General features: G+C 47.7%; 6 protein-coding genes and 2 long non-coding RNA genes across 19 annotated transcripts; 2 read left to right on the forward strand and 6 right to left on the reverse strand.

Moving 5' to 3' along the window:
• Positions 1-1337: 1337 nt before the first annotated feature.
• On the reverse strand, positions 1338-25794 carry Spock2 (SPARC (osteonectin), cwcv and kazal like domains proteoglycan 2). Its single transcript, XM_041655526.1, has 11 exons — positions 25338-25794; positions 13123-13131; positions 12818-12863; positions 12496-12610; positions 11242-11356; positions 9826-9940; positions 9310-9426; positions 8584-8802; positions 5879-5941; positions 5409-5546; positions 1338-5273 (listed from the first exon to the last, which is right to left on the reverse strand). The coding sequence occupies exons 1-11, from the start codon at positions 25524-25526 to the stop codon at positions 5128-5130; spliced, it is 1272 nt and encodes a 423-aa protein (XP_041511460.1). The 5' UTR covers positions 25527-25794; the 3' UTR covers positions 1338-5127.
• Positions 25795-32105: 6311 nt separating this feature from the next.
• On the reverse strand, positions 32106-123742 carry Ascc1 (activating signal cointegrator 1 complex subunit 1). Of its 8 annotated transcripts, none has more exons than XM_041655693.1 (12): positions 123621-123741; positions 121606-121747; positions 119424-119523; positions 118066-118089; positions 115808-115905; positions 114263-114441; positions 86408-86544; positions 77641-77760; positions 67139-67263; positions 65292-65377; positions 34074-34195; positions 32106-32395 (listed from the first exon to the last, which is right to left on the reverse strand). In XM_041655693.1, exons 2-11 carry the CDS (start codon positions 121712-121714, stop codon positions 34079-34081), a joined length of 1095 nt encoding a protein of 364 aa, XP_041511627.1. In that variant the 5' UTR covers positions 121715-121747; positions 123621-123741; the 3' UTR covers positions 32106-32395; positions 34074-34078. The 8 variants fall into 8 exon arrangements, with proteins under 8 accessions (XP_041511627.1, XP_041511629.1, XP_041511628.1 ...); XM_041655695.1 differs by lacking the exon at positions 123621-123741 and adding an exon at positions 123258-123362; XM_041655694.1 differs by lacking the exon at positions 123621-123741 and adding an exon at positions 123081-123221.
• Positions 50297-50849, reverse strand: LOC121450584 (peptidyl-prolyl cis-trans isomerase A-like). Its single transcript, XM_041655703.1, has one exon. The coding sequence runs from the start codon at positions 50835-50837 to the stop codon at positions 50343-50345; it is 495 nt and encodes a 164-aa protein (XP_041511637.1). The 5' UTR covers positions 50838-50849; the 3' UTR covers positions 50297-50342.
• On the forward strand, positions 123306-137832 carry Anapc16 (anaphase promoting complex subunit 16). The gene is made up of 4 exons (XM_041655702.1): positions 123306-123557; positions 130057-130223; positions 135205-135279; positions 137399-137832. Exons 2-4 carry the CDS (start codon positions 130082-130084, stop codon positions 137512-137514), a joined length of 333 nt encoding a protein of 110 aa, XP_041511636.1. The 5' UTR covers positions 123306-123557; positions 130057-130081; the 3' UTR covers positions 137515-137832.
• A 33950-nt stretch (positions 137833-171782) lies between these two features.
• Positions 171783-173940, forward strand: Ddit4 (DNA damage inducible transcript 4). Its single transcript, XM_041656552.1, has 3 exons — positions 171783-171941; positions 172066-172322; positions 172581-173940. Exons 2-3 carry the CDS (start codon positions 172127-172129, stop codon positions 173072-173074), a joined length of 690 nt encoding a protein of 229 aa, XP_041512486.1. The 5' UTR covers positions 171783-171941; positions 172066-172126; the 3' UTR covers positions 173075-173940.
• A 3449-nt stretch (positions 173941-177389) lies between these two features.
• Positions 177390-188472, reverse strand: LOC121450923. Of its 2 annotated transcripts, XR_005974650.1 has the most exons (4): positions 188335-188472; positions 184590-184739; positions 183907-184066; positions 177390-177592 (listed from the first exon to the last, which is right to left on the reverse strand). It is a non-coding gene; the product is annotated as an uncharacterized LOC121450923 (long non-coding RNA). The 2 variants fall into 2 exon arrangements; XR_005974649.1 differs by lacking the exon at positions 177390-177592 and having other exon boundaries at positions 183845-184066.
• Positions 188473-189649: 1177 nt separating this feature from the next.
• On the reverse strand, positions 189650-206106 carry LOC121450924. 2 transcript variants are annotated; one of them, XR_005974652.1, is made up of 3 exons: positions 206001-206106; positions 204512-204613; positions 189650-189753 (listed from the first exon to the last, which is right to left on the reverse strand). It is a non-coding gene; the product is annotated as an uncharacterized LOC121450924 (long non-coding RNA). The 2 variants fall into 2 exon arrangements; XR_005974651.1 differs by lacking the exon at positions 189650-189753 and adding an exon at positions 201879-202494.
• Positions 206107-212970: 6864 nt separating this feature from the next.
• Positions 212971-235553, reverse strand: Dnajb12 (DnaJ heat shock protein family (Hsp40) member B12). 3 transcript variants are annotated; one of them, XM_041656060.1, is made up of 9 exons: positions 235322-235553; positions 222903-223086; positions 221710-221855; positions 219830-220015; positions 219664-219743; positions 218186-218295; positions 216704-216876; positions 215797-215894; positions 212971-214735 (listed from the first exon to the last, which is right to left on the reverse strand). In XM_041656060.1, the coding sequence occupies exons 1-9, from the start codon at positions 235452-235454 to the stop codon at positions 214706-214708; spliced, it is 1140 nt and encodes a 379-aa protein (XP_041511994.1). In that variant the 5' UTR covers positions 235455-235553; the 3' UTR covers positions 212971-214705. The 3 variants fall into 3 exon arrangements, with proteins under 3 accessions (XP_041511994.1, XP_041511997.1, XP_041511996.1); XM_041656063.1 differs by having other exon boundaries at positions 215751-215894; XM_041656062.1 differs by having other exon boundaries at positions 215745-215894.
• Between the last annotated feature and the right edge of the window lie 6891 nt (positions 235554-242444).

The following is a 242444-nucleotide window of genomic DNA, read 5'->3' on the forward strand; positions in this document are numbered from 1 at the left end:
CACAAGCCCAGGCTGGGAAGCCCTTCTAGGGTCTGCATTCTCATCTCTGCCCACTTCCTCCTTCCTGCTGGGAGCACAGTCTCCCCAACATATCCATCCTCAGGCTTCCTTCCAGAAAGGTGCCTATGACTCTGAGTTTGGCCTTCAGGATGGCGACGAGACAGAGGAACTAAGTACCTGCAGGGGTCCCTTCACCTTCACACACACACACACACACACACACACACACACACACACGCACGTGTTGTGGCCCCAAAATAACCCAAGATGGGTCCCATCACAATACTGTTTGTATTAGCAGAGCGGAAACAACACCAGTATCCAAAAATAGGGACAGTATTAAATCATCAGAGTAGATCCATATGGGCAATATTATGAACCTATTAAGTCATTTTCATATATATATATATATTTGGATTTTTGAGACAGGATTTCTCCGTAGCTCTTTTGGTTCCTGTCCTGGAACTAGCTCTTGTAGACCAGGCTGGCCTCGAACTCACAGAGATCCACCTGCCTCTGCCTCCTGAGTGCTGAGATTAAAGGCGTGCGCCACCACCGCCCAGCTCCTTTTTATATTTTTATTTCCTTTGTGTGTATGAGAATGAGGGTGTCATGTGTGCCACAACACATATGTGTGTGTGTGTGTGTGTGTGTGTGTGTGTGTGTGTGTGTGTAGGTCAGAAGACAGCTTGCAAGAGTCAAGTGTCTCCTTCCACCAAAATGGGTCTCGGGATCAAACTTAGATCGTCTGATTTTACCCGCTGAATCATCTCCCACACCCTTAATAGAGATTTTTTTTTTTTTTATAACACGGATTAGGGCCAGCAGACCCGATTCAGTAGGTGCAAAAAGCTCTTACCACCAAACCTGGAAACCGGAATCATCCTCAGGACCCGCACACGCTGGTAGGACAGAGCCCGCTCCCTCAAGCTGTCCTCTGAAACTTCACACATGCATGGGTCACGTGCGCTGCGTCCGTGTGCGCATGCGTACACACATGCCTCAAATCAATGTGTAACTTTTTTGAATTAAAGGAAAAACCACAGGAGAGGTCCATAACGTGTTCACACACATACACACAATTTTATCTCTGCTTTTAGCAGAGCCACAGGAGCGTGCTTACTAGGAGAGGAGCTAATTTGCATGGGCAGCATTCTTTGCAATAATGCAGAGCCTGGTCCTCTGCAGATGAAGGGGGCCCTGGCCTCTCCAAGGTCTCACTTGCAACAGTAACAACAAAGAGCCAACTGGGGTAGTCTGGGCCACAGGGTCTCATCTGCAAAGGTCAGCTTTATGAAAACACTATGAGGCAGAATAACCAGATATCTCTCGGCAGGTGGTGTTTATAAAGTTTTTATTTTCCGTTTTCTTAAAAATAACATTTGCTTTCCTTTATGCATGTGTAGAGTGAACTTGTTTCCCTAGGCTGAGTAATAGGCAGATAAAGACCACGGGAAGGTGCGGGGCCCCAGGTGGAGGCAGGTGGGTATGGGCGGGGCATGAGGGGATGTGGCGCAGAGGAAGGGGAGAGAGCGGGATCACCCACAGGACGCTTGAGTGCCCATCAACGCACACACGGGTCTAACACTTGTTCAATTTTTTTTAAAAGACATCTAAAATTACTGAGAGATACAATGTCAGCACTTAAATCTACAGACAGAACCCAAGCACTGGACCACAATTCTTAACTCTAAGCTCGGTTATTGCACATTAGACGGTTTAAGATGGACGCGGGCTGTGAAGCGGGATGCTCTGCCTGGGACTTGTGAGGGATTTCTTGAATCTCCTTTTGCAATCCCTGGTCCTCCTCTGGGACAACGGCAGGCCAGGAGGCCCAATATGACCCAGGTGTCAAAGATGGGCCCCTGGTTTTCTCCAAGGGCTGTGGGCTCAGGCTTTTGGTGCGATGATACCAAAAGACACCGCCCACCTACTTAGTGGTGAAGCCGGAAGCAGAGTTCAAGACAGGCCGAATAGGTGCCAACCCAAAGCAGGGGGGCTGGAGGAAGGAAGAACCTGTGCCCACCCATCACGTGTGGTCACAACCCCTGTGGGACACTGGGGGGATGTCAAGATGTCCCACGTCTCTCTCACCAACATTCTCCCTTGCAGAGCTCCCCAGGCTAAGCTCCATCCCCATCACTCCTGGGACCTCTGAGTGGTCTCTCAAGGCACGTTTATTCCCTCCGATCCCAACCTGCCCCACCCTGAACATCCTTCCCAGCACCCAGGGGCCCAAGGAGGCCCCAGCTGGGCAGTTTCGGGGAACCTGCAAGATGTGGCTCTGCGATAATTTGGTTGAACTCTTGTCAACATAGCCCTAACTCCCCTGCCTGCACCAAGGGAGTGAGAGCAGGGACTGAACCAGGAGGGGCTGGGCAGGCAGCTTAGTCAATGATGAGGTCACAGGACTAACAGCCACCTAACTTGTGACCTTGTTCCTGAGGAAACCTGAAGCTTGCTTAACCAGAAGCCACCTGGGGATCATCAGCCCCATCGGGAACAGCTGCTCTGCCTACCTCTGTGGGGCTCCGTCTCAAAGGGGTGAAAAGCAGTATGGGGGCAATGGAGAAGGACAAGCTTCAGGACCCCGGCAAGCCTGCAGTAGGCGAGTTTGACCCCTTCTGCTTTCTTCTGAACATATTTACAAAGTCAGATACACAGCCAGAAGACCCAGGGACACACAGAGCACAGCAAGCCCACCCCCCAGGAGGAGGGGGCAGAATGAAAGTAGAGGGTGCTTCTTCCTCTGTAACCCCATCCCCATCCCAGAGAGCCTAAAATCCTTCACAGCAACCCAGGAACATTCTGGAAATCCAGATGGGGCAGAGGAAGAATCAGACTCCAGCCTAGCGAGAGCGGGAAGTTTCAAGTAACTCCAGCCAGAGGAGGAGGAGAGGTGGGGTGTAGGAGGAGGATGGGGAGGAGGAGGAGAAGGAGGATGGGGAGAAGGAGAAGGAGGAAGAAGAGAAGAAGGAAGAGCAGAGACTGCTTCTGGAATGCAGAGGGCTGATGTGACTGAGCCAGGGACCAGAGGAAGGTGGCAGAGGCCTGAGGAAGGAAAGGAGGAGGAAGCGGGGGATGGGGTCAGGCGACACTGGTAGAGTCAGAACTGTGCTGTGGAAAGAGAAGCACTTTGCCGAACTTAGTGGCATTTCCGTATTTCTCCCAGGAGATGACAAAGAAGGTGGCCATTCCAAGGGTGGCAGAAAGGGATGGGAAGGATGAGGAGGAGGCTCTTCCCTAGTGTCCAACCAACACTCAGTGAATGCATCCAGCCAGTGCCCCAGGATGCTAGGGAGAACCAGACTGGGGCCTTGTCCTAGAAGCCTCGGCACAAGAGCCCCAGGAGCTGCCCAGCCTCCCAGCACCCCAGCATACAGGTGGTCTCATCCTTAGCCATCAGAGTGGCCCCCAGATGTTCTCTCTCTCTCTCTCTCTCTCTCTCTCTCTCTCTCTCTCTCCCACACACACACACACACACACACACACACGCATACACACATGTGCATGTACCAGAAGGTATCAGAGGCCCAAGTACAGGTAAGAAATTCTTCATCAATATATAGTAAGAAATTTCCATTGAAAAGGGAGAAATGGGAAACAATAAGCATGCAGAACCCCGTAGGGCATCTGGGTAAGAGGACCTCCCACTGGGCCTAGAGGTTTGGGGACATGGTGAGATACCGCCTCAAAGCCTAGCTGCCCAATGTTGTCCCCTCTATGCATATATGCTGAAAGGCTTTAAATAGAGCGGGGAGTGTAGTTCTGCTAGGGTGTCTTGGCTGTCTTGGGGACACTTGAGGCAGAGGAGACTCCGTGGTTGAGAGGACAGGGGCTTTGATGCCTTTCCTCCAGGACTATCTCAGGGTACAGGAAGTGGTGGCTTCCCACTACTTCCTCACATAGGGTCTCAGGGACATGTCTTTCTATTGGTCTGGGCAAGAAGGGACCATTTCCTTCAAGGGTCGAGGAGGAGGTGGGCATACATATGCTGCTTTCTGGTCCTCTACTCCTTAGACAAGGGGAACCCTACCCGGGGCACAGAGACAGCAGCAGAAAGACCTCAGAGCAGGCCGCGTCAAAGCTCGGCTGCATGATGACAGCCCCCGTTTGTCAAGAAAGCATCCTAGATCCCCACAGGGCAACAGGTGCTGAGTGGGTTAATCTGAAGTCAGGCATAGAGGGTCCTCCCCTCCCTTCCTCACTGTCTCTGCCTGTTCTCCTGGGCTATCTGTGGTTTCTCGGGAATAGGTTAAGAGATGATCTACTAGGTGTATCCAGCCTTTGGACACTGACCATTGTCATCTACAAAGTTGACACTCAAGAACTCCTCAGTCGAGTTACCAAAAAAACCGAACCAAACCAAACAAACAAAACAACAAAGAAATTATGTCTTAGGTAGGTTTACAGTTTTGTGTTGGACCACACTGATAACTATCTTTAACCATACGCAGCCTAAGGACCATGGCTGGACATACCCGCAGCTAGACCTTCAAGATATCAGACAGGTCTGCCTTGCTGTGTGTGGCGTCTTGCCTATTGTCACCAGAAGATGGCTGGGCTTTCGCACCAAATCAGCCTGATTTGGGGAGGGTGCCCAGCTTCCAGCTTCCCTCCCTTCCTCTCTTTGACTCTAGAAGATGGGGGAATAAAGGCAGAAAGGAGCAGGGGGAGGTAACACTTGACTGAGCAGGGAGGAATACCGGGTGCTGGGCTGAGGGACAGAATCAGGGGTGTCTCATTTCATTGCTTTTGGCCCATTACTGTGTACATATGTGTGGACCTGTGCGTTTAGAAATCAATAGTAAAGGAAAAGAAAAGACCTACAGGAAGGAAGGGGCCTTTGGGTGACTCACTGCCAGGAGCAGCATGGATCAAGGGCACACGTCAGCACATCACACACACACATGACATACATGCACACTCGTACACACACACACACACACACACACACACACCAGTCACACATGCCTCACTCTTCCCTCCAGTCCTCCCCGCTGGAGCCAGGGTCCTTCACACTGACTTCCGGATCCATTTGCTAAGTTGCCTGCTGTCGTCCAGGTTTCTTCTGGCCCGTCTCTCCGGCCGTCGGCACCCTGGCCTGCCGAGGCCCTTGAGGGCCATCTACCAGATGTAGCCTCCATCGTCTGCCTCACCGGCCTCACCCTCCTCCTCCTCGGCCTCCTCTCCTGCCTCTTCTGTCTCCTTTTCCTCCTCATCCTCCCAGCCGACGCCGCTTCCAAAGTCCCCTGAGAAACCCACAATGTCATCTGTTGGGGGAACAAGTGGAAGGTTGGTAAGGAGCCCATTGTATCTTCTCTTCTCTCAGCTCGGGGTCCTGCCCCCATGTACACAAACCCCCAGGAGCAGGTTCTCAGGAGGCTTCCAGTGCTGCCAGCTCTTACCACAGTCAGGGTTCCCATGCATGCGTGTGCCCGTCAGCTCCAGGCCCAGCTGATCCACGCACCAACAGTCACCACTGCTCTGGTCGCACTGCATCTTCCGGTAATAGCCGTCCTCATCACAGCTCGGGATGAAGACACCTGAGCGTTTGAACAGGAACCCTGAGGGGTCTTGTGTGTGTGCGGGGGCCCAGAGAACCTCAGAACCTGGCCAGCCTGGTACTGACACCCCGCCCCCAAGAAACCAGACACACGGGGCTTGTTTCTTCCAGTACTACTGACACTCCCTGAGGGGCAGTTGAGGAGACTCTTGCCTACCAAGCCCATAAAACCCAGAAGGGTGCTTTCCTGTGTGGTCCTAGGCCTGGTCCTCCTATAGGTTCATCGTATGCTATAAAGGGCAACTGGAATCTCTGGGCCTCAAGGGAGCTCAGGGAAGCACCCCTGGCCTCTTCCTCTGTACCCCTCCTCACCTGGCTTCTTCTTGGCTGCCTCCTGGATCTGTATGCGCTCCAGTTCTGCCAGGCAGGGGGGCTCTGTAGAGAGAAGCAGTCTTAGGGTTGACCCATGGTGCTGAAAGCACCCCTAAACTTAGAAGCCTTTGTGAGGGGTCTGCAAAATAAAACACCTGGACTCTCGGGTTTTATCTGACCACACCAGGGTGGTGGTGGTATGTAGGGGTCCCACTAAGATCCTCAAGCCAGCGTAGGGCTCTGCTGGGTGACAACTCCCAGTGCCTGTAAGGGTGACCACTAGAGCTTAAGACAAGCTAACGATCCTAAGAATCCCAGGGTTCTTTCTCTAGGGATGTTGGCACTCATAGGATGAGTTTTTTTAAAAATTCAGAAAAAAACTTGTTGTGGTGGCACCTGCCTTTAACCACAACACTCTGGAGGCAGAAGCAGGCAGATCTCTGTAAGTTCGAGGCCAGCCTGGTCTACATAGATAGGTCCAGGACAGCCAAGGCCAGATAGTGAAACCTTGTTTCAAAAACAAAACAACAAGCCGGGCGGTGGTAGCACACGCCTTTAATCCCAGCACTCGGGAGGCAGAGGCAGGTGGATCTCTGTGAGTTCGAGACCAGCCTGGTCTACGAGAGCTAGTTCCAGGACAGGCTCCAAAACCACAGAGAAACCCTGTCTCGAAAAACCAAAAAAAAAAAAAACAAAACAACAACAAAAAAACAAAAACAAAAACCCAAACCAAAAATCCTGTGGGGGTTTGAATAGGAATGGCCCCCAGAGACTCATGTATTTGAATGGTTGGTCCATAGGGAGTGGCACTATTAGGAGGTGTGGCCTCGTTGGAGTAGGTGTGGCCTTGTTGAAGGACGTGTGTCACCTTGGAGGTGGACTTTGAGGTCTTAATGTGCTCAAGCTATGCTCAATGTGACTCACAGTCTCCTTCTGTTGCCTGTGGATTAGCCCTTCCACACATGCAGAAGGAAGGGGTGAACATCAAGAGCCTGGGAGAGGATGTGCTACAGCGGCACAGGCAGCAGGGGGGCTGGTCAGCACACTGAAGACAGAAAAACTGCTCTTGGGGCCTTGCATCACCAAGGGATGCATGACTCCCACAACAGTGTGCACCCCGACTTCCTCAGTGTATGCTCGCCACAGCCTCTGAGTTAGATATGGTTATCTCCCAGAGCAGATGCAGGAAGTGAATCCACAAAGAAGTGGTCGTGTATTTGGGACCCCAAAGTAGCACATGATGGAGCCCTAGCCAAGTCTCGGCCTTCAGTGGCAGGTGCTTCTCATACAGCAATCATCAGGGAGGCAAGTACTGGGCCTCCTCCAGCGGCTGGCCAGGCAGCAAACTTGACCCTTTGGGACCAGTTTTTCTATCATTTGCCTCTTGGCCTAGGTGATTTCTTTTTCTTTTTTCTTTTTTTTATTTATTTATTTATTAAGGATTTCTGCCTCCTCCCCGCAACCGCTTCCCATTTCCCTCCCCCTCCTCCGATCAAGTCCCCCTCCCTCATCTGCTCGAAGAGCAATCAGGGTTCCCTGACCTGTGGGAAGCCCAAGGACCGCCCAACTCTATCCAGGTCTCCTAAGGTGAGCTGAACATAGCAGACAGTGAGGAATACTGAGAACTCAAGAACAATCGCAGTTGGTTTTTGATCCTACTGCACGTACTGGCTTTGGGGGAGCCTAGGCAGTTTGGAGGCTCACCTTAGACCTAGGTGATTTCTAAACACACCTCTGGCTCTGGCTCTGAGCATCCACCGCTAACAAATGTCACGCAGCAGGCGTGATGGTGTGCCCTGTACTCCCAGCACTCAGGAGGCTAAGGCAAACAACAGGATGCCAAGTTCAAGGCCAGCCTGGGATAGAGAGTGATTTCTAAGCCAGCTTGGACCATATGATACACTGTCTCAAAAAGGATAAAGAAACACAAATAAAAGCCAAAGCAGGGTGTGGTGGTGTGTGCCTGAAATCCCAGCACTGGGGACTACAGGAAAGGTTGGTTTCAGATACATGGTGAATTTCAGAACGTTTACACAAGCAATAGCTTACGTAATCATTTGTTTGGGGCAAAGAGATGTGTCCATCAGAAGGGGAATTGCCGAAAAGCTGATGTGTCTTTGGCTCTGAGCCCTCACTGGCACCCTCTCCTCTCAGATTCTCCAAGGGGTCCCAAGGGCTTCACATTCATAACTGTGTGTTTATCACGTGTATGTGAAGCATGTGTATATGTGTGTGTGTGTGTTCGTATATTTGAGAGGGCAGGCGTGTGCATGCTGCATCACGCGTGTGAAGGTGAGAGGACGACCCTGTGCAGATAATTCCTTCCTCCACCTTTACATACGTCCTGGGGCTGGAGCTCGGTCATCAGAGCAAATGCTTTACCCCTGAACCAGCCCTTAGCCCCCACATTCATTTTTCTTTTCATGCTCTTATTTAAAGGTATCCAAAAGTGCACAAGCTTCAGGATCCACAAAATCCAATCCACCCAGGAGCCTGCCCAGGGAGCGAGCTGAGTGTCGGCTGCCCTGGGTTCTAGTTGATGAGGGAAGCCCAGATAGATACAGCAAGGAGGTAGGCTGGGAAGGCTCTGGGCCTAAGCATGTGACCAAGAGGCAACTATTATGACTGCCGAAGAGAGGCTGGATCTGGGGCTCAACACCCCCCAAAAGGAAGTCAGTCCCAGAGGACCACAGGACCAGACTCACTCTCCCTCCAGAAGCAGAAGCACCACTCGGCGGTCGAGACACGGCCATCTTTGTAGGTATCGCAGGAGTTGAAGAAGGGGCGGATGCAGACCTCGTATTTGTCCAGGTTGATGGCAGCCAGTTCTGTCTGGTCCAAGAAGAGGTCTCCACTGGTGTCCAGCTTGGAGAACATCCAACCGATGGAGTCCTTGCAGCTGGCCCCCAGGTTCTTGTCCAGCCCTGGGAAGGAGACTGGAGTTTAGGTATGCGCTGCTGCCTGTCCATCCATCTTGCTACATCTTTCTCAGCCCCAGACCTCTGTTCAGACTCAGGTTAACCTGAAACCTAAGCTTGGGGTACAGAAAATAAAGAACAACCAAAGGTCTTTGCCTCTTACCCCTACATACTGAACTGTACCTGAACCATGTAAGTCCATTTTACAAGTCTGTCAGAATACATTTCTTCAGTACTGGGGATCAAATCCAAGGCTGCAACCATGCTCAGCAGGTCCAGAAAAATCTTCCCTTTCCCTTGGCTATCCCACTGTCAGGAACTAAACTCCTGCACCCACATCTTATCATGGCTGAAGCCAACTTCGCTTCTTCCAGGTGAAGCTCTTTGGGGGGTCACACCATAGGCTCGGGATCTGATGAGAAGGGGCACACCTGTTCACACCCGTCTGCAGGGCCCCTTCCTGTCTCCCTGACACCACCCCACCCCAGACAGAGCATTGGTCCCCCATGCTACCTGCGGGGCTGGCTGCATTGTTGGCTGAGCCGTTCTGCTTGGAGTTCTCACGAAGGAGCTGGAACCAGTCACGGAGTCGATCCCCGAGGTCGGCCAGGTCCTGCCCTGTGCAGGTCTCTGCGGTGTGGAACAGAGCAGAGGGTTCAAGGAGGGACAGGGTGAAAGCAGCAGCCCTGGAGGCTGGGCAGTGTTCAGGGGAGCAGGAGAAGGGGAAGGGGCTTCCTCTCCTCCCATCTCCCAGCCCCCTCCCCTTCCTGTTTCCCCTCCCTCCCATTCAAAGTCTAACCAGACTCCTCTCCTACTTCCCAGAGACCCTAGGAAGAGAAAAGGGACAAAGTCCCAGTGTCCTGCTCTATGTTACCAGGACCCCAAATCCCACAGGTTCCAACGCCTTTCCCTGTTATGACCAATTGTTCCTTCCCAATCTGCAGACTATCCTCCAGTCCTGAAGGGCGTCTAGGTCACCTAGCTAGGCCCAATGCCCTGGGCCTGGCTATGGCCATCGACCCTGATTACCTGACTTGCCATCAGTGGTAGACGTAGTAGCCTGCTCCGTGGGGCAGGGACAGGGCCCCTCACATTTCACTGCCAGCTGCTTGCTGCTCAGGCATGCCTGCTGCTCCAGTTTACACTGCACAAGAGAACACAGGCTAGGAGATGGGGGCTCAGCTGTGGGTCCTGCAGCCAGGGGCCCTGAGGGTTTCTATCACTGCAGAAGGAAGGACGGTGGGTTTTGTGCTTCATGCAAGGCCGAGGGAGGCTCAGGGCTGTGCCCAGGGCCAAGAACTTTAGGTGGAAGCCAGACCTCCTAGACCCTTTCTGGCAGCTTCCTGTCCACAAGGCACCTTGTCCTCTCATGTGGGATACAGCTTCTTCCGCATCCCCATCTGCCCCCCTCTTTTTCTCCTTCCCGTCTTCCTCCCACTCCTCTCTCCTGTCTGCTTCTAGCTTCTCTGTGAGCTCCATGGTTCCTACACACAGTCTCATACCTATTCTCTCTCCTCGTCCTTCCCCACCCCACCCTGTGACCACAATCCCCTCGGCAAGGAACTCTTACCTCTACACCTTATGCCAACCCAAAGGCTCTCCCCAGGCCTGGGGAGAGGATAGGGTTAAAGCATTTGTCACATAAGCATGGATGCCTGAATTTAGATCCCCAGAAATCACGTAGGCATGGGAACCCATCTGTAAGTCCAGCCTCAGAAGGCAGAAACAGGGAATTCCACCGGGACGATCTGGCTAACAAGACTAGCAGTCATGGGACTTTCGTTTAACTGAGAAACCCTAACCCAATGACTGAGAACCATTGAAAAGAAATCCCAACATCAACTTGAGCATACACACACACACACACACACACACACACACACACACAGTGGGGGGGGGATATAAAAAGGAAAAAGGGGGGATCTCAAGTCAACGCCAGCTAAGCAGCCCTAGCTTCTCACTTCTAGAAACTAGCCAGTGCCTATGCTTCCCTGGAACTCTTAAGTTTGTAAAAGTGCCTCCACAAATATTGTCTCATAATTCCAAAAATTCTCAAAATTCTCTGTTTGCTCCCAAGGTTCTTCCCTATGCCTTCTGATGGAGCCTTTGCCCTGCCCATATTGCCTCCTGCTGGCTGGTGAGCATCAAGCTCTCAGCATGGAAGTCCTTTCTCCCCCAAAAACAGACCCTCTGAGCTCCCTAAGTCTGTCCAGTGGCTTACTCCACGTGTGTTACCTGCCCAAACATCCCTTCATGGCTCTTCCCTGCCCTCCAGCTGCCCAAAGTCAGATCACCGTGGCCAGGGCTGAAGGGCTGCCCTGAACACACTGACCCAGCCCTATAGCAATCCTCGGAACTCCTCAGGAGGTCAGTCAGTGGTCCTTCTGTTCCTTGTGGCACTGGGGACACCCCACCTCCACCTCACACACGACCAAGGCTCCTCACCACCGAACTGTAGGTATGGCCATCAGAGCCACAGACTGACGCGAGCTGGGCCATGTGACAGGGCTTGCAGGTGGAGTCTTTGTTTCCATGGAGTTTCAGAGCCGGCTGTTTGATTCTGTGAGAATGAGTGGGGAAGATGTGGGGATGGAGGTAGAGAGAAGAGAGCTGGCAGAAGGTGCACGAGACCCTTTCTGACAAGACTCCAGCCCTGCGACCTACAGGAGATCACTCGCCCACCCTGCCCATCCTCTCCCATCACCCCTCCATCAGAGCCATCTCCTAAGAATGGACCAACTGGGCAGAACATGGACCCTAGCTTGGCCTTTTTCAGAGAGCAGAAAGAGGTCTGATTGCACGAGGGAGCAACAAGTGGAGGTCATGGGCCACATCTGGCCCATCCAGTCATTTTGTCTAACCACCAAATGGTTACTGTTGTGTTTCTCATTAACATTTGCAAAATGGGAGAGTTGGCATAGCCCCACAAAAGGTCCCTCAACATCTCCCCCATAGGCCTCAGAAACTAGTCTTCAGTACGTCGTGAAATCCCCATGTGTCCAAACGGGATTTTGGGTTGTCTGGTCTACTTTGTCTTAGACATAGGACACCTTGGTCAGGGAGGAGCTGTGACTCCCTAGGTCCTGTGTTTGGTGAGATGTGGCTCTCTCTTCCTCTCATTCTCTCTTTCTTTCTCTCTCCTCTCTTTCCTTCCCTTCTCCCCATTTCAATTAATTTATGGAAAGCCAGTTGCCCTAAGGTGAGGCTGAAGGTGGCCAAACCTCCCTATGGGTTTTCCAGTGACTATGAACTCCCACCTCCCAACAACAGCCAGGAGACAAGAGGGAGGGGGACACTCCAACTCCAGCTTTTCCTGCATTGTCATGGAACTCCGAAGTTCAAACTCTCTCAAATATCCTCCCTCCCCTCTCTCCTCTGACACCAAAACAAAACCAAAGAATCTTTCAAGGTGAGAATCTGTTTCCTCCCGGGTTTTTTCATCTTCTCCCAGAGACCATGTCTTCCTGCCCAAATTGTCCCCTGCTTGCTGGTGACCGTCAAGGCCTCAGAGGGAATTGTCATCATCTTTGACCACAGACCCTGAGCCAGAGCCAACCAAACCAATAGAACCAAACTTGGGTGGAAGTCCTGACCCTGAGAAACAATCTGATCATGTGATCTTGTGAGCCACTAAATGGTGTTTTCCAGCAGTAGCTGCCTACTATGTCAGGAGGGGGGCTCTTGGCTCGGGTCACTCACCTGTGCTCCAGTTTCTTGCGGCTGATGCACATGGCCCGCTGGTAGCCTTGGGCGACGCACACCTTGTGCCGACTGCACTTGACCTTCTGGCAGGGGTCCTTGGTGGTGTCCAGGGCTGTGGGGACACAAGGTCGGGACACTGACCACCTAGGAGAACCCAGGACTCCCAGCCCCACTGCAAACCCCAGAGGTCCCTCTCTCCAGCAGCCCTCGGTAACTTCGAGTCCTGTGCCCCAGGTGCCTGGCTGTTGGAAGAAGTCCAAGGCAGAGAGTCCCACGGGTGTCAGACTCCTCCCACACACAGCTGGGAAGGACATGCTACCTTCATCTCCTTGCTGATTGTCCTCCCAGCTCTTGATGTAGTCATCCTAGGAAAAGATAGAGGGATGGGGAGAAAGGAAGGGCCCGATCACATTTCAGGGCTAAGGCTCAACTGCAGGGAGCAGGATGAGAGAGGCCTGGGCCACTATTTCCACATGATAACTCCACTTGCCCACCCAGATGCTTCCCAGAGCTTCCCCACACTCGATACCCTAGAACCCCTTCCAGTCTCTCCCACACCTCTCTCCTCCCCACATGGGAGCTGGCAGGGGAAAAGAGTCGGGGTGAAGCCTGGGTTATACTCACTTCTACTTCCTGGAGACAGGATGCCACGGAATCCACAGGAAATGAGCAGGGGAGAGAGAGAAAGGAAGGACTTCACTGTGAGGCCCACCCTCAGACCGTGAGCCCCAAGACATCCCTGGCCTCCTTTGGTTGTGTCTCTAGGCCCAATCCCCCAGCAACATCATTTGGAGGCCAGTATTCCCATATCTTCACCCCAGGAAACTTGCGCAACGGAAGCTGTAAGGTCAGGCCCGTGGTTTTGAAAGGGTGCCGCAAACCCCAGTCCAACCCTGGTCCTGCCATCAAGGCAGATGTCTAAGAGGGCTGTGCTGCCTGGGAATGGTGTTGCTCGTGCCTCTGCCCTGGGTGTCTGGGAGACATCACCCAGTTTCTCCCGTCAGCCCCTTCTTTGGCAGGCACCCTGTTGCCACCTGCCCACCCTATGAGGGAGGTGTGAGGAAGAGGCCTCTCTTCCAAGCCGTAGGAAAGCTGGCAGAACCCAGATGGTGCACACTGGGAAGGGGACAACAGCACTGGTGGTGATGGCTTCCCTGATTATCAGGGACCAGGGACCCTGAAAAGTCCTTCCAGGTCACGTGAGTCGGCCCTTCCTGGACAGAAGGAACAAGGACATTCAGAGACTGGCAATTAGTGGATTCAGATCACATGTTCACTGAACCAGAGATTGCCCAGGATAGCCCCCTCTTCCCAGTACATCAAGGGGTCTCTGAGACCATAGGCCCTTGGAGACCTTCCAATTCTGTTCTAGCCCATGACCTGAGGACCCCCACCCAGCCAGCGGCAGAAAGCTTCCCATCCACCTCCCTTAGCTTCCTCCCTTTGCTCTTTGGGATAGAGACACTTATTGAAAGCCATCAAATTGCTTCCAGGGTATCTGGAAGAAACTCTGCCAGGCAGGTAGGAGCAGCTTTAGGAGGACATTAGTATTAAGAGCCAGCCACCAGCCTCCTGCATGGCACACTGGTGAGAAACCACATAGAGCCACCTGCAAACTGTCTTTATCTTTGCCATGCCTCTGTCGGAGATGTGCGAAGATGGCAGTGACATGGGCTGGCGTGTAGCTGTTATGGCCAGAAGAAGAAGGCATGGGACTCTGGTATCAGAGGGACCACAATGAAGTGATATTCATGAGGGCTTTGGAAGCCTCCTCTGGAAACTGGCAGGCAGCTGGACCGCAGGGATAAAGGCTCCCAAGGCAGAGCCCAGACAGCAACGGTCAAAATGGGAATGGGCCATTCATTCAGTCCTACCTAGATGCATATGTGTATGCCTAGGGGCGTGGTGGTGTGTGTGTGTGTGTGTGTGTGTGTGTGTGTGTGTGTGTGTGCAGTCATGTGTGCACATGCATGCTCCTCACTTGTATGGCTTTGCACGTAAGCATACAGATGTGCAGCACATGATCATGGGGCACTTAAGGCCATCCTCCTCCAGTGCCAGATGGCCTATACCAGAAATGAAGTAGCAGACTCCACTTCTGAGAACAGCCTCCAGTTTTCACACTCAGCCTTCCTGCCTCTTCCGTAGATAGGGAAGGTATTAAGAGATGGGTGGGAGAGGCGGGAGGGGCCTGAGAGGAACAGGCTCCCTAGGAGAAAGGGTCTGGCTCTTAGGATGCCTCTACCTGCCTCTCTAGCTCTCTGTGTCTCTCCCACCTGGCCTCTCCGCTACCCCTTAGCTCTCCTCACCCTGGGCCCCATAACATGCCCGATCTGTCAAGTGCCTTGGCTCAGGGTCAGCACTTGGGCTCAGGGTCAGACAGGAGAAAGGTCAGCAGGGCCCACTGCTTAGGGCTTGCTCTGGAGGCCACAGGACAAATGCCACCTGGCCTTTTGCTGGGGCCAAAGGAGGACAATTCGTTCAGTTCTAGCCTTTTTCCAACAGCATCTCGGGGGCAGGAATCCTCTACCAGATCCTCCTTTATTAAAGATGGAAAATGGGATGAGAATGGCCAAGTAACTGAGGCCAGCAGGATTACCAGGCCTGAGGCAGAAGTAGGAACCAGCCTCTTTCAGAGGGAGGGAGTGTCTCCTGTCGCTCTCATTCTGTCCTGGGAAGGGAGTGGGGATCTGGTTATGATGTGGGAGAGGGGAGGCATGGTGTCTCACATCTATAATTCCAGCAGTCAGGAGCTGAGGCAGGAGGATAGCCAGTTCAAGGGTAGCCTGGCTACATACTGAGATCCTGTTTCAAACGCAGAGGATGCTATGATTGCCTGGGATTTGGGAAGCAGGTGTGAGAAGGCTGTCCTTAACCGTCAAGATCTGTGCTTTCAACCCCCACCCGCTCCAGTGCTGGAGTGGGCAGAGCCTGAGGTAATCTATGTTATCCTATGACCCTTCCACTTGGGGACACCCCCTGAAGGCTTTGGAGCCCATTCATAGTCTTCCGCTGAAACCCACTACAGCTAGACTATAGGTAGAATCCTTGGGCCTCCGTACAAAGTGACTTTTTAAAGCTTAAGGCCAAAAAGGTCTGATTTGAAACTCAAGTGATGGTGGGGAGGGCTTTTAAGAATCCACCGATGCCATGCCCCACCCCAAGGAGAGGGTAGCCTCCATGCTGACAGAGGACAGAGAGGAACAGAGGAGGCCCTTCTGGATAGGGGTGACATTCCAGAATCCAACTAAGTCCTGTAGCCCCCGCTGCCATGCATAGCTGGGGAGGGGCTGGATCCCTTGCATCTCAGCCCCTCACTCCTGCGAGAGTAGAAGCAAGCAGCCAGGGTGAGGTGAACAGGAGGCCCTGCAGTTACCCAGGGTCCCAGCTTTCCCTTGCTGGTGCCCAAGGCACACTCCTGGCCTCTCTCAGAGGAACAGCCCTCACATCAACAAGAAACTCAGATTTAGGTGAGGACAGAGCTGAAAGATGAGGGCCCTTGAAAGCCGAGGAGAGAGGAGGCATTGATGGAGAACAGAGTTCAGTGGGAATGGGAGAAGAATCGCTCACCATAGGGGTCACAGGGAGAGGTGACAAAGGCATTTTGCCGGCAGCATGTAAATGGTCGTTCTAGGGTAGGTAGGACTGGGGAAACACTGAGGTCAGATGGGGGTGGCCAGCACCATCTACAAGCTGATGAAGGTGATGATGGTTCACTGGGAATTTACACCCTTCCCGCCGTGTATCTATTTATGGTACCCAAGTGGGCTTATTAGAGGCTGTGAGAAATGATCAGATGAGAGCACCTGGGGAAAGGATGCCCTATGGCTCTGCCTCAATCCATCCTCACTTGACAGGGTTTTGTGAGCCTCCAGAAGGTTCATCTTTTCGTCTATGTCTGGCCACCTAGTCCAGCATCCATCTCTCGGCTGACCATGGCTTTGCACAGCTGCCCCTCCCACTTGGCACATGTGTTTATGTCTGACCCCGGACCAGCTAGCTGTCTGCTGCAACCCAGCCTCGGCATCATCTCCCCCATCTTTGTCTTATCCTACCTGGGAGAATCAAGTGTTGCTCCGGTGACACCCAGCAGGGTTACTGTTTCTGCTTCCCTGGTTTATTTACACAGCCAATTCCTTAAGGGGAAACACCACATAAAGTTCAACATTCCCTGACCAGCACCCAGTACACGGTAGTAGCGCTCCTAACAATAGCTAATGTCTTCACATCGAGTACCACTGGGGAAGCATTATGCTAACGACTTTCTACTCGCTGCCTTGTTTATTCTTCATGGAAACCCTAAGAGAAACTTACTGTTGCTATCTCAGTTTCTCAAGTGACAGAACTGAAATTCAGTGAGGTTAAGTGACTTATAAAGGATCTCACAGCAATTGCATGACAGAATACTGGTCCCAAATCCCACATCCCTAAACAGCACACCATAAATGTGAACGGATAAAGGCCTAGGTCGGGTAGAACCAGGAAGTCCCATCACAGGACTTATGTAGTTTCTCCTACAGTGTCAACAGACTTTAAGAAGTATGGAAGCCAGGAGGGGAGGACTGGCATTGGAGGAGGGGAGATTTCGGGAAGTGGGAGACTCTCTACTCCAGGCTCTTTCCAGAAATCCCTTCATCCGCCCCTGGTTTTGCAGGTTTGGAGCTAACCCATCTCCTGCTTTGATCTCTGCAGCTCAGCTCGGTTGCCATGGAGACAGGCCCACTGCGCCAAGCTGGGGGAGCGATGAAGTACGCAGGCCTAGTGGGCTTAGGGGGCACATGCTGGGTATTTTGGAAGCTGTTTACTTCCTGTCATTTTAATTAGCACCCGAATCGCCAGCTCACTTCACAGCTTGAATTAACCCAATCACTTCCGTTTGCTGGGGGTAGCGGAAGAGGGAGGGAATCCAACCGAGAATCGCCCTCCAAGACCCCGACTCTTTAGCAGCGTGGTGAGGAAACTGACCCCTTACCCATACGCCAAGCCTGGAGTCAGGGTGCTGGCTTCCTGCTCGGCCTTACCCCTGGACGACAGGCAAGGGTCTCACCTACCCAAGACAACAGACTTGACTTCCTTATTCAGGAAACAGGGATGAGCCCTCGCCCCTCGCTGCAATGCTCAGAGCCAAGATGGAGGGAACCAGGGATAAATGTCACGCTTTGCAGGTGAGGTACCGACTAGGACCACAGAAGCCAGGCTCTCTGCATGCGCCTGGCAGCATGAGGACAGAGGTGGCTACAAGGGGCCACAGATTCAGACTTCTGCCATCATTTGTCAATGAGGAAACTGTCAGCACATCCACAGGGGAGAAGCATACCGTTAAGAGACTGTCACTAACCTCAGCTTCTGTAATTCTGCTTTGGCATTTTTTTTTCTTCTGAATAATCAAGACTCTCTAAAAATTTCAGTGAGCCAGGTCTCACCTAAACTCCAAGAGGTCTAGTATCTGGCAACCATTTCAGTTCATTCCAGAATACACATAACTGGGGCAGGAATGTCCTACTCCCCTGGGAAAGGCCCGGAGTTGGGGAGCCTTATACGGTACCTTCTCTTGTCATTCCCAAGATACACCCACAGCCACAGCCACAAAAACTGACCCCTTATCCCGGCACCAAGCCTGGAGTCAAGGTGCTGGCTTCCAGTTGAGGAAGTGACAGGTTGGAATGCCTGGCACGGCCTCTGTCTCAGTGAAAGGGAGGGCTGGCCAGGGTGAGGCCATCAATAAACACCTGCTTTTCTCTCACAGGGCTGTGCCCACTGTGTGAGGCCTGGACAAACAGACAGAGACAGGAATCTGGGAGACACCGCCCCCCCACCTCTTTTCCCCTCTCAGGAATTTCCTCTAAAGGTAAAAATGTGCTTCTCATTGCTCCCTGCATGCCAGGAGCCTGGCTCGGACTCAGGTATGCTTGCACCAACGCCCCTGCCAATGCCAGACCAGGCCAGAGCGACCAGGCCACAGCATGACCTTCCGTGACTCTGAGGATCTGTGTTACCACCCTAGTCCTTGGATCCTATACCCGGCAGTGGTGATGGGCATGGGCTCTCTTCTGAACGGTCTCAGGGCCTTGGTTTCCCTACTGGACCCCCGAGGATGAATCAAGGTGGTGGTGTCAAGACCGCTGAGGAGGACTCCAGCCATGAGCTGAGGAACATGGGCGAGTGTGGAAGAACATTAGACCACAAGAGCACAGAGAGTCTTGGGTACCTAGCCTTTGGGGCCGCTTTCTTCATAGATAATCTGTAGGGACTGAGCACTGGTTGAGGCCCCGGCGATCTGTCTTCCCAATCTTTCAAATAAAGAAAGGAGAACAGAAAGGAGTGGAGGGAGGCAGAGTAATCCCAGCCTCTCCACCATGTCCCCAGGCCAGTGCCAAGGAGCCCGGGGGCAGGAAAGGTGGGCACCTGCCTTCAGCCAGGCACAGACACGAAGGCCCCCTTTCCTCACATCCTCATCACTGAAAAATAAACCACCCAGCCCAGGGCCCTTCCCTCGCCTCACCCTCTGGCCTGAGCCCACGGAGCTGGAGCTGGCAAGTCAGTAGGGATTTAGAGGTTGGCGGGAAGGGGTGGGACCCTTCCTGGCCAGCACACTTTCCACTGTGGGAACACATCTGTGGGGCATCTACAGCACTGAACAGTACTGGGGGGTTGGGTGTGCCCAAGGCAATCTCCAGATCCTGCCCCGAGGGGCTTATGGTTACGGGAGGAAAGTGACAAACAGATTAACTGCTCCAGCTGGAGGGCCCTTGAGATCCAAAGCAATAGTGCTTCCCCGAGGCAGCGCCCACAAGTGCCAAATGAACCTGCAGCCAATGAACAGTGAGGCGGGGGATGGGGGGTGGGGGGTGTCTAGTCCTGCAATAGGAGGGCTGATGGTATTCTTGGGTGGGGAGGGGGTGCTGCCAGACCCTAGCTCACCCCAGAACCACAGCTGAACCCACATCTGCTCAGCAAAGTTGGGCACGGTGACATTTAAACTCTGCATCCTAACTGCGCTCCTATAATCCCATCCCTCAGGAGGATGAGGTAGAAGGATCAGTTCAAGGTCAGCTTTGGCTGTGTGGCGAGTTTGAATCTAACCTAGCATGCGCCATACACTGACTTCAAAAAAACAAACTAACTAAACTAGGCATCCAGGCCTAGGCCTACACCTACGTGTTTCCCCATCCACAGTCCCTCGTGGCTCCAGGAAAGAGAAAAAAAGACTATGTTACAGGCTACATGTCTGGGGTCTGCCCCCACTCCAAACTCATATACATGTGGGGAGGTATCAGATCAGGTGACAACCTTAGGAAGTAACTAGGTTTAGATGGGGTCATCAGGACAGAACACTTAACGGCGCGATCAGAGTCCACATAGGGAAAGAACAAAAGGGCCAAGGGAGAGAGCACGGACTGTTCTTCCAGAGGACCTCGGTTCCATTTCCCACACCCCCATGAGGGCTCATGGCTATCTGGAACTCCAGTTCCAAGCACACACATGAGACATTTATATCTTAAATGCAGGTAAAACACCCGCACCCTTAAGATAGCATAAACGTTTTTTTAAAGAAGAGGAAAGGACTGGTGCTCAGTCTCATGAGGACAGGACCAGGAGGCCACCAGCTCCACAAGGAAGCCCTTGCCAGACAGTGCACACGACATCTTCATCTCGGACCTCCTGCCTTCCGGACTATACGAGGTAAAGCCTTGCTGCTGGTGTGTGCCCATCTATGACACTTGCAGCAGACAGCAGAGAAGCTGGGCATCTTTAATCCCAGCACTTGGGAGGCAGAGGCAAGAGGATCTCTGTGAGTTCAAGGCCAGCCTGGTCTACAAAGTGAGCTCCTGGACAACCAGAGCTGCATAGGAAGAAATAATGGAGAGGGCTGGTGTGCTGAACTGCCAGAAAGCCTATTCCTCGGGAGGAAAAGTCTTTCCTTGAACTCAAAGACTCTCCACCCCATCAGGGGCCAGGGGTAGGAATGCTCCCGTGCCCCATGCCTGGGTCGTGGAATGTTCAGAGATTAGTGGATCATTCCCATTAGTCTGTGCATTAAACCAATGAGAAGATCAAGGTTCAAAAAAGGAAAATAGTTGTCTCAGGGCCACATAGATAATCCATCTACCCAGCAGGAAGATAAAGAGAGCGAGCACTCTGCCTGGGCCCTTGGGACCTGAGGCAGGACAGACTCTCCTGTTCTCCAGACGGCTCTGACCTCATGAAGAGAGAGGTGGCATGGGCTATCTGTCTCCCTGACAACGGCTGGGAGTCAAGAGGAGCAGCATGCAGCTTCATGGAGCAGCAAGCCTTTTCTCTTCCTCTTTTCCCAGGTCCGGCGTCCTGCTGGCCTCTCAAACCCATCAACATGCTGCGCTGTTCTAGAGATGCCAACCGGTGAGAGGAGAGTCAGAAATCAGAGTGGAGGAGGAAGCCGGTGAAGGACCAAATTATAGAATCCCTTCTGACCCACTTTTGGGTTCTCACAAACCCACACCTCCTCACAACGTATGCACAGATTGTCCCTACGCTCACATTGGAGGTTGGAAGCAGAAGGGGACAGTCATCCGGGAACCCTTTGCAGGTTTTCCATGTTACTAGCCTATCGGCATACACAAAGACACCAGAGTAGGACACGGTCACCAGATAAAAGCCCCGAACCCCTGCTCTGCATCATCACGGAACCCCAGATGCACACACCCAGATTCATAGCAGATAAGGGAACTAATCAAGCCCCTGTACCGCTCCTGACATGAAGAATGAGGCAGGTTGTGGACCAGCTCCAAAGACAGTTTCTGTATGGCCAGGGGTGGCCTGCAGGGGATGCCCTCCCTCCTGGGGCAAGAAGTGCACGTTCATGCCAGCCTCCCAATCTGAAACCGAGGTTCAGAAGGCTGGTATGATAAGCTTGGTGTCCTGTGGGAGGAACCTGAACCCAGGCCAAACTGTCCTCAAACTCTGCACTCCCTGTTGGTGGTTGGCTGCTGACAACACCAGGTCTTTGTCATTCTTCCAAGGAGATGCTGTTCCTTCCTGGGACAGCCTTGGAAGCTGATAAGACACTAGCTGGGGGACTCTTGGTTCATTATAGCTGACCCTCCCTCCCCCATTCAGTGAAGATGAGGCGTCAGTCATCCCCGAAGCAAGGCTGAATTACATGACCTGGATCCAACTGGAACTGGGGATGTGGTTCAGCCGATACAGCGCTCGCCTCGTGTGCACATAGCCCTGAGTTCAATTCCCAGCACTAAAGAAACTGGGCGTGGTGGGTAGTGTGTGCCTGTACTCCCTTACCTGGGATACTGAGCCTGTCTCAAGGGAAAAATAAAATCCCAGGCCTGCCATTTCCTAGCCGTGGATCCCCAAATAAGCCACTCAATGTCTCTGTGCCTCAGTTTCTTTGACCACACAAGGGTAGATGACCAAGGGACAACTGTCTCCTGGGTTGCGGAGAGGCGCGAGAGACAATGCATATCAGGAAGGCTCACTGCCATTGTCAGCTCAACATGGATTAGCAGTGTGCCTCTGGGTGCCAAGCACTACGTTCAGCCCTCACAAATATAATTAAAAATTAATGGAAGTGGAGTGCAAAGCAGAAAAGAGCCAAGAAGAAAGAGAACAGTCCGTTCTTCCCAGCCAGGCTCTTTGGAGCCAGCCCTGGAGAGGCCCTGTAATGGCCTTCTCCTCTCAAGTGCCCGTATCCACGAGACCCATAGACAAGTCTGACCCAGCTCTGCAGGGAGTGAATTTGGACATGGGAACACTGACGAGCAGGGCTCATGAGAAGCATAAGACAGCACCGGGCAGAGGACTTTCGAGCCATGGAGTAAAGCTTAGCCCACTAGCTTTCTAGCTATTCCCTCATGAGTCCACTCTTCCCCAGAAGAAGAGCAGTGGCATTAGAAAAGACCTACAGGCCCAGGATAGGAGAGCCCTGTGCCCATTGGAAGGGAGGAAGATTACTCTGCTAACAAAGCCTGCCTCTCTGATTGTCTTAGTGCTCGCACAGAGAGCAATAATCTAAAGGCCCTCCTCGACCGAGTCAATTCTGGACATCCAAGCAACACCCCAGAGCCTCACCCTCTTCTGGCCTCTCTGACATGATCTCCTCCATCTTCCCAGTTCGTCTGTCAACTGTTCAATGAGACAGCCCCTCATCGGTGTTACTGACGTTTCCTGAGAGGGGTCTTGTTCTCTGAGAACAGCCCTCTTTCTTGCTTGCCTCTCTCTCAGCCAAAACCAGTGGCCCTGGGCCATCTGTGATCACTTATGAACCAGGGTCAAGCTCAACCTGGCAATCTCTTAGGGACTCCCCCCAACCACCAAAAAAAAAAAAAATCCCTTTTCTCTCATGAAGAGCTGATGTTTTCATATTTTTCAGAGGAGCCAACCCGATGAAGATGGATATAAAGATCTGGGTTACAGTGTCTCTCTCACTGGGGGCTCCAGCCCTTACGGTGGGATGGGAAGTGTGTGCAGGCAGGGCTGGCAAAGTCTCTGAGTGCAGTCTGTGCGCCACCTAACTCCAGGAGGCGCCATTCACAAGGTGGCATGGCTACAGTTATGCAAGGCAGTGACTCCGAGCTAGCAGCCTCCTTTTTGCCTTTCAGTGGAAGCTGCCAACGGATTCCCACAAGGCCACGCCCTCTCCCTCATCCTTTCTGTCCTATTTCTTTCTCTGACCCCATCCTCCGGCAGCCAGGGCTCCCCAGAATGGGGCTTTAGAGAAAAACCCGCGTTTCCAAAGCACAAACACCCCCTCTCCACCAGCAATGCAGGCTCTAGGAATCCTGCAGGGGCTGGTCCTGCAATTTTAATGCTAGTGCCTTTCTTCTGATGGGGGAGGTGGCACCAATACAGGCAGACAGGTGGGCAGCCCTGAGCTGGGGGTCAAGCTAGTCAAGCATTTATTGGCAGCCACTGTGTTGGCTGCTGGAAGCAGGCGGGTGGAGAGAAGGGAAAGGACTCTTTTTATTTTTAAACCCTCACTGTTCTGATTAAGCGTTTCTTTTTCTCTCTGACCTTCACTAGTCCCAGGCAGATCAAAGAGCCAGAGAGTCAGAGGGAGGCTTGGACCAGTGACACATGGATTCCTTCCGGAAGGACCAGCTTGCTGCTACCCCCTCATTGCTGGACTGCAGACCGTGACAGGAGACTGCGCTAATCTGGGCTGGTCCTGCAGGTGCCTGGAGAAGGCTTTGCTGGGCCACAGGCTCTCTAAAATGGTGGGGGAAAGATGGAGATCATGGCCCACTATGTGGTCCAGGAGCCAGCACAGCCTGGGGACCCGGATGCAGGTGGTTGTTCCTTCCCTCTACAAATGAAAACATGTCAGTTTGACTTTGAAAACAAAAAGCATCCGAATCTCTGCCTCTTCTCGTAGTGTGGCTGGGTGCCCTACGTGTGTTTAAAAAATAATGTCTAGACAGATACTCCAGGCCGGTTCCAAGAAGAAAAACTGTAAATACCAGTTCTACATGCTCTGACGGAATGAATTCCCGGGCTCCCCCAGGCTTCTGGGTCACTGGGCATCTGTTTTCTCGGTAAGGACCCACAGCATGCCGTATCAGTAACGCACCTTACAATATTAAAATAAAATCTTTATTCTGAACCAGGATTAAATTGCTGAATAGAAAAATAAATTATCTAAGGAACTTGTGGATGTTCGAAGTTTAAGAAGTGAGGGCAGTCATGGTGTGACTTGTCTTGTACTGTGAGGGTAGGATGAGAGAATCTGGGGAATGCTTTAGGAGGTCGGGGAGTCAGCTAGCGCCACATCGAGGGGCGCTCTACATCTCCCCCTCCCCTCATCGGCTTCTGAGGTGCCCAGGGAGCAGCCACGCCCTCCCTTCCTCACCCCTGCCCACGCCACCATCTGCGAGGCGCGGCTGCGGCCGCCCTGCCGGAAGGAACGCGCCTCCTATTCCTTCCCTGATCTACAGGTGCGGATAAACAGAGCTGCGGCGCCGGCCGGTCCGCAGCCTCCTCCCCACCCCCACCCGCAAAGCTCGGCCCAAGGTTAAGTCTAAATGTGGTGGGCGCCCTCCAAGGCCCCCCAACCCAGCACCTGAGGCTCTTGTTTCTGCTTCTCAAGCCCTCTGGACTAAGGATGGGTCCCCTGGGTTTCTAGCCTTGCTCCCTCTCCAAGCGTGGTCAAGGAAAACCATGCCTAGGTTGTTACGTTCAAGGACCGTAGCCTGAGGGGGCCTTGGGCATTTTCACTGTGCCGCTCTCACCCCATTATGGACACGCCTTCCACCATCTCTTATGAGGGTTCGGGAACCCTTCTCCAAACTCAAAGCCTTGGCCACCGCTCAGTCCTTGCGCCTTAGGTACCCTTCTTCCCAAGCCCAAGGCGGGAACCGAGGACACCCAAGCGGCCGCTACCTTCCCTGCTGGCCCCACCCAGACCTGCTGCCTTTGCCAAGGCCCGTGTGTTTAGCCTGCAGCATCCACCCGGCAGAGGCCTGGCCCCGGGACCGATGGCAATAAGGGGACAGGCGGGGCCCAGCAGCAGCCCGGACCCGGGTCCCCACATCCCGTACCCTTGTTCCGCGTCAAGCCACAGGGCAGACCCTGTCGCGAGCGTGCGCCCTCCAAGCATGTCCCTCGCCTGGGACTCTTTGAGAGGCTGCGGGACTGAAGGTCCCAATGTCGATGGCCAAGCGAACACGAGAGGGGCGCAGGGTTGGGACTCTCGGTGTTGTTTACTCTTGGCGCAGTTAGCTCGGCAGGCCGGAGAGGCTCTGGCTCCAACACGCGGTGGTTGCTACCAGCGCGCTCGGGGTCCCTGCTCCCCGCCTCCCTCCCGGAACCCGCGCCCGGCCCGGCCCGGCCCTCCCTGCCCCGCCGCTCACGTCTCGGAAGCGGTTCCAGTGCTTAATCTTGCCGCTGTACTGTGAGATGGACGACAGCCATTGCTCGTCCTCCATGAAATTGCCGGGGGTCTCGCCCTCCTTGAGCCCCTTGGCGTCGCCTTCAGCCAAGGCGACCACTGCGAGGAACAGCAGCGGCAACGCCAGCCACCCGTAGCCCGGAGCGCTCATCGTGGTCTGGGCTTGGACCTGGGGGGGGGGGGGGTGTCTCGACTTCTGCAGGATTTGATGTCCTTTCCTCCAACGCGCCGCTGGCAAGGCGCTGCGGTCCTCTTCAGCCCTCCTCCTGCGGTCTGACTTCAGTGACTGACGGAGGGTGGGTCGTGGCTGAAATGTGACCTGGTTAGCAGATGCACTTGTCTGAAAAAGCCCAGCGCTGGACGCGGAGAGGGAGAGAGAATCAGAGAGGCTGCGCCAGCGGGGGCTGTGTCTGTAACTGTAGCATCAGCATCACGTTTGACATCATCATACCTGGTATTAAAAAAAAAAAAAAAAAAAAAAAAAACAAGGAGGGGGTAGATTTCAAAGCAAAGCGCTGGATCAGAGCAGCCAAGCTGCAGCGCAGGGCTGCGCAACCCAGTCCAGCTCTCAGGGAGTTGGAAACCAAGGAAGCAGAACCCTGAGATGTCCCTGCTGTCTATCCAAGGGTAGACAGCAAAGAAGGGCCCCGGGGTCTTTCACTGGGCCGAAAAGAAAATGAGAACTCTCGGGTTACCAAGCCAGTCAGGCTCAGGTGTCTAAAAGAGAATCTGGCCATCGACAGCTTCTTCCTCCCTTGCCTCCCACCCCCCAACCCCTAGTGGCCCGTGCCACAGCTCTGACAGCTGGCTCCCTACGAGTTATGGCGCTACGGTAATGGGTGGCTTCCTTAAGACAAAGGCGGTCTAACAACTGGCTGCCTCTGAACTATTGCTCCCCAGACCCACCGCTCTTTTCAAAGCATGGCCTGGGCTCTGAATGGCTGGTGAAACAAGGGCAGATGTCCTTCTCCCCAAGCAGCTGTTTAGGGGCTGGCACCGTTTTGTTTGCTTTTCCTAGGGCAACCCGAAAGGACGCTTGTCTAGCCGTCTCATCTGCCTGGATTCTGCAAATCTAGACAGGCCCATTTGCTTGTGATTTGACTTTATATTGAGTTTGATAAGCCACTGGGAAAGGCGACAAGGTGGGAGGAGGTTGGTTTCATTTGAGGTTGTTTAGGTTTTTGTTAAAACTGTGACCCTAGTCATTGCCTATAGACATGTGTTGACTCACCAGCTGGGAAGGCTGGCAGCTGGGCACAGACCTATGATCAGAGTAGAAATGGGATTTACATTACAAATAAATTGAAGAGTATGACAGGAGAAAACATATTGAACTTTTGGGCCCCAAGCCCTAGAGTGTGTTTTTATGAAAAAGGCTTGGCTGCTATGAGGTTAAAATAAAAAAAAAATAAATAAATAAATTAAAGACAATGGAAAACCATGATCTTAATCAGCAGGAAAAAAACACAGGGTATGAGGTTTATGGGGGCCTGGCATGCCTGAGAGCTGCATGCCTCAGTGGTCTGGCCCGGGGGCGGAGGGGGGGCACCCTGGGGAAAATACAAAGCAATAGCTCCCCTTTGTGCTTCTTGGATTTCCTGTGGTGTTGCTGCGAGGTCCAGATACTGAAGTCTGCATCCCACGGTGGTGCCGTGGCGCTTCACAGCCCAGAGCTCCGCTTGTCATGTGGACTGGAGGGAACTGAGGATCCCATTTCCTACCTCGAATTAAGGTTAATGCTACACATACCATACAATGGCTGTGAAACATGAGCAAAATGATCCCAGGCTTTTAAAAAACAAAACAGTCCGTCCCTCGGGTTGGAAAGAGGTGATAACCATTCATTGTTCTGAAGATTTACCAAATCTTACCATCTTTCCTCCATCATCTTTTATTATTATTAATTTTTATTGAGCTCTACATTTTTCTCTGCTCCCCTCTTTCCCCCATCTTCTTAGTCCTGGTCTTTTTATTTCAGACAGGGTGTCCCGTAGCCTGGTCTGGCTTCCAACTTGATTTGTAGGTTGAAGGTAACCTTTCAACTTCTGATACTCCTGTATCCACTTCCCAGGTGCCTTCTGGTGCACGTGGTGCTAGAGATAGAACCCAGGGCTTCACTCGTGCTAGGAGAGCACTCTACCAATGGAGCCACATGCCCCTCAACCCTAGCCTTTTAGTAAAGTTATCTACACACCGACAATGCTCTTAGCAGACAGCTCAGACCAAGGGTTCTAGTGGTCTAGTTACCAGAGCTGCTTAACAAGGAATATGGAAACTAACCCAATGCCTTTCAGGAAGTCATAGCTGCCTTCAGACCCATGAAGGTCAGAACATTTTCCACACACGGGCAGTTCATTCAAGGGGACCCGCCTCCTGTAGTACACAGCCCAACACACTTAGCTAAAGCCAAAGAAGAAGCTATTTAGGAAGAAGAGTGCAAATTTTTAGATGGCAGTTCTAAGAGTTGTGCAAAATAACTAATAACCTTGTTTATAAAGAAGAAAAAGGGTTTATTCTAGAGAATTATTAGCAGGTCAGCCTTTCCAAACCACAGGGCCCCAAATATGAGGTGATGCCAAACATGTTTATTAAATTGTGTATGTGTCTTTTACATTTTTCTGTTGTATTTAGTATTTAGCAATACAAAATGGAGAACCTCAGTTTTCTACAAAAAAAATGCCAAATCTGTCCCTAAAAAAATTGCTCTCATTTCTAGATGCTATCTATAAGTTCAAAAAGATAATTGAACAAAAATACTTCAAACTTTTTCTTAACAACCATATCTAAAAACCAATCCATGCAATTGTGATGGCTATTCTTCATTGTCAACTTGACTACATCTGGAATTAACTAAAATCCAAGCAGCTGGGTACACCTGTGAGGGCTTTCTTTTCTTAAATCATTTGAAGTGGGAAGACCCACTCTTAATCTGGATCTTTTAAAATTATTATTTTCCTTTCCAAATTAACATTTTCTTTGCTTCTCTTATCTTTTTTTAAAATTTTATTGGTTTTTATTAAGCTCTACATTTTTCTCTGTTCCCCTTCAACCCTCTCCCAAGGTTCCCATGCTCCCAATTTACTCAGGAGATCTTTCTTGTCTTTTTCTCCTTCCCATGCAGATTAGATCCATGTCTGTCTCTCTTAGGGTCCTCTAGGTTCTCTGGGTTAATCTGGATCTTCTGAGGCAGGAAGACCCACCTTTAATTGGGGCCATATCTTCTGGCGGCAGTCTGGGTAAAGGACATGGGAGAAGGAAGCTCTTGCTCTTTTCCTGTTCACTCTCCCTCTCACCGACAAGTCCACTTCTTTACTGGCATCAGAGCCTACTCCTTGGGATTCTGGTGTATACTGAGACATCTAGTCTTACGGACTGAACTACTGGATCCTTGGACTTTCCATTGCTAGACAGCCATTGTTGGATTTGCTAGACCATAGCCTGTAAGTCATTCTAACAAATTTTCACACATATATGTAGAATTTATATATGTGTGTGTGTGTGTGCGCGTGTGTGTATCCTATAAGTTCTGTTCCTCTAGAGAACCCGAATAAACAACTATAAATCAATAACCAACTTGTTAAACTTAAAACTGTACCAAGAGCTAGTCCCAGCAGTGTGCATCTGTAGTTGCAGAATTTGGGAGGCAGAAACAGGAGGGTCACTTCAGCACAGGGAATTTAAGTCCTGCCTGGGTAACACAGCGAGAGTCAAAGAAAACACCTATCTAGAAAAACTACTATAGAGACATAAAAACTGATGCAGATCTCTACCTATTGAAAGATGACTATGGATGGGAAGAGCTCATCTGGTTTATGCTTTATGGGCTGGGGATGCAGGCCAGTGGTAGATCTCTTACGTGGCATGACTCCCGGTGCTGCAAACACTCCCCAAATGGTCCTTGTGCCATTTCACTTTGTGTCACTGTCACAAAGCACCTGAGAGAACTTCTAAGATGTTTACTGTGTCATGTGCTTTTGGAGGGCCCTGCTTCTTTGGTTTGGTGGCAGCATTGGAGCAAGAAGGGCAGAGGGAGCCTGCTCATCTCGTGGTGACTGGAAAGCAAAGAGAAAACAGAGGCTGGGGTTCCACTAACCCCTTTAAGGTCACTTCCCCCAAATGGTCCAGCTTCCTTCCACAAGGACTCACTCACTCCTCAATGTTCCACTTCCACTTAATAATGCCACCAATTAGTGACTAAGCTTTTAACCTTGTGGGAGGAGCTTCCAAACCACAGCACTCTCATCGAATGACCCCATAGGGAAGACAGCACAGCAGCAGTGTTTAACCTTCTGGTCTCAGGCGCCTTGTGCACCAAAGTACTACTGAGGACTTTCAAGAACTTCCGTTTGTGTGAAATACACATTAGTATATTTGAAAACAAAATTAAAATCTTAACAATACACTTTAAACTTTCATATTATCAGAACAATAATGCATTATATGAGAAACACAAATCCCTCCCAATTCGGGGAGAGAAAGTGGCATTGTTTTCTATTTTTACACATCCCTTTAATGTCTGGTTCAAAGGAAGACAGGTAGCCTGTGAGCCTGTGCCCTCGCAGCTGTCTGTGAGAACTGCCATAACAAAGAGCCACAGACCAAAGGCGTTCATAGAGCCAGTTTATTCTCACAGTTCCTGAGGCCAGAAGTTCAAGATCAAAGTGTTGGGGTTTGGTCTCTCCAGAGGCCACTGTTCTTGGCTGGTAGATTACCACCTTCTCACGGGGTCTTCGTGGGTCCTTTCTCTGGGTGAGTGCTAGTCCTGTATCTTCATGAGTGATCCCAAACTCCTCTTAAGGACTCCAGGCCAGAGGGACTTGGATCCACTCTAATGGCCTCATTTTCACTTAACTGCCTCTTTAAAGGCCCTGTCTCCAAAAACAGTAACATGGAGGTACGAGGTCTGGGCAGGACATGATCCTAATAACAAGTGGGAAAGAAAATCACTAGTAAGAGTCCAGAAGGACTGAGGACAAAATGAGTTAGTTAACCTCTAAAAACACACGATGAGAAACATAAAACCCTCCCAATTTGGGGAAAAAGTGGCATGCTGTGCAGGCCAGAAGAAGGCACTGATCCCATTACAGATGGTTGTGAACCGCCATATGGTTGATGGGAATTGAACTCGACCTCTGGAAGAACAGCGCGTGCTCTTAACTGTCGAACCCTCATAATGACTTTTAATAGCCCAGAGAACACAAAACACACAACAAGTATATACTACATTTAACTACCAGAGTGACATCATTGTATTAAAGGTGTCTTGGAGAGTAAAAAGGCAAAAAACCACCTTGTTACTTTTATAATTCTAGTCTGGATCTCACAAACTTCTCCTAGAAGATTCTTGGGGATTTCTGGCAGTCCAAAAACTATACTTGGAGACCAAAGGTCTCAGGTAAAATTTTAAATCTTTTAAAAAAATTTATGTAAGGGGCTGGAAAGATGGCTCAGAGGTTAAGAGCATTGCCTGCTCTTCCAAAGGTCCTGAGTTCAATTCCCAGCAACTACATGGTGGCTCACAACCATCTGTAATGGGGTCTGGTACCCCCTTCTGGCCTACAGGCATACACACAGACAGACTATTGTAAACATAATATATAAATAAATATTTTTTAAAAATTATGTATTTTTTAAATGTGTGTATGTGTGTCTGTGTGGGCGTGTCTGTGAGACATGTGTAAGAAGCCGGAAGAGGGCACTGTATCTCCTGGAGCAGGAGTTACAGGCAGTTGGGAGCTACCCGACAGGTGTGCTAGAAACCAAAGTCAGGTCCTGTGCAAGAACAGCAAGCACTCTTGGCCACTGAACCATTTCTCTAGCTCTAGATTTCTTACTTTTGTTACTTCTCAATTTGAAAAACAGGGATAATAATAACACCGAGTCTGGAGGATTGCTGTGAAGGCTGAGTCAACTGCAAATAAATAATAAGAGGGTGTGTTCTGTTAATATTGGCTATTACTGCTCACAAAATTTTTTTCCCTCAAATTTGGCCAGGTGTAGTGGGCATGCCTTTAATTCCAACACTTGGAAGACAGGGGCAAAAGGATTTCTACTAGTTTAAGGCAAGCTTGGTCTACATACCAAGTTCCAGGCCAGCCGGCCAGGGCTACATAGAGACATTATTTTAAAAAACGAAAAGTAGCTTTTTAAAAATCCCATTAATATACAAGATACTACAAAAGATGAGAGTCTACACATGCATCCCATTGGTCGTCATCCTGCCATCAATGCATTCCGCCTCTGGAAAACTTCCCTCCTCACCTGAGAAATCAGCAAACAATACAGTCTCTGCTTACACGTGTAGGGGCAGGAACCCTGAGATTTGATAACGGGATTCCTAGTTCTGTTAAGAATGAAGTATCTGACATATCACACTGCAATTTCCAAAACCAAACTCTTACGGGTTCCTACAAGTCATTAATCCCTGACACCCAAGAGATGGTATCTGCAGCCAAGTGGACAAGGCTACCTGACAGCTGGGGAGCTGCGCTCTGGGGAGGCAAGTGGGGTCAGTCGAGTCCTGCGCTGTGCAGCACCCTGAGGAGAGATATAAACTGACTATCACTAGAACAAAGTGGAAGCCTTTTGGGAAACCGGACCTTGATGCACAAACAAGTGAGTCCTTGGTAAACAAAACAGCTAAGTCAGTAAGTACTGAAGCCTGTAGCCCAACACACTGGCAATGGCCATAGACCATGACTGTCTGACATATTAAAGAGAATACGGCAACTTGGGAATATCATTTATTTGTGGATGTTCTGTCCCACCCCATAGAGAAGCCAATCTCCACAGCATGGTGATCTTGACACAGAGCTCAGTAACAGACTTCACAGAAAGGAGGGGTCTTGAAGATAAGGAACGAAGAACAAGAAAGAAAACAATGAGGAGGAGAAGCGAAGGTCAGAGGGGAGAAGTGTGGGTTGCAGCTCCCTTCTCTGCTGGTCAGCTGGAGGCCAGAGTGCCTGCTGCCTCCATACTTCTAGGCTCCCGATGCTGCAGCCACGGTTCTCTGCTCTTCTCCTGAGGAGGAAACGGAAAAGAGCTATCACAACTCCATTGGGGATGTGGGAGGGTGACGTGAGATGTGGCAGAGCAGGATTCTAACAAATTTGTTACTTGCTTGTTTTAATATTTATTTTTATTTTATGTGTATGGGTGTTTTGCTTGCATATATGTGTGGATACCATTTAAATGTCTGGTGTCTATGGAGGCCCGAAGAGGGCACTGGATCCCCTAGAAGTGGAGTTACAGATGGTTGTAAGTCTCTATGTGGGTACTGGTAATCTAGAAGTGGGTGTCATGTGCTCTAGAAGAGCAGCCAGTGCTCTTAATCACTGGTCCAGGACTCCAATTCCTTCGGGTTTGTGTTGTTGTTGCTGCTCTGCTACTGCTGCTGTTGCGGGGAGGGGGGCTTGGTCTCAAATATCCCAGACAGGCCCTGAACTCTACGTAGCCAAGGATGCCTTTGAACTTCTGATCCTCCTCCTCCCAAGTGCTGAGACTACAGGCATGGGCCACTACACACTGATATACATGGTGCTGGCACCTAACCCACAGTTTTGTGAAAGCTAGCCAAGCACTCTACCAGCTGACGTATATCTCCAGCATCCCAAAATAATATTTTTAGGAATTAATTTTAGGATGAAAATAAAGGAATCAAGGAACACAAATGTAATCATGACTGCTAAAGTCTCTGACTAGTGAGGGAATGAAGCGGGATGTGGAAGGGACGTCTGTGCACCCAGGTCTGAACCAGCTCCATCCACAGCAACCTAAGGGTCAGCTGTGGATGGATGGGTAAACAAAATGCGGTACGCATACAATGGAATATTGTTCATCCTTAAAAAGGAAGGCAGGACTGTCACAAGATATGATACGGTGAATTCTGAGGACGTTATGCTAGGACAAACACTGTGTGCTTCTACTTACATGAGGTATTCAGCTATCACAATCATGGACAGAAAGTTAAACGGTTGCCAGGGGTTGGAGGGAACAAATGAGGAAACCACTTAAAGGTACAGTTACAAATTTTAGAAAATGAAAAGTTATGGATGATGGTAACGACAGTACAATGTCACATATGTATTTAATAAACCAAATCCTATACTTAAGGTGGTCAAGATAATAAATTTTACATTGTTTATAGTTTTTCCTAACATACAAAATAGAACAAGCCAAAGGTTTAATGGCTCAAGCTCTCCTTGTACCCACAAGCATCTTGGCAGACATGGCACGACTGTGGGCAACCGTCAAAGGCAACATGGAGTTGGGAATTTGGAGGGGCCACTCAGGACAATCAGCATCTGCCTCACTCTTGTTTTCTATTGCTGAGATGAAGACCATGACCAAAACTAACTTGGGTAGGAAAGGCTTGGCTTACTGGCTTATTCCTCATGGCTTACTTGCCCTGCTTTCTTAAACACCCTTGGACCACCTGCCCACTTGCAGTGGGCCGGGCCCTCCCACATCAATCATTAATCAAGAAAATGCCCCACAGGCCTGCCACAGACCAGTCTCTTAGATGCATTCCCGGCATTGAAGTTCCCTCTTCCCAGATAACTAAAGCTTGTACCGAGCTGACAAAACATGTACCAGCAGATCCTCCAAACTCCCACCCCACCCCCAACCCCCCAGGGACTGAGATGAAGCCCTTCTTTACCACCTTAGGAAGACATTCCATTTCTAGAGTTTTCCATACCCACTTCAGGAGAAGTCAACCTGTCCGCAGGAGGCATAGTTCCCAAAGCTGTCCACTGTGAACCTCTGGGAGATGTGAATGGAATTGAGCTTCAGGGAACCAAAGTAGAAGTTCTCAAATGTCTGCAAAGGAAGAATTCAGAGGAGCTGGAAATGCGAATGCTCACTATCCCATCTGCCTTCAAACACGACAATTCCAACCTTTCCCTGCATGTTTCTCTCCTCAGTGTTTATTCTGAATAATGATCCTAGAGAGGAGGGATGGGGGTGGAGTGAGAAGGAACAGCCGGCTCTTCTTCTCATTAATCCTGAAGTCTCCCCTGAGAAAATACACTAGAAAGGAGAGCTGCAAAGTCAGAGCCGAGATGTGTCTACTGAGCAGAGATGACCAAGAATTTGTAAAAAAACATGCTAGGGATGCAATCAGACTCACAGGGCTTGGCAAAATGCTTTTGACTCAGTGACTAACCAAGACCCGTTAGTATTGGATTTTCTTAGGGCAACATAAAAGTCCACAGGGCACATTCCTCTACCTTGTCAACAGCTTTTACTAGGAGCACTGACAGAAGATGAAGCTCAGTGCTGCACACATGATGGGGACAACTCAATAAGAGGCACTCAATACTCAAGCGCACACTACCACCAGAGGAACGCTGGATGCTTATGAAGGCCCTTTAATTAGATGGGGATTCAGGCCAGCATCCTCCAGGAAATGTTCCATACTGCACTCTTCCATTCTGAGTGCTTTCAAGAGCATCAGGGGGAGGGAAGGACCTGACCTTGTGAAGATACATTCAGAAGGCGGAACCTGAAATGCCACTGGAATTCATCCCAGGGAACCGAGGAAGGGCAGCCAAAGAGGAGTCTGTGGCCGTACCACCCTGAACATACCCAATCTAATCTCAGAAGCTGAGCAAGGTCAGGCCTGGAAAGTCCTGGGATGTGAGGAGTATCTGACCTTCTGCCAGGAAGCAAGAATTGCTCTGTTTACAGTCAGAAATAACCCAAGAAATCCTCCCTTTCTCCCTATTTTTTTTTTTTTTTTGGTTCTGGGGTTTGTAATCAGGATTTCTCTCTGCCTGTGTTCCACCTACAAGCAACCTTTCAATGCAAGTACCTAAAAATGCTGAAAAGAATCTAAGGGTGTAAGGATGCTTGGCACTCTGGCAACTATCTCTTCACTGACTTTAAATCAGCTCCCATACCCATGAACTCCAGACATTGCCACCTTTCTTCTTCCTGCAATTAGTGACCTAGAAAGATGTTTGAGGTTCATTAAAAGCTAACTTTACATAGTCCAGTAAATATTGATTCTTCAACACGACATCAGTTTGACCCCAAAGATCTCTGTGGAGGCTGTAAGCTGCACTGTCTTGTCTTTCTGAAATGAGACCAGCTCTCTCCAGTGCTGACTACACAATTAACTCTGCTTCCTAGCTCAGGCAGCCTGTGCAAACCATATCCACTCTCCTTGAACAGAAATTCAGGCTGAAATAGTTATCTGCTAATCCCTTTGTCGAACATTAATTTGAAGTGAAAACCACATAAACAAGACTGACAGATTTACAGCTTTGCAAACTGAAGCACTCTAGGCAGAGAAAATACATAATAACCAAGAGGCAAGAGGAGGGACAAAACAAAGCCAACAGGGGTGCTTACATCCTTACTGTGGAAGGACTGGTGGTCTTTGTGTCCTCTACCTCATCTGTGTCCACAGTCCCAAGTAAAGAAGGCATCGCAGCATGGAGCTGGAAGTGACCCACCTACGATTGTGCTTTTCCTCGTGCAGAACCCCCCAGAGACATGATCTGCCCAGGAGAATCCTCACTATATTCAGGTTGATGAATGCAAACAGTGAACATGGTGGTAATGAAGTCAGCTAGATGCGATTTCAGTGAAGTACTTAAGAAGATCAGGAGAAGAAGGAGCGGAAAGTCTTACACTTTATTAGGCCAGAGCAGGCTGGGAAGAAAAGGTTGCATTAACACCACTCATTGCACCAACCCATATGGGATAAATGATCACAACGGGCAGAGATTCAGTAAGACATACAAGCAAAAATGCCTTCTAAATTGCAAACTGTTACTGAGAATCAGGAGTCTCTTATGACGCTTCTAAAATCTCTCTACTCTGCATTTTACACTCATTTTTCTTTCCTAAGTTTCTGCCTTCTCTCACGCTTTTTGGTAACATCCCCTCAAAAGGATTTCAAACATAGAAATCTCTAGCTCAGGCTAACCTGTATAGCCTTTCCTACCTCCATGTTCCTGTTCTTTCTGAATGCTTGTAAGGACTTCGGAACAGATGACTCTGCAGCAATTTCTCAGTGATTTTACTCTTTAGTCACTGTTATATTTTTAGCGAGAAGCCTTGCTGTTAGTCTATCAATTATTTCTAGTGACTCATCAGAATATAAGCCTTGTGGAAGGAGGAAATGAACCACATTATATTCTGTAACAGTGTCTAGTAGTCTATAGGGGACCAACAAATATTTGATGGGCAAAATGACAACAAAAATTCAGGCTATAGATCTCTCCCTGTGCCTACAAGTTCAAGAAAGGAGAAAAAGATGACATGTCATGTGTAGGCTGGAATTAATTTATATGTTACCATCAAGAAATCCCTGAAGAGGACTTAACAAAAATTGTATTACCTCTAATTAAGCTGGAAGTGGGAAGCATATCTCAATTCTAATTGGCTGTCAAGAAAGAACCTAGTCGGTAACGGAAACTTACAGACTGTCGGCTTTTGCTCTGATTCTTGTCTACTGGAACTGGATTCTGCTCTTGGCTCAGTTCCTGACGTGGGGTATCACTCAGCACTGATGATGGACATTCTTACGCAGACACACATGGCAGGGCTCTGTCTCCCAAGTCTTAGGAGCCAGGAAGCAGATCAGAAGAAAGGAATGTGGAGGCTGTGGCTGTGATCTTACGCAAAGTCCCTGTGTTCTTTCATCCAGATCTGAACATGTTTTCATGTGCATGTAGATATACATTCTCTACTTCAATGAAAACGTCTACCTGAAGTCAGGATGGGGGGAATGCCTGTAATCCTAGTACTCAGGAGTCTGGGTCTGGAGGATTGAAAATTTGAGGCTAGCGTAGGCAACAGGGTGAGTTCCTGTCTGAACAACACAAATACAAAAATAATATATATAAAAGCAAAAACAAACAAACAAACAAACAAAAAAACTCTACAGCAAATGTTAAATGTATGAGAGAACACACATTGTTATCTCTGAATCTACAACACACAACTCCAAAAGCATGTTTTTGAACAATGCTTCCCAGCTGGTGGCACATTCTGGAAGACCTGCTGCCAACAGGAGCCAGGGTCTGGCTGGCAGAACTGCTGAGCAGAGTGGGCCTTTGAAGGCTGCAGCCCAGCTTCTAGTTCTGGTCACTCAGCTTTCTGGTCTGTGATATGAAGACGCTCCACCCCACATTCCTACAGCCATGAATACCACCATGCTTGCACCAATATGGTGACTGTCACTCTCTGAAACTGCAGCCAACAAAAACCTTTCTGACCTTAAATGACCCTGTCAGATATTCTGGCCTCAGAAATGCAATGGTGCCTGAGGAAACACTGGGCTGTCAGTCTGAATGGAGGCAAAGTCACCTGGTGGAGACCAGAACATGTACAAGACAAGGTATGGGGCTCAGAGGCAGAAATCAGCACGGTGAGCAGGGCCAGGCAGTTAGATGATGGTAGGGGTCCTGAAAGTTACAGCAAGAAAACTAGGAGGGAAGACTAGGTTACAGAGGCCCTGGGGTCAGGTTCACAAGTTAGACCTCCTGCTAGCCAGAGGAAAGCACTGAGGAGGCTGTCAAAGTACATCTCGGGGATATTAGCCTAGGAGCAGAAGGTCATCTCAGCTGAAACAGCAGCCATGGGAAGGCTGGAACAGATGGGAAGCAGCAGGGGGAGGGACAGAGAGACACTCTGGGTGTGGAGAAGATGCACGTAGAAATCAGAGCAGGTAGGCACAGGAGGGTGTCAGAGCATTGCTGAGAGGGAGCCACTTCTACCTGGCCTCCTCAGGCACCTGCACACTGCACATAGGCATACACGGGCATATTCTACACAGCCGTCTGTAACCGTGGCTATACCTCCAGCTATGTCGTGTCAGGCCCTTCTCAGTCTCCTGACGGTTGTGATTATGCATGAGACACCACACTGAAGCACAAGCATGTCACAATAAAAGGCCTCACAGTCATCCACTCTTTACTGAACTGTGAAGTCTTCACACATCAGGGAAACGACCCTTTGTCATGAATTACAAGTATGCCTTCGTAATTTGTTTATAAGAAGTTGTCACTTTTTTCTTTTGACTTTAAGATGGTGCTCACTTATCAATTTAAATTTTTATGAGCTCACACTTATCATAACAAGAGATTTTTAAAAGAGTATCCTGACACCAATACGCTAAAAGATGAAGGTGAACATAAACTGCATTAGTAGTGACAACAATACCAACAAAGATGGCAAAAGCCAACACTTACTGAGCAGGTACTGTGACTGGCTGATGCATCCTCACAACCCCAGGAAGTAGAAGCTACACTGAGCCCTCATCTTACTGCTTAGTGTGAAGATGGAGGGAGGCTGTGGTCACTGGCACACAGAAGGTGGGGCTCAGGACAGGCCACCCCACAAATGGCACTAGACCATTACATTAAAGAAAGATGGGAACAGGACCATTTCTCTTGCCTTCTATGGTCCCTTTCCCCTGAAGTAGGCTCTAAGATACTCCCTGGAAGAGACTCTCTTCCTATGTCAGAGACAAAGAATATTCTTTGTGAAGATATGACACACATTGCAACTGCCCATGTTCAGAAGACCATGACTGCAGAAAGCAGAGGAAGCCCTGAGTGAATGTGTTGACATAGGCACAGCCATGTTAAGAATCCCACAGCCTCAGCTCAGAAGAAGGCAGAGACTTCTTGGGGATTGTGAGTATTGATAGTGCATGCAGAAAATGTCTACTATGCCTTTCTCCCCCAACCCTCCCAACCCCAGATATTTATAGCCTAAAGACTACTCCCCTCCAAAGATCCCCTTAATCAAGCTACACCATAAGCCCTGCCTCCTTGTTTATCTGTATGCAATAACCCTACTCCTGTTCAGCTCTATATAATCAACATGCTGAGCTTCCTACATGTTGAGGCTTCTTCATCTGAGAGCGCAGCCCGTCCAGCCCCAGCTTTCTGTGTGTCTGCCTTTCTGTCTTTTGTTTCTTGTTTTTGAGACAGGGTCTCATGGTATAGCCCTAGCTGTCCTTCACTCTTTATGTAGAGCAGGCTGGCCTTGGACTCCCAGAGACCCACCTGCCCCTGTCTCCCCAGAGCTGAGATTAAAGACATACCCCACTATCTATCTTTTCTTCATCCCTTGCCTTCAGTCAGAATCAAGTCCCACGGATTCACATCATGCTGCAATCACATCCTATTGCCAAGAGGAAGAGACTAAAAGTCCTCACTGTGCCCAGACAGACTTTATCATGTTCTGAGGGCAGCTAGGGGACTGGTGGCCTGCTGGACTTGACCTGCACTTAACTGAGGACAGAGTTCTTGCCGTCTCTTTTCCCTTCGCCTGGCCTTGAGGATTTTGTACCAGTTACTGTTGTTATTCAGCCCTCTGGGTGTGCAAGCTCTTCTTTGAGTTTCATATTTTCTGGGACTCCCATGATGTGTGCATGTAATAGACCTATGTGCTCTTTCCCCAGTAACCCAACTAATGTTAAGCTTAACGATTAAACTCTTGAGAGAGAGGGGGGAAATTCTCTTTGTCCTCCATTATGTCTTTCCAGTTCACTGCTATCCCATCAAATTCTTTTTTTCTTCTCTTTTTCTTTTTTAGACAGAGTCTCTCTGTGTAGCTTTGTCTTGGAATTTACTCTGTAGACCAGGTTGACCTCAAACTCACAGAGATCCACGTGCCTCTGCTTCCCGAGTGCTGGGATTAAAGGTGTGCATCACCACTGTCCAGTCCTATCATACTCTTTTATACTCCAATTATTTTATTTTATAAAATATTTATTTTATACTCCAATTTATAATCCAATCTCTCCATGAACTTCTACTCTTTATCAAGCTTAAGAATATACTTCAAGCCAGGCGATGGTGGCGCACGCCTTTAATCCCAGCACTCGGGAGGCAGAGGCAGGCGGATCTCTGTGAGTTCGAGACCAGCCTGGTCTATAGAGCTAGTTCCAGGACAGGCTCCAAAGCCACAGAGAAACCCTGTCTCGAAAAAAAAAAAAAAAAAGAAAAAGAATATACTTCATTCTGGAGGCTCATGTGTTACATACGACTTAAATGGATGTGTGTGCTTCCCTCATTAATCTGCCTTTTGTTGAAGGGGCCTGGGCCTTGAACTAGCACCATGCCCTAGTCTTAGACTGCTTGTCTGACCATGCTGAATTTCCTGCCTTATCTCGTTTATCCCTAAGACATCACCTCCAGTCCAGAAGCTGCTCTTCAGCTGGCTACCAACTGGGAGGGTCTTAAGATGGCTGCCAGAGTGAGCATCTCTGACTTTCTGATGCCACCTGCATGCTGTCTGACACATTCCACAGCACTGTTAGGTGATAGACTCCATGACAGCAACAGGAAGGAACCGCAGAAGAAAACATTGTTCCCAGATGCTTGGGAGAACCCGAGGGATTCCCAGAGTATTTCTCCCCTTTGTCAGCGTATCTACCCCCTCACTTCTGTAACCTCCTGGTCCGTAAGGGGTGTGTGTGTGTGTGGGGGGGTGGATTTGTAAGTTGATCCTCCAATTCTCCCATTTTTGGTCAACAATTTGTCTCCCTCACTGCTGGATACAGTCCTGTTACTGGTTCTGAAGTTCCCAGTCGAAATGGGTTCCAGTTTTGTAAGAGAACCTAGTGAGAGAGAAGAAATCTTTTCCTATCATGTGAGGGATAAAACTGAGATTCCCCTCAGGAAGGCTGACTCTAGAATTTGAGCCATTTAACCCCTCACTGTGGGCAGCTCCCTGAAGGAGAGGTCTCTTAAAGGCCGCCAAAAGTCAATACATGGCTTGCACAGAAATCTGTTTCCCTGAACCTGGCTTATAGGTCAGGTGACTGGAGCTCAGCTGAAAAATTTAATTAGATTTTGGGTGAAAATAAGTACAAATCAATTAAATTGCTCTATTGAATTAGCTACCTAAATGAAAAGGGGAGACAGAAGAAAAGCTTAAACTACAAGTTCAAAAACAGCAGAAAAAAAACAAAAGCAAAAACCTCAATTTCTCTTTTGAACTTAAGGTAGAAGAGTATTTTGTTGTTTAGAAAATAATAGATCTCATGGGAAAATTTAAATCTAGTCAAAGAATGTCCTCCTCCTGTTTCCTAACAACTCCCCCAGGGACTCGGAAGCTCGGCATCTCTGTGCACTTTTCTGACACACACAGCTCTGCGCCTGTGAATCCGGAGTTTAAAAACTTACTGTAGAGGAACATAACAGACAGCTACGCAAAACTACTGATTATGTAGTAAGAACTGAAAATGGGATTTAAGACTGTCAGTGTTTGTGCTCTCCCTGGCCAACAAGAAGGAAGAACGAGGTAGTCTAAGGGGAGGATCTAACTCCTAAGTCTGAGGCATATGAAAACCGGGATGTACATTCTGCTATCCTGCACTGTGCACTCAAAGAAACTGAATTCTTGCAGGGCAACATGGCACATGTGTCTAATCCCAGCACTTGGGAGACAGGCAGGTGAACATCTGTGAGTCTGAGGCCAGATTGGTCTATCTAGGGAGCTCTGGGTCAGCCAAGGCTAAGACCCTATCTAAAACTACACAAAAAAGAAAGGAAGGAAGGAAAGAAGGAAGGAAGGAAGGAAGGAAGGAAGGAAGGATCCTTTAATGTGTATTCATGTGCATGGGGACGCAGGTGTGTGGGTACATGTGCACATATATGCACGTGAATGTGCAGGCCAGAAGACAGTCTCTGCTTTGTTCCTCAGACAGCATCAGTTTTTCATTTTTTGAAACTGGTCTCACTAGGACCTTTGATTTGAAGACTAGGCTAGAATGACTGGCCAGAATGCCCCAGGGATCTACCTGTTGCTGCCTCCCCAGTACTGGGGTAGAAAGCACACTTTCTCATGCTTGGCGTTTTCGATGGGACTACACCCAGGACCTCATATATGCTAGGTAAGCCACTCTACTACCACACTAGACCCCAATTCAATCATCTATTTTAAATTTCCATTACAAATGTAATGAAAGTAACCCAGAAAATTGAACTTTTCTGTTACCAAGTAAAGACGGAATTGAGAGCAACGGGAATGAAATGGTTTAAGATCAAAGCCAAGGACTCATGATGGGTATGGTGGCACACGCCTTTAATCCTAGCACTTGGGAGGAAGAAGCAAATGGATCTCTGTGAGGTCAAGACCAGCCTGGTCTACAGACTGAAGTCCAGGACAGTCAGGACTACAAAGCGAGACCCTATCTCAACACCTCCCCTCCAAAAAAAAAAGTAAAGTGCAGTAGTGTTGGTACACACCTTTAATCCTAGCACTTGGGAGGCAGAGGCACATGGATCTCTGAATCCAATGCTAGCCTGGTCTACAGAGTGAGTTCCAGAACAGTCAGGGATACTACAGAGAAATCCTGTCTTGATAAAACGAAAATCAAACAAAACAAAAAGGGTTCCCCAAAAGAGAATTAAAAGTTAAAATTGAATCCAGTATCCCTGATAGCCAGCATTGTCACACACACACACACACACACACACACACACACACACTTGTATTCCAGCACTAGGGAGAAGATGTAAGAGACTACAGGTTTGAAATGAGTCTGGGCTACATATAGCCCTGTCTCAGAAAACAAACAAGCCCAACCAAGCATCCTGCTGCCCCCCACCCCCTGCGCGCTCACATGGTCTGTGGAGTCCACCATGTTTAGTTGGTACATGTTTGTTTCCTCTGGAGAGCACAGAGGGAGTTATTGATTTCTGGGAACGTAGTGCTATACACTAAAAAAAAAAAAAAAAAAAAAAAAAAAAAAAAAAAAAAAAAAAAAAAAAGGCAGGATTGAAGCGCTAACTGTGGTCATTTTTCCTGGCATTCATTCGTCTTGGACCTTCAACTCTTTCCTCTCAGCCTTGTGGCATACCCATCAAACACCAGAAAGAACTCCAGATGCAAAGAGCATGCAAAAATGAGAGTGGAAATCTCAGAGTGGAGGAAGATGGAGAGGAGCCTCTCACGTCTGTGACCTCAAGGTACAGAACTAAAAAAGGCCAGACCCCAGCAGAGAACAACAAACCTGCCAGGCTTCCTGTCTTCTTTGTCTCAGACAAAGCAGTGCTCATAGTCCTCAAAGATCCCTCTTTTGAAAACCAAGTTTATTTATGGGAGAGTGCGCTGGCTCAGCTGGTAGTGGCACCTGATGCTTAGAATCGACCACCTTGGTTCAATCCCTAGAACATAGAAAAGGGGAGGAGAGAATTGACTCCTCAGGAATGTCTCTGACCTCCACATGATCTATACACACACACATACAATGATAAATAAAAGGGTTTAATTTATTTACTATTAGTGTTGTGTGGGTGTGTGCTGGGCGGGTGAGAGGGCATGCTTGTACCAAAGCCATGTGTGGGTCAGTGGATAAGGATAACTCATGGGAGCCAGCTCTCTCCCATTGTGGGTTTCAGGGACTGAACATCAGGCTTTTGTGGCAAGTGCTTTTACTGGCTGGCCCAAAAATCCCTCTTCTAAGAAAACATACCTCTCATGCTGGACAGACTTAGATAACTTGACTTCAATAAGAGAAAATTCAGTTTTAAGTTCATAATGGAAATTTAAAGTGTGTGATGGGATTGAGGTTGTAACTTAGTGGTTGAACAGCTTACCTAGAATATGTGAGACTCTGGGTTCAATCCCCAGCACCAAGGAAGGAAGAAAGGAAGAAGGAAGGAAGGAAGAAAAGGGAAGGGAAGGGAAGGGAAGGGAAGGGGAGGAAGGAAGCAAAGAACGAAGGAACAAAAGAAGGAAGAAAGAAAGAGAAGGCAGGCAGGCGGGCAGGCAACACACACCATATAAGGCCTACACAATTTAAGTAGTTCTTGGTACCCATACGTTAAGTTAACCTTTATGTTATACTTGGTGCAACTGTAGATGAACTAGATGGTTGACAGTTAGATTGAGTGGGCAGTTAAGATTGTGCTGATCTCTCCCTAACAAAGGGTGCTGTCTCATCTTCACACATGTGTTTAGACTTTGGAAGCCCATGGTGAAGGGGACATGCTAAGGAATACCAATGCATGCTAGTCTGAAGTTTCCCCAGTGTTTGTCTTTCATACTGTTTTACCAACTTCTATTTTTACACAATCGCCTTGTTTACAGATAAAAGTAACAGTAATGGTACTATCTGATACTTAATGACAGCGCTTACCCACCCACCTCCCTACATGGGATGGCAGGTAAAAGGGCAACTGAAGACAGCCTGACCAGCACGGTGAGCTCCTTGGGAGGGTACTCCCAGGACAAAGCTTTGCTGTGGTTAAATAACACTGTTCATCTAAGGATCTAGAAGTCTTACAAATCCCAGCTCATTAACCCTTTAAACACTTGTTGTGATGAGAAACAGAGCTGAACTTAATTATTCTTACTTAAAAGATAAGAAACAGAGACGGGCTAGGACCACTAACTCTGAGATCAACTTAACAGCTCCTAGTACCAGGCCTAGCACACTGGCCAGCAGAAGGCTGTGACCCTGAGGCAGTGTGCACGCTGTGGAGTAGATTAACAAATCTGTATCCAAGAATGCCAACCTGGGAGAAAATCCCACCTTTCGGCTATATGCATATGCTCACAGGCAAGCGTTCACTCATTTTGGGGCTGCTAGGGCTTGACTACAGAATGCCCCACAATACTTAGTCCTGAGCTGGTGGTGTCATTTTGGCAGGTCCTGGAAGCATCAAGAATATAGGGCCTAACAGGAAGACATTATTTGTGGTCCCTGGCCTCTTCATTCTGGTTCCTGCTCACCATGAAGTGAACATCTCAGTGACACGCCTCTGCTGCCATGATGCCTCACCATGGCCCAGAGTACAAAGCCAAGTACTGAACTGGGAACCAATGACATCATCATCAGAGTAATCATAAATTCCTCCCACAAGTTGTTTCTGTCAGGTACTGGACCGAAGTGATGATTAAAAAGCAAAAATCCCAACACCAAAAGTTGACATTGGAGAAGTGAAAGTCCTCTTCTGGAACTCACACTGTGGTTTGGAAACCTTTGGGACTGTTTGGGAGCCAAGTGGATTTGGAAGTGTTTGAAGAAGCAGGTACAAAAAGCTCAGAATGCTAGAAGCCCAGTATTATGGCTAATTCTGGTAGAAAAGTCAGCAGCCAAGGTTGAACTCAGGAGGTGTCAGACAGGAAGACCTTCAATAGGAACTGGAAGCCATTTGTGCTACATTCTGGCAAAGAACAACAACCTATGTCCTACAAGTTCATCAAAGGCTGAGTTTAAAAGCGGCAGGCTAACAAACCCAGCAGACATTTCAAGACAGTCTTGCATCCAGGTATGGCTGCTGGGTGCTTCTGACCAAGTTCATAGCCAGAATCAGAAGCGGAAAGAAGGGTCATTCATCACAGGGTAAGCCATATTCCCACACAGACACTCCTCTTCACCAAAAAAGAGAACATGGAAACTTCTTCAGGGTGGCGCTCAGTGATACAGAGTGCCTGGAGTGTTGGAGGCTGAGTGAGATCCCTTGCATGGAAAAATTCCTCGGAAGAGGACCTAGAAGGTTCTTAGGCAAACAAGGTCTTAATGCTTCCCCACCAATGAGCATGGAGCTAGTCTCTGTCACACATAACTACTTTTAAACAGAAAGATATTTTATAAAGACACCCTATAGCTACGATAGGAAAAAAATGTTAAGCTACAGCTCCGAGTGCTGTGTGACTCAGTTTTCTGTTGCTGCGACACAAATCAACTTAAAGGCTGAAAGGCTTACTTGGCTCTTGGTCTCAGAGGTCTCGCAGCCTCAATGCGCTGAGCCTGTGGCAGCACACTGCACCTCATCTGATTGTGTGGCCGAAGTGAAGGAAGGCAAGAAGGGATCAGGATCCCCAAATTCTTCTCTAAGCGTGCACCCCAATGACCCACTTCCTCTAAGTAGCCCCACCTCCTGAAGGCTCTATTTCCTCAATAGCACCACAGCTGAAAGACCAAGAATTTAACATACAGGAATCTGGGGGACATTCCAGACCCAAACTACAGCACACTCTGACTTACTATTACTCCCTGACAACAATCTCCATTAGATCGTTCCAGAAACAAATGAATGAGAGAACAAACAAACCCAGTTTCCTTGAAAGGAGAAAAAGAAAGTTTACTAGGAATCTTTACAGCTACTATCTGTCCACACGGAGCCGCAATACTTCTCAAGACTGGAGCAGTAACATCTTCAGAATAAAAGGTCTTACTGTTGGCAAGTTTCTGTCATCTTTGAGTCATCTTCAAATACAGCCCTAACTCTGGGCAGCCAGGCTACTTTTAATCTGAAACCCGACTGCAGTGATCAGTGGTGAGAGTCGATAACAACAGCTAATAATAGCCGATAAAAAGAGGACGTGATGCTCTCACAGAAAGCCTGGGCACCTCAGCGCCAAGGAGCAAGGCCAAGGACATGGAAGAAGTGAATCCTAGCAGCAGGAGCCTCCATGAGCAAGTGCAAAAGTCTGTGTGCATGTTAGGGACGACCACACCCCTTCACCCTGTCAACATGCCCCTCCTGCTTTCTGTTCACCCAGGCAAACTACACCAAGGTGCTTCACGCCACTGACAGAATCCCCACCTCTACTGACAAGAAAGGCTTTCCTTGCAAGAAGAGAAGAGGGACTTCCCTGCCATTCTGTTCCCCAGCCACCTGCAGGGCTCTGCTGGAATGTGCAAGAGGTTTGTTTATATATAGCCTGGCCCAGCCTAGGGAGGTGGCAAACAAGAGCAAGGGAGTGGAGACCATAAAACCTGCGAGTAATCGCTCAGGGTTGCACTTTTGGACGTCTGGCCTGCACCTCACTGCTGATGCAAGTATTATCAAGTTTAAGACTGCTGGTAAAGCCAAATGACCTATTAGAGAGTGAATTAAAACTGCTATATACAAACAGGATGCCAGACAGTTCTGCTGAGTACCTCAATATGCAAAATGCTAAGGGAGGGGGGGGGGGGGGAGGCAGAGACAGGAGGCTGTGCTGACAGGGCTGGAAAGCTGTGCTTGACTTCAGTGCAGGCCGCACGTGGTGCCATTCGAGAACCAGCATCTGAGCGGGCCGATGGCAGCTCGATCTGTTGCCAAGTTTCCTTCCCAGAAAGCCCTGCCTTTAGGCATGGGTATTACTGCTTTACCACAGTAACCTGTCTGGTGGCTGCTGGCTGAGAGACTTCTCAGGCCTTAAGTCTACATACAACGCGCCAATCCCGAGAGTGGCTGCTCCCTCAGAGCCGACCCAGGTGATGTTCTGCAGACAGCTGCCCTGGGAAGAACTAGTGCTCCTTAAGTTTTGTCACCACTCTCATTTTTTACTTCCTGTGTGGTCACCTTCCCGCAAACAGTACCTGTAGCTCACCGTGCAGCAAGAGAAGGCCGACAGAAAGGAAGAGAGGTCAGCAGAAGAGAAGCCCTAGCTCTTGTCTCACGGGAGTTGGCAGCCTCAGTCATTTCTTAGTCTGGGGCTTTAGGGAGGTTAGGTATTCAAGCACTGACTGTTGGCTGTGTCAAACTGAGAAAAAGGAGATGAGAGAGGGGGAAAGAAGTCAGACCCAGCCTACCTCCACTCCAACTTCTCCAACGTGGGGATGGTGTCCAAAAGTTAAAAGCAAATCAGATATCCTCAGGCAACAGAGTGTCTACATATGCACGAACAATAGCTGTCCAAATAATAGCTAGGCTAGGAACAGCTCCTCGCAAGATAGAAGGCAGACTGCCACATGCTATCAACTACGTTATTTTCACCTCGTTAGACAAGACAGACGCCTCAGCCAGAGCTGCAGGAAACATGCCTTCAGTAGCATCACCCCTGCCTCACACATTGTGACACGCACTCATGTCTCCACGGTCCAGCTCAGACGGCCGCCTTCCCTCTGTGAAGGCGTGGCTGGATATCAGACAAGCAAAAGGCTTTTTGGAAGAAAGAACATTATCATGCCCAAGCATGCCTTGAGAGTTGAAAGCCATGACAATCTAAAAAACGGAGTAATTGGACTTCTGCTGGATTCCTAACCAGACTCTTTCTCCCTAGCTTTGAATTTCTGACAATAATGCTCAGCCCTGATTCTATATAGTTCGTGGCTGGGAGTCTGTCCTTTTTAAAGCCGTCACAGCCTCACAGTGCTATCCACCTTACCTGTTTTACTGTCAGTTCTCTAACATTTGGAACGATAATCAGATACCATCACCACAAGGCACCTACCCACTATTGCTTTCCTTCAGTCGAGAGAGAGAGAGAGAGAGAGAGAGAGAGAGAGAGAGAGAGGGGTATGTGATGGGATGTGTGTCTGTGTATGTGGTGATGTGGTATGCATGTGCATGTGTGTGCAGTGGGTGTGCATTTTAGGCTTGCAGGCCATGCCCAGGTGGAGTCCAGAGGTCAAAACTGGTTGTCATCTTTATCATTCTGTTTTCTCATTCCCCAGCACTATGAGTACAGGCACACACTACCATGCCCAGGTTTTATATGGGTGTTGAGGAATTGAACCCAGAGTCCTCCTACTAACACAGTGTGGTGGTTTGAAGAAAAAATGTCCCCTAGTGGCTCATATATTTGAACACTTGGTACCCAGCTGAGGCACTATTCTGGTTAGGGAACTCTTAGGACATCTGGAACCTTGGTGTAAGAAGCACATCACTAGGCTTTGACAACTAGTAGTCTTGCCTCACTTCCAGCTTGCTCACTGTTTCCTGTGTGCACATGAAGTGTGACCAGCCGGCTTCCTACATGTATCCTCCACCACTATAGACTTCAGTCCTCCAGAACTGTGAGCCAAAACAGACGTTCTTTTTTAAGTTTCTTCTGGACATGGCATTTCATCACAGCAGCAGGAGAGAACTAATAAACACCGCTAGCATCCAACCCACTGGGCCATCTCCCCAGTCTGTGCCCACATAGTAGTCTACTTCAAAGAGGATGTGTCCCATCATCGTCTCTGGGTCCGGATTTACATTCTGCTACAATGTCTCTCTCACATTGTAATTAAAACCACACAACTAATAACATTCAGTCATATAATAAGGAATGAAATTCTGGTACACGTCACATAGTGGATGAACCCCAAAACACACTCAATGAAATGAGCCACACAAAAGGACAAACCTGTAATTCCATCTATGAGGTACCTAGAATGGCCAGAATCATGCGAACGGGAAGAAAGCAGGTTTTACCTGCAACTGCAAGGATGGGAATACACAGCTGCTGTCTACACAGTTTCAGCTTCTGGAAACAGACAGTGGTCGGTTTCACAATCATGCCAGTTACACATATGCTGTTTATATTTTACAATGACTACAAAAACTACAGTGGAAGCTGAAGAGATGGCTCAGTGGGCAATGCTGTTTATGCTTGAGGACTGAGTTTGGATCCCCAGAACTTACATAAAGAAGCCAGATATGATAGGACACATCTGTAACCTCAGTGGTAGAGGAGGAAACAGGAGGATCCCTGTGGCTCACTGGCCAGCCAGTCTAGCAATTTGGTGAACTCTCAGTTTGGTAAAAGACCCTGTCTCAAAAAATGTTCTGCTCTTGCAGTGAACCAAGTTTTGGTTCCCAGCACCCACATGGTAGCTCATAACCATCTGTAACTCCAGTTCCAGGGAATCTGATGCCCTCTTCTGACCTCCACGGGTGTAATGAGGACGCGAGCAGGCCTGCTTTTTGAAGGAACAGCAGGCTGCGTTCCTGCCACCCAGCTCCCAGCCTTCTGGCTAGCTTATGCCCAGAAATAACAACACACAAACTGTATTCATTTAAACACTGCCTGGCCCATTAGTTCTAGCCTCTTATTGGCTAACTCTCACATCTTTTTTTTTTAACAGTTCTTACTTAGTTTTTATTCATAATCATAAACTTAACTCTGCAATCCAGCTAGACTTGAAGGGGAATGAGGAAAATATGGAACCCAAAGAACTTCAGTGAGAGCAGAGATTACAGGGTACTGCGAGCAGATGGGGCTGGGGTGCTCTCCTGAGCTACAGAAGGAATGGTCTGGTGGGTAAGAAGCCCGCAAGTCAAAAGAATTAGAGTTGTCCACAGTCGGAAATGGTGATCTTCTTGCTGGTCTTGCCATTCCTGGACCCAAAACGCTCCATGGCTTCCACAATGTTCATGCCTTCTTTCACCTTCCCAAAGACCACATGTTTGCCATCCAGCCACTCAGTCTTGGTGGTGCAGATAAAAAACTGGGAACCGTTTGTGTTTGGTACAGCATTTGCCATGGACAAGATGCCAGGACCTGTATGCTTCAGGATGAAGTTCTCATCCTCAAATTTTTCTCCATAGATGGATCTGCTGCCAGTGCCATTATGGCGTGTGAAGTCACCACCCTGGCACATGAATCCTGGAATAATCCTGTGAAAGGAAGAACCCTTATATCCAAATCCTTTCTCTCCAGTGCTCAGAGCACGAAAGTTTTCTGCTGTCTTTGGAACTTTGTCTGCAAACAGCTCAAAGGAGACGCAGCCCAAGGGCTCGCCATCAGTCGCGATGTTGAAGAACACGGTGGGGTTGACCATGGCTGCAGCAAGTGGTGAAAGGGGGCAAAGCCTAACTCTCACACCTTGATTAACCCATTTTTATAATCTGTGTAACACCACGAGATGGTGGCTTACCGGGAAAATTCTAACCTGCATCCATCTCAGAGAGGAGAGTTATGGCATCTGACTCACTTCCTTTCTTTCCAGCATTCTGTTCTGTCTATTCCACCCACCTATGTTCTGACCTATCAGGCCAAGCAGTTTTCTTTATTAATTAACCAATGAAAGCAACAGATAGATAGAAGACACTCCTACGTCACACGGGCATCAGGCACTTAGCGGGTACACATATGTATAGGTTTGCCAGCTTCTGCCTCCTGAGTGCTAGGATTAAAGGCGTGCACCACTGCTGCCCAGCAAAATCCTTTTAAAAATAAATGAGGTGTAGCAGCTATCAAGTAAGATATTCAACATGAAATCTGACCTCCATATGCACATGTATCTACCCACCCACACAAGAATAAGTATGTATGTATACACAAACACTAACTACAATGATCTAAAGAGAGCCAAAACCAGACTCATTTCTTCAGCGAATAACACACAAAGGAAAATGAACAGATCCCTAGGCATGAATGCAGATGAGCATTTCCTCAGTAAGAACAGGTGCCCATTCAAAGAGCTCATGGGAATAAGCTCAGAGGACTGAATATTCATCCCCTTTCCTCGAATGCACCAAATAGGGACCCTGCTTAGCGCTGTACACTTAGAAGACGTTCATGAAACATTACCACAGCAATGAGTCCAGGGACAGCAATGCCTACCTCTTGGTTTTGGTTTTGCACTTGCTGCCTTTGCCAAACTGTGGCCTATGTCCTGTTATTGTGGTAGCTAGACCCTACAAAACCTTGTCATCATCCCCTCGGGCCAAGAAAACACGGGGAAGGATTCCAACACCATTGCAAAGAGAAGTCACCAGTGACTGTGGAAAAGAGCCAAGGCAGGAGCAGCATCATGTGAGGAAAGACAGCCACAGAACAGTGAGGAGTATCTTTCCATCAAAAATCAGCTGCTGCTTGAATTTAGTTTCATTTCAATAACGGCTTCCCTCACTGACAGCTGCAGCTTCAGGTACCCTCATTAGTGTCTTCAGACTTCACTTTCCAGGCAACAGAACACACAGATTTAGAGATTTTTTTTTTTTTTTTTTTGTGAAATGCTGTTGGATTTGGATGTTCCTCCTGTAAACAGCACACAGTAAGAGACCACACTAGAGTGCTTCAAGCTGCTATACAGTTCTCCCTCAAGCCCTGTCAGGAGCCCTCAGACCCTCTAACATGAAGTGTACTTTTCTAGCATTGGGAAAAAGGCAACCCCCACAATCATCCCCCACAGTCCTATTTTAATCATCAAGAATCGAGGTAGAGGGCCAGCAAGATGGCTCAGTGGGTAGACGCTTGCTGCCAAGCCCATGACCACGTTTATCATTAGCACAGCAAAGTAACCCCACCCATAGCTTGACAAGTCATCCTGTCACAATCTCCTCCTCACACTCCACATTTTTCTGCTGTTTGTGCTAACTGTAAACTTGGCAGCCACTTGTAATTCCAGCACTCAGGAGGAAAGAAGGTGGGTTCAATCGCCAGTTTCCCAGTACCCTCCAAACAAACATGCTTAGTAGAAATGAATCAAGTAAACGGAAATTCAATAGTACTCATTCACTGAATGTTTTTTATCAAATATTTATTAATTCATTACTATATCTTGAGGATCTGTTAAATATTCACATCAATAGCACTAATGAGGCAGAGGAAGGAGAATCGCAAGTTTGAGGCCAGCAAACTGCAAGGTAAGATTCTGTTTTGTTTTTTAAAAAAGTGTGATATATCTAATAAATCAGAGTTGTATTGGGTGAGATGAAATATAATTAAACTAGGGGCTGCGAAGATAAGTTCATAAATTGCATACCACACAAGCAGCGTCTGACTTCAGATCCCCAACACACACTCACACACGTGTACACAATAACAAATTTTTTAAAACCCAAAACCAGTTGTACAAAAGTTTTAACATATTGTGAAGAACGACTGAGAAAGAGACCTGATATTGACCTCTGGCCTCCACACAAGCACACACACATACTTATGTACACACACACACACACACACACACACACACACACACACAGATAATTAACTAAACTCTAAATCCTAAGTCGGGATCAGCAAACTTCTGTGAATGGCCAGATGGCCACACACCCTTGGTCACAACAGTGCCACTGGTACACGTGACCGTGCTGTGCTCCAGGACAGCTCTGCGAGGCCCACAGAAAGAGGCTCTGCTTTACAGTGCTGGAGACTGAGTCAAGGGCTCCCATACACAGCCGAGGGCTCTATCACTGTGCCACACCCCTGCCCTCACAGGTTTGAGTTCCACATGATTTCCTCACATCCTTCAAGTCTTCCAATGTGTTCCACTTCCAGTTCTACACTGAAAACCACAGAGTCCATTCTTGGTCCAAGGACCCAACAACAGGTGGTGGGTCACACAGGGTTCTCAGACTCACTGCTGACTGCTGTCCCAAGTTCATGGCCCTAAGCACTTTTCAAAAGGTGCACACGCTTGCAGACTTGCCCAAGCATAGAAAATTATTTTTCTTTCTTTTTTTTTTTTTCTTTCCATTTTTGGTTATTGAGGTAAGGTCTTCTTATGTAGCCCTAGTCAGCCTCTGGAGTGCTGAGATTACACACATATGTTTGCACCTTGAGCTGATGCTGACTCTCTCTCTTCCTCCTCTTCCATCCCTTCCTCCGTGTGTGTGTGTGTGTGTGTGTGTGTGTGTGTGTGTGTGTGTGTCGTGCACGTATACCTGAGCCATGATACATGTACGACATGGTGGCTAGTGAACAACTGTGGAGCACGGTCTCCTCCCACCTTCTCCTGGGTTCTGGGGATTAAACTCAGGTCACCAGGCCTATACTACAAACGCTTTTCCTAAGGAGCCATATGCTGGCCCTGCTTCCAGTTCTTAAAAGAAAATGAAATATTTGAATGAAAGGTAGTGCTATCTTCTTGATAGCTCACTCTAATATGACACACTTTGTTGCACAATTTGTTCATTGTTTTGTTGATATATAGTCTTGCTGTGTAGCTCAGGCTGGCTAAGAACTTTCAGTTGTCTTGCCTTGCCTCCCAAGTGCTGAGATTGCGGACATGTTCTACCATACCTGGCCCTGGTTAATTTCTTCTGGCAATTCCTTTATTATTTTTTTTTTAATTTTGGATTTTTGAGACAGGGTCTCACTATATAGCTTTGGCTGGCCTGGAGCTCACTATGTATCCCTATGTAGACCAGGCTGGCCTTGAACTCACAGAGATCCAGCTACATCTGGGACTAAAGGTGAGCATCCCCATGCCGGAAGTACTTATTTATTAAAGGTTCCCAATTCCTGGATACATTCTAAGATTTCCTTTTGCTTTTGTTTCTTTGAGTACAATCCAAAGTTGCCACTCTGCTGTGTCATGTCTTCATGAGTTGCTAGATATCTGGTTATTAGGAGTGGTTCCTTAATGCCTAGTTTGTATTGACTGCTTACTGGCCATGCTGGGGAGAAAAGTTCATTGAGAGAAGAGACGGTCCATTTTTCCAGACAGGAATTTCATTTGCTATTGCTGTAGATCTGGGGACACTACTGTCCAAAATCCCCTGACATGAGCTGAAGACCTCGAGGTCTCCATGTCTTCTTTTAGAACCAAATAACAAATTCATTACATTTTTTGCTTTGTATTTTGAGATGGCGCCTCACTATGTAGCCCAGGCTAGCCCTGACCTCATGATAGGGCCCAAGGGGACCTTAAACTGATACAATTTTCCTGCCTTAGTCTCTCGGCTGCTGAGATAGCAAGACCAACTCAAATAATTTTTGCACTTTCTAAGGATCTTTGTTGCCAATTTTCACTCATTTTCTTTCCCTTTTGCTCTGATTTTCTTGATTTCTCTTCCAACCCCTGATGGAACATAGTGTATACGCTCTCTCTTTCTCTTTTCAATAACATCTTATTTTTATACACAAGAAAATCCTCCAGAGAGTCATTTCTCTCACGCCTAGGTCATGTGACTGTCATGTGGCTGCTTGAGATAGCACAGACAGAAGCTATTCCAAAGCAGCAGTGTGTCCAGTGAGCTGCATTTGGTGTGGAAGCGGGAAGAGCCTGCTGTGTGAGCTCCAAGTCCGACAGACGGGAACTCTGGAACTACTCAACAAAGGTCGGAAAGTTGTGAGTCACAACAGGGACAGCTATGGGGCCTTAGCATTGAAGATAGGAAACAACCACCAGCCAGGGAGAACCTTCAGAACTCATCAACATGTCCACTGCAGTTTCAAAGGGCGTTTGCTTTATCACAGTGATCTTCCTTTTCCTAGCAGAATTTAGTCATAATGTGTGAAATCAATAAAGACAATTTACAAAAAAAAAAAAAAAATAGATGACAGAAGTGACATCTGCTTTGAGACTTTACTAAGATAAAAAATGTCACCTCCGGGGGCTGGAGAGATGGCTCAGAGGTTAAGAGCATTGCCTGCTCTTCCAAAGGTCCTGAGTTCAATTCCCAGCAACCACATGGTGGCTGACAACCATCTGTAATGAGATCTGGCACCCTCTTCTGGTGTGCAGGCATACATGGAAGCAGAATGTTGTATACTTAATAAATAAATAAATCTTTAAAAAAAAAAATGTCACCTCCGAGGGGCTGGAGACGCAGCTCAGGTTGTAGAGTTCTAGTCTAACTGGCAAACAGCTGTGCATTCCACCCCAGCACGTTACCAAGGGTAGGGGCGCACACCTGTAATCCCAGCACGTTACCAAGGGTAGGGGTGCACACCTTAATCACAGCACTTGGAAGGTAGAGGCCAGAGGATCTTGGCTACATACTGGAGTTTAAGGCCAGTCTGGTCTAAATCAAACTCTGTTTCGAAACAACAATGAAGTCACAGGCAGCAAAGATGATGCCATATGCAGCATGAATCTGGAGACTGTGACTTAGCCCAAGTGCAGCTGGCAGCTGCTCATCCTCCTCTACTGCAATGGATTTAGTGATTAGTCAAGGGTTAGTCAAGCTTTCAGAAAAGTTTGAGGTTTGTGGGGGAAAAAATTAAAAAGCCAAATAACAACAACAAAAAAAAAAACCAAAACAGTTTTCAGGGGCAGTAATACTAGAGCTGAGAATTCAATTGTACAAAACTATATAATAAATACAATTCTTCAAGTAAGAGAATATACTTTCTAGTGCTTTTTTGCAATCAACATTTTATGTATTTATGTTTATTTATGTGAGACAGGGTCTCACAAGCTGGCCTCACACTTGTTCATCCTGTCTCTGCCTCACAAGTGCTAAAATTACTGGCATGCCTCGCCACACCTGGCTCATAGGGTACCGGGGAGCAAATCTAGCAAGGTCAGGCAAGCATCTACCAACTGAGATATAGCTCTAGCCCTCAATAAACATTTTTCCCCCAGACAGGGTTTCTCCATGTGTCCCTGGCTGTCCTATAGACCAGGCTGACCTCGAACTCACAGAGATCCACCTGTCTCTGCCTCCTGAATGCTGGGATTAAAGGTATATGTCACAGCACAGCAAACTTTTAAAAACAAAAAAAAAAAAAAAAAACTTTGAAACTTCTGGGTTTTGGTCCACCACCAAAGAGTTAAGCAGTCAACCTTCCATACTAAAGACAAGTAAGAGCCAGCAAGACAGCTCAGCAGATAATAAAAGTTCTTGCCTTGCGAGCCTGAAAACCCGAGTTCAACAGCTGGCTCCCAGTCAGTGAAGGAAACCAATTCTGGAAAGATGTCCATGGACTGCCACATGCACACCATGACTCATGTTACCTATACTCACCTTTCTCTCTCTGTCTGTCTCTGTCTCTATCTGTCTGTCTCTGTCTCTCTCTCACACACACACAAATACACAAATAAGTAAAATTAATTAAAAACAAGTAGAACTCTCAATAGACCCAAAAGTCAGTAACTCTCCTTAGACCTACTATGGATGTGCGATTGCAAAGAATTACAACTTAGTCACAATATCAAGGAGGAAAAGCTCAGGAAAATGAGCTGTAACTGACAGCCTGTTGGAGGTGCTGTGTGGAGTCTGGGAGCTGAAGAACAGGGGCAAACAATGCTGTGTGTGGTGGCTGGGGCACGATCAAGAGTTCAAGGTCAGCCTGAGCTACTTAGGGAGCTACTATCTCATAAAACACTGAAGCCCAGAACAAATGGACTTTACAGCTAACATACTTAATAGTGAGAAACGTGATGTTCTCCTGCTAAGTCAGGAACAAGGCAAAGATGTCCCTGTCACCCCTGCTTCTCAGACCCATACACAAAGTCTCAGCTAAGAAATAAGAGAGAAAATAAAAGAAATACATATTTGGAAGGAAGCAATATAACTGTCTTTTGTCACAGACGACATGATGGTCTAGGACCTAGACTCTAGGTAAAAAATCCAAAAGCTGGACATGGTAGTGCATGCCTCAATCCCAGCATTCAGGAGGCAGGTGAGTCCAACCTGGTCTACATAGCAAGCACAGTGGTGCCACACACCTTTAACCCAGGAGACAGAGGCAGGCAGATTTCTGAATTTGAGGTCAGCCTGGTCTATACAATGAGATGTAGGACAGCTACATAAATCAGGTCTCAAAAAGAAAAAAAAAAAACCTCTCTTAGACTTAGTAATAATCTATCAAGATAGAAGAGTAATAAACAAAACTCATTTTTATCAATGAACAATCAGAATTTGACATTAAAAATAGAGGCTGGAAACTGGGTGGCAGTGGTGGAAGTCTTTAATCCCAGCAGTTGGGAGGCAGAGGCAAGGGGATCTCTATGAGTTCCAGGATAGCCTGGTCTGCAGAGCTAGTTCCAGGCTAGCCAGGGCTACACAGAGAAACCCTGCCTTGAAAAAACAAAAAGGGGAGAAGTAGGGAAATGCGGCTGGAGAGATGGCTCATCAGTTAAGAGCTTGGCTATTCTTCCAGAAGACCGGGTTTCAATTCCCAGCAACTACATGGCACCTCGCAACCACCCATAATTCCAGTTCTGTGGGATCCAACACCCTCTTCTGGCTTCCCAGGGCACCAGGAATGCATGTAGTACACAGACATACATGCTGAAAAAATATTCACAAAAATAAAATATATATAAGTCTTTTTAAAGTTAAAAAATTAAAAGTGTAGCATCATCTATACTCATACCCTAAAAGGAAAGATATAAAACTAACAATGAAGTAATATCTTCCTGAGGAGAACCACAAAACTCTATTTAAAAAAAAAATAAAACAACTAAAGAATTCATGAATACATCCAACTTAATCTATTGATTTAAAACAACCTCAATCAAACCCCCAGGATGGTATGGGAGGTCATTCTATATATGTGTTGCTTTTATTGGTTAATAAATAAAGAACACTGCCTTGGCCTGTGATAGGGTGTTGGGGGTGGACAGGGATGGGAGACTATACTGAATGCTGGGAAAATGAAGGCACAGTCAGGGAGATGCCATGGAGCCGCCAGAGGAGAAAGACGCAAGCCACCAGCCATAACCTTGCTAGTAGGCCATGAGCCTTGTGGAAAAATATAAAATAATGGAAATGGGTAAACTAAATATATAAGAGCTAGCTAGCAATACGCGTAAGCTATTAGCCAAGGAGTGATTTAATTAATATAGTTTCTGTATGATTATTCAGGAGTTTGGGTGGCCGGGAAATGAACAAGCAGCCTTCTACTACACCAGGAAAAAAAATGAACCTATGGGCTATCAACAGATTTTAAAGTTTATTTAGAAAGAAAAACAAAATAAAATAGCCAAATCAATACCAAAATCACTCAAAGGACTGATACTATCTAACCTTAAAACCTATTATAAAAGTAGAATAATTAGACAGTGGGGTCTTGGGTGAAAAAAAAAAACAGTAAATGGACCAGCACATCTGGCATAGCTTGGTCCTGGAAACCTACCTGGGGCAATGAAGAAACAGAGGAAGGACAACACACAGATGCACCTACAGGAAAGCTGGGATGAGTGGGCTGTGGTTTATTACCTGCAGTGTGAGAAGAAAGGCTAGTCTCTACAGGGGAGTCTCTACAGGGGAGCAGGCTATGTTGTGGTCATCTGGGAAGCGGAAATAGTGGATGCTAGTTTTTTAATATACTGCCAACATCCATACACAGGAGGAAAGGTTTGCTGATTCCCAAGGGTCTGAGGCACTGGTCCTTGTTAATAATATACATTCACACTGGGTGGTGGTGGCGCACGCCTTTAATCCCAGCACTCGGGAAGCAGAGACAAGCAGATCTCTGTGAGCTCGAGACCAGCCTGGTTTACAGAGTGAATTCCAAGACAAGACTCCAAAGCTATACAGAGAAACCCTGTCTCAAAAACAAACAACCCAAACAAACAACCAAGCTAACAAAATACACATTCACTCAGGCTTCAGCTCCACACATGGAATAGAACAGAGGACTCAGAAATAAACCCACATAAATACAATCAACTCACCTTTAATAAGGGAGCAACAGCGAAACCCTGTCTTGAAAACAAACAGATAAGGGAACGACAGCCACAATACGGAGCAAAACTCAATTTGAGCAACCAGACATCCATTGGCAAGACATTCCATCACAAATGAGTCAAAAGAGCTGAACAGAAACCACGAAAGAGGATATGCATGGCCAGGAAGTACCTGAAAAGATGTTCAACACTGTGTGGTGCAGCGAACTGAAAATTAAGATAACTGGGTACTGCTATGTTCCCGTCAGAAGGGCCAAACGCAGGCAGGCAAGAGGGCTTAGTGGGCAAAGGTACGAGCTGGGGAAGCCTGAGGTACACCTGGGTCCCACAGCAGATGAGAACTGACCCCTGGATGTTGCCAATGCCCTCAATATGTGCACTGTGATATATGCTCGCTCACTCGCGCCCCCTCTCTCTCTCTCTCTCTCTCTCTCTCCTCTCTCAATAAAATTTGAAAAGAAAAATATAAATAAAAAAAAGGAATGGGCTAAGTTCCAAACACTGAAAATACCAAATGTAACAAGGACACAGAATCACAGGAACTCTCAGTCACTGCTGTGGGAAAGCTCAATGGTACAGCCACCATGAAAGACAAATAGGTATTAAAAAAAAAATTAAGCATACTCTTTCCACATGATCCAGCCACTGTGCTCTTTGCTATTTATCCAAACAAGATAAGAACTTAAATTCCCACCTGAACTAGCACACAGACACTCATAGCTTTATTTATAACTGCCAAAACTTGGAAGCAACCAAGAAGTCCTTCAGCAAGGTGACTGAGAAAAATGGGCACCCAGACAACAGCACCATTTAGTACTAAAAAATGCGCTCTAGGCCACAATGAGGCATGAATGAAGAAGGGCTAGAGAGACGGCTGAGTGGTTGAGCACTACTTGCTCTTTCAGAGGAGCCGAATTTGATTTCCAACACCCACACGAGAGCTCACAACTGTCTGTAACTCCAGTTCCAGGCAAGACAATGCTCTTTTCTGACATCTGAGGGCACCAGGCATGCATATAGAACTCAGACATATATGCAGGGAAAATACTCATACACAAAATTTTAAAAAACATGAAAAAGAAATGGCATGAAGGAAGCACATGAAAGCACCTTGCTGTGCGAAGCAAGCTAATATGGTCAGGCTGTGATTTCTACTGCAGGATGGTCTGGAGATAGTCGGGGGGCTGGGGAGCCGAGGGATGAAAAGGAAGGACAGTGCCAGTGAAGCCTCTTTCCTGGAAATACTAAAAACTAAATTATGTCTATCCCCTCAAGACACACTAACCAAAGAGCCAGTCAGGGAGTGTGGCATGGTGGCATGTTCTACTTCCTGACTTGTCCAGTAGCTATACTGTTTCTATGATTCTGTCAAATCATACATATATACTTTGTCCCATGTACATTTTCAGGAAAAAAAATTAGAACAAACTGTCTTTATGAAAAGCTCTCTAAGTAAAGCTGACTGACTACCTCATTGAAACACTCAGTCTGCAGTCTGAACACACGGGTGAGCAGTCAGTCTGTGCCCTCAGTCTCTGAGCGGAGGGCCTTACAGACTGATTCCACTGCGCCAGGATCCGTCCCAAGTCCCTCAAGCACAAGGCCATTTGCCTCACTGTCAGGGGCTGGCCACTGATGACCAATCATTTCCCTTAGCGCCTGCTATGTCTTCAGATTGGCCGTGTTTCTCCGGCTACACAGCACTCACAGCCAATGGCTACATGAACGGCATCTTTCCTGCTACCTCTCAGAAGTGGAAACTCTCAGGGAACATCAGCCTACTAATTTGGCCTGGGCCATTTTCACTAATGCATCTCCTTTTGGAACTGTCAGCCTGCCATAAAAACACCATAATTGACTGTGTTTGCTCCTTTTCTGCTTTGAATAACACAGCAGAATAATCCTTTGTCAATCCCTCCTTCAAAGTCTTTCTTAGGGAAATCTTATTTTAACCATGAAAAACCAGACACTAGTCTATTATAGTTGCTTCAACTCTTATAAGAGCTATACAAAAGAAAAAAGTGCCTTCCACCTCCAAAAGCCATTAGCGACTTTCTTCTTACTAATAAGGCACCCAGAACACATCCTATTCCACAGAACCAAAAGGACCAATTTCCTCCTGGAGCGGAGCAGTAATCGTCGGGCACTCATTAAATTACAGCAATGAGAGATGGCTTTTTCCTGATACGTTTCCTGATGAATAGCTGAGAAGCTTGGCTTTTCCCAAGGCTGCCTCCCACAGACACTCCAGATCCTGTCTGCACAGGTAAGCCTGGGCTCCTCAGTATCCAACATGGCAAACCTTTCTGTTTACTCCAGTCAGTGCCTCTTTAACTTTGGAGCCTGTCCTGGAACTAGCTCTTGTAGACCAGGCTGGCCTCGAACTCACAGAGATCCACCTGCCTCTGCTTCCCGAGTGCTGGGATTAAAGGCATTTTTAAAAAAATATTAATCTTGAAATCCATGAGATAGCTCATTCCACAAAAGCACCTGCCACCAAGTCTGACTACCTGAGTCTGGTCCCTGGGACCTACATGGTAGAAGGAAGGAATCAACTCACACAAGATGTCCTCTGGTCTCCACATGCTTATATGCATGTAATATAAAATCCAAAATAAGCCCATGCCTTTAATGCAGTACTTGGGAGGCAGAGGCAGGCTAATCTCCATTAGTTCAAGACCAGCCTGGACTACACATAGAGTTCCAAGCGAGTCAAGTTTACATAATGAGACCCCCATCTCAAAAAACAAAAATTAAAAGAATAATTTCATCATTAAAATATAAAATCAACTGATTTTCTAAATATTTTCTTTCATTTCAAGGGCTTCAGAGAACATGGGTTCTCATATTCTAGTTGGCACAGCAATTCTAAAAGGTAGCCTACCACAGTTACATAGGGTTATGCTGAGGTTGTGACAATTACACCCACAGTTGCCTTGGTTTTAAAAGAGATTTAATTCCCTTGATTGACCCACAGATCAAAGATTCTATTTTCTGGAACTAATGATTAAGGAGTAAAATAAGAGAAATTACAGATATTAGCAGATACTCTGCCCCCTGTTCAAAGGTACTTACTTTTCTTCAGCACATCAGCCTACGATGTCATGTTGGAACTGTCCACTAACCTCTGGCCCCTCAGAGGCAGGAGCTCCCGAGGGCAGGGACTGAATGCTACCTGCTGTCTCACCTTCATAGTCAAGAAGTGTTTCTCTTAATGCTGGTACACTCAACACGGAAGTCTGATTGTTATTCTTATTCTGGTGCTGGCGCTTGAACACATACATCATACATCAGGCTTACACTAAGCATGCATTCTACCACTTGAGCTACACCCCGAGCCCCAAAAATCTGGCTCTTAGTTACAGTTTTAGATCAGCTGGTGAACCTGCTGCCTTGCCATCTGTGAGTTTTACTCAGGCATTACTCTGATTCTGAGCAGATATAACCTCGAATATCTCATGAAGTCCACCTAAATACAGATTTCCCTTGCACAAAACTGCAGAAAAATGATAAACCTGAGAGTTCTGAGTGTTTCTGTGGATTCTAGTTTATACCACAAACCAAAATTCTTTTTGGCAAGTCTAACCACAGTGGGTCCTGTGTTAGAGATTCAAATGAGGAATGACACTAAATGGCCTCCAATCACTCACTCACTGGCCCCCTCTCTAAAACTGATGAGGCATGAATAAGGGTACTGTGGCAGAGTGGCACAAGTTAACGCTAGAGGGCGCTACACTCGTATTAGTACAGGGGGTTCAGGTCAGGAAATCTCAAGAAAAACATCTCTCTCTTCCCAGGTTTAAGGTACTGGAGACAGAACCTGGGGCCGTGAGTGTGCTAGACAAGCATTCTACCACAGGAATGCACCACCACCCCTCACTAGAAGCTTCTCATTCATGATGTAGCTTTGCAGGCGAGAGACAAGCTGATGAATTCAGCTATGATTAGCATTACCATTCTTCTACAGGACTCAAATGTTTCTCTTCCTCCATTTCTTTGGTTTGGGAATTTTCCATTCATTGCTCTTATTTGCTTCTTTGGTTTTTTGAGACAGGGTCTATGTAGCCCAGGCAGATCTCAGACTCACTATATGGGAATGGGCATTCTGAGGCCCTGAGGTTTCTCCCTTCATCTCATAAACGGGGAAATTACAGGCTTAACTCACTTTGTTACTTTGCTTTTTGTTGTTGTTAGCTTGATTTATTTTTATTGTCATTGCTTTTTGAGACAGTTAGCCTTGGCTGTCCTGGAGCTAGCTCTGTAAACCAGGCTGGCCTTGAAATCATAGAGAACCTCCTACCTCTGCCTCCAGAGTACCAGGATTAAAGGCATGTACCACCACTTCCCACTGAAGTTTTTTCTTTTAAAAGAAGAATGGAGGGCTGGAGAGATGGCTCAGTGGTTAAGAGCATTGCCTGCTCTTCCAAAGGTCCTGAGTTCAATTCCCAGCAACCACATGGTGGCTCACAACCATCTGTAAAGAGGTCTGGCGCCCTCTTCTGGCCTTCAGGCATACAGACAGAATATTGTATACATTATATATATATATATTTGAAGAATGGAGAGAGCAATCTTTAGGAAAGGCTTAATGCCAACTTGGTATTCACGGAATTAAAAGGAAACCCAAACAGCCTATGATATAAGCCAATGAGAGGAGCTTTTTGGGAAGAACCCTTGGGCTGCTCAGTCTGTCCAGGGGTAAGGTAAAGATATCAGAGAAAGAGGGGAAGAACGAGCACACTGAAGATGAAGCGGCTTTGACCACTGTTACACGCTATGGTGGCTAATCTCGACTACATCTGCAATCAACTAAAACCAAAGCAACCGGGGCACCGGTGAGGGGTTTTTCTTGACTGGCTCATCTGAGATGGGAATACCCACTGTAAATCCAGACCATTTAAAGTGATAAAACCCACCCTAAATCTGGGCCACAGCTTCCTGAGTCAGGCTATATAAAGAAATGGAGAAGGAAGTGCTGTTCTTTGCCTGCTTGCCCCTCACTTTTGATGGCAAGTTCATCCCTTCTCTACTGTCAGAGCCTACCTCTCTGGGGTTCCAGTGTATACTGAAGACCAGCTGAGATGTTTGAGCTTTATAGACTTTCCATCAAGAGACAGCAAGCTGGACTAGCTGGACCACAGCCTGTAAGCAATTCTAATAAACGCCCCTTTTAATATACACATTCATTTTATCAATTCTGTTCCTCTAGAGAACCCTGACTAACACTCTAACTCTGGAAAACATTCTTGGCCATGAAATTGTATGAACTAAACCATCCATAACAAAGGAATCATCGAAAGCTGTTTCTCTTTGCCCAGAGGAACAATGGTATGCTAACCTAACAGAGCGACTATACAGATAGCGTGCAGGAGACAGAGAGCTGCAGGACAGAACTCCTTGCATTTCTATTTCCTGGGTTAATGTGATTCAGAAGAGTAGGGCTTAGCAGTTGGACACTGACTCTCTACTTTTAGGACACAGACGCTCCTGAGTAAAAATAGACAGACAGTAACCTTGGAGAGCAACTTTGTGAGTGAAGAGAAAAAATGTACTAGATCAAAACAAATTTTTTCACGTTTAAAAAAAAAATGCAAACTCAAACCTCTAGAGAATAAAGTAAAACTCACTAGCTTCAAATCCAGTATCAAAGTAGCTGGGAAATGTTACTTTCTTAAATCATGAATTTCAAGTACTCTAGAGGCACCAAGAGGAAGCGTGGATGGATGGATGGATGGATGGATGGATGGATGGATGGATGGATGATGTATGGATCTCCCCCTACATCTCTCTCTCTCTCTCTCTGACATTAAAACATTTAGTCATCCTTTCAGGAAAAGTAGGAAAAGTGTTAAAAGGTGCATCTTGCTTCCTCCCTCACTCAGGTGTGCACCAAAAGACTTCCACGGCACTGTGTGCCATACTGACCTTTAAGATGTTTCGGCCATCAAATGATTCTCTTTCCTTGAAGATGTATTTGCCATCTGGTGTGTAGAGATTGTATCTGCCTTCAGCTGTAAATAATCCAAAGAGAATATGAGAGGAACATGAGAAGTGTGTCTGTGCCCACCCCCTTGAGTATCCACAGGCCACAGGCCGACTAGGAAACTCCCACCTCCTGCTAGACGGCAGCACAAGGTGGGAGGAAAAGCAGCTAACAGTCAAGAAATGAGGCTTCCTGGGCTGCAGACACCAACTCCTTCCCTGTATTTTCATTCATTCGGCATTCTCCAAGCCCTACCTGTATGCACTGGGCAACTAACGAGCTCTTCCTGAATCTCAGTTCTCCACCAATAAAGTCAGAGGTTGAGACGAAGTCACGCCAGACTTCTACAACTCCAAAATAAATGTCATGTGATTTTAATTACGTTAAAACACACAAAAATTCGCATATAAACTATTCAAAGTTGAACATGTCCAGGATTTGGGTATACTTAAGGACTATCTCCAAATGGGGTACCAATAAAGATATCCTTACATTCTACATGGGAAGGCAGCAAGCCCATGACCTTGGCCTAAACAAAACTGTGCTCTAGCTGACTAAGTTAATTTAGGCTGCATGTCCCAAAAGATGTCCTTAAAGGACAGCCAGAAAAATATCAAAAGAAAAGAGACAGAAAAGAAAAAGTAACATATCTTTTCATGTCCTTTTCAAGTAAAAAAATTCAATACAGAGAAGAGCACAAGGAAGAGAAAATTCAAAGGACCCTCAAGAATTATTTAAGTTTCAGATGCTTTCTGGCTGACAACTCATTCCTGCCTTCTCACAGACCTTTACAAGCATTTGGACTTCTACTGTCCAGTGTGCTCTCTCGTTGTCCAGGTCTGCAGAGTCCCAGGTCAGAACTGAAGGACTCATCCAGAGTTCTAATAACTCCATGAATATAACAAATTTTAACTATGTGTGTGGGAACTCCGGACCTAGCTGGAATGAGAAGTGTTCTAAACAAGACTACAGCCTCAGGCAAACTCCACAGCTTAAAGAGCAAGTTCTGAAAGCCAGACTCAGTGGCGTACACCTAGAAAGACAACCCCTGGAATATGGAAGCAGGAGATGAAGAGTTTAAGACCACACCCTCAGGACAACAAGTTCTAGGCCAGCCTGGACCTGTGATCCTATCTCAAAAATACAATCAAAGTAAACACAAACAGCTTCCCTGCTAAGAAAAAAGAACACAAGCAGTTTGGAAAGAAATAAATCATTACTAAAAACAAAACAAAACAAAAATCTAACTATTAAAAAGTAGAAATTGTGGGTAGGGAAACAGCTCAGTCAGTAAAGTGCTTACCTTGCACCTGAGCTCAATCCCCAGCACCCATGGGAAAAAAAAACAAAAACAAAAAAAACGGCATAGTGGCACACATACAACCTTAGCCAGAAGGAGGCAGAGACAGGAGGACCTCGAGCTCTTTGGACAGTCAGACCACCTTACTTAGTGAATTTCAGGCATATGAGAGACCCTGTCTCAAGAAATAAGGTGAATGGTGCCGAGAGGCTGAGATTCTCCATTGTTTAAGTTAAATTTTCCTGGGCATCTGAAATCCTTCTTGGGGAGACATGCTAAGGATGCAGGACCTCATGGATACTAGGCACTGCACCCCAACCCTCATGACATATTTATGTTTGCAAAATCTGACAAGCCAATGTGAGACAGAACTGAGTGCCATGCTAAGTATGCCCCTGCCATGTCCACTGGGCTCATCAGAGCAAAAAGACGAATCAGAGATTCAGAACGGCAGCTCATTTAAAGCTCTAGCTAATCTCAGAGACTTACCACTGGGGTCTTTCCTGAGGAGGGTGTTCATGACCGTGGCGTGCAGTTTCACACTGGACCAATCCTTCACGATCAGTCCCAGTGCCTGGAAGCGCTCCAGCATGCGATCAACTAGTTCCTGCAGCCTGGAGAGGTTGAGACACCGAAATCTTAGTGAACTCAATCCAGCCACCAACTGAACACATATACAGCTTGTTTGTTTGTGAGTCAGGTCTCACTGTGTAGCCCTGGCTAGCCTAGAACTCACTATGTGGACCAGACTGGCCTCAGACTCAAGAGATCAGTCTGCCTTTGCTGGGATTTAAATATGTGCACCACCACACCTGGCAGGATCATGAGTGTGAGGCAAACATGAGACACACTCGACTTCCAAGGCAGCCCAGGTCACAAAACAAGACCTTGGGGAATGGCATATGGAGGAAAAGAGATATCTCTACAATGCAATATGGTTTTACGGTGATCGACTCTGCATGGAAACAGATTTCAGCATGTTTTTGAAGGATTAATAAAGATTCACAGACAAAACCAGGAAAAGAAGGGTACTCCAAGCAAAAAAAATGCAGAACATGCAAGACCCTAACGATGTGGGGTCACAGCAGACGGCAGCCTGCTGGTTTCTGGACACACCCTGGAGAGAGTAAGAAGGGCTGGCTATGAAGCAGTAAGGTCAAACCAAAGAGAGTCAAACTTTTAACAGGGAATACTATGACCCAATGTAGGGATAAGTCCCGCCCCTTAGGGGGCGTGTTCGCCTCGGGCTAATGTTTGCCTATAAATTTGGCGAGCGTGCTCCCAGCTGTGTCTTCTTCTGCTTTCCTGGTCTCCGTGGGAACGGTGGTTCTGTAAGTCTATTTCGACATTAAAGCTGTATATATATTTTTACAATCTGTCTACATTCGTTTACGCCGTTACAACCCAATTCCATTTCTGACCCCTGACTCTGGCAAGGAGAAAGTGTTTCCAAAGTGGAGATCAGAAGGAAAAAGGGCAGTGGCACAGGACAGACTAGGTGGCTTCTTCCCTGGAGAAAGACTAACAGACAATGCCTTGGCCATTGCACTGAGCATTCTGTATCTACTAAGCTACTTCATCCTCAGTACACATTATTACCCTAATTTACCAATGAAGGAGCTAAGCGAAAGGAAGTTATGGGACCTGGGAAAGTTATGCAGCTACTGAGTGGCAGATCCAAACTTTCTTGCTCCCACTATTGCTCAGGGGTATAGTGGTGTGCTCAGTGTGCTAGGCCCAAGACTGAATTCCAGCGCTCACACAGTTTTCTATTAATTTAAATGTCTTTCCTTTTCTTATCTTTGTGTGTGTGTGTGTGTGTGTGTGTGTGTGTGTGTGAGAGAGAGAGAGAGAGAGAGAGAGAGAGAGAGAGACTGAGTAAACAAGCCAAGTGTGCCCACGTGCGACAGTGCAGATGTGCATGGGGGTCGGAGGTCAGCTTGTGCAAGTCAGTTCTCTCCTACCGCCACATTGCTTCTGGGGACTGACCCCAGGCTGTCAGACTTGGCCCCAAGCACCTTTACCCACTGAACCATCGCACAAGCCCTTTTTCTAATTTTTTAGTTAGTTTGCAGAATAAAGGGTTTCCTTATGACATTTTCCTATGCACATATCCTCCTCTTTGTAATAGTCATCCTCCTGCTACCTTCCCTTACCTCTCTCCCCCAATCCATTTTAACTAATAAAAATTTTAAAATGAGTTTTCAAAAATCAGAGCAGGTCAGTGTGCCTTCAGAGACCACTCTCTTCAGGACCCCACTATGAATGAGGAAATGATGAGGCCCACACTCTGGAGGCAACAAGCAGGAACTCTGAAGAGCTCAATGAGAAAGCGGTGCCCATTTTGACACACATGACAGCGGTAAGGAGAGGAGGCAAGTGAAGATGGCCCCCCAGACCTGGAGATGGTGACCAGCCAGGTCACTAACCCAACAGGCAGCTATGAAGAATCCTCTGCTCACTATCGTCAGGGGATAGAGCTGGTGCTGTGCCACTTAAATTGAGTGGCATGAGATTTCAGGTCTGAAAGACAGTTCAGGCATGTATGTCCAAGAAGAGACAGAAATACAAGTCTGAAGTTCAACCTAGGACTGTAGGACTATTCAGCGTCCTTTAGCCAGATATGGAGACAAATGCACTTGGAAGATAAAGGCAGGAGGTCAAGGTCCTCCTGAGCTACATACAGCACTACTAGCCAGTACAGAGCTAGACACTAGCCAGCCTGGGTGACACAGACCCTAAGAGAGTTGTGAAAGCACAGCACAGGTGCGGCATGGAAGGGGTATAAAGAGCATACCAAGAGAAAGCTATGGACAGCCTTCTGGGACACTTCCCTATGGAAATGGTGGAGAAGGAACTGGAAGACAGCTAATTGGAACTGTACAATTAGCACAGGCAGAACCGGGGGCACCTGTAGCAAAGCAGTTTTGGTGGCACACCAGAGACAGAAGAAGTCTTATGACAAAGAACAAAGGAAGAATCAGACAGGGAGGAAGCAAGGCACACCAGTCTCTTAAGGCACTGGGAGGAAAGGAAGGAGAAGGGCTAGTCTTCGGCAGGCCGCAAGAAGCAGGGCAGGCTTCTAAGAAGCCAGGAACTGAGGAACTAAAAGCATGCCACCCAAAACAGATAAATGTGAAGTCTCGGGGTTTAGTTGCTACTACTGAGGTGGGAGTGGGGGAAGATGTGCCTCCATAATTGTTCTCTTAAACTCTTTCCTTTTTACAAAAATAACATGCGCATTAAGAAACTAGGAAAATGCAGAAAAGCATAAAAAGAAAAAAAAGCCTCACAAACACTTCCGTGTCTATCTGTGGATGGTTAGGTGACAGCATCAGACAAAGAAGAGAGACACCCTGGGCTACAGAGTAAGCCGCAAAGGGCCTTGGGTGACTCCCAGGGAGAAGAGGTAAGAGCTGGGACTGAAGTAGGGGACGAGGACAAAAAGCTGAGAGTCCTCAGTGCCTCTGGCTTTCAGCTGAATAAATAAATGACCTACATAAGTATCCAATGTTTAGGGAGCATATACTATAAGCCACAAATTATTCAAGAAAATGCTACATCTAGAAAACTGAGTGGCACATGCTCTCCAGCATCACCTGACCACTTCTTTGAGGGAAAGGATGGAGGACAAGAAACACAGACAGACAATTGACACAGACAAGGAATCAAGCTCATGTCCAGGAAAGGTACACAGGATTGCAGGACACAAGGTAGAAGTGTTAACTTGGTGTCAGGATGGAAGAACCTGAATACCAGACTGAGAGTTATTAATTCAAAGATTCGAGATGATAGGCAATTTTACTGCAGAGAGGCCCTATGGCACATAGTATTTCTGAGTATCTGGGCACACTGACATGACAGTGGGGATCTCAGGCCACCATATCAGAAGAGCTGCAGAAAAAGCTCAGTTGGCAGTACGTTGGGTTCAATGCCAACAGAAACAAAACAAAACAAACAAACAAAACCACAACTAAATTTGGTAGTTTCTGCCTTTACTCTCAGCACTCAGGAAGTGGAGATAGGTAGGAGGTCAGAAGTTCAAGGCCAGCCCTGGACTATATGAGAACCTGGCTGAAAAAAGAACTGCAGGATAGTGTAATGCAATTCTATTTGTTTAAAATAATAGACACAGACAATGACTCTTGGCAATTTTTACTCTGGGAAGGAAAACAAAGGTGGCAAGTTAATTTTTACTTAATTCATCTGTTTAAAAAGAAAAGTTTGGCTGTGAAAGGAGAGGGCAACTTATATGCAATGATACCGAGATGCGTAGTTTTAAATTTTAACCTCACAACATATAAATACAACTCTCCCATTTGCCAATTCTCAATAACTAGACTATATCCACTTCTTTTTTGTTTTACTTTTATTTTAAAATTGCATTAATTTATTTAATTATAAACATGAACATACACAGGTGTGAGTTCAGAGAATAACTCGAGAAGCTGGTTCTCTTCTTTCCCCACATAGGTCTTAGGGATCAAACTCAGGTCCTTCAGTTGGTGGCAGGACCTAGAACCCACAGTGTAGCTGAGAATGACCCTGAATTCCACCTTGGCCTTCCTCCTGCATGCAGTTACTACAGAATGCACCACGGTGCCCAGCAAATCCTTTCAAGCATGTATTTGGACACTGTTTTTAAATCTGACAGGAATATTACAGATTTTCTACTCTGAGTTCACTGCTGTATTCCGATATAAACTAGCTTAGTCATCTCTCTACCCTCCACTCTAAGAGAAATGCCAAATCAAGCAGATTTTACTTTTTGCATCCAATTATTGATTCCCACTGCCACTGCTCTAATTTGGGCCATCTTGCTTCTCCCAGACTATTTTAATGGCTTCAAACACCCTGCTACTGCTCCTACTGTAACGGCCCTTAAGTATCCTGCTCCTATTCCTATTATAATGGCTCCTGCCCCTGGCTCTCCCTTTCAGTTATGCAGTAAATGACCGACTTGTTTTAAATTCATACAGAACCACATGTGACAATGTGGCATCTATAAAGAATACTGTCTGTACATGACTGATGTGGGATGCCCTTCTGTATGCTGAGAATATATCTTATTACCATTGGTTAATAAAGAAGCTGAATTGGCCAATAGTCAGACAGAATAGAGCCAGGTGGGAAATCCAAGCAGAAAGACAGGGAGAATGGCGGAGTCAGGGAAATGCCAGCAGCCACCAGGGGAACAAGATGTGAGGTAACAAGCCACAAGCCTCATGTAAAATATAGAATAATAGTAATGGATTAATTTAAGTTGTAAGAGCTATTTAATAATAAGCCTGAGCTAATAGGCCAAACAGTTTGCAATTAATATTAAACCTCAGAGTGGTTATTTTGGAACTGGAGGGTGGGAGAGAAAGCTCTAGTTACACAAGACCCACACAAGACCCAGTCAGCCCCATTCTAGCTTAAAGGGTAAGGTTTCAGGAGTCCCAACTCTAACTGAGGAGCCTTGGACAGATGATGGCCACTAGGGAAGGAAGAGTCAGAGTTCTTTAAGAGTATAACTAACAATAGGTTGACCATGGTTCAGTGGATGGCCCTACACCCAGGAGTCTATGGGCAGCATAAACTGGACTATTGGGTTATTTTTAAGAAAAGGGATGAAAGAGAGAAGGCTCACTAGTTAAGAGCACTGGCTGCTTTTTCAGAGGACCCAGGTTCAATTTCCAGCTCCTACATGGAGACGTACAACCATCTCTAACTCCAGTTCTATGGGCTCTGACTCTTTCTTCAGGTATCTGAGGGCACCAGGCACACATGTAGTATATAGACATACATGCAGGCAAAACACCCACATGCATTAGTTATAAAAAAAAAATTTAAGCATTTAAAAAGTGCACATGAAGTAGGGGGAGGGGAGTACCTGGAAGGAATAAAGGGGAGAGATGGGGGATGGATATGATCCAAATACACTGTACAAAATTCTCAAAGGACTAATAATAAAAATTTTTAAGGTTTATTTATTTATTATCTATACAGTGTTCTTTCTGCATGTATGCCTACAGGCCAGAAGAGGGCACCAGACCTCATTACAGATGGTTGTGAGTCACCATGTGGTTGCTGGGAATTGAACTCAGGACCTTTGGAAGAGCAGCCAGTGCTCTTAACCGATGAGCCCTCTCTCCAGCCCCATAATAAAAATGTTTTTAAATGCTATCTGTGGTGGTTTGAATAGGAATGGCTCCCATAGACTCACAGATTTCAATGTTTGTCATTAGGGAAGGGCATTACTTGAGAGGGATTGGAAGGTATGGCCCTGATGGAGGAAGACTGTCACTGGTGGGCTTGAGGTTTCAGAAGTCCACGCCAGGCCCAGCGGCTCTATCTTCCTGCTGCCATCTGATCTGGATGTTGAACTCTCAGCTACCATGTTCACTGTGTGCTGCCATGCTCCCCATGAGGATAGTGGACTAAACCTCTGAAAATCTAAGCAAACTCCAATTAAATGCTTTCCTTTATGAGAGCTGCTGTGCTCATGGTGTCTCTTCACAGCAACAGAACACGGATTAAGACAATATCTATTATTGAATACACAAGTATTTTACAGTTTATGATTTCCTACCAAAAGCTCTTGCACATGTTTTGTCACATATTCCTAATTATCTTATAATTTGTTGAATAATGAGTACACAGTTTTTTAACTTTTAAATGATGTTTTCTGTTGGCTAACAACTGCAATTATTACATTGACTTTATACAAAAATAAAACAAACAAACAAAATCTCACTATGTAGCCCTAACCAGCCCAAGGATTCCTTAATATGCTTAAGTTTTAGTGAGAGACCCTGTCTCAAAAGTTAATTAATTAATTAATGAGTAGAGAACAATAGAGAAAGAAACCTTCTGTGCAAATGCAGACACACACACACACTTTGCTTCTGTATCAATTAGATTAGAAACCCTCTGTGCAAGTGCAGACACACACACACACTACTTCTGTATCAATTAGATTAGAAACCCTCTGTGCAAGTGCAGACACACACACACACTTTACTTCTGTATCAATTAGATTAGAAACCCTCTGTGCAAGTGCAGACACACACACACTTTACTTCTGTATCAATTAGATTAGAAACCCTCTGTGCAAGTGCAGACACACACACACACACTTTACTTCTGTATCAATTAGCACAGCCCTCCAAACTTCCTTGCACAAAGGAGACATTCCAGAGAATTTATAAGTTGACTTAAACAAGAGCTTTAGAATACATATGTCTCTTTAAAAGTGTACATTTGGGAAGGGGGAATTTATAAATCCTGAAATAACACACTCACTCTTATTGTGATGAGAAATAGACAATGAAAGGTCAATATTGAGCAGTAAAAGAGATGGGAATGACTCAAAAACGTTCTCGATTGATCATGTCAGTGAACTCAATGACAGTTCACCTTCAATTCACAACTTTGACAAAGGAAGTGCACCAAACGTGTAAGAGCCAGCTTTGTGGGGAAGTTATGATGAACTGGCCTCTGAGACCTGAGCTCTCCATTAGTGAGCGGACAGATCGAATGTGAGAACTGCTTCAAAAGAAATTCAGTTCAATGGGACTTATTTCTTCCATTCTTAAACCTGTTATCCTTTGCACGTGAAAACCTACAGCACTCAGGGTCTCAGCAGCAGGACAAAGGGCAAACACCAGGGAAAACACTCAAGGCTCTCAGTAACTCCATCATCCTTTCTTAGCTCTTCTCTGCTGCTCTCTGAGCCACCAAGAACACAGTAAACCAAACTGTCTCTGTCACGTGTGCCTTAAAACAGAGCTGAAGCACAGATGAGGAAATTTTCATTACTGTGTAGAATCACACATTATAATCTCAAGTAATTCTCCATCTGCCTCCTTGTTACCTGCGTACCTACCAGTCAGCATAGATTTGTCTCAAAGCAGTGAGCTGCAAGTGTGTGTCTGCACACCACCCTCTACTCCGTACAAATATTGCAAAGAGCACACGAAGGAAATATGAGCATATGTGTGTAGCGCTGGGGACCAAACCCACGCCTCGAGCATATTACGTGTGAGCTGTGCCACAGTTCCACCCTGGCCTGACACATTAATGCTAACCAAAACTTAAATATACTTTCCCCAGAAAGGATGGTCTTGAGTGACAAGTCTGAAGAGATAAGAATCTAGACTACAGATTCTCCTGGTGGGTGTATTCTGTGAAGTCAGTCCTGAGACATTGGGAGGGGGTCATGACATCAAAACTATTTTTTAAATTTAATTTTTTTTTTTTTCGAGATAGGGTTTCTCTGTAGCTTTTGGTTCCTGTCCTGGAACTAGCTCTTCTAGACCAGGCTGGCCTCGAACTCACAGAGATCCACCTGCCTCTGCCTCCCAAGTGCTGGGATTAAAGGCGTGTGCCACCACTGCCCGGCTTTAAATTTAATTTTTATGCGTGTGCCACCACTGCCCGGCTTTAAATTTAATTTTTATCAGTGTGGGGAGTTGTGTGTGGCACACATGTGGCGGTCACCTGACAACTCTCTCTGAAGTCATCCTCCTTCCACCTTTACATGAACTCAGGTTGCCAGGCTTAAACATCAAGCACCTGGACCAACCGAGCCACTGGGCTGCCCTCAAGACCAGTCCTTTTTTTTTTAATATTTATTTATTTATTATGTATACAATATTCTGTCTGTGTGTGTGCCTGCAGGCCAGAAGAGGGCACCAAACGTGTAAGAGCCAGCTTTGTGGGGAAAATGGTTGTGAGCCACCATGTAGTTGCTGGGAATTGAACTCAGGACCTTTGGAAGAGCAGGCAGTGCTCTTAACCGCTGAGCCATCTCTCCAGCCCTCAAGACCAGTCTTGAAGCACTAGCTGGAGCACAGCTGTAGCGGAACATATGCCGAGCATGGCATACAGCATACGCTGCTGTTTTTACCAGATGACGTTTGTAATCATGGTGCAAAAGCAGTGGTGTAGCCCAGAACAGACACATGACCCTAAAATCCTAGCACTTAGCAGGCTGAGGCAGGAGGATTGAAAGCTGAGGGCCAGCCTGGGCTAAGCAGTGAACCACTGTCTCTAACTAGTGAAGAAAGCAACAGCATGTAGAACTGCTGCCCCCTCAGCCGGGGACGGTGGTGGCATCTGAGTGGAACCAGTAACAGTCTTCATTAAACATTTGAAAACTGCAACTCAGCTATCCTTGATGAAGCAGAAAATGATAAAGCTTTATTGTCTGCTCCTTGAGCACACAGCCTTTTAAAACACTTGTCGTGAAATTGACATTACATATGAAGCACTTGGCCTGCACACCTAAGCAGACAGCTGTCTGGAAGAACTGGGCACTACGCCAGTTTCTGTTTACTTGCAAGAACACTTAAGAGAACAGTGACAGGCAAATTGTAGCTGATCAGACTTGGCCATGTGGTAGATATTTCCTTTTTATTTTATCTTTTCTGTTATTGCTTTTGTCTTCTGAGACAGGACCTCATTATGTATGCTTGCCTGTCCTGGAACTCATTATGTAGACCAGGCTGGCCTCAAAATCTCAAAGATCTGCCTGCCTCTGCCTCCTGAGTGTTAGGATTAAGGAAGTGTGTCACCACAACTGACTTTGGAGGTATTAGTCTTTACAAAGAACTTACAGGAAAACAACTGTCAGCACTTTCTGCCAGAAACAAGATTTACGTTTTCAGACGAAAGGTAGAAATTTTAAGAATGCATAGATAGCCGGGCGGTGGTGGCGCACGCCTTTAATCCCAGCACTTGGGAGGCAGAGGCAGGTGGATCTCTGTGAGTTCGAGACCAGCCTGGTCTACAGAGCTAGTTCCAGGACAGGCTCCAAAACCACAGAGAAACCCTGTCTCGAAAAACCAAAAAAAAAAAAAAAAAAAAAAAAAGAATGTATAGATAGCAGCTATCATGGGCTTCACGACTTCACAGGGCTTAAATATTTTGATAACATTGGCAGTGGCATTAGCACATATTTTAAAAACAGTAGCATAATAAAATGTAACAGCCTTTAGAAGACTTTTATAATTCAACAAAACACTATTCAAAAGGAGGTAGAATTTTTATTTGTTTTGCTAAGACAAGGTTTCATGTAGCCCAGGCTAACCTGACATTCACAAAATAAAAATATTAAAAAGATGACTCCGTGAGTAGAGGAGCCTGTTGTTGGCTGCCACGCCTGAACCCCTTGGGTTTGATCCCTGGGACCCACACAGTAGACAGAGAGAACTGACTCCTGCAAACCCTATCTCAAAAAAACAAACAAAAATGCTAACAACAGTACTTGGTATGTGTTAACATCATCCAAATATCAGAGACTGGTTACTGTTTTAATTTTTATGATTAATACAGCTACAACCCTCTTAGAAATTCTCCACTTATAATTCAGGCTATTTCTTTTATCTTTCTTTTTTTAAAGTATTTTTTACATTTATTTATGGGGGGGAGCATGTGTGTGGAGGTCTGAGAACGAATTTGCAGGAGTCAGTTCCCGGCTGGCCTCGAACTCAGAGATCCACTTGTCTCTGCCTCCCAAGTGCTGGAATTACAGGCCTGTGTCATCATGACTGTCTTGTTCCTAACATTTTATGTAGTTTAATCTTAATAATTCCATGACAGTAAGATTTTTTTATCCCCATTTTTGTCTTGGTATTCACCAAATCACTATCACATCACCTGTGAAACCCATCCTACAAACCTTCCTTCCTGCCTCCTGATACACTGAAAAACACACAATCCATTTCCATTTAAAAAATTGGCTGATATAATCAACATCCACTATTCAAAGAGTCTTTTAGGTGAACAATCTGACACTTCTTCCCACAACCAACTCTTCTCTGAATGTGTTAGCGTACTTGCTTTAATGAACAAAGAGCCAGGCATGTTGGTATACACACGTAATCCTAGTACTTGGAAGGCTGAGACAGAAAGGTTATGAGTTTGAGATGATGCCCTGAAAGCCTAGAAGGCCTCCAAACTTTTAGAAGCTTCTTAATTTAAATATGTACACATTAAAAACTTGCCTGTTGGAGCCATCTTTCATGTGGACTTTGGCATAAAGAACATCCACCATACCAGGATCATCGTTCATGTACTCAATCCCCTCCATCTCTACTTCTAGGGGTTTGCCACCAGTAATGTCGCTGCCAAAGAAGACAACATTAGATTTTCACAGCTGTGTAAGCAAAAAAGACTGCAGTGTTGTGAACAATGGTTAATATGCATAGTCAAACAGCACAAGAACAGACCTGTGGGTTCTAGCTGTCCTTCTAATTTCGAGTTACTAAATGTTCAATGCCCTCAACTGCAAAATACAGGAGAGTGTTTTCAGCACCACACCATGTTCCAGTTCTCACTGACAAGCTCTAAGACAGAGCCAAGGGATGACATGATTGCAACAACATCCTACTGTGCTGGCCCTTCTCTCTTCATTATTTCGACAAGAGGCGAGTGCTCACTAGATGTGCACACCAATAACACCCCTCAGGACCACCTGTCCACATGATGAAAAGCCTCCACACTCACCTGTGCTAGCAGGTCCCTTTCTAGGCAATGGCAGTACAGCCAATCATAGCTGCTGAACCAAGTCACTGTTTGGGGGTTTTATTTTTAGGTGTTTGTTCGGTGTGTGTTTTTAAAGCAATGCTTGAGAAATGTTTAAGAAAGAGTTTTAGTATAGAGTGAGGCACAGGCATTAAAGGAGAAAGGGAGAAAGAGGGGCAGGCAGGCCTAGAAAACAATCGCATATCATGTTTATATCAGGTTTTTGTTTTTTTTTTTTTTTTTTTTTTTTTGGTTTTTCGAGACAGGGTTTCTCTGTAGCTTTGGAAGCTCTTCTGGAACTTGCTCTGTAGACCAGGCTGACCTCAAACTCACAGAGATCTGATGTGGGATTCCCCTCTGTATGCTGTGATTACCATTGATTGAGAAATAAACTGCTTTGGACCTATAGCAGGGCATAACAGAGGTAGGTGGGGAAAACTAAACTGAGTTCTGGGAGAATGAAGGCAGAGTCAGAGAGACGCCATGTAGCCCCACTGAAGACAGATGCTGGAATCTTTACCCGGTAAGCCACGGCCTCGTGTTAATACACAGATTAATGGAGATAGGCTAGTTTAAGATGTAAGAGTTAGCCAGAAATACACTTAAGTTATTGGACAAAGAGTATTGCAAATAATATAGTTTCTTTGTGATTATTTTGGGGCTGAGCAGCCAGGAACAAACAACAGTTCTCCTACAACAGAGATCCACCTGCCTCTGCCTCCCGAGTGCTGGGATTAAAGGTGTGTGTCACCACTGCCCAGCTTCAACCCCTTAATCTTAAAGGTGGATGATGACTGAAGATCTGTTCTTCACAGATTCTCTCCTGCTGAGCTGGGATGCAGACCCTGCCTCTCCAGGGACTTAGAGTCTCAACTTATTTGACCTAAGGGAGCATGAGAAGGTCCAGCTTTGGAAACTGAAAAACTGTCATTTAATGGAAACCAGAATATTCCCACTATTGTGTTTTCATCCCAGATCCCTCTCACAGACATATACGCCACCTAGAAAGAGCTTCCTGCCCATCGAAAGCCAGGAAAGCTCCACTCACTATATAGTGTTCCCTAAGTATCATATGGCTAGGCCCCATCTCTCTCCTTTTATATCTCTAGCCTTATATAAAACATGTTATCTCTAGTCAACACCGAATAAATACCCCACCCTCTGGAGAAAGCTGCTCTGGACAACGCTGGGAGGAATGTAGTCATGGGCTCTTCTGGGCTCTATTGGGAGCCCTGAGACCTGCTCCTTAAGTCGGCTTTGCACCTTAACTCTCCATGGTAAACTACTTGACTGTCAAGCTACTTCACAACTTCCTCCATTTGCCGCTTACAAGCTCCGCATGTTATGATTATCAAGCTGGATTTAGCTGGGATGACCTTCCTCCTTTAGGAGTTTATCCAAGTGTCCCACCAAGGCCTCCAACATTCAGAAGATCCTTAGGTGGGAACTTTCCTACAGAATTACCTTCCAAGTGAGAGATGTTAGAGATCAGGAGAGTTACCACCACTGGGGTACTCTTTACACCTGCCAGACAGGCAGACTAGGTTTGTGGTACAGTCTCTGCAAAGACTGGGAGGCTGGAGGAGGCCAGCATGAGGTGCAGTCTCTGCAGAGACTGGGTGTCTAGACAGAGGAGGCCAGCATGGGGCACTGAGGACAGCTGAGGTGCCACCTTCACCCATGTGCCAGGCTGCAGGCTGTGGACAGGATGGGCTTGCAGCCATGCTCCAAGCACCATGAGATCATCCTAAATAAGAAGGTAGCTTGTACAGGCAAGAAAAGATGGTGAGCTGAGACTATACTCAACCACCCAACCAACATTTATGGCCCTGCTTAGAAGTCTCCCTGGGGGCAGTGCTTAAGATAAAGTAGAACATTTCAAAACATCCCAGCTCACAGTAAGCCTGAAACCTAATCAGATATAGTATGTCTCCATTCCAAGTACTGATCAGGAAATTCAGTACTGATTAGGAATATGAAGGTGGCCATTCTATTCAGTCCAAGTACATGCAAGACAATTTGTTTCAACAATCATCTTTATACTAACTGCACCACACACACTATTTTTTTAGGAGATACGGTTTCAATGGGCAGAGAAAGAACGCACTTTTAATCCCAGCACTTAAGAGGCAAAGGTAGGCAGATTTCTTTGAGCTGGAGGCTAGCCTGGTCTAGATAGCAAGTCCTAGGTCAGTCGGAGTTACATGGTGAGACCCTGTCTCAAAAACAAAAACATAAAAGAAAGGGTATTATCAAGTTGCCCAGGCTGACCCAATTTCTGGACTAAAACAATCTTCTTGCTTTAATCTTCCAGTTGGAACCAGAAGTATATGCTGTTCCTAGTTTTCCTTATGCTTTTAAAATTAACCCTGGTGAGTTGGTTTAGCAGGTGTACATGCAAGTCTAATGTCTTCAGTTTGATCCCTGGAACTCATGTAAAAAAAGCCAGATGCACTGGCCTACATCTGTAATCCCAGCATTCTTATGGCAAGATGGGAGAGGGAGCAGGAGAATCACCCAAAAGCTCCACTCACTGGCCCTGGCCTGAAGTACTGGCATAACAGAAGCGACCCTAATAAGACTCCCGCAAGCTGCCATCTGACCTCCACAAGCATGCCATGGGACACAGACCCCATAGTCACACACACACACACACAGAGAGAGAGAGAGAGAGAGAGAGAGAGAGAGAGTCATAAACAATAAAAAAGCTGAAAAAAATTTAAAACTAACCCTGCATGGCTAGATCAGCACTACCATGTTTTAACTAGGTTATATTTAATGCCACATGTAAGAGCCACGTGGACCTTTTTACCCCATGCAGAGTTTGTTAGATATGCTGCTCATCATCATTATATTAATATTGACATGATTAAGTTTGCATGGACTGGGAGCCCAAATTCTCTCCTAAAACCTATCACACTGTGTTTTGTTGTCTTGTGAGACAGCTCACAAGAGTATGTGGCTCTGGATGCAGTCCACGCTGTCTTAGGAGTATGTAGCTCAGGCTGGCTTGAACCTGAGGCAAACTTAATCTCCCAAGAACCGACATTACAGGCGTGAGTCACTATGCAGACTGTTCTACTGGTTTTTATCAGATAATAACTAAGTTTCTCCCTCTCACTGTCTTTTCCTTAGTGTTGAGGACTTGAAATCCTTGGAATGAGATGGGGTACCAAGAACAAGAGCTAGATCAATGTAACAGGCTCCCAAGCTTACTTATGAGCAGAAATGGAAGAAGCACCTGCAAACTACCCACAGATTTATCAAGAAAGAGATTAAAGAGCTTAAAAGAAAAATCCAATGGCTTGCCTGATAAATGTCTTTGTCTTGGTAGCTTAAAGGTGACCTCAGGTGCAATAATTAGAAATTAGCATCTGTCCACAGCTCAGTTCTCTTCCCCAGCCCTGTCCCTCTTAGGTTTACTTGTTGAAGCCCTCATCTGTGAGGGACTCTCCGGCTTCAGGAGACAGATGCTGGCACTGACGGGGGGCCACTGCTCTGTTTCTGTCCTACATCCCACAGAGAAAAGTCACAAGGGACACATTTGAGCATCAACGTTTCCTCAGCATTGAATAATTCATTCAAAATCTACTGAGTTGAGTTGCATGAGCCTTAAGTTTAAGAATTTCAACATATCTGGGTTCAGGGTAGACAACACCCTTTAGTGTCAAAGGACCTCCAGATCTCAACTCCCCACATCCTTCAAATACCCACACAGCACTACATTTTTATCAAATCCCAAAATAATTCAAGTTTGTTTTAATATTCCAACTTGAAATGTCAGCACATTAAGCTATGGCACAGTCTACATGGCTCCTCTTAGTTCCAGTGTTTCCCTTTGCACATCTTATTTCGGGATCTTTACAGCAGAGCAGGCCCAGGTTAGAAATTCCATTACACACTGGCACACTTCCTAAGGGTACCACTGCTTTTTTTTTTTTTTTTACCACTTTTTCTGAGGGCAAAAGGTAAACCTAAGTGAAAAGCAAAAGACAATTTCCTCACCAGAGTTGAATACGATTTTTTGAAGTGACATCTCATCATTAGGGGAAACACTCTAGACACCTGACCCTCATCTGACACCGCAGAAGTAAGCTTGCACTGTAGATGTTTTAAACAAGCACACACAGCACAGAGGGGCAGGAGAAGAGGGCTGGGAGTACAGGGGAGGGGAGCTTGCTTTATTTGACTTGCTGGTCTCCAATCTTCCCAGCTTTTTGAAAAGAGCATCTTCAAACATCTTTCTGCATGCACTGCAGATTTCTGGCAGGGCAACTTTGCCCTATTTCAAAAGCTTTGCTGAATTTGAAAAACTACAATTACCATTTCCATCCTGTCATGTCGGAGTCTTAGAACTATTAGGATTGTTCTTTATTCCCAGTGCACACTGATTCTGACAGGCTTCCAGGCTCCGATTTAAACTAAATACACAAAAGGGATGAACTCGGCTAGGTCTGCCCATAGCTTAGGATTAAACCTCAGCGATGAAAACCTGTGACCTGATTTTCTTAAGGCAAGAAGAACAAATACTTGGCTACATAATATTTTATCTAACTCTAATATTTTTTTCTTCTTAGCAGGATTATCCCACTGTCAGCCAGGAAAATGTAGATACTTTCAGTTTAGTTTAGCAAAAAGAGAATTGAGAATATAATGAAGAGTAAGACCGTTAAATATTTTTTTACCAAGAAAACTGCATCTATCTAATGATGAACACCAAACTATTTTGAGTTTTAAGTAAGATTAAAAAAAAAAAGCAAAAAAACAGAAAAGGCAAAGGATGTCTGTGAGTTCAAGGCCAGCCTGTTCTACATAGTGAGTTCCAGGTTAGCCAGGGCTACATAGTGAGGCCCTGTTTCAAATAAATAAATAAATAAATAAGAAGAAGGAAACAGATAACTGGCCCCTGAACAAAGCAATGTAGAGACCTATATATAACACAGAGAAAACCTTCAGATCTTTTTGTCCTATTCTGCCCAGTGAGTCAGGTGACCCATTTCCTTTTTTTGGGACAGGGTTGTTTCTCTATGTAGTTCTGGCTGTCTGGAACTCACTCTTAAGATGTTGGCCTCAAATTCAGAAATCTGCCTGCCTCTGCCTCCAGAGGTGTACGCCACCACGCCCAGCTTAGGTGACCCATTTCTACAGAGCCATGTTAGAGTAGCACGGCACCTGTACATAATAAGGGGATTTTTAAATAAAGATTGTGTGTGTGTGTGTGTGTGTGTGTGTGTGTGTAGAGGAAGCCCTGAGTAAATGAAGTCCTGAGTAAGTGTGTGCTATTGACATGTCAGGGACCCCAGTGTTTCAATGTCATGGTGAAATTCCCTGGGCAAGGCTGAGAGGGATGCTAAGCCTTCTTTTGGTCTGAATGCTGTGTGTAGAAAAGGACTACCGGGCCCCCCTTCCCCCCCCTCCCCAGATGTTTATGGTCTGAAGACTGCTCCCTTATAGAGACTGCTCCTACCAAGACAGGGTAAACCTGCTTCCTTGTTAAGTTGTACACAATAGCCCTGCCTTCTTGTTTATTGGTATGTAATAACCCCTCTTCAGCTGTACGCAATACCTCACCATTTAACTACATATAATGAATGTGCTGAGCTTCAAGGTACTATGGCTTCTCCGCCAGGGAGCCCAGCCCACACAATCCCAGTTTTTCTGTATGCATGGATGGCTTATTGTCTATCATTTCTTCATTTCCTCGTCATTCCCGGGCAGGGTTCCCAGATCAAAGCTGTGCAAAGGTTCAGGACCTATCTCCCTGGAATTCTCTAAAATCTAGTGAGTGAGTTAGTTTCCTAATTTCTCTTTATCCATCTTAAGGAAAAAGAGAGGAAAGGATACTTTTGGGTCCTGACTTCAAGATGACAAAACACAGAAGAAACAATGGCTGTGCCAAAAAATGTCATAGCCATCTCCTCGCAATGCATGCTCAAGGGCATTAAGAACTTCCTGATTCAGAACACTGTCGCGGCCACTGCATCAGGACACTTCCGAAGCAAGTGTCTCCCATGTTTTTGTGCTTCTCTATGCCAAGCTATATTACTCTGTGAGCTGTGCTATTCGTAGCAAGGTGGTCAGGGATTGATCTCACAAAGCCTGGAAGGACAGAATACCCAACCTCAACTTAGACCTGCTGGTGCTACCTCACCACCCCCACAAACCCCATGAAAAGAGCTGGCTTCAAAGGGGAGGAGAAAAACGTCTGAGAAAGATAAAGTAGAGACTATAAAGAGAGAGGAGAGGAGGCTCTTTGAAGTGATGCTTCGATGTTAGATATATGTGTAAATTAAATTTTTACAGTTAAAAAAAATAAGTAACAACTCAGCCTGGCCTGAGAAAGTCCCTGAGTTGATTTTTTTTTTGGGGGCGGGGGGTGAATGGGGTCTTATTATGTAACTCTTGCTGGCCTGGAACTTGCTATATACTTGCTATATAAACCAGGCTAGTCTCAAACCTCACCTCCCGAGTGCTGGGATGAAAGGAGTACACCACCAAGCCTGGCTTGATATTCTTATTGACTAAAATAAAAAATAAATATTTACTTCTTTATTGTTTTTATTTTTTTATTTGAGGGAAGTAGGACTGTTTGATTGTTCAAGACAAGGTCTCATGAAGCCCACACTTTCTTTCAACTAGCTTATGTAGTCAGGGATAACCTTGAACTCCTTATACCCATCTCCATCCCCAAATCTTGACCTCATAGACGCATGCCACCATACCACATTAGGCGGATCTTGGCATTCCTGAGGTAGTCTTGTGAGTGAGGTGGGCTCAGATTTAGGGTTTTCTGCCTGAGCCTCCTGGAACTACATGTGTACATCAACACAGTCGCCTTCCTCCTCTTATTTTAACTTTAGCCAGGTGCAGTGGTTACGCCTATAATCCCAGTACTCAGGAAGCTAAGGCTGGATTTGCTTGAGCCTCAGAGTCTGAGACTATCCTAGGCAACATAAAATCCCAGCTACTCAAGAGGCTGAGGCAGGCGACTGAGGTAATACAGTAAGACCATATTATTTAAGTAAATAAAAGAAGACATGGAGGAAGAGGAGGAGAGGGAGAAGAAACGGGAAAGGGGGGAGAAGGGAGGAGAGGAACATTACATCCTTTCCTAAGGGATGCTGCAGTTCTGTCTGAGCAACTGTGATAGGCCCTCTAAAAGAACCAGGTCCCACTATCTTTCATGTCTTGGTTAAGGGGCTTGATAATAGGGAACCAATCTGATTAGAGATGGATTCGATCAAGTCGGAGGCCTTAGAAGCCAACTGCTTGTCCTACTGTGGTCACAGACAGAGGTGACAACTGAAGGTCAGAGAAGTGCAGCATTAGAATTAATGTGGAAAAGGGGCCATAAACACTACAAAGGATTACAGCTCTGCCCAGACTGACTTCAGTCCAGTGAAACCATATATGTCTCCTGACAGACCAGTGAGATGGCTCAGCAGATAAAGGTACTGACAGCCAAGTCTGAACCTGGGTTTGATCCCTGGAACTGCATGGCGGAAGGAAAGAACTGACTTCTGCAAGCTGTCCTCAGACATCCACATGTGTGTCATGGCATGTGTATATATTCTCCTTATAAATAAACAAATGAATAAACAAACAACAAAATTCCCAGGTCATCCAGCTCTCTCATCTAAAAACAAGTCTGTGGTACTGAAGACCCCAGCCTAGGCTGCCCTCCCTCCCCTTTCCTGACCCACAGATGGCAAACCACAATGGTTGTGTGTTGTCTGAAGCCACTGAAGTTGTAGTAATATGCTACTCTGGATCAAACAATGGGCTATTCTGCTTAAGAACAAAATTTGCCTATCAATTAGTACAATTTAAAAACTATAAATGCATACTTTAAGTCAATTTTCAAACTTTCAGTTGATAGTCCAATGTTAAGTACTACAAATAAACGAGTCAGCGCTGGAGAGATGACTCAGCAGCTAAGAACACTGTGCTTGCAGAGGACCAAGCTTTGTCTCCTAGCACCTACATGGTGGCTCACAATCATCTGTCACTCCAGGTCCAGGGTCTCTGATACCTTCTGACTTTTGTAGGTACTAGGCACATACAAAGTGCACATACGCACATGTAAGCAAAACACTCACACCCATAAAACAGACAGATCTCACATGTGCTTTAACAAGTGAGTCACGATTTGATTCCCATGTCACCTAGCGCCCTCATCTGAAAACAAGCCTGTGATAAGGAAGACACCAGCATGGCTGCCTCCCTCCCGTGGCTGCCCTTACGTACTTGATGAACTCCTCTTTACAACGCTGCAGGATCTCACACGTCTGCTGGATCTCTTGCTCACTTAAAAGCACCAACATTCCAATAGTTAGATGAAGCTTTTTGGGATTCTGAAAAATGGAGCTGTCAACCCCACGATCCTGTTGTTAGCAGAAGAGAAACAAGAAACTTAGCTCATATTGAAACAAATGGCAAGAATAATCATGGCAAAGCCAGTGTGGTAGAGCGCCCCTTTAATCCCAGCATTCAGGAGATGTGTAAGCAGGTGGATCTCTGTACTACAAGACAGCCTGGTCTACATAGGAAGTTCTGGGCCAGCTAGAGTTACATAGAGACTCATCTCAAAAACAAACAAAAATATATAACCAGGGTAAGTGGGTTTAACCTGTAATCTCAGCAATGAGAAGGCTGAGGCAGGAGGATATCTGCAAATGCTAGGACAGACTGACTACATAGTGAAACATATCTCAAAAAGAATGGCTGGAGAGATGGCTTAGTGGTTAACAACACCTGGCTGCTCCTCCAGAAGGCCCAGTTTCAATCCCCAGCATACACAACTTGCTCACACCAGCTATAACTCCAGTCCCAGGGGATCTAATACCCTCTTCTGGTCTCCATGGGCAATGAACACATGTGATACACAGCTATACATGCAGGCAAAACACCCATATATATAAATAAGTAAATAAAATGTTCAAATATATAGTAGTATATATACATTCATATATATTCCTATATAATCACATACACACAAGCTAGGCATGGGGAGGCAGAAACAGGCAGATCTCAATGAGTTCAAGGCCAACCTGGTCTACATAGCAAATGCCAGGTCAGCCAAGGCTATAGAGTGAGACTGTCTCAAAACACAAAACAAAACCCAGAAATAAGTGGCATAAATATAAATGAGAACATGAAAATAAACCCATATACACAGGGAATGTCTACAGACAGGAAGAGCAAAGGTGGAGCCTAATCATATTAACTTAAAATGGCTCAGTGACTTACACATAAAGTTAAGCCACAAGCAGGGCAGTGGGTGTGCACATCTTTAATCCCAGTACTCAGGAGGCAGAGGCAGGCTGATCTCTGCAAGTTTGAGGCCAGCCTGGTCTACACAGTGAGCTCCAGGACAGGTCCCAAAGTTACAGAGAAACCCTGTCTCAAAAAAACCAAAAAAGTTAAGCCATAAATCTTTGAGATGATAAATAAAATGATTTTCCTATGACCCCAAGTTTGGCAATGGGTTCTTAGATATGACAGTAAAAACATAAACAAAGAAACAGGTAAACAGAACCAATTTACTGCATTAGTAGTAAGGAAGAGAAAGAAAGACAAGCGTGGTGGTGCACCTGTAACCCAGTGCTGAGGAGGCTAAGGCAAGAGGATCATGAGTTCAAAGACAACCTAGGCTACACAGCGAGGCAAAAGAAGCAACGAAAGAAACAAAGGGGAGATGGAGAGAAAAGGAGAGGAGAGGGAAATAACAGAAAGAAGAGAGGGAAGAGGAGAGAAGGAGAAGCAAAGGGAGAAGAGGGGAAAGGAGGGAAAAAAGGGGAGAGAAGAGAGGCAGAGAGGGAGGGGGAGGAGATAAGAAGAAAAGAGAGGCAGAGGAAGGAGGGGAGGAAAAAAGAGCAGAGAAGAAGGGGAGGGAGGAGAGAAGAGGGAGAGGGGAGCAAAGGAGAAGAGAAAGTGGAAGAAAGAGGAGAGTTTATAGAATGGGAGAGATATCTGCATTATTTGTTAAAGATAAAAATATCTAAAATAGGGGCTGGGTAGATGACTCAGAGGTTAAGAGCACAGCCTGTTCTTCCAGTGGTCCTGAGTCCAATTCTCAGCAACCACATGGTGGCTCACAACCATCTATAATGAGATCTGGCGCCCTCTTCTGGTGACATACATGCAGACAGAACACTGTATATGAAACAAATAAATCTTTTTTTAAAATCTAAAATATATAACTCTTGAAATAAAAAAAAGTACAATCTAATCTTTAAAATAGAGAAGACCGTTAGATAGTGGTGGCATACACCTTCAATTCCAGCACTCAGAAGGCAAAGGCAGGCAGGATCTCTGAATTCAAAGCCAGTCTGGTCTACAGAGCAAATTCCAGAACAGCCAAGGCTGCACAGAGAAACTCTGTCTCAAAAAAACAAAACATAACATAAAAACAAGAAGTTAAAAAAACAAGAGACTATTTAGATGGGTGTCTTCCCAAAGAGCTGTAATAACAATACACAAAGATCTTCACCATCATTAATAATTTAGGTAAATGAAGAGCGAGCCACAATGAGGTACTGACTCTCAAAATAATGGAGAAGTAAAAAAAAAAAAAAAAAAAAAAAAAAAGATACTGACAAGGTTGCCAGAAATTGCAACCTCAGACAATGCCAGGAAAGTAAAATAATTCAGTTCAGCCACTGTTAAAAGCATGCTGCAAAGTTAAAGACAGAATTACCATGTAACCAACACTTCTACTCCCAGGTACATGCCCAAGAAAATGAAAAAGGACCCAATCAGAAACATTCCTAAAAGTGCCACTCACATAGCCAAGAAATGAAACTGGCCCAAATGTGTAAGAACAAATAAACGATAAACAAGCTATGGCAGCCCACCTGGAGAAGCAAGTAGCAGTGTAAACAGGAGCGAAGTACCAACACGCTGCAAGATGGATAAGCTCGGGAAACACGGTGTTGATTAGAGAAACCAAGGGCCATACAGTTTATTAGTCCATTTATATGAAGTGTTCAGAGTATGGAGAACAGAATAAAATGAGAGGCTGCTGGGAATAAGGGTGATAGTGAGGAACTGTTAATAGGTATGAGATTTTCTTTTGGAAGAATAAAATGTTATAAAGCAACATACTGCTGATAGTTGTGCATTGTCAGTATAGTTAACACTATAACTGTTCCCTTTAAAATGGTTAATTTGATGGGATTAAGACAGGGATTTAGAGAAGGCTTTTGCTACAAAGCACTGACTCTTCACTTGGCCCTGGCACATGTCTAGTTAGGGGTTAAACCAGGACAAACAACCCACAGCTCTGGTTCATGTTGCACCTGTTTCCTGTATGCTTGAAAATTTTGGGTCAGATTCTCGCTCAATTCTGCATGTTAATCACTTAAGGAATGTTCATCCAAAGCTGGTAATCCTCCTCTACCCTGGCTGAAGCCACCAAGATAAGAGGAACAAAAGTATTTTTCAGAGTCGCTGAGACAATTGCAGATCCCTGCAATGGCGAAGTCTCCAGGCAAAGCCCTAAACCTGCCAGAACAGTGACACACACAGATCACTCCAAGACGAGTGAGAATAGTCATCTCAGGGAAATAAAACTGCCTGCCCAAGCAATAAAACTTCCCAGAGTCCAGGAGCCTGAGAGAACCAGACACGGTTTGGCCAAGACTGTTTAGTTATGCACACCTCACGCCCTACCTAAGTTCTTCCCCTGAAACCTGTGAAGCTGAGGCTCCTGTTGGCACCTGCAAAGGCGGGCTGAGGAGGCTTGAGCCCCGTCTTCCCATGTAGTTACAGTGGATAAACTCTTTTTTGGCCTTTCATCATTACATTTTCTAGAGTGGCAGGACACGACTTGTTGGGACTCCCAGAAGCCAGGCCTCTATAGCTGAAATCTCCTATGTTATGGGATTTTCACATATTGTGTAGGGACTTGGAGGCCACACTTGGTAGTAGGGCCCAAGCAGGTGGTCCTGGTTGTAATCACTTGTACCCTAAAGAAATAAACAGTAGCCCAAAAGAACAACAATTCGCAGGAAAAAGAGAATGCAATGTTCTAAAGCTTTTTGTGGATGTATGTGTCTGAGTTCATGTGCACTGAATGTACACAGGTATCTGCACAGAGCAGAGGGTATCAGATTCTAGGGAACTGGAGTTGGAAGGATGTTGAATCCCTTAAGCTCAAGTTACAAGTGGTTGTGCACCATCTGATGTGAGTGCAGGGAACTGAACCCTGGGCTTCTGCATGAACAGTGCATTTTTAGTCACTGAGCCATCTCTCCAGCCCTAGGGCACAATATTTTAAATGTAGGTTTAAGAAGATCGAGGACACCAGAACACAGCCCACAGTCATCAGCTAAACAGGAGCTCATAGGGACGCACAGAGACTGAAGCAGCGATCATGGGTCTGTGCTAGGTCCTCTGAATACATGCTACAGCTGTTTTGCTCAGGGTTTTGTGGAACTCTTAACAGTGGGAGTGGGGCTGTCTCTGACTTTTTTCCCTGCTCTCAGGACCCTTTTCCTCCTATTGGGTTGCCTTGCCCAGCCTTAATGAGGGTTGTCTTATTGCATCTTGCTATGCCATGTTCGGCTGACATACCTGGGAGGCTTGCTCTTTTCTGAAGGAAAACAGAGGAGCAGTGGGATGGGGGACAGATGGGATGGGACTGAGAGGAGGAGAGGGAGGGAATGCTGTGGTCAGGATGTATTATATGAGAGAAGAATACATAAAAAGAAAACAAAAGAATATTTTTTAAGCTAGGTGTGGTGGCACTTGTCTTTAATTCCTGAACTGGGGAGGTGAAGACAGAAAGATGAGGAGTTCAAGCCAGCCCAAGTTAAATGACATCCTTTTCCAAATATAAGAATATCTCTTTTTGGTCTGCCATCAACTTTGTCAATTTCATGGCAACTGATTCTCTTCTGAGCTCCCCAAAGAATAACTTACCCTGTGGCCTTCCCTCTAAAATAAGACTCTATAAATTGTAGCGGGCTTACAATGGATGTGGTGAGGCACAGCGCAACCATAGAGCTTGGAAAGCTCAAGTAGGATGATTTTGAGTTTGGGGCCAACCTTCGTTATGTGGTAATCTCTAATCAGTATGGACTAGAGAATGAGACCCTGCCTCGAACAAGATAAAGCAAAGCCTACAGGTCTTTTTCTGTCTTAGCAGATACTGCAACATACCCAGATACAGACTTTGCATTAAACTAAATTCTGAGGGCTGAACATGAGGCTCAGTGGTACAGCGCTTGCTAGGCAAAGCTCTAGATTCCTCCCCAGAACTGCAAGCAAATAAACTCTGCCAAGCACCAGGACGAGTGAACAGTGAGTATGGGGGAAGCATGCGCCACATCCAGGCAGTCACCCGTCACTGGCTTTGGCTCTACACACTTCTTCATACCTCCGCCTCTGGGAAACACGTAAGACCAATATGCTTTCTGAGTTCTGAGCCCTTTTTTAATTAAAGCACAACTCACTTCACATACAATTGGCTACTTTACCATGTAAAATTTGGTGCTATTTAGCATATTCATGTTGTGTAACCAATAGGCTCTCCTTACTTTCAATACCTTTTCATCTCCTCAAAACACTCCATATACATTAAGCAACCACTTCCTGTCCTTGAAGGTAAGCTCTAATGTGACTTCTGTCTCTTTGGATTTGCTTATGGACTTACCTAGTCTGCATAAAGCTCATAAAATAAATCATTCAAGGGCTGGAGAGATGGCTCAGCAGTTAAGAGCATTACCTGCTCTTCCAAAGGTCCTGAGTTCAATTCCCAGCAACCACATTGTGGCTCACAACCATCTACAGTGAGGTCTGGTGCACTCTTCTGGCCTGTAGGCATATAAGAAATCAGAATACTATATACATAATAAATAAATATTATTTTTAAAAAGAAATCATTCAAAAGAAAACTTCAGTGACTGGCTTTCTTCATTTAGCATAATGTCTTCAAAGCTGACCATGTCCAGTGTATCATAAAGGCAATTTATACCACTAACTATTGGTAATTGTCATATTTCACTAACCTTATTCTGTAAATGAAAAACAAAAATGAGACTCTCTTCTACGTAGGAGCCAAGCATGAGGATTTCTAGCTTTGAATTTTAAGATCCATAATTGGATCCCTCACCTAATAAGGCACCCAAAAGAAACACATTTACCACACATAGCTTGTACCCAGTTCTTGGTTTGCTAGCACACACTGCCTCATTTTTGCCTTGGAAATAGTAGTTAATAGATTACCCATTTTCTAGGTGTTAATGGAGCCTGAGCTATTTTTGTATCTGATGAAGGAGTTTTATTATTCTACCCATCAACCTGAATTGCCTCATTTAATTTAAGGAGGTGATTCTAAGGAACAAACAGCTTTAAAAGAGGGTGTGGTGACATTGCCTGCAGAGCTAGCACTCACTGGAGATGCTGAGGCAAGAGGGCTGTGAGTTTAAGGTCAGCCTGGGCTTCACAGTAAAAATGTCTCAAAGTAAAAGCAACAATTATCTCTAAACTGTCAAGGAAGGCTAAGTGCAGGACATGCCATGCCAATTGTTTTAACCCAGAGAGACACCTGCTATATTAGGAAAGGCATGTGATGCTCCCTTTGTGACTGCAGTGTGCACAACTCTACCACAAATATAATTGGGGACTCTCCCTAGTAACAAGTCAGGCATTTCCTACAAACATTTGCAACCAACCCCAATTTCAAGGGAGAAAGAAACAGGAGGATCGCTGAGATTTACTTTTAGCCTAGCAAAGAATCAAGTGCCAGGTTCAGAAAAAGATCCTGTTTCAGGCCGGGAAGTGGTGGCTTACTCCTTTAATCCCAGCAATTGGGAGGCAGAGGCAGGCGGATCTCAGTGAGTTCAACACTGGCCTGGCCTACAAAGCAAATTCCAGGTCTGTTACACAGAGAAATCCTGTCTTGGAAAACCAGAAAGAAAAGAAAAAAGGTCCCGTTCAGAGGCACTGATCCTGTTCAGAGGCATAGGCAGAGAGGATGCAAAGGGACACCCAACACCCTCTTTAGGACTCCACATGAATGCACGTGCACACACAGACATGTATATATTCACCAATAAATAAAAATGAATCTTCAAAAACCTTAGAGAAGCATCCCATTGGATAGACAAAAGGCAGATACTATGTGCACCTACACAAACACACAAACCCACTCCCAAATAGACAATGGCATGCAATTGCACTCATTAAAATAAGAGGAGCAGTATGAAGACGCGAGAACCACCCCTGACAACCCGGCACCCCCACATTCAGGGCATACATCCCACCACTGTTGTGCTATAACCAAAAGAAACATCAAAAAGGATGCTAGAGGAGAGAAGCCAGGGCAATGACAATCTGCAAAGTTGTCTGTAAACCTGCTCCCCAAACCAGAAGCAAGCCTGGAATGCCCTGCAAAAAAAAATGGAGCAGAAAGCCAGAGGGAAAGGGGGAAAAGCAGATGCTAGCAAGATGTGAACAGCCCTACTGACAATGGAGATGAAAAAGCAGACCAGGCACAGGAGGATAAAAATGTCAGAAAACTAATAGTGCGTGCGTGCGTGCGTGCGTGCGTGCATGTGTGTGTGTGTGTGTACACATCTGACTATTTTTATCAAGTGTTATAAAAATGCATAATTTTGTTTTACTTTTTTTTAAAGCTATGTTGCTAGCACATGTAACATTTAGTTATATTTAGGGGGAAGGAGCATGTGTCACTAACAGAATGCTTCCCAGCTGGATTGATACTGAGAAAACATCTTTCCGTTGGCTTTCAGACTCCTCTTGGCTCCCAGGAGGATTTCCCTGTCCCTGATAAATGAAGCCACCTAAGCAGAAACCTTGTGGGAAGGGAAAATTCAAACTTTATGCCCTCCCATCCATCCCCACTCCTTTAAAACAAGAAACCCTGTGGTGGTTTAAATAGGAACGGTCCCCACAGACTTATGTGTTTGAATACTTGGCCCATAGAGAGTAGCACTACTAGGAGATGTGGCCTTGTTAGAGGAAGTATGTCACTGTGGAGACAGGCTTTGAGGTCTCATGTACGCTCAAGCCATGCCCAGTGTGGGCACAGCTGCTTCTGCTGCCTGAGGATCAAGATGTAGAAATCTTAGCTTCTTCTTCAGCACCATGTCTGCCTACACACTGCCTGCCATGAAGATAATGGACTAAACCTCTGAAGTGTAAGCCAGACCCAACTAAATGACGTCCTTGTAAGAGTTGCCACGGTCATGGTGTCTCTTCACAGCAATAGAAACCCTAACTAAGACTACCACATTGGGACCTGATCACCCAGAACTGCCAGTATGTTGGGTGATCTGAACTTGGCAGTGACATCATTGAGGAGGTGTCCCTGAAAAGAACAGTGGTTCCTTTCCCAGACCTTTGGACTTCAGGGTAGCAGTTTTACTCTCACCACCTCATAACTGAAAGCCACAATCAGCTCATGAAAAACTATTAAACAACATCATTAATGAAACTGTCAACTGTCCCTCTAACTCTCCCTATTCAGATCATCAGAGCATCAGATAATAAAGATCACAGATTTTATCCAGCGGTTCTGATTTTGATAGTCCATACTGTATAGACTGATGACATGACCACTCCGTGGTGTAGTTAGGGGAAGGGCTTTATTGTAGATATGAGAGAGAGAACAGCCAGAGGCATCTGGAAGAGTCCAGAGCAGAGAGAGAAAGTAGTAGACTAAACATGACCAGCAGGTTGGACCTGGCCAGTGCTATCTGTGAGAGAGGGGAGCATAGCAGGGGCAGAGAATAGAGAAAACATAGTCAGAGAAGCAGGAGCAGGGCACAGAAAGCAGCCAACATTATCAAGAATAGCAGGATAATAAGAAGAATGCGTAGCTAGGGGCTGGGAATCCTGTGATCTGGAAGGAGTTTAGGGTAGAGGCGGAAGTGAGAAGGGCAGGATACAAGCATAGATTTGAAATGTGTAACAGGTACTTGTGATGTTGAGGGAGTCTGGAGAGCAGCGTGGGTTTTGGCGGTGTTGATACTTGCCACAGGCAGTCATATGTCCCTCTGACAGAGGGAAGAGAAATTACTCCTTCTGGTAGATAAGAACCAGTTTCGCAAGTTGCTGAGGAATGCTGACTTTTATCTAATGGACAGAAATCCCCCTAGAGTTCAGGTTGAGCTCACTGAACTATCTTTTCAAGTTTCAGGAACGGGAGTTTCCTTTTAACCTAAACACACACGAAGAAGTTTCAAGTTTGACAGCTGTACACTGTAAACCACTGTCTGTCCATTCCTGAGTGATTTAAATACCCTGGTTGCATATGGAAAGTCAAACACAATTTGACTTGGGGAAAGAAAGGGGTGGAGGGAGGCAGAAACTGATGTAAGAGAGTTGGCTTCTGGAGAAAGGGAACTGAGGAGGAGGTGGTGGCTCTAGCAAGGGGAGGGTCAGGCCTTTGCAACAGGGCAGCAACAAATAGCCTGCCCTCCAGCCGTCTCACCTTTCTCCAGTCTCCTCCCTGGCAGGAGCAACACCCATTCCAGCAACACAGGGCATCACTGTTGTGCTTAAAACAAAGGGGAAAGTTAAAACTATGAGGCCAGGGGCACTGAGGAAGATAAGTAAGATTTATATATGGGTAGAGACCCAAGCTAAACAGATAAAAAAAAAAAAAAAAAACTGGGCTCTGAGAAAAACAAAGCCGGCCTCAGTGGGCTCTAAGCCAGCTCCCACCATGCCCTATCCACCCGCAAAGGAGCATACAAATGCACCAGTATCCTTCCACTTCCCCCAGGAAATGGCCCAGCTTTATGAGCAGGTTCACCTTTTCACATATCCCTGCATCTAGCTGTAGCCGACTATAATGGCAGCTTCTAAAACAGACCATTCCAGGACTAAGGAGGATACTATATGCAGCCTCTGGTAATGGAAATTTGTTTCTGCCTACTAGCCTGCTAAAAATAAAACCTGCCTGACGATCACTCTACTGGTACCTGGTATGAATTTTTCTCCTTCAAGAGCTCAAGAGCCAAGACTTTTGCCAAACTGGGATGGAAGGGAATCTAAGAGGAGGTATAGTCTCCCTGCCCACAAAAGCACCGCCGTCTGGCAGTCACATGTCGCCCCAGGGTCTTGGCAGAGTTCAGGGCTGGAGGCTCTTCCCTGGGGAAGCTTCTGTCCATCCATACATTTCATTCCATTTCTTCTATCTTTGGGGCAGGGGGGCACTCAGGCAGCAGCTCTGCGCCGGGGACAGGGGAGGGCACCTACGGTTGTTTGTAGTATCATTGCAAGTATCTCTCAGTGATGTTCATGGGTGATCCCCAGGCCCCATCCCTGTGTCAGACTAGTTTCCATGGAGATAGGATACTGAGTCCCTTGAGACTAGAACTGCCAGCATGAGAATCCTTCAGTCACACATAGCCTCTGCCCAGGTTGGCAGCAGAGCCACTGATGCCCTGTATTTCCATTCCATCTGGCTATACCAGCATGTCTTACAGAATTTCAGGTCATTAATGACAAACAGATTTTTGTCGTTATAAACTGAGAAAAACAAATGCCAATTAAAACTATACTGAATACTTCCTCTCACCCATCAAGTGACAGTTCAAAAGCCCGACCACACACGTGTAGGACAGGCTGTGGGGACGTGAGCGCTTCCACGGCGTGAGTGAAACGCAAACGCCCTATAACCCCGCACTTGGGGGCAAAGACAGCAGGATCAAGAGTTCAGTGGCAGCCTCGATGCCCAGGCTTGAAAAGGTGGGGGGGGGGGGGGTCAAGGTTTTAGACTGAAATGTATCAGCCCCACCCAGTCCACCCCCATCCTTGTGTCAAAATGTTCACTCCCAGTGGAACTATGTTTAGAGAAGGGGCCTTGAAGCAGAGAAAATGAACTCATGTCACTGGGTGGAGTTCAAATCCAATACAGCTGGTATCCTTATACAAGAAAGGAAAATAAGGAAGACACAGAGAGAAAATCATCTGCCATCTTAGTAAGACATTGCGCCAGGCTCAGCTCTGCTCGCACCTGGGTTTTCATCATCCAGATTCCACAGCTGTGAGAAAAGAAAACTCTCTGTCTGCGTCTGCTGTACCCTGTGACACTGGCCCAAGCAGAGCAATACACCCAGGGATTCTAGTCCTGGAAATGGATACTTAAAACATAGTTTTTGCTTGTTTGGGTGGTTTTGGTTTTGGTTTATTGAGAAAGGGTTTCTCTGTGTAAACAGTCCTGGCATCGCTAGACCAGGCTGGCCTTGAACTCAGAGATCCACCTGCCTCTGCCTCTCAAGTGCTGGGATTACAGGTGTGTGCCACCACACCTGGCATGATTCTTTATATAGTTTTGACTTTTGGAAGTATCTTGATGGCATACATACTAAAGAACAAATTAACGAGAATTTAAAAGGGAAAAAACTAAAGCTGAAGATGAATGAAAGGGGCCAGGGGTGCACCTCAGTAGTATAATGTATCCTTAACATGCACCAAACTGTAGCTTGTCTCACAACAACACCACATACTGGGGTGGGGGAAAATGAACACAAGTTCAAACCAACTAAAAAATACATATCTGTTTTTTTTATTACACTTTTGGGTGGGGTTGAGGGAAGATTTACAAATTCTGAATACTTTTTCTCTTATCTTTTTTGAGACAGGGCTTCAGGACAGTCCAGGCTGCCTGAGACTACGCAGCCCAGCGTTCAGTAGCATTGTTGTCGTCATCCCACATACCCCAGCCCAGCCTCCCCCCTCAAGCCCACAAGGATGGGCAAGACTACCAGGGGCTGATACCTCTGAAAAAAACAAAAGAAATCCTCCCCTTCCTGTTCATTTTTAAAAATTTTACTTATTATTTAAGTTATTACAGTCTCTCTGTGTATGTATATACATACATGCACACATGTTCAAGCCACAGCACACATGTGGAGGGGTCAGAGGGCAACCTCTGGGAAAACAGCTGTTTCCTTCCACCATGTGGGTTCCAGGGCTTGAACTCGATTTGGCAGACTTGAGAGCAAGTGCCCTGACCCACTGAGCCATCTCAACAGCCCCATTACATTGTTTTCATCAAATACTGTGTCATGGCAACAAAAGCCAACCGACTAACCTCACCTTCCCCTCTAAGAGACCACCCCTTTATCAGCTCAGGTTTACTTGCTAAGGAAACACTGACTACTGGAAACTAAATAGATGAAGTGAAGAGAACATAGAACAATGGAATATCTCAAGGTTACACGAACCCAAGTCTTTAGGGGATTTTGAGTCATGAGGTCATCCTGTCTTTAACTCTACTGGAAATCCATAAAGACTTACTGGGAAGTCTTTTAATGAGCAGAGAAACATCAAATTTTACCCTGCTTAACACTGTCATCTACCAAAATAAATATACAAATAAATTAAAATAACCCAACCATATTTTTACAGAATTGTCCAAATTAAATATAAGATCAAACAACCTTAAAGACAGTGGTATAAATCTCTAGGGCCATTGCTTCTCTTTGCTCGGAATATATACTCCTACCTCAAGTCTGTTCATTGAAACAAATCAAGACCAACATCAAGTCCTTTACTCCAGGGTTTAATTACGCCGGGCTCTGCTCCAAGTCTGCCATTATTTGGAGCTGGAACTGTTCTGCTCCATTAGGTTGGCCACCCAGGCTGGCGCCTGACAATTCTAACGGTATTGACCTTCCACCCAAGAGAGGCAAGCAGAGGGTGAAGTAACAGGAATTTCCTGGGGCAGTTTTGTCTGGATGACAATATGGCAAAGTCATATCTCTGAGCCTCAGTTTCTTTATGTATTAAGCAGAGTCTCACAAAGCAAATCTAAAGCAGCCTTCTGTTAAGGCTGAGTCGGGTTCAGAGCCCCAGGCCACAGCCTTAACTCTGCCCGCAGCTGCTGCTGTAGTTTACCACTGGCCGTCACACCATCGTCACAGGGTTTCACCAACTTCGCTTTATCTTTTAGATCCTAGGAACTGACTTTAAGGTCTCTCACAAGCTAGGCAACTGTTCAACCACTGAACTATATCCCCGGGCCTTTTTTATTTTGAGGCAGAATCTTGCTAAGTTACTCAGGCTGTCCTTCAGTCCACACACAGTCCTGCTAGGCCGTGCACTTGCCACCATCCTGCCTCAGCGTTGCAAGTCATTCAGACAACAGGTGCGCAGATCACACCTCAGGCCCATCTCATTTTTCGTCTAGCACTCCAGGAAATGCTGGCAATGTAACTCTCAAGCTGGCAAGCTTGGGGGGGAAGGCCTGAAAAGGGTACAATGGATTAGCCCCGCCCCTCCATGGAGCATTCTTTCTTAACATTCAAATCACACAAGCTATTCCCCAGGTGCATCCAGGAGAGAGCCAGCAAGCAGGCAGGAAGCCTCTCTTGGGCCTGCAAGGCCATGCTCATTACAAGATGACTAAGAAATGAACTCAGGAGAATCTGAACACTGTTCTACCTTGACAGTAGATGCTGATTATCAGGAACAAAAGCAAATCATCAAATCACACATGTCCACCATGTGCTAGCAGCTCCAGGAGTTACAAAGGCTTGTGCCTTGGTCCACAATATTGTCTCAGGTTCTAACTCTACTCTGTTAGCAACCCACTGTTGCCAGACAAGTCATGTCACTTTCCTAAGCTTCAGCTTCCCCTTCTATAAAATAGGAGAGATCGCCTACCTTACCGCTAAGTCAAAGGTCATATACCTTATTTCACACGGAACCCATAACTAAGAACCTGCTAAGAAATCAGGCATCTGTGAAGGCCTCACCAATTCACTTCCTGGTGCTCAGTGCAAATGAAAAGGGAAACATGGAGGCTGTCCTTCTGCTCACAGGTATTATTCTATGGCAAAATCCCATCGAAGCACTTCTGGGCAAAAGATAGAAACTTCATTAACATGTGAAGTTATCCAAAAAAGGCGGAGTGATGAGTGTTTGGCTCTGCAACCAAACAAACCAGACTCAGGTTCTAACTCTGCCCGCTATCACCTCCGTCTCAGGTCATTTATATGGAGTCTCTGGCACACAGCAGCATGGAACAAACACAGGCTGCCTTCTGCGTCCTACACGAGTAGGAAACACTACACAAGCCATCTACGTCCTCTGTTCTAGCAGCGCTGGGAGCTAAATGAGGCTCTGCTGAGTCATTCCCTTTATTCCTTTAGAGTGTTCGGGAAAAATGACTTTCATTTGAGAGCCTCTATGTGTTATTAATGAAATAACCTTGTTAAGTCGTATACACTGATTCTTCTGGCTTATAAATTCTCTCTATTCAGACACAATGAAAAAGTAAAGCAATTCTTATAACGAAAGAACAGCCAAGCAGCAGCCTTCATGCGGCCTTTCCCGTGCACTGTTTAGATTTTCTCCCGCTACAGAGAAGAGCCTCTCCCTTCCTCACTTAGCTTCTGTGAGAGCCATTACGACAAGCTTATGTTCCTCAGGGCTTAACTGTGTCTCCAAAAGCTGCTTACAAGCACTGGTGAGCAATGATTCTAGAGCCAACACCAATTCCCAAAGTCAGACACTGATGACGAGTGACAGGGCAGCCTGGTCCAAGGCAGATCTCAGCTTCTGCTTTGCTTCTCCTCCCATACACTCCCTTCAGCAGAGCCAGGGAGCACTAGGCCAACGAACTACACTCCCAGCCCCTTAGTAGCCACCTGAGGCCACTCTTTCCTTCACCTCTACCCTTTTAACTAGCGCCAAGTCCTATTTGCTGTATTAATTTGATAAGGCACCACCTGACACGCAGCACTATCTACAAGCCGTAGTTCGCTCTAAAATGAAGGCATTTACTCGTCCCATCAACACTGTGACTCCAGTACTATCTCCACTTTGGAGAAAGCCTATGAAACATCGCTGGAATATATCCACACATGCTGGAAACCCTAGCTTCCTTCAAGAGCCTGTATTAACAGACTCCTGACTGGTACTGAACTCTTAGTTCTCACGGCATCCTCCATACCACCTTCACAATTATTTTTCTACAATGCAAATGCACCACACTAGTTCTTTACAGGAGAAATACAAACTAAGATGCTTCAGAACCTGAAAGCTACTTATCTTCCCTTTGGACCCTACGTCATTCCTGCCTACGCACTTTCCAGTCTCAAGAAACGCTTCATCCTCCCCTTACACCTCAAAAGGGCCAAATCTTCTCCAGATTGGCCTGGCAGAAACCCTGCCCTCCCTTCAAAATTCTGTGTCACTGACCTTAGCAAGCCTTCTCTGATTGCTACAGAATGCCCCTTTGGATACCCACTAAAAGTCTTATTTCCCCCCAGTAGGGTGTGGGATCTTTAAGGGCAGAGTCCACTATTACTATGAAATGCAGATTTACAATGTGGTGTGTCTATAATGCACGCGGTAAGCATTTAATAGAGTCTATGAACTGAAACACAGCTTCACAACTGCCGCCCTCCGTCCAAACTGTGATATATGTGACAGCTGCAAGGACCTCCCTTTCCCACTTTCCTAAACAACATCTTCTTATAGACGGACATCATCATTCTAAATCATCTCATAAAATAAATGCAAATTTTCCAACCTCCCTAATATATAAAGAATTCTAAATTATATGTTAAAGTTTTCTTATATAATTTTCTTCTTCAGTGAATAACCCTACTAGAAAAAAATAATAACCCTAACTGGGGGAGTAGTAGGAGAACCCAGACACAACAGCCATTTCAGCCCAACGGCAGCTTCAAACAGTATGAAAATCGTGTCTCGGGAGCTATAACCGACTCAGGTTATCTAGGCAGCCTGAAAACTCCCTGGTTGCTGCAGGCAGATCTATAAGCCTTCAGAATGCTCCACCACACACAGTCTGAATTACTGTTTTTCATTACTGATGTGCTTTCTACCAGACCCTGCTGTGAGATAAAGTGGAATTACAGCGGCATCACTAGCTACCGATGACTGAGAGACACACAGGGTTGTAATATACTTCTTCAACTTCCAGACAGTAAGACATTTACGATTCATAATGTGAGCAAGGAAAGACTGAAAAAATAAGGTGCCGTTTACCTGCAGATCACAGAGATGAAAAATGCCTTATCGATGTCTGTGAGCAGCTAAATCCCACATTAAAAACTCGGGCTTAGGGAGCTGAAGTACAGGGGACCATGGCGATAATGTCTATAGTCAAAATAACATTTCTTATATAACTGAGAGTACAAAGGAGGTAATTTCAGGAAACACTCTGCTAAAAGTAAATTTCACTTCCTTGGAGAGTGAAGGGTGAGGTCAAGGACAAGCATGCCATCAAACAAAGAGACAGAAGTAGTTCAAGGAAGGGTGATGAAAGGACAGAAAGAGGCTTCTCAAGCTCAGAATGGTAGCACACGCCTATTATTCCAGGACTCAGGAGGTGGAGTCAGGAGGAACATGAGTTCATGATTATCCTCAGCTGTGTATCAAGCTCAAGCCCAGCCTGAGCTTCATGAGAACCTTAGTATGAATATATTTGGTAACAGATCCTCTGCTGAGATATTAAGGCAAAAATGAAGTCATATGGATGGGCTCCAACCTGCTATCTGAGCCCACGAGAGAGATAATCAGGACCCAGAAGCACAAAGAGTGAGGATGCCAGAAGACGGCCATCTACAAACCCAAGAGATTGGTTTTGAAGAAGTCGATCCCACCAACTTATTTAGTTCAGATTTCCACGCTCCAGTTCTAGAGAAATGAATTGGTGTTGTGTAAGCCCTCCAGGCTTTAGTGCTTTGTTCTTGTAGTCCTCCACAATAATACAATGTCAACAAACAAAAATCAATTATCCCTATAATAGTGACAAACTGAAACAAAAAGAAAACTGTAATTTTCAAAAAGGCTACTTTTTGAAATGCCATCACAAACAGGAAAAAATAAGGATAATTTTAATATAAATAGAAAACTAATGTCAGACACGTTAGTTCACACCTTCAATCTAAGCACCTGGGAGGCTGAAGCAGAGGATCACTTTAAATTTAAGGCCAATCTAAGATATATAATGGGTTTATATAATCTGCAGAATAAGACCCTATCAAAAAGCCATTTTCCTATGTCTTAAACAACGGGATGCCTATACCATCCCACCACACCTTTTTCCCCAGGTAAGAGTCTCATCATTGAGCCCTGGCTGGCCTGTAACTTACCACATAGATCAGGTTGGCCTTAAGCTCAGAGATCCACCTGCCTCGGGCTCCCTAGGGCAGGGATTAAAGATGTGGATACCACACTACTGATTCCACCCCGACCCCTTTTAATAACAATGAAACTCTATCAGAGATCTCAGGTGAGTTTAAGAGGAACCAAAATAAACCACAGGTCTGCAGGTCGTTTAGCCTCTGAGGAGACGCTGTTACCTGAGTGAACAAGTACAAGGTCCTCAAGGCTCCTCGGACAGAATTCTCCTGACCTGGGATCACACGTGCAGACTGCCACTAGAAAATGACTGCATTCTAACGCCAGAATGGAGAGCACCAGAAAGCCTCTCCCACATAACGGGGATGATAGTCCCTCACTTATTTCCTCTTTTATGCTGTGCTCTTCCCCTGCTGCTCCCAGAGAATGGTTTAAAAGCAGGAAGGCGGCTATGTCGGTATGAAGTCTCCCTGAAAGCAGGACGGAAGTAATTCAGGCTGATTAAGGCCAGCATGATGCTCATAGCAGACAATCTCATTCTGGTAGAATTAAAGTGATCTTTCCAGTATTTGCTCCCTATCAGCCTATGCCAGTAGCCAAAAAAAAAAAAGCAAGAAGATGAAAAGGTATGCAGACACACACAGACAGACTAGTCCCAATGCACTTGTCTCACGGGAGGCAGGCATAACACTGAAAACAACACGGACTGAGCTTCAGTTACATTTGTATTTACAAAACATAGCATTTCAAAACTGACCAAACTCGCTGCCAGTAAAAATTGATGCTTGGGCACTTTGTGTTTCTGGATTTGCTTCTTTTGTGTCTCGTACTGCCAGGCCAACTCAGTGTCCTGCCTTTGAACCACATCTCTCAGGTCAGTGCGTTTGAACTTCTAGCCCATCTTCCATTCACAGGCAAAAAGAAATCACCTTGCTTTGAAATGTTAAATGAAAACTATGCTCTAATGTAGTAATAGAGGCGGCGGGGCTGCGTGCCCAGCACCCCAGCCGCCTGGCTAGCTTATGCCCCGAAATAATTACACGGACACTGTATTCTTTTAAACACTGCTTGGCCCATTTCTATCTAGCCTCTTCTAGGCTAATTCTCACATATTAATTTAGCCCATTTCTAATCATCTGTGTGTAGCACCCCAAGGTGCGCTTACCGGGAAGATTCTAGCCTACGTCCATCCTGGGTCTGAGCTTCATCGCGTGCGTCCGCCCGGGAGAGGGCAGCATGTCGTCTCTCTGAGGCGTCTCTGCTTCCGAGAGGAGAGCTGTCGAGTCTGAGCTCACTTCCTCTTCCTCCCAGCATTCTGTTCTGTTTTCTCCACCCACCTGTGTTCTAACCTATGATGGCCAGCCAAGCAGTTTCTTTATTTTTTTAACCAATGACCTTCCTCCATCACTCTAACACATATGTGAGTGTCTGACATACACATAAACCTTGTTTAAGCCCTTAAAGCCAATTTTGTCATTAACAAAGAGTTGGATAATCTCTATGATGTCCAGGCTGTCCCTCACAGTTGTACAGTGTGAATCTATTCACCCTCATAGTCTCATTGTTAAGTAATCAATTTTATAACTCTCAGCACTGATGCACAAAGCACCTGATGTCCAATACTCTATACACACATATCTATCTCACCACACTTTAGTACCCTGAATCCAGCTTTAACGGGACATGCCTAGAAGTGGTGGCACACACCTATTGTGATCCAGCACTTACAAGGCAGGAGACTTAAGGGGCCAAAGCCAGCCGATGCTATACATGAGACCATCTAAAAAGCCAAAATAAGGGGACTGATGGTGCTGGAGAGATGGCACAGAAGTTAAGAGCACTGGCTGCTCTTCCAAAGGATCCAGGTTTGATCTCAAGCATCCACAAGGCAGTTCACAACCCTCCGTATCCCCAGTTCTAGGGAATCCAATGCTCTCTTCTGGCCTTTGCTGGTACCAGATTCATATATGGTATATACACATACATGTAGACAAAACACCCATACACATAAAATAACATAAAATTTTAAATAAATAAATGGATTAGGAGAGAAGGCCCAGTAGTTAAAAGAGAATTTCTGGCACAAGTAAATACACGGTGCATACACATGTTCTCACTCTCCCCTTCCCTCCCTTTCTTCCTCTCTCTCACACATACACTAAATAAATCTTTTTGAAAAATAACATAAAACAATAAACAGGGCAGCAGAAGCAAAAGGAAAAGGGGAAAAAGAGGAAAGGTGGGAAGGGAGAAGGGCGGAATAAAGAAAAGATTTTGTCAGGCATGGTGGTATCTGCCTGTGAGCCCCACAAAATGACACCTGCCTGTGAGCCCCGCATAGTGGCACCTGCCTGTGAGCCCCGCATGGTGGAACCTAACTGTGACCAGGTATGGTGGCACAGATGGTACACGCCTGTGAGCCCGTCATGGTGGTACAGGTGGTACACGCCTGTGAGCCCGTCATGGTGGTACAGGTGGTACACGCCTGTGAGCCCGTCATGGTGGTACAGGTGGTACACGCCTGTGAGCCCGTCATGGTGGTACAGGTGGTACACGCCTGTGAGCCCGTCATGGTGGTACAGGTGGTACACGCCTGTGAGCCCGTCATGGTGGTACAGGTGGTACACGCCTGTGAGCCCGTCATGGTGGTACAGGTGGTACACGCCTGTGAGCCCGTCATGGTGGTACAGGTGGTACAAGCCTGTTAGCCCAGCATTTGAGAAGCAAAGGCAGAACAATCAAAGCTCAGTTGCATGTTGAACTCAAGGTCAGGCCTAAGCTAATGAGATCCTGTCTTAGAAAACTAGAAATACATTTTTTAAAAAGAGCTTAAAAAGCTGGGCATGGAAGCACATGCTTTTGAATCCTAGTACTTAGAGGTAGATCTCTGTGAGTTTGAGGCCAGTCTGGTCTACATGAGTTGCAGGACAGCCAGAGCTAGATAGAAAAACTCTGTCTCAAGGGGCGGGGGGGTGGGGGATGGGAGAACTTAGAAAAAAAGATTTATACTATCAAAACTGCCTTCACCTAATCTGTTCTGTTTTCCAGAGAGCGTCTCACGTTTCCCAGGCTGGACCATAGTCTCTGTGCACCTGCGAATAACCTGGGCCCTTACATCCTAATGCCAGGATTACAGGCATACACTGTATCCTGTTGATATAGTATCAGGCGCTGACCCCAAGGCTTCCAGCATGCTAGGCAAGCACAACACCATCTGATCTTAACTCTAAATGACAAACTTTAACCTAGCCAACAGGAAATATGGAAGCGCAGCTAACACTCATTAAACATTCACCATGGCCCAGGCACCACGCTGCTCTTTCACTCACCCCCCTCTTCCTACAGCTCCCAACCAGGCCGTTAGACACGTTCATTTGCACAAGTGTAAGCAAGGACTCCAGGATCAGAGAGCAGCCCGCCTCTCTGAAACTACGGACACTAACCACAGTTGCATTTTATCTTCCCCTCCCCCCCCCCCTTTTTTTGTTTTGTTTTGTTTTTCGAGACAGGGTTCTCTGTGTAACAGTCCTGGCTGGTTTGGAGCTCGATTTGCAGACCAGTTTGGCCTCAAACTCACTAAGCTCCACCTCCCTCCGTCTTCCAAGTGCTGGGATCAAAGGTGTGTGCCACTACCGCCAGGCCCAGATGTTTTTATTACTCTCTTCATTACACAATTAAGAAAACATAGCATGGACATCCATATAAAAAGGGAGCAGCCTGGAGAGGTAGCTCAGTGGTTAAGAGACTGCTGATCTTGCAGAGCAGCCAGGTTTGGTTACAGAACCCACATGATGACTAACAACTGTCTTCAACTCCAGTTCTAGGGAATGCCCTCTTCTGACCTCTACAGGCACTTCAGGAACATGGCACACAGACCAACACATAAAATAAATATAAATAAATCTTTTAAAAAAATAATTTGCCTTCATTTAGTGGGTGGGGGTAGGCAATAAAATGAAAATCGGGGCCTTGCACATACAAGGCAAACCCTTAGTACCTAGTCACAGCTACAGCCCAGCTTCACACCTTATACTAAAATTAATTGAACTAAATAGCTAAAAATAAAAAAGCAAACAAATAAAACCATATAAAATCTTTAAAAAGACACAGTAGTTTCACATTTTACAACTATGTGAAAAGTCGTTAACTGTGATATCAGAAGATCTACAATACAAAAAAATTATAAACTGGACCATCAAAATATATTTATTCCATAAAAAACAATTGATAATAGAATAAAAAGACAAACTCCATACTGGAAGAAAACATCTGCAAATCATACATTCTTAAAAGGACTAGCATCCAGGATGAAAAAGAAGCAAGTGTGTGTATGTGTGTTTATACAACAGTTTTTAAAAAAGATAATTTTTCTTTTTCTTTTTTTGAGACACAGTCTCACTACAAAGCCCTAGATAGCCTGCACCTTGCTATTAGACCAGGCTGGCCTCGAACCCAGAGATGCACCACCTATCTCTGCCTTCTGAATGGTGCATGTCACTACACCCAGCAACAATCCAGTTTTAAAGACTTCTAAAAATCTCTTATTTTATTTTATGCGTATCTGGGTGTAGAAGTTAGCTTGATTTGGGAAATATCATCTGGGTATGTATATTATGCATATGTGCAGCACAAGTATACAGGTGCCCTGAGAGGTCAGAACAGGTGTCAGATCCCCTGGCACTGCAGTTACAGATGATTGCGAGTCACCATGTGAATGTGGGGACCTGAATTCAGGTTCTCTGTAAGAGCTCCAAGTGCTTTTATTAACTTCTGAGCCATCTTTCTAGTCCTGAAAACAACCAATTTTAAAATGGGCAAAAACATGAAAAGGTAACTCACCAAAGAAAATATAACAATGAATGAAAACACAAAGTTGAGTATAATTAAATATCGTTCAGTCATTAGAGAAATGGAAATTAAAACTATATTGAAACGCTACCCCATAACTATTAAAATGGCTAAAAGATAGTGAAAAGAGGGCTGGGAATATAGCTCAGCAGTAGAGTGCTTACATAAGACCCCATGTTTCTTTCCCAGCACCACAAAATAAGAAAACAGCGGCAATACAAACGCTGACACAGACACAGAACAACTAGAATTACCATATGTGGCGTGTGGAAATGCAAACTGGCACAGGCACCCTAAGAACTGCTTGGCAATCTCCAAATTAAAAAAAATTATTAGGAGAAGGAGAAGAAGTATGTGTGTGTGTGTGTGTGTGTGTGTGTGTGTGTGTGTGGTAAGGGGTATGTGTGAGTGTGTGCAGTGTGTGAGTGTGTGCAGTGTGTGAGTGTGTGTGTCTGGTAAGGAGTGTATAAGTGTGTGCAGTATGTGGGTCTGGTGAGGGGTGTATGAGTGTGTGCAGTGTGTGTGCCTGGTGAGGTGTGTGTGTGCAGTGTGGGTCTGGTGAGGGATGTATAATTGTGTGCAGTGTGTGGGTCTGGTGAGGGATGTGTGAGTGTGTGCAGTGTGTGGGTCTGGTGAGGTATGAGTGTGTGCAGTGTAGGTCTGGTGAGGGGTGTATAATTGTGTGCAATGTGGGTGTGGTGAGGGGTGTATAATTGTGTGCATTGTGTGGGGCTGGTGAGGGGTATGTGAGTATGTCTGGTGAGAGGTGTGTGTGTGTGTAGTGTGGGTCTGATGAGGGGTGTATGAGTGTGTGCAGTGTGTGTGTCTGGTGAGGTGTGTGTGTGCAGTGTGGGTCTTGTGAGGGGTGTATAATTGTGTGCAGTGTGTGGGTCTGGTGAGGTGAGTGTATGCAGTATGTGGGTCTGGTGAGGGGTGTGTGTGCACAGTGTGTGGGTGTGTGTCTGGTGAGGGGTGTGTGAGTGTGTATGTGACTTTGAGTAGGTGGGGCATGTGTGCTAGCTACAGCACTCATGCGGGGGTGAAAAGACAATTCTGTGAACGCAGTTTGCTCCTCCCAGTTCACATGGGCTCCAGAAACCAAACTGAGGTTGTCGGCATGCACAGCAAACGCTTTACCGGCTGAGCCATCTCACCAGTCCTGGTAACATTTTTTTTTGTTTTCGTTTTTGTTTTGGTTTTGGTTTTTCTAGACAGGATTTCTCTGTAGCTTTGGAGCCTGTCCTGGAACTAGCTCTTGTAGACCAGGATGGCCTCGAACACACAGAGACCCACCTGTCTCTGCCTCCTGAGTGCTGGGATTAAAGGCAGGCACCACCACCACCCGGCCCTGGTAACATTTTTATAAAGTTAAAACATATGACTACAACACATACTAGGAATCTCCCTCCTGGGTATTTATTGTAAGAAAATGAAAACTTATGTTTATATAAAAACTACTACAAAATTGTCCATAGCATTCCATTCATAATTGCCAGAAACTGGAAAAGTCCAAAGGACGTGCAGTAACGAACAGACAAGTAAAGAAAACTGTACCGCACCCATGAAGCAGAACCCAGCTCAGGAAAAATGAGAAGTGGACTATAAATATATACTACAGTGATATTTTACTATAAAGCACAAATATTCTGAAGATTGGAGTGCAAAGCCAACCACACTAGTCAGCTTTACAGGCCAGGCAGTGGTGGCCACACCTTTAATCCCAGCAGCCACACTAGCTAGCCATAGAGGCGGGGCAGTGATGGTGCATGCCTTTAATCCCAGCACTGGAGAGAAACATAAAGCGGGATGAGACAGGGACTCGACCTCTTTCATTCTGAAGATTTTGTTGAGGTAAAAGCTCTCTAGTGGTTGACTGCTTTGCTTTTCTGATCTTCAGATTAAACCCAATATCTGTCTCTGGATTTTTATTACTCATGCTACAATACATAGCATGGGTGAAGCTCAAACATTACCCTAAGTGAAAGAGGCCTGTGCAAACAGCCTATCAGTGTGAGTCCATGAATATGACATGCCCAGGAAGACAGAAATGAACACCGCTAGGATAGGAAGGGCAGCTCTGAAAAGGCTGCCTGCGGTCATGAGCCTGCTCTAGATCTGAACAGTGATGACAGTCACAGGAACCTGCATTTTAGAGACCAGAGCTCCAAAATAAACAATTTAAGCTCCAAAGCTAATTTCACTGTAAGATAGTTCTGAGTATAATTATAATTTTTAATCCTTCCATCCTGACAAACTATGTAAAGAACATTTTATTTTTTTTAAATATTTATTTATTATGTATACAATATTCTGTCTGTATGTCTGCAGGCCAGAAGAGGGCAACAGACCCCATTACAGATGGTTGTGAGCCACCATGTGGTTGCTGGGAATTGAACTCAGGACCTTTAGAAGAGCAGGCAATGCTCTTAACCTCTGAGCCATCTCTCCAGCCCCCGTAAAGAACATTTTAAACTTGGAACTTTTAAGTAGACAGTCTACGTTAAAAAAAAAAAAAATCTCTCAAGAACAAAAGAAAGAAAAAAAAACTATGCTGGATGGTGGTGGCACACACCTTTAATTCCAGCACTTGGAAGGCAGGGGCAAGCAGATCTCTGAATTCGAGGCCAGCCTGGTCTACAAAACAAGTTCCAGGATAACCAGAGCTGTTACACAGAGAAACCCTGTCTTGAAAACTAAAACCAAACAAACAAAAATCTCTCAAGCTCAGAAAAGAGAAAGAAGGAGGGGAAGATTCAAAGAGCTAAAGGTCCAGGGGCTGGAAAGATAGCTCAGCAATTAAGAGCATTGGCTACACTTGCAGAAGATTCAAGTTCAGTTCTAAGCACCCACATGGTGGCTAGCGATATCCAATAATAACTCCAGTCCCTAGGGATCCATCCTCCTCCTCTGGCCTCCACAGGCACTGCACACGTGGTACACTTACATACAGGCAAAACCCTCATACACATAAAATTAGAAATAGATAAATCTTTCAAAAGAAAAGAGACGAAAAGGTCCAGAGGCAAACAGCATCTCTGAACATAGATAGCTAATCACTCATTAGCCCACAGCAGCTAAGGCTGCCTGCAAAAGACCTGCACAAGGTCAAGCAGGGAACAGTCCAACAAAGAGGAAGCTTAGAGGTTACTGACTGCTGCTGGCTGCCAGGGGAGGGAGAGTCAGTTTTCTTTAGGGGGTATGGTCCATTCTTATCTGCCCTCCTGCAACCCACCACACCCTGTTTAGTGCGTGTGCGTAGGCCCCAGGCCACAGCACACATGTGGAAGACAGAGGACTACTGTGCTAGTAAGTCATCTCATTCCATCATTTAAGCAAGCATTTGACTATGAGTTTGTCAGGCTGGTTTATCGTGCACCTTTCCCCCACCCTCTCCCTCACCAGCCTCTGGGAGATGTTTCAGAAAACCTGGTTGAGAGAATTACTGCTACGGTGAGTGTTAGGCTACACCATCTGGTGTATGGAACACATTCGGTATCTCTTTAAGCTTCTTTATAGCTGTGCTTATACCTTGCCCTGACAAAGCTATTTAAAATGTGACCTATATGCAGAACCTGCAAGTGCTTAAGAGACAAGCGACCTGAAAATACTACAACCTAACAAAGCCCTTCCTGCACAGCATCACACTCCATCACACGGCCTGGGTGTCCTCTGGAGCACACTCTATAAAGAAGAGGCTGGAAGCGGAACTTCTGCCTCTTTTATCCCTCCCTATGACAAAAACAACACAGAAGAACATCTAGGATTAGCAAAAGCAGGGAAACCACCTAAAGAAAATTTTGCTTTCGAATACATAAATTTCTTGAAGATGATTTGGATAACTACATGAAAAGACTCAAATACACACACTCCTTTTCCACTTCTAAGAATTCAAGTAAGAAACAAATCAGACTACTCACTTCAGCATCATTACGATAATGAAAAACAGGAAAATAAAGACTGTGTTAGATGGAATACTAAGTAGCATTCAAAAAACTAAGTTATCTGAGCCAAGTATGATGTCACATCTTGTCATCTCAACTGCACAACAGGCTGAAGCAGGAGACTGCGAGTTTCAGAATAGCCTGGCCTGGGCAACAGAGACAAAGCTCCTATCATAGAAGAAAGGAAGGACATGGGGGAAGGCAGAGAAAACAGAAAACATCATTTGAAATCTGTTATGTCACTTTAGCCTTGACTGTTGTCATTTCATATTTGATCTCCAAAGAACAGTAGAAAATTTGAGGGCTTTGTCCAATGACAATATGTATAGACTGCTGTTCCAAACAAAGCAGAATATAAAATCACACATACACCAACGTGGCTTGGTTTTTTTATTTGTTTTTTTTGGACAGGGTCTTGCTCTTTAGCTCAGCCAGCCTCAAACTCAAGCTCCTCCCACTCTCAGCCTCCTGAGTGCTATGGGATCTGTAATTGCTTCATGACTTTATTCCTTTTGTTTTCTAACTCTGCTTTTGCTTTTGTTTTTTAAAAAGTCTCACTACTGGGGGCTGGACAGATTGCTCAGCAGTTAAGAGCTCTGGTTGCTCTTCCAGAGGTCCTGGTTCAATTCCCAGCTGCAATATGGTGGCTCACAACCATCTATAATGAGATCTGGTGCCCTCTTCTGGCCTGGAGACAGAACACTGTGTACATAATAAGTAAATCTTTAAAAAAAAAAAAAGTGGGGGGGAGGCAGAGTCAGGCGGATCTCTGTGAGTTCAAGGCCAGCTGGTCTACAAGAGCTAGATCCAGGACTGGATCCATAGCTACAGAGAAATTCTGTCTTGAAAAACCGGAAAAAAAAAAAAGTGTTGTGGGAACTCCTGTGTTGTAATAATAAATGACTGTTTATCCTAGACTGACCTTGAACTCTAGATTCTCTTGCCTCAGCCTGGAATGCTCAGATTTCAAGCGTGCACCACCATGCCTGGCTAAAGTTTATTCATCTGTTATCCTAGTCACAAGAATTTCACTGTTACTACCGGGCGGTGGTGGTGCATGCCTTTAATCCCAGCACTCGAGAGGCAGAGGAAGATAGATCTCTGAGGCTGGCATGGTCTACAAGAGCTAGTTCCAGGACAGGCTCCAAAACTATAGAGAGACCCTGTCTCAAAAAAACAAACAAAAAAAAATTCACTGTTATATAACCATTATGGAGGCAGATTTATTTTCTTTTTTTATGTGTATAAGTGTGTGGGTACTGCATGTATACCTGTTGCCCACAGAGGTCAGAAGAGGACATTACATCCCTTGGAACTGGAGTTATTGGATATCAAAGGTACTCTTCACCTTTGAGTCATCTCTCCAGCCCTACAATTCTACACACCAATTTGTCTTTACCACACAACTGCCTAGAGGCAGAAGATCAGAAGATAATGGTACTTCCTTCATCCTGCCACCCAAAAGGCACGGTGGTATGGAACACTGTACACACAGGAACAGCCTTCTCTGCAGGCATGATGGTACACATCTGCAATTCTAGCACCTGGGAAGTGCTGGCAGAAAGAATCAGAGTTCAAAGTCATCCTCAGCTGCATAGCAATCCAATCCCAGAAGATCCCATGTCCTTTTCTGGCCTCTTCAGACACCAAGCAACACACAGCACACAGACTACATGTAGGCAAAACTCGTGTATACACAAAATAACTGGAAATTAAAAAGACTAGAGGACTGGGGAGATGGCTCAGTAGGTAAAGTGCTTACTGCACAAGCAAGAGGATCCAGTTTCAGATTCCCAGCACCCACATAAAAGCTAGGTGCTGTGGCAGATATCTATATCTTCAGTATGGGGGGGTGGGTGCAGCGACAGAAGGATCCCAGGAGGTAGCTGACCAGCCAGCACTGCCAAATGGCAAGCTGTAGGTTCAATGACAGACCATGTCTCAAAATAGAAGGTGGAGAACAGGAGAGAGGGAAGACATCTACCTCTACATGGGCGGGTAGACCACACACACACACACTCATGCATGCACACACACACACATACATATAAATAAATAGACAGATAGACAGACAAACAGACAGACAGAGAAAGATAAATCTTTAGAGCAATGCTCCACATCTTATATCAAAACCTATGGGGAGGTATGTCTATATTCCTGTTTGAATTATGAACCATTTCGTGCTGTTTAAGAAAATTTGATTTTGTTTTCTACTTACCATGGAGCACTTCTCCAGCACTTCCTCCTGGAACTTTAGAAATCTTTCCTGCACTTCAACTTCATTGAGGAAAAAGGACAGGAAGTGAGTGAAGGGCTGCTTCCTTCTAAACGTGTCCAGAAGAACGTCAATCCGAGTTCGGGCTGAAATCACGCCATTTCGATGCTGACCAGTAATCACTGCAAGCAAAGGAAAGAAAACATTAAGAGGCTCAAGAACCCACAAGTGCTTGACAGGTAGACGTCATCTGATATTACTATCTCTAGGGATCACCAAGGCGAAGAAAACTGCTAGTGAAATCGATGTCAACAGAATAAATTTGAAAATAAAGTATCTGGGGGTGGGAAGGTCAGAAACGGGCTTACAGCACAAACACTAAGACCTGAGTTTGGCTCCCAGATGTGGAGAGCACATCTGTAACTCCAGTGTTTAGGAGGTGGAAATAGACAGACCCTGGGGCTCGTTGGCCAGGGTTTAGCCAAATCAGCAAGTTCCAGGATCAGTGAGAGACCCTATCTCTAAAATAAACACACAGATAAATAATTAAGATGGAAATCAGCTGAGAAAGAAAGACACTTAATAACAACCTCTGGTTTCCACATGCAGAGATGCATGCATAGCTAAAGGAACGTGTGAACAACACGCACACATATGAACACGCTCACTTCTCTGTCTCTCTGTCTCTGTCTCTGTCTCTCTCTCTCTCTTGCTCAAGTATCTGAGCCAGGACTGCAACCCAAGCATTTGGGAGATAGTGACGTAAGGATCAGGAGTTCAAGGCCAGCCTCACCTACGTAATGAATTTAAGGCCAGTCTGGGTACCCTGACTAAAAAGAGAGGGGATTGGGGAGTGATCAGTGAGATGGTTCAATGGATAAAGGCACTTACTGTTGTCAAGCCTGACAACCTAAGTTCAATCCCCAGAACCCACCTACTGGAAGGAGAGAACCAACTCCTGTACAATGTCCTCTGACCTCCATACATGTGTCATGGCACTATGTACCCACACACAGACACACACACACACACACACACACACACACACTAAATAAATATAATTTAAAAAATGTGAAGGCTGGGTGTGTTTCTGCACATCTGTAAAAAATAAATAAGTAAGAAGAACTAAGCGTGCCGTGTGGTGGAGGTGCATGCCTTTAATCCCAGCACTCAGGAGGCAGAGACAGGCAGATCTTTGTGAGTTTGAGGCCAGCCTGGTCTACAGAGTGAGCTCCAGGACAGGCTCCAAAGCTATATAGAGACCCTGTCTCAAAAAAGCAAAAACAGGGGCTGGAGAGATGGCTCAGAGGTTAAGAGCACTGTCTGCTCTTCCAAAGATCATGAGTTCAATTCCCAGCAACCACATGGTGGCTCACAACCATCTATAATGGGATCTGGCACCCTCTTCTGGCCTGCAGACACATATACAGACAGAATATTGTATACATAATAAATAAAATCTAAAAAAAAAAGCAAAAACAAAACAAAAAACAAACAAACAAAACAAAAAAAAACTAAGTGCAAATATAAATGGTGTCTAAGTCTCACCAATTTTTCCTTGTTGTCCGGGTTTAGGAATGTTAATAGATGTTTTCGTCTCCATTTCTATTTTCTTCTTGGTATCCCCTCTCTTTCCAACTATGTGCCTATAATATGAAAAAAAAAATACATGTTTAAGTTGCATACAGCCAGAGACACTCCCTAAGAGAAAGACACTTCAATAAAAGTGCAGTATTAGTAGAGAAAAGAGTAAGTCACCAGGCTTCACAGAGCAAGCTCTCTTCACTCACAGGCAAAGGGGATCACTGACTCAGTGTGTAAACAGAAGACCCACGGCAGCAGGCAGGCGGGGCACTATCTGACAGCAGTGGCTAAGAGCTCACAACTTGTCCACAAATACAAGGCAAAGTGTAAGTCAGACTGGGCCTGATGTGGATTTTGAAATCCCAAAGCCCACACCCAGTGACACACCTCCTCAACAAGGTCACACCTCCTAATCCTTCCTAAACAATCCACTGACTGAGATCCAGACATTCAAATACAGGAGTCTATGGGGACTATTCTCATTCAAAACACCACAAAGGGTAAAGGGCTTGGAAAAGAGACAGGAATACCATTCAGATAGTCTGTAGAACACAGAAGAGCCATGCTTGGTGAGATCTGGAATCAGAATTCAGGAGGCTGAGGAAGGAAGATCACTAGTTCAAGACTAGCCTGTGGGGCTGGAGAGTTGGCTCAGAGGGTAAGAGCATTGCCTGCTCTTCCAAAGGTCCTGAGTTCAATTCCCAGCAACCACATGGTGGCTCACAACCATCTATAATGAGGTCTGGTGCCCTCTTCTGGCCTGCAGGCATACACACAGGCAGAACATTGTATACATAATAAATAAATATTAAAAAAAAAGACTAGCCTGTGATACACACACACACACACACGGGGGGGGGGGGGAGTAAGGGAAGAAAAGAGGAAAAAAAGGAAGTAAACATGTAACCCTAAATTAAGCACAGCACAATTGTTGTTTAAGAGATTTCACCACAAATATATAATATTATATTATCGCATTATCACTATACATATTATACACTGCATGTGTTTGTGAATGGCCAGGTTCTGAGATACTGACAATCTGATGACTCACAGCAACCAGAGTAGAGACAACTTTCAACACTCCCCTGCAAATGAGACTAACTCATCACAACCCTACCATTCCCTCCCAGCTTCAGCCATCTACTACCGACTAATCTCCCAGCAGGTATGTGGTGCACACCTGTAATCTCAGCAGTTGGGAAACTGAAGCAGGCAGACTGCAAGTTCCAGGTCGGGGGAAGAAGAAAGGAAAGAAAGAAAAGGGTAGGGGCTCAGGGGGAGATTTCTCAGCCAATGGTATCTACTAATTAGGACTAATTAGGACCAACATCTAATCTAGTACCCATATGTTCATCAGGAACACAAGAACTTAGGAGTCTACAGAATTCAAAAGTCCATCATCAGAATTAGACATTTAAGGAATTTTACATACATCAGCAGTAGACCTATGTACACTAACACATGTTACACTCATTTTGTTTTTCAGGAAGCTGAGTCACGTCATTCTGAAATCATATCTCCTAGGAGAAAATGTCATCAGAGCCTAGGAACAGAGTAAGTAAGCTGTCAGGGTTAGCTTTGGCTTCCCATTGGCTACACTCAAAGAGAATTTTATCCACAGTAGGTATTTCAGAATGTTCTCAAGGATGAAACTATTAGCCTTCAAACGCATTTGAGTTCATATTTGTAGCTCTCCTCCCTGAGTGGACCTAACTCATCCAGTATAACAAAAAACAGCAAGGACTCATGGACTTTTTAGACCACTTGATCTTCCGAGGCAGTGAGCTTCTGACGACATTCTATTAGTGGTTAACGTGGGGGAGACCATGAGAGAGCATGCACATAAGCACATGCAGAAGTCACCGCAGAGTGCATAAGCAATTCACAACAGTGATCCTCGAAAAAGCATGGCAGTCTTGGCAGGCACTGGAGATTAACAGAACAGACAAATCCCTGCCTTCTAGAAGTGTCCCATACAAACACAGTCTATGATAAACACCACAAACCACACGCAGAGGCATTATAAAAACATACAACAGGATAATCAGTGATTGGTAGGGATGGCTGGGATCAAAGCAAGCTTCTCTAGGAAGGAGAATATAACCAGGTGAGAAAGAGAAAAAGACGGAGGCAAAGGGCATAGCACACACATGAACTCAAAGGATGAAAAAAACCACAGCACATATGAGGAACTAAAAATACCAGGTGGGTGTTCTAACCTTAAGAACAAGGCAGAGAAAGACCTAAAGCAAAAGGAAAAGAAAACAAAATGCAGAATCAGCTAAGGCATATTCATGACTTTGGCCACTGCTTTAATGAACCAGAATTCCATCTGACAGTTTTTTAAATGTATTACTAGTGTGTCATGTGTATACATAGCACATATGTGGGGTCGCCCACCACAGCACGTTGCATGGAGATCAGAGAAGAACTTTGTGAGGTTGGTTACCACCTTCCATCTCTACAAAGGTTCCAGGGATGAAACTCAGGTTGCCAGGCTTGCACAGTGAGTGCCCTTACCTGCTGAGCCATCTCGCAAGCCCCCACAGGTGGATTTTAAGCAGAAGTGGTAAAATAATCAGATTTTCCTTTTAAAAAGATCATTCCAGGCCAGGCGGTGGTGACGCACACCTTTAATCCCAGCACTTGGGAGGCAGAGGCAGGTGGATCTGTGTGAGTTCGAGACCAGCCTGGTCTACAAGAGCTAGTTCCAGGACAGGCTCCAAAACCACAGAGAAACCCTGTCTCGAAAAACCAAAAAAAAAAAAAAAGATCATTCCAAGCCAGGTGAGGTGATGGACATCTGTCATCTCAGTAAATGAAAGGCTGAGGCAGGAGTTCCATGACAGCCTTAACAATAAAGCACGACCATGTCTCAAAAAAGAAAAAAATTAAAGGGGAGGTGGGGAGCTGGAGAAATTGCTCAGTGGTTAATAGCACTGACTGCTCTTCCAGAGGACTGGGCTTAGAATTTCTAGCCCTCACTGGGAGGCTAAGAACGCCAGTTCAAGGGAATACAGTGACCTCTTGTGGCCTCCACAGGCACTGCATACACATGGTGAACAGACATACATGCAGGCAAGACAACAACTCACACAAAAACAAATCTCAAAAACATAGTTTTAAATCATTCCACTTTCAGCGTGAAGGACTACGCAGAGAGCTGGCATGTGGAGAGACTGTTGCAGTTATTTTAAGAACTCCACAACAAATTCCTCTATGTTCCTTGGGCACCAGACACATAGGCAGTGTACATACATACATGTAAACATTCACACAGACATATTAGATAAATATTTCTTTTAAAAAAAGAAATCCATAGGATAAAAGAGGTAGCCGTGAAGATAAACGGTAGGTCCAAAGGACATTTAAAAGTGAAAGTCAACAGGATGTGGCAATAAACAGAGAATGATTAGATTAATCTGTAATCAGTCCTCTGACATTTCAGGACTCAAAATACTAAACTCTTTCATCATCAGGAATCAAGCAGCACAGTAAGTGTGAAAGACTCAAGAGCTGGCTTCCTGCTGGGTTCCCTGGAAGTACTGTCCCCTGAAGCTGATGGGAACTCACTCACTTGTAGAGCAGGCTAGGGGCACTGACGGTGGCCCGGAATCCTTGAGGGGTCTGCTCCACCTCATAGGCATCACAGGGCTCATCAGAATATTCCATGGAGTCTGCAAAGAAACCATAACATCTCTGAATGCTGCCGCTCAACGGAAAGCAGCCTCCTCCCCTCTGCCAATCACTCTCGGGGTTTAACACAAGAACAGGTGCGAGGAGCAGCTTGACTACTGCTTTAGTGTCCCCCCTCGTCCACTCATAGAAGAAATAAAGAATAAAAAGAACAAGGTGGCTATTGTAAATCCTTCATCTCAAAACCTTGGGAAGGCAGTACATACATATCAATATTTAGCTGTTTCCTCTTAGAGAGTCAAGATGCCAACTGGGCAGTGGTTGTGCACTCCTTTAATCCCAGCACTCGGGAGGCAGATGCAGGGGGATCTCTGTGAGTTCGAGGCCAGCCTGGTCTACAAGAGCTAGTTCCAGGACAGACTCCAAAGCTACAGAGAAACCCTGTCTCGAAAAAACCAAAAAAAAAAAAAAAAAAAGAGTCAGGATGCCTAAACAACATGTTTTACTATTATTCTATTCAGATGAAGTTCACATAATATAAACTCAGCCTTTTAAAATCTAATACTTTTTAGTATTAGAGCACAGAATTACTTTAATAAATTATTAATAAATAAGGATGATACTAAGAGAATTTATTCCTTAAAACCTCAACATAGAGAAAAGAGAGGCCAGGCCTTATGCCTGAAGGAGTTCCAGGCTGAGGCCGGGAGGCTGAGGCCGGGAGGCTGAGGCAGGAAGAGTATCAGCCTGAGTTATATAGTAAGGATATTGAGAGAGACACACACAAAGAGTAAGAATGAAAAAGAGGAGCCCAAGGCTCAAGGTTGACAACACACTGTAAGAGAGATCACAGGGAAAGTGACCCCCAAAGTTAAGGTACGGTAGAAACCCGTAGGAACCAAAAAGGGGCAACTGCAAAGAACTGAAAGACTCTAAACCTTACCACATGGCCATTGCCCTGAAAATGTTTATAACCCACCTCAACTATTTATTTCTACTTACAAGGTTACCATATGTAAAATAAAGTTAGTTGGGTCTCTGGGACTGTCAATGCATGACTACCAGGAAGAAAGAAAATAACAACAGTTAACATTATCTGACTCTGAACTAAGCCTGCACACGTTTATTTCAATTACTTATATTCTTAGCCACCTTTAATCCCAGTACTCAGGAGGCAGAGGCAGGGAAATCTCTATTAGTTCAATGCCAGCCTGTTCTACAGTGATTCCAGGACAGCCAGAGCTACAGGATAAAGAGACTCTGTCTCAAAAAAAAAAAAAAAAAGCAAAACAAAACAAAAAATGATGGGCCATGGTGGTGCACACCTTTAATCTCAGCACTCAGGAGGCAGAGGCAGGTGGATCTCTGAGTTTACAGAGTTCCAGGACAGCCAGAGATACAAAGAGAAACCCTGTCTCAAAAATAATTCATTCATTTATTTATTCATTCAGTCATTCATTTATTCATTCACTCATTCATATTCTTTCACAGGTAAAGAGATTTAATTTTGACCCAGAATATTTTTTTTTTCGAGACAGGGTTTCTCTGTGGTTTTGGAGCCTGTCCTGGAACTAGCTCTTGTAGACCAGGCTGGTCTCGAACTCACAGAGATCCGCCTGCCTCTGCCTCCCAAGTGCTGGGATTAAAGGCATGCGCCACCACCGCCCGGCTTTGACCCAGAATATTAAAAGTTAGTAGTAATAACTAACTGCAATTTCTTCACACAGGGGCTCTGCAGCTAGGAGCCCTTAATGCTCTTGCAAATGACCTGAGTTCAGTTCCCAGCACCCCACACTGGGCAGCTCACAACCACCTGTAACTCCAGCTCCAGGAGATCCAGCACCCTCTTCAGGCTTCTTTGGACACCCATGATCATATCTATGTAAGTACACGCATGCACACGTGCACACACACACACCCCTCTAAAAATAATGAGCAAAATTACTCCTCATCGCATTGAAGCCTCTGTACAAGATGAAATATGTCTTGGCTTAGGAAATGCAACCAAGAACGGCTCACTTGAGAGCGGCTTTGTCAGGGTCACTGGACAGCAGGAAACAAAGAACTGCCCTACAGTACAAGAACATTTACTTCTCATCTGGCCTAAGAGCAACGATGGTTACCTTGATAGAAACCCTCATCTTCTTCGTGGTGATAGTTCTTTTCCTGGATGGGATTCTTCCTGTAATTCCGTCCATCGAGTGTTATAATCTGTGGGCGGAGAACATCCATGACACTTTCTCCAAAGGATGCTCTAGTAAAGTCCTGAAAAAGACAAACCATCTTTTTACCTTTTTTTTTTTTATTAGAAATAAAAGCTTATGTGGGTAAGATGACTGAACAGGTAATGGCACTTGCTCCCAAGGCTGATGACCCACATGGCAGAAGAAGAAAACTTGACTCCTACAGGCTGTCCTCTGAACATGCAGCCAGGAAGCACAGGCACAGACAAAATAAATAAATGGAATAAAATAATTAAGCCGGGCGGTGGTGGTACATGCCTTTAATCCCAGCACTCGGGAGGCAGAGACAGGCGGATCTCTGTGAGTTCAAGGGTAGCCTGGTTAACAAGACCTAGTTCCAGAACAGGCTCCAAAGCTACACAGACAAACCCTGTCTCAAAAAAACAAACAAACAAACAAAAAACATTAAATTAAAAGCCTCCATTATATGGACCATTATGTATGCCTGAATGGACATAACTGGGCAGTAATTTATAGCACATCCTATGAAGAATATTGTTCCTTTTCATTGGCCTACCGCTGCATGTAAACTCTTATAAGGCAAGGACTGCATTTCCTATCATTTATTACATCCCCGACTCACTCTAGACAGTGATTTGTAATCAGCCCTCCAATAAGAGGCATTAGTAGTATACAACCTGCCAATGACTTTGAGAGAACATAGGTATCTGATTACTTGAACCTAAAGGTGAGTGCAGTCTTGACATCTACCTAACCATAGGCAAAGTGCTTCGTTCTTCCTATCCAACATAATAACAAAATGAGGAGCCATTCAAACAATATCCACGGAAGAGTGCTAAGTTTGTGTAAAGGCGCTAGAAATGCCTAACAATCAGATGTAATTTCCCTATCAAAGTACAACTCAAATATGATTTAACACAGTCTCAGACCAACACATCAGTTAGAAGGAACAGTTTCTGGAGGTCGCTGCCCTAGCAAGTGCTGCATCATTTCCTGAGAAAAGCAAAACGCCTAGTCACCACTTGAGTCAATAGTTGGGAAATAAAGGCCCCTTATGAAGTAGCGGTGGTTAAGTCCAACCCATGTTCCCATCACAGATGGCTGGGTCTTCAAGCCCATGTACTTAAAAGTGCCAAAGAAAACATTGCAAGCCCAACCCTCTGCCAAGTCGCTAATCGGGAGCCGCCAGCCCAGAACCAAGGCGAGGGGTTGTGCTTTTGAGAACACAGAACGTCAACGTTCACGAGAGGATGCAATTATCAACAGCCTCGACATGACACCCTGGTGGGCTATTCCTTTAGCCTGCCCTCCCCACCTAGGAACAAAAGTAGTAGCCTTTGGACAGGAAAGTTGGGGCCCTGAGAGCGAGGTGGCTGTGGTGCACACTCATCTACCTTTCCTGCGCAGCTCCGGGCAGAGAGACTGCGCACAAGGACGGAAACCGACTAGCCAGCCCTGTGTCTTGGAGACTGGGAGGAGAGGCATATAAGTCTTCGTGTAACTATCGTGGGAGAAGTGGAAATCCTAAACTATAAGAGAAAACAAAGAACCCCTACGCCAGAGGCAGGTACCAGAAAACACCGCAGCAGCAAGATAACCAGAACCCCCGAGAAGGTGACAGGGTTGGAGTGACCCGGAAGTGTTCCCCGAAAGCTCGCTCCCCGCCCAGCTCCGGCCACGCCCTCGGTGCGCACGCGCGATAGCCTCGACACTACCCCCCCACCACCACCTCCCCACCCCCGGCACAGGGGCGGGCGCACAGAGAGCGGGCGGGCGGGCATGCGCACGTCACCGTCTACGTCGTAGTGAACGAAGCTGCGCTGCTTGGTCCAGAGGGCGGGGCTTTCAGTCAAAGTACACAAGCTACTCAGGTAAGTAGCCAAGGCTTCCAGAACCTTCGGTGGTTCGATGGGGCGTTGAGCCTACGATCCTACCTGCCAGGACTAACAGAGGGTGGAAGGAGACCCTGGAGGCTCTCCCGCGCTGGGCGTGTGCAAAGCTCTGTCCTCCGACTGAGCATGCGCGCGGAGGGTTGGCGCCTGCGCAGTGGGGCGGCCGCGAGCCCTTCCTCCCCCCACTCCCCCCCACCCGCTTCCTCCCGAGTTGCTGGGTGGGAAGCGTGCCTTGGGTGGAGTCAGCGTAACCGGGACTAGTGTGCTGACTCTTCCCCGTCCCGGTTCTTCTTTCCACCCAGAAGTGCTAAATCTATTTGATTTGGGTGATAACCCGTCTGTTGAGGTGGAACACACAGGAAGGATCTGTGGGTCCGACAACAATGGTTGTCATAATTAGCCTTCGTACTGGATCCGATCGACTTAAGTATCTGGTTTGTTCTAAGACTTAATTTTAACAAAACTTTGTTTTGTTTTGTTTTGTCTGCTTTTAAGAAAATAAGCATAGGGGGCTGGAGAGATGGCTCAGCGGTCAAGAGCATTGCCTGCTCTTCCAAAGGTCCTGAGTTCAATTCCCAGCAACCACGTGGTGGCTCACAAGCATCTGAAATGAGATCTGATGCCCTCTTCTGGCCTGCAGGCAGACACACAGACAGAATATTGTATACATAATAAATAAAATATTTTTAAAGAAAAGAAAAGCATAAAGTAATTTATGAGTGCAAGGTCATTTCTGTCTTACACAAAGTAAGTATTTGACCGAGCCATATTGTGTCCCACAAATGTTCCTTTTCCTCTGAGCTGTTCTGCTGTCAGCAGCCCCAAGTTCCAGGATGCTCAATTATCAGCATTCAGCAAACTCTACTGAGTGTTTCTTACGGGCCTGGCAACCTCCTGGGAAGCAAAGTTGTATACTCCGCACAGTGAAAACAACCAGAACGGACTGACCTTCGTGACTTCGACCATCTCCGTCCCCTGCAGTCTCTACTGAGCTGCCAGCTCCTGTTCTATGATTTATAAATCATTCATTTGTCCAGGAAACATTGTGATAAGGGATTTATACGATGCCTCAAGGATACATAAGCGATTTGTGTCCTGCTTTCCAACTTGACAAGATCCTTTCCACTGCCTTCCACATACTAAGCAAATGCTCTACCACTGAACTGTATGTCTCCAGTCCCAAGATCACAGACAAGACTTTTACATGTGTGTGTGCCCATGCATGCAGAGCCTTGAAGCTTATGTCTGATGTCTTCTTCCATAGCTTTCATAACTTCCCTGAACCCAGAATGGGTCCATTCCCACTAATCTAGCTACCCGTCCTGCTATTGGGAGTTGCTTATATTTAACTCCCCAGTGCTGGGGTTACAGGCAGCTCCCACACCTGCAAATCTGGTGAGGTCTGGGAATCCCCAACTCCTCCAGTGCAAGCACTTTCTCCATGGAGCCATCTTCGCAGACCCGGTGCAGAACAAGATGAGAAGTGAGCATGCCGACTGAGGGTGTAGCCCAGAGGTAAAATGTGTGAGGTGCATAACAGATAAGGCTGTCAGCCTTCCCAGCAGACAGACCCTTCTCTTCCAGGAGTCTCAACATAGCTATGTCAAAGAGAATCTTAAATACTTGGCTCTGCATCAGGAAAAGTGGGTGTGATAGTGCATGCCTTAATTCCAACACTCAGTAGGCCATCCCTACAGAGTCTGGGCTACAAAGCAATAGTCTAAAAAAATTAATTAATTAATTTAAAAAAGCAGGTGCCAGTGTCTATTACTGGTTTTTGTTTCTTCTTAAGATGCTGTTTTTCCTAAGCCTGAAGCTGTTCTAGTTGCTTTGCCTGTATTGATCTAACCTTCGTAACACTTCTATAAGGTAGACACTATTATTGATTCCATTTTACAGGTGAGGCGTCTAAGGAAGAAAAAAAGTCAACTGATTTGATTTGTCCAGTCACACAGCAGATAGCAAAGCCAAGATTGGTTGGTTGGTTGGTTTTGTTTTTCCAAGACAGGGTTTCTTCTGTGTATCTTTGGCTGTCCCTAGAACTTACTCAGTAGACCAGGCTGTCCTCTATCTCACAGTGATCTGCCTGCCTCTGCCTACCGTAGTGCTGGGATTAAAGGCATGAGCCACCATACCCAGTGGCAGCCAGTTTTTTAATAGCTTATTATTGTTTAATGATTTATTTACTTTATTTGCATGTGTATCTGTGTGGGGTGTGTGTGTGTGTGACCATGACCAAGGAGGCTAGAAGACAGCAGATCACCCAGAGCTGGGGTTGCAGGTGAATGTGAGCCACCAAACTCCAGTCCCCTGCAAGAGCAGCAAGCACTCTTCACCTCTGAGCCAACTCCTCCGCCCTCACAGTCATCCCTCAATCACTGTGCTAGCTTCCTCTCGCGCACAACAGCATATCAGCAAGCCATTGCTTCAGATATTAGGTGACCTTTAGGAAGTCAGTGGTTCCTGTGAGCTGTGTGAGCATGCTATGAACATGCTTAAATGAGTGGCTACTTAGAATATGACACTAATCACTTAGTTCATCCCTATGCTCAGCATTTAGAGTCTAGGGTTTGTTGTTAGCTTAACTCCTGATGGCATTCAGAACTAGAGACTGGAGTTGTAGCTCAGGGTGGAACCTGTGGAACATTCACAGGACCTGACTCCTCCTCCAGCACCAGCAAGAGAAGAAACAAACAAAAAACCTTAACAAATCTTTAGAACCAGGGATCTTACTTGTATGTCTGTCTCTGCGTCTCAGCAGAAGACAGCTTATTTAAAGTTAACTTTGGGGGCTGGAGAGATGGCTCAGCGGTTAAGAGCATTGCCTGCTCTTCCAAAGGTCCTGAGTTCAATTCCCAGCAACCACATGGTGGCTCACAACCATCTGTAATAAGGCCTGTAGGAAAGAATTCTGTATACATAATAAACAAATAAATAAATATAAAAAAGATATCCCTACCTTAGAAAAAAAATAAAAAAATAAAGTTAACTTTGCACTGATTTCGAGCTCTTTTTTTCACCCCGACTGTTTTTTATATGGAGCAATAGTAGTTTGGAGAATTGGGAAGAAAATAGGACGAAAGGAAGTTCCTTTGATGACCTTCAGTTACAGACTCACTGTGGCTAGCCTTTGAAGTTAGCTGGCCACTGCTTGGGTGCTCTGTCAGGCAGCTGATCTCAAAATACAAAACACAAAGCATTCACAACTAAATGGAACATTATCAGGGTGGAAGTTGAAGAGATCAGAGTTTAAAATCTTAATTGAGAAAAATAAACAATTCTCAGGGGTTTTTGCTCTGAGCTGCGGGGGAAGTAAATCCAGAGCTGCTCTCTGGGGAAGAGACTTAATGGTCTACGTGCTTTATTTGATCCTACCAGGAATCCAGTTAGAGATTTGGACCCGGTACATCAATACTTAAGTCTCTTTTAAGGAACACTTAAAACTTTACCAGGCTCTGTTTTGAGCCAGTATGGTGCAAAGGAGCAGTTAGAAATCCCACACAAAAGATTGCTTGCCGGGGGCTGGAGAGATGGCTCAGTGGTTAAGAGCATTGCCTGCTCTTCCAAAGGTCCTGAGTTCAATTCCCAGCAACCACATGGTGGCTCACAACCATCTGTAATGAGGTCTGGTGCCCTCTTCTGGCCTGCAGGCATAGACACAGAACATTGTACACATAATAAGTAAATACTAAAAAAAAAAAAAAAAAAAAAAAAAAAAAAAAAAAAAAAAATTAAAAAAAAAAAAGATTGCTTGCCCTGATGCATATGAGTGCAATTCAGAAAGAAACCCAAGAGCAAAATTAAAAGTATCATTACTGAGCTGGGCATGGTGGCCATGCCTTTGATACCAGCACTGAGAAGCAGGCAGAATTCTGTGAGTTTGAGGCCAGCCTAGACTACATAGCAAGTTCTAGGACAGGACAGCCAGGGCTACATAGTGAGAGCCTATTTAAAAACAAAACTTCCTTTAAAAAGTTAGAAAGCTATTAATGAGTTTGCCTTTATAATAGTCTATTTCGTTATTCCATGTCAGTGTTCAGTAGTGCAACCTATGGGTAACCATATGGCGGAACTAGAAAGCAAGCTCTGCTTCTCTGACAACCACGTGTCACTGCCACGTCCTTGGGAGACAGCAGCACCATCTCAGACATCTTTACAGTTTTCCTCAGAAGGAAGCCTGATGCTCTGGACAGAAAGGGTTTACAGGAACGTAGCAATCTCTAGTATTTTTCTGTTTTTTTCTGCTTTGTTTTGTTTTTAAAAAATGAGTTTTGACTTTTTAAGCATTCTCAATTGAAACTAGAGCCTCGGATGATGGAAACGTGTGTCGTCCCCCTCCCCCCCCCCAGCTCTGCTTCCCAGGTTTGCCAGAACTTGGGGGGAGCTTGAGTGAAAGCCATTCAGCAAAATTTTCTCTGACCGTAACAGAGGGGAGCTGTTTTCATTGGGGCTTTTGTTTGTCTGCTTTGTTTTTCGCTTGTTTGTTGGGTTTTTTGTTTGGTTTATTTGTTGTTTTAGTTTTTAGTTTGGTTTTTTTGAGGGATCCAATGTATCCCAGACGGACCTGGAACCAAAGGTGAGCATGAACTTCTGCACCTCTACCTCTCAGTGCTAGAATTTTACTTCTTTTCCTCCATGGCTTGTTTATATGGTGCTAGGAACTGAGCCCAGGGCTTCCTGCATACTAGGCAAGCACGCTGCTAACTGAAAAACATCCCCAACCCTGGAAAATTCATTTTAAAGATCATTTTTAAGCCAGACAAGGTAGCACATGGCTGTAACCCCAGCGCTTGGGACACTGACAAAGTGGTGTGGCCTTGAGTTTCATTCAGGGCAGACCAAGCTACACAGTTAGTTCAGACTTTCTTTATAAATAAATAGTTAAAACCTATGTGATATGAAAATAAGCCATTGTCTGTTGTTATTGAAACAGACTCCTGGCTATGTAGTCCCCTGCCTCAGCCTGAAAATCTAGAGCTTTCCATATTGGTGCATATCACTGCTACCATGTAAAGTCATTTGTTCACTGAAGTACTAGAATCCATTATCCGGTGAAAGACCACAAGCCACATGGTTTTACTGAAATTGTATTTAGCATTTAAAAGTGGACATATAGCTCTTCAGTTACGGTAATAGCCACATGAGCCTCACGGCCGCCTTATTAGACAGAACTAGACTATCAGAACATTTCCATTGTGACAGAAAGTTCTAGATGGCATAAACAAAATGGTAGTAACCATTTTAAATTTTACAGTAGCCAGGCCATAGTAGCACACACTTTTAATCCCAAACACTTGGGAAGCAAAGGAAGGTGGATCTCTGAGTTCGAGGCCATTCTGGTCTACAGAGCTAGTTCAGTACAGCCAAGACTACACAAAGAAACCCTGTCACCCAAAACAACAACAAAAATGTGTGTGTGTGTAATGACTTCATATGCTTCTGAGATCATGTTCTTGTTCTGAAGTTTTGTAGGAAGTCAGCACTGGAATCTGGGTTTTCAGATATGATGGCACAGGACTAAGCCCAAAGATACTCAGTTCATAAAGAGCTGTGATTTCTGAGATCCGTTCCTGAATTATTTTGTTCCAGTTTTTGGTCGCCATCAAGTGTTAGATTTAGATATTGCATTTAGGTGAACCGGTTAACAGTTTCTCAATGAAAGTGCCAATATGTATTTCCTAACCGATTCCCTTCCTTGGGAACAGAACACAATGTTATTTTGGACTCTTATTTGGAAAACTTGATAAGTGAACTTCTTGGTATGGTTTAGTGAGGATGTACCCAAGACAAACTGTCCTGTGGAGCAGGAATATTTATCCTTGGGTCCATTTCTGCCTTGGCACTGACATATCGCCCTTCATAACTCATTAATCATCCACCCTCAATTCCAAATGGTACAACTTGCTAATGGGAAAAACTAGGACTCTTTTTTTTTTAATCTTTTTTTTTTTTGTGGGGAGGGGAATTCTTTTTTGGACATGGTTTCTCTGTATAACAGCTCTGTATATCCTGGAACTTGGTTTGTAGACCAGGCTGGCCTCAAACTCACAGAGATCTGATGTAGGCACCTGCCTCTGCCTCCTGAGTGCTGGGATTAAAGGCATGACCCACCAGACCCAGCTTGACAAGCTATTCTTAAACATGTTTTTACTTCAAAACCTAAGTGACATTATTTTTTTTTAATTTATTTATTTTACATATATAGTGTTCTGGGCACCAGATCTCATTATAGATGGGTGTGAGCCATCATGTGGTTGCTGGGAATTGAACTCAGGACCTCTAGAACAGCAGTCAGTTCTCTTAACCTCTGAGCCATCTCTCCAGCCCCTAAGTGGCATTATTAAAAAAAAAAAAAAAAAAAAAAAAACAAACTATATTCGGAGAGAGGATGGGGAAAGCTGGCCGTACTGGGCTAGGATGAAATATAGTCAACCTGACTTTTATACACCTTCCGGTTGCTGTTTTCTTTTTCCTCTAGTGAAGAGAGAATTCTGCTGGAGGGAATGGCTGCCTCCTCGTCCTCGTCGTCAGCTGGCGGGGTCAGTGGGAGCTCTGTCACTGGTTCTGGCTTCAGCGTTTCAGACCTTGCCCCGCCACGGAAAACTCTGTTCACCTACCCTAAAGGAGCCGGAGAGATGTTAGAAGGTGAGCTCACGCTGTGTTTGCTGAGCACTCGGCTGCAGACCTTCAGTGCATGTGAAGTGTAAAGCAGCGGGGTGCGGGGCTCAAGCCCTTGAGTGACTCGACCAGCTTTGGCACTGGTGCCAGGAGCCCTCTCCATGCCTAGCTCCAGGTTACCTTGTTGTGGCACCTGTTCGATGTATTTTCTTTTTAGTAAGTATCTATAGATAGATTAACCCCACCAGACAGGCCCGAAGGGAAATAAAAGACAACGCATATACCTCTGTGAAGGTGACTCTTGTGGCCAGCCCACAGAAGGACATCACTGTGTGACTGCATGGTTTTTATAGCACTGGAGACAGATTTGCAACCACCATCTTATCACACACTTGCAGACTGCCTGGCTAGAAATAGGTCACAGGCAGTGGTCATAAAACAGTGCTGGTGACCAGAATCCATCAGGTTCATGTTAAGCTAGACTGGTAATTCATGGAAGGAGCATCAAACTCACAAGAGACACTTACTTAAAATGAGCATGTCTTGCTTGGCAGGTGAATCTCTGAATTCTAGGCCAGTCTTGTCTACAGAGTGAATTCATAGGCCAACCAGGGCTGTACAACGAGACCCTTTCTCTTTTCCAGAAAGATAAAATGCGTGTGTCTGGATTCGCCCTAGAGATCCTCAATTAGACTAGGACAGGAATCTTTGGTTTTTGACCAGGGTCCAGGGCCTTCTCACGAGGGAGTCTTCCCATCCTTGAAAAACATTGAAAAACATTGGCAAATGCTTTTACACTTGAGTCGAGCATTTTTGTGTTGAATTATAAAATGGTCTTTTTTAATTTAAATCTTGCATGGTTTGCATGGATATATTTTAAAACAATTAGAAGATGTCTCTGAGAAAGGTACAAACTATATTTGGGCCTGGTTTTGGTGGGGTGATCATTTATATTTATATCAGATACTTTAAAACAAACAGTTTCAGGTTAAACAGTGCCAAACACCATAACTGGTGTTTTTCCTGTAGTGTTGGAGATTGAACCCAATGACCTCATGCATGATAGGCAAGCATTCTTTGCCCCAGCTGCGTGTCTAGCAAGCCAGGACAAACAGAAGAATCATTTGTGATAGAAAAACAGGCCTAGCACCATAAGGCTCTGGGGTAGATTGCTTGTGATTGGTAGTGAAGCAGCCAGCCATGTGTGATCTGGGAGGTGGTGGATCAGGCATGCGCACTTCGGCCCTTGCCTTTTGTTGCCTCCATTTGTGTTAATACTCACCAGGTCTGACTGGAAGTAGAGGCTTTGTCTCCACACGGAAAGTAAATCTCAACTTTAACTATCTGTAGCAGAGATGTGTCAAGAAAGTTTCCCACAGAACAAACGACAAGTTGAAGGCACTTAAGTTGCTTAGTGAGCTTTATAGAGCAGAAGAGAATCAGTGTCTAACACTGCTTCAAGGAAAAGTCATGAAGCTAGTCCTAGCTGGCGTCCTGGGAGGTTTCTGTCCGACCGTTTTCACTGCCTCATGGGGAGTTGATTGGGGTCTGTGGTAGAATAGATATGTTAGATTTAAGTGCACAGTTGTGGCCCTCCTGCATCCCAGTCATCTTAAAAACTACTTACACTTAAAGACAGACTAGAAAACAACTGACTTGGCCAAACCAAGGATCTGACATACCATTTAATATTGAAAAGAGAAAGAGAAAAGGACTGGTGAACCATTTCACCACGTAAAAGGTGCCTGCCACCACACCTGACCACCCGGGTTTAATACCTGGGTCTCATGGTGGAAGGAGGGGACTGACTCCCAAAAGTTGTCTACCGACCACTCCACAACTTCCAATACATGAATGAATGAATGAATGAATGAATGTCAAATTATAAAAATGGAAAAGTCCACCATTACTCCACAGTATATGCTGGGGTGTGATTCTGTTTTACCTCTCCTCCTCATGAATACCACTCCTCTGTTCCACACATGCCTCATCTCCATGGATACTGAGGTCAACAGGTGCTCGGATCTCTCCCGGGAAATGGCATGGTATTTACATATGACTGTGCATATCCTTCCCTTTAGCACTCCTAAATGTGCGTTGACAATGGTGTCAGATTTAGAGGTTGTACAGTGAATATGCATGCATCAAACCATTTTTTCTTCGTTCTTGTGTTTATTTTTGAGTCTTGTGTAGTCCAGACTGACCTCTATCTCTTTGAACTCCTTATCCTCCCCCTGCTTCCCAAGTGCTGAGATTACAGGTCTATATTACTATGTCTGGCTTCTTCCATGTTGGGGACTAAACTCAAGGCGCAGTGCCTGCTAGATAAGGTACCTTACCAACTGAGCTACGTGCCAGGCCCATTCTTCATACGTCAGTGTCATGGAAGAGGAAAGTGGAAACAAGCTATAGTGATGGATTCAGGTAATCCCAACACTCAAGAGGCTGAGACAGGAGAATGGCTGTGAGTTCAGTGATAGCCTGTGCTACCTAGAGACTTCCATACCAGCCTGGGCAATGAGTGGGACTTTCTAAAACGAAAGGGAACAGAGCAAGGTTGGCTTCGAGAGTGAGGAACAAAAGCTTTAGGAGTCAAGGTTGGGTGTGTGTCAGAATCCCAACAGGTTCAACTTGATGTTGCCTGCTCCTAAATCTAGGATAATAAATCCAAACAACCTGTAGTTAACCTCTCACATTAACTTTTTGGTGCATCTGCTGTCTGCTAACAGCAGTACGAAGCAAGCTTTAACAGTCTCCTACCCTCCGCTGAGATTGTTCTCACCCAGTTATTAGTGAGCAAATGAGAGGCTGCCTTCCAGCCCAGAAGTGGCTGTGTTTGAGGAACCTCACTGGCCACTGGTTTATAAATCACCCGGGATTGTCTCATTTCCTACTGTGAAGTAATACCCTTCAAATGAATTTCCATAGCCTTGAATTTAAGGGAATTAGTGTTAGATGTGGGCTCTTTACTGAACTTTTTCACCCTGATGCCCAGTGTTTTGATTACAGTTGTAAATAGAAAGCAGGTCACCTGGCTGACTCTGCTGGAGAAATCCCAACCTTTAGATCGGTAGATGTTACATCAGATAGGGTGTGGCTTAAGAAGCAGTGGACTTTGTAGTTAACACAAAGCTACACGTGCGTGCGCGGGATGCATTCTCTCTCAGGCCTGAAGTATGGGTACCCAGGCACCTTTTTGGAAAATGTGCTTCTATATTTTTGCCTTGGACCTCATCACCAAGAAAGATAGGCCAGTGTGATAATTTATGCATTTTATCCTAGTGGGAGGCAGCACTTGCAGTAGCTTTCCCACGGGCCACTTGATCCTTACAGCCCACTTCCCACAGTTCAGGATCACACCACCTGGGAGGCCAGCTCTGCTTCTCTGTGCTTTGTTCTTTGCAAAGTAAACCCTGAGTTGTACTTGAGCTCTTAAGCAGGATGCCAGTGTGTGTGTGTGTTGTTTACCTGCAAGAACATCATAAACTGGGCTGGAGAGATGGCTCAGCAGTTAAGAGCACTGGCTGCTCTTCCAAAGATCCTGAGTTCAATTCTCAGCAACCATATGGTGGCTCACAATCATCTGTAATGAGATTTGGCGCCCTCTTCTGGCGTGCAGGCATACATGGAGGCAAAACGTTGTATACATAATAAGTAAATCTAAAAAAAAAAAAAGAACATCATAAGGTGCTTCGTTGGTGCCAAGTTCACGCAGCTCCCTTCCCTGGGTGGAATTTGGAGTTATCCACTGCTCTCTGCTCTTACAGATATGCATCATGATGTCATCAGCTTGTCTAGATCTTTACACCAGTCAGAAGCAAGGGGTGCAGCTGAGCAGCAGCTAGTACACCTGGCATGAAGGCAGTGCTCTAGGCTTGACCCCAGTACCACGAAAAAGAAAGATGAGAAGCCAGGAATGGGAAAGAAACGTGAACCTACAGATTGCTCAACCTAAGAGTGATTTCGATCTCTTTCTCTCTTCCGTTGATTTGAAGTTAATAGACATAGCAGGAAGCCTTTTTTGGTTGTGTGTTCACACCATTCAGATAGTCAGTAGCTGTGCTTTTCCCTTTGACTACCAGGACTTGGAAAGAAAGGTTTGTGTGAAACTCAGCGGGAGGCCAGAATGTGTTGGTAGCTTCCTGTCGCTAAATCCCTGTGACACACCAATCCACGGCTGATGAGTGAGTGCTGACATCTAGCAGTGCTAGTGTGAACTGCTACCTTGAGAGAGACAGCTGTGTCCTCTCTTTCCGTTTGTTTGAGAACTTTGCTAATGAACCACCTGTCCCCGGGGGGTTTTGCTGCCCTTTAAAACATGGAATTTTCCTATGTGAATTGTGAGTCTTTGGGGATGTGTTTTGCTGGATCAGCCTTTGCACTGACGAGTGTCAGGTTTCCCAATCACCCTCTGAGTATCACAACAACTGAGCTAGCCACCTTCTTGTTGGCAGGTCTTGGCACCAGCTCAGTGCTAAGGTCTGGGCTTGCACCATTCCCTTATCGTCATTCAAATTGCATGCTTGGTTCAGTCGGAAAGTCAGGGCTACAATTTGTGTTTATAGGATGAAGTTTCCCAGCAGGGTTTTGTGATGGTCATGGTGATACAATTTGATATATTAAAAGCCGACAGCTGCTTTCCCCTTGGCTCTGTTTTTTTAGAATAAAAGTGATTGGAGTTTTGTCGTAAGTCACACAAGTACCACATAGCTGGGTGTGTCAGCTGCCTTGTTTGCCTGCTGTTCAGGTCAGGAAGGGGGCAATGGTGACCGGGACATCAGGCTAAGGTTTCTTGTTTTTGTAACACTATTTTTGAACTCTCAAACAAATAGGACTATTTTAATATCCTAGCCATAGAAGAGCAGCCTTTGCGGAGCAGCGTTCTAAAGGACCCCTCTGCTCACACCAGAGACGTCTTAGATCTCAGTTGTAGAAGCGGGAGAATGGGCAGGCTCGCTTGCTTTTCCAGAATTTATTAAAGCTAACGCCTGTGCCCTTTCTCTTGTAGACGGCTCTGAGAGGTTCCTCTGTGAGTCGGTGTTTAGCTATCAGGTGGCGTCCACGCTTAAACAGGTGAAGCATGGTAAGTGCATGAGCTGCCGTCCTTCCTACAAATGCATGTTCATGGGAAGTGCATGAGCTGCCATCCTTCCTACAAATGCATGTTCATGGGAAGTGCATGAGCTGCCGTCCTTCCTACAAATGCATGTTCATGGGAAACAAGGGCACACATTCTGAAAGGTCACTGTGCTGTGACAGAAGCCACAAACTGTTTAAATGACTTTCTGAATTGAACACTCTCAAGATCTTGTCCAGATTAAAAACCCCCATGGAGGTTTGAAGTCCTGGTTCAGTTCTTTCAGGAGTCGCTGCTTCCTGCTCCTCTGTTCCTTTACCTACCCTTTGTGAGACCCCTTGCTGCTTACTGCCCTGGTGTCCGTGCAGCACCTGCCCTGTCCACGCTCTGAGCCCTCGGTGACATGTACACTTCACCAAGTCTCCATCATGGATCAGGAACCATGTCCCCTCCTGCCCGCTCCTCCTAGGAGAAACCCATGGGAGCTTCTAAATGAAGCCCTGTGGCTTGGAGAGCAGGGACCTGTTTATACTGTGTTTTTGTTTTTAGGTGTCTCCTGAGTGCTGGGGTTACAGACATAGCCGCCAAGTCTACCTCCATTTTTTAGAATCTAGCGTATACTGAGAGTGTGAGGACGGGCAATGTCCTTTTCCAGTGCTAGGGCTCAGACGAGCGTGACACTTGCTGGCCATGTGCTCCACCACTGGGGCTCAACCAGCCTCTAAAAGTGGGGTTTGGTTTTGTTTGCTGCTGTTAGTTTTTTGTTGATGTTAATTTTGATTTTTTTTTTCTGAGACAGGGTTCTGTGTGTAGCCCTGGCTGTCCTGGAACTCATTCTGTAGACCAGGCTGACCTTGAACTCAGATCTGCCTGCCTCTGCCTCTGGAGTGCTGGGATTAAAGGCATGTGCCACCACCACCCAGCTGTATTTTTTTCCTTTATTATTTTTATTATTATTATTTTCTCACTCTAGAACTCACTATGTAGCCCAGGCTGACCTAGAACTCTGAGCAATTCTTCTACCTCCACTTCCCAAGTACTTGAACCAGCACTCCTTGCTTCTTGCTACTTTTAATCTTCTCTCTTTCCCGCCCTCCCCCATCTCTGTGTGTGTATCTCCCTTTACTGTATCTGTTTCTCTGTCTCCCCTCACCCCCGTCTCTGTATGTGTTTATGTCTGTCTGTCTTTCTCTTGCATGTGTGTTTTTTTACTTTTTTAAATGAAGACAGGGAGAGTTTATTAAGGAATTTGAGAGTCTTGCTATAAGGAGCTACTTCCATACAGAAATAGAACCCTGCTTTCTTTTGGGGGAAACGGACAGGAAACATTAAGATACAGATTTAAGCATAGAGATTTCTAGAAAGAGAGACCCTTAGGAAAAGGAGAGTATATAGCCAGGAGAGTCACACCTGTATTTCTTAATAATTGCATTTAAAATTATTTTAATATAAAAAGCTTTCCAGACTCAGAGAAAGAACAGATTTGTCAAGGAAAGGGTTGAGCCTAAAGGGAGATAAAGGGATGGAGGACCTTGATGGATTAACACAGCAGGAGAAAATAGAAAAACATTCAGATAAGGGGCTGGAGAGATGCCTCAGCAATTAAGAGCACTGGCTGTTCTTCCAGAGGACCTGGGTTTCATTCCCAGGACCTACGTGGTGCCTGGCAAGCATCTGTAACTTTAGTTCCAGGGGATATGACACCTTCTCCTGGCTTCTTAGACACATACACATATACACATAAATAATAGAACATAATGAGAATGAGTGGATTCAGGAAGACACCCAATACCAACCTCTGACCACTAGGTGCCTGACACACATGCACACACGTGTATGCACACACATCAAGGGCAGTACTCACAGAAGCTGATGCAGCTCGGTGGTAGCACTCGACCCCAGGTTCAGTCTCCACCACTGCAAGCAAAGGGGAGAAACAGTGCAGATGAATGGAGAATGGCTGGAAGTGTTCCTGGTCTTCAGACCTACATAAAGTCAGACCTCATTACCAAATGTCAAGTGGGAAAGCCCAGCCACAAGTTCTAGACCAGGGGTCACGTTTGTGAGTGGTGACAATCTCATGGGAAATGCCCTGTTGTTTTCTGCCCCTTCTGACTCTCTACAGATCAGCAAGTTGCTCGGATGGAAAAACTGGCTGGCTTGGTGGAAGAGCTGGAGGCTGATGAGTGGCGGTTTAAACCCATCGAGCAGCTGCTGGGGTTCACACCCTCTTCGGGTTGATGTCGCCTGCATGGTCGCTCCTAGGGCACAGCCACCCAGAGATTCACAGCTGTACTATGAGCTGCATGTCTGAATTCACATCCTAACTTGATTCCTCTGTTTCTATTATCAGGCCACAAATGCTCATGTGAGATGTTACTGAGAAGTCTTTCACATGTTTGCTTCTAAAAGTATTGGGAGGCAAGTGTAGAAGGGTCTCTGTGAGTTCGAGAATGGCCTGATCTACATAAAGTTCCAGGACAGCCAGGGCTACATAGACCCTGTCTCAAAAACAAAACAAAACAAACAAACAAAAAAAGATATAAGAGCTAGCTAGAAGCCGGGCAGTGGTGGTGCACGTTTTTAATCCCAGCACTCAGGAGGCAGAGGCAGGTGGATCGCTGTGAGTTTGAGGCCAGCCTGGTCTACAAGAGCTAGTTCCAGGACAGGCTCCTAAAGCTACAGAGAAACCCTGTCTCGAAAATAAATAAATAAAATAAAAGTAAAAAATAAAGTATTGTGGATCAGATTAAGGCAGTCCTCTTAGGGAAACAGGAGGGTTGGGATTTCAGAGATAGTGATACAAGTCTCCCAAGCCAGACACATGCCAGAGTTCGCCAACTGATGGCATGTGTCCTGTCATTCATAGAGCACCTGGAAGCTTTCTCCAGTCAAACCCAAGGTCAGGATCCGTAATCGTCACGGTCATGGCCCAAACATTTCTTATCACAGATGAGTATGATTTCAGCTCAGGGTCTATCCAGATGGGGGATTTTAAGGTGTTCTTTCTCCCTCTATTCTTAGACATTTAAATGTTACAGATTATTTTTCTCGCCTCTTATGATATGCTAGATGGTGCTACCCCACCCCATCCCTACACCCTAAAATTGTTTTTTGAATTTTGCAGCACTTGAAAAAATAAAGTGACCTAATTCCTTTTAGATCCAGAAATCTTTTGTCCAACTCATTGGGGATAGTCTGAAACCAATGAATCTGTAAGAGTTCCAGATTGGCACACTTGCCCTTTCAAAGTCCGAGGGATTTGGGACAGAGAAAGAGGTCAGATTACTTTCTTGTTAGAATCTAAAGTCATTTCTCTTAAGTAAACAGTAGATTTGCTTTGCTTCCAAGCTGTTTGCTGATACAGTGTCCACACTTCTGCCGCCTCAGTAGGTAGGATTGATTCTTCCCTTTGTTTGGATCCTTGTCTCGCTCTCTAACGAGGCTGGCCTCAAACTCATAGCAGTCCCCCTGCCTCAGCCTACTAAATGTTAGGATTACCCTCCTCTCTTCACTAGGTTTTTACCCTATGGTAGAGGAAAAACCTGGAAGATAAAGAGGTTGCTTTTGTGCCTAATCATGGGACCCCACACTTGACAATTAGGCGGATTACTATTTTACGTACAGATTTGCCCTAGCCAGCGTTTACCTTTCTGCTCATCAATTAATAATTTGCACCTGATCTGCTTAGAGTTGCTAAATTACAAATAAATTTAATCCTAGCAGCAATTGGCCTTAATCTCGGGAGTTCAAAATATTTAACACACACTCCGTGACAGGGAGGAGGAGTTGACCTTGGTAGCTGCTGAGCTCCAAGGAGGTGGAGTTAGAGGAACTGCTCAGAGTCTGTAGCTCTGGCAGAAGATAGTCTTGTAAGTTGGGATGGAGGGACACTGATGGATTACGGAGTCCACTGTTCTTGTCTGAAGCAGTCCAGAGCTTGAGAAGTGCCAGCCCACAGCCCTTGGGTCAGATTTTCAGCGAGTCTAGAAGCTGTCGCCCTCATTTCAGATGTGAAACTGCAGCACTGACTCGCCTGCCTTTACCCTCTGGCGTTTGGACTTGACACAGTTTTTACAGTGTTTAAGGAGGGTGTTTCTTGACGTGACCCTGGACGTTAAAGAGAAGCCAGGCTTGGTAGCACACAATTTAGCACCTGGGAGGAAACGGGAGGATTAGGATTTCATAGCCAGCCTGGGCTACGTGAGACCCTAAAGAGAAGCTAGAGGGGGTAGAGAATGGAAGAGGGAGCAGAGAGAGATGACGATGACGAGATATTGAGGAGACCTGGGCTAACCAGGTCTTCATTCGTGAATTTTTGGTGCGACTCATCCAGCTTCATCTCCAGCCCTGCCAACAGAACCCTGCCTACTTCCTGAAGGTGTTCTATGTCTCTGCCCCTTTCTGTTGGCCATTGTCTTTCACCCACAGTTCTGCCGTGCTTTGGGTTAGAACTGGACTGTCTGTCTCTTCTCTCATGTGTGCACTTACTGTGTGCCAGTCACTAGCGGCCCTTAGTTACCCTGTCTCTGCACGCAAACTGTATGATAGATACCCTCCAGCACACACCATGAAGAGGACCTTGGAGCCCAGAGCAAGTCAAACACTTCAGATCCAGTCTGCCAGCCCCCAAAGCTGAGACTGTTTAAAACATCCTACTGTATTCCGGTGACCCCAGCCCTAAACCTTGTACAATGAAAATGTCAGGGGCTGGGACAGTGGCTCAGCCAGTAAAGTGTCTCACAAGGGACTGAGTGTGATCTCCAGAACCCACATAAAAGCCAGGCATGGCAGCTCACACTCAGGACCCAGCACTGGGGAGACAGAACCAGGCGGATCCTTCAGCCTTGCTGGCAACCAGTCTAACTTAATTGTTGATTTTGTTTGTTGAGACAGGGTCTTGTGTCCCCAGGTTAGTTCTGAACTCAAGCCTCATATAACCCAGGCTAGTCTTGGACTCCTGATTCCCTTCCCCCTACTTCCAAAGTAGAATTGGCAGGTATATGCTACCAAGCCAACAAGAGCTTTCCATTTTTAACTCTGCATTTAGTATCAATGCTAAAGTTCAGGGTTTAGGAGCTAGAGAGATGGCTCTGTGGTTTAGAGTACTTGTTGCTCTTAGAGAAACCTGGGTTCCATTCCTAGCACCAACATTGTGGCTCACAACCGTCTGTAACTCCGATTCCAGTGGATCCAATGATTACCTTCTTCTGACCTCTTCAGGCATCAAGCACAGATGTGGTACACATACATGCAGGTAAAACATTCATACACATAAAATTAATCCTTAGTAATAATAATAGTGAAGTACAGGTTTTAGAGTAGGGGTTTGTTGGATATATTGTCTTACCCAAATTGACCCCAAACGTCTGGGTTTAAGTGGCCTTCCTCTTTCAGCCTCCCAAGTAGCTGGTGCTACAGATATGTACAACCACTCCAGCCAAAGGCCCAGAGTTTCTCATGATGCATGTTAGAGTATTTGGATTTTTTGTTTGTGTTTTGTTGTATTGTGGTATATGTGTGTACACATGCCTATGCAGGCGCATGTGTGCAGCCATGTGTGCATGTGTGTGAAAACCAGAGGCTGATAGCAGGAGTCTTCCTCAACCACCCTCCACCTTCCTTTTTGAGACAGGATCCGCCTGCCTCCCCTGCACTGGGATTACAGACACACTCTGTACCTAGCTTTTTATGTAGGTCTGGAGGCCGTCTGATCCTCATGCTTACGTGGAAAGCATTTTACTGAATAAGCCACCTACACATACACCTTTTTTTGTTTTGTTTTTGACACAGGATCTCCTGTGGCTGATGTTGACTTTGAACCCCTCCCCTGGCCTCCTCCTGTTCCTGAGTGTGAAGGGAACAGGCACATGCCCCCAGGTCTGACTCAAGGGTTGTAGTTGTCGCTTCCGCCCATCAGTGCCCCGGGCTCTACGCCAGCTTCTAAAGCAAGGAGCTTTCTTTGCCCATTTGTGCGCAGCTGTGGCCTCTCCTTCCTCACATGGTTGAAGCCCCATCCTCTGTTCCAAGCCTGGCAGAAACTCTAGGCTTTAGAGCTGAAAGCCTTTAGCTCTGTAGAGGAGGAGCTGGAACCAGGAGAGCTGCCATGTTGAAGGAAGACTTGGTGCTCCAGGCAGACCTGAGGGACCTTGGCCTCAGGCAAAAGTGCCTGCCTCTCTGTGTTCTTTTACCAAAGCACCTAATTGTGCCTAAATATCTTGACAGGCCTATTTATAATTGCCTGAAGTGCCGCACGGGAGATAAGCCTTAAGTGACAGATACTTGAGAGTTAAATCTTGGGCTGCAGGCAGAGCATTAATAACACCAGATTTTTTCCTGTTTTCCCAAAGCGGAGAGTGGGAAGGAGATGGTTCCAGGGGAGGAGGAGAAGGTAGAGGGAGCTGGCTGGAGCTTGGTGCTTTGCACACTGACCTTCTGTGGGTCCCTTATTAGTACCTGGGGCAGGGGGTTCTTACAGCTAGGAGAGGTGAGTTCACCTTCCTTACAAAACAAGAATCTGCTGTGACTTCTGGGTCTTCGGTGCCTAGGAACTGCATGGCACATAAGGAAAATCTAACAGGGCTGGAGATTTGGTCAGTGGTAGAGCACTTACCTAGCATGCACGCAGCCCTGGAGTCCATGGTAAACACTGCAAATATATATGTGTTTAGTGGATCTTTTTTGTTTTCAAGTGCTGGAGTTTGTTTTAGTTACTTCTCTTGACCCAGTGACCAAATACCTGACAGATTTCATTAAGTCAGGAGGGGTTTATTTCAGCTCACGGTCTGTTTAGGGGACATTGACACAGGGAAGGCACAGGCTAGACCTGGCTTCTGGCTTTGGGAGTATAGAACAGCTGCCAGTTACGCAGCTCCAACCAAAAAGCTGAGAGCCAGACTTTTGGAAGCCAAGCAAGCCTATAAATGCTCACAGCCTCTCCTTCAGCCTGAAGTTTGCAAGCCAGGCCTTGTGTTCAAAGGATTCTCCAACCTTCCAAAACAGCACCACCAGCCAGGGACCGTGAGTTCAAACACAGGAGCCTGTGAGGGACATTTCACATGGAGACCATAACAGGATTGAGCTCAGGGCCTCATTTTTGCTAGTCAAGTGCTCTCCACTAAGCTACAGCCCGAAGCATTTCTGTAGTCTAAAAAACTACTAGCAGGACTGGAGAGATGGCTCAGAGGTTAAGAGCATTGCCTGCTCTTCCAAGGGTCCTGAGTTCAGATCCCAGCAGCCACATGGTGGCTCACAACCATCTGTAATGGCATACACACAAACAGAATATTGTATACATAATATATAAATATTTATAAAAAAAACTACTAGCAATTTCCAGTGCCAAATCTACAGTGGGGCACTCAGAAACTATGTGGCAGAGACCAGACTACCCTAGACTCAGCCCAGAGCACTTCCTCTCCTCTGCTGCACTGATGGTCTAAACTGTGGAACAAACAGAAACCTCAGATTAGCTGTGCAGCACATGATGCCATCAGGGTGATGAATGAAGACCAGGGGTGCTGGTGGCTTCCTGTCCACCTGCAAATGGCACAGTGGCAGTGCCATGTGTCAGCATCCACAAGCCAGTCTCTGCTCCACACATTAATTTTCCAGTCTGTCCAGTCCCCCTAGGAGCTGCTTTCCCAAGCCAGCGTGTATCACTGTTCTGACACGCTGTCCAGAGCAGGTGCTGAAGCAAGTAGGTTATTGCCTCCAGAAGGGAGGGAGCCCCACCACGCACACTGGGCACTAACTGCATGTGTAGCATGTGGTGGTCTTTTGGCTGTTGGGCCCTGTTGCAGGAGAAGGCATAATCATCAGCCCCAGGGAATCAGCATGCACAACAAAGGAACTTAATTAGAAAGTTTGGGGTGCCGTACAATACTACAGTAAAGAGGAGTGATCCAGCAGGGTCACAGAGGTGTTCCAGAAGGTTAGGTCAAGACCTGGAGAAAACGCAGGTAGGGAAGAGAAAGAACTTCCTAGGTCTCGGGAAGGTCAAGACCTGGAGAAAACGCAGGTAGGGAAGAGAAAGAACTTCCTAGGTCTCGGGAGGGAATTAAATGTGTACAGAGCCCTGCGGTGAACTCTGACCTTGACATCTCTGCCTTGCCTCAGAGACCACGGGAGTGACTGGGGGGCGGGGGGGGGGGGGGGGGATACCAAGATCTGGTTCTGGTGCAGAGAACCATGGTAAACAACTGGTAGCCGGAGGATCCCGGAGAAGTGGTTTTGGGAGTCAGAGAAATGGCTGCAGCTTGAGTTGAAGATACAGAGACAGGAGGGTGGATTTCATCTGGGGGGGGGGGGGTTGCTCAAGAGTTCCCTCTAAGGGACATCGTGGAATTTGCCAAATTCAGGGCAGAAAGCCAGCCTTCTTGTGTCAGGTCCTACTATTCATTAAGATAAGGGTTCGAAGACAGGAACAGCTCACAGAGGGAGAATAGGCTATATATCAGATTCTAGATTCAACAGTCTAGCCGGGCGGTGGTGGCGCACGCCTTTAATCCCAGCACTCGGGAGGCAGAGGCAGGCGGATCTCTGTGAGTTCGAGACCAGCCTGGTCTACAAGAGCTAGTTCCAGGACAGGCTCCAAAACCACAGAGAAACCCTGTCTCGAAAAACCAAAAAATAAATAAATAAATAAATAAAATAGATTCAACAGTCTAGAGGTGAGGAGTGCAACTCAGTGGCCAAATTGCTTGCCTGGTATGCATGCATGGGGGCCTGGGTTTCACACCCGGCACCTTCGGAAAAACAATGGCAGGATACAGATGGAACTGTCCAGAGAGAGAGCCTGTGAGTGAGCAGAAAATCGTACCCAGAAGGCTTCCCTAGGAGCTGCCAACATGTACAGGCAGAGGGAGTGCCAGGAAAGCAACTGGCAGGGAGTTACCAGAGAGACGGCAGAAGCAGGGAGGTGGTACCACAAGGGAGGCAGCAGAACCTCAGGCAAGTGAGCTTAGGGATGGAGGCCTCAGCTTGCTGACCTTGTCTTTAGCTCAGCCACATCAGCGGTCAGGGAAGTAGTACCAGCTCAGCAGGGACGGGGAGAAGGATGGGTAAAGCCCAGGCTTCCTTAAAGTCCTTCTGTGAGAAGAACGGGCACAGAAGCACAAAGGTGAAAGAAGGGGCGACTGAAGGGGAGGCGTCTGAGAAAGTGCAGAAACCGTTGGAGAGGGAGGGGAAAGGATGCTGCTGATGGTGACATGGGTAACCTTGGAGGTGAGGTGACAGGAAGTTGAGGGAGGTCCTATCTGATGGCTCCTGTTCTTAGCTCAAGGCAAGTCAGTCTCTTGCCTGCTGCAGGAGGCAGGAGGAAGTGGGATCCGTGGCGTGAGGAATCTTCCCAGGCTCGGAAGGATTGCTGGAGTAGCTAAGTCCACGGACCGACTGCCCAACACAATCTTGGGGGAAGTACATAAGCAGTTCCCACAGCTTGGCAGTGGGAAAGGAGAAAATAAGCTTAAGCAAATTGCTGTCCTAGGCTAGAGAGAGAGGGAAGTGAAAACAGAAAACCACTGAGGGCATGTATGGCTGGCGTTGGCAATGTGCAGAAGGCAGAGATCAAAAGCAGGGCTGGGGCAGAGTGCTCACCCAGCAAGTGCAACACCTTGGGTTACAACACAGCTCCATGAGAACCATTCACCATGGGGCCACCACTCCTAGGCCTGCCTGTGCCTCAGAGTCAAGCCGAGTTCAAGTACAGGCTGCTGTGCTGGGGCTATCTCTTAGGAGAACACTTGTCTGGGATGTTCGAAGTCCTGGGTTCCATCCCCAGTATCAAACAAACCAGGTGTAGTGGTGCACATTTGTCCAACTCTACGGACACAGAAGTAGGAGGATCAGAAGTTCAAGGTTCTGGCTGAAGAGATGACTCAGTGGTTAAGATCACGTAAGGGGTCAGGTTGAATCCCCAGCACCCACACGGTAATTCACAGACATCTGCAGCTCCAGCTCCCAGAGGACTCTAGCTGCCCTCTTCTGGCCTCTGCAGATATACATGCAGACAGTGCACTCATGAATACATTTTCTTAAAATTTAAGTACACCATCATCCTCAGCTACATAGCAAGGTTTGACAATGGCCTGGGCCGCATAACACCCTGCTTAAAAATAAGTAAATAATAAAGCTGGGAAGATGGCTCACAGGATAAAGCCCTTGCCATACAAACCTAAGGAGCTGGTCTGCCTGAACCCATGTGGATTTAAATGTCAGGTAGGCGTGGTGATCTGCCTGGGATTACCCATACTCAAGACAGACAGGTCCCTGGGCAAGGTAGCTAGCAAAATCAGCAAGCTCTGACTTCCGTTGAAAGACACTGCCTCAATGAATAAAGGAAGACATCCAACATCTTCACCCAGCGTGTGCACACAAATGAACATACATAGAGGAACACTACATAAACACTACAGCCTCCTTTTTCCTGGTCCTCAATAACCTTCAGGCTCAAGTGTGATTCTTTTATGGTCATATTTGGAAGCCATTTGGAACAAAGGAACAGTAAGCCCAGAGAATATTCAGTGTGATGGCTGTGGGCCTGGCCTAGTCCAAGAGGGTGCACAAGTCAAGAGGGCCAGGAGGTGGGTGGGAATGAGGAGGGCGGCGAAGACAGTTTCCTAGTGATGATGATAAGCCCAGGCTGAGAAAGATGCACCAGTTAACCCAGCAGAGGGGAAGGTGCCAAACCAGTGTTCCAAGCCCAGGGAACAACATGTGCAAAATCAGGGCCACATCTGTGGGACTCCCAGTCACTTGGTGTAGCTAGAACACACACCATGTAAACAGGGGAGTGGTGCGGTGTCTCAGAAGGAAGCAAGAAGCACATCGTTGGGAGCCTCTTTCCCTGTGCCCTGCTTTCCACCAAAAGAGCCAAGGGATGCCTGCAAAAGAGTCTCCCTCCCTCCCATAAAGGCTGGGGAAGCAGGCTCCGGGGGTACCTCTGGTGTCATCTGTGCAGCCCACGAGGAAGGGAGCCGTACTGTTTTTTGCTCACACTGGAACTTGGCACAGCGGCTCTGAGTTATTTATTTGCTTTAGGGGAAAGGCGTAAGTCCTGAGCTGGGAGAGAATTACTGACGGGCCCTCCCTTCCGGGCTCCCAGCCAAGAAGCAGGATAAGAGGCAGCCCAGAGCGATCACATCCAGAGGAGTGTGCCGATTTGGGGGGGGGAGTTGTTTTCCCCCCAGACTGCCTCTCCTCCTCCCTTCCTGGGGCCTTGAAAGCCTCAATCGACTCCCAGGCCATCTCTCCCTCATTCTCTGAAGTCTCCGGACACGCACTAGAACGTAAGCCACACAAACCTAAACATTTAATTTGTTCAGCAGACCCCCAAGTTCACACCGGGGCTGACTGAGAACCCACTCGGCCCTCAGCCTCAAAAACAGAGTCCATCTGGAACATCCCACAAAATCAGGGGTGCTCAAACAAGTAGCAGCTGAAAGACAACCCAGGACACTCCCATCCCTATCCTGTGTCACTCCCTAGAGGGGACACCAGGACAACTCGACCCTATGGCCCCATTCACAGAACACATTTTGGCAGCATACTTGGAGATGGGAATTCAGCCCCTATGGGAGGGAGCACCAGGACTGCAGGGGATACGGCCTCCAGAGACCCCAGACTCCGAGGAAACACAGGACGGTCTCCATGCCATAAATTACTCCACATGGAGGAGGGGAAGAGCTGCAGCTTACAGCCTGAAATTATAAACTGACCTCCCAGGAGTCAGGGCCCATCAAGACCCTGCCAGTGACAGGTGCTGGCACTAGGCTAACAGCCACACCGGGCTTTAACCCCAGAGGTCTGTAGTTCTGACTTAGTCTAGAAAGTCAAGTCAGCCATGAGCACAAAAGAATGTCTTACCCAAGGACAGAGAAGTAACTTGCCACTGTCACTTTTCCTAAACCTGTTGACTCCGGCCAAAATGAGCTTCCATCAGAGTCCTGCTCTGGCAAGTGCCAACTGGGGACTTTGAGATTTAAACACTACTGAGGTGGGAAGGAAGAGACTTCAGTAACAAAGACTGGAGCCATCAGGAGGGCCTGGGTTCAAAACCACGTCTGTATTTTAGCATAGCGTGTGGGGTAGTGGTGTTGGGTGCCAGTGCCACTCAAGCTCTGGGAACGCTAAGGACAGACACTGTGGTTCACATAGAAAGGCGTGACTGCATGTGAGGCACTGTGCCAGGGACTTCCCACACATGTCATTTGCTCCCTGAGAACGGGGTAAAAGAAAGGCCATGTGGTTGGGAGGAAGCCACCAAAGTATGGCAGGGATAGCCAGGAAGAGTCATGGCCTAGGAACCAGAAGGGAAGGCTGGGGCTACTGTAACGTGTCACAGACAGACCCGCTTACGCAACAAATTTAAGTCACAATTCTGGAGGCCCAAAGCTCACAATTTGTGTGTGTCAATAAGGACTCTTGTGAGGATGAGGGAAGGCTCTGCTCTAGAATGGTCCATGTGGCTTGTAGATGTTTCCATGCACCTCCAGAGACTCACTTAAACCAGCTTGGCCTCAGATTTGATTTGTAATTGATGACCCTGTGGTCCTTCCTGCCACCAACCTCCTGAGCCACACCCATCTTATGCAATGCTCAGCATTCTGCATGCTAGGCTAGCACTCTACCAGCTGAGCCACATCCCAGTGCCCCTCTAGGCTTCCCTGGGGGGGGGACCTTTCCCGAGCACCCCCCCTCTTCCTTTAGAGAGTAGGCTTTTTGTATTTGTTTACCTTTGGCAAGATCTAACTGCAAAGCTGCTCAACCCTTAAGTGCTGAGACTAGGACTTACACAGTGAAATCTGAAAAGCTGTGATTCAGCACCTTGCAGGACTATCCAACCCAAGTCTCCTAAAGTCAGAACAAGTATCACACACATTTGCCCGTGTGTGTATAAATATGTATGAGGCATGCATGTGAAGGTCTGAAGACAACTTGAAGGAGTTTTCTCCTTCATGTGTATGCAAGGGACTGAGCTCAAATCATCAGGCTTGCCAACAAACACCCTTACCTGGTAAGATACCTTCCTGGCCCTCAACTGGCCTTAAATGAGGGTGTGGAAGCCTTGCTTGAGAAAGTGACAGATATGAGTCACCCAGCAAGGTGGAAAAAACGAAGAACCTGTGTCTATTGCGGTGAGCCTTGGGTGGGTTTCTCCAGGGGCAGCAGTGGCCTGCTTGCTTCCAGGAGCTTCTGCAAGGCATGCAAGGCATGCATCTGTCGTACCGGACTATCCTCCTCCGAGCCAGACGGGCCCCCTCTTCACGAGCTCAGCTGGGCCCACTTGCAAAAGATCCTCACAGCTGGCTTTGTTGACTGCTGACCTCGCCAAGAGGTGGGGATCGTCATGCGACTCTCACCTGAGTCCAGTCATCTGTGTGCAATTCTGACCTAATTGCACGTGACCTCTGGGTCTCTCAGGAGGGGGCTCCATCTGTACTGCCATGGAAAGCCATCATGCATGCTGTGTGAGGACCTTGTGGTGTTGACACTTTAGGGTCACCCAAGAACATGCCTGTAACCCCCTCACCATGCTTTCTAATAGGCACACTGGTCCCCAGGGAGAACCGGAGTAGGATCAAATGTGTGTCAGTGAGACCTTATGAAGACTTATGACTTAGTAGTGTTCCTGTTGTGTGTGTGTGCACGTCCCTCTTTCCCCCAGGAGAAAATTCTCACAACAGCATCCCAAAAACGTAGGCAAGCCTGGAAAGCACCTTGTCAGATCCCTTTACAGGACGGGAGTGAGGACCCACAGAGACTCATTTGCCGCCAGGAGTTGGGTAAACTAAAGGGCCAGAGCAGAAGGACACTATGAAAAGAGTTTTCTGGAAGAGCCATGTCCTCTTTCCAGGGGCTGAGCCCCTGTTTAAGAAGCAAGATGTTGGGCTGGAGAGATGGCCCAGTGGTTAAGAGCATTGCCTGCTCTTCCAAAGGTCCTGAGTTCAATTCCCAGCAACCACATGGTGGCTCACAACCATCTGTAAAGAGGTCTGGCACCCTCTTTTGGCCTTCAGGCATACAGACAGAATATTGTAAACATAATAAATAAATAAATATTTTTTTAAAAAAAAGGAGCAAGATGTTTGGGAACCTGTGGCAGGGGGGGGGGGGACGGGGGGGGGCTGGAGAGATGGCTCAGCCGTGAGGAGCACTTACTATTCTTATAAAGGGCCTGGTTTTGGTTCCCAGCACCCACGTGGTGGCTCATAACCATCTGTAATTTCAACTCTAGGGGATCTGATGTCCTCTTCTGACCTTTACTTGTACCAGGCATGTGCTGTCTATACAAACAGACATGCAGGTAAAATACTCATACACATAAAATATAAATAAATAAAATGTATATTTAAAAGAAGCCAAACTGGGCAGTGGTGGTATCCGTCTTTAATTCCAGCATTCAGGAGGCAGAGGTAGGTGAATTTCTGGGAATCTGAGGCCAGCATGGTCTACAGGGCGAGTTCTAGGACAGTGAAGGTTACAAAGCAAAAACCTGTTTCAAAAAAAGAAGAAGAGGAGAAGGAAGAGGAAGAAGAGGAGGAAAAAGAAAAAGGAAGCCACCAGAATTGAGACTTCAGATATGACTCGGTTGGTAGACTGTTTAGTTATGCACAGAGTCCTGGGTTCAGTCCCCAGCACTGAGGAAAAGTGGGTATGGCAGCGTATACATGTAACTCCAGCACTCTGCAGGGAAAGGTAGGAAGATCAGGTTCTCAAGGTTATCCTCAACCACATAACAGGTTTAAGGCCAGCCTGGGCTGTGAGATCCTGTCTTAAATAATGGAGAAGTAGCAAGTGTAGCCTGTCACACAGCTCTGAGCCTTACCTGTGACCTGCCCCGCCCCCAGCAGCACAGTTAGCCAGCACTTGTTTGGCATTTGCTGGGCTCTCTTTTGTTATTGCGGCCCTGAAGGCCAATGAGTGGCCATGTTTGGAGAAGTCACTAAGAAAACACTAGAACAAGTAGCATAGGCTATAAAGCCGTGCTTTTGTGGCCAAAACTACACACATAGCCAGGTGTAGGCTCACAGCTATTATAACAGTACACAGGGGAGGCCAGCCCATTCAGGCCCCCTAGGAATCTTGTCTCAAAAAGCTCAACACACAGACAAAAATTCAGGTTGAATATAACACCCAGGGTGTGGGGGCCACCAGACCACAAACCGAGTTAGCAGGCTGCAGGGGAAGAGGAAAAAGTTCACCTTGTCCTTCTCTGTACCAGGCCTGCTGGTTTTGCAGACGTTAGCTGTATTTTTTTTTTCATTCAATAAAAATAGCTCTATGGGACAACATATTATAGCATTGGTGGAAATAAAAACTAGCAACCACATCACAGGGCGTTCTGCTGCAAACATGGCCCCAGCTCCCCAGGCTGATTTATGCTGCAACAGTGGCCACCTTCCCTGGTTCCAGGTGGGGCCTGGTCGCGGGGAGGAAGGGAGGAGGAGGTACAGACCCATCAGCTGTTTCCCCTCACCAAGGCTAAAAGCACAGCTTTGTCTGAACCTGCCTTCTGCACTATAAAAGTTTCCGTCACAAAGCGTCCATTCAGGAAACCAAGGTTAGAGACCCTGGGCTTCCTGACTTGATTGGTCTCCTGGGGCCTCCTGGGGGGGGGGGGGGCTGGGACCAGCCCAGTGGGGTGGGGTGCGACGGCTTTGCAGGTTACAGGATGTGAAAGTGAGGGCTGAGGTTAGGAGAAAGAATAAAAGGCCAAGAGTAGAACACACCCAACAAAGGCTGTGTGCACTTCTCTTCTTCAGGGTTTCCTGTGGGTGAGCTGAGAACATTGTGTTCTGGCTAGGAACTTATCCTGTGGGGGCTGCTCCCCTCTCTCGGCCTCTGGGTCCTAGTGCTGTGCTTCAGCCTAGGCTTGCCTGCGGAAGCTGTTTCTCCTATCGCCCACTGTAAAGTACGGTCCCAGCCATCTCCATGACATCTTCCAGGTTATGATGCTGTCACACAGGAGACTTCATGTCCTCCTAACAAGACGCTCAGGAGATGGGAAGGACTCACCAGCATCTATGCGTATTCCTGGCTTCAGGAGGCCAGAACTAATGTTGAACCGTTATTTTTTTTTTATTTTAGCTTTGGTTTGTTTTTGTTTGTTTGTTTGCTTAGGATTTTTTGTTTGTTTTTGAGAAAGAGTTTCTCTGTGTAACAGCTCTGGCCATCCTGGAACTTGATTTGTAGACCAGGCCGGCCTCAAACTTAGAGATCTACCTGTCTCTGCCTCCCAAGTGCTGGGATTAAAGGCATGCCCCACCACTGCCCACCTGTCTCTGCCTCCCGAGTGCTGGGATTAAAGGAGTGCCCCACCACTGCCCACCTGTCTCTGCCTCCCGAGTGCTGGGATTAAAGGACTGCCCCACCACTGCCCACCTGTCTCTGCCTCCCGAGTGCTGGGATTAAAGGACTGCCCCACCACTGCCCACCTGTCTCTGCCTCCCGAGTGCTGGGATTAAAGGAGTGCCCCACCACTGCCCACCTTGAACCATTATTTTAATGAATCTTTGCCTTCCAAGTTTTCTAAAGATACTTGAGAATACAAGCCTCTTAAATGTTTTGTTTGTTTGTTTTTCCTATCTTAGGAATGCATACAGATGGAATACCAGGTCATACACATACATGCTAAACACAGACTCTACCACTGAGCTATACCCCCTGCCTTTAAAGACATTTTGTTCATTTGTGACAGTATCATCTAGCCCAGGCTGACCTAGGACTCCAGACAACCCTCCTGTCTTAGTTTCCCAAGTGCTAGAATCACAGGCGTGAGCTACCTGGCAACAGGTGCTTTTTTCCCTTCTCTTACTGCATTTATTGTTTGTGTGCACTTGTGTACACCGTGGCGTAGGTGTTGAGGACAGGGGACAACTTTTGGGAGCCTCTTCTCTCTTTCCACTGTGGTTCTAAGGATCAAACTCTGATCCTCAGGTTTGTCCCTAAAGTGCTTTTACCCACAGTGCCATCTTGCTGGCCCTTCTCTTTTTTCAAATTCTTGTGTGTGGCATATGCATGTGTTATGCACTTGTGTGTGTGTGCTAAGTATGTGATATGTTTATGCATGTGTGTACACGTCTGTGTATGAGTGTATGAATATGCAGAGGCCAAGGGGTCATGAAGTTGTCCTCCTCTGTCACTCTCTGTACCAGGCTTTTTCTTTTGGGCCACCAAACTGTTTTCAAATTATGACATGGAAACTTGGTTTTGAATACTCGGCCTAGTTTGGCACATTTCTGGCTAGCTATTTTAATTTAAATTAACCTGTCTGTCTACCTTTTGCCTCAGGGCTTATTACCTTTCTTCTGTATTTCTTTCTTTCACTGCTTCTCCATGTCTGGCTAGCATCTGCCTGGCTTCTTGAACCGAATGTCTTCCTTGTCCTCTCTTCCTTCTCTTATCTTTCTTTTCTTCTCGTTCTTCTCTTTTTTTTTTTTAAATATTTATTTATTTATTATGTATACAATATTCTGTCTGTGTGTATGTCTGCAGACCAGAAGAGGGCACCAGACCTCATTCCAGATGGTTGTGAGCCACCATGTGGTTGCCGGGAATTGAACTCAGGACCTTTGGAAGAGCAGGCAATGCTCTTAACCACTGAGCCATCTCTCCAGCCCTCGTTCTTCTCTTTTGAGCCTAGAGTGCTCCTCTTATTTATATTCTCTCTGCCTGCTAGCCCTGCCTATTCTACCTATTGGCCATTCAGTTCTTTATTAGACCAATCAGGTGCCTTAGGCAGGCAAGGTGAAACAGGTGCAACACATCTCTACATAATTAAACACACGTCCTTAAGTCAGTAAACAAATGCAGCATAAACAAAAGTAACACACCTTTACACAGTTAAAGCAATATTCCACAGCATAAACAACTGTTATACATCTTTGCCGGGTTAAGATAATACTCCACAACAAGTCTCCTTACCCCTTTGAGATAGAGTCTTTCTTTGGAGCTGTGCTGTTGGTGTGTTCCACTACTCCACACTAGGCTGGTGGTCAACATGCCTAGTGATGATGATGCCCCAATGATCCTCATTTCTGTCCCACCCCATGAACACTGAGGTGCACAGGACCACACTCAACTGCCGGGGTTTGAACTCAGGCCCTCACACTTGCATTGCAAGTGTCCTTACCCACTGAGCCATCATCCCAGCCCTAGTTAGCTGTAGGGTTTTGTTTGTTTATTTTATTTGTATGAATGTTTTACTTGTATGTATATACATATATGTATATATATGCATACACACACGCATACACAATGTGCAAATTTGATGCCCTTGGAAGTCAGAAGGTGATATATCCCCCTGGAACTGTACTTATAGATGGTTGTGAGCCCCCATGTGGTGGTTGTGAACTGAATTTGTGTCCTTTGCCAGAGCAACAAGTGCTCTTACCCACTGAGCCATCTTTGTTTTTTTTTTTTTTTTGTTTTGTTTTGTTGACACACAGTCTCACTTACCCTTGCTGATCTCGAATTGAGGGTGACCTTGAACTTCTGATCCTCTTGCCTTCACTTTCCAAGTGCTGGGATTATAGGTATGTGCCAGCATGCCTGGTTTGTGTGCTACATGGACTCGAACCCAAGTCCTCCCATATAAGACAAACTCTACAAACTGAGCCCAAGGCCCTACCCAGGTCCTTAAAGGCCTTACCACCCTACCGCTTTAGGAACCAAGCTTCCAGGACACAGAATTTTAGGAGGCATACCACCAAATCACAGCAGAAGCCCTCTGGTTTAGAGGGGCTTTTTGCTACTTTTCAGCCCCAGTTCTGGATGACAGATTTCTCTGTTAAGATTGTACACCCCTCTTGCAAGTCATTGCATTCCGTCCGTTCACACCCCCTGCCTTCTGTGTGCAGCCATTTAACATCTCCCACTGGAGCCCTTTCCTCCAGCTAAGGGGCCAGCAGAGGAGCAACTGCACACTGAACACCTGCTCTGCCCCAAGCTGGAACAATGTGTCAACAACGGCCAAAGTCAAGTACACAGCACAGGAAAGCAGCCCTGGACTCTGCCCCTGAGACAACACAGTCGGCTGGAAACAGGTGTGCAATAAGGAAGAACAACTCCCTGGGTTCCTAGTTCTCCTAAGGGGGAGAACTCTCCCCAGCTCTCCAGAGGGCTGGGGGGGGGGGGGGGGCGCATAGAGCAGAGACCTAACTAACTCCTCAAGGAATGGGTCTGTAAGCTGAAATCCAAAGAGGAAGTAGAAAAAAGTCAACGAGGTGAAGAGGGAGGGGCAGAGCGTGGCTAAGGGGTCCAGGGGTGTAGTTGAGTAGGGGGAATGAAGCCAGTGTTCTAAGACAAGTAGGGTAACTATGGGTGGCGGAGCCTAATTGCATGTTTCAAAATAACAAATAGACATCTAGGTGTGGCGGCCCGTGCCTCTATTCCTAGCACTACACCTGGGAGGCTGAGGCAGGGCCTCAAGTTCAAGGCAGGCCTGCTTATGTAATGAAACCCTATCTCGAACAAAAAACCAACAACAATCTCCTAGAGGGCTGGAGAGGCAGCTCAGCAGGGTGGGGTGCTGACCAAATATGCATGAGACCCCAGCGTTTCAGAAATGGTGTGGTGACCAACACCTGTAATCCCAGAAAGCAGGAGGTGAAGGCAGAGAGCCCAGAAGTTCAAAGTCATCCTCAGCTACATAGCATGTTTAAGACTAGCCTCGGCTATGTAAGACCCTGTCTTCTCTTTATTTGTTCATTTGTTTTTATTGTTTTTGTAAGACAGGGTCTCTGTATATAGACCTGGCTGTCAATGGAACTCACTTCATAGACCAGGCTAGCTCCAAAGTCACAAAAATCCACCACCTCTGTTTCCTGGGTGCTAGGATTACCGACCCTGTCTTTATTGAAGGAAAAAAAAATCTAGTTGAAAGGATATTAACTGTTCTTAACCCAAAGAAATGGTAAATATTTAAGGAAACAGATAGCCAATTACTCTGATTAAATCATCACACAGAACACAAGTATTGAAATACAACACCGTATCCCATAAATTATGTATCAATTAAACTTTTTAAAGCTTAGGTTGCATACTTCAAATATATCAATTGTTTTCTCAATTAAGTTACTCAGAAATGCATTTTAGAAAAGAGAATGACATGTCTGTAATCTAGCACTTAGGACATAGAGGCAAGAAGATCAGGAGTTCAAGGTTTGCCTTGGCTTTTAGTTCGAGGTCAGTCTGGACTACATGAGACCCCATCAAATAAATAAAACAAGAAGAGCCAGATGGAGGAGGCTGGGAAAGGGGTCAGACAAGGCAGGCAATGCTGTAACACCTGAGAGCAGGTAACTCGGAAGGAACGGAGTGAAGTCTGCTGTCCTTCTGACCTCCAGTATCAGGAAGGCCTAACCTCATTCCAGGGACAGCCAGGCATTGTTACCCTTCCTCAGCCCCACTCCAGTCCAGAGGAATAAGAAACCCCTAAGGGATGGCTGAGATGTGGTGAGGAAGGCAGCCAGGGCAGCGGAATAGCTGGGAGTAGTAAATTCTATTTGAACCCTGCACTAAGATACTGGGCAAATTCTTTTCTCTATTTAGGCCTCAATTTTCTTACTTAATGGCTACTCGGAATTTAGCCTGATTCCTGCCTTCTTGAACACATAAATGACTCGTTTCCAGCTATAAAAAGATTCATTTTTTCCTTTTGGGGGGAGGTTTTGTGTTTGTTTGTTTGCTTGTTTTGTTTTTGGTTGGTTGGTTTTGATTTTTCGAGACAGGGTTTCTCTGTGTAGACCTGACTGTCCTGGAACTCACGCTGTAGACCAGGCTGGCCTCAAACTCGGAAAGATCCAACTGCCTCGGCCTCCTGAGTGTTAGGATTAAAGGTGTGCGCCACCACTGCCCAGCAGATTCAGTCTTTTTAGGGGCTAGAAAGCTGGCTCAAGGGTTAAGAATACTTGTACTCTTCCAGAGAACCCAAGTTCCATTCCCAACACCCACTTGGGGTAGTTCACAATCACTGGAGCCCCAGGATCTGATGTTCCCTTCTGGCCTCCATGGACACACACATTCCCCACCCCATTCCCCCTTTTAAAATTCTGAGACCTATAGTTGCTCTTGCCGAGGATTCTGTGAAATGAGTAGAGTGGAGGCAGGAGAGACGATTCTGTAGTTCAGAGCACCTGCTGCTTTTGCAGAGGACCGAGTTTCATTCCCAGCACCCACATGGCGGCTCACAACCATCTGTAACCCCAGTTCCAGGGTCTCTGGTGTGCATTTACACATGCAGGCAAGATATTCATACACATAAAATAAATCTTACAAAGAAGAAAGAAGGACAAGAATAGATACAGACCTGAGCACACACTGGGCAAATGTTGAATTAACAGTTGCATGAAGTCTCTGTGAAAGCTTGGCTCCCTTCTTGCAGGTTCCCATCCTCCCCTCCCCTCACACTATCCAAGTAACTCTCAGCTACTCACATCCTACTGCTAGAAAGGCACCTGATAGAAGACGGCTGGATGGAGTGGAAAGGTAGGAGAGACATAGCAGGATGCTCGGGAACACTAGGGAGGTCTCAGCACTAGGGAGGCAGAGGCAGGAGGATCAGGAATTCTAGGTCATCCTTGGCTAACTTAGAGTTTGAGGCCACCCTAGACTACATGAAACTCTATTTAAAAAGAAAAGAAAAAAAAAGGAGGGACTAAGATTTCCTCAGTGAAAACTAACACACTTTCATGAAGCATTTAATGAGAAACAATTAGCCCGATAGGGATCCTGCCCCACATCCTCAGACCACCAGAGCCCACCAGGGTTGAGGACTGCCATCCTGATCCCCTGCTTGCCCTGAGTCAGGCAGCTCTGCTGAGGGCAAGAGTTCCCAGCTGGGCACGCCCTTGATGCTTTTGCACTCTCTGTGGCTTTCCAGGCTGGCCCACAGAAGCCTGATTCATCCACAACCGCACTGAAACATAGAATTAATTCGGCTACAGCCTGGATGAACTTGGCCACTGTGGTAGCCACACCACTCCTCACAGCACTGTTTCCATGGGAAAATGTGTCCCCAGCGCCAAGAAGCCAAATTATAACAGGATGAAGGCACGCCCAGGTTCACATCCAAGTTTCTGCACTTCCTGACAGGCAATCGTAGGCAAGGCACCATGTTCCCCAGCCTCAGTTTTTTGCTTTAAAAGAACCTCTTCAGAAGGTTCTGGTGCAGACCGGACACCTGTGAGCACGCTTCAGCTGCTCCCAGAAGCTCTGAGACCTTGGAGATAAAACTGCAGGCACTGCCCGTGTCCAGCTCCTCAGAGGCTGTGTCAGCGCTGGGCTCTGAGCAAGTGTTTATGAGATAAATGGGCTGCTGTCTTCGAAATCACAGAACATTCCCCTATCTTTGACCTTCTTCGGGCTCTTACTAGATTGTCGGAGCCAAAACCCTTCTCCACCCCCACTCAGCCTCTCCCCTCCCGCTCCTCCCCCCTCCCCCCTCCCCCCGCCCCAGTTCTCCAGGCACTGCATTGTTCTGGCTTCCTTTGCTCCGGGTCCTGGGAAGGGGCAGAACCTCCAGAAGCGATGGCCTTTCACCCCGAGTCTGGAAGGGAGCCTAGCCTTCCCTAGCTGGCGGGAGGGGGGCTGCACCACCAAGGGTAAAGAACGCAGACCTCCACACCAGGCTTGGCCTCAGCCCCTCCTAGAACTGTTTGTTTCCCCGTCAGAGCCGGAACGCTCTGTACCCAAGGACGTGCTGACAGCCAGGGAATCCGTAGGGTCCTAAAGGTCGACCTGCTCCTTTCCTTGCCCGTCTTCCCCAAACGTCAAAGTTGCCTAGCTTTGGGCATGGGCGTGCAGGTTTCAGCTCAGGGTAACTAGCCCCGTGGAGGTAAGACACCTCAAATGACACTCCTCTACATCCCCAAAAGGCCACTGTCCCCAAGTCTGTCTATATTCAGTGTCCCCTCTCTGCAACACTTCTTAGCCGGCCTCTATTTCACCAACTTCTGCCCACCTTTTAACTCTTTGCCCTCAGTCCTGCAATAATAGGAATGTTCTGGTAAGCTGGGTATATAGCTCAGTGGTAAGAGCACTTGCCCAAGGAGCTGAAGACCCTAGAGTAGATGTGCATGCACACGTGGGGGGGAGGGGGGGACAGAGAGAGAGAGAGAGAGAGAGAGAGAGAGAGAGAGAGAGAGAGCAATAAAGAAAATAAACTGTTAGCCTGGTGGTGGTGGCCCACACCTTTAATCCCAGCACTGGGGAAGCAAAGGCAGGTGGATCTCTGTGAGTTCAAGGCCTGGTGCACAGAGCAAGTTCCAGGACAGGCTCCAAAGCTATACACAGAAACCCTGTCTCGAAAAAAAGAGAAGAAAGAAAGAAAAGAAAAGAAACTGTTAAAGTAATATGGGTTTGGTTGTCCTTGCTTGTGATCCTAGCTTTCAGGAGACTGAGATAGGAGAATCATGGTGAATCTAAGGACAGCCTGGGCTACAGAGTGAAATCCCATCTCAAACAAAGAAGAATGAAGCAGGAGGGTTGGGTCAGTGGGTAGGAGAGACAGGTCAGTGGGTAGGAGAGACGGGTCAGTGGGTAGGAGAGATGGGTCAGTGGGTAGGAGAGGAGAGATGGGTCAGTGGGTAAGAAAGACATACACATAAATAACAATAAGCAGACATCATTAAGAAGAAGCATAAGGAAGAAGGAAAAGAGGAAGCGAGGAAAGGAAAAGAAGAAAAAAGTAATTACGTGCTTCTGGTTGAAATTCCAGCACTGAGGAGCTGGAGAGATGGCTCAGTGGTTAAGAGCACTGGCTGCTCTTCCAGAGGACCCAACTTCAATTCCCAGCACCTACACGGCAGCTCATAACTGTAACTCAGTTCCAGGGAATCTGACATCCTCACACCAATACACATAAAATAAAATTACATAAATTATTTTTTAAAAAGAAAGAAAATCCATCATTGAGAAGAATGAAGTATAAGCCCCTCCCTCAGAGATAACTATGAACAGTTTCTCCTACATCCTACAAGTGTGCTCAATGTGTGTAAGAATGTGTGGGTGTGAGTTTCAGGCCCATCCAAGCTAGAGTGTGCCAGGCTAGTCTGGATGATGATACCTATTTTTTAAGTGTGTGTGTCTGTCTGCCTGCCTGCCTGCAAGGGAGCATTCTCTCTCTTCCCTCTGGGATGGAATTATAGTACACGTTTGTCTTGCAATGATTTCTCTTCCTCCAATAGTGTACATAGACATCTTTCTCAAATAGACCTCCCCTTCCTTTTTTTTTTTTTTGTTTTTTTTTGTTTTTTGAGACAGGGTTTCTCTGTGGCTTTTGGAGCCTGTCCTGGAACTAGCTCTTATAGACCGGGCTGGCCTCGAACTCACAGAGATCCGCCTGCCTCTGCCTCCCGAGTGCTGGGATTAAAGGCGTGCGCCACCACCGCCCGGCAGACCTCCCCTTCTTGCTGTAAGTGTGGTGCTGAGGATGCACCCAGAGCCTTGCCCGTGTTAGGTCAGCCCTCTAGCTACCTCCTGTTTCTTAACATCCTCTAAGTTTTCTATCTTTACTGAACAGCTTCTCTGCAACAGACACAGAGGCGAATTTCCCTTATTGTAACCACGCTCCAGTTTAGATCCACCTGGGGTCTCAAACGCCCAATCTGCCACTCACACCAGGCTAAAGTCCCATCTTTAGTTTATTGGGTGTGCCTTTCCACACAAACATCTTCCCTGCTGCTGGGTCTTGTTTCCCCCTTGTACCTTAAGCTCCTCTGGCTGGGGTGTGGCCTTGGAGCACCTAGCAAGGTGCCCTGCAGGCCTGTCAACTCAGCAGATTTTTTTATTTATTTTTTTTGTTTGTTTGTTTGATTTGTTCTTTTGAGCCAGCCTTAGTGTGCCTTAGAGAACTGTTCTCAGGCCAGCGGATGCTGGTGTGTTCTTTTCCTGCTTCCTGCTTGGGAACTCTGGGCACTGGGCGAGCCAGAACAAAACAGATGCAGATTGCAATCTCCTAGAGATTGCAGTTTGACCAGAAAAGTATGAATCAGGCACTGACCAATAAACGCATTTATTTATTTATTATTTGGTTTTTCAAGACAGGGTTTCTCTGTAGTTTTGGAGCCTGTCCAGGAATTCGCTCTTGTAGATCAGGCTGGCCTCTAACTCCCTGAGATCCGCCTGCCTCTGCCTCCCAAGTACTGGGATTAAAGGCAAACACCATCACCACCCAGCTCAATAAATACATTTATGATTAGGAATAGAGTGAGTGCTTTGAGAGAAAACAACCTAAGAGGTTGAGGGCAACCAGGGAAAGGCTCTCTGAAGAGGTGGCAGCTGCAACAGAGAGACCATGGGATCTGGTTCCCTGTTCTCCGTTCATGAGACACTTCCCCTTTAGTGTCTTCAAGTATAGAAGGGAAAACCCCCTTCCAGTCTGAACTTTCTGTGACTGGAATGAATGCTATCCAAGTTAAAAGGAAGCAGAATTCCCAACTGCTGGGGAGGGATCAGGGAAGATTTCTTGCTGATTCAGCACTGATCTTGATGCGTGGGTGGGCTGTGGCTCCATCCAGTCCTGGTCAAATACTGGCTGCATGAATATATACTGCATATATCTAACACAGAGACTGGGTATTGAAGAGAGCTGTGGCACTGTGGCAGCGTTCAGTATTTCAAATCTGTGAGTTGAGGCTGGAGACAGCTCAGAAGAGTCCTTGCCTAGTATTCTATCTCCCGTGCCACAAATAAAAATAAACAAAAATGCATGAGAATCTGGGGGTGCTGGGGAAATGGCTCAGTGGCTAAGAGCACTTGTTGCTCTTCCAGAGGACCCAAGTTTAATTCTCAGCACCCATGTCAGGCAGCTCATAACCACCTCTAACTCCAGCTTCAGGGAATCTACACCCTCTTCTGGCCTTCACAGGCACCTGCACACATGTGCACATGCACAAATACCTAGGACAGGGTCACTCAATATAAGCTGTGGACTAAGCTCTGGCTTCCAAAGCTAAGAGGCATGTCCTTAACCGTCTGCCCTGCACTCCCCAGTAATGGAATATGAAGAATATGACCCTGTCTGATAAAGGCTTCTTGCAAGTCCTCCTGGTTCAAGACCTAGGTGGCAGCTATTCCATAGAAAGGACCTCTGGAAAGAACACAATCACTCCTTGGTACCCCTGGGGAATGGTTGTAGGGTCCTCATTTTCCCATCAACTGCATGGCTAGAGCGGGTTGACTGCATCTGATGGGGAAGGAGGAGCAAGCTGGAAAAGAACTGAGATCAAGAGGAATGAATGCCATGCCACACAGCACGGAGATCCTGACAGTCAAGTATCACACCACTGAACAAAAGAATCCAACCGAAAGTCCAGCAGGATGGCCCAGTGGATAAAGGTGTTCGAGGGGCACACCTGAAGACCAGAGTTTGATCCCCAGAATTCACACAAAGGTGGGGGGCAGAGAATCAGTTCCACAAAGTTGTCATCCGACCTCCGCAAGGTAACTGTGGCATGCAACACATACACGCACACACACATACGCACATGCACGCACACACCCTGCAAGCACTTTAAAAGAGAGAACTCTCAAATGAAAAAAGATCAGTGCTTGCAAATCATCCCCCCACTCCCCCCACACTTCTCAGGGACCAAATATTCCATGGGAGGCAGCAGATTTCCAGAGAGGCAGCAGATGACAGCCGGCCTAAACCGGTTTTGTCTCTGTCCATCTCGGCCTCGGGTCTGTCCAGCTGTCTTTCTTTAGTGTGATTAAAAAGTCCTGGAGGTTCCATCCTTACACTTGGCATTCTCTTTACGATCCACCTTAGTGGCTGTATGTATGTTGAACATCCACGTTACTGTGCGAAGCTGTGTGCACAAAGCCATGTGTCCTGTGCTTTATGGAAAATTTAAGAGTGTTTCAGAGGTAATCGGAACCATATGTGATTTTCCCTTCCTGGGCTGTGGGAGGGAGATGAATCTCGAGATAGGCAAGGGCTTGCCCTGGAGGTTTGCTAGGCTGAGGTAAGGAGCCAGACTTGCTCTCAAGACCAGAAGGAGCTATTAAAAGGCTTGGAGAGGGAGGCTTTAGAGGGGCCAAACAAAGGTAAAATAAACAGAGTTGGGGATGGATGGTACATTTACACTAAAGCAGTAAATCCTAAACCAGTTTTGCCCACAGCTCATTTCTGGGCCTCACTTCCTCATCTCTAAAGGAAAGACACAGTTGAGGGCTGCAGAACCATCGGGTCACCCTGCCCAGGAACCAGAACCACCACTTTAGGCTGGCTGAGGTAATCCTTTTGTCCAAACTGAGTCTGGTTCTCTGCCTGCAGGGCCAGTATACCAAAGTTAGGGAAGAGCTTGGGGAAGCTTCCTCAGGTCTACGGATGGTCTGCTTTCCAGCCTCAGACACTCTTAAAACTTCCTGGGCCAGTGAGACAGTGCCTCGTGCCTCATTGTGCAGCCTTCAGCAGACACCACAGCCCCGTGGAGTCCTACAGAAAAGCTCCCATAATAACTGTGCAATAATAAAAAGATAAAGAGGCAAATAGGTATGTAGGTCAGCTCAAAAATAGCCACCCACCCACTTAGCCTGGTAACCATTGGTGCCAGGTGGGGACAAAGAATTGGTTTGCTGGCTCTGCCCAACTGATCTGCCCTTCTCTTCTCAAGGTCGCCTGAAATTTTTTAAAGTCCCTGGCTGCACTTCTGGGGGGTGAAGGGTGTTGGCAGACCGTAGGTTCAGCTCCCTCCCCGCCCGCAACCCATCCCCCACAATTCCCCACCCCCCCCCCCCCAGCTCCAAGTAAATCCTGGGTCAGAGAACAGAGGTTGGCCTCTCTGGCTTAGTAGGTTATTGGGGCTAAGTGAGGGTTTAGGGTGATGACTCACACAAACCCCCACCCCACCCCCACCATCCTTTAAGTTGTCTGTGCCTGCAAGGCCCCCTACCCCCACCCTTACAGAGCCCTCTTTGTTAGCACGACCCCACCCTAACAGCCTCAGGGCTCTGAGGGCCTCCTTGGCCTTTCCCTCCTTTTCGATCCCTCCCAGACCCTCTCCAGAGAAGTGAGGGCCCCGCTGGCCCGCCCCCACCCCTAGCTGCAGCCAAAGTGCTGAGCTCAGCATCTTAGCAGCCGGCTGTCTGGATGGTGGGCGGAGTTTTGGAAACCCCGCCCTTCTTCCCCTCTCCGTCCACTCCCCTCCTCCGGTTTTCCCCCCAGAGGCACGTTCTGTGAGTCACGTCCTCGCTTTCCCCTCTGCAGGGGGTTGGTGGAGAAGGAGCCCCCACTCCCAGTCAGCTGCTCTGCATCTGTCACCTCGGTAGCCCTGCTCCTCGAGAGCACCTCAGTTTGGGAGGAGGGGAGAGGGAACAAGCAGCACCCCCCACCAACTCTCCCCCATCGCAATGTTTGGCTCCACGGGCCATGGCAGACGTGTGTCTGTGTGTGTGTGTGTGTGTGTGTGTGTGTGTGTGTGTGTGTGTGTGCGCCAATTTTCAGAGAGCAAAGTCTAAATTTTTGTGTCTCTCAGCGTTTGTTACTTATTTATTTATTTTTTTTAGAGACAGGGCTTCCAATAGCTTAGGCTAGCCTCGAACTTATTCTGTAGCACTTACTCTGCAGCCAAGGATGATCTTAAACTTCTCTTCTGTCATCTGACAGTTGCTGAGACTATAGGCATGTGCCGCCTTGCCTGGTTTTGTGCAATGTTGAGTCTTGAACCCAGGGCTTCCTACATGCTGGGCAAGTACTCTACTAAGCGAGCTACAGCCCCAGCCCTGAAGTTCTTTTTTACAACAGAATTTAACTGTGGTTTCTGGGGGTCTGTGCCAAAGTCTGTCCGTTTGTGGGTTACAGATAGGACAACCAGAGCTGGGAGGACCCCCCCCTCTTCTTACACACCGCTTTTAGGGGAACATCAGAACCTTGGGTGGCGTGGAGAGTGGAGATGCATCCCAAATGGGTGATGTGGTGACAATCACTATCTCTTCTGGGCTAAGGGTGTCTGGCAAAGGGAAACCCCTTGGGTATCAGCCTGCCTTTCTTAGCATTTTAGTCAGGACAGCAGTGTGTGTGTGTGTGTGTGTGTGTGTGTGTGTGTGTGTGTGTGTGTGTGGGGGGTGTCCTGCTGAATTCTAAGAAGAAAGAACCTGATGGGAGAGCACAAAGGCCAAACCCAGTGGTATCTTATGTCAACAGCTCCAGGGGATGACAAGTGCTCCCTCCAGCTCTCCTGGGCCCCAGTGATGCCCCCTCCCAGTCTTTTCATTCCCTTTTGGTTCACTAGCAGGAGTATTTGGGGCCCAGCATCCAGGACGTGTCTAGAATCATGGTTCCAATCTGTTGACTGTGCAACTTTAGGCAAGTCATTCCACCTAGCTGAGCTCGCGTGTTCTTACCTGTAAAGTGACAGCAATAAACCCAAACCCTACTTACATATGATGCACAAACACTGGCTCTGTGTGTGTGTGTGTGTGTGTGTGTTCAACCTCTAGTGTCATTCTTCAGAGTCTGTTCACTTTGTCTTCTTGGGAAGGGGATTCTCGCTAACCTGGAACTTGTCAATTAGTCTAGACTCGCTAGTCAGAGCCTTAGGGCTCTAACCTGCCTCTACCCCAGCGCTGGAATTACAAACCCAAGCCACTGTGCCTGTCTTTTTATGCGGGTCTGGAGGTTGAGCCGGGTGGTGGTGGCGCACGCCTTTAATCCCAGCACTTGGGAGGAGGTTGAACCAAGGTTGTCTTGCCTGTGGGCCGAGAACCCTCTTGACCAAGCCATCTTCCCAGCCACACATTAATTATTTTAATTACAGATAAATAAACACCCACTGTTGGCTGCTAAAGTCACTAGAGATAAAGATAGACTTTTGAGCTTGGCCTGGTTGGCACACCCTGTAACTCAGCCCTTGGGAAGCAGAGGCAGGAGGATTATCTAGAATTCGAGGCCAGCCTGATCTGTATAGCAAATTCCATACTAGCTAAGTATCTAATGATAGTATAATCTGTCTCAAAAATAAAAACAAAAAAGGAGGCGCTGGAGAGATAGATCGGCTTGGCAGGTAGGAATACTTTTTCTTCCTCTGGCACCCATGAGGGCCCTGCTCACATTTTGGGGAATCCAACACCAATGCTGGCTTCCAGATTTCTCGGTTATCTGTCCGCATTCTTTAATTATGGATGCCAGCATGGTCCCATCTTATTTCCCACCCTGCTCTCCTCCCTGTTGTGAGTTCAAGGCTAGCCTGAGCTACAAGAGAAAAAAAAAAGGCAAAAAAACGGGCTAGCGAGATGGCTTAGCAGGTAAGGTTGCTTACTACCAAGCCTGCTGACCTGCGTTTGAATCTTGGGGCCCACATGATAGAAAGAACTCCGGAAAGCTGCCCTTTGATCTCTAGATGCTAACACACACACACACATGCACACATACACACACACACACACACACAGAGAGAGAGAGAGAGAGAGAGAGAGAGAGAGAGAGAGAGAGAGAGAGAGTGTTTAGGCAGAACTTAAATAATATAGTCAGTAAAGTTTATTACTTATATTAACATAGATCGACTACGTAACAGAATGCGATGTTGTATCATTTATAACAAAGTCATATTACACCTCCTGGGATCTGTACCAGGAGTATACCCAGAATAACTCCCAGCATCCTTAGCAGTCAAACAGCCTTGAAGGGTGGCCACATTCACTCCTAGTCCATTACCCCACAGGGTCTCCACTGACTGCAGGAAATGAAGAGCCATTTAGCTCAGTCTTTAGGGGCTTACTAGGGAAGGGACTGCCTAGCCCTCACCAACTCTATAATTTTCTTTCTTCATAAGTGTTCAGACCCAGGATGGGAGAAGGATCCTACAAAGCTGGTAGAAAGTTGGATAATGAGAGTCACTGGGATGGGCGGGTGAAGGAGAAAAGAGATGCTGTCCTGGAGTTCTAAGCTTAGCTGAGTCCCTAAGGTGATCCTCCACTCCAGCGTGGCGGGAAATGAAAAGATGGGTGGGCCTAACCGCGGCTGTCAGGCAGTCTGGGTCTTTGCTTCTGTTTGTTGGAATAAATAGTCTGGCAGAATCCTGAACCCACCCTCCCAACTCTCAAGGTCTCTCTGGCCCTCAGCAGGGACGGTTTATGAAGCCAGCCCTTTGTGGGGTTCCCATCGCCTCTGCCCTGTCTCCAGAGGAAATGACATCTTGTGAAACTCAGGACCCTGGCAGAACTGGCCATCTGTGAGCTCACTGTTGTCACATGTAGGCCTTGTCTTTGCAGCTGTATGCCCTCACCCACCCCTGGTACAGCACCCTGCCCCCACAGAGAGGCTTGGATTGGCTGAAAAGCCAGCCTCGTCTCCATCCCAGGCCCTCCCTGCCCCTTTTCCCCAGAGGTCAGCAGATTGTAGGGAAGAGTACAAAACTGCCTGGAATCACTCGTACGAAAGGACCCCAACAGACCCCATCCCATCTAAACAGAGTTTGGAGAGAGGAGTGCCTATCTATATGTTGTGAGCCCCTCATCTCCCCACCCCACCCCCCACCCCCACCAAATCCCTTTCGTGGTTTTTGTGTGTGGTGCTGGGATTGAGCCCAGAACTATGTGTAAGCTAAACACATGCTGTATTTCTGAGCAGCACCCCCAGCCCCTAAGAGTTAATCAGACTCAAAAGCCCCTTGGGGATGGAAGGATTAATGGGCTTTCTGGGCTGGGGTGTTGGAGGGCGCTATGCCTTTTCCTTGGAGTGTACTTTTTAGATAAGATTTTAAAAGCTGTTTTCAATCGCTGTGCTATATTGTATTGTCAGTATTTCCATTTCAAAAAGCAGCTTCATTTGCAAAAAGCCTCCTGCTGGGTTTTTAACACTCCCTTAGAACAATCAAAATCCTGCTTGAAGTCTTGTGTTGTGAGCTGTCAAGAGCTTTTCACAACCCTCCAGTGGGCCAGGTGCATCCACAATCTTGCTATTCTGACCAAGCTGTTTGTTGTTGTTTTAAGTAAACGAGCCAGAGAAGTCTTTGGGAACACATTCGCACGCTTATTGTCTCCACCTGGCTACCACTCCGCCCTCTCCCTCACCACCGGGAGTTATACTGTTCTCTGGCTACCTCCGCTTAGTATATCCCTGGAGTTTCCAGTGGGTTGAGGAAGCCACGGCCAGCTCCAGAGTAGAGACAACCCTGCTGGTCTTCAGGGGTTTTCATCTTGAATTGTGGGGTTCCCAGACTCACACCACCACCCCAAGATCTGGTTTAACTTCCCAAACCCGACTGGGGCGACTTGCCAGACTGAGGCCCTGGGAACTGGTGCTCTCGGGACAGGCACCGCCTGCAGAGGGAGGGGCAGGTGGCCAGGAGTGAGTGCTCACGGACTTTAAATTGCAGGCTCTGGTGGGTCCCACGGGAACAGAGCGCAGCTGAGGGTGAGGCATCCATTCTACATGGTCACGGCTCTAGCCATACAGACTGGGGTGTGGGGCCTGATTGCCAACTCCAGAGGTGCAAGCCACCCAAGATGTGATGCTAACCCACTCCCAGCCATCTTTCCACTAAGGCCATCTCCGCAGAGCAGGGTGCTCGTGTGCACATGAGAATTGTTGCCCCGAGCAGGACTTCTTGATGACACATGCAGAGAAGACTCTGATGAGAATGGCATTTCTATAGGTGAACAAAGAGGTCCCGCTGACTGCCCACACGTGACAGGGATCATAAGCTTCGTAGGTGTTTTGGAGATAGTGATGGATTGGTACCTGTCTCTTTTGGAGCCATAGAGATGTTTGGAAACCAGTGGAGGAGGTAGTTGCACAACATTTTGAATGTGCTATTTGTTCACCTTGAAGCAGCTCACTATAGATAAGACTCTCACCTCTACTTTTAAAACACGCTTTCCTTTGGAGGTGTTTGTTAATGGTAAGAGCGCCCGCCTAGCATATGTGAGGCGGTGGGATCCATTCCCAAGCTCCAACATAAAGAAATAAATAAAACCCTGTCAAGTATTTTGAGGTACTTAAAGGAAAAACTCTGCTTTTCAAGAGTTCCTAGACTGGCTCTAAGCCTCTGGGGGATTGGTTGCCTGTTGCCTAGGGATGCTGCCTCCAAGTGGAAGAACCAGGCTGTCCTTGAGTGGGGCTCCCATCCCCCACCCGAGGAAGAGGACTATTCTGCCTGTGCCCAGCTTGAGCTGCAAAAGGGCTGGAAAGGTGGCATGGAAATCCTCTGAAGAGCCCCTCTGCACGCCCTGCCCGATCCTGGGGTTCCCGTTATACGTCCGTGTAATTCTGAGAATGCTGTCTTTTCGTTTCATCTAACTGTCCATGGATCCATCCAAACATTCATTCCGTTGGTGGGGTGGCACACCCTGGAATTCTCCTGTGGGCCTAGCATAAGTGCTGGCTAACAGGTATTAAGATGGGCAGAACACTGCCTTCAAGCTTTTAGTTGGGAAGACAAAAGGGAAGAAGAAACCTAAGGATTAGGCTGGGGGTGCAGGGGAAGCATGCCCAGGCAAGCCCAACTCACCACGGTCAGGGGAGGAGGGGGAGGGGGATAGTAATTGCAAAGTTAAGGCCTGTGATGGGTCCTGATTCAGAAGCTAGCATATAGAACTGTCTTGTCACATAGGGGAGAGGTCACCCCAGTTCTCCAGAGGAGCCAATGGTCAGAAAAGCCCCATTCTAGATTCAAACGTTCTCTGAGCAGGTAGTGATGGGTCTTGTCCCCTGTCATATCAAGCAGGTGTCCACTACAGGCCTCTGTCAGGCCTCCTTGTAGGGGGGTCTCTTTATCCACCCTCTCCTAGTCTGAAAAACATCAGGGCTAGGTTTCTAGTCCTTTTTTTTTCATCACTTTTTAAAAAAACGAGCCTCCTGACTGGTATTATGGTTCAATGTAAGAGCACTCACCTAACATGTGAGAAACCCTGGGTTCAACCCATGGTGTAAAACAAAAGCCAAATGCTGAATAAAATTCCCAACAAAAACAAGACTGGATTTCTTGGGGCTGTTGAGATGGCTCCATGGGCAAAAATGCTTGCTGCCAGGCCCGTGAACTGGGGTTCAGTTTCTGTAAGCCAGTTAAGGCAACCCTCTCCCACTCAGGGGATGGTTTTTTATTCACAGCAAGACTGAGGCTGGGATGTGGCTTGGTCAGAGCGCTTACCTAGTATGGACAGAACACTGGGTTCCATCTGATTGCGTCTGTAGCACAAACCAGTCATCATGATGCATGCCTGTAATCCCAGCACTTGGGGAAATTCAAGAGGTCATATCAAGTTCTAAGCCAGCCTGGGATACATGAGACCCTGCTTCAAAACAGAGACCTAAAAAAAAAAAAAAAAAAAAAGTGCTTACATAGCCCATGATGGTTGTCTGTTGGATGAATGGGTGAATTCAAATAACCCCCTTTCCAAACTGGTCAGGGATTCTTTTGTTTATTAATATTCATTTTAAAGAAAAACTATTTTTCTTGGGGCAATATGTCATATTTTTGTGAAATACTTTTTTTTAATTAAAAAAAATGTAAAAGAAGAGGAGAGGGAGGAGGGGGGAAGGGAGGAGGGGGGAAGGGGAGGATGGAGATGTGGCCTGGTGGCAGAGCTGTACCTAGCATGCCTGAATCACTGGGTTCATTCCCAGCATAGAAAAAAAAATGGTGAAGAAAAAGGCATCCATCGCCTATCTCCAATGGGCTCAGCCTAGTAGGAGGAATGGGTGCCCTGCTGGTCCATTGATTTCTTTCTCCTTTCTCCCTGGCAGCGGGAAGATTCACTCACAGGCCCCAACTCTCTCTCCCTCCGTGAAAGGCATTACCAGATGATGTCACCTTCTCCTGCGGAAGCATTTCATCTCACCACCCCATCCCATGTCTCCTAGCAAGTGGCAGATCTAAATGTCAGGGGAAAAAAGCTTGCGCTTAGGCCTGGGAGTCTCAGAGGCAAACACAGTACTTTATTCTGCAGCTGTCTTTAACTGTGTCTCCTAAGCTGAGCCCAGGGGGATTGTCCATTAATGTGTTCTGGGGGGTTCTCTCACCTGTAAAATGAGAGTGGACGTGGCAGACCTTATATTCTGCTCCTTTTGCAGTTATATGACCCGGCTGTTCTAAAACTCGGGCTCTTAATTTTAATTTTTAAAATAGCGGTGGTAGGAGCTATGCTGCGTGTTTCACATCTTTAATCCCAGCACCTGGGAGGCAAAGGCAAAAGAATCTCTGTGAGTTCAAGACCAGCCTGGTTTATATAGTGAATTTGGCAGACTGTGTGACTGCCAAAAAGATAAAATTGGTAAGTGGGAGGTGGGGCTGGAAAGGACGGTGGCCAGACTTCCCTGGCGAGTGTCACGTGTCACAAGCAAACCTGCCCTGTAGCGATTCGATACTCGCTTGTCTGACCTGGTTTGGTTCCTGCCCTCTGGGCGATAGTGTCTGATGTAAGCCTGGTTTTTCTTCCATCAGGGTCCCGGTGTCCTACACCGATAAAGCTAGGGAAAAAAAAAAAAAAAAGTCGAGTCCGTCTGAATCTCCTCCCACCCTAAGTACTCACTATCTCACTATTAGCCCTCGAGCATCGCTGCCAGCCTAGATTTCCTGTTGCCTCGCTTGAATGACGAAACCCCTGATGGCTATTGCACTTGGGCTTTTCCAGAGATCTCGGGCCCCGGGTTCCATTGAACTCTCAGTGTCTTTTATTTTATTTTTTTAAACACAAAACCTAAGAGGGATTTTAGGACCCGGCGGACACCAGGGACTCTGCGGCAGTGGGCTAGGAAGGCTTTGGCCCCCCGCAGTGGCCTGTCCCTTAGGGTGGATCTGTGTGTCTTCTTGACGTGAGTCCTTGTTCTCTGGCCGTGGATCAGGCGCTAGGAATCAGTCCGTGGACTTTAACCCCTTCCAAACCCTCTGCTTGGGGACAACCTCTCACGGGAGAGCACTGATGTCTTCATAAACCCATCCCCCGTGGCTATAGAGTTAACAGGAAGACTGATGGGGTTCGAGGAGGGTGCCAGACCAAGGTGCCTTGTCTTTGGACCTATCTCCAAATGTCCATCGCGTGTCGCCAGGAAATACAGCATGGGATTGATGCTCGCGGGACAGCGGGATAACGTCTACCGCCGCGCTACGGTCCCACGAGCATCCACTTGTGTGCCCAGTACTGGAGAGCTAGACACTGGGGGTACCTGTTTCCCCGGCGGCTCATTGCTGCTCCAGGTACCCTAACTCTTCATCCCAGGGCAGCCATGGGCTGTCCCCTCCCCCAGCAACGCGACCCTATAATAAACAAGTCTTTCCTTGATCCTCCCCTGCCGCGAGCGCCCTCAGGGACCTTGGCAGCTGCTGAAAGCCGCCTCCATTCCCTTCCAGAAAGGGGGTGTGGCCGCGGCTAAGGGGAGGGCGGAGAGGTTCGGCCAGCTGCGTTCTGGGGCTCCGTGGGGGCGGGGCCAGGCCGCTGTCACCAGGCAGGAGAGAACGTTGCGAACGTGCTCCCGGAGCCCATTGGCTGAGGTGGGCCACACTCCCGGATCCCCATTGGGCTGCGACTTGAAGGAGGCGCGGCCTCTCCGCGAGAGGCCTTATAGGCTGCTGCTCTCTGGTGCTAGGGATCGCAGCGGGCAGGGGGAGGTGCGGGAGGTTTCGAAGGGACAGGCCCGGGCAGTGATCGGGGGGTTGGCATCAGTTCACTCACCCTTCGAGAGACAGGGCTCGCTTGTCCACAGTCTTCGCTGACCGCGCTAGCAGGTGAGTGTCCCTCCCTGGTGTGCACATCTCGTCGGGGGGCGACCTCGGCTGTTGGGGCCCCAGCGCCCTCAATCCTGTGCAGCGCCGACACTGACGCGAGATCCTTGTCCCTCTTGTCTTTCAGCGTCTTCTGCGCTCCCTTACCCAAAGCTCCGCAGCCATCCGTCCTGGCGTCTGACCTCACCATGCCTAGCCTTTGGGATCGTTTCTCGTCGTCCTCCTCCTCTTCGTCTTCGTCCGGAACTCCAGCCACTGACCGGCCACCTCGTTCCGCCTGGGGGTCTGCGGCCCGAGAAGAGGGCCTTGACCGCTGCGCGAGCCTGGAGAGCTCGGACTGTGAGTCCCTGGACAGCAGCAACAGTGGCTTCGGGCCGGAGGAAGGTGAGCAGTGAGCGGGTGCGGTACATCACTCGTGGGGGCCCGGGAGGTGGGAACCGAGCTGTACCAGATCAATGCCTGTCACCTTGGCTTTCCATCCCACCACGCGAACTCCGGGGTTAGAAGGCACGAATGTGGGGCGGAGAAACTGAGGCACGGAGTGGGAAGGAACGCTGTTTTATTAGCAAAATTGCACCTCCCCCGCCGGTACAGTTCCTGTGGAAGCCGCTCTAATATCGTTCCCTGTGTCCTCTCTTTCAGATTCCTCATACCTGGACGGGGTGTCCCTGCCCGACTTTGAGCTGCTCAGCGACCCCGAGGATGAGCATCTGTGTGCCAACCTGATGCAGCTGCTGCAGGAGAGCCTGTCCCAGGCGCGATTGGGCTCGCGGCGCCCTGCGCGCCTGCTGATGCCAAGCCAGCTGGTGAACCAGGTGGGCAAGGAACTCCTGCGCCTAGCTTACAGCGAGCCGTGCGGCCTGCGGGGGGCACTGCTGGACGTCTGTGTGGAACAAGGCAAGAGCTGCCACAGTGTGGCTCAGCTGGCCCTCGACCCCAGCCTGGTGCCTACCTTTCAATTGACCCTGGTGCTGCGCCTTGACTCTCGCCTCTGGCCCAAGATCCAGGGCCTGTTGAGTTCCGCCAACTCTTCCTTGGTCCCTGGCTACAGCCAGTCCCTGACGCTGAGCACCGGCTTCAGAGTCATCAAGAAGAAACTCTACAGCTCCGAACAGCTGCTCATCGAAGAGTGTTGAACTCCGCCCTGGGGGTGGGGGGCATACTCCCCCCCCCCCCCCCCCGTGCGGAGACAGAAAACTTTCGTGATGGAGACCAGCAGGCAAGGACTGAAGGACTATAACGCCTGTGTTAGAAAACTGACCATAGCCACCTGAGGGGCGCAGAGCCAGGTGGGAGAAGGAAGTGTCAAGGAAGGTCTCTAGGTAGTGTGCAGGTGGCTCCCTGTTGGGGCGCATGCCCCTTAGTACTGTAGCATGGAAACAAAGGCTTAGGGGCCACACAGGCTTCCGGCTGGATGTGTATGTAGCATGTACCTTTTTTTTTTTAATTATTATTATTACTGACAGTTACAACAGCGGTAGTGTGACAGAGCCAGGAGGGCAGCCGGTCTGCACTGGCCTCTGCCCGGGTGTGTGCTGAGGGGGGGGGGGGGGGAGGTCTCGGAGATAGTCTGTGTATCGCGTGGTCTGAAAGGACCAAGAGTGTTTGTCGTTTGTTTCGTAGCTTTTGTTTTGGGGGGACGGGAGCTTCACTACTGACCTGTTTGAGGCAGCTATCTTACAGACGCATGAATGTAAGAGTACGAAGGGTGGGTGTGAGGATCGGTTGGGATCTTTGACACTTGAAAAAAAAAAATTAAAACACCTGGGAGCTTCTGTCCAGCTTATCCCCTGCCGTGGACTGGAGGATTGAACTGTGAGGGGGATGGAGCTGAGGGGGGTGGGGGGGGGCTGGAACCCCCTCCCCCAGAGGAGTGCCTCCTGGGTCTTCCATCTAGAACTGTTTACATGAAGATACTCACAGTTCATGAATACACTTGATGTTCAAGTATTAAGACCTATGCAATATTTTTACTTTTCTAATAAACATGTTTGTTAAAACACTTGAGTCTCGTCAGTACCTTGAATGAACTAGGAAAGGGGTGGGTGGCGCTGGTGAAGACAAGTTTCTTCAGATTCTAGGGGCCGCTGTGAGTGCCTGACCCCTTCCTGGGCTACCTGCCAAAGCTGGTAACAGGTATGTGGACTGTGCCATCAGGGCCAAGAACCCAGGCTCCCTCCGCTGGCTGGGGCTAACTAGGGGAATGTGCTGGAAAGCACCCGAGAGTGAAGGATGAGTCAGACCTCCCTGGAAGGCAGAGTCTGCCTAAGGAGGGTTACCTGGCTCTCCAGATGAAGGCGGGGTCCGCAGCATCCTGAGCCTAGGGCCCTTAACTATGAGGAAAGTCTAGGTTGGCCTGGTGCACAGACGGGAGTATGACTACCTCTGGGAATCAAAAGGTTGAGAGAAGTTTCAAAAGGACAGTTCAGCTTAAAGTTCTCACTAGACATGGGACCTACGCTCAGGAGATGTGGCCGAGGCAGGAGCAGAATCTCCAACACACAATTGGCTGAGGATGACTAGGGTGACCCCTGACTTTCAAGCCAGAGAAAGGGCCCAATCAGACAAAGGGCTGGATCTGAGTTCCTGATCAGAAATGTTGGCCTTGGGCCAAGAAAGCCAAGGCCTTTCTCACTTCTGGACTCCAGGGTCCACCCACACCAATTGGCTTTTGGAGCTTTATCACTTTCTTTGTTCCTCTTCCTGAAAGCAGACTGGCTAGGAAGGCCCAACACTGGAAACCCATTCAGAGATCTAAGTTTAAATAGACCCCTCAGGCTGGCCGTGTAGCTCAGGGTGGAAAGCTTGCCCAGCGTGTAAAAGGCCCTAGATTGGATCTCCAGCTCTCCCACAAACCACAAAGTAAAACCAGATCCCTCCAGCCAGTTGAAGGAACAGACTAAAATCTGTTTTCCTCAGGGATTCCATCCAGGACCTGACCTTTTGGGGTAGCCAAGGAGACCCCCATCTCTTTCATAGATCCTGCAGGGCTAATTCTTAGAAATGAATGAACCCGGGTTATAAGTGTACACCTGGAATCCCAGCACTTGGGAGGCAAAGGCAGGAGGATTGGCATGAATTTAAGGCCATTCTGATCTACGTAGAGTTCTAGACTTGCCTGGGCTACATAATGAGTTTGAGAGCAGCTTTAGCAACATAGAGTCTACTTCTCTAAAAATAAATAAATAAATAAATAAATAAATAAAGCAAGGGAGGGGGAGAGAGCCTTACCCATCTTAGTGTCCCTCTTGGTAGCTGCCCTGGGAGGGGTGGATAGGGCAGGGGTGTTCTGGAATATCCTACACATGGAGAAAGGACAAAGACTGACCCATGCTCAGCCTGAGGGTGCAACCCAGAACCTCCTCTTAAACTGACAGGCACTGTTTGAGAAACTGAGACTGAGCCATAGCTCGCTCTTCTGAGTTCCTGGTCCCCAAGCAGGAGCAAGAAAAACTGTGGCCAGCCCCCCTCCCCTGCCTTGGGATCTCCAGGCCTGAGTGGGATGGTTTAATAGGCCCATCCTCTCTGAAGCTGGTCAAATGGAGGGGGATGAAGAACTGGTTCCTTAATGCCAGTGTCACCAAGATGCCTTCTTCTAAAACCCCAGACTCTGATCTTTCTAGTGGCTTCTGCGAGGGATGTGGCCCCTCTGCTTTCCCTTTAAAACCCAGAGAGAACTACAGCCCTTCCCAGGCTCTCCTCTGCCTCCCCCACCCCCACCTCTCACAATGACCATGTAGAAATCTTGGCAGCCCTAGACATCATTCTATCTGCTTGTTCTATGTCCCAGCCCTGTAGGGTGCTCTTAGGTTCCTCCGGTGTATAGTGTCAGAGTCTGCAGCCACCCGCTTCCCTAGGCTCAGGGGACACTAGATCCTCCCAGACTCGCCTTGTGAGGAGAAAGGGGAGAAGCACAAGTTGTTCACTATGCCTGCTAGCTAGCTTAGGGAAATAGTACAGACTCAAGTCTTTTGTGCTGGGGATTGAACCCAGGGCCTTACCCATGCTAGACAATCGCCCTGCTAGCCGAGCTTAATTCCAGACCCTTAGAGGCTTGGGGTCTTGAAGGAGGTCTTGTCCTTTGTGACTAAGAATTGATGAGATCTGGGTTCGGACCCTGACTCAGACCTTTTGTAGCAGATAAACTAGAACAAAGCTCTTGATCATTGTGATCTGGGAAATGACACTATTGGGAAATGACTCTAAAGAGGACATCACTGGGGTCCACCACGGGCAGAGGAAAATCTGGTTCTGGGTTTGAGCAGTGCTGGGGCTGGCTGTGGAACAAGTGTCCTTTCCCAAGGACCCCTTGTCTCTCTTCTCTGCTCTTGCTTTCCTCCGACATCTTTCCAAATGTCAGTATTTTCCAAACAGTCTTAAATAATACTGCATTTGAAGCTGAGCGGTGGTGGCCCATGCCTTTAATTCCAGCACTTGGAGACAGTGCTGAATTTAAGGCCAGCCTGGTCTACAGATTGAATCCCAGGACAGTCAGGGCTGCACAGCGAAATCCTGCCTTGAAAAACAAAAATATAATAATAAGAAGAAGAATAGTAATACTGTATTGGCTCTTGTGGTCTATTGGTGTTGGGTGTCTTATTTACTTGTTTATTGCTGTGATAAGACACCATGACCAAGGCAGCAAGTAAGAAAACATTTAATTTGAGCCTCACAGCTGCAGTGGTTTAGTCCATGACCATCATAGCAGGGAATATGGCAGCTGGCAAACAGGCATGGCGTTGAAGCCAGTAACTGAGAGTTTATGTCCTGAGACACAAGCACAAGGCAGAGAGAAGCGGGGGGGGGGGGGGGGGGGGGATAACTGGGAATGGTGTTGACTTTTGAGACTTCAAAGCCCACTCCTAGTGACACACCTCCTCTATCAAGGCCACACCTCCTAATCCTTCCTAAACAGTTCTGCGAAGAGGGGAACCAAGTATTCAAACATATGAGCCTATGGAGGCCATTCTCACGCAAACTACCATACTGGGGATTGAACCCATGATCTCACACACGCTAAACATATGCTTGATCATTGAGCTTTATTCCTCAGCCTAACCTTAAGAAGTTCTCATAGAAAACATCACTTTGGGGCACCTACTCAGACAGCCTTTGTCTTCTGAGTTAGGCCTGTAACTTTCATTTTACCTTGTGGTTCAGAAGGAAATGGTGAAGTCCAAAGTGGCTCAGGGAGCATATGTTTAGGGCTCTCCTAGGAAAAGTGGTCTCTGACATCCCAAGCTTTCCATGTACCCCACACTATCCAGGCCTTCCAGCTCAGGTGACCTTAGATAAGTTGCATCTGGTCTGCACCACTGGAGGTGGCCGGAACTGTGGAGGATCTGGGGAAAGACCAACGAAACAGTGGCATAGATATAAGAACGGCACAATAGGTTATTAGAGAACATGTAATCATCCCCAAATGAGGGCTTTTTATGAAGGAGTCACGTATTAGCAGGACGCTCAACCACTCTATGCTGGGGACCAGATGCGGACTCTCCATCTCCATGTCAGTCAGGGCAGCTCGTGAAGGCATCTGGGGCAGCCTGTGGCCACATGGCAGTGGCCGTGAAGATGGAGGCTGCTGGAAGGCTGTTTCATGACAGCGCTCGCTTATTCAAGCTGTGAACAACTGAACGGATCTATGAAGAGCTCTATGAGGAAGACAGAGGGAGCAGGAACCTTTAAGAAGAGATGGTGTCATAGACTTCATCCCTGTCCCCCACACCATCTCTTTCACACACACACACACACACACACACACACACACACACTTACAAGCAAAATGACGGGTAGGGCACAAGAGGACAAAATGGTACCCACTGTCTCTCTGTGCCGAAGTGCCTAAGAAAAAAGCATTCTGAAAGTGTTGAGTGATTAAAAGTCTTTAAACTAAGGCTGGAGAGAAGACTCGGAGGTTAGTAATATGTGCAGCTTTTGAGGAAGACCCAAGTTCACACCCACACAGGGCAGCTCATAACTATAACTCATAGCTCATGACTGTATAGGACAGCAATAATTCCAACTACAGAAGCTACAGGGTGATCCTGAGACTTTGACTTCCTCAGGCACCCGCACTTTCTGCACATGTCCACACTGAGGCACACACATATGATATTAAAAATAATAAAACTAGACCTTTTTTTTTTTGAAGTATATTAACTTAATCTCAGCACTCAGGACAGAGTGGTAGAACCAGAATTTCAAGGAAGCCATCCTGGGCTCCAAAGCCTAGGATGTTGTAAAAGACCTTGCCTCAGACAAAACAAACACCTACAAACAAACAAATAAAAGGCCCAGCAAGGCCTCGTGGTTATGCCTACAATCCTATTACTTGGCAGGCAGGGACAGAGTTCAAGACTGCCCTAGACTATATATATACTCCTGGTACCCTGTGAGTACCAGGCCAGTGCTATACAGTGAGATTCTGTTTGCCAAAACACTTATCATTTGGAATAAAGGTTCAGTAGTAAAGAGCACTTACTGAGCCGGGCAGTGGTGGCACACACCTTTAATTTCAGCATATGAGAGGCAGAGGCAGGAGGATCTGTGTGAGTTCGAGGCCAGCCTGGTCTACAGAGCAAGTTCCAGGACAGCCAGGACTATACAGAGAGAAACCAAGTCTCAAGAAAAATTGAAAAAAAAAAGCTTATTGTTCTTGCAGAGGAGCCAAGTTTGGTCCCTAACCCCCACATCAGTCAATTTATGACTGCCCCTGTAACTCCAGTTCCAAAGTGTTTGAGATTTTCTTCTCCCCTCCAAGGGCATTTGCACATACGAGCTACACATTAGTTCACAGAGGCACACACATATACACATAAATAAAAATAATAAATCTTTTAAAACTTTAATTCAGCTGCGGGGCATTGTAACACACACCTCTCATCAGCACTGGGGAGGCAGAAGCAGGCAGACCTCTGAGTTCAAGAGCAGCCTGGCCTACAGAGTAAGTTCTTGTCCTACCAGGGTTACACAGAATAACCCTGTCTAAAACAACACTAACAGCAAAATGGCAGCTACTCTGAAGGTTGAGCAGCGGTTTGAGGTCAGCCTGGGCAGCACATGTTTCAAAACAATTACAATAAGAGGTGTGTTAGGGACACTGTCGACAGTGAGCTGGGGGACAGTCCCCATGGAGAACAGAGATTGGGAACTGGGCCTTCTGCCAGACGTGGAGTGAGGAAGCAAGCTCAGGTTGCAGAGCCTAGATCACTCATTTTCACCAGCCACTTTAGAGTCCAATCAAATCATCAGCCCTCCACAGTTGCTATTGCAACTGTTATCTCCATCTTACAGGTGAGGAAACCAAAGAAACACGACCACAGAGCCTGGACCCGCAGAGGAATGCCCTGCGGTTTGTCTGATTTCATCACTGCCCCTTGTTTCGTCACCTCGGATGGATGACATCTCAAAGTGACTCTGAGACAAGGTTGGACTGCTGGCTGCACTGGCTGTCCATCGGTCCTGTCACCCACACCCCCAGTCCCTTCTAGTCACCCTCCCTGGATCCCAGTCTGGGGTGGAGGTGGAGAGGAAGAGCCCTGGCCACCTTACAGGTCACTGGGCAAATGCTTAATTGGTTTTTGGGGGGAGTCCAAGTCGGAAAAGAGTTCCTGAAGAAGAAATTTCCACAGCCCTTCCCCCAAGGAGGGATTTTCCACTCTGCCTAGGCAGACATGCCTCTCAGAGTCCCCAGAGTCTCGCGGTGGCAAGGCTTAGTACCCAGCACTGGCGCGGGTGGAAGAGAGGGGCAAGCTTGCTGAAGAGGCAGGACTGACCTAGAAAGAGGAACAGGAATGGGGTAGGGGTGGTGCCTGGATGATTCTAGAGGAATCCCGGCTAGAGAGCAACAGGGAGAGCAAGCATCGGGGAAGCCTCCTAGAAGAGGGGCAGGAAGGGTAGAAGAGAAGAGATGGGGGGGCAGCTGGAAGTTCAGAATGGATAAGAGAGGGAACAGCAGGGAGCCGTTTGACAAGGTTTCCATGGTTTGCATGGCCAGTAGTACTGGACGGAAAAAGGATTATGATGAAGTGGACGGTGGGCTGTGGAGGACACGCAGCCGGTGCAGGGGCTGACTATGTAGCCTCTACACCTGCTGCCTGCACACTTCTTCCTCGGAGTGGCACCTGGCTGACCCCTGAACCCTCAGGTGGAGCTCAACAGTCCTCTGTCCCCTGGAGAGCGCATCCCCCCCACACACACCCTGCTTCACCCCTGCCATCCCAGCTAAAGCCAGCATGTTTCTCTTTCTCTCCACCTGAATTAGCCTGTTTTTTTTTTCTCCCTCTTTTTTTAGCAGTGGCTCTCCTTCCCACTGGAGAGTGGGAGTATCCTGAGAATGGAGACATTATTAAGGTTGTTCTCCACCAAACCCCCAGGGCGCCTTCACTGGGTAGGCTGGAGAGATGCTGCCGAGCTCCATCAAACTGCACGTTAGAGTGTCCTGGTACAGCAACAGCATTCTGTTTTTAGCTGTGACTGCACGCCAGACACCACACTGGAGGCTTTAAAAACCTCTCACCTGTACCTCTGAGCAGCCCTGCCAGGGAGGAACCACCTGTCCTTTTCCTTCCCCAACAGGCTGGCTACAGAAAGAACTAAAGGGCACACAGAGCCAGGATCCAAGCCTAAAGGCTCACTTTTCAGGCCTTTGCCATCCCAACAAAATATAATGCAAGCCATATACACTGTTGAATTTTTTTTTCCACTTTAAAGTGTAGAATCAAGTGAAGTTAATTTGTTTGCTTGATATAGGGTCTCACTCTGTTGCCCAAATTTTTGTTGATTCTCCTTCCTCTCCCTCCAAGGTGCTGCAATTATAGGTAGGTATGGGCCACCATACCTGCCTCGGATAAAATCAAGTTTAATTCTGTGGAATATTTGTTTAATTGTGCAAAGACGTGTTGTTCAACTATGTAAAGATGTGTTGCGCGGGCGGTGGTGGCACTTGTCTTTAATCCCAACACTCAGGAGGCAGAGGCAGGCGGATCTCTGTGAGTTCGAGACCAGCCTGGTCTACAGAGCTAGTTCCAGGACAGGCTCCAAAGCCACAGAGAAACCCTATCTCGAAAAACCAAAAAACAACAACAACAAAAAGATGTGTTGCATTTGTTCAACTATGCAAAGGTGTGTTGCTGTTTTACCTTGCCTGCCTAAGACACCTGATTTGGTCTAACAAAAACCTGAACAGCAATATCGAGGGAGGAGGTATAGGTGGAGCTTCTGGGCAGGGAGAATAAGTAGGAGGGGGAATCTAGGCTCAGGGAGAAAGAAAAAAAGACTACAGAGAGACTTGGGGGAGAGGTAGAGGGCAGCCAGCCAGTCACAAACAGTAGGGCATAGAAAATGAAAAAAAAAAAAAAGGTAAAAAGCCCCAAGGCAAAGCAAAGATGAATAAAAACAGGTTAAGTTAAAAGAGCTCGTGGGATAAACTAAGGCATGACATTCATAATTAATAGGAAGTCTCCATGTCTTTATTTGGGTGTTGGTTGGCAGCTCCTAAAAATGTCCAACTACACTTTAATAATATATTTTACTTAATCTGGCATATAAACTAGTATCATGTCACCATGGGTCAATAAAAAAGTTTAATAAATGAATAAATATGTTTAATAAAAGAGAGCTCGCTCGGTGGTGGTGGTGGTGCCTGTCTTTAATCCCAGCTTTTGAGAGGTAGAGGCAGTTGGATCTCTGTGAGTCAGGGATACACAAAGAAACCCTGTCTCAGAAAACCAAAACACCAAACCAAACAACAAGAAATAAACAGAAAAAAAAAAACCAACCCAGTTTTAAAAATAGATTCAAGAGCTGGGCGTGGTGACAGGTCCCTGTCATCCTAGCCCTCAGCAGGTAGAGACAAAAGGAACACGAGTTTGAGGCCAGCCTGGGCTACATGAGACTTTGTCTCAAACAAACAAAAACAGAAAAATGAGGGGGCTGGAGAGGTAGCTCAGTAGTTAAGAGAATTTGCTGCTTTTCCAGAGTTCAGTTCCCAACACCCACGTTGGGAAGTTGGGGGTTTATAACCATAACCACTAGTAACTAGCCCTAATGGGATCCAATGCCCTCTTCTGGCCTCTGAGGGCACTGGTCTCACAGGGCAGACACACCAACACACATGTACACATAAATAAAACTAAGTCAAAAAACAGAAGGAAAGAGGGGAAAAAGTTCAGTATGCCCAAATAGGCCTAAATATAACAAAAGGTTCCTAACAATCAAACTGTACATCACTTTTTGTTTGTCCATTTCTTTGCGGAATTTCATGATGCAGCCCTGGCTGGCTTGGAATTCACTAGGCAGACCAAGAAATCACAGCAACCCTCCCACCCCAACCTCCTGAGTGAGTCCTGAGGCTGAAGCCAAAGGCATGTGCCACCACACCTGGCTGCATAGTATAACTTACATGTAAATTAAATTAAACTAGATTAAATGTAAAATTCAGAGTCTCGGCTGACTCTCGTATCAAGCGCTCCGTGACTGTCGGGGGATGGCTACCACAGGACTACAGTCTTACCCAGAAAAAGGGCTGAGGAGTGGGAGATGGAGGCTGGCAGGAAGAGGGAGGGACCCCTGGTGTGGGTGTGTATGTGTGTCTGGTGGGGGAACCTGACAGAGCAGGAACCAGTTGTGAAAGGGTCTTTGAAGAAACAAAATCCCACAATCCCATGGGGCAGCGCAGGTCAGGTCCTTATCCAGGGAAGCCTGCTGGGTTTCCCCACAACTTAAAGTCCCATCTACTAAGGAAATGACAACCCTGAGCTTCTTGTGTCAAACAAGGAGTGACTGCTCTGAACTGCCGGTCCCTTCCAGGGCCAGCACAAAGCAAAGGGGGGGGGGGAGCTGAATGGGGGTTTGGGCTCTGTGGGCAGGGAGTCCTCCCTCTCCACCTTCTGACTCAGGAGATTAGGTGTGCAGTACTCATTAAATAAGTTCAAAGTTAGGACCCCTCAGACTCCAGTCCCACCTTTGACAACGTCTTGTCACGTGTCCTTGAAGAAGCCAAGTTGGAGTGGCGGGTGCAACTCAGTAGGGGGGCTTGCTTAGGTTGGATTCTCAGCACTTAAAAAAAAAATCTTTTCTTTGGGCCTGGAGTGATGACTCAATGGTTAAGAGTATTGATTGCTCTAACAGAGGATCCAGGTTCAATTCCCACCACTCCCATGGCAGCTAACAAAGGTCTGTAACTCTAAGATCTCACTCAGACTTACGTGCAGCCAAATACCAATGCACATAAAATAAAGATAAGTAAATCATTTTTAAACCGGGTGGTGGTGGCACGTACATTTAATCCCAACGGTGGTGGTGGCACGTACATTTAATCCCAACCTTTGGGAGGCAGAGGCAGGTGGATCTCTGTGAGTTCGAGACCCAGCCTGGTCCACAGCTCAAGTTCCAGAACAGACTCCAAAGCGACACAGAGAAACCCTGTCTCAAACAAACAAACAAACAAACAAAAAAAAACCCCAACAACAAGCAAACAAACAAAAACAAAATCTTTTCTTTAAGGTCAGATTTCTTCTGTGGGAAGTGAAGAAAAAGAAGGGAGAATTGTGAAGTCTGTGGAACTATGGCTGAGGACCTGCTGTCTTCCCCAGGTCAGGCTCTTTTTCTACTAGAAATGGGGGGGTCAGGATCATTACTAAACGGTGAATTAATCCGAGTGACTAGAGGTCCCCCTCCAAGTCTCCACCATTTTCCCTGCATGACATAGAGCTTGTTCAACAGGGAGTCATGGTGGGGACCTGCCAGTCCCCCAGATGCCAGAGTAGGAAGTAAGGTGACTCAATCTGAATCAACAGCAGGTGAGGTCACCCTGGTCCTTGGGGTTACTCAGAGTGACATTAGGACACGCCCGCAGGAGTAATGGGTGAGCTGGACTCTAGGAAAGTGGGTGGGGCTAAGACAAGGAAACTCCAAACAGGCCAGTATCCACAACTGAGAGCATTAGGCAGGATCTGAAAGTCACCTGGGGAGATGGAGCAGTTTGGAGAAACAGCAGCTCTGACTTCTCCTTTGAGTCAGCATGGCGCTGGAGCCAGGGACACTGAGTGAGGTCAGGGGCCCAGGCTTCCTCAATCCCATTCCCTCTTCAGTCCTTTGCCATATGGAATCCTCAGCATCCTGCCCTGGAAAGAGAGAACCAGCTTCCCAAAAGTTGTCCTCTGTCATAGTATGGCTGTGACATCCCCCACACTAATAGTTAATGTGATTTAATTAAAAAAAATCAAAATTGGACTTGGTGGGTGTTGACTCATGCCTGTAAATATAACATCTGAGAGGTGAAAGTGGAAAGGTTAGGAGTTCAAGGTCATCCTCAGCTTCCTAGTGAGTTCCACACCAGCATGGGACACATGAGACCTTACATCAGAAAGAAGATAATAATAAAAATGCCTAGATGGGCACCCCTTCCTCATGTGTGTGTATGTGGTATGCATGTATGTATGTGTGTGTGGGTGTACATGTGTGTGCTTGTGTGTGGAGGTCCAAAGTTGACGTCAGGTATCTTCACCGGTCACTTCCGCTTGCTCTATAGAGACTGTCTGTCCACAAACCCGGGACTCACCAGCTCCAGCGAGCCTCATTAGCTGGCTTGCACAGGCTAGCTAGACCTCCTGGTTCTGCCTGCTGAGTGCTGGGGGGCCAGCGTACCTGCCCAGATTTTCAGTGGGTCCGGGGGATCTGAACTCTGATCCTTAGGCTTTGTCATGGAGCCATCCCACCAGCTTCTGAGTGGGTCTTCATGCATTTCTAACACTTGGCTGCAGGCAAGCTCTTGAGCCTTGTTTCTGCCTCTGCAAACTGGGAAACACAATTGCAGTGAGGATCCAGGAAGAAGTCAGTGAGAAAGTGGGGAGGACAGGCATTAAACTGACCCTAGGGAGTTCCCCACAAATAAGCTTCAGGTACAGCTTGGGGACAGGTCAACTCACAGAAGAGGAAACTGAGGGGCTGGAGAGGTGGCTCAGAGGTTAAGAGCATTGCCTGCTCCTCCAAAGGTCCTGAGTTCAATTCCCAGCAACCACATAGTGGCTCACAACCATCTGTAATGAGGTCTGGTGCCCTCTTCTGGCCTGTAGGCATACACACAGACAGAATATTGTTTACATAATCAGTAAATATATTTTTTAAAAAAAGAAGAGGAACCTGAGGTTCAAGAAGTCATTCTGAGATATCCTAGGAGACTTTCAAGCATTTAGTCACCTGGTCATTCTGCATGGCTATCATTGCGTAAGGAGTTTCCATGCACAGGTCCTGAAGTTGGCTGACCTGTCCTTGTCCCTGCCCTAGGGGTGACCTTTCCTACTCTCTTTCCTGCTTGGTTCCTGGTGGCAGAAAACAGGTGAGGGACTGCAATCACGGCTGCCTCTTGTAACTAGGACTGGAGTCAAGGAACTAGAGGCAGTGTGTGTGTGTTTATGTGACCGGGTAGCTCTTGTGTCTCTGTGTGCACACACGTCAACCCAAAAGGACCTACTGGGCTCTCCCTGAATCTCCAGCGAGAGGTCACCCAGCTTGGTGATGAGAGATGAGAGGCAGGCGAATCTCTGTGAGTTCAAGGCCAGCCTGGTCTGCAAAGGAAGTTCCAAAACAGTCAGGGCTGTTATACAAAGAAACCCTGTCTCAAAAAAAAAAAAAAAAAAAAAAAAAGCCGGGCAGTGGTGGCGCACACCTTTAATCCCAGCACTTGGGAGGCAGAGGCAGGCGGATCTTTGTGAGTTCGAGACCAGCCTGGTCTACAAGAGCTAGTTCCAGGACAGGCTCCAAAACCACAGAGAAACCCTGTCACGAAAACTAAAAAAAAAACAAAAAAAACAAAAAAAACAAAAAAAAAACAAAACCAAACCAAACCAAACCAAACCAAAATAATAAATGGTGCTTGGGATAACAAAAGTTTGCTCTCAAGGATTCTGGAATGTGTTTGACACGAAAGTGCCAAAGAATAACATTCAGTGTTCTAGCTAGGCATGTAGGGACTAAGGCAGGGCTCACTTTAGGTTCAAGACCAGCCTTAGTTACATCACATTTTGCCTTGCAATCCAGCCCCCTGAACTGTCTTAACTTCTCTGAACTGAAGCCTCCTAGGCTGCAAAATGGATGTGTCCATAGCTTATTTAGAGGCCAGCCTGGACTATATAGCAGGAATAGAACTGCTGTGTTATCTCAGAGACTGTTGAATCCTGTCAAATGACAGAATTTTCAGAATTACAGGCATACAAAGGTATATACAGGATTCGTAAGGGGCCTGGAAAATCCCAGTAGCTGGCTGCTGTAGAAATCCTGCTCGCTACAGACAAAGAAAAAAAGGAGAGCAGTTTGAGACACTGAATATTCACCCTTCTGCTTGGCAGCTAGGAAGCAGCTGGTTCCCAGGATAGCTCTAACTGCTAACCGTGGGAGGGTCTCCCCAGGCCTGTAGGCAATGGGCTAGGCTCGGTTCCTGAAGGCTTTGGTGCCCTCCAGGCAACAAGAGGAGCCTCCGTGGAGGTGGGAACTGTATGTAGTTAGGAAGGATGAGCTTTGCCTCCCGGCGCTTCGAGTCAGGCTGGCTCCCACTAATGTAAGGTGCTGGAGCTGGCCAGCCAGCACACCACCTGGGCTCTGCCTTGACAAATCAGTCCGTTTAGGAGTGAAGAGCAAGCCTCGCTGAATTTTTCTGTTTCTCCCAGCTGAGAAAGTTCCACTGTTTTCTTCTGTGCTGAGCCAATTGAGTCAGTGTTTTTGACATTTGCATTGCCTTGCAGTCCAGCCCCGCTGTGGACTGTCTTAACTTCTCTGAACAGCAGCCTCCTACTCTGCAAAATGGGTGTGTCCATGGGGCTTTTTTTTTTTCTTTTTTTTCCTTTTTGTCTTTCCTGGAGAAAGGAAGGGCTGTTTAGGACTGTCAAAAAGATCGACCAGTATCCAGTATTAAACCTTCCAGCATGACACATGCTGGGGCCTCCCTGTTTAGTTAGTAAGGAGAACTGGCCCCAGGAAGTGAGGCCCAAAGAAGCTTCTTGACTTTGGTGGGGTCCAGCTGAGCATCCTACTTGACCTTGAACGTTATAGGCCACACCAAGAAGGCTGTGTGTAGTTAGGCAGCGCTGGCACACACCTTTAATCCCAATCCCAGCACTGCGGAGGCAGAGGCAGGTAGATCTCTGTGTGTTCAAAGCCAACCTGGTCTCCAAAGCAAGTTCCAGGACAGCCAAAATTACACAGAGAAACCCTGTCTTGAAAAACCAACTCCCCACACAAAGAGAGAGAGAGAAGCCTCTGTGTGTGTATGTGTGTGTGTGCGCGCACGTGCATGTTTTGTGATGATAGTAATGATGATGATAATGTGGATGATGGAGATGATTGAGACAGGATCTGTTGTTTGTTTTTGTTTTTTCAAGACAAGGTTTCTCTGTGTAGTCCTGGCTGTCCTGGAACTGGCTATGTACCCCAGGCTGGCCTCAAACTTAGAGATCCACTTGCCTCTGCATCCCCAACCATGTCATTAAAGGTGCGCATCACCACAACCTGGCAAGAAGGTCTTATGTAGCCCTGACTGATGGCAAACTCTATGTAGCTGAGGATGTCCTTGAACTCTTATCTTGGGGTGACAGGCATATATTATCACAACTGGTTTCATGTAGTGCTATAGTTTGAATCCGGGCATAGTATTCAAATTCATGAATGCTAGGCAAGCATAGTCTACTAACTGAACTAATTAAATCCCCAGATGATTTAATCAACTTCTTTCTTTAATTACAGTGCTGAGGATGGGATCCAGGATCTTGAATGGGCTAGGTGAGTACTCCACCAACAAGCTATACCCCTGACTCTTAGGATTCATTTTCACAGTCCTCACCTTTTCCCCCTTTAAATTGTGACACATTTCTGTGTCCCTAACTGTCCTGGAACTTGCTATGTAGATCAGACTAGGCTTGAACTTGTGGCAATCCCCCTTCCTCTGCCTCCCAAATGCTGGGATTACAGACATAAACTACACATACCCCACAAATAATCAGATTCATTTTACAGCTAAGGAAAGTGGAGTCTTGTCCAATGTCAAGTCTAGAGCTCACCCCAAGCAGAGGTGTGTGGCTCAACCTCTTCCCGGAGCTCGCGTGTGAGCTCAAGGCCATAGGGAAGTTACACTCTGCCTTCTTCGCAAGAAGGACTTTTATCTTTTTCATCTGTCTGACAAAGGAACTTTGCCCAGAAGGCTGGCGTCCCCATTTTGATCTTTCACATAGCCAAGACTGGACCACTAGTTCCTGTCGGTTAACCCCCCAGAGAGAATCTGACGCAGTTTGACTAAAGGAAACCACCAGCCTTGGCACGAACCATCCTTCCGGGCAGGCCGCCTGAGGTCAGGGTGGGGTAGGACTGGGAATGGCATTGCTTGCTTCTCCCAGATACCCACCAACTACGGCTTGGGCACAGGGCTCATCTTGAAACTCAGTGTCTTCTTGTATAGTGTGGGATGCATGTAGCTAGCGCCCCTCCACTACCGGGTCGTGTTGATGTTCATCGCAAGGATTAACACGAGGTAACAGGTGACTCCTCCTTCGCCCCTGGGAGACACAGAGAAAAGAAGGCCTTATAAAGTCACGCAGTGGCGAGGGTATAAGGCTAGTGAGACCCTCACCACCTTCCTTTACACTCGCCTGGCTCGCGGCTCTCCAACTTGGGAGCTACGCAGCCTCATTCATCCTTTTGAGTTGCTGGGAAGAAATCCAGATTCCTACCCACTCCCTGCACCCGCTCAGCTTGGGGCACGTCCTGCGACTTGCCGCCCCCGAGCTTCAGGACCTCAGTGCGTTAGCTTGCCCGCTCAGACAAACACCCAGCTAAGGTCTCATGTAGTCTGTTTTTGATTGGTTCCTTCAGATGGCAGAGACAGGGGTGTCAACTTTAGTGACCAATGGAAAAGCTCTCAGGGAGATGTGGTTGCTACAGCAACAGAGAGCTGAATCTGGTTTCTCTCATTGGGCACAGATCCTGCTTGCTCTTCCCGGGACCCGCCACACAGTGGTCACATGCTCTACGGTAGGCTGGACTGGGAGACGGAAGTTGGGGGATTACTAAAACGCAAGCCTTTGAGAATTGCCAAACTGCGGCTGAGCCTTCATGCCTAAGACTAACAAGAGCAGGCTGCCTGGAGGAGGTTACTCAGTTTTCTATGCCTTCCTCCGGGAACAACCGAGGAAGATGTACTCCTAGCACCCAGGACCTGCTTGAGTAGGGTTCTTTCCCTGATGTCTTTGGAGCTCGGTGGTTCAAGCATCCTCAGCAGAACCTTCTGAAAACAAGATAGATAAAGATGCTTGCTGTCAAACCTGACAAACTGAGTTCCATTTCGGGAAGGACAGACTCCCACAAGTTGTTCTCTGAACTCCATAAGCATGCTTGGCAGCCTGTTCCCTACAATTAATGAAAATGTTATTTATTTATTTATTTATTTATTTATATTTTAATTTAGCAAAGGGACCAGGGCTGGGGCTGCTTGACAGTTCTTGGTGGGAACGGTGGTTCACACTTTTAATTCCAGCACCCGGGAGGCAGAAGTAGGTGGATGTTTGTGAGTTCAAGGCCAGCTTGGTTTACCTAGTGAGCTCCGGACTGCTAGGACTACGTAGAGAGACTTTGTCAAAAGCAGTAGGGGGGAGGAACGGGGAGAAAGAATGCTTCCTCTTTTGGGGAACTCTGGTTTGGTTTCCAGCATCCAAGTGGGTGGTTCCATCACCTGTAACCTTAGTTCCAAGTTATCCAACTCTCTATTGATCTCTGGGTACCAGGCTTGCATGCAGTGCACATTAATATACGAGGGCAAAACACACACCTGAAAATAAATAAAATAAAAAGATATTTAATTGCCCCAATAAGCCTGGTGTAGAGCATTAGAGTGGACACACAGAGACAACCACTCAGGCTAACATCTCACTGAAGCAGTAGCTTACCAGGCAGATCAGGACGTGCCAGCCAAGACTCACCCAGGGAAGGGTGGGGACAAGATGAGTACCAAGACTGAATTGTGGGTCTTATGCTGCTCTCAGCCTCGGACCAGGAAGAGAGAACCAGGGGTCAGCAAGGCCATTGCCTTAAGGCATCTTGCACTGGCCTTCCATAGAGTCATGTCGGGTCCTGGGCATTCATTAACCTGACCCTCTTCCCAGGACAAAGGAAGGTGACCAGCTTCATTGTCCTTGGCTCACAGAGGAGGAAGGGTGACTGGTAAAGTGGCTCACCCTTGGGCCCTGGGGCCTGGCGTTTGGCCCTGGCAGGGTTGTGGATGCCTGTGGATTCCTGGATGTAGCTTCCTGTCAAGCAAAACTCCTTACCTGTCCTGCTTGAGGATTCTGGGAGTCAGTGCGGTAGAGAACCCTGGCTCTGTTGCCTGGGCCCTAGGAGTTCTCTCTTCTGCTGTTCCAGTGGAAGGGCCTGGTTGCTCCTGGGGGGCTAAGGTCTCCTAAGTAGATGTAGCTGTTTTCCTCGAGCCCTCTCTGGGTCTGGGACCAGCTCTAAGCCAGGAGGGCTGTGACAGGAAGACTGTGTGCCTGTAGGTGTCCCTGGAGGGCATGGCTTCTTCCACTCCCATTGTGTCCCCTCCTCCCATCTAGGGTCTAGCACAGAAGGGACTCAGGGATGTTTCTTTCTCTCTGTAGGGCTTCTTTGTCTACTCCCAAACTGAGAGGAGTAGAAGCCATCTGCTTGAGAGGTTGTGAGTTTCTGTCATTAGCTGACAGGCTGCTCCTGAGTGACAGCTCCAGGTGGATTCAAGGCAGAGGTGGAGTTCTCCACTGGCCTTTCGCGTGGGAGAGGAGGCTTCAAGACTCCTAGGCCATGAATGTTTACAGCTTAGGTTGAACTCGAAACTCTGGGAGACACATGGTACACAGACATACATGGCAGTCACACACACACACACACACACACACACACACACACACACACACCACAGTGTGCATGTGGAGGTCAGAAAACAACCTTTGGAAGTTGTTATTTTTCTTCCACCATGTAGGTCATCAGGCTGGAACTCAGGTCACCAGGCTTGGTGGTGGTAACCATTCTCATCTCCCTAAGCCATCTCACCAGCCCTGTTCTTGTATTGTTTAAAATTATTTCAGCTGGGCATGGTGGTGCACGCCTTTAATCCCAGTACTCCAGAGGCAGAAGCAGGCAGATCTCTATGAGTTCGAGGCCAGCCTGGTCTATAGAGCTAGTTCCAGGATAGCCAGGGCCACACAGAGAAACCCTGTCTTGAAAAGAATAAAAATAGGGGCTGGAGAGATGGCTCAGAGGTTAAGAGCATTGCCTGCTCTTCCAAAGGTCCTGAGTTCAATTCCCAGCAACCACATGGTGGCTCACAACCATCTGTAATGGAGTCTGGTATCCTCTTCTGGCCTGAAGGCATACACACAGACAGAATATTGTATACATAATAAATAAATAAATATTAAAAAAAGAATAAAAATAAAATTATTCCATGTATGTTTACGTTGGAAATGGTCATATACAATGGCACAGCCAGGAGACCTGGTAAGCATTTATTAGTAATAATTAATAAAGCATTTATTAATAATAACAGGAGAACCGGAGAGATAACTCAGTGGTTAAGAGCACTGACTGCTCTTGCAGGACCTGAGTTTGGTTCTCAACACCCACATGGAGGCCCACAACCACCTGTAACCCCAGTTCCAAGGGATTAGATTCCTCTCTGACTTCCGTGGGCTCCTACATACATGTGGGGCGCATGCATACATTCAGATTTGCACCAACACATACAATTAAATGAATCTTTAAAAAATAATGATAACATGGTCTGGGGTGGGAGCTGGAGTGTTGCTTAGTGGCAGAGGTCTTGCCTGGCGTGTGCCGAGCCCTGGGTTCCATCCCCGCCAATCCAAACTGGTAAAGAAAAAAATGGCAGCCTTTCCCCAGTTGCACGTGATGCACCTTTCTACACACAGGATCCTGTTTCTTATCTTCTGAGCATCACTGGCCTTATTTTACAGAGGAGGAAACCGAGGCTGAAGGGTGACTGTGACTTGTGCATAGGGAAAATTTTGACCAAGTCGCTGGTGGCTCCTGACCCAGATAAAGGGAAGGTGATGGTGGTGGGGGGAACAGCTTCCAACCAGACCTACAAGGGTAGAAAAAGTTCATCCCATGGGGAGCTTGGATAAGACATGAGGAAGGACTTCCTGGCAAGAAATGTTTAGACACCAGAATGAGTGTCCAAGGAAGGGTGTGGAGGACCTGCCTTTGGAAGTCCTCAAAACAAGATAAAGGCTTGCCCAACTGGGCTCATTCCAGTACTGCCTGAAGGCAGGGGAATGGACTAAATGACCTCCGAGGTCCCTTCAGCTCCAAAATTAGTGTACCCTGCTATCAAGGGAGCCACCCTTGACTCTTCCCCCAAAGCAGCTATTAAGCTGTGTAAAGACTCCAACTTAAGGGGACTAAGAAAGCTTCTCTTGGCCCCTGGCCATGGGAGGAAGTGGCTAAAGACAGCCTCATATGCAGGGGACTGGGGAAGAGGGGTGGGGGCTGGAATGGTCCCTCTTCTCTCCTTAGTCATCTGTGCCCCATTCAAGTCTGGAGGTCCAGGACCTAGCTCCTTGGGGCTGCACATCACTTAGGGCTGCTCTGCGCATGGGACTGTGGTGTCCTGCCATCCTTACATATTCTCCAGGACCCCCCATGACTGCCTGAGCCAGCAAGGTGAACACAGGCTGACCTCAGTCATTATCTCTCTGGGTCCAAAATGTATTCATTTTAAAGTCAGAGTGTTCATTTATAGAAAGATACAAAATTGTCTATATTGTTGGTTACACAAAATTATACTTTACTTTTTTAAAATTCAAAATCGGGTGTGATGGTGCATGCCTGTATTCAAGAGGAGAGGCAGGAGGATTGCCATGAGTTCTGGGCCACCTTGAGTTACAGAGAGCGTCACCCCATCTCAAAAAAAAAATAGACAAAAAATAAATAAGTAGCCACAAAAATTAGAGCACTTGCCTAATGTGTGTGAGGCAGAGATCCTTACACTACAAGAATCAATAAACATATACTGTAGGCCCAGATCTTGGCAAGAAGACTGAGGCAGGAGGATTTAGAATTTGACCCCAGTCTAAGCTATAAATCAAGATCCTATCTTAAAAAACAACCATCTTCCACAAATAGACTAGGTATTGGGGTGATGTTTGAAGTGTAGCACTTGGCTGGTGGATGAAGGAGGGTTAGGTGCTTAAAGTGGTCAGCTGAGTCAGGAGCCAGCCTTCAACACTAAAGACCTTGTCTCAAAAATGACCCCAAATCTCTCAAACAAATCAACACCCATCTACCCTTCCCCCACCAAAAAAAAAAAAACCCAAAAAAACAAAAAAACAAAAACCAACCAACTCCACAGAGGTGCAAGCACTGTGTGGGATGGAGAGGGCGAGCCTGTTGAAGCACAAAGGCCAATGATGGCTCTCTCGAGGCACATGAGGGGCCATCTCTCACAAGAGAGAAGGCTCAGCTCTTCATCAGTCTGTTAGGGAAGGACAGTGAGGAACATCCTCCAGGGGACACACTTGGGATTCTCTCATGGAAGCCTCCTGGTACCAATCAAGGATCCTATTTTGGTTTTTGTTCCTTTGTGCTATTGCTGAGGTTGGAACCCAGGGCCTCAAGCACACAGGGCAGCCAGCCATCCTGCTGCACTACCCCTCAGTGACCAAACGGGAATCTCAGATGGTACCAGACTTCAGCCATGCATCCACAGACCTCCTCTTGGCCAATGAAGGCACTAGTTTCAAAAGGACCCTGGCTTAACTGGGGAGACAGGGTCACTTGTTTGCTCTTTGGTGCTAATGTCCTTTTCTTTCCAAACCTCTCCTGATCACTCTTGATGATATGCCACCACATTAACGTAGCACCCCATTGGTCCTTATCACATACTAACCCAGACTTCTGTGCACCCGGAATGGTATTATTTATTGTAATGGCGTGTGTGTGTGTGTGGCCTTTTGTTGTTGTTGTTTGTTGTTTTTTTGTGTGTTTTTTTAAAAATATTTATTTATTATGTATACAATATTCTGTATGCCTGCAGGCCAGAAGAGAGCACCAGACCCCATTACAGATGGTTGTGAGCCATCATGTGGTTGCTGGGAATTGAATTCAGGACCTTTGGAAGAACAGGCAGTGCTCTTAACCTGTTGTTTGTTTTTTTGAGACAGTGTTTCTCTGCGTAGCCCTGGCTGTCCTGGATCTCGCTTTGTCCAGGCTGGCCTTGAACTCACTGAGATCTGCCTGTCTCTGCCTCCCAAGTACTGGGATTAAAGGAGTATGTCACCACCACCAGGCTGTGTATGTGTGTGCCTTTATGTATGTGTGTATCTGTAGGTGTGTGTATGTGCTTGCATGCGTGTATGTGTGTGTGTGTGTGCCTGCCTGCATGTATGTGTATGTGCATGCCTGCATGCATGCTCCTTAGGCAGCCCCTGTGTGCTGAGGTTTGTGCGTGGAGTCTAACTGTAAGCCCTGGGGGGATCATTCTGAAGTCCTCCTAGACAGCCTGAAGGACTTCCAGGAGGAGGTGAGGAGCAGAGTGGGAGCTTAGGGATGGGGCAGAGCTCAGCTAGTGGAGGGGAAGCTATTGGAGGAGTTGCTGGGCAATAATGAGGTGAGCTAGAACCCCAGAAGTCTCTCAGAGTGCAGATGTCCTTCCAGGCTATCCCCAAGTCAGACCTGGGGCAGGTGACAATCAGGAGCCTCGCTGGGCTTGGGGCCTCAGTCTCTCCCAAGAAGCTGACTTTTGAGACATCCTTGGACCTAGGAGGCATGACGTGTTCGCCCTGCTTCAGATGCTGATGAAATGTACGACTGACACCCCAGGAAGAACACCGTCTTCTTGACAGAGTGTCCCCACTCCTGTTTTTATGTTTACAGGCATCAGGTGCTTGGCACAGGCAGCCACACCCAGCTGAGAAAACAACCTGCCAGTACTTCCAGTCCCTCTGCTGCTCCTCCAAGCCGTCACTGCCACCCGGACACGCCTCCTCTGGCCCATACGCCCGCCTCCTTCTCTTTTGTCCCCGCTCCCGCCACTTGCTTGCACAAACTGTTGTTTATCCACACAGGACCAGAACATTTGGCTGCCAGCAGAGACGCACATGACCATGGTGCCACCGTCCCACGCCCTGCCAGCAACACACTCCCGCGTGCTGCTTGCCGCTGCCTAAGCTGGCGCACACACATGTGGACCGACTCTTTCCAACACAGCTGGGCCTCCGGCTCATGCATGTGCAAGCCCCCTGGTTTTGCCTGATGTACTTCTGAATTCATGGATAGAAGGACGCCACACATTCTTCCTTCTGACCTCGGCAGGCCACCCATTGCTCGCTGCTGTGTGATCTCAGGCTATCCACTTAGCCTCTCTGAGCACCAAACACTTCGTTGTAGAATAGAAACAATAATTACTTTCAGAAGGTGAACATATGTGGCTTTCATGAAGGCATTATGGACTCTACGAAGGCTTTTCCCACAGGCTCTGAGGCTTAGGAGGGAACAGTCACCCAGTGGGGGCCATGAGGGCTGGAGTATTCACTCTTGGATCTGGTCATGGGGTTTCCTGTCTCACCCCCCTGCTGGTAGCTTTTTACGCAGACCTTATTGGCTGCAGGGCCTGGAGCCAGACTCATCACCTAGCCTCATTTCTTCTTGGGAAAAATGGCATACAGGCTGTGTGGCCTGCTGTGAGGTGAGGCCAGGGACTTGGGAATTCTGTCCGCAGCTGCAGAAGATTGTGTGTGGCGGGAGGGGGGGGGCAGAAGTAGAATTTAAACACAGACCACTCCCCCCTCGCCACCACTGTGAGCCCAAGTCCCTGTTTCTGTTCCATCTGCTGGAGAAACGCACTTTGACTAAGGGGCTGTCCTGCTTGTCGCTGTCACATCTGTGGGTCTCACTCAAGCTGACCACCGGCCATGGGACCATCTCCTGCTCCTGTCCCCCACCTCCCGCCCCATGTCAGTCCTTAGGACCTTTCCTGGCAATAGCTGCTTTTTGGCTTTTGGGGTTGGTTGTTTTTTGGTTTTGGGTTGTTTTTTTGTTTTGTTTTGTTTTGAGACAGGGTTTCTCTGTGGCTTTGGAGCCTGTCCTGGAACTAGCTCTTGTAGACCAGGCTGGCCTCAAACTCACAGAGATCCACCTGCCTCTGCCTCCCATTATCTCTGCTGGGATTAAAGGCGTGTGCCACCACCACCCAGCTCGCTTTCTGGGTTGTTGTAGTTTATTGCTTTCTTGCCTTGTTGCTGTTGTTTTGTTAGAGGCGGGATCTCATGTATTGCAGACTGGCTAGAACTCCCCCTGGAACCAAGGAAGCCCTTGACCGCCTGATCCTCCTTCTTCTACTGCCTGAGAGCTATAACTGTAGACAAGTGCCACCACACCCAGCTCAGGGTCGAACTCAGGGCATCGTGGCTGCTAGAGAAGCTCTGTATCAGCTGTACCACACTCCTAACCCCATTAGCCGCTTTCTTGTTCTGTACCTACGTCTTCCCCTCACAGTCAATAGCCGCCATCTTTTATTCAAGGAAAGAGGGGTTCCTCCTTGCAGGAGGGAGGGGTACCAAATGCGATGTGTGGGCTAAGAACGGTCTGGAAAGCCTGGTCAGGACGAGCTGGAGAGCTTAGGGTGGTCAGAGGCAAAGCTGGGGACTGGCAATTCCAAGCAAACACTCTACTATTTAGTTATAGCCTTAGTCCATATTCTTCAGAGGCGGGATCTCACGAGGTAGCCTGGGCTGGCCTTGAACTCACCAGCCTCTTCCTAGCCTCCCAAGGAATGTGATCACAGGCGTGTGCCGCAATGACGTGTCCTACAGAGCAGGCTGACTTACGTATATTTTTGCATTCTAAGCCTATGAATTAGAAATATTCAGCTCCTTCAGTCTTATGGTGGGCCTCGGAGCTCTTGAGAGCGTAGCCGAGGCAGCACGGAAGGGAACACCCCTGCAATCCCAGGGCTGAGGAGACTGGGGCGGACCGCTATGAGTTTGTGTGGCCTAAGGAATGGATAACTGAATGTCTACTCCAACTCTGACCTCATTGCTTTTTCTCCCCCGTTTCCCTCCATCCACAAGCCCTCTCTTGTTTAACTCATTTATCTGTTTATTATTATCGATTACTATTGCAGTGCTGGGAGTCAGCGCCCCACCACCACCACCACACACACACTCACACACACACAAACTAGGCAGGTCAATTCCCAGGTCTGTTGTTTTTTTGAGTTGAGACCCGGGACAAGGTTTTTGCTTTTTGCTTTTTGTTTTTCCTGCCTTGGGGTGGGGCACTCCTGGGATTTCTCTTTTGTGACAATGTCTTTTTTTCTAGAAGTACTGGGTGGGAAGACTTGTTAAGACTGACCTAGGACCTTCTAGGCTTGCCTGAGACCGACCTCCCTGCAGCAGTTGCTAGAGGCCGCGGCAGGGTGGGGGAGGGAGGGTTGCTCTTGACTGAGAACCGCCCCCCTTCAAAGCCCGTCCCTGTTCCATCCTGGAGTGGCGGTCTGCTGCCCCCAAAGGCTGTCCCAGCACGCAGAAACCGGAAAGTTCAAGAAAGGGGGCAGGAGGAAAGTGCACTAACCTGAATAAGGGGGGGTGGGGGCAGTGGGAGGAGGGGAGCGACAGGGCTCTTTTGCTCCCTTCTCTGCAGAGCCTGCCTGGGCTCGGCTGAAGCCTTAGGTTTTAAAAACTGCTTCCTAACAAGAAACAACTGCATCAATTAGTAAAACGGGGAAAATATGTGCAGCGAGTGACCCAGACTGCTTTCCTCCTCCAGCCCCGGGCTTGCTCCAGCTCGCCAGCGAGTTTCAGCCAATGTATTTCTGGTTGGGATGGAAGCCAGGGGTCAGATAAAGTCCCAACGTATTTTGCAGCACTGTTGACATTTTGCCCAGTGCCTTTGCTGGTGACAGCTGCCAGGGGAGTGTGTTGGGAAAGACCGGCTAGGAGTTTGATCTGGATAGGTCAGAGGGGCCAGAGAACTCAGTGCCACGAAATCCCATAAAGTCATAGCTGTGGGGACCCAGGACATCTATGAATCATCGTGCTAGTACCTCAAAATCTCTAGGATCAAGGTCCGACTGTACCCCCACTTTGTCTTCTGCAAGACAACTAACCATAACACACAGCCATGTGTTTCACATGTGTTAGGGAGCTGAACCCCATCAGAGGGTTCAGCTGGAGGCGGCGTTGTTCTCCCAGCCACAGGGAGAGTAGCCAGCACACACAGACAGTTGACACAATGCATGTCAGAGGCCTCTAATCGCTTCCTATGCGCTGTCTCGTTTACTGAGGAAACCAAGGCCCAGAGAGGCAAGGTCACATGAAACCACTGGCAACCAGGTGACGTCGTCGGAACAGAGAGTCACCTGTCATCTCCTAGATGGGCTAAACAGGTTCTGAGAAGGGCTGGAGTGGGGGAAGGGTGCTTACTGCAGGCTCGGGATGAGAATACACAATGAAGCCGGGCCGCTGTGTGCTTTAACTTCTCCTGTTTGTTTGAAACACGGTCTCATGTCGCCCAAGCTGTGTCTGAACTCAGAATGGAGCCAAGGATGCCCTTGAATTTCTCATCCTCTTGCAATCACCTCCCAAGTGCTAGGATTACAGGCGTGCCCCACCATGCCTGGCTCATTCAGTTCTAGGGATCAAACCCAGGGCCTTATGCATGCTAGGTGAACACTGCCCTACCAACAGCTACTTCCCCAGCCCTTGAATGCTAACTACACAGTAGCCAGAGGCTGCACTCTTCTGCCTCCAGACAGACAACAAGCACTGTACCCAAGGGGACAGAAGCCCAGACAGCTGACCCCAAGTCCTGGCAGCCTTTCCTTCCTGGCTCAGTTGGTCTGAGCCAGTTGTTCTAGGTCTCATGGGAGCCATGTGGAGCAGACAGCAGGTGAGTGTGCAAGCTGGCAGATTGCCATCCTGTATGCCTTCCTGCAGCCCAGACGGTTCCACAGCTCCGGTGAGCCAGTTGGGCCCACCCTTGTACTAGGCCAGCCTCTGCCACATGGAAGCTCAGGGGATAGCCTGCAGGGGAAGATGGCTGTCTGGTGTCAGCCTGTCCCGCCGTTCATTGTTGGCTGTGTGCTTTCATCCACACCGGGTAGATAATTCTGGTGCCACAGTAGCAGCTCCTGGGACAGGGCAGACTCAGGAGGGGACCGTCCTTAAGGTTGTGACAACATTTGCACTGTCCCCTTGGGGTAGCCAAGCTTGCTGTTTGTTGCTAAAATTCCTTCTCAGAGGGAGACAGGCAACATCTACACCCCCTCCTAAGACAAAAGGGAGACATGATCCCACCGAAGTTTTACTCTGGGAACCAGTGAGTTTATTTTGCTTCCTTGCAGAGCTTAGGTGATGGGTTTCTTACAGTGGTGTGGGTGCTCCTCCCATAAGGCCACACCCAGGAGACATGAGGTGTTCCTATACCCACCCCCAACCCCAGTCTTCCTCTGGCCCTGCCCCCAGGGTACATGCAACAAAGATAGAGTTGCACACAACAGTTGATGAAGAGCATGGATGCTCGGGTCCACCGGTCCTCTCCATTCTTCTGTGATGTGTGTAAACCATCAAGAGTCCAGCTGGGATGATCTTTTGCAAGGGGATGCAACTGCTTGGCTTGGAGGACAGTCACCTATGACACTGTCCTTGCTCTATTTCGTTGTCTTACTCTGTAGTCCAGGTTGGTTTTGAACTCCCAGAGGTCTGCCAGCCTCTCCTCTGGAGTGCAGAGTAAGCATGTCCTGCCTTGCCAGACTTCCCTCTTCTGGTGCTAGGGTCAACAGCAAGAGTCTGGGCCATGCTAGCAAATGTTCTACCATAGTGGAGCAATTAAGTTAATGTGTATTGCCTTACTTTAACATATTTCTTTAAAATCACCTCAGCCGGACAATGGTGGCACACATCTTTAATCCCAGCACTCGAGAGGCAGAGGCAGGTGGATCTCAGTGAGTTCAAGACCAGCCTGGTTTATGAGAGCTAGTTCCAGGACAGTCTCCAAAGCTACAGAGAAACCCTGTCTTGAAAAACCAAATAAATAAATAAATAAATAAATAAATAAATAAATAAAATCTACCTTTATTAGATCTGGGTGTGGTGGCAAGTACCTTTAATCCCAGCACTCGAGAGGCAGAGGCAGGTAGATCTCTGGGACTTTCAGCCTGACCTACAAAGATAGTGACAGGACAGCTGAGCTGCTATATAGAGAAACCCTGTCTCAAAAACAAAAACAAAAGCAAAAAAAAAACCCCAAAAACCTACTTTAATTATTTATTGCATTTCACAAAAGTAAATGCTCGAAGTCACACAAACCAGGTATAATGGTGCACATCTGTGCAATCCTAGCACCTGGGAGGCAAGAGAAGCAAGAGGAATTCAAGGCTAGCTCTGGCTATGTAATCTAGGACAGCCTTGGCTACATGAGACCTTGTCAAGAAGAAAAAAAACAAAGAGTTAGGAGAATGGCTCAGTTGGTAAAGTGTGCATAAGGATCAGAGCTGAAGGGCCAACAGAAGGTGAAGAGTGATTGAGGAAGATACTTGTCAACCTCTGGCCTCTATACGCGCACACACACACACGCGCACACACACACACACACACACACACACACACACCACCAACGAACTCCTTCCTACATGTACACATGGACACCCATGCTCCTCCCCACATGCACACATGAATGTGCAAACAGACACACACAAGCATATACTCCTCTCTGCATGTGCACATGGACACACACACATACAAATAAATACAAGCAGAGAAAGTGGTTTTTTGTTTCTTTGTTCATTTGTTTGCTTGCTTGCTTTGTAGTGCATGCTGGCCACATAGAGCTGCATCTCAGGTAAGACTGGCACTAATGATGTTCAGCTGGATTGAGTGTCATTGATAGTCACGTGTCCCCGTATCCCATGGTGTTCAGTGAGCCCTTGCTGTATCCCAGGCACCTGAGGAGGGCCAAGAGGACGGAGAGAAGGAAAATAGAGTGTCTCCTTGACTGAGTTTCCAGGGCTGAGATGGGGGTTCTGGAGGGCAGGAACAGCCAGCATGCTCTCAGCAGTAACCAGGACCCAGTTTTGTGAAAAGTCTCTGCAAAGGTGACGTTAAAATGGCGATCTCGGCAAGGAGCCTTTTGCTTGAGGCATGTAAGGAAAAGCATTCTGTGCAAAGGGAACAGCGCAAGCAAAGGCATAAGGAAGCCAGAGACACTTAGTGCTGCAAGAGTGTAGATGGCAGTGAGGCTAGGCAGGCGAGGAGGTGGAGAATACCCAGGACTTTGGATTGGATTCTGTAGGTGTCCTGGACGTATTCCTATCACAGGGTGTTAAACCTGAGCTCTAGGCTGAGGGCATAGATGATAAAGGCCATACCTAGCATGCATGAGGTCCTGGGTTCAATTCCCAGCACTGGTGTGTGTGTGTGTGTGTGTGTGTGTGTGTGTGTGTGTGTGTATGTGGCTGGCCATGTTTCACATGGAACTTCAGTGCCTCGCCTGTGCCTCTGAGCCTTACTGTGAACTTAAAGACATGCTTCCCAAAGAGGTCAAGGAATTTGGCCAAATAAAACATCAAACCCACAGCAAAGGCGAAATCTCAAACCAAATTGTCAGCCTTCGAGCCCTAAACCTAGCCTAAACTCTGAAAGCCACTAACGGAAGAGTTTGAGGACACCCATTAAACAAGAATCTGTGGAGCATCTTGCCTCGCCCCCATCCCTGCTCTCCACCCCGCGCCTGGTCCTGGTGCTGTGAGACAGGAAGACCAAGCAGGAGGGTTGCAGGCAGTCGTGGGGTGCCCCGTCTCTTCAGCTTTAGAAATCTCTGCAGCAGTCACGTCCCCTCGCACCCCCCCCCCCCCCCACCAAGTTGCTGAAGAACACAAAGGGCCGTTGTTTCCTGCCTGGCCGCCGGCTTACTCCATTTCCCTCGTTTGTCTGCTCGGCAGCAGGAGCAAAGGGCAGCGGCTATCAGAGGCGTCTGGAGAAGGCGCTGGCCGCCTGGTTAATGGGCCACCGGGGACTTAGGCTGAGAAGGAGGATGGGGGACTCGGGACCCGGGACAACCCCGGCGGCCGCGCCCTACGCTCTGTTCAACGTGCGGGAGTCCTAGAAGCAGACTCAGCCGATGAGGCAATCGGGGGCAAACGTGCTCCCCGGCCCGTCTGCCGGCTCCCGGGCGGGGACCGGGTGGCAGCGTTGGCTCCTCCTCCACCCTGGGTTTCCAGGGTCGGCTGAGGAGTACCCCAGACCCTTGAGCACACAGGGTAGGGTTGAGGTAGGGGTAGGGTTGAGGTACGTGAGCACACATGCCTAAAGCCTCCCCTTGCAGTTCAGCCCTTCTAACTTCATTCCCCAGGCAACCGTTGTTCTGTTCCGCTCCAGTCCCTCCACCCCCAGAAGCACTGACAGACACACCCGGACAGGGTGCCAACCCGCAGACACACCTGGACAGCCCGACGTGGGCGCGCACGCGCTGGGGCACTTGTTTGGAGAAAAGTTCTAAGCCTCTTGACTCCCCTGTTGTCTCAGGCCTGTTGGAACAAGGACTGGGCTGCGTGTCCTTACATAAGTTAGTTAACTTCTCTGAGCCTCAGAAAGCTAAATCTGCTGAGCAGGGAGGATGGAAGTTATTATTAGGTTGTCGTGGGGATTTAAAGATACTAGTGGGGTTAGAGAGACGGGAGTGAAGAGCACTGGGTGGTTTTCCAGATGACCCCAGTTCAATTCCCAGCATCCATACGGCAGCTCACTAAGGTCTGCAATTCCAGCTCTTTTCTGGCCTCTGCAGGCACCAGGCATATACGTGGTGCACAGGTATCCATGCATGCAAACAAAACATGCACATACATAAACAAATAAAAACTTGAACAGAGTGGCTAGCGTGTCAAGTCCCATTATTCACGAAGACTCACCCAGCACATGATGGGATAGCTTCCCTGAACTGAACTGATGCCCACGGCCCCATTCGTCACTGAAGCAAGGCCGTTCCCCACTTTTCCCCTTTCGATTTATACTCATAGAGCCTTCTGAATGAAAATGAGGACATGGTTGCTCCTAGGTGTGGTTGGGGAGACCGGTTTTATTGTAGGTATGAGGGTCACAGAGAGGGGTATCTGGAAGGATCCAGACCCAACTGGGCCGTGAGAGGAGAGGAGAGAGGCAGGGAGAGCAGGGGAGGCACGGTGAGAGAGGGCATAACTGGGCCAAGGGGGGAGTTGAGGACAAAGAGGCCAAGAGGACCAAGGGCTTGTAGGGCCAAAATGACTGACTGAATTAAGTAGGAATCAGAAGCTGGGGGAAGGGAAGCCCCGCCCCTGTTTGGAGAGGTTTAGGGTAGGGGGCGGGGTGAGAAGTGTGGGAGGAGTCACAGGTGAGACTTGTTGGGTGGGGGGTTTCTTTAGGACCAGACATTTTCTACTTTAGAAAAGCCATCTGAGCCGCACTGTGATGGTGCAGACCTTTAATCCCAGCACTTGGGAGGCAGAGGCAGGAGGATCTCTGTGAGTTCGAGGCCAGCCTGGTCTACAAGAGCTCGTTCCGGGACTGATGGGACTGCTACACAGGGAAACCCTATCTGGGGGTGGGGGGAGAAGGAAGGAAGGAAGGAAGGAAGGAAGGAAAGAAAGAAAGAAAAGAAAGGCCATCTGTTGACCCAGGACTTGAAGCTAATTTCCTTGCTAACTTCTTTTCTTCCTTCCTTCCTTCCCTCCCTCCCTCCTTCCCTCCCTCCCTCTCTCCCTCCCTCTCTTCCTTTCCTCCTTCCCAGATCCCTGCGAGGAAGACTGTTTATTTGTGCTGGCAGCCTAGGGTCATTGCCCAGCACCCCTAGCGGTACTTGTGGCCTGCCCGCCTGGGTTGATACCAGCTCTAGCCCCTGACTCATTGCAATAAAGCCCCTTCCTGCCCATCTCTCCATCCATGCAACAGGGACCGGAAGCCTGCTCTCTTGTGTCTCCCGGGACTGTTGAGGATGAGTCAGATACCGGGTGGGGAAAGCCAGAGAAGCTGAAAGAGGCTCTTACCAGAGTTGACTGGCTAGCTGATGCAAGGTTTGGGTTTTTCCATGGAACCTAGTGCGTGCAAACAGGGATGGTTCCCAGCAAATGCCAGAATCCCTGTTCCCAACAGACTTCCTGGGGTAAGGTCTGTGATGCCAGGGCTCAGCCCAGGCTGCTACCCCTAGCTCTGTGACCGGAAGTATGCCTGTGACCTCTTAGCTCTCCTGCCTCTGATCTGTCCAGATGTGGCGTGGCTTTCCAGGATGGTGTGTTGCCTGATGCTATGAGGTGCTAGGCCTTGATCCTCTGTGCTTCCCAGCAGGGGTCCTGAGGCCCAGGGACCCTGAAGGAGGGAGGCAGGGTAGGACCACAGTGCCTCAATCAGACACGACCCATTCCATAGTCCTCAGGCATGAAGTCCATGGGATAAATGCAGAGAGTCAGAGATTAATGTCCCCTCAGACGACTTCGGACATGACTGACCCCTTCCTGGACCCTATAATGCACAAGGGGCTGTCCTCAGATGTGATCCAAGTCTCAATCCTCTTACCAGTTCGTGTCTCGGGCCTCTGTTCCTTGTGTAGGGTGGAGACAGCAATGCCAACTCAGAAGGCAGATGTGAGGGAGGAAGGGTGCACCTACAGTCCCAGTGCTGGGGAAATGAGGCAAGAAGGTCATGAGTTCAATACCATCCTGAGCTATATAGTATAGTCATTGTTATTGTAAAACATCTCCTTCAGAACCAGTCATTCTGTCCCCATCACAGGGGAGCCCAGGCAGGCTCTTGTCATAGGTCCAGGAGGTGGCAGTGAGCCCTGACATCTTCAGGACTGTATATCTTCCGCTAAGGTTTCCAGTTTCATCACGTGAGCTTTTCTGGGAAGAGCTGCTCAAAGTCAGTGTGGGTGACCTGTACAGTCTGTGACCGGATGTAGACGGGCAAATGGAGGCAGGGAGAGAAGGAACAACTTGTCTCGGGTCACAGGGACAGGATTTGAACCTAGATCCTCTGAGTCAGATGGGGTACCCCACAGGTTCCAGACCATCTCGGTTTCACTCTGGTGAAAATGGTCCTAACCATCCTTGGCATCGGGAGGGAGTGTGGCTTAAGAAAGGTAGGGGAGTCCACAGGAGGTCTCTGTGCTGACCAGGGAAATAGAGGCCCACTTAGAGGGGGCTGGGTCTTAGGAGGAGAGAAAATGACGGAAGACAGTGATAAACACGAGGGTCGAGTTGGTGTGTGTCCATGTGGATGGGCGGGAGAGAAAGTGGTAAGGCAGAGGGGCTTTACGATGGGAGTCCATCTCTGCCAGCCTCGCTGGGGCAGAGCACTCTAAGGTACACCCCCAGTGTCCCAGTCCTGCCTGCTTCCAGCTCCTCTCTTCTCCACCCTGTGCCTCAGTCTCCTCAAGGCCTTATACTCAGCCCACCCTGAGCCAGAAGGATAGGGGTCTGGGTGGGGGTGGGGGACACCAGAAATTGGATTCTTGCCCAGGCAGCTCTTTGGCCATCTTCCTTTGTCTGGGGCCTGGCTATTTTTAGACGGTTCCCTCCCGCCCCTCTTCTCTCTGCCTCTGCCAGCTGAGGGAGGAAATGACTCACCTCAAACCCAGACAGGTAGCTGCAACCCCCATGGGCCCCCAGCAGGCTCTGGCTGCTGCAGCCCCAGGGTGGCCCTGCCACTGGGCCCTCACCCAACCAGGCCCCCTTCATCTCCCAGGGCCTAGGGACAGGACCAGTGGAAGGCAGTGTGGGCTTGCCAGCAGGGGTAGGTGGGAAGATTCCAGAAACTGAGGCTGGGGTGGTAGAGGGCCCCTGTCAGTGGGGGGAGGGGCGGGAATAACAAGCCCTGGTGACAAGCTTCTGCCAGACTAGCTTGGTCCCAGGTACCTCAGGGCTGGGCTATAAATTGGGGTGAGGGGTATCCAGGATTGAGCTCCTTTTCTTGGACCCCAACACTCCTGACACAGAGGTCTGTCCTCTGAAATCCCTCCCCAGGGGACTTGTGGCCTTGGACTGCCTTTACGGGGGTAACTCACCTCTTTGTCACTCACAAGATGACGAAGCTCTTTCTCTTTTGTCCAGAGCTGGGTAACCCAGGCAGCTGCTCTGACACACCTGAGCCAGGTGACCCTGGCAAGTCCCTTCTCAGGGCCTGTGTCCTCACTGTGGGGTGAGGTCAGGTCTTTGCTATTTATTTCCTTATGAGCCAGGGTTTCACTATATATCCATGGCTGGCCTGAGACTTTGGATATAGGTAGACCAGGCTGGCCTTGAACTTGTGTGGACTCTCCTCTCTCAGCCTCTCAAGTGCTTGGGTTATAAACAGGAGCCACCACACCTGAAGGTCTGTTTTTTTAAATTACATTTATTTATTTACTTTTATGGGCCTGGAGAGATGGCTCCGTGGTTGAGAGTGCTTACTGCTCTTGCAAAGGTCCTGAGTTTGTTTCCCAATACCATGGAAGGCGGCTCACAACCGCCTGTGACGCCAGCTCCAGAGGACTTAACATCTCCAGCCCCACAAGTGCATGTACTCATATGTACATACCCACACACAGGCACACATGCTCACACATAATCAAAAATAAATTTTATTTATTTTTTTAAACACAGAGTCTCACTGTATAGCCCTGGCTGCCCTGGAATTTACTATGTAGATGAGACTAGCCTTGAACTCACAAACAACTGCCTGCCTCTGCCTCACAAATGTTGGGATGGAAGTTGTGCGCCACCAAGTCTGTCTTACAAATACAATCTTTTGTTTGTTTGGTTGATTTTTCAAGACAGGGTTTCTCTGTGTAACAAGTCTGGCTGACCTGAAATTTGCTTTGTAGACCGGCTGGCCTCGAACTCACTGAAATCCAAGTGCTGGGATTAAAGGTACCACCACTGTCCAACTCAACATATAAAATCTTTTTTAAAAATTTATTTTTAAGAACTATTTACTTCATGTGTATGAATGTTTGCCTGCATGTATATATGGGCACTACATGCCTAAAGAGACCGGAAGAGGGTGTCAGGTGCCCTAGAATTGAAATTACAGATGATTGAGGGGTGGTGGGAACTGAACCCAGGCCCTCTGTGAAAGCAGTAGTGCTCTTTTTTTTTATTCTTTCTTTCTTTATTTATTTTTTAATTTTTCAAGACAGGGTTTGTTTGTGGAGCCCTGGCTATCCTGGAATTCACTAGTAGACCAGGCTGGCCTCTAACTCAGAAAGCTCTACTTGCCTCTGCCTCCTGAGTGCTGGGATTAAAGGCATGCACCACCACTGCCTGGCAGCAGTAAGTGCTCCAAACTGATGCTCATCTCTCCAGACCCACTATATTTATGTGTACTTTACTCGTGTGTGAGTGTGTGTGTGTGTGTGTGTGTGTAAGACAGAGATAGAGAACATACTGCAGTCACTTTCCTCCTACCCTGTTAGGGAGCCAGGGAGCAAGCACTTTTACCCACTGAGCCATCTCACAGGCCCCAAGGTTCTGGTTTTTAAGTATGTATTTTAAATCGGGCATGACAAAACACACCCATAATCCCAACACTTGGGAAGCAAGAGAAGGAGGATCAGACCTAGAAGGTCAAACCTGGGGAGTCCAGAACCAACGAGATGAGTCAGAAGACAAAAGGCGCTCACTGCCCAGACTGATGACCCGGGTCTGATCTCTGGGCACCACACAGCAGAAGCAGAGAAGTGACTCCCCCTGGCTGTCCGCTGAGCTGACTTCTGTCTGTACATGGTGGCATGAACTAATAAATAAAAATATGATTAAAAATCAGCGAACTTGAAGACAACCTGGGCCACATGAGTCTTTGCCTGAAACACACACACACACACACATTTAAATTAAATATCTATTTTTATCAGTGGGCTTTTTTCAACAAAGTTCTGACTGCACCAAGGACAGGCAGGGGAGGGGAGTATCGCAGGGGAGACTGAAACTCCAGGCTATCCCATTTCTGCAAAGGCCTTGGGTGCATGGAAAACCCCTCTACAGAATCTGTTGCTTCCCTGAAAGGTACAGATGCTGAATTTGTTGTTCCAGGGTTTCTGGAACCTTCTACCTAGGGATAAAATCTGGTTCTATAACATCCAACCTTACTCAGCAGCTGGCCCACCAGCCCCTTGAGTTAGTTCCTCGGGGAAGGTCCTGTACCAATCTATCAATAAGGCAACAAGAGTCTGTGGCATCTTCCAGAGTCACAATTGGCAGCTCAAGAGAAGGGCTCCAGGGTTCTGCCCCTGGGTGCCAAGATGGACAGCTTGTGCCTGGTTCTCTCCTGGAGGCATAGTCTGGGCACTTGGCCCAGCTCAGGCTTTCCTGGTTTGTCCCTGGGGTGATGGCACCTGCAGGTAGCCATGGTGCAAAGTCAGAGCAGGAAAGGAGGGCAGAGGAAGGAAGTGGGGGAGCTGTCCTCCTACTGATAAGGCTGCTTGTCATGTGGGCTTTGGTCAGCTTGGGCCAAGTCAAGCAGCAGGGCTGGGGAAGGAGGAGAGGCCTGGTCTCAGATCAGACCCAGTATAACGCAGGGCACAGGTCACCCAAGGTCTCAGAGGCCTGGGCACAAGCACTGGAACACTACCCCTGAGTGACATCTGGTCTTCAGGCCATCCTCCTGGGTTCTCATGACACAGAATGAGAAGCTGTAAGGGGCCAGAGGACTCTCTCCTTTCACTTATACCCCTCCCCCCCATCCCAACTGGTCCCATGCACCTTCCAGCTGTCTGGCTGAGAACAAACCCAAGTCAACAGTTCCTCGAACTGTGTTTCATCCTAGACTGTTCCAGCCCTGGTCGCCAGGCTCTAGAGCTATTAATATTGGCAGAAGTAGGTCAGATAATTTGATCATCGGGCGTTATGATTCTACCCTGCTTCAGCAGTGATCCGGTGCAGGTTGGGCTCAGGGTCCTGAAGACTGGCTCCTGGCCTTTGAGATTCTGAACTAAGGACTCCGAGGGCCCAAGTAAGACTTGTGCCCAGGAACCTGAACACCTGCAAGTTTGGTGGCTGACAGGCTGGCAGCTGAGATGATAAATGGGAAGGACTGCGGGAGGATGCTGGTAATTATAATGATGACATTTTACAAACAGTACCAGCAAGGAGTGCTTTCTGTTCCTGCTGGGACTGGACCTTGACATCCATCTGGACTTTTACACATTGCTTCAGCTCCACAAAGGTGTTCGACAGAGACAGGACCCCAGGCTTCAGGGAGGGCCCTGTGCCTTGGAGGCTTGACCACCTTATGGGACACGATTGCTACCTGCTTGGTGCTTGCAGCATTGGTGGCAGCTCTCTGCTGTGGCTAGTAACAGAGTTTGGGGTTCAGGAAGTCAGTATTAGAGCACGGGGCCATGGGCTGGTAGCCAGCAGGTGGCAATGAGTGCCAGACATGACCAGGCGGCTAGTGGCCAGGACAACACTTGGGGAGGCCAAGAACAGGACTGTTTCTGATTCCAGACATGGGTGGTGCCGCCTGGCACTGGCTGAGTGCTGGAGTCAGTGGCTGCTCCCTGGCCACTGCCATTCTCAAGTTGGCTCCTGGTCCTAATTCTCTTAGGAAGAGGACTTGTGGGGCATTTCCAGTAGGATCCTGCTTCCCTCAGAAGGTAGGAAAAGGAGAAAGATCTCTTCAAATACCCCTGCTTGTCAGGTCTACCATTTAGTGGGCCCTTTTCCTTAGATGGACACAGCTTGGTCTGAGTTTGTGACTGCAAAGTGGCCCACAGGTGACCCTGGCAGAAGAGGTGGTGAGGCACAAATACCATGCAGACAGCTGTCTCTGTGCCCAGGGGTCCCTTTTTCCTTCCAACCTTGATCCTTCCTCAGCCTTCTGCCTGGGAGCCCCACTGTGTAGTCACAGAAGGAATGGTGCACAATGCAAGCCTCTGTCACTCCAGGGGAGGAAGATGCTGCCAGGGAACCATGCAGATACCTCTAGAGTCAGCCTCCTTGAGCCCACTGCTGAAGGCTGACAGAAGACTTAATCTGTGCATCTCAGCATCTGGGTATCCAACGTGAGCTGCAGGCCTTCCAAGGGGCAGCGCCAAGATGCAGATGAGGGAGCTAGGCCAAAGGCAGAGAAGGCGACAGAAGCTTCAGCGTGCATGCCAGGGCTTGCAGTCTATGTGAGGCCGGGACAACATCACCAGGAGAGATATGGTCATGGGGAAATTTGGGTGATATCAGGACATGGGAGTAAGGCCTGGGCTGAGACCCTCAGCATCCCCATGTTGGTTCAGGTACTTATCTCTCATCCATGTTCACCAGAAAGATGAGGACAATTAGTTAAGGTACTGGAGAATGACTACCCAAAAGCCCCTAGGTCTGACCCTTGTTCTCAGTGCCAGCTCCACTGGGGCACCTCACCCAATGACAGCTCACCCAAAGCCTGAGCTACCACAGCCAATCCTGTCCTTCCTAGGGACTTTGTTGAGACCAATTCAGATGGGAGGGAAGGGCAGGGTGGGCGAGGTGTGGCACCAGCGACTCCTTTCCATAAACAAAACTGTAGCTTTGGGCTTTTGGCAGGGTTGCTTGGCTGAGTAAGCTTTACCCAGCTGCCTCCTTCCCCTGACAGGCCTGTGTCCTGGGCCTTTATTTCCTGCCCAACTGGCTACGGAAGTGACAGGAGGCCTGGGCCCTGTCCTTTGGGAACATCCTATGGCTGGAGTTTGGGGAAATGATATCCCGCTTCCCCCATTTCCCATAGGGTTTCTCCTTTGCCTTACACATAGCCCTCCAGAGCCCAGCCAGGATGAGCCACTAAGGATGGCTGAGATGCTGTGGGAGGACATATAGGACAGGCAGGAGCTTTATTCTTGGTGACTTTTTCTCTCTGGCCAGGGAGGGCACTAAGGATGGCTGAGATGCTGTCGGAGGACATATAGGGCAGGCAGGAGCTTTTATTCTTGGTGACTTTTTTTTTCTCTTCCCAAGACTACTGTGTACGGCCAGTGTGATAATTACAGACTGGGGATCTGGCCTACATATCCTTCCCTGGCTGCGCCTGCTTGTCCCTCCTCACCTTCAGGCCTCTGCCACACTCCCTCAGGCTGGAATCTCCCCACCGCTTATTCCAGCTGCTCCAGTCAGAAGCCTTGTCCTCACCGGACACATTCCAGCCTTCCCCATTTCCTCAAGAGCAGTGCTCCTGTCATCTGTGGTTTCGGTGTCTAGAATGGGACTTGACATCAGTGTCAGGTAATCTTTGTTGACAGGACAAATGACGCTGGGATGGAGCTGACTGTGACCAGACACCGTGTGAAGTGCTTTCTGGGAGCCAGCTCTTACTCCACACAACTGTCCCGTGAGCCTGGTGTCTGCGCCCTTCTCACAGTGTAGATGAGGATGCCAAGGCCCAGAGAGGTTAAGTGACATGCCCAAGGTCACCCAGCCAGTGCTTAAGAAGCCAGACTTGAGCGTGAGGCAGCTGGAGTCCACACTGACACTAATAACTGGTTTTCTATGCTGCTTTTGGGTTTGATCCCAACTGACGGACACAGTCCTTTATAGGAGGTGGACACCCATGTCATTTTGAAGCGAGACACCTGCTAGACTGGGCAGTTCAATCCAGTTGATGTGCGTTTTCCAAGTGTTTTCACCCTTGTCCGTGTTCCTGAATTTACACTGACCACACTTGAAGACTGGGTTTGGCCTGGAGTAGTGGTTCATCATCCCTAATCCTAGCACTCTGGAGGTGGAGGCAGGAGAATTAGGAGTTCAAGGGCTACATGAAACCTGTCTCAAAAAGAAAGTCAAAATCCTAAGAAGCCCCAGATACATTACCCATAATTCCCAGCACCAGAGAAACACAGGCAGGAAGCTGACTATTGCAAATTGAAAGCCAGCCTGATCTACATAGTGAGTTTCATGGCAGCCAGGGCTAGCTAGTGACTCTATCTCATAAAATCCAAACCAAACCAAACCCACATGGTCATGTCAAACACAGTGATTTGGTTCCAGTGACTGTCTGAAGAATGGTCATTTTGCTAGGCTTCCAAACAGGCAAACACACAATTTCTCGAAAGCCCCTTGACACCTTCTGGCAAGTCTGTTTCCAGTTCTGGGAAATGGACTGACTCCCACTTACAGTGTGAGGCTTGAGAGGGAATTCTGAGCAGGTCCTGAACCAGTGTCAAATGTCGGAACTCTGCACACCTGCCCCAGCCAGCCAGGTGACGTGATTGTCTGGCAGAGATTAGGCCAGGTGCCTGTTCCTTGTCCCTCGGAGCCCCTGTCCGGGACCTGAGCAGGGCGGATCTAGGAGATAGCGGGCAGGTCCCTGAGGCCCAGAAGGGCTTTTCTTGCCACCTGATGGGGAGGAGCGGCCGGCTGAAAGCCTCTTTTTTGCTGCAGATGGATGGTGTCCCACCCCTTCTGGCTCGCTGAGCTGTTTAGTTAGTACGGGAGGGTGGGGGGTAGGAAGCTGGCTGTCCCTTCTGCCAAGTGCAGCTAACAAGTGGCAGCTTGCAGGCCGGGGCAGGCTGCGGTGACCCTGCTGGGGACAGCCAATGAGCTCCCGGGCTGCGGTGGCACCACCAGGCAGCCTGCCTGCCTTTGGCTGGCGTGCAAGCGGGAGGGGCCTGGGCCCGCCACTCAGGGCTGGCGGCCCTGTCTCCGGGAGGCTGGGCAGATCTGCGGCTCACTCACCCTTGCTGCCTGAGGCTGCCTCAGTGTTAGCTTTTCCTACCTCCCAGGGAGAGGAAACTGTGGGAGAGAAGATGGTGGACCAGAGATGGCAAGACTCACTTGGGAATTTCCTGCATATCCCAGATCAGGAATGGGCTCCAGCCCAGGCCAGTGACAGGAAAAACAGAAGGTGTAAAGGGGTGATGGGCAGGTCCCCATCTAGGATTGATGTCTGGGGCACCATGTTCTTCAGCCCCACAGCCATCTGGGCTCCATATCCTTTGTCTGCAGCTCCTGAGGAGCAGGCTGGATGGTGTCCATAGCAACTGGTGGGAGCTCTATGCCCCAATCTCCTGCTCAATGCATACCCACCACTGCCAATGACATAATAAACATATATTTATAGATGTACAATATCAGAACTCTAATTCAAGAAATACAGCTTCTCAGGGGATCCTTTAGGATCTATGTTCTTATTGCACATGGCTCAGCCCCTCTAGGGACAGGTACCAAGACCAGACAGTTGGGGTGGCGGAGGCAGAGCACCAGGACCACTGTGGGCGGGGTACTCTGGCCTGCGCCCAGTTCTCATCATCTCTCCGGGCCAGGGTGGCCACTTCATTGCAGGGTGGGATCTTGTTTTAAAAAGAAACCAGATTTGACATTCCTAACCAAACTTCCTTTACCAGCAAGAATCCTATTTGTTAGGGGTTGAATTATAGAGAGAGACCCTGGGGGGACAGATGCCACCTCTGGGCTGGCAGCTTGGGGAAGTAAGGCTTTGGAAGACGGCAGGTGCAACGCCACATCCACCGCCACAGGAAAACTGAGAAATGGCGGTTCCCAAAGGCCCATGATAACCATGGGAGTAGACTAAACTCCCTCCTGCCCTGGCAGCAATGGCTGCTTTGAGAAAATTCCGCATCTGAAGGGGAAAGCCATTCTGGTTGTCGTGGATTCTTCATCAAGTGACTAAAGGTCTGGTAGAGTCCGCTGTGGAAGGAGAGACAGGCGCCCACAGGCAACGGGCTCCTCTTCACAGGCTTGGCTGCACCTGGGTCCTGGCTCAACTCCCGGATGAAGAGCCTTCTGGAGTTCTTGGTGCACAACTTAGAACCTGTTGGCAATGGTGGAGCTGTGCCGTGGCACCTGTAAGGCAAACCCACCTGGGGACTTGGGTGGGGAAGAGGTATGGGTAGGGGGACTGGCTGCAGGGCTCCTGGGCACTAGAGCCGAGAGTCCACCTGAGGCTGCCAGGAGGAGGCAGCATGAGGAGCTGGCCTCACACCAGTAGGGCCATCTGGGGTCTCTGCCATGGCCCAATACTGACCACCTATCTATCTCCAGGGGTGCCTTTCTCTGCCCCCAGCCTGGTCCCCCTACCTTAACCTTAAGCCTGGTGACCTTTGGAAGTTTCCTATGGATTTATATCACCATGATTACTGCTGCCATCAAAGCCAGGCTGGGGCTAAGGGTGACTGACGCTAACAGCATCTGACTTGACTTTCCGTGTGCGGTAGGCACGGCTACTGTCTAACTTTTGAAAACCAGGCTGCCTTCTTAAACAGACCTCATTTTCTAAAATATGGAAGAAATCAACTAGACATCTTAACCCAATCCCTGCAGTTAAAAAAGACTTTATATATATATATATCTTTATATATGTCTATTTACATATAAATAGATATATATACATACGTATGCATTTCTAAATTACATTCTCTGGAACTCTCTCCTCTCTATTCCTTGGCCCATGCCTCTGTCTGGCTTCTCCTGTAAGGTGACTGGTGCTGGCTCCTGGGGGGGGGGGGGAGGGAGGAGAGACAGTGGGGAGTCCCCTCCCCCAGTCCTTCCCCACAGACATTTGCTGCAAGTTTTACATTCTACTTTCGTTGCCATGGTTTCTGTATCCTAGGAGCCGGCGATGTGGAGCTTCTTGCCAGCCTGGGAGGGGAGGAAGCAGCCCTGCAGCAGGCTTTCTTTCTTTCTGTCCGTCCTAAGAGCTTTCTGCAGTCACTGCAAGAGAGGGCAGCTGGGCGGTGTTCGGCCTCTAGTTCCACTTTTTTTCCTGTGTCTTTCCTTAAATATATAGTCCATCACCTTGGCTCAGTGTGTGTCACCAAAAATTCTCCAGGGATTTCATAGTCTGGGGAAAAGAGGGAGACAGTTAGGTGAGCAGCTGTAGCAGGCACCTCCAGCTCAACCCCACGTGCGAGCAGCTGGCCCTGCCCAAGCCCTGTGCCACCTGTGTGATGAGCTGCTCCAGAGCTGACATTGGCTAGCGAGTGGCCTTGGAGCAGTCTGCAGCTGGCTGTGTGTCAGGGGACACAGACAGAGGAGGGGGTAGGCAGGGTACCTATGCAAAGAACTGGCTCTGCCCACACTCTGCTGGGCTTGAGCCAGGCTACCCACTCCTGGCACTGGGAACTGAGCCCATAGCCCACTGGCTGGAGAAGGGGTGGAGGGGGTGGGGTGCCCGTTAATAGCAACTTTCACTTTTCCCCACCCCTCCTGTGCTCAGTGGCTGCTTTTGACCCTGAACTTGTGACCTTTTGTTCCCTTCCTCGAGACCACAGGAGAGATGCTGGGTGGGGCCGGATGTTCGTGGCTCCTAGGTTCCCAGGTGCAGAGCACTGAAGTGAGGGCCTCAGATACCCCCAGAGAGGGAGTGGTCAGAGGCCCACAGCCCTCTCCTGCCTGTGGATGGGCTGGTTCATTTTGCTCCATTTCCTCCTGCCTGGAACGAGGGGGAGATAGGCTCCCGGCCACTAACACCCATGGATTTCCCTGTTTTCAGTGACCCAGTACTATGTGACACCAAAGGCAATAAAAGCTTAGGCTTGGGAAAGGGATGAGGTGGCTTGATCATTGGAGTAGGTAAAGGAACCACAAGGGCCTTTGCCTTTTGGGTACTCCTGTCCTGGAACCGTGAGGAGGGTTAAGGCAGAACAGAGTGACTGGAGAGCTGCCACAGGCCTCAGTTTTCCAAGGTGCCCAGGGCCTTCTCTGGAGGAGGCTGGAGGTGTCAGGATGTGAAGAGTCTCTGCCATCATTACCAGGCTTCCTCCCTCCCTCTTTCTCCCCCCCCCCCCTCTGCTCATGACCAAGGCCAAGGCTGCCAGGAATTGCAGCAAAGAAGCAGTCCTGGCTCATACTTGGACCTGGTGCTGCGCTGGCCCAGAACTATCCATGCAGGGAGGCCTGCACCTCTGACAGTCGACTGCAGCTCGGGGTGCCCATCTTCTGTGCTCTGTGGTACATGTCTGTGTCACCAAAGTAGCGGGCCCGGTACAGCAAGCCTTCCTCTGCAAAGAAACCGGGCAAGGTCAGCGCTCCAAGACCTCCTGGGGTTTTCCTGCCTGAGCCCAGGGTGAAACAGAAAGACAGGACCAGGAGCTGGGGCAGGGCTGGCCTCCCAGCAGGGGAGAACCTGAAGAAGAGACTGAGCTCCCCCTTGGGAAGAGAGGTGACAGAGGCACTCTCCCACAGAACACAAGGAGGCTAGCCAAGGAGAGAACCTATGGTCCTTGTCGTATAGTCCTGGCGTCCCACAGAAAGACCAGGGGCATACAGGATCTGTGCATGGCCAAGGGTGTCCAATCTGTCTCTTACACACTCACCTCTAGCAACTACAACAGGCACCAGTGACCCATGACGACCTCAATGAAGTCATCAATTGGCCCTGGGCTTATAGCCCCAGGGGAAGCCAGGAGTGGAGTTCAAGTCTTGGCAGTAAGGCGGTTGGCACAGGACAATGCCAGGTGCTGGGCAGCATTTGAGCCGGGTTTTCCTATTCTCAGGCACAGTTCCTGGTTGCCCCTTTCCAGCTATCACCAGCGCTGCTACTCCCACCCTCCCATGCTTGAGAACACAGATGAGTATCCACAGGTACACACTTGCACACATGCGTGCACATACGCGCAGACACGAACACATGCACGAGGACATGCACACACATACGAACACACACACGCACGCACACACGCACAAACACGAACACATGCACGAGGATATGCATACACACACACATGCGCACACACGCACAGACACGAACACATGCACGAGGACATGCACATACACACAAACACACACGCACACACATGTGTGCACTCACTCTGCTGCTTTTCCTTCCAGCAGTTGTTTCGGAGGTTGGCGATATAATCATCTTCCACATTCCGTTCCACGGTTTTGAGGCTGGAGCCCGTGTATTCTTCAGAAAAGGTGTCTGCCACATAGTACGTGACCCTCAGGTGGTCAGTGACTCGCTTGTGGACATGGCCCACCGACCTGACCAGAAACACAGCAGGCACAAAGTGGGCAGCTGGAAGGGTGATGGCCCGGTGGCAGGAGGTGCCACACAGGCCACAGGGACAGCTGGCTCCCCAAAATGAAGGTCTGCAGCGAAGGCGGAATGCCCTCTGCTGCATGAAGAGTCCAGCCTATGGAAACCCCACCTTTAGGTGCTCTGCTGAGAACTGGGGCATGTGGGAGAAGTCCTGAGGAGAGGTCTGGGAAGCTGCTCTTGGCAAGGGTGTGGGCTCTGTCTTCCCTGTCTCTAAGCTCAGGGATGTCCAGGGCCTGCCTGAAGTTCTGAGTCCCAGGTTGAAATGAGAGCACAGAGCTGTGTCTGTCTCTAAATGGTGTGTGTGAGCATGGGTTGGGAGCTCATATTCAACTTCACAAGAGAAACCAAAAAGGAACAGAATGTCAGAAGAAGCTGTAGCCACAGGATCTGCGGGCAGCAAGAGAACCTTGACACCCAGCAGGAGCCACTGCTCCGGGGAGGCAGCCCCAGCACGCATTCTTTATCTGTCTCCAGCCGCTGGAGAAGGGTTGCACCTGGCTCCAGGCAAGCTGTACTGGTGAAGGAGCAGAGGCCAACTCTGCCCCCTGCTGGCTGAGGGAGCCTGCCGGGGCCTTGGCAGTGGGCGGGCCAAGGGATCAGAGCTAAGGGCTTGCGGGAGCAGAAGCTGAGAAGCCACTGTTCTTGGCACTAGGAAAAAACAGGCATTGACACCTCTGAGGGTCAGCTCACTCACTCAAGCTGACCACTGGCCGTTGAGAGCGCGTAGCCACTCAACAGACATTGCTGAGCTCATCCAGTGGGCGAGGCATCTCACACGTGTTACTAATTCCTCCAAGTAGATGGACGCTATTGTTTTCATTTTACAGATGAGGGAACCAAGGTTACATGACTCACCTGGGGTCACAGTTCTCAATGAAGAACCAGGATGTAAGCCACCCCCCTCTGAAGGACTAAACCCCTGTTGTTTCTTAGGGATTCAAACAGACTGTAAATAAGAGTAGAGGCCCTCTCAGGGTCAGTAAAGGTGGGAACCGTGGTGGGAAGTCATGTTTATAAAATCACGCAGGACAGTGTGTCACCTCGAGGAGGGGCCCGGAACTTCTTTGGTGTTTTCTGAGGGGTCATGAGCCTCAAAAGTCTAAGGGGCTAGGCTCAGACAGTGTGCTTCTCGACCTAAGCCAGCTTTCTCGGCTATGCGTGGGTACCTGCTAGATCAGGGTAGGAAGGTGGAGCTCTGGTGAGGACCGAGTTCCCCTACGGTGCTGGGCTGGCCCAGGGATGTGTACTCACGGTCTCGGGCTCAGGCTGTAGGGTGGGCTGGATACCATGAGCTGGCTGAGCGCTGACACCAGGATGAGAATGAGGATGGGCATCAGCTGGACAAACACTCCGAGCCCGCCCTGGAGGAAGAACGGCTGACGGTCAGAGCTCCCCAGGATAATGGCACCTGTGATGCCCTCCCTCTCTTCCCTCCCATAGTTCTCTCCCAGGGCAGAAGATCCTCCACATGGCAGCTTTTCCAGAAAAAGACAAAGCAAGCAGTGGTGAGCACATGGTGTGTGCAGACAGTCAAGAAAGAACAACCACCAGCGAGTGTCAGTGGCTGGAAGGGAGGCAGGCCGGAGAGAGACCTTCACAGTCCGTATCTTTTTTGAATTGTGAGCCACACAAATACACCGCCGATAGAAAAGCAGTGAATTAAAGGGTTGGGATGCAGTCTGTGGTATGCAGCTTTTCTAGCACGAACAAGGCCTTGGGTTTGATTCGTAGAACAAAAACAAGACAACTAAAAATAAATTCATTATATAAAATCGTGATTTTAAAACCTCTTCTGTATGTTAGATATAAAGACATGCCTATAATCCTAACACTTGGGAGGCAGAGACAGGAGAATAGCTGAAAGTTGGCGTCCCAGACCAGCCATGGTTACATAGCAAAATTCTGTCTCAACCAAAAGTAGAGCTGGGCATGGTGGCACTCAGCAGAGGCAGGCGGATCTCTGAGTTCCAGACAAGCAGTCTATATAGCAAGTTATAGGCCAGCCAGAGTGACCTGACATACCGAGATTCTGTCTCAGAAAACAAAACTAAAACCAAACCAAAAACATGCCCACCCCCAACGAAACAGATGTGCTAGGCGTGGTGCCTCAGACTTATTCCCAGGTTTTGGAAGGTAGAGGTGGGGATATCAAGAGTTCAAGGTTGTTTTCAACTGCAGGGGAAATCCTAGGAGAGAGGGGGAAAGAGAGGAGGAAGGGGAAGAGAGGGAGGAGAGAGAGAGAGAGGTGGGGGAGCAGGAGGGAGAGAGAGTGAGGTGAGGGGGGATGAGGGGAGGGATGGAGAGAGAGGTGGGGGAGAATGGGGGGAGCACACAAGCCTGTGTCCCTCTGTTTAACTCTCTTCACTTGTTGACGGCAGTGTTTGGGTCTCAGCCAGCTGCCTGTGTTGATCTGTGGCATGCCAAATGTGTCTGAAACACTGCCTAGTTATAAAGCTTCTACTCACTTTCTAGAAGGCTGAACACCCACGCAGGCCTTTTGGTTCTCTCATGACGTTTGCTCAGAAAATGTTACCTCAGCCTTAAGAACCGACTCACAAAAATTCTGTCCTATCCGCCCCAAGCTGTTATGCAACAGGAGTGTGGCTCCCTCTGGTGTCCCTTGGCAGAATGGCACCGGGACGGCAGAAAGATGGACCCTTGGCTTCAGAGTATAATTAAGAGGAAGAAGAGTCCCTTCTTTAGGGCTACCCCCCTGGTGGGTCACTCACATCACCCTGGTTCTCCCTGCGGTCCTGCCTCTGCTGGTAGGTGTATCGCATTCGGCCATTGCTGTAGACATGAACATTACCTGCAAGGTGGAAGTCCTGAGTCAGGGGCTACCGCTTCCAGACCCCACCGTCACCCCCAGCACGAGCTGGCGGCTTGTGGACTTACTGGAAGGAAAGCCACCACCAAAGAACATATTAAAGAGGTCTTCAGGGGAGATGTCGGCTTCAAAGCCTCGGTGGAAGTCCCCGTGGCCGTGGCCATGCCGAGCAGCCTGGCTCTTGTCGTCACCAAACTGGTCGTACTGTTTCCTTTTCTCTGGGTTGCTGAGTACGGCATATGCCGTGCCGATGGCTGGAAGAGGTGAAAAGATCAGGCCTTAGTCGGCTGGGTGTGGGTGGGGCCCCGATACAGCCAAGAACTTGCTTCCTTCAGGTCTTGGGGATGGGGAGGGGGGGACTTAGGGGCAGAGACAACCAGACCATTGAGCAAGCGTTGGGGAGCAGGTGATCAGGAGCACCCTTAAGCAAGTCTGTACTCTGGGCTGTGAGGAGCACTAACACTCAAGCTCCCTTTATCATTCATTCATTCATTCATTCAGGGTCCCTACTACATCACCTAGACTGCCAGAATTGTCCAGGAACTTGTTAAGTAGCCTAGGTTGCCCCCCAACTCTTTATTCTCTTGCCTCTGTGTTGGGGTTGTAGGCATGATCTACACACCTGTTTCAGGTGTGTCCGGCTCAAGTACTTTCGCACTGCACACTCTCACCTGTGGGGTGCCCGAGACAGGGTAATACAATCCTGAAGTCAGAGTGTGACCCAAAAAAGCAGACCTGAGGCCCTTTGTTGTAAACAGAGGAGCAGCAGGCACTGCTGGGAAGGGACAACCCTCTGCTTTCTCGTGGAGACTCCTGTGTGTCTGATAATGTGGCCAGGATGAGGCTGCTCTCCCCAAGGCCCAGGCCCCAGCTGCTGTTTTCTGCTTGGCACTGGGGCCTCCTCGCCAGTGCTCCCAGGGCAGAAGGTCAGCGCTTCCCAGAGCCTGCTTCCCCTCTGCTCCCCAACTCACAGCAGTGGGCTACAGACTCATTTCGGAGCTTACAGCCCTGCACGGGAGGACAGAATCCTCTTTTCCCATCTGACAAGGCAGAATCACTGTCGCAGGCTTCCTACCCTACTACAGCTCTGACCCAGTCCTACACAACAAGGCTCAGTCACCACACCATTCCCCGAAGGGGACAGGAGCCAGGGACCAAAAACAACGCAAGGCCCTTGCAACACAGGGCTGGCATGGAGGCAGTGCACACGAGCGCCAGAGAGGGGCAGAGATGAAACTCCAGGTGCATAAAGGATGGCTTACGGCTTTGGACAGAGGTGACACACCCATTCCAAAAACCAACGGGCTCTGGGGTCAGAAGACGCTCTGTCCCCAGTGCAGGCCCAGGGCAGGTTGTGGGAGTGACACGGACAAGTGTCCTGAAGAAATCTTCCATTACGGGGTGCCCTGTGCCTCAGGACAGGGAAGCTGCTGCTAGAAGTGTGGGCCAGGAGTCTGCTCCTGCCCCCGTGTGGTGTGACTCTGGAGAAGCCACCAAAACTCTGTTTCTGCCCCCGGAACTCTGCTCCTGCCCCTGGTGCAGTGTGACTCTGGAGAAGCCACCAGAGTTCTTCCTGGCTCCTCCACTGGAACCCAGAAAATGAAGGGGAGGCAGGGTTGGCACTGTGTGAGACTCTGCAGCCTACGTGGCTAGAGGTGGCTACTGGAACCTTATGAGGGAACAGTTATGGGATTGGAATTACACCTAAGACTACTTTCTTCTCCCCTCCACCCGATGTCTTGGGAAAGCTGCCTTGGTCCTGTATTATCAGACAGGAGATAAAAACACCAGAACACTTGGGCATGGTGGTACACACTTTTAATCCCAGCACTTCGGAGGTTGAGGCAGAGGGATTGCTGCAAGTGCCAGGCCAGCCCAATCTACATAGGAAGACAAACAAGCATACATACTAACAAACAAAACCTCAAAGACCCCAGGGCTGGCTTACCTTTGAAGGCTTCGGTGGCACCAGGTGCATGGTTCTTGTCTGGATGGAATTTGAGGGCCAGTTTGCGGTAGGCCTTCTTCAGGTCCTCATCTGAGGCACTTCTGCTCACCCCTAGGATCTCGTAGTAATCTTTACACTGCTTGACCCTGGAACAGGGAGAAGAGCGTGACAGGGAGCCTGGGGTGAGGTGTGGGAACAAGCAGTGTGTGGCACACAGCTCAGGGCAGGTGTGGGGGACCAGAGCCGGGTCAGCTGTCTGACTCGAGGGGCAAGGGAGCCACAGGGAGTTCCTTGGCATGGGGAACTGGTCAGGGCCTGCTGGAAACACCATAAATACACTTAGGAATTCACAGTGGCAGCTGCTGTCTTTGGCCAGGTGGCCATCCATTGCCTGCAGTGGCTCCCTTGCTGGAAGCTGCTTTGGAAGGACCATGAGTGTCCATCAGCCAAGGACAGATGCGTCTTGCTGACAGCAATGGCAGGTGTCTGCTCATCCCATGCACAGGACCCTGAGGAAATGCTGCTTCTGTTGCAACATGCCTCCTCCCTGGGTCTCTGGGGGGGGGGGGCACCCTGGGTCTTTGGGATTCCTCATTGGCATTCTCTAGGAGTCTGCTTCTGTTAGCTACAGCTGGTGGATACAAGCTGGATTGGACAAACGACTTGGTCACACTTACTCACACTCAGCTTGCCTGCCAGAAGGTGTGAACTGGACCTCAGAAGGTCTCTGAGGTTAGCTGGTGGGAGGAGGAGGGTTGGGAGGGCCTAGTCCTGAGCGGTCCTGGCTGGTGGTGTCAGGCCCAGAAGAGCATCACTCTGCAGGGCTGCCCGCCTTGGTGGCATAGCTCTGCCTTTGCCTCCTGCCCATAGGCTCTGCTCTAAAAAGGCCTTTGTTGGGGGTGGGGGTGGGGGTAGAATCTGGAGGGCAAGATGGCCATGTCTTTGTGTGACAGACACACAGAACTGTGGGAGGCCTAGGGCTGGTGGCCAAGGGCAGAGGAACGCATCGGTCAGCAATGTCTCCAGTCTGGACTGTCAGCAGCTGTGGTGGTGGGTGCGTGGTGAGGTCCTGGCTCCCACCATGTAGGAAATAAAGCCGGACCTCCTCCATCTTCCAAGACTCTTCCAGGTCACAGGATGAAGGGAGGAAGGCTTCCCTGGCCCTTCCCAGCCCTCCACCCCATGGCCTCTACCTTTTCACAGCTGCCACTTGCTCTGAGGTGTAGCCCTTGGAGCTCTCTCCTCCTCCTCCGGCCTCGCCATTGGCTGAGGGGGTTTCGGTCCCGCCTGCCTTCCTGTGGGTAGTGTGGGATGTGTCTGTGGGTTGGGGTTGGTCACCAGCAGACTGTGCCTTCTGATTGAGGGACTCAATCAGATCTGTGAAGGAAAAAGAAGCCACTGAGGTGTCACTTGGCAGGTCTGTCCTGTTGAGCCCGACCCCTCCCTCTGTCCCACTCCCCACCCTTCCAGCAAACCACTGCCCTCCTGACGTGGACCTGTTCTTTCAGGGGCTGCGGTTCTCCAGAATAGAATATTATAGATTTTAAAATATTTGCAATATTAAATTTATTAACAGATCCATGTGATTCATATAAATGAAGTAATCGCCTTCCTTATTTTCAGATATTTTGCTTACGCACGCGTTTATTTTCTTTCTCAATAAGTAAAACAAACAAACAGATAACAAAAACCAACAAAAAAAGAGGAGCGGGTGTGGTGGTGTACACCTTTAATTCCAACACCCTGAGGCAAAGGAAGGAGTAAGGGGGTCTCCCTGAGTTTAAGGCTAGGCTGGTGAACGTGGTGAATTCTAGGCCGCCAGGCCCACAGTAAGACTCCACTAAAACAAACAAACATCAATCCAAAGAAACACCACATTCACACCCTATAACAAGCCGCTGGGTGAGATTGGCTCGGCAGGAAGATGAGCCCGCACCAACCCTAAGGACCTGAACTAGGTCCCCAGAGCCCAGATGGAGGAGGACCAACTCCTGCAGGCTGGCCTCTCATTTCCGCATGCAAATCCCATACACACACAGAGAGAAAGAATGAATGAGAGACAGACAGACAGCCAGCCAGAGAGGAGGGAGAGGAGAGCAAACACAGTGGGGCATGGGAGCATATGCTCTGAGTTCCAGGCCAGCTAGGGATACATAGTAAGACCCTGTCGGAAACAAATAAACAAAAAAATAAAATAAACATTAAATAAAAGCACATTCAAGAATGACTAATGAACCCAACAGTATTTGATCTAGAATTCAGTCACTTTTACTGTTTTGTTGTTGTTTGTTTTTAGACAGGATCTTGCTATGTAGGCCAGACTGGTCTCAAATTTCACCACCCTCCTGCCTCAGCTTCCCAAGTGCTGCTGTGCCAACTTGATGCCACCCTGATATTTCTTTCAATGTGCTTGTTTGTTTTACTAGGCTTTTTGTTCTTTTAGGAATCGTTCTTCTCCTGCTGGAATTGGGATCCGCACCCCCTCCCTCTCCCAGCACCGCACCACACTCTCTAGGGCTACTTCCTGTTGTGTTTTCTCTCTCTTTTTTTTTTTTTTTGGTTTTTCGAGACAGGGTTTCTCTGTGGTTTTGGAGCCTGTCCTGGAACTAGCTCTTGTAGACCAGGCTGGTCTCGAACTCACAGAGATCCGCCTGCCTCTGCCTCCCGAGTGCTGGGATTAAAGGCGTGCGCCACCACCGGCGTGCGCCACCACCGCCCGGCTGTGTTTTCTCTTTTATGCGGTTCTTTAAAATGCTTTGATAGTGCCGGGCAGTGGTGGTGCACAACTTTAATCCCAGCACTCGGGAGGCAGGCGGATCTCTGTGAGTTCAAGGCCAGCCTGGTCTACAGAGAGAGTCCCAGGACAGCCAGGGCTGTTACACAGAGAAACCCTGTCGAGAAAAACAACAAAACAAAAGAATATTAAATCTGAGGCTGGGCGGTGGTGGCTTATGCTTTTTTAAAAAATACTTATTTATTATGCACACAATATTCTGTCTGTGTGTATGTCTGCAGGCCAGAAGAGGGCACCAGACCTCATTACAGATGGTTGTGAGCCACCATGTGGTTGCCCGGAACTGAACTCAGGACCTTTGGAAGAGCAGGCCATGCTCTTAGCCACTGAGCCATCTCTCCAGCCCCGTGGCTTATGCTTTTAACCCCAGTACTTGGAAGGCAGATCTCTATGAGTTCGAGGCCAGCTTGATCCGGTCTACAGAGTGAGTTCCAGGACAGTCAGGGCTACCTGGAGAAAAAAACCAAACCAAACCAACACAACACAACAACAAAAAACCCTACTTTAATAGTAAATGAATATTATTTGTGCAAAGCTAACACTAAGTCCAAGTTAATTGTTTCCTAGTCCAAATGTTTGCTTATTTACACAGGGCATCAGAATTATAAGCTGTTCAATATTCCTAGTTTAGATTTAATAGTAGTAATTCCTTTTAGCTGAAAACAGTAGTTTTTCCTTTATTATGGTAAAGTAGAAAATTCACCATCTTAACCCTTTGTGTATAGGCCAAGGTCACCCAGGGACACCTTCCACAGTTACTCTCCACACCATTTTTGAGATAGGGTTTCTCAGTGAAACCCTATCTCAAAAATGGCTAACTGGTTGGCCAGAGGACCCCACCTGACCCCCACCCCATCTTCCAGCACAGGAAGAGTACAACCCAGCCTGGCCTTGGTTAGTTGTTGGGGGCCTCATTCTTTTTGTTTTTTTTTTCCTTTCTTTCCTTCCTTCCTCCCTCCCTCCTTCTATTCTTTCTTCTTTTTTTCCCAAGACAGGGTTTCTCTGTGTAGCCCTGGCTGTCTTGGAACTCACTCTGTAGACCAGGCTGGTCTCACTTTACAGAGATCTGCCTGTCTCTGCCTCCCAAGTGCTGGGGGATTCAAGGCTCGCGCCATCACACCCAGTTTCGGTCTTCATTCTTCTGTGGCCAGCACTTTATAGACTTAGTACCTATCCTCCAGCTCTCAATCTTACCCCCTTTAAGGGTAAAATTCTAGGGCACAGGTGATTTTATTTTTTGGTCATTTTGTAGCCCAGGCTGGCCTTAAACTTCCTATACAGCTAGAACAATCTTGAACATCCTGAAACTCCACTTCTGCCTTCCAAGAGACCGACAGCCTGAGCTACCTCCCTTGGATCCATTTCCAATCACCTTCATTCTTTGCAGCCCTGAGGACCAAACACGGGCCTCACACATGCTGAGCTAGCACCCTGCCACAGAGCAACACCCCAGCTCTCTCTCTCTAAGTCTCATCTTTTTTTTTTTTTAATATTTATTTATTATGTATACAATATTCTGTTTGTGTGTCTGCCTGCAGGCCAGAAGAGGGCATCAGATCTCATTTCAGATGGTTGTGAGCCACCATGTGGTTGCTGGGAATTGAACCCAGGACCTTTGGAAGAGCAGGCAATGCTCTTAACCGCTGAGCCATCTCTCCAGCCCCTCTAAGTCTCATCTTTTTTTTGGTTTTTCGAGACAGGGTTTCTCTGTGGTTTTGGAGCCTGTCCTGGAACTCCCTTTGTAGACCAGGCTGGCCTCGAACTCACAGAGATCCGCCTGCCTCTGCCTCCCGAGTGCTGGGATTAAAGGCGTGCGCCACCACTTAATGTGTATTGATGCTTTGCTTGCACAGATGCCTGTGCACCACATGCACACCTGGAGTCTAGAGAGGACAGAAGGGAGCATCAAGACCCCTGAGACTGGAGTTGCAGAATGTTGTGAGCCATGTGGGTGCTGGCCATCAAACCTGGGTCCTTGTTTTGTAGACCAGCCTAGCCTTGGACTCTTAGAGATCTGCCTGCCTCTGCCTCCTGCATGTTGGGATTAAAGGTTAACTCAGCCAGTGCTCTTAACTGCTGAGCCTGCTCTCCAGTCTGACCCTTCAGATTCTTTAAGTCCAAAGCAGTATGTTCAACAGACGTCCTCTGCTGGGTGGGAGAGGACACCGTCTTCTGCGGGGGTGGGAGTGTTAGCAGTCTGTTTGATTTAGTGGGACTGGTTGGGAAGGTTAATTCCTGGAGCCTTTGCTTAGAGTGATGAGGAATGGGGAAAGCAAACCTGTCCCAGGAGACCAGAGCTGGAGACTCAGGAAAATTCCTGTGTGCTCGTTTCTATAGTTGGGTCTCTTTGTGGTAGTAGGGATGGGAACTAGAATATGGACCACTGCCGATGTGGAATAACTTCTGTACACTGTGTGAATATATGTCACTATGATTGGTTAATAAACAAGCTGACTGGCCAATAGCTGAACAGGAGAAAATTAGGCAGGAAAGGCAAACAGAATGCTGGGAAGAAGAAGGGCGGAGTCTGGAGTCCAATCAGCCACAGAGGGAGCAGGAGATGAACATGCCATGCTAATAAAGGCACCACCACATAGCAGAGCATAAATAAGAAATATAGGTTAACTTAAAATGTAAAAACTAGTTAGTAATAGGCCTGAGCTATTAGCCGAGCATTTATAAGTAATATTAAGTCTCTGAATGGTTATTTGGGAACTGGCGGGAGAGAAACGTCTTGACTACAGATCACAATAGGCAAATGTTCTACCATGTAGCTAGTCCCTTGACCCTACTGTTATATTTTATTTATTTATCTAGGCAGGGTCTAATGTAGGCCAGATGACCATCCAGCTCTCTATGCAGCTGAGTATAAGCTTCCTGCTTCCACTTCCTGAGTGCTGGGATTACAGGTGTGTGCCACCAAGTCCCAATTATTATTGCTTAGACATATTTATTTGCTTTCAGGTGTACAGGTGCTTTGCCTGCACACATGTCCGTGTACCATGTGCATTTCTGGTGCCCACAGATTCCCGGGGACTGGAGTTATAGACAGCTGTGAGCCACCATGTGCTGCTAGGAATTGAACCTGGGTCCTCCACAAGAGCAGCTAATGTTCTTAACTGCTGAGTCACCTCTCCAGCCCTATGGTTATACTTTTTAAACAGCTGGCCATGTCAAATCATGTCAAATCTACCTCAGTGGGGTCTATATGAGATGTCACCCTAAAATGGGATCATGGTGATTCAAATCTAAGCTTCTGGTTCTTTCTGACTCAGCATCCCCAAACCCTAGTAAATGCCAAGTCATTGAAGGTTACAGTGCCCAGGCTAGAATCCCAAAACTCTTGACAGGCTCCTGGGAAAATATGTATTGAGATCCTTGTTGGGACCCAGGATACCTTGGGCCAGGGAAAAACGATGGCACAACTCACCAGAGTTCTTCCTGGTCTCAGGGTGACAGCATGGCACCAAGAGCCAGACACCTTCCTCCACTATATACCTCGGTCATACCCAAGGCTGGCTGGGCACTGGGCTCTGGAGGACCACTGCCCCCAGCCATGGCTGTCTCAGTGCAGCAAACCTGCTCCATCTCACTGGGACTGGGCAATTCAAACAGAGGAGCCGACAGCAGAAATTATGGCACAAAGGGAATGGAGGCTTTGACTGACCTCGAGGCAGTACATGGAGAAGCATTAGAGCTGGGATAGTGGTGCACACTTGTAATCCCAGCCACACACACACACACACACCCCGTGGGTTTTTTTTGAGACAAGGTTTCCTCTGTGTAGCCCTGGCTGTCTTGGAACAGACCAGGCTGGCCTTGAACTCAGAGATTTGCCTGCTTTTGCAGTCCAAGTGCTGGGATTAAAGGTGTGTACCACCACCACCTGTCCATAATCCTAGTTCCTGGATGCTGAAGCAGGAGGATTTTGGAGGTTAGCCTAGGCTACATAGAGAGTTTGGGCCACAGGGTAGGACACTGTCTCAAACAAGATTAGCAGCAACCATCTTTCTTCTTTCCTGCTTTGGAGGCAGTATCGTGCTATATAGTCGAGGTTGGCCCCCAAAATTATGACCCTCCCAAATACTGAGATCACATGTGTGCCAACACAGCTGACATGCAATGGCCATTTCTGTTACCTGTCACTGAATGTTCAGTGTGTGTGAGGCCGGCACCACCACGTGGTCTATAAAAATTAGCTCACTTAATCACCACAGCAGCCTCAGAAGGGAGGTGGCACCACCCATTGCCACTCCCCTCAGGGAGAAGGTGCTGTGGCAGAGGTGCACAGGTCCCTACTTGTTAACTCTGTGGCTATCCCCGGCTGTGTCTCTGGAGGGAGGCACTCCAGATGCTATGTTCACAGCGGCCAGATTCAATGCACAACTCTGCCCCTTACCAGCATAGATAGCAGTATGACCCTGGCTGATCCGGGACACTTATTGGCAGCTCGGTTTCCTCCGAGTGACAGCATCAGGAGGAAATAAGCTAACATACGCATGTCGTCTAGAGACTGGCAAGGGATCAGGGCCAAAATATCACACACAACCTGCGTGACCAATGGCCAGCGAGCAGCTGGCTGGGGAGGGAGGAAAGCTGTGGGTTGGGGCCAGGGGTGGCTTAGGTGGCTCAGACCACGAGACACCAGGCATGATGCAGGCAAAGCAAGAAACCAACAGATAAAACGGGGCTGGTCTGAAGGCAGAGGGAGGAGCTGGCTCCCTGTGAGTTTGAACCACGGTGCCTGTTTTGATCTCTCTGCAAGTTGTCTGTGGTCCAGGCTCAGCCAGCCGTGCATGTCCCAGGGGCAATCTCACTAGCGATCCAACCAATGGCTGCATAAGTACTCCTCAGCAAGGACTCTGAGGCTCTCTAGGCAGTTCCGTTGGTCAGCCGCTCTCTGCACAATCAAAAGGGAGTGGGGATATACTAGGGATCACCCACAAGGCTCCCAGAGTGAGTTGAAAATGCAAGACGTCTGGTTGCTGGCAGGCTGGTCTCGCCACTGGTCTGAAGGCCTCCAACAGGCCTTCAGCATGTGATAGTCTCATCCTGACTCATCAGTGCATCCCCAGTGACAGTGACTGGCAGACAATGTGCAATGACACAAAAGAGTTAGGTAACAGGCCAGCTGAGCGCTAACCTTAGTTCTGGGTGGGCCTGGGACACCAGTGAACCACGGAGGAGTGAGTGGGCCTGGGACATCAGTGAACCACAGAGGTGCGAACCATGGTCTGGTACTTGGGATGGGAGGCATGAAGACTGCTAAAGTCCAGGGGATTGATACCAGCCTGGGCACCACAGTGGGATGCTGTTACTTCAACAAAAAATGGGGGAGAGGGGTAAAAACCCAATCAAACAGCCCTGTATGGTCGCTCAAACCTTTAATCCTAGCACTTGGGAAACAGAAGCAGGCAGATCTTCATGAGTTTGAGTCTAGTCTGGCCTAAAAAGCAAATTCCAGGACAGTCAGGGCTACATAGAAAGACCCTGACTAAAAAACAAAACCCCAAACAGAAAGGCAGGAAATCAGTAAGAAAAGGCCAAAGGGGTCAGGCGGAGGTGGTGCACGCCTTTAATCCCAGCACTTGGGAGGCAGAGGCAGGTGGATCTTTGTGAGTTCGAGGCCAGCCTGGTCTACAAAAGCTAGTTCCAGGACAGGCTACAAAGCCACAGAGAAACCCTGTCTCGAAAACCATTAGAAAAAAAAAAAAAAAGAAAAAAAAAAGAAAAGGCCACAGGGTAACTGAGGGACTAGTGGAAGATTTACAGCTGCCAAGACCTCCTGCCCTTCCTCACACTAGGCGGATACTTGGATAAATTAACACAGCTTTTCTAGGCATTTCCCTCCTAAGAGCTGTGTGAGAAGGTGGACAGGGCTTAGCATATGGCTAGCAATTGTCACAGACTTGTTCCTGCAACTTTTATTGTTGGGCAAGTAGCTGAGTGCCTGTGGCACTCAATGTGAGTCAAGGAAAGAGCTCAGTCTGGGGACAAAGCGTGGGGCTGCTGACATTCAGCAGAGTGCACATGCCTGCACATGCCACTGTAGCTAATTCCTCAGTGGAGACTTGACCCTTGTCCCTGGCTGCTTGGAGGAGCAGATGAAATTCAATAAAATACAGAGAAGGGAAGGACTGGGGAATCACACAGGGGGATTGACGTAAATGGACAACTCCACTCTGCATCCTACTGGTGGTAGAGTTCTCGCTCCCACTGACCCTAAAGGCCCAAATCCCCTCAAATCCCTTGGTGATCAAGCTTCACCTCCTCTCCCATGGCCTTACCAGGGTGGCCTTTGACTCTGCACAGCCCCCACAGTGAGTCACTTCACAGAAGCTTGGGTAACATGAGCTGTAGGTACTTAATCCAGCCAACTCTCCCTTTGGAAACTGAGTTTGGAAACTCAGTTTCTCTGGAAACTGAGGCTTAATTATATTCTCAAGACGTTCCTGCAAAATGTGCTATCTTCTATTTTCTTTGAGACAGAGTCTCACTATGTAGTCCAAGCTGACCTGGAATGAAAGCTCCTCGTCTCCTGTTGGCCTCCCAGGGCTGCAATTACAGATGTATGCCACCATGTCCCCACCAGGCCCAGCTCTTTCATCCACTTCACTAAATATCAGGTGAGGCCAGGGACCATCAGGTCAACAGATGATGGGTTGAACATCCCAGTAAAAAAGTTGGACACGGTGATGCACGCCTTTAATCCTAGCACTGGGAGGCAGAGGCAGCCAGATTTCTTTGAGTTTCAGGTCAGCCTGGTCTACAAAGTGAGTTCCAGGGCAGCCTTTTGAATGAGACCTTTTTAAAAAACAAAACGCCCAGAAAAAGACAATGACTGCATCGCTTCTGCTGTGGCCTCGCTGTGGCCTCCCAGCAGTCCTGTTCCTGCCCCACAGTGCAGTTGTTCAGTTGCGGTGTCTCCCTGTCCTGTCCCCACAGCAGGAGTTGCAAGCCCCCTCTTCTCCTTTCCACGGTGAAAGCAAACACAGGAGGGTCTTCAACTCTTGTTTGAGCCCCTTAGCTGACCGCCCCTTCACCTGCCCTTTACCTCCTGGAGATGGCGCCACGACTTTGCCCCTCCATTCTTTCCCTTCTGGTCTTTGACCTGTCCCTTTCCCCGACAATTCCACGCCTCCACGGCTATTGCCTCTGTCGTCTCCCAGGACTTCTCTGCTGCGGCTCTGGCTAACTTGCACTGGCTAAGGGCAGGTGTGATGCTTGGTTGTCCGCCAGGCAATGGCATCTCCATGTGCCCCGCTTTCCCAGGTGACCTCAGCTGTGCCCATTTCCAAAGACAGTCAACAAACTGGTAACAACTGGTGCTTCCTCCTGGGCTCGAGACTGGTGGCTCCCCAAGACCGTTCCACCTGCACTCCCCATTCTGCCCACCTCTTCCCATCTAGTCTTTTTGGCTTGGGCCTTTCAAGGTTACAAAAGTTGACCTCAATTCCCCAGCATCCAGCCAGCGTATCCCACCATTATCACAGGATGGCTCTTCATCTTTGCATTCCTAACCTATTTGGGGCCATTAGCCTTCTCATCAATCTTTTAGGCTGTCTCATTCTCTCCCTCCTTCCCCTTTTCTAGCTCAGTTTTTTTTTTTTTTTTTTTTTGAAACAGAGTCTCACTATGACCCAGTCCGGGCTGGCCTCAAACTATCTCTTCACTGCTGGGATTATAGGTACGCACCATCATACCCGGCCTCATGCTTTTTTCTTTAAGAACAGTATCCTTTCCGCCCTTTTTGGTCTCCTCTAGCCCAGGCTGGCTTTGTTATGCCTGGAACTCTAGCTTCCAAGTGCACACATAGGTTCGATGGACTTGGCTGCCTCTCCTGACAAAGCAAACCTTTCTAGTTCCCTCTAGACAGAACAGAGGGAAAACCCTTGGTCTAGCAGGAAAGGAGCCCCAGTCTGGCCCCATTCCACTTCCTAAATTGAACCCTCTATATAAATTCCCATTTCACTTGCCTCTAAATCTCCCTACACACAATCCCTGCCCAAACCTTTTCAAACTTCCGGCCTCCAGGTCTTCTCCCAAGATGTCTTTCCCGCTCCTCCCAACAAAATAATGTTTGAATGTTGCCTGATTTCTTTCTTTCTCCTTCAAGACAGGGTTTCTCTGTGTAGCCTGGCTGTCCTGGAATTTACTATCGAGACCAGGCTGGCCTCGAACTCAGATCGGCCTGCCTTTGCCTAGGATTAAAGGCTTGTGCCACACACCCAGCTATGATTGTTGCCCCATTTCATACAGCCTGCAGCTCTTCCCTCTGTGAGATAACATTATTTATGTGCCCTCATTACAGCTCATAACACCTTATAATATAATGGTCAGGAGATTATCCTCCACACCCTCCCATCCCCCAAGGCTGTGAACTCACAGGTGGTAGGGACTGGACTTTTCATAACTACCCTGAGTCCTCAGCATCTAAACAACCGTGGCTATTTTTTCTGTTAAATCACTGTTATCATCAGCCCTGCAATCTTTTTTCCTCTGGAAGTTTGTTCCTTTTAGATCTTGCCAATCCTGCTCAACCACCTGGCATTAAGCAGTGAACTTTGCAGGCCAAACAAAGTAGATTCTCAATATCACATACTTTTTTTTTTTTTTTTTTTAAAGACAAGGTCTTACTATATAGCCCAGTTGACCTCAAATTTGCAGCAATTCTCTTGTCTAAGCCTCCTGAGCTCAGGGATCACAGGCCTGGACCACCATACCGGTCATAACCTGTTGCATTGAATAAACTATCCAAAACATTGAATGTAGACAATCACCTAATATTTTTTAACCATCATTTCCCTAGCCCAGGTCTAAACTAGCCTTATATCCTAGACAGTTCAGTGCAAGGGCTTTTATTAGTTTATACACAAGGCATGAATTCTGTCCAGCAAAGACATAACAAATATCCAACAGGTGGGCCTGTGAGATGGCTTAGCCGGTGATGGTACTCACTGCCAAGTCCACCTACCTGAGTTTGATCCCTGGGACCGGCAAGATGGAAGGACATAACGGACTCTGACTTCAGTAAGTTATTTCTGGTCTCCACAAGAATGAGTGAAAACACACACGAACAGCAAGCCCTGGAAGGACACCCTGTCCAAGTTCCTGAACTAGCACAGGTGGCTTCTGCCATGCCCTTCAGGTCCTATTTCATCAGCTTTCTGAACTGCTCCTGAGCTCCCAGCAGCAATCAGCTGGAATTCTGTCACCCCCCACCCCGTGCTCCCCATTTAAAAAGAGGGAACTCTCCCAAAGGGGAGCACCTTAAGCAAGTTACTGGAGCAGTCCTGGAAAATACAGACTGAAACCCTCTCCAAGAGGAGGCAAACAGGCCAAAGATCAACCTGCAGAGTCAGGAGGGAGGAAAGTTCAGGAATCCGGCTGCTTCGCCTGCCAGCACTCCTCTTTCTCCATTTCCAAACGTTGACAGGGAAGGTGAGGGGCAGGCTGCCGCTCTTCACTTCACCCCATATTAAACACCTATGGGGCCTGGGGCTTTGCAATTCTTAGCTGGGTCCTATCCGGAGTTCCTTATTGCTGAGATATTTCTCACCTACAGAAGATATAAGGATAGTGGCTCTGTCTTCCTGACAAGATCGGTGACAGGATAGATAGGGAAGGACCTTCTACCCTGAAAAGCTCTTGTTATCTGCCTTATCTGCTCCAACTCCTTTGCAGATAAGCAAACCCGAGCTCAGAAAAGTCACTTGGCAGTAGCTGTGCTGAGTCGTGGGTCTCTTTAATTCTGAACGCCTACTACGTCAATTTACTAAGTCCACTGGCACAAACCCTGTGTGTCTTTTCTCCTTTCCGGATGGCATTACAATTTTCTTTGGGAACTTAGATTACAGACACAAAAAAAGAAAGGGACAGCCGGGCGGTGGTGGCCCACACCTTTAATTTAATCCCAGCGCTGGGGAGGCAGAGGGAGGCGTATTTCTCTAAATTCGAAGCCAGCCTGGTCTACAAAGCGAGCTCTAGGACAGTCAGAGCTGTTACACAGAGAAACTCTGTCTCGAAAAACCAAAATAATAATGCTGCTACTACTACTACTAATTATAATAATGAGACTACCAGGTAAAGTGAGGCGACCGGTAGCAGAGACAAGTTCACTATTCCTTCCTTGGTTTGAGAGATCTCAGCCCTAGGCTACTGAGCCGCCTGGTACTTAGCGGCCGTAGCAGTCCATACGACCCACCACCCATGTCTGCTGGGGGCGAAGGTGGGATGGGGCGGTTGAGCCTGGGATCTTCAATAATCCATCCACCCCGAAACTCGGCGTTCAAGAGACCGCAGGAGGTACTCCGAGGTGGAGTGGCTTATTTCGCGAAGGAGTCTCTGATTCGCGCGAATGTGTCTTTCTAGGAATTTCCTCCCTGTCTAGAACCCATTCTCCCTTAGAATAGTTATGTTTATTTTCCTGAACTATAATATTTCCCAGGCCGGCCACTGGCCCTGGGCCATCGAACAGCTCCCTGGGAAAGGTAGTTCGCTTTCCCTTTCACGTGAGTTCACTTCGCCTGATCGCCCAGCGCGTCTCCTTCCCAGAAACCTCATATTCCAAAGGGTTCCACAAGCATTGGAGAGACTAGAGGGCCAGGCCTTCGGAGGTCTCCAGGGGTCCAGCGGCCCACAGAGGCTCGAGACCACGGAACTACGAATCCCAGCAGCGCCCGCGCGCACCAGTGCGCAGGCGTAGCCGCGCCTCGCCACCCCTCCCCCCCCTCCGCCAACTGCTCCCGTCGGTCCGTTCCCGTGTTCCCCCCATTCGTGCTAATGTCCCCCTCGGTCCCTGCGGCGCCTCCCACTTACCGCTGGCTCGCGGCGTCGGGTACAGCCGCTGAGCCTTCTCCAGGAAGCGCAGCGCCCGCTCGGTCTGGTTGCTCTGGATGGCCTTGAGGGCGATGCTGATACAGCGCTCGGCTTCATCCTTGTTGGATTCCATGGCGGAACCCGAGCGCGGAACCAGGGAGGGGGAGGCCGGGCGAGCGAAGGGCTGCGCCAGCCGCCGGCGCGTCGCGGGGCAGGCCGGCGCGGAAGGATGACACAACCCTCCGCCCCTCCTTCCCGGGATTTGTGTGAGGGTTGAACCCGGGCGGGAAGCCCTACCGTATGTCTCCTAAGACAGGGGCGTTCGGTTAGGTGAAGCTGAGACGCGCGGGATCTCTAGAGCGCAAAGCCTGAAGTTGAGCGTGCGCTCCCATTCTTGGTGGGAGCCTTTGGAGTTCCACTCCCAGACTGGTTATCGAACAGATGTTTACCGAATTCCCACTGTGGTCAGACGCTCTTGGTGGACGTGGCAGTGGGGTCACAACAAAGCCCTCTGCTCATAGAACTTTCGTGAGTGGAGAGAAGTCCAGTAAAGGGACACATTCAGAGAGTGACACAGTCAAAGAAAATAGCGAAAAACAGTAGGGAGATGGGGGGTGGGGGTACTGTTTAAAATAGCTTAATATATCAGAAGCTCATTTTACAGAATTCCGGAGAAAGAGGAACACGCGACTGTCTGAAGGGAGGGTGGTTCGAGTGGAAGGAGCAACAAAATGTTGAGGCTCCGAACGGGGATTTTCGGGGCGAGTTATTGGGGATTGAGGAGGAGTTTATAGGAGTCCCTACAGAGTGGAGCCAGACAGGATGCTGCTCAGCGGGACCTCTCACTCCACTGACAGCAACTTCGTGAAGGTTGTCCATGACTTTCACCCGGCCAAATCCTCTGGTTATTAGCCCTTACATTATGGTTTGACAAGAAACTATAACAATAAGCCCCATCAAAGGTAATCTTTTTTCTTTTTCCCACTTTCTTTTCTTTCTTTCTTTCTTTCTTTTTTTTTTTTTAACGAGACAAGTCTTCGCTGTTCTGGAACTCACTCTGTAGACCATGTTGGTCTCGAACTCAACAAAGATCCGCCTGCCTCTGCCTCCCGAATGCTGAAATTAAAGGTGTGCATCATTACCTCCGGGCTAAAGATTATCTATGTATTTGTGTATGTATGTATGTAAAAATGTATGTATGTATGTATGTATGTATGTATGTATCTATCTCTGTATATAAATATTCATGAAGTCAAGGTCTCACTATGTAGCATTGGCTGGACTGGAACTTGCTCTGTAGACCAGGCTGTCCTAATTATTCTTCTGTTCTGCTTTCCACATCTGATTAAATTCTGACTATATTTGAAAAAAGTTTTTTTTTTCTGTTCGTTTGCTTTTTTCTACAGACGACTTCTGGCCATCACATTATTCTTGGCCTGAATAATTAGACAGAATTTCTGTTGTTACACCTAGCCCGTTATGCACCACAAGGAGGAAGAGAGACAACACTTATGGTTTCTAAAGATTTTCATAATTTACCACATAAGGGCTCACTGATGGATCAGGGCTGTAGGACAAGGACTCAGGAGCCTTGTTTCTCCTGACAGCCCTGAGCAGGGGCAGAAGTGGGGTTTACCAGCACAAAAATCACAAAATTTCTTGCCAAGTTACAGTTACAATTTCCACCTGGGTCCTGTCTAGAAGTCCGCTCCCCTGCCTTGCACAGTTGGTGTTCTCTGCATGTGAGTCTTTTTACTCTACTTTCAGCCAAACCAAGACAGACGGAGACCTTAACACCATTTCCTTCCTGGCTGGAGCAGATTTGTTCTGGTTCCTGGTTTCTTTCTTTTCTTTAATTTTTTTTTTAAAGATTTATTTATTGCCGGGCGGTGGTGGCACACGCCTGTAATCCCAGCACTCGGGAGGCAGAGGCAGGCGGATCTCTGTGAGTTCGAGACCAGCCTGGTCTACAAGAGCTAGTTCCAGGACAGGCTCCAAAACCACAGAGAAACCTTGTCTCGAAAAAACCAAAAAAAAAAAAAAAAAAAAAAAAAAAAAAAAAAAAAAAAAAAAAAGATTTATTTATTATGTATACAATATTCTGCCTACATATATCCTATGGGCCAGTAGAGGGCATCAGATCTCATTACAGATGGTTGTGAGCCACCATGTGGTTGCTGGGAATTGAACTCAGGACCTCTGGTAGAGCAGTCAGTGCTCTTAACCTCTGAGCCACCTCTCCAGCCCTCTCTTCTCTTCTCTTCTCTTCTCTTCTCTTCTCTTCTCTTCTCTTCTCTTCTCTTTCTCGAGACAGGATTCCTCTGTGGCTTTGGAGCCTGTCCTGGAACTAGCTCTTATAGACCAGGCTGGTCTCGAACTCACAGAGATCTGCCTCTGCCTCCCAAGTGCTGGGATTAAAGGCGTGCACCACCACAGCCTGTCAGTTCCTAGTTTCTGTCTGTGGTTGGCTTGCTCCATTGCTGTGGTCTGTGTCACCCTGACAGCAGAATAATGAACACTTTACTTTATGATATCCAGAAAGGAGAGGGTGGGAAAGAGGGAAGGAAAGACAGATTGACTCATCACAGATCTTCTGTAAATGGAGACTGCACTTTTGTTTCCCAGCCATCTAGACCGGAATAATCACACAAAACTATTATTATTATTATTTTCGAGACAGTTTCTCTGTAGCTTTGAAACCTGTCCTGGAGCTAGCTCTTGTAGACCAGGCTGGCCTCGAACTCACAGAGATCCACCTGCCTCTGCCTCCCGAGTGCTGGGATTAAAGGCGTGCACCACCACTGCCTGGCTTCTAGCTAGCTCTTATATCTTTTTTTGTTTGTTTGTTTTGTTTTGTTTTTTTCAAGACAGGGTTTCTCTGTATAACAGGCCCAGCTGTCCTGGAACTAGCTTTTATAGAGCAGGCTGGCCTCGAACTCACAGAGATCTGCCTGCCTCTGCCTTCTGAGTGCTGGGATCAAAGGTGTGTGCCACCACTGCCTGGTTTAACTCTTACATCTTAAATTAACCCATTTCTATTATTTTATATTTTACCACAAGGCTCATGGTTTGTTATATCTTGCTTCTTGGGCGGCTACATGGCATCTGCCTGACTCAGCCTTCTTTCTCTCTGCATTCAGTTTAGTTTTCCTGCCTAGCTATATTCTGCCCTGTCATAGGCCAAAGTAGCTTCTTTATTAATCAATGGTAATAAAACATATTCACAGCATACAGAAGGAATCCCACATCATCTCCCCTTTTCTGTTTAAATAAAAAAAGGAAGGTTTTAATTTCAATTTTTTTTTTTTCAAGACAGGGTTTCTCTGTAGCTTTGGAGCCTGTCCTGGCACTAGCTCTTATAGACCAGGCTGGACAGGTTTTAACTTTAATATAGTAAAATTGCATCTAATAAATCAGGTCATCTATTTTATCTTTGTTGGGATTCCCCTCTGTATGCCAGACTTGTTGGAGGTGGACCCATTGTCTTGCATGAATAAGACCCCGAGGTCAATTCTTCACACTGCCAAAGAGAAAAGGAAAGCAAATGTAAACTTCACATTGCCAGTGATGAACATAATTCACCCAGGAGCATGAATGGCTGATAAGTAACTGGATTTTCTCTTCGGGCTCCACCCCTTTCCTTTCTCCATTCCCTCTCTCCTCTCCTGTCCTCTCCTGTCCTCTCCTGTCCTCTCCTCTTCTCTCTCTCTCTCTCTCTCTCTCTCTCTCTCTCTCTCCTAAAAGAGGGTTTTTCTGTGTAGCTCTAGCTGGCCTGTAACTCACTTTGTAGACCAGGCTGGTCTCAAATTCAGAGATCTCCCAAATACTGGGATTAAAGGCATGTGCCACCACCCTTTTCTTTCTCCCCTGGCCTCAAGACAGGATTTCTCTATGTATTTCTGGCAGTCTTGGTACTCACTATATATATACAGTTCTATATATATATATATATATATATATATATATATATATATATATATATATATATCTGGCCTCAAATTCAGAGATCTGCCTGTCTCTGCCTCCAGAGTCCCAGAGATCAAACTGAGGTCATCAGGCTTGGCATCAAGTGCCTTTCCCTGTCAAGCTGCTTCTTTGGCCCCAGGAAAGTATTAAAATAAATGCCACGAGTTTGGGGACATGGCTGGAGAGATGACTTAGTTGGGAACATGCTTCACAATGAGCATGAGGCCTGGAGTCTGGTCTCCTGTACCCACATAAGCTGTTTTGCACAGTGGCGTGCACCCTTAATTTCAGCAATGGGGAGGTGGAGTCAGGGGATCCCCGCACTATGCTGACCAGTCAGCCTAGCTGAATGATGAACCCCAAACTTGGTGGGAGACCCTGCCTTGAAAAGTAAGGTGGAATGTGGAACTGGGGAGGAAGTTCAGCCATTAAATGTGCACACCACTCTTTCCGAGGACCAGCGTTCATTCCCAGCCCCCGGTTGGGAGGCTTACAACCCCCTGTAACTTCAGCTCCCGGAGATCCAGTGACCTCTTCTGGCCTCTGCGGGACCCTGTAGTCACGCGCACGTATCCCCCACACAGGGACACATGCAAACACAATTCTAAAAAATGGTGAAATGCCAAAGCCAGCCCCTGCTGTCCTCTGGCCTCTGTGTGGACCAGCCCTATGTATGCATACAGGCACGCACACTTGCAAAGGCAAAAACACCTTATTTTTGAAGGCTGTGAAGTTTAGGCTGGCCTCCAATTTGCGATCCTCCTGTTTTACCCTCCCAGGGTGCTGGGATTGTAGGCCATCTCACTTGGCATTTCAGCAATTTGTAGAGCAGACTCGTGACTATATCCCTGTGGCACCTCTGAAGCCCCACACTGTCCTATGTTCCCTGGATGCTGGCAAGAGATATACATAAGGTAGTCATATTTCTACCAAACTTGGCCTGTCCCTTGGCTGGTCTGTCATATGTAATTATTTTTAAATTCAAAATCCCTTTGTTTCAACCTCTATCCAGGCTTCTCTTGAGGGTAACACAGAGCAGCTACCAGCATTTCACAGATGGAAACTGACCCCGGGGAATTCATGTGTTAATGGATGAGTGGCCTTGAAATTGGGAGTGTATCATTTTTGGGGAGACTCCTAAGCCAGAGCTCTGTTCTTGCCCCCTTTCCTGGGTTTGGACCCTTATACATGGCCTACCTACGATATCCTTCCCTCTTGATGCCCTGCAGGCATCTTCATATTCTCTTTTTTAAATATTTATGTGTGTACCATGTGCATGCCTGGTGCTGTTATTATTCAAGAGGGCTTCAGATCCCCTGGAACTCTGGGTCCAGACAGCTACCATGTAGTGGCTGGGAACAGAACCTTGATCTTCTTCGAGAACAAATGCTCTTAACTGCTGAGCCACCTATCCATCCCCAACCTCTACATTCTGAAAAATGGCTCACCTTCTGCCTAATCCCGCCTCTTCTCTCAGCTTTGCGGGGCCCTGAGGAGCAACCTCAACACTGTGCTACCCAATCACAAGTCTGGTCCTATCCTGAGTGACTGACAACCTCGCTGTCCTCCAAGTTCCATGCTCCATGCTTGCCCCTCCTCTAGTCACACACCTCTGACCTCACCTTTTAAATCCGCTAACTTCCTTCCAGCTCTGCAGCCTGATACAGGTTTCTAGGGGGACTTAAGGTTCACTGTGGATCCCACTGAAGCCTACTTAATACATCTCAAGAAAAATCGCATTAAAAAATGCAGGGCTGGGGGCTGGAGAAATGACTTAGCGGTTAAGAGCACTGGCTGCTCTTTGAGTGGACCAGGGTTCGATTCCCAGCACCCACATGACATCTTAGAGCTGTCTGTAACTCCTGTTCCAGGGGATCTGATTCCCGCATACATACTTGCAGGTAAAACACCAATATGTATACAAAATAAAAATAAATTAAAAAATTCAGGGGTGAGCTCTGGGAATGCAGAGGCAGGCAGAGCTCTGTGAGCTTGAGGCCAGCCTGGGCTACAAGAGCTAGTTCCAGGGCAGCTAGGGCTGTTACACAGAGAAACTCTATCTTGAAAAACTAAAACCAACCAGCCAACCAACCAACCAAACAAACAAAAAACCCACCCCCCAAACAAACAAAAACCACCCAGTCTATTTAAATAGACTCCTCATAAGTATATTTAAAACAACAACAACCAAACAAACCCAAGTCCCCCGTCTTCTGCAGGCCTGCTGGGAATGTACAGGCTGAGATCAGAGGGCCAGCCAGCCTGCTTCTCTGTACTCAGGAACCGGTCTCTTCTTCCTGTTTTTTTCTCTAGGATGCATGCTCCTCCAAGACCTTGCTCAACGCAGCTGATGAGCGAAGGTCACATAGAATAGTGTAAACAATACACGCTTACCTATTACTATTCGTGTTTAAAGCCAGAGACCAATACACTAAAGCCTTTCCTTCTCTCAGCTGCAACCGGGTCCTTTCTTCATGGTTCTTTCTGCCCTGCCTTGTGCCAGCCAACCCTGCGGGCAAGCTAGAGACTTTTTGCACTGAGCCATTTTGCCAGCAGGTGGCAGTGGAAGCCCACAGCTGAGCCAGTCTGGCTTGTCTCATGGTTCCCATGGGCTTGGTCTATACAAGGCTTGCAGAGGGTACATAATCTTAGCATCAGCTCCTGGGACCATGAAGCCCCTCCTACTCCACGTGGCAGCAGCCATTGTCCAAGTCTCTCCTTTTTCTAAAGTATGAGCTTCAGCCATAGCTGAAAGTAGGTGGGGCACTAGAAGCAATTAAAATTTTGATTTTTAAAAACTGGCACATTCTCAAATCCCCTTTGCTTAGCAACCGTCTCTAGGATCTCTCATTTTCCTGGATCACACTGAATCTCAGGTTAAGGAAGCCCAGCTGCTCCCCTGAAGGGCTCTTCTTGTGGGGAGAAATGAATGCCCCCACTGAGGTCGTGGATGGACTTCTGGAGAATGGGACCATGGGAAGGGCGAGCATGGATTCTGGGCTCACACTGCATGATGCCCCACGCTAAGAGCAACCAGCACTGTAAGGCCTGTACTTAGACTCCAGGCAGAGTGGAGAGAACAGGGTGCCTAAGAGGCAGGAAGCAGCGGACTCAGTGGAGAGCCAACCTGGCCTCCTGGAAGGGAGGCCCTGGAGGA

The sequence above is a fragment of the Microtus oregoni genome, unplaced genomic scaffold (genome assembly GCF_018167655.1).
Source record: "Microtus oregoni isolate MIOR12 unplaced genomic scaffold, Mior012 000007F_ref0000211, whole genome shotgun sequence".
NCBI lineage: Eukaryota > Metazoa > Chordata > Mammalia > Rodentia > Cricetidae > Microtus > Microtus oregoni.

Bases quoted from the DNA above. Each gene is read 5' to 3' on its own strand.
- Ascc1 (XM_041655693.1), bottom strand. From the start codon at position 121,714: ATGGATGTTCTCCGCCCACAGATTATAACACTCGATGGACGGAATTAC. The intron at 119,524-121,605 runs GTAACCATCGTT...GTTTCTTTGCAG, and splicing joins AGATGAGGGTTTCTATCAAG to ACTCCATGGAATATTCTGAT. The intron at 114,442-115,807 runs GTGAGACTTAGA...CTTTGCTTGCAG, and splicing joins CGGACAACAAGGAAAAATTG to TGATTACTGGTCAGCATCGA.
- Spock2 (XM_041655526.1), bottom strand. From the start codon at position 25,526: ATGAGCGCTCCGGGCTACGGGTGGCTGGCGTTGCCGCTGCTGTTCCTC. The intron at 9,941-11,241 runs GTGAGGAGCCTT...TCTCTTGTGCAG, and splicing joins GCCATACCTACAGTTCGGTG to TGTAAACTGGAGCAGCAGGC. The intron at 9,427-9,825 runs GTAATCAGGGTC...TCCACACCGCAG, and splicing joins TACCACTGATGGCAAGTCAG to AGACCTGCACAGGGCAGGAC.
- LOC121450584 (XM_041655703.1), bottom strand. From the start codon at position 50,837: ATGGTCAACCCCACCGTGTTCTTCAACATCGCGACTGATGGCGAGCCC.
- Dnajb12 (XM_041656060.1), bottom strand. From the start codon at position 235,454: ATGGAATCCAACAAGGATGAAGCCGAGCGCTGTATCAGCATCGCCCTC. The intron at 219,744-219,829 runs GTAAGTCCACAA...TCCACCTTGCAG, and splicing joins TGGTGGTGGCTTTCCTTCCA to GTAATGTTCATGTCTACAGC. The intron at 215,895-216,703 runs GTGAGTGCACAC...GTTTCTTTGCAG, and splicing joins CTGGAAGGAAAAGCAGCAGA to AGGAAGGCTTGCTGTACCGG.
- Ddit4 (XM_041656552.1), top strand. From the start codon at position 172,127: ATGCCTAGCCTTTGGGATCGTTTCTCGTCGTCCTCCTCCTCTTCGTCT. The intron at 172,323-172,580 runs GTGAGCAGTGAG...CCTCTCTTTCAG, and splicing joins TGGCTTCGGGCCGGAGGAAG to ATTCCTCATACCTGGACGGG.
- Anapc16 (XM_041655702.1), top strand. From the start codon at position 130,082: ATGGCTGCCTCCTCGTCCTCGTCGTCAGCTGGCGGGGTCAGTGGGAGC. The intron at 130,224-135,204 runs GTGAGCTCACGC...TTTCTCTTGTAG, and splicing joins AGCCGGAGAGATGTTAGAAG to ACGGCTCTGAGAGGTTCCTC. The intron at 135,280-137,398 runs GTAAGTGCATGA...GACTCTCTACAG, and splicing joins GCTTAAACAGGTGAAGCATG to ATCAGCAAGTTGCTCGGATG.